At 38.7% G+C, this 288358-nt stretch overlaps 10 protein-coding genes across 28 annotated transcripts; 5 read left to right on the top strand and 5 right to left on the bottom strand.

Moving 5' to 3' along the window:
- Window positions 1-18672: 18672 nt before the first annotated feature.
- On the top strand, window positions 18673-22853 carry HELT (helt bHLH transcription factor). 4 transcript variants are annotated; one of them, XM_015890633.3, is made up of 4 exons: window positions 18673-19016; window positions 19698-19802; window positions 20077-20173; window positions 22134-22853. In XM_015890633.3, exons 1-4 carry the CDS (start codon window positions 18990-18992, stop codon window positions 22622-22624), a joined length of 720 nt encoding a protein of 239 aa, XP_015746119.1. In that variant the 5' UTR covers window positions 18673-18989; the 3' UTR covers window positions 22625-22853. The 4 variants fall into 4 exon arrangements, with proteins under 4 accessions (XP_015746119.1, XP_007442162.1, XP_087989383.1 ...); XM_007442100.3 differs by having other exon boundaries at window positions 18681-19016; window positions 22137-22853; XM_088133257.1 differs by lacking the exon at window positions 18673-19016 and adding an exon at window positions 19157-19217.
- A 40857-nt stretch (window positions 22854-63710) lies between these two features.
- Window positions 63711-75329, top strand: SLC25A4 (solute carrier family 25 member 4). 2 transcript variants are annotated; one of them, XR_015794279.1, is made up of 5 exons: window positions 63711-63950; window positions 65399-65885; window positions 67670-67810; window positions 68822-69029; window positions 75190-75329. XR_015794279.1 is itself a non-coding variant. In XM_007423700.3 (4 exons), exons 1-4 carry the CDS (start codon window positions 63840-63842, stop codon window positions 68977-68979), a joined length of 897 nt encoding a protein of 298 aa, XP_007423762.1. In that variant the 5' UTR covers window positions 63711-63839; the 3' UTR covers window positions 68980-69320. The 2 variants fall into 2 exon arrangements, 1 of the variants encoding a protein (XP_007423762.1); XM_007423700.3 differs by lacking the exon at window positions 75190-75329 and having other exon boundaries at window positions 68822-69320.
- On the bottom strand, window positions 74000-103471 carry CFAP97 (cilia and flagella associated protein 97). Its single transcript, XM_088131616.1, is given in 7 exon segments — window positions 74000-81613; window positions 81616-81689; window positions 82307-82457; window positions 84898-85163; window positions 93542-93613; window positions 93696-94571; window positions 103233-103471. Coding segments are annotated over 7 exon segments (1518 nt in total). The 5' UTR covers window positions 103276-103471; the 3' UTR covers window positions 74000-81577.
- A 174-nt stretch (window positions 103472-103645) lies between these two features.
- On the top strand, window positions 103646-167407 carry SNX25 (sorting nexin 25). 4 transcript variants are annotated; one of them, XM_007423697.3, is made up of 19 exons: window positions 103647-104477; window positions 113663-113747; window positions 119028-119244; window positions 126341-126513; window positions 127068-127254; window positions 129754-129824; window positions 138548-138738; window positions 141941-142072; window positions 143847-144119; window positions 147241-147396; window positions 148991-149122; window positions 150999-151139; window positions 151857-151970; window positions 154279-154443; window positions 155287-155401; window positions 159667-159733; window positions 163676-163857; window positions 165903-166003; window positions 166822-167407. In XM_007423697.3, the coding sequence occupies exons 1-19, from the start codon at window positions 103941-103943 to the stop codon at window positions 166900-166902; spliced, it is 3120 nt and encodes a 1039-aa protein (XP_007423759.2). In that variant the 5' UTR covers window positions 103647-103940; the 3' UTR covers window positions 166903-167407. The 4 variants fall into 4 exon arrangements, 3 of the variants coding, with proteins under 3 accessions (XP_087987733.1, XP_025019509.2, XP_007423759.2); XR_015794264.1 differs by lacking the exons at window positions 165903-166003; window positions 166822-167407 and adding an exon at window positions 157980-158117 and having other exon boundaries at window positions 103646-104477; window positions 163676-163738; XM_088131607.1 differs by lacking the exon at window positions 165903-166003 and having other exon boundaries at window positions 103646-104477.
- On the bottom strand, window positions 121797-195277 carry LRP2BP (LRP2 binding protein). Of its 8 annotated transcripts, none has more exons than XM_088131675.1 (11): window positions 188497-190316; window positions 186944-187008; window positions 184592-184742; window positions 183003-183115; window positions 180058-180165; window positions 176421-176563; window positions 175729-175834; window positions 173182-173405; window positions 171178-171343; window positions 160490-160579; window positions 121797-123257 (listed from the first exon to the last, which is right to left on the bottom strand). In XM_088131675.1, exons 3-10 carry the CDS (start codon window positions 184704-184706, stop codon window positions 160529-160531), a joined length of 1026 nt encoding a protein of 341 aa, XP_087987801.1. In that variant the 5' UTR covers window positions 184707-184742; window positions 186944-187008; window positions 188497-190316; the 3' UTR covers window positions 121797-123257; window positions 160490-160528. The 8 variants fall into 8 exon arrangements, with proteins under 8 accessions (XP_087987801.1, XP_087987794.1, XP_087987768.1 ...); XM_088131668.1 differs by lacking the exon at window positions 121797-123257 and adding an exon at window positions 160251-160382; XM_088131642.1 differs by lacking the exons at window positions 121797-123257; window positions 160490-160579 and adding exons at window positions 169196-169481; window positions 195206-195277 and having other exon boundaries at window positions 188497-191426.
- Window positions 195278-195431: 154 nt separating this feature from the next.
- ANKRD37 (ankyrin repeat domain 37) lies at window positions 195432-199015 on the top strand. 2 transcript variants are annotated; one of them, XM_007423695.4, is made up of 5 exons: window positions 195460-195733; window positions 195974-196126; window positions 196677-196768; window positions 197435-197667; window positions 198542-199015. In XM_007423695.4, the coding sequence occupies exons 1-5, from the start codon at window positions 195707-195709 to the stop codon at window positions 198571-198573; spliced, it is 537 nt and encodes a 178-aa protein (XP_007423757.1). In that variant the 5' UTR covers window positions 195460-195706; the 3' UTR covers window positions 198574-199015. The 2 variants fall into 2 exon arrangements, with proteins under 2 accessions (XP_015742792.1, XP_007423757.1); XM_015887306.3 differs by lacking the exon at window positions 198542-199015 and having other exon boundaries at window positions 195432-195733; window positions 197435-198519.
- Window positions 199016-199144: 129 nt separating this feature from the next.
- Window positions 199145-212436, bottom strand: UFSP2 (UFM1 specific peptidase 2). 2 transcript variants are annotated; one of them, XM_007423696.4, is made up of 12 exons: window positions 212263-212436; window positions 210829-210907; window positions 210201-210384; window positions 210038-210101; window positions 209562-209719; window positions 208271-208463; window positions 207160-207306; window positions 205656-205820; window positions 204458-204582; window positions 203193-203269; window positions 200700-200824; window positions 199145-199413 (listed from the first exon to the last, which is right to left on the bottom strand). In XM_007423696.4, exons 1-12 carry the CDS (start codon window positions 212308-212310, stop codon window positions 199327-199329), a joined length of 1452 nt encoding a protein of 483 aa, XP_007423758.2. In that variant the 5' UTR covers window positions 212311-212436; the 3' UTR covers window positions 199145-199326. The 2 variants fall into 2 exon arrangements, with proteins under 2 accessions (XP_007423758.2, XP_015742791.2); XM_015887305.3 differs by lacking the exon at window positions 199145-199413 and having other exon boundaries at window positions 200699-200824; window positions 203193-203265.
- CFAP96 (cilia and flagella associated protein 96) lies at window positions 212425-222078 on the top strand. The gene is made up of 8 exons (XM_007423694.4): window positions 212425-212756; window positions 213998-214154; window positions 215239-215461; window positions 217077-217214; window positions 217313-217388; window positions 218170-218349; window positions 219496-219668; window positions 221526-222078. The coding sequence occupies exons 2-8, from the start codon at window positions 214055-214057 to the stop codon at window positions 221572-221574; spliced, it is 939 nt and encodes a 312-aa protein (XP_007423756.2). The 5' UTR covers window positions 212425-212756; window positions 213998-214054; the 3' UTR covers window positions 221575-222078.
- Window positions 222079-230207: 8129 nt separating this feature from the next.
- On the bottom strand, window positions 230208-247329 carry CCDC110 (coiled-coil domain containing 110). Its single transcript, XM_088133244.1, has 3 exons — window positions 247293-247329; window positions 242703-242761; window positions 230208-232333 (listed from the first exon to the last, which is right to left on the bottom strand). The coding sequence occupies exons 1-3, from the start codon at window positions 247327-247329 to the stop codon at window positions 230255-230257; spliced, it is 2175 nt and encodes a 724-aa protein (XP_087989370.1). The 3' UTR covers window positions 230208-230254.
- Window positions 247330-247654: 325 nt separating this feature from the next.
- On the bottom strand, window positions 247655-277237 carry PDLIM3 (PDZ and LIM domain 3). 3 transcript variants are annotated; one of them, XM_088131600.1, is made up of 8 exons: window positions 276859-277237; window positions 266281-266432; window positions 265100-265184; window positions 259164-259231; window positions 255605-255859; window positions 252153-252283; window positions 250467-250578; window positions 247655-249347 (listed from the first exon to the last, which is right to left on the bottom strand). In XM_088131600.1, the coding sequence occupies exons 1-8, from the start codon at window positions 276949-276951 to the stop codon at window positions 249158-249160; spliced, it is 1086 nt and encodes a 361-aa protein (XP_087987726.1). In that variant the 5' UTR covers window positions 276952-277237; the 3' UTR covers window positions 247655-249157. The 3 variants fall into 3 exon arrangements, with proteins under 3 accessions (XP_087987726.1, XP_007423754.2, XP_007423753.2); XM_007423692.4 differs by lacking the exon at window positions 255605-255859 and having other exon boundaries at window positions 276859-277232; XM_007423691.4 differs by lacking the exons at window positions 255605-255859; window positions 259164-259231 and adding an exon at window positions 260482-260669 and having other exon boundaries at window positions 276859-277228.
- Window positions 277238-288358: the final 11121 nt, after the last annotated feature.

Raw genomic sequence — 288358 nt, 5'->3', positions numbered from 1 at the left:
AAAAATAAAGTTAGCATCTTAGATAGCTTTCGGGGCCAAAAGGAAAGTCAGATTTTCTTGACATGTGGCTTTTGTGAAAGCTTGTTCCACATTTTTATTCATTCATTTATTTATTTATTTATTATTCTAATTTATATAACTAACCATCTCATATGTATGACTCTGAGCAACTTACAGACAGTTAAAACAATGTAAAAACAACAAAACAACACAACAATTTAAAACAAAAAAAAAATACAGTGGGTGGTATGTGTCTTCCTCAATCTTGGGTCCTCTACCAGAGGCCTGGGAGTCTGAGGGTTCTGCACAGTATCTGAGCTGTTCCTAGCACTGCACTCTTCTGGACAGAGAACTCTGATGTTGTTCCTGGGATCTGTGGGAGCCACTTTCCCAGCTTAGGAGTCACAGCCCCGAGTGCTCCTACCACCACTTTGGTCTCAACTTTCCACATCCTCTCTAGTTCCTCCTTCAGGCTCTGGTACTTCTCCAGCTTCTCATATTCCTTCTTGATGTTGCTGTCACTTGGCACTGCTACATCTATCACCACCGCTGTCTTCTGGTCCTTGCCTACTACCATGATGTCTGGTAGATTGGCCAGTACCTACCTATCTGTCTGGATCTGGAAGTCCCACAGGATCTTAGCCCTGTTATTCTCCATGACCTTCTGTGGAATCTTCCATATGGACTTGGGAGGGTCTAGCCCAGTGTTTCTCAACCTTAGCAACTTTAAGATGAGTGGACTTCAACTCCCAGAATTCCACAGCCAGCATGGCTGGCTGGGGAATTCTGGGAGTTGAAGTCCACTCATCTTAAAGTTGCTAAGGTTGAGAAACACTGGTCTAGCCCATACACTGTGCAGATGTTCCTGTACACAACGCTAGCTACTTTGTTGTGCCGTTCAGTGTATGCTCTTCCTGCCTGCATCTTACACCCTGCCACTATGTGTTGGGCTGTCTCTGAGGCCTCCTTCCACAATCTGCACCTTGGGTCCTGTCTAGTATGGTAGACCCCTGTTTCTATGGATCTGGTGCTTACTGCTTGTTCTTGTGCTACTAAGATTAGTGTCTCAGTGCTGTCTTTTAGTCTAGTCCTTTCCAGCCACTGGAAGAATTTCACCAATGTCAGCCACCTCAGCTATCTGTCAATGGTACATCCCACGCAGGGTCTTGTCTTGCCATGGCACTTCCTTTGCTTGAACTTCCTCCCATGTCTGCTGCTGCCTCAGGCATTCTCTCAGCAGCTCATCTTTGGGTGCCATCTTACTGATGTACCCCTGGATGTTCTGGGTTTCATCCAAGACAGTGGTGTTGACACTCACCAGACCCCACCTGGTGTACAGTCTCTGGGCGTTGAACTTGGGATGGAAACCTCCTCCATGTCCTTCTTTGGCCAGTTCACTATACCCGCAGGGTATCTGATGACTGGCAGGGCATATGTATTGATGGCATGGATCTTGTTCTTATCTTTCCTTTTCTTGCTTTTTTGTTATTCTTTATTTTTTCTTTTACCCTTTTATAATCTCTTTCTTCTTCTATGTTTCTTTAGATCTTTGTAAAATCTTTTAATAAAAATAATTTATATATATATGAACCCCTTATATATGCATTTTTGTTGGATCTTGCTCTCTCTTTTTCTTTTTTTCTGTTTAAATAAATAAACACAATTTTTTAAAAGCTTATTTTAATATACATTTGGGGATTAAATGTGTTGGGATGTTAATGTCCTGACCATGCCATATTTATTTTTAATTTAGTTGCTTTTGATGGATTGTTTTGTTAGGGTTTCCATTTTAATTTTCTTCTGTAAATGATCAAGATTCATCTCAGCTCAACAGTTTAAAAATGCCTATAATAAATAAATAAATGTCCCAAATATCTGAGATGGATGGTGGGGAGGAAGGATAGATAAGATTTTAAATAATTTTTAAAAAGAGAAAATAAACCTCAAAAAGACACCTGTATGATTTATACATGTCTTTTAGCTTTTCAAGAAGAATGGCAAATTAAGTTGTGGGAATATGCATCTACATAAAAAATAATCTTGTATTTGAAAAACAAATCTGATAAAGAATTCAATTCAACATGGAAAACATTCTTGGATTATAATTTCACATGTGGGTTTGTACAGCATCCAAAGTTTGGGTTTCTTCTAACGTAAGGTTTTAAAATGAAATCTTTTATTTGATGTGTTAAAGAAGGATAGGGTTTTTTTTAGACTAGACAAAAACATTTATATTGATTTAGTAGTCATACTACACTGATTTCTGTCATTAATTACTGTTTATTAACTTTAAAATATTCTGAAGTTTCAAATTGGCATAAGATACTTAAATATGTAGAACTAAATGTTATTTTGAAATCTTTACTAATTTTACTTACTCTGATCATGCTTGTAAATCTCTTTCCTATATACTTTATGCTTTTTTCCTGGTTTTCTTCTTGAGACTGATTTTTAAATATCTAATACCTTTTCAAAATAATAATGAGAATATAAATCAGGCAGAAATCCATCAGGTATATATCTAGAAAGGGACTGTGGGTAGATTGTGGGTTGTATGAATTTCTGCTTGTAGAATTATGGATTTTGCCTTATACACCTGCATAAGACATAACATAATTGGGGCACATCTATAAAATTACTGGGGTAGGTGCATCACTTCAGCCCCTGCCTGGACTTATCCCTTCACAGCCATGTTGTAGAGGAATATGAGAAAAAAGGAAAAAGATACTTTATCTCCTCAGTACTGAAACAATATGGAGAGAATGACTTCTACTCCTCATTTTCTTTTTTCTTTCTGTGGCCTTCTTCACTTATCTAGTAACTTTTTTCAAGCATCACTGCAGTTGATACTGTATTTTATGTCCCACCTTGCATACAAGCTACAGACCAATCTAGAGCCCTCCAGAGAGTGGGGCATAAAGCAATGGAAATTTTCAAACCATGGGCCATCAGGCTGGCATTTTTTGGAGTTCTGATCCTTATACCCGGGCAGAACACCAGATTTGGGGAAGCAGGATAGTCTACTTTGCTTGCATCGTGATTAGCTCAAACTTTGTTCAAATTACCAGATTTGCTGAAGGACTCTTGAAAATGATATTTTGTAATCAGGATAGCATTTTCCATTGGGCAATTTCATATATTTCAGGAAATTATGAACACTGCATACTCTTGACCCATTTCTTACACAACCTAAGCTCAGTCCCATTGTGCAAATTGTATGGAGCTCTCACGTTTTGACCTGGAACAAATGTTCTTTCTTTAAAGCAGAGTATAGGAAATGATGCAGAAGTTATGCCTTTTCTTAGAAGTTATTTATGTATCTATTTCTGTTCTGTTGCATGTCATTCCATAGCATCCAGGACTGCCTTCAATGTCATCAGTCATTTTGACAAGAAATACATTTGAAATCAAATGAGTTCAAATGAGAACAGGATTGATAGCTTAGGCACGACACAGAACTTACTGTGTGAGAGAGAACGAACTATGATGTCTGATGGAGAGAAGCCTGTAAATCCATATGAAACAGCAAACAATTACAGTGCAAATACTTGATATATTTGCAATTTCATATAAACAAGGGCTATCCATATTATCTAACATAATGCATGAATTATAAGTAGTCCTTGTTCAGCAACTGCCTTGTACAGTGACTGTTTGCAGTTACGATAGTGATGAAAAAGTAACTTTACGATCAATCCTCACATTTACAACCTTTGCAGGTCTGTAAAGCAAAGGAAAGTTGAAGTAAAATCATAAGCATGGTTGTGGTTTCACTTAGGGACTGCTTTGCTTAACAACTGAGTTGCCAGTACCAATTGTGGTCACTAAACAAGGACTACCTGTGTGTGAATTCCCTCCAATTAATACAATTGTCAGGCTGTATATTGGCAGGACCCTTGCTCTGCCTGGACAGCCCACTACCAAATATGTGCCTGGTTTTTCATATTGATACAAGCACCTACCCCCTCCCCTGCGATCACAGGCTAACCTCTGTAGCCACTTATCTTCAATCTACTAAGACCACAGCTATTCTTCCTAAGTACTGAATATATCCCACAATGTAAAACAGCGTTAAGAGAGCCCGAATCAAGGCAGACTTTTCACCCAGTCATGGTAGGGTTTAACTGCTTCTTCTTTTGGGCATGTTCTGCCCTGATGTCCTCCTGGAAGAGACCTTTACCTCCAAGATACTAGATGCCCAGGAAGTATACAGTGTCAAGTTAAGACAGGGGTGAGGTGGGGACTATTTTCATTCCAGTACAGAAAGTGACACTATAAAGCTTTAAACCATAAGCTGGGGACAAGACGTGGTCAACTTTCTGAGAAAGGGAAAGGTCTAAATTGTCAGGCCATCATGGTGATGCTGTAAACTGCAAATGGTGGAATTGGTTATTATACTGATAAGGAGTCTAGGAACTATTTTGTAAACCATCTGCAGAGGGAAACTGGCCTGTCTTCTCAAAACTGACAAGGCTCCTGCCCCTTACACCAAACAAACATAAGAATCTATCTGCTTTTATCTGCCTATATAGAGGCTTCTCATCTGAAACAGGCCTTCTTGGAAATAGCCTCCACTCTTGGGAATGCTCTCCTAGAAGCACAAATTCAAGCCCCAGCCCTGCTTGAACAAACAAGTTCAAACCATCCTTTTCAAGGGTGATTTTGACCCATAGTTATTCTTGGTGCCCTATCTTATGTGTTTTATTGTGTGTTTTATCTTATTGTTACTCATGCAGAATTCCTTAGGATTGGGGCAGAGTATAAATATTGGAAATCAATCAATCACTGAGTCGCTCAGAATAGTTACTGGAATTCTTGGGTTGCTACTTTAATCTATCTTCTGGATCAATCCTATTAATCTGCGATTTGAGAGTTTTGTTCTTAGAACTCCCTGCTTCCCCTGTAGGGAGAAGGTGAAGCTGGCCAAGAGAGTCTCAGTCCAGGACTGGTTGCCTTGGATGGTGCTGAGGAAGGGGTTGTGGTATGACTGCTGCATGTACAATACCCATTGAAGGAAAGCCCTGACACCCAGACCCTACCCTTGGCTTGGGCCAGTGGCAGCTGCTTAGGGAAGGGTTCAAGTGGGGCAGGAGCAAGTGTGACTCCCCTCAAATTTGCAGGTGGTGTGTGACCCACAGTTTTAGAACTCCTGAATTAACCTGTTTTCTGCCTTCATGCAATGCATGAAATCATAAACTCGCCCCAGAATGAAGCAAAACAACATTGGCACTTATTAAGCTTAGCTTACAAGGATGTCTTATGTAAACACAACCAAAACGTACAAGTAAAAAGAAGCACTTAAGCTGGAATAACTTATGAATGCATTAGAAGTCCACCCAATTTGACTAACTGTAGTCAGTTGAGTTCAACAGGTATTATCTAAGTATACCTAAGTATGAGTGAAATCCAAAGTTCATGATTATATTTCCTTTTTAAAAAAGAACTAAAGAAGAAGATGAACTAACCAGAAATTACAGGCAGCACCCAATATGGGAGAGAATTTTCACTTTTTTTCTTTCCCCACACCTCCTTCTCAAAAGAGATTCCAATAATTTTTGGACCTTATTTGAAGGACTTATAAATGCAAAAAGAATGGGGAATCAACTCCCCTGTCCTATGCCACTGTAAAAGTGGATTGATTCAATTGCAGCTGAAGATAACTGCCAGATGAAAGTTAAATGGTTTCAAAAGGACTGGTATAAAATCTGTGTCAAAGTGATGCATAAAGGATTTAAGTATATGAAGAGAATTTGAGTTTTTGACATTTATTAGGGCTGCATTGGGCCCTAATAAACTATGTTAATCCTCTTACTTCTATCTGTACCAATGTCTTTTTGTATAGAAATACTGAATATGGCTTATGTGGCTGATAAAATTTTGTACCTCCTTAAAATTACAATTATATGTATTATCACACTATGCAGCTAGGGGGGTTCGTGTGTGTTCATTTTTTATTTTCATGTTTATTGATGTATGCTGATTTTTAAAAGTGATACATAAAGTTGATATACCTGGAAAATTTTTGAATTTCTTTTTTTAGTCTTTTCCTAATTTTTGTTTACAGTATAAGGAAAATAATCTGTATTTTCCTGAGAATATTGTGGACAGTCAAAAAACAAACTGATGGATCATTGAACACATCAACCCAGAGTTCTCACTCAAGGCACAAATGACCAGGTTCAAATTATCCTACATCAGACACATTATGTGAAGACCCAGCTCTCTGGAAAAGGGTCTAATGCTGGGAAAGGTGGAAGGAAAGAGAAGATGATAACCAGCAGCAAGGTGGGTAGACTCAGTTACAGTGCAATGGGTGCACCATTGGAAGACCTGAAAGACCAGGTTAAGGAGAGATTGTCTAGGAAAAAATCTATCTAGGTGAACACTAAGAGTTGACAACAACTTGATGGCACATAATCAATCAATCAATCAATCACAATATTTTAAAAAGAAAGGTGCCACAAAAATATGAACAAAATATAAACACAAGTCACAAACAGAGATTTCTTTTTCCACTCAGAGTGCTCACACAGATAAGCAAAAAGCTCTTTATAAAAATTGTCTTGCTGGATGATTTTACATTCTGATATAAATCTTTGTTAAATGTTCTTTAAAATAATAAGGTATATCTCCTTACCACTAGGGGGCAGCTGCCAACACCGAATCTCAACTTTTGTCCTTTTTCCCAATTTTTTTTTCTGCCTGTAATAAGAAATCCAAAAATTAAAGGGCTGTATGCTTTGATGTAATGGTATGTTTCATGTTTTATGTTGCATTTCAGTTCCACAACTTTACATTAGGACTCCAGTATTTTATAGAAACAATTGCATCATATGTGTAAGTATGGTGAGGCAAGTACATGTTGTAAGTAATATAGTAACAAACACATTAATACTATTAAAATCTCATGTGCCTAATTCAGGTTATATTGAATTATTATAGAAAGAATTATGTCTGATATTTCTATTTATTAATATTTTAATCAGGTATTTGTTATTTGGAAAGACATCAGATACCTTCATTACATTGTTTTGTTTTGAATGAGACTGAAAGCTAATTAAATGAAAGCATTGTATTGCTGGTATAATAACTATTTTGTCTTTTGTAATGTGCAACTCTAATATGGCAGCAACCCAGGGCCAAGAAACTGATGCAATGCCTGCAAAAACCAGTTTACCTTTCTTAATTGGACAGTAAAGGAGAAAGGCAGTAGCATAAGAAAATTTAAAAACCAAAGTCATATCTTAAATGTTAAGTCACGGTAGTGCACGTTATTGATGTATATTAAGAAGTCTAATAAGGTTCCAGGTGAATGGTCTCTTCCCACATTTACAGATATATTTTCTTTCACAAAAATAGAGATCTATACCAATAAAACGACAAAACAAAACCACCCTAGAACTGGATTCCCCAAAAGTTAGGGATCTCCATACCTCAAACCAGTGTTTCTCAACCTTAGCAATTTTAACATGAAGTCCACACATGTTAAAATTTCTCCCAGAATCCTCCAGCCAGTTGAGAAACACCACCTCAGACAATAGCGGAGAACCATAATGGGGAAAGAGGCAGGAAAGGACACACACACACCTTTCTCTTCCTCTTACAATAAACAGACTTAGGTAAAGTTGGATATCTGAGAATGTCTTAAGCCAAATTATGCATCCTCTCCCATATTGTGTCCCAGAAGGAAAGGGAGTTGCGCCAAGGTCAGCAGTTTCCAGCTTGGAAGGAGAGAGTGACGGGAAAGGAATATCTCCCAGCCACACAGAGTTCTTCAGGATATTTTAGATGGATCTCTGTCAGAAGAAGAGTTATGGTCAGAGAAGGGTGTTACAAATTTGCATATTCCCATGGAATAACCAACCAGTAAACTTTCTCACACTACCAGGGCACAGAAAATATTGCATAAACTGGATTTTGCATGCAGCATGTTGCAATAACGAATGGATTGTTCTTTCATCCTATTTTGGCCTAGCAGACTGTCACCATCAGCATGTTGTGCTGTACTCTAGGAAGCAGAATAAAGAGAAGTTGGAGCAGGGGCGAAGTAATAAAGTATGATCAATAAAAACTGAATCCATCTGTAAACTTGAATGAGGATCATTCTCAGGGAACTATCAATAAAAAGTAAGGTTCAAAACTGATCAGAGAAAATGTCCAGTCCTGCTTTTAATGACAGCATAATTAGAACGCATCCGTATAAGGCTTAATATTCTGCCTTAGAATGAATAAATCTCAAAGACATAAGACTTTGGGAAGAGGAGCTGGTAACTACAGTTGAAAATGTGAGTTCCTTGTCCTTATTGTGCTAGGCTCTTTTAAAGACCTCAGAATATAAATGTTAAATCTTCTGTTTTGCCATCCAAGGATAAAGGAGAGAGGAACTGAAATGAACCAAGGTTGCCCTTCCGTTTCATTGCTCAGTGCAACTATGTCCTCAGAGGACAATGACTTTGGAATGTAAGACAATAACACTATTCAGTATAGAATTTGTTTGTTTGTTTATCAAATGTATATATGCCGCCCATCTCACTGGATAAGTGACTCTAGATGGCATTACAAGTAAAAAATTATAACATCTTAGCAAAAATATACAAGTTAAAAACTACAAAAAGTTAAAACTAAAAAGGCAGAGAGAGCATCCTCAAGCTGCCAGCTACCCCCAGCTCTGTGAGCCCCCATTGGGTCTCCATACAAGTTGGCAGAGGCAGATCTTGACACCCTTTCAACAGGCCAACAGAGTGGGGGCCAACTTCACCTCAGGGGACAAGGTTCTTGTCCCGGACCCCGCCAGTCGGAATTCTTTGGGCGATGGGGTCTATAACCCTGCCGGACTGGGTGGGATGGGTTGATGTATTTGGTTGATGTAAATAGAATATTCCTGTGAACTGTATGGATCGGGCTATAGATCATAATACGTTTGAGATATGGTATGATACTTAGGAAAAAGCTAATTTCAGCATGGACCAAATTGGAGGTTGCCCACTTTTATTCAGAGCCTCACCTTTGCCAAAATTTGTGTTTCCCACATACAAATAAAAAAAACCCATAAAAACTTGTTGTAATGGTTTTCTTTTTCTGCAGAATGGGATAAAATTTGTCAGAATATTACATAATCAGGAAAGGCTGCCTATTTTTAGATAAGTAAAAGAAGGTGAGTTCCTTTAAGTTCTTACTTTTATTTTATTGAGAAAAATCCTTGCAACTTTGTTGTTCAGGGGCTGAATTACAGTAGGTGGCATTTACAAGCATCATCGCAGCTCCAGTGGCAATATATCTTACTGCATTTCAAAAAGGTAATTTTGGTGCAAGACTTCTTTACAAATTTGTGTGAAGGATTTATTCAGCTATCTCCTATTCCTTAAGGTAGGAGAGTGGCAATGGATAAGAAAAAAGGGAGGCACTCAATGAGTTTTGTGGTGGCATGGAAAAGAAAGTCCAAGGCAGAACAGATGATGATCTAAGCTTTATGAAAACTACCAGCAGCTGTGACTCAGTTAACTATTATCTGGGATTAATAGATAGATCTGTTAGTTACTTGACTCCATGTCTCTTTCCCTCCTCCACATCCTTACATTTTCCAGAAAAATATACATTTTTAGAGACATATGGCTGCATTTGCACAACACATTAGACTGGAACTGGAGTGGTCTATGATACAGCAGGTTATAAGAACTCACCTATTATCTATTATCAGTGTGAACTGGTCCATCACACTGAGCCATAACATAGTTTATTTGCTTGAGCATAATGGCAGGATGAGTTGCCCTGATGGACATGTGTGTTGCAAACTGTAGTCACCTGGGCTTCCTTTCTTGGACACAAAAATTACATTTTCCTAAACCAGGATTAGGGTTTAGCATGCTGTGTGAGCCCATTATCAGCTGCCTTCTGCAATCCTACAGAGTGCCAAATCACTCAAAAAGGTTTTTGATTTCATTTGAGTTATGTGGTGGTAGGGGTTCCACTCTCTTAAACAGCCACATACATGTTCTGAAGTAGTCAGTTTCAAATTGTTATTTAGGTTTTGACTAACTCCAATTGACATCCCTAGTTTAAGGTTCAAGCTTTGGTTATGGGAAGATATTCAGCTAACAGTAATGGTTCTGTATTTGATAAGAAAGCTTCAGCCTTCCATAGAAATGTATCAGTCATGCTTAATCTGGTTTACAGGTAAGATGGAGACATGGTTGCTTGGGGACCCAGTCAGCCTGGATGGGGATGTGTGTGATTCTTCCTTAAGAAGGATGATCATAACATGACTGAGTGCTGATGACCGAGTAGTGCCTGGCAATGCCTTTACCAGTTTCAACTGATACATCTTTTCTGGAAGAAACAGTCTGTCTACTATTGGTGCTCTGGTAACTCCAGAGCTGTTTACTGTAATGCATTTGGTATAGTAATATCTCTGAAAATAATCCAGAAGTTTAAGTTGGTCCCAAATGCTTTTAGAATGTTGTCTGTCAGTAATGCATGTCCATTGAAAGACAAGATTTAATTTTTAAAATAAAATGTATTGATAAAACCCCAGCCTCTCTGATCTGCATTTGCTACCTGTTTCTAGGATAAATTCAAAGTGATGCCCTTCACATTAAGATCCTAAATGGCTTGGGAAGACAGTTTTAATAAATACTTTCTCCCCAATGATACTTATTTTATATAGATGGACCTGTTCCTTGCTGAATGAAGTGTGCAGTGGCCATATTAAACAGGGTCTTTTCAACTGTGTACTACTCTCTACTCTCTGTAAAACTTTAGGGCAAGAGTGACTTGTGCTGGGTCAAGGGAGACCCCTCTCTCCTGAGGCTGCTCCCTGTCTACTAAATCCCTCCCCCTGCCACTGCTTACCACCCACAGTATTTTGCCTGAATCTCCTTCAAGTACCTCAAGAAGGAAATGTCTGTGAAGGTGAGAATGAAGGTGGTATATAGACTGATCTTTTTGGTACTTCTGCAGCAGAACTTGCTCCACTTTCCCCATTCTCTACCCTTCTCCCCCAAATAGGAAAGCCAGGGCACAGTTAAAGCTGGCAGGGGTTGATGGAAAGGGTTTAGAGCCAATGGGAGGTGATGTCTCCCTGCAAAGAGACATGAAGAATATGAGAAGGTGATGGAGAGGCAAGGAAGACAATCTCCAGAAGATGCATTAGCAATTATACAGATTATTGTTTCCATCTGATCATGGTTCAAGGTGATGGCTTTAACATTTCACTTTAACATTCTTTGTGTGATTTATATTCAGATTTGGCAGAAGATAAAGTACTCTGGAGTCCTTGGGGTTCTCTGAGCTTGGTTCTTTTCTTACAAATGTTTCATTACCCAGCTAGGTAACATCTTCAGTGCTGGAATAGGATGGGGTTTGCTCTCTGTTTATATACTGTGGCATGCCCTGCCAGTGTTGGTGGGGATGGGGGTTTTGTTTTGTTCCTCTGTTGTTTAGTTCCTTGATTAGGGTATTGTTTACTTCTTGCTTGTGTGCTTGGTGGTAATCTCAGCTTATCTGGGTGATGATTGCTGGTGAGGATGATGTTCTGGTCTTTTGTTTTCTTTTCTATTGTCTCTTTTGAATAGTGTGTAGATGCTGTTTACGTGTCTGTTGATAGCTGCCTTGTCTGAATACCAAGCTTCCAAGAATTCCCTTGCATTTTTGGATTTAGCTTGGTCTAAAATGCTGACAGTTTCCCAGTTAAAACTATGGTTCAGTCTGTCCATGTGTTGTGAGTTTAAGGAGTTTTCATCATGTCTTCTGACTGCTAGTTGGTGCTCATGGATGCGCTCTGCCAGCCTTCTGCCTGTCTGTCCTACAAAGTGTTTGTTACAGTCCTTACACTGTATGTTGTAGATGACTCCTGTTTTTTCTTCTTGTGCTACTGGGTCTTTTGGTTTACTTAAGATGTTTTGGAGGGCTTTAGTTGGTTTGTGTGCTACGGAGATGCCATGTGGTTGTAATAGTCTGTTGGTGGTGTCTGAGACGTTTCTGATGTATGGCAGTGTGATCCTTTCACAGCTTGTGTTGGTTGTGTTGTAGTAGGTTGGGTGGTCAGGCAGTTTTTGATAAAGTTGCGTGGATATCTATTTTGTTGGAAGATGTTGTATAGGTGGTCTGTTTCCTTTTTCTGCTATTCTGGGTTGCTGCAATGCATTTGTGCTCAATTGAATAATGCTTTTACACAGCTCCTCTTGTGGGAGGTTGGGTTGTTACTTTGGTAATGGAGTACTTGATTAGTGTGGGTTGTCTTCCAATAAACTTGGGTTTCTAATTTACTGTTGTTTCCTCTGCTGATGAGGATATCCAGAAAGGGTAGCGTGTTGTTTTCTTCCTCTCTGGTGAATTGTATTCCTTTGAAGATGTTGTTGATGGTTTCATATGTCTTCTCTAGTTGTTCCTTTTTTATTATAACAAAGGTGTCATCTACATACCAGATCCATACTTTAGGTTGTATGTGTGAAAGTGCTATAGCTTCTAAGTGTTGCATTACAATCTCTGCTATGAGTCCTGACAGTGGTGATCCCATGGGTGTGCCTCTGATTTGTTGGTATATTTGTCCATCAAACTGAAAATAGGTAGTGAGGCAGAGGTTGATGAGGTCCATGATTTTGGGTATTTTGATCTGGGTGTATTTGGTTAGGTGGGGTGGGTTGTGTAGTACTGCTGATATGGATTCTTTCGCTAGTTCTGCATTTATGGACGTAAAGAGTGCTGTGATATCAAGTGCTCTAGAGTCTATAGAAGGAGTTTTAAATTTTTTCAGGCTGTGGAATCTGTTAGTGAAAAAAAAATCTGAACAGCTGATCAAGAAGCAAAACTCCAGTGACAGAAAATTGGCTGCATTCAAGTGAACTTTTTTTCTTTTGCCCTTTGTCTCACACAGACCCCATCAAGTTCTTATAGAACTTGAGGTTCCATGACGGAATGCAGTTTGAATAACCCCGGTCTATAGGACTGCAATCCAATGTGCACTTTCTTTGGGATTAAGCTTGGGTGAACTCAGAGGGAATTGATTTCAATTAAATACTAGACAACCTGTGACCCATTGGGTCATCGTTTCAGGGATATTTCCTAAGCAAAGAAACAGAATGACCAAGGGCAAAAAAGCAGTGAGAGTGGGAGTGACTTACGACTTGCTGCCAGCTTCCCCACTGACTTTGCTTGTGGGAAACTGGCAGGGAGCGTCAGAAATCTGCCTCCCTCCCTTCCTCCCTCCCTCCCTTTCCACATATTTGTGCCATTTGCCCTCCCCTCACAATGCTCAGAAGCCTCCTCCTCCTCCTTGGCTGACCTGTGGAACTGCCTGACACTTTGCTGGGGGGAGGTGAAACAAAGGCAGCCATGGACCATGAGAAAAACTGTACCCCTGCTCCTCATTCTGGTGTGTCCCCAAGGGCCCCCTCCCTCAACAGAAGAAGAGGGCTCCCCCATTGACCACTAGCACTCCTCAGCCAGCCCTCCCTCGCCAGCAGGCATCTAAGTTGCTCCCTCATCCTTCCCTCAACACCCACTGTCTGCTGTTAAGAGATTTAAAATTTCAGCCTTGATTCCAAAGCAGCCAATTGCTGCTTACCTGTCGGGCCTTGCTGTCAGCCAATTGGGCACAGGAGCCAGAGGGAGGCAGGAAAGAAGTGGAGAATCCCTCCCTCCCTCCCTCCCTCCCTCCCTCCTTTCCTTTCCTTTCCTTCCCTCCCTCCCTCCATATAATATAGGCTTGCACCATTTGACTTCCCCTCATGATCCTCAGGAGAGCCCCAGTGAAGCCTCCTCCTCGACTGACCCGCGGAACTGCCTGCCACTTTGCTGGGGGAGATGGAACAAAGGGAGCTGCAGACCATGAGGAATACTGCACCCCCGCTCCCCATTCTGGCATGTCCCCAAGGGCCCCATCCCTTGAGGGAGGACAAGGGCTCACCAGTCAACCATCAGCACCCCCCAGCCAGCCCTACCTTGCCAGCAGGCATCCAGGTCGCTCCCTCATCCTTCCCTCAATGCCCACCACCATTAAGAGATTTCAAATTTCTGCCTCATTTCCAAAGCAGCCAATCGCCACTCACCCATCGGGCCTTGCTGCCAGACAATTGGGTGCAGGGGACAGAGGGAGGTGAGAAAGAGGTTCAAGATATGCCCATGATGATCACATGACTTGAGGTGACTGTGGCAGTATGGTAGTGCAGCAGTGTTGAAGCAGCCACAAATTCCCCAAATTTCAATCCCATGGGAATAATGTGTCCCAGATTTTGGACACATTCTGTAAGTTAGCCCATTTGAGGTACCTTGGTTCAAAAATTGTTGCCCTATGACACATCGTTTCACCCAGTTGAAGGTTACAGACATGAGAGTTTTAGTAGTATATAGATTTACAGAATAATAGTCTGTTTAATTTTTTGTAAGAGAAAAAACGTAAATACCTAAACGTGTACTGAAATCATTGAATGAATCTTGATGATATTCCAAAAACATTTGAAATATTAGCTATCAGTTCAGAAGCATCGTCCTTCTTCATACTATATATGTTCCAATAAATGGCTTTCTAAATTTATTCAGCAAAGATTTTTCTTTAAATGAAGTCAGTAGTTCCTCTGCAGCAGGATTAGCCCCAGTTCAGAGGTGGAACATTGAAGAAGCAAGAAGCTCTTTGAAGTTTTTGCATGGTAAGCTTATTACCAGAACTTCCATGTTGTTTTTTTAATTTTTTACTATGTTTTTCTGTTTTTTTATAATGTAAACTTCTGGAAGTCATTTTCTGGGCCCAGAGATATATAACAGAATAATTAAATATTAAAAATGATTTTGTGGCATATGGTCTAATATCTATTATAGCATATTAGTAGAAGAAGACAAGTTTACCTGCAACTCTATGGAACTGGATTATACATTTTTAGGCAGCTTGGCATATATACAAGCATTTTCAAATCAGTGTTTTTTCAGTATGCCATATTTATATATTTACTTTAAAATAAGGAATATAAGTTATGTTGGTATTGATCTGAGAAAAAGCTTTATAGATATCTGTCAATATGAGACATAAAAACTGATCCTATCTATGGCTGCTTCCAGACAGACTTTTTACCATGCAATGTCATCATGACAATTTCATGAGTGACAGAAACATCCTTTTGATGATAGCTTGTATTTTAACTTCCTTTCAATATCCCCCCTCTCCCTTGAATGATGACAACCCATTTAGGCAGAACGACCTGAATAGGTTATCAGAAGGATGCATCATAAGTGCAAAAATAGAATCCTAGAATGGAAGGACTGGAAGGGATCCTGGAGACCATGTAGTTCTCAGTGCAGGAATCATAGTATAACACAGTCAGAGGAACAAGTCTGAATTATGGCTGTTTTGAGGAGAGAGGCTTTGATGTCCCCAATTTTCTCCTGTAAGCATCCAAGTCATTCTGACAATGTAGATATATAGAAATGTTTCTCACATTTGTGCATCCATATATGTAAAAAAAATAAAATACAGCTGAATTCTGGAATTTCAGAACTTCAAAGTATTAGAGCTGCAACTTTAAAGCACTTGCTTCTACCTATCCATTGACATTTCATGAGCAGAATTTAAGGAACATTTTTTCTTTGTCAGCCAGAATTAAATTTGATTTATAGGGTTAATTTCATTTACACACAAATTATAGGATGCTTCACCTGTTGCTGTACATCTGTTTAGAAATAGATACACTGAATTACTTCACATTATTACTAACCACTGAAAACCCAAATACTGTACATCACAGACATATTCTACCCACTGATATGGATAGGATACTGTGCACTTCTGTAAAATATAGCTCACTTAGAATGTAACTGTATTTTGTAGTTCCACAGCCAAGGAAAAAAATGGCAATATGAAAAAGAGGGTCCATTAATGCTTATTGCTCCAAGTGAGCAGAGGAGACTCCATCATTTATATGCAAGACTGGACATCATTTTGCATTTAGCCTCCTTGGGTTTTTTAACATTTTTTTACAAGTAAGTGCACCATCACTTTAAAGCATTCCTTTAAAAATTAGTTTAAAAGAGGTAAGTTGTTAACAAAACAATTTTTAAAAGTCATTTCCCTTCCTATGGTTAGGAAGGGAAAGGAAGGCACAAGGCAAGGTTAACATACTGTATTTATTTAACACCCTCCTGCACTGACAAGCAAAAAAGAGATTTGGGGAGAGTTAAAAAAATACAGCATTTCCCTATCTCTGCAAGTCTTCAACAGGAGACGTCCAAAGCAGCTAATAATGTATGTCTGGAGCCCTCATTGTTAGTCTAAGCAGAGATGCAACGTTAGAAGTCAGAAGCAACAGCAAACCTATCTCCTTAATATGCCATAACGTTTCCAGCACCCGGACACCCTCACCCCTGTCATATCCAGTTTGCACGTGTCCTTTCTAGCTTTCATTGCCAGCCTGAACCCGCACCTTGTTGGAGCCTGTCCTGGACCAGACACAATTCTCTGGCAGGAGGAAAAAAGAAGCAAATAAACAAACTCAGTGGTATAAAAAAAGAATCGCCTTGCAGGTGCCTGCAGCTGGCGGTTAACACAGACAGTAAGAGGATCAACTCCTTCTCCACTGGCTGGAGGGAAAAAAAATAAAGCTCCTACATTTACTATTCAAAGTTTAGTTAATTTGGATGATAACGGTTAGTTTCTAATCCCTTTGTGCAGGGCTGAATATACTGAGACCTACCAGCTTTCTGAAAGGACATCTCTCGCCAACAGAGCAGCACTCAGGAGCGTCCCTAGGCTGGTTCGAGCAAGGCCCGCTGTTTCTGAAAACGTTTTGCAAGGGTTTGTTTAGTCACCCACCAGGTTGCAGACAAAACAGGTTGCAGACAAAACACTGAGAAGGAAACATTTCTTTGGCTGGTATTTCATCACGAGAGGAGAATCCCAATTTGCATTTTGCCATGAATGCAGTTAAAAGAACAAGAAAACAGTTAAATGAAAGGATATCATGTGGCACTTTTTAAACTAAACTAATAATAACAGAGATGAGCGTTAATCTGTTTTAAAGGAAGAGAAGAGAACCTGCAAAATGTGACCCTGAAACTAAGAGCTTGAAATCAAGAGCAAGTCATAATATTTCTCTGGAATAGGCTCCATTTCCAGAATGACTGGATCAAAGTCTGGGCTCTGGCACATCTCTCCAAATTTCTCTGGGTTTTTTTTATATGAGCGGGCAAACCTACGGTTGCATTCTGGATCGCATTTGTTTCTCAGTCAAAATATCAAATGAAGTAGTTCGGAGGCGGGGGGGGGGTGTCCTTGTGCCATGCAGAAAGGAGGTGCCACTGCAAGTTGAAAGGGATCTGAAAATGCGCATGGAGGTTTTGGTGAGGAAAAGGACCCACCTTCTACAGTGAATTTCCTCAGATTCCTGTTGGAGTGTTTCCCATATTTTCCTCATCAGGCTTTCAAAATAAATAAAGCAACTTTCCCCAGCATCCATTCTCTCCCCCTCGACGCCCCCCTTGGACAAATCTGTTGCCCCCCAAAACGAGAGTCCTTTGCGCTCTCAAGGCAAGAGGCGCGGCTGCCAGAGCAGAGGCCCTTGGAAAAAAGTGAACAATGCTGTGAAAATATGTTTGCAGAAAATAGACAATTGTTGGATTAGACGTATTCAAGTATGAAATAATGCCTTTTTGTGTAAAAACTTCAGCAATGTGCATGTACAAAAGTTCCCTGTGGCAGTTACTTGCTCCCTTTGTGAGCGTTGCGCTTTGGCGTCTCCACTTGGCGCGTTTCACTCCAAGCCCCTTTAAACGCGATTGTTTCTTTCTTTCTCATGACATTTACCGGATCAAAACATGCTGTTAATTCGATCAGAAAGCTTTACCCTCCCTAACAATACCACAATAATTTCTCCTGAAGTTTGTTAAATTGACCAAAATTAGGCAAATGAATAGGTGCAGGTGACACCGCATAATGCGCTCCCGGAGCAGCTGCGATTCCCTCTTTATTTTGCCCCTCTTTTCTTTGACCCGCATTATTAAAATTTAGGCCCAATGAAACCATTCACACTTTTCAATGGGACATTTTCCTATAGGATAATAGGCTACAAATTGAGCCTCTCCAAAGGCGGGGAGGGTGGAGGAGGGGGGAAACAACAAGATGGAGACATACACACCATAGGAAAAAGGACGGTCGTGTGCCAAGGTTTGAAGGAGCCTCCCTGGGTCTGCTGAGGGGAGGAGAGAAATTTAAAAAGGGGGGAGGGGGGTCTTGTGCCACCCTCCAGTCCCCACACCTGCTGGGGTGTCCTCGCCACATAAAGCGATAGAAACAAAAAAGCCTCGCTGCCATCTCTCATAAAGATGGACGTGTCACCAAGTCGTGTGAGAAAAGCCTGAGAACAAACGGACCCACTCCGTCTCCAAGGGCTCTTCCTTGAACTGGGCGGAACAGCCTATTAAGGGCTTACTTAATTACTTTAATGACTCTGGACAGGCTTTAAAATCAGTCGGCGCTTGGACGGGGAAGGGAGGCGGCGAGGGGGTGGGGGAAAGAGGTCCCTGGGATTTGTAAACAGGCGGTCGTGTGAGAGACCGACCAGGCGTTTGGGGGCTTTGAAGACGGGCGCTGGTGTTTCACAACCTGCCGGCGCGCTACTGCGCTCCACTTGTTGCTCCAGCAGCCCTGCGCTGGCCGTTGCCATGCAAATGCTCTTGGGGGCCAATCACGTGTCGTTGAAGGGCCACGTGGAGTGACAAAGCTGATCTGTCGTCCTCCCCTCACCCTCCCCTAGTCTGCAGGGGGAAAACACCCTGTACATACACACATTTTAAGAAAACCTTATCTTTAATGCATGCCTTCTCCTAATGCTGCTTTCCCTAATCCTATGGAAGCAGGCAGGCCATGAATATCGCCCCCTCCCTCGCCTTAGAAATGATCGCTTTATAAACCGCCTCTTCGAAGTTAGGGCTCCGCAATCCACCTGGGCCACTTGAGCGGAGATCTTGGGTGTCTTCTGCTAGCTTTCCCCCACCGGCTTCTTGCCACGATGTCTTCAAAACTTAAGGAACGGAAAGTGAGTTGGCGCTTTTGGCGCTGCCCCGCGCACTTAAGGCCGAGCTCAGCCTTCTCCAGCGAACCTGCTGGCTTTTAACCTCGGCCATTGACTTTGTGGCTTTAGAAGAGGGTGGAGTGGAGTGGGGTGGGTGTGTGGGGTGACACGCAGCACCAGACAGACAAACCAACGGAAATAACACTTCGAAAGGACCCTTTTCAGGTTGGGCAGCTGATACGAGCCTGTCATGCCCCTGGGTGACCCAGTCATTCAGCCGGTCTTGTATTCTCTCGTCCTGTCGCATTTTTTTCCTTTCCTTTCCTTTCCTTTCCTTTCCTTTCCTTTCCTTTCCTTTCCTTTCCTTTCCTTTCCTTTCCTCTGCATTCCTTTCCGGTGTGAATGGGATACCACTGAGTTATCATTGGTTACTGCCGAAAAGACACACTCACTCACTTTCTCTCCAAAGTTTTAACAGGGGATGGAGAGTTTAATTCTAGAATTCCCACGATCCTGATTTTAAAAGAGGATTTCGACGGGGAACTATAAAAAAGGTGAAGCGCAGATGGATACCCGAAAGCATCGAGTAACGTTTAAATGGTCTGACGATAATACAAGGGCCGACGGGACTCCACCCGGTTTGATTTATCTTCCCGCTTGTCCGTTCCTCGGGTATTTATCCTGCACCACTGATATGTTTTCCAGAAGATCCCCATTTCGCACAAAGTGATCGAAAAGAGGAGAAGGGACCGGATCAACCGCTGTCTAAACGAGCTGGGGAAAACCGTGCCCATGGCTTTGGCCAAACAGGTACGTGCGCGTTTCCCAGCAAGAAACTCCCGGGAGCTTCCCAGAGAAAACACGCAGCAAGTGACACGGGTGGCCTTGATTAGAGCCGGCAGGAACCATTTTTTGGCTCGAGTGCTCGAACGGGAAACCGCGATTCCGATTCGCAGTGGGGAGCCCGAGTTGAGGCGTAGGAATGGAACGCCCTTTTCGTTCTGTGCCATGGCAGGGTTTTTTCCTTCTGTCCCTTCGCGCCGGATTCGACTTCTCCTGAAATGCTGCTCTTGATCCCTTGCAGAGTTCCGGCAAGCTAGAGAAAGCGGAGATCCTGGAGATGACGGTGCAATACCTGAGGGCCCTTCACTCTGCGGATTTCCCTCGGGGAAGAGAAAAGGGTAGGCGCGCCCGTCGCGGGCGGTGCGTCCCGGCGCTTGGCAGCAAGCAGGCGGGCCGGGCGGCCGGCGCAGAGAGCGGCGCGGGCAGATTTGAGGGCACCCTGGGTCGAAGTGAGGCTGAGGCAGCGCGTCATGAGAACACTATCTTAGATTCAGTTAATCTAATCTTTAAAATGCCAGACGATCCTTTCTCTTACCACGGATTAAATTTGGTACCTCTCTGGGATGAAATACACACTTTGCCTTGCTAGGGCCAGCCCCATTTTGCTGTCTGATGTGAAGAGCCAGATTGCCCTTCCCTGCCTTTCTCTGACCACATGACTCTTAGATGACACCAGCTGGGTTCACACACCACAACATCATGGCTTGTTTTACCCCGGTTTATTGACAAGCCACTATAGACTTTTTCACTTGAAATGCTAAGCAATAAACCAGGGTTTATTTACCTCAATGGCTTGGTTTGCATATTGTCTTAACTCAAACCCAACCCCCGCCCCCCTCCAAAAACAGAAAAAACACACCATCATGGTTCTGTGTGATAGGATAATCCAGCCAGAGTCCTCCATCACACCAGAGAACAGGAAATTCAAGACTGTGATTGAGTTGCCCCCCTACAGGCTCTGAGGGGCTCAGCTAAAGAGCGGCTTCATCTTAACCCCTTCCCGAGTCCCTAAGCTTTAGCATTTGCTCCTCTCTGGGGTGTCCTGAAGGATTCCAGTGGATGAAAGAATAAATGAACAAGCCTTTGGCATGAGTAACATTATTGTGATTTTTTTAGAATGGTTAAGTATTGTTTTAAGGGTTAGATAAATTAATAGAATGGAGTCAATGCACAGGTGAGAGGCAGTTCACTGCATGTGAGCTTCTGCGATTGGACTTTGATGGAGGCAAAGACAGTGTGGTCGGCTAGATGGACACTTGATTGGATCCAGCATTTGTTAAATGTCCAATATTCATCCATTTTAAATAGACTAAAATAAAGCCTTTTGAGATGAATACATGTTTTATGGTGGTACAAACTTCTAAGGACTACAGCACCCTTGTCACTTGGTCAACTTTGTGATGTGTTAACCCTCGGTAGATGCGTATTTTGTGTGTGTATACACACACAGTATGTATATTTTGTACATGTATACACACATGGTATTTTATTTTGAGATAAAATAAACTCCATTCAGTCTAGATTAGTATTTCTCAACCTTAGAAACTTTTAAGATGTGCTGGCTGGGGAATTCTGGGAGTTGAAGTCCACACATCTTAAAGTTGCCAAGGTTGAGAAACACTGCTCTGGATGGTTTCATGTCTCTTTGTATATAGAGAAAGCCACCGTCCCTTTGTGCGAAGGGAAGCAGAGCGATCTGGTGTAAAGGCCAGGGCTTCATGGAAGGGAAGGAGAGTTGGGGGGGGGGGGGGCTAGTACAGTATGACATTGCTGATTGAACAGTTATTTTAAATTTTGATTAATTCTGTCTTCTTGAAGGTCTAAATGTGTTAGTCTACAATGTCCATCTTTCTGGCTGGCTTGAGTGAGGCTGGTAGTTGTTGTTGTCCACATATCTGAAAAGAACCATGTTGGGAAAGTCTGGGACAGACATAGATTGAGATTATGCTTGTATAAGTGGTATAAACTTTCTGTTAAGAGGATCTGAGTGAGGCTTTTTCATCTAATGATCAGCTGTGTGGTTGTAATTTCTGACTCTGCTGGAAACCCATTAAATGTCATTGTCACACTGCCTTCCATAGATACCTTCACTGATACCACTAACTTGGAGGCCTCCCACATGGCATGATTTGGGTACTGTCAGTTTCAGAAATTAGCCTACTAAGTTAAAAAGAAAAAAGTTTTTGCTAATTTATTGCTACACATGGAAAGAATTATACTGAAATATAAATCCCATAAATGCAAAACCATACATCCCCAAAGCCAAGCATATAATGCTATTTGTTTCTTTCTTTCTAGCAGAACTTCTAGCTGAGTTTGCCAACTACTTCTATTATGGCTATCATGAATGCATGAAGAATCTAGTTCATTACCTGACCACAGTGGAGAGGATGGAGACCAAAGATACCAAGTATGCCCGGATCCTGGCTTTCTTGCAATCCAAAGCTCACTTTATCACGGAACCTCTCTTTACTTCACTGGGATCTCTTCCAGAGCCAGACTTCTCCTACCAGCTTCCCCCAGCTCCAGACTGCTTGGGTCAAGGCACTAATGACCCTGTTTTCTCACAGGGGTCTGGGTATGGCCACTTCTCCTGGCATGGCTCCACCAGAAATCCCACCATTCCTTACATTCCCAATACTACTATGCCCCTCACCAGTCCAGGACAGCAGCGCAACACTTTCTTGCCATCAGTACAAGGTCTGGACCGCCACTACCTTAACCTGATTGGCCATTCCCACCCCAACACGTTTAGCCTGCCTCCTGGCCAACATCCATCTGTGTTGTAGCCTACATCTCAGATGTTCACTTTGTTATCCAAAGAGGGCTCCCATATCTTTCATGGCTGAACAGAGGATTGAATGGCTTCTTCTGACATGTTATTCCTGAAGGCAAAGAACATCTTTAAGCCCATTAGTTATCTGAAGAGAATATATTACCTTGCACCACAAAGGTCCTCCCATAACTGTAAACAGACATGTAACTAATGGTGGGGAAAGAATAAATTACTGGGGGAAGAAGGTGTGTATGCCTGAGATGTCTTTATTCATTCTATTATTCAGCTCTTCTAATTGCTCCAATAGTATATTGTTTGCTTTCTGAAAGAATATCAATAAAGCTGCAGAGAGCTGTACTGCTATTAAGGAAGAGAGAGGGGAGATGCCTGTGCTGAATGAGTATATCTGCCATCCTACTCATGAAAATCAGTGGAGTTTTATACTGACAAGAGGAGTAATTTTATACAGTAACCTTTAACTACAATACTGTATTCTTTGAGATGGAATGGGAAAACTCCAGCATGTCATTTTATGGTCCATTCTGCACATGCAGGTGGTGCTCATCTTAGAGTACCCCCCCACCGCCGCCGCCCCTACAAAATTGTGGATTCAGAAACCAAACCAGTTAATGATCAGGTTGGCTACTACCCTAGAGGAAGAAAACCCCATGGAATTAAATTTCAGGGCCTGGGGTGAGTTCACCACAGTCAGTTTAATATGAACCTGACTTGGATGTAGCACTGACATGCAGGTATTTTACTACAGCTCAATTAACATGCTTGTGGAAATCTTATGCAGTTGCAGGTGAAGCTGCACAGGTAGCTGGTGAGCTCATGGTCCAGGTTAAGATCATATGGAACATCAGTAGAATATTTTTCATATTAAGGCAGATTATTGACCTCTCTAGCACACTGCCAGAGGCTGAACTTAGGACCTTCTCATACAAAGCATATCCAGTATAATGGAAGGACGGACATATATGGAACCTGTGGGATTTGTGTTATTTTCTTCTGGTAGAAAGTGCAAAACAGTGGCTTTTAAAAAGTGCTGGACTTTCAACTAGAATGAATGAAAAGAGCATATCTGACTGCACGCTAAGGGTTGTTACTACGAGCCTTGAGCTCACAAATTCTTCACACAAAACTTCCCTATTACATTTTCTTGGAGGTGGATACGGGTGATGGAAAGAAATAGTTGCTGCTATTCCTGAACACTTAGAAATCTGAGTACTTTGGTATTCTACTACAAACTGTTTAGAGACCATAAAGAAAACTTGGCCAAAAGAATATTATCTTGGATGTCAACATCTATATGTTGAACAAAATACAAGGCACATTTACACCATCTTTATTTATTCAACGGGCTTAGTTGGAGATTCCCAAAAGCTTGATTATGATCACATAAATAGTGATACAAATTCTGCGGAGCTTGTTAGCAAATCTGAAATTCTGAGAGTGCATCATGGGTACTCTCGCACAGTGACTGCCATGATACATATGGCCAATCATGTAACAAGCATTTACTAAAAGGTAATATAATTAAGTTGATCTCTACCTTCCCATCTAATTCAAATTATGCTTTTTACCATTCAAGCTGACCTTGTTCTTTTGTTTTTCCTGGGCAGCTGGCAATACTTCCAAGCAAATCAGTAGACTGCAACTACCCAGCATTTTTTATTATAAGCTCCAGAGGCATTTTTCAAAGGGAAAAAAAAAAGGCTGAAACATGGAGCACTTTCTTTTTACTTACTAATTAACAGAATCTAAGAAAAGTCAGGTGTGGCAAAGGTGCTACTAGGGCCACTGGTTTTATGGGCACTCGATTGATTTTTTACAGCAACATTTCTTGGCAGCCTGTATGGTTTCCCTGGTTCTTTTCCTCCATGATAAATGTGCTTGTAATTGGGCAAAGCTAAATGAAAGAAATCACACTAACAACAGTCCTTACTATTTTTACATAGTGTTTTCCTAAACATTCATACTGTATACAGTTCTCTTATTTAATTTAAAATGGCCCTGATATTATCATCTGCATATTTGTGATGTGAAGAAAACCTAAATCTGAAACAATCATGATTTGTCTAATACCACCTTGTTAATTTTGGCCATCATGAGGGTTGAAATGGAAATTCTTTGATTTTAGCTTGCATGCTCAAACTTCACAGAAAGTCAGAGGATTCCTTGGAGTTATTTGCTATTGCAGTGGCAATATCATGGTGCTCAGGGGAGTCACTATAGCATAACTTTTGTACTGCTTAACTTATATTGCTTTCTTAAATAGATTTTTTGCACTTCTACTTCTGGGGAAGATGCGCAATATTGGTTTGAGATATCAATGAACTCATCTGCATAAAAGAAATACACAAACTTGGAAACTTTCATGGTATTAAAAAAGCCTTTCCCAACTTGTAATAACTCCATCCCAATCAGCACAATCATTTTATACTTTTTTTATTACACCGATATTCCTCTTTTCTTAAGGAGATCAAGGGAGTGTCCATTGCCTCACTTTGTTTTAAATTTCATAATAACTGAGAGGTAGGTTAACCCAGAAATGTGACTGACCAATAAGTATTTTACAGGATATATTTTACATCAGTTTAGTGTGCTTTGTTCCAGACTGGAGAAATCTTGCAATAACTCATTTTCTTGCATAGATAGATTTTTAAAAAGTTCTTAAAACTAGTTAAAGAGACAACACACTTTTACTTTAGTAATTCACATGTGAAAAAAGTTAAATGTATTTTCACCTAAAATATAACAATAATGTATAAAAATAAAGTTTTATCGATAAATAAAAATGAGGTTTATCCATCTTTTCCTTCCCCTCAGATACTGCTATATTTTAATATCATAATAGCTCTAATACTTCAGATTGTGCTTAACTCTTCTGTGTTCTTGAGTGATAAACTACTATTGATGGGACATAGAAAACTGTAGAGAATCTTTTACTACATATATATCCTTGTATGTATCCATATTTTACTTTGGCTAGTATGATTTGCAGTTCCGGATTAGTTCTTCAAAAGTGGATTAATTTATTCCATTTTGTTCTGGAGGCTTAAGGAGATCTGAACTATATTGTTTACCGAGGTCATGAAATAGGTTGACCCACAATTTGTGAACCAACAATTCCATTATTCTGAGATGAACAAAAAAAGATATTTATTACAATTGTGCATAACATATAGGATAACTTTCTCCTTTAAACTGTAAACATGGAAAAAAAACCCTGGTGTGAGAGATGACTTAAAAGAGATCACATTACTTGACAATTTGAGGAGAAGGAGAGAAATAACAGCCAGTTTTGTTAAGATACCCTTAACAATTCCAAATCCATACTAAGAGCGTTGTAAGAAAATAACTCTTGTTAAATTTCTACAGGATAAAATCCATGTGGTAGTGGAAGAATGGCTGGTGTCTATTATCGAAAAGCATGTCTTACACACATTTTCTTCATCTCTTGAGATAGAATATGAAGAAAAAGTCTTTGACTATTTTTCTCTCTCCCAGCACTAAGCCGTTCAGATCTCCTTTGGCACTGAAGCATTACGGACCCACTGTTACCCTGGAAATATAAATTATTATTAATTTATTCAACATTTTGACTACTGTTAACCAAATTAGACCAAAACTCTCCCCCCTTCCTAACTTTTCTCCACTCAATATTCTTTCTAGGATTAGCCCAAGGCCACCACAGTCAAACCCGAGGTCATTTACATATAATTTTGCAAACCTGCAGTAGCCCAAAACGGTCTTTGTGTCTCAAAGGTTGCTGCTATTCTTGAGTATCTCTCTCTATCCCCTCCCCTTTTCATTTAACAGAGGAGGATAACCTCCGCTTTAGATTTACAATGGTCTTGGGATAAAATTTTTGTCCCCTTGTCCCGCCTCAATCTTTCCTTGCCTCTGCATTTTCTGGCTTCATCCTATTTTAGCACTGAGTCTCTCCTCATTTCTGTGCTCACTTACAAAGACCTACAGTCTGAAGTAGTCTTAATTTCTTTCCCAGACAGCGAGGAATATTATTTTTAGGTGAAAGACAGAATAAATATGTTTTGAGGCAATTTTTCCTCTGCTCTCCCCCCCCCCCCACTCCCGATGCCTGAATTGCAGATTTTCTTCTTTCTTACATGCTCTCCTTTAAAGTAAGTTGTATAGCCCCTCCAACAAAACACGAGAGAAAACTTCCCAGCAGTTTGGGCTGGAGGTGATCCATTGTAGTGTCTGTGAAACCCCTTATTTCTTGGGCTTCATCCTTGGTTGGGCACGAATAAAAATAATCATCCCCATGAAATCAAGGGTTCTCTCTGCACAAGGGAGTAAGGAACAAAGCCAGGCCTCAGCCTCCCTGAATTTGTCTTAGTTGCCAGAAGAGCCTTGCAGCCAGCATGGGGCTAGGTCCACCCAGGGACCATCCGCTGCCGCCTTCGTAATACAGAGGTCACGTGTGCTTTCAAGCGTTATTGAACAAACAGCCGGTCCCCCCACCCCCATGTGCCCCTCATGGCAACAACTTCACCCGTCTGCGTTAACCTGAGACGAGGCAAAATGGCAAGCTGGGATGGTGGCTGTTGCAGACATGGTTCAAAGATATCCATGAATAATAAAAGGATGTCATGGATTCCCAGAGAAAAGCCATCTGAGGAAACAGGAGGGAGTTAACAGACTGTAATCAGACACCGTGGAAAAAGGAACAACTTGTGGTATACTTTGAAAACTATCAGCTGGTTAGCAGACCTTCTAACTCTAGCCCCCTCCAAAGCAAATACTTGGTAAGTAACCAACTGATAGTCTAAGAAAAGAAACTTCCATTCTGCTCTGCACATCTGGGCATGCAAGAGAGCACCCCTGCTTTTGTCTCCCACTTATTCAGCAACTGATGACTAACTGCACCTGGACAAAAAGCCCAGGGACAATTTGCTGGTGTGCAGGTTCTTCCTGTGCTGAAACATTTCATACAAGCATAGTTCTTTGTGATGACATCATTTATTTATCTATCTCCTGCCTGTCCTACAGGATCACAAGTCCTGCCTCCTACTGTATTTCCCTCCCATTCACTTACAGCTCTGTGAAGTAGGATGGCCTGAGAGAAACTGACTGGTCCACAATCACCCAGCAGCTTCCATGGCTGAGGAGAGACCCAAACCCGCATCTCCCCGATGTCAATCTAACACCATAACTGCTGCACAGTAATGATGGTGGAGTTGTCAAATACAGATTTCCAAGTCTCAATCTGCCCATGATCTCAGGGCTCAGTAACACATGATTTGCATAACCATGATTAAATAAATAAACCCCAATGAGCTGGGCCAGCTTACCCTACATTAGAAATAATCATTACAGATCATTGTTTATTTACATCAAACCCAAATAATATTAAGCTGTAATACTGTTTAAGCTTGCTGTAGCGTAATATCTTAAGTGAAATACTAACTGGGTTCACACTTCATATTAAACCATGGCTTGGCTGAATAAACCACAATTAAGCAGGTTAACACAACATGCTAAGTCATAAATCATGATTTAAAAACTCCATCAACTAACACATTAAATGTAAATGAAACAGTTGTGGTATATATTGACCTTAGGGTGAAACATGAATCTTGCCATTTTCAGGGATATTTCCCCTCACTTAGGAATCACTTATCCATTATGTGTAAGCCGTTAGGTTTCCAGAACAACATTGTATACAGAGGATATAATGCAGTGTTGTCCAAACTTGGCCACTTTAAGATGAGTGGACTTCAACTTCCAGAATTCCCCAGCCAGCCATGCTGGCTGGGAAATTCTGGGAGTTAAAGTCCACTCATCTTAAAGTGGCCAAGTTTGGACAACACTGATATAATGACACATGTGATTTACTTACCTCACTCATGGATGTCCATCTGTAGACCTTGCTAGAGCTACATGAACCAACCTTGACCCTAAACAGTTCAGGTATGATGGAAAACACTGTCTCCTTGCTCATTTTAAAGTATAGTTCAACTGCCATCTTCAGTTCTCACAGCAAAATATTTTGGGACAGCCCAAACTCTAGAAGCACAGGCACAGAGCCAGTTTCCATATTGGGAACAAACATTTTCAACTATAAAAAGGTTGAGTTATGTAGAAGAAATGATGGACATAAAGCATAATGCAAAATGCTTTATGGTTATATGCATGCATCCCCGGCTAACTTTGTAACATGACAGAAGTTCCTTATTTATTTAATCAATTTGTTAGTTGTCTCAGTTGCTGAAGCAACTCTAGGCAGCACACTGAAAATAAGGGTCAGAAACAGAAATACAGTGATAAAAGGAACAGATATCTCATGTTCAGGAACAACAGTGCTGTAAAAAAAAAAAAAAAACCCACAAAAATTGTAGTCACACAGCAGGGTTACAAATTGCTCTGCTCCAGGGCCTGCCAGAAAAGGCTCCTCACAGCTCTTCTAAAGGCCAGCAGGGTCAAGAGAGGATGGACTTCTAGGGGGCTGCTATTCCACAGGGCAGGGCAGGGCAGGGCAGGGCAGGGCAGGGCAGGGCAGCCACAGAGAAGGTGCTTCTCTCTGAATGCTTGTCATGAATGTTAATTTGTGAATGCTTATTGATTTACTGTCAGTTGCAATAAAGATAGCTACGTATTATTGGAGAAAAATGTAATGTCCAGCATGGAAAGCAATCTGCTCGTGGTTAATTAAAAGAAAATATCCATAATTAAGCAATACATTTACTGGTACTTTCCAACATGGCACATTTGCAAGCTTTTGAGTTCCTCAGAACTCTTCATCAGGCAAGGTATTACAAGAAATAGGAAATAGGAAAGGAGCAAGAAAAGCTAGATATTAAACCCAAGAAATTTAAGTTCAAAGTCAGTCTGAGATGAAGTTTGCAGAATGAACAAATTTGTTAATGAAAACTGTTATTGATACAACTTTCACTTGAATTCAGAGGCAAAAAATGGTTGCTCTGAAACAAGGCTATCAATCCCGCTCTGTCTTTTATCATAGGCAAAACTTACGATTCTTGACTAGATAGAAAGCTGTAATAAAGAAACAAACATTACAATCTTTATATCAGCAAAGGTGGAATGTAATTTGGATATATATCTAGATAAAAGTCAGTTAATCAAACTGTATAGTATGATCTAGTTTTTGAACTCTCAATTTATATATCTTAATCAGAATGTAAAAAACTTTCTTCTTCTGAAGGCCGACCTCATCCTGGCAGCTAATCTTCCAAGGCACAGGGGGGAAAAAAGTCATAACCATATTGGTCCATTGGAAAAAAAGAAACAGAAGTGATAAATGGGTATGAGCTTCGCTAGATACTGATAGAATATATTTTTTAAAATATGGAACTTTCTTAGCATGCTGAACCTTACCTGTTTACATAAAATTAACAGAAAGAAGATAATAGACCAACTTTTTATTAACTACTGCAACAAAAGAACATTATTATTAATTCTAAGATAAAAGAAGTCTCTATCAATTCCTCTCACTGTCTAATCTTCAGTTTGTCTAATCTTGAAAGGAAAGCTGTTGTCACTTTTTATGAGATATTAACATTAAAGAAAAGCTCAATAACTGAGTATTAGCAAAACGTACAAGACATCATTTTCTCCAAACAGTGCACAGCAGTTTGTAGAATTCTCTATACTCAGCAAAAAAAGATAAAAGTATAAGTTACATGTTGCATATCTGAGATTCATCACATCAACAAAGAATGATATATTGTTAATATTAGAGGAGTTTTCCAGACTCCAGGTCTTTACAAGGTATGTTGGGATGAAATGAGAAAATTCTCAATGTCTTTACTTTTGTAAATGTATTCTAACATTCCATGACTTTATTTTTACCCTTTCATTCTACCATTCTTACCCTTTCATTCTACCATTCTTATTGTGCAGAATACAACAGGCAATCAATATTTATCCTTACTATTTTTAAGCTGTCTGAGTCTTCTTTGCTGCTCCTGCCCTCCCACCCCATGCCTCTGAACCAGAATAGGTCATAAACTGACAAAAAAATCCTTCATTTTCCTTCCCCCAAATGAAATGAAATAACTTATTAGTGTTTTCTTTGCCTAATCCATAAACATATTTATCAACATTTGTCTATCAATCTGCATTTGCATTAACACTGAACTAAATATAAATGAAAGTTCCTGGACAATGCAGTTCCATGATCATGGCGTAATGCTAGCAAGCTTGCATTAGCCCTTCCAAACTGCTAGAAAGAAAAGCCCTTCTGAGTAGATGCAAATTTGGTGATATCATGTTAAGCTAACATTGTGAAAGGCATTCTGAGTAGAGTGAAGGGAAGTGGGATGAAGTAAGATCAGTTGCAAACAATAGATATACAAACCCCAGGACCTTGAAAGCCCCATAAACATCTCCACAAGCATCTATGGAGGAAGGGTGCAGAAGCAAGAAGATTGCAATTGCTGTATCTGAAGCTGATTCCAAAAGTGGAAAGGTTGTGGGCCTTGCAAGAAATCCTTCCATGAAAAACAGATTGCTTCATGGGCTTCAGGGCAGCAATAACATTATAACGACATAATATAAGAGTAATGTAATAGATTACAAAGGAAAAACACCTTTTTCATATTTCAGGCAAAGGTGGAAGATACATTGAGGCATTTCCAGAAAGTGAGATATTCTGTTGTAGTCCCATGAAATTTAAGATTTCTAAAACAAGCATGAGATTTTGGGAACATTTTAAGGTCTTTCCTACAGGAGCTCAGACCCCCACTACTCCCCACCATACTATACTATGCATACTAGTACATACTATAGCAATTATGTCTTTCTACTTTGTCTGCCATATGTACAGGCTATGCTGATGTGCTTGGGAAGGTATAAATCTAGACACTGCCCTCCCCCACTTTGATTTTGTGATTGTACAATCAATGTTATTTCAGGAACCCAGCTTCTTGCAAAAACCACTATCCATTGTCAAATGCAGTCAGCCTGTTTGAAGGAATTTATTGAAAAGAACTTATAGGGAAGCTGTATTCTCCCCCAGTGAGCTTACCTTTTTTGTCAAGAAGGATGCTCCCTACATGGAGACCATGATATACAGGCTGCTGAACACCTTATCCATTAGAGATCGCTATCCTCTTCTATTACTTCTGAATAATTGCAGAATACACAATCTTTACCAAATTGGGCCTCAGTGGAGCTACAATCTGATTTATATGAGAGAGAGGCATGAATACTGAATGTCACTTGACTGTCATCATAAGGGCTAAACTTGGCAAGGTGGGAACTAAGGTCAGAGAGAATCATCAGGTAAACACAGAACAGATGTCAACCTTCAAAACAGGGAAAATAATGGCTAACAATCCATTAATTCAAAAATACTGAATTCTGTGTTCTGCCTTAGATTGATCTTTCAGGCATATATGACTTATTTTGTATTTAGAATGAAAGCTACTTATTTAATCATACTGTGTCCTTGAAGCTTCTGTAGCTAGCCACTGACTACAGATTCTGGAGAAAGATTTATTGCCAGGTGTGGTATGAAGCCTGACAGTCACGAAATATACAGCACTGAAAATACAGCAATGCCAAGCATGGGTGACTGGCCCAAGGTCATCCAGCTAGCTTTGCACCTAAGGTGGGACTAGAAACTCTCCTAGTTTCTAGCCTGGTGCCTTAACCATTACACCAAACTGGCTCTCTCATCTTCTCTACTTTACTAAAAAGAACTATGTGAAAATCTCATTTGACCAAAGCCATGATACGCAGAGGAGGTCAATAATTATCAGCCCATCTGGTAATGACCACAGCCTATGGAAGAGTGTGACTTGAAAGGCAAAAGGAAGAAATGATAAAGAGCAAGACTTAATGAATGAAATGAAATGATTAAAAAGGAGGAAGGATGAAATACATTGAATAAAGACCTGTTCTTGTGGAGTTCAGTTGATGAAAAGATGCAGGGAAATAAAGGCCTAGCTTTAATTATGGAAAAAAAGATAACATGTCAGAAAGTATGAACTGGTGTCATCTAAATTGCGTTGGGTGCATATAAAAGTTTGCGCCAGAGAATGGTGATAATGGAAGCAGCAGAGATTAATTTGGGGAGAATTGTGCAACATTCTGAATGAATATGATCCAGGGGAAATATATTCTGTTAAATGACACAAATGGATGACTGAGAATGAGAAAAGAGAATACAGTAAAAGTTATTGGAGTATTAAAAAAAACTGAGAATGAATACGTTTGATGACTGGTGATTTACCTGCTTTAAAAAGTTCTGTTTGTTTCAAATATGTGGTTTAAGTCTATTCATATATGAATGAATATAAAGCAAGAGTGATTGTTCAGATGAACAGTTGAGAGAATTGGTGAAGGATATAAGAATGGGAGATTCTGAATGTGGGACAATTAACTGATGATATCAAGGTTGGATCTTGGGAAGAAATGAACAAGGAAGAAAAAGAAAGGTGTCTTCTCAATCTTTATTACAGTCACAGACTAGCACAAATAGGACAATAAAAGCAATAAAAACAGTAAAAATAGTATGAACAATGGATCCCATTTGCCTACCAGGTAGGAGTTAAAATGAGTTAGAAATACCAGGCTTGTACATCCAACTGTGGGCTAAAATACAAGTAGCAATTAAAAAAAAAAAAATCCAGAACTAGGTGGGCTCTATCAAAGTTAAAAAAACAGTGAGGCTAAATTGATACAGTAGCATAAAAGAGAAGCAAATATAAAACCAATATATTTAACTGCCGCTATATTCAGTACGTACCTGTCGAATTTTACAAGCAGCTGCACAAAATCTTGCCACATTAACTGTGATGCAGGGACTATCATCCCCTCACAGATATGCATAATAACAGATATTATGCTTTGTAACCATTGTTGGTGGTTTAATGTGTGGTAAGAAACCAGTCATTTAAAACCAACTCAATAAAGCATGGTTTAAGAAATCATGGCTTAGCAAGATGCATGAATCCAGCCAGGCTGATGTTTTCTATTCTCGCAACATAGAATATTGCGTATTCCAATTAACTTTGGAATAAAACAAAAATGGTATTTCCCTACCAACTGAAACATGATAGACTAAGTTCTTGAAAATAAGTTAACTAGGAGGGTGAACAAATAATTTCTGGGGGACATTGCAGGGGGAGGCGTTATCTGTATTTGGTAATTTTTATCCAGTGCTGGGTTTTGATACATCCATATCAGAATTTATTTCTGTAGCATCCTTATGTTTTTGTATGTAGCTGGCTTTAAGTTAAGTTCTTTTAAAAAAAGAAAGGAAAAGAATTTAAGACCCTTGAGCCAAGACCATTTAAAAGCCAAAAGATGCAAGCCGGCCATGTGTAGTAGGCTCAACTTACAGTCTTGCAGGGTTAAAGGGGAGAATGTTCAAATTCATCCAAGACCTGAGAAACTTGACATATGAAAACCTTACATGCACTGCATATAGAAGGCAGAAAGAAAGGTGCCCCTAATGAGGTTTTTTTGCGCTTGGGTGAGCGGAAGGAGCCAGCTTCAGAAGAATAACTGAAAAAAACATTTTTTTCAGAGCTTTTGTCCAGAGAAAGGGCAGGCACTTTCCATCCCTTTTCAGGAAACAAGAGAAAAGGCAGCCTTTGGGGAGACTCCACGAGAGATGTGGGTTTTAAGAGCAACCCGGCACATACAAAACTAATCAAGCGAAAACAATAATAAAATTAGCCTGACAGTCAGCCAGCAAGTATCTGAGGACTTTATCAAAAAAAAAAAAAAAAAAGAAAAAGAGTGGGGAGGAATGAAGGAAGAATTAGAAATGAACGAACTCACTCAATGGGAGCCAAGGATCAAATCTGCAAGGTAGTATTGTGTATGTGTGCATGTATTTGTGTTGGGGGGATTAAATTATTTATTCATTGTTAATTTATTTATGTATGTGCAAATGACTTTAGTGGCTGCAGGTGCTAAGAAGCAATTCTGAAAAGGCTCAGTTTTAGCACTAAGGCTAGAATATTGGCCCATTTTGCTCATTATTTTCCTTAAGGCGATCAAAACATTGACTTTTATGTAGGAGATACTGAAGGAAAAACCATATGTGCTAAGTAGATTGGTGCTGAGCCTAGCAACAAAAAGTACTTTGTATTTGTATTCAGGAACTGAGGGGAGGGAATGGAGTTTCACAACCAGCAAATTAGCAAATGAATGCTTATGTCAATATGGAAATAAAAATAAATAAAAATAAAACCTACTTTTCTTAAACAAAGATTTGGAAACACACATAATATACATTTTATTAAACCAATACAACATCATCGTAGTCAAACATTTCACTCAGATGTGACCTTTTATAAAGGTGACTTGTACATACCTGAAAGGCTTCACTAGAGTTGAGAAAGGAGATGCATTCACTGGTCAATCTTGGGAGAAGAATATTGCCTCTTTAAGAGGTAAAGTAGCAACAGTGCAGCAGGTTACCAAGTGCCCATAATCACCTGTCTAGAGGCACAAATCAGGAGGCCTGGCTTACAATAGATTTGGCATTAGGATTAGCATTCTACTGTATTTATAGATGGATGTATACCAATGGATAAAACTAAGAGCTATTTTACTTCCCTCCCGTGGTTATGGAACCTGAAATTGTCACCTCCTGACCCAGGAGAGCATGCCACAGCATGCTCACAGCATGAGGGTTGTGCATAAGATGTGACCTAAGGGCAAGGCACATGACATCCCAGCATGGAGGGTTGGGGGCACAAGGCAAGACATCACTTCTTTAAAATACCACTAGCCTCACATCATGTTAATACCTTGGCAGGAAGGAAGCACTTCAGTGAAGACAGGAAGCTGGAAGAATGATCTGCAGAGACAGATTCTTAATTAAGCACTAGAATCTAATAAAACTGGAAAGAAAGGTGTTACTGAATATAGCTCACTAAGGCAAATACTAGGCAAGGATGCCTTCAACTCTGAAGCTACAAAGCAGTTCATTTGCCCTGGAGCTGCAAAGCAGTTAAAGGAGACCAAGGGCTTACTATGGTACAAACTTGATAAACTGTCTATTTTATCAAATAGAGAAATTACATATTAAACCAATATCAAACTTAAGGGCTGTGTTTAGCTGGCTTTTTCAGTCTTCTCGTAGAGAGTTTTTTCTCTTTGTCTTCTCCCCCTTAAACTAGCTATCTTCACATATTAACTAGCCATGGTTTTGCCCATCATAATGTGTAGCTGTGAAAGGTGGATCATCAGAAAGGCTGAAAGAAAAAACATCAGTTCCTTTGAACTGTTGTGTTGGAAAAAACTTGTGAATACTTTAGACAGCAAGAAAAAAAAACATTTAATACTAGAAAAGGAAAATCAGACTGATCACAGGAAGGACTAATAATGAAACTAAAGCTTAGATATTTTGGACTCATACTGTAAAGAAAGAATCTTTGGAGAAGACCCTATTGCTTGGCAAAATCGAAGACAATAAAGAAAGAAAGAAATAGTTACTGACAGACAATTCTTTTGGGTCACAAAACGCTGGAAATGCCTTTGGATTCAGGAAATTGAATAATAATAACTCATTAATAAAAGTGCAAGATATGAATACAATAAATAAATAAAATAAAGATGGGAATGTTAAGATGTCTACAATTATGACTAAGACTTTCCATTAATGTGAAAGATTATGAATGTTGTGGGGTTTTTTTATGAGAATAAACAGGGTTAGAATATTATATATAATTTGAGCATGTGGGTGGACTGATAGATACAGAGTTGCTGAGTGGAGAGCATTAAAATTCTCATAGTGATAATTTTGAAAAATGGAGTTACTATGATGTAGCAATCAAGAGAATGTAATTGAGAAAGTGAACAGGAAAAGCAAACAGGAGTTTGCTAGTGGAGTTCAGTGAGAATTTTTAAGGGGGAATCCTTAACAAATCTTGAAAGTCAACAGTTGTTGGCTTGCTTGAGAGTTAGAGAAGGGAACAAGTAGAAATAAAATCTATCTAGGAGTGCTATCTTAAATAACAAAGTGAAGATGGATAGACAGGAATTTTTGGTCATCACTAGCAGTGTTTGTGACATGTTTGTGTTCTTCCTGAGAACCACCTGCCATATACAGTGGGGCAAAAAAGTATTTAGTCAGCCACCAATTGTGCAAGTTCTCCCACTTAAAAAGATGAGAGAGGCCTGTAATTTTCCTCATAGGTATACCTCAACTAAGAGACAAAATGGGGAAAAAAATCCAGAAAATCACATTGTCTGATTTTTAAAGAATTTATTTGCAAATCATGGTGGAAAATAAGTATTTGGTCAATATCAAAAGTTCATCTCAATACTTTGTTATATATCCTTTGTTGGCAATGACAGAGGTCAAACGTTTTCTGTAAGTCTTCACAAGGTTTTCACACACTGTTGCTGGTATTTTGGCCCATTCCTCCATGCAGATCTCCTCTAGAGCAGTGACGTTTTGGGGCTTTCGCTGGGCAACACGGACTTTCAACTCCCTCCAAAGGTTTTCCATGGGGTTGAGATCTGGAGACTGGCTAGGCCACTCCAGGACCTTGAAATGCTTCTTACGAAGCCACTCCTTCGTTGCCCGGGCAGTGTGTTTGGGATCATTGTCATGCTGAAAGACCCAGCCACGTTTCATCTTCAATGCCCTTGCTGATGGAAGGAGGTGTTCACTCAAAATCTCACAATACATGGCCCCATTCATTCTTTCCTTTACACAGATCAGTCATCCTGGTCCCTTTGCAGAAAAACAGCCCCAAAGCATGATGTTTCCACCCCCATGCTTCACAGTAGGTATGGTGTTCTTCAGATGCAACTCAGAATTCTCTCTCCTCCAAACACGACCAGTTGAGTTTAGACCAAAACGTTCTACTTTGGTTTCATCTGACCATATGACATTCTCCCAATCCTCTTCTGGATCATCCAAATGCTCTCTAGCAAACTTCAGACAGGCCCAGACATGTACTGGCTTAAGCAGGGGGACACGTCTGGCACTGCAGGATTTGAGTCCATGGCAGCATAGTGTGTTACTGATGGTAGCCTTTGTTACTTTGGTCCCAGCTCTCTGCAGATCATTCACTAGGTCCCCCCGTGTGGTTCTGGGATTTTTGCTCACCGTTCTTGTGATCATTTTGACCCCACAAGGTGAGATCTTGCATGGAGCCCCAGATCGAGGGAGATTATCAGTGGTCTTGTATGTCTTCCATTTTCTAATTATTGCTCCCACAGTTGATTTCCTCACACCAAGCTGCTTGCCTATTGCAGATTCAGTCTTCCCAGCCTGGGGCAGGTCTACAATTTTGTTTCTGGTGTCCTTCGACAGCTCTTTGGTCTTGGCCATAGTGGAGTTTGGAGTGTGACTGTTTGAGGTTGTGGACAGGTGTCTTTTATACTGATAACTAGGTCAAACAGGTGCCATTACTACAGGTAACGAGTGGAGGACAGAGGAGCTTCTTAAAGAAGTAGTTACAGGTCTGTGAGAGCCAGACATCTTGCTTGTTTGTAGGTGACCAAATACTTATTTTCCACCATGATTTGCAAATAAATTCTTTAAAAATCAGACAATGTGATTTTCTGGATTTTTTTCCCCATTTTGTCTCTCATAGTTGAGGTATACCTATGATGAAAATTACAGGCCTCTCTCATCTTTTTAAGTGGGAGAACTTGCACAATTGGTGGCGACTAAATACTTTTTTGCCCCACTGTATTTACAGCAAGTGCAAGCTTGAAGAAAAAGGATTGGACCAGTGAGTCATTATACTTTAACTAATGCGACAAGATCTAGAATGGTAAGATCAAAGAAGAAGACATGGCAACGGAGCTAATAAAAGAAGCCAGTTTTGAGAAGAAAGAAAGACAAAGAAAGGAGCAACTCTAGCAGACAAGAGTGACAACAAAACAAGAGATGTAGAAAATATTTTGCATTACTGTGGCTCAGAAACAAACTTCAGGTCCTTGCAGAAGAAACAAGCTATGAGCTTTCAAAGGAAGAAGAAGGAAACTGCAGAACAGGAGACAGAACGGTGGATCTCATCAGTAGTGATGAAGTTGTACACTGCAAGAAGAGAAGAGTAATGCTATATGGTGATTCACTAATATGAGAAACCAAAACAAATGTATGCCAATCCATAATGAAGTGCACTGAGCCAAAAATAAGGATCAGCGATCAACAGGACAACTTTTAAGCCTTATCAAGTCTGCTGACAATTTTCCCTTCCTACTAATCAGGCTGGGGACCAATGATACTGCAAATAACAGCCACGACGTCAGAAAAATCAAGACACTGGAGTCTGGGTGCAGTAATGCATCCTTCTACTCTACTGAAGAGGACCAGAAACAGAAAGAAAACTGGATAAACAAATGGTGTTAGTAGTAACAATATGCATTGTGGATAATGAACTCTTGATATAAAAGGAGTTGCTCATTTTACAACTAATAAAAATATGTTTGGCTGAAACATGGCAAACCCGTTCAGGAGTTTTGCACTAGTTGGGAATGAAGACAAAATCCTAAGGACAAGATCTCAGATAAAAACTTCTGAACTTTAAAAGGAAGTGGGATTATTGCAATAATAATAATGATAATGATAATAATAATAATAATAATAATTATTATTATTATTATTATTATCATTACTGCTATAATGGGCTCCATCAAATCACTTGATAAAAAAATCAGAAAAACATTTGTCTAAACATTAATGCTCAAAGGAAGGGAAATAAACAAACTAGGGCTAATCTTTTATTAGAGGAAGAAAAAATCATTTAAAGGGTTAGGTTTAATAAAGTTCTGGTGGGATGACTCTCAGATTTGAATATAGAAGGATACAATTTGTTTGAAAGTGGGAAGTTGCACTGTATGTTAAAAGTATCTACTGTACATCTGGTCAGAAATTCAAATGAATAAATGAGCCACTGAATAGGTTCACACATTTTACAAAGCTAAATGTGCTCAACCAATATCTTGGTTGAGATGGGCAGCTATAGAAATTAAAATAAACAAACAAACAAACAAACAAACACATCTAAACCCAGCCACTCTGGTTTATAAATCATCATTTTTAGCAAGAGTACAAAAAGCATTGATGTGGGTCTCATGAGACCTTGTGATGCTCCCTCAGCCCCCATTTTATTTAACTGAAAAATAAAAATATCTGTTTTCTTTTCTCTGCTTTCTCTTTATTTTTCAGATTATTTTTCAGAATTTCTTAACAGCTCTATCCACTTTCACTCATGGTCCTTCCACCATGAGTTGTGGTGTCCATCTTTCGAGTATAGCCACCGAAATGGCATACTCCTGATTTATGGCTTAGCATTTTCTGTATGACAGCCAGTTTGGTGTAGTAGTTCAGGCTAGAAACCGGGAGACCATGAGTCCTAGTCCCGCCTAGGCACAAAGCCAGCTGGGTGACCTTGGGCCAGTCACTTTCTCCCAGAAACAGGATCCAGGAGTTTCTTAAAAAAAAACACAACAACTTTACACAAAAGTTTCAAACTTAAAAACAAACAAACAAAAAACAGACTAGGTATGCCATGTTTAGGCTGCAAAAGGTGGAATGACCACAGGATGGCAGCAAAGAGACACCAAAACTCTAATTTTAGATTATTGCCCTCTAGTGGTTGTCTAGAGCAATGTTTCTCAACCTTGACAACTTTAAGATGTGTGGACTTCAACTCCCAGAATTCCCCAGCCAGCATGAGTTTTGTACTCTAGATATAGTATACCTAACACAGGCAGTCTAGAGGCTTATAAGATGGATTCCTGATTTTATTCAGAGTGTTCTAGTTGTAATCTATGTACTTGTTAATGTTAAGGTCAAATGATTTGGCTTGAGGAGAACACCAACTCTCAACTACAGTACTTTTAATAGACTTGCTATATTCGGTGACAACTTTGGCAGGCTGAAGTTGTTGCATCTCAAATTACTCTGTAAAAAAACCAAACAGACAGCATATATTCCATGTTGTTTGAAAATCCTTATCATTTTTGCTTTGCTCTTTTCCAGAAAACTAAAAAACAAATGGAAAAGAACAAATATATCTATATTTCAGATAGAAGAAAAGGGCTAACTATGATACCACCCAAGATCTTTTTTTGACTGTTAAGAGCCTTGAAGAAGAATGACAATTTAACCTCTCCACACCCATTTTCTTTTGACTGCATCCTAGTTAATATATATTTTCTCTCTTCTTTTTTTGTCAGCTGAAGCCAGTGATTAGTAAATAGAAGTGTGTGGGGAAACCCAAGCAATATCTGGGATAATAATTGTTCATTGTCTTAAAGTCTGGACTTAAAGTCTGGATTCATCTGCTGATTTCAATTACTGAACCATACTTTAGATGGGATCCCCTCTATGTATGGGATCTGAAGAACTTCCCTCTCTTTCCCTTTTGGGGAAAAAAAGGCTATTTACATACAACTTTCCTTTGATATGATAAATTTCCTTGAGTAAACATAGAGATTGGGTCAGATAAAATGAGTTAATGAAAAAGTTAAAAAAAAAGGTTACTGCTTAAACCAAATTTCCTAACTGAATCAGCAAGAAAATATATTTGTCAGCCTGTTCCTTTACAAAATATTGGTGGATCATGCCAAGTGTGATGTATTTCCATGCAGTATTGATCTGACTATTACATGTTCTAGGCTAAAAAGTTCCTATTTGTAAAATAATGTATCATTGATCAAGTTAAAGAGGAGAGACTGTGCCCTCTTCAGTCTTAATTCAAATCATTCATTTCCCCCCATTAATTTATCATACGTAGAAAACAGTGATGTGGTTTTAAAGTTGTGTTTACGGTTCTCTGTGTCACATACAATATGGCACTTTTCTTTCAAGGGCACTTTGTTAATTATGTTATTTTTAATTTAGAAAAAAAGCAATTATATACTAACAGCTCCCTCTTTTTCTACCAGACATATATAAATGAGATAATACAATGAAAAGTTCAATGTGCAAATTAAACACATAAATATCCACATTGCTTTGGGGCTATTACAGAGTCAATGAATATGTATTTAGTTCTCCCCCCAAAATCTGGTGTATTGCAAGAGAAACAGTATGGCTCAAATGTGTTGCCTGTACTCCATAAACAGATATTTTAATTGTGAAGAGAAGGGGCAAGAGATGACATTTGTCATTTATTTAGCAGATAAAGGCTTGGACACAGAGCATCATCTGCTTTTCTGTTAAGGGATGACTTTCTAACCTGTGAATACAGCTGCTGTGACTGGGGTCAAGTGATATGTCACTCTGTCAGATCACACACAGAGAAAGTGGTTCTTCCCGGATTAGAACTCCACCACATGGTCCTGTGAACAGCTTTCTAAGAAATGTCAGAGCTGTCTATCCCCTGCTTAAACCCTATGTAAAAGGTCTTAGATATCTCAGTCAAAAGCTATTATATAGACAACACTGATAAATTCTTCACTGTGGAATTTTAACAGTAGCAAACCAGAATTCTGGTCTCAGATAATTAACCAGAAATGCAGTAGTATGGAATTATGACTCCAATTTCATATTAGCTCACAAGGTCTAAGCGTGGAAGAGAAAATAAGCTGCAGCTGAAAGGAAGCTGAGTTCAAATATAATTTCTGCAATGAGTTTTTGGCCAGATAATTAGTATGTAATATTCTAACCAAACTCTCTAATCCATTTGAAGCCTAATTTGCTTTTCAGACTTATTGCCAGAGTAATGTGGTATTTTATTGTAAGTTAAACTTCACTATGGTTTTTAATTTTATTATTAATGAGCCATTACAAATTGTATGTTTCAAAAGATTTATGACAAAGTTCTTCACCAAAAAAATGAAACACTTAATATATGTTGAAATAAGAATCAAGTCATCTAACTGATTCCAGATGACAGGGTTCATCTTGTCTAGTAATCCATCTTCATCACTAAAATAAACTTGTTTCATAATGGAGGGAAATGAAGTATGGAGTTACTCAAAAGCATGACTAAGTCTGGATGTAGCCCTATTTTCGTTAGTTTTATTTTTGCTTGGGAGTATATACTCATTCTTAGCCTAACTCTTCCACTGACAAAAATGAGACGTTTACAGAAAGCTTAACAAGAACGTAGGATTTGTACAATTTATCCTAAATTTTGCATGGAAAGATTCATAAGTCCTATCTTGTTTCTGCGTCAGATAGATGTGAGCAATGTGTGCATGTATGCACACACTTGCATACCCACAGATCCACATTTTAATGCATTTTTCTCTTAAAAGATGCATTTGTGTATAAATACAGAAATGTGAATTTCTTGTACACATTTTGTACACATAGTAGACAGCCAGTTTGGTCTAGTGGTTAAGGCTCCAGACCAGAAACCAGAAGACTGTGAGTTCTAGTCCCGCCTTAGGCATGAAAGTGGGCTGGGTGACTTTGGCCCAGTCACTCTCTCTCAGCCCCCAACATCAGGCTTGGGCGACAAGCCAGTCGGTCAATTCCTGGGACAATCAGTGGATCAACATTGAGTTGATCCAGAAAAAAAGCAGACCCTGCACATGCAGGAAAAAATGCTAGGAAGAAAAAAAAATTGTACATATACTCAGTTTGCCTAAATAAGAGACTAACAAAAATCCCCAAGCAGCCCTAAATGTTGATGCATATGCTGTAAATTCAATGCAGTTTCTGGATTCATTGGTTATGTTCATACATCATGCAGAACTGTACTGTGGTTTGTTCTAATTATATTTTGTTGAACAAGCCATGATGATTGATTTGTGATACTAAGTCATAACTATGTCTTAGAAACTGCAGCTTGCTAAGCAAGACCAAATCAAGATCCTAAAATTTAGTATAATGTGTGAACCCAGTCACTGAGGACAGTACCTTATTTTTCAGCCATTACTACTGGATTGATAAAACATCAATCTATATGGTACTCTATAGAAATGACTTTGGAGCTTTTATTCTCACTGAGCTTTGGTTATACTGTATAATATAAACTGAAATCATAATTCAAATCAGTACTAAAGATCTCTGTTGGGAAAACATTGAAATTATATCCTAAAGGTTTTGTGAATTGGTTTAAAATCTCAGCCATAACAATGTCCTCCTTGATAAATCCACTTGCTTAGTGCATAGACAAATTAGACACACAATACATACATACATACACACACACACACATATAAAATGTATGTCTTAAAGCATCTAGGATGTTAATATATGTATTATTAATGTATAATAAAAGAAAAAGAAAACTGGGCTTTTATAGTCAATAGATAAAGCAAATAATGTGACCTTTTGCAATGGTTCTGGATAACCTGGATCACTGCCTTGTCGTGGCGAAGGGGCTTGCGTAACTCAGTGAAGCCATGAGCTATACCGTGCAGGGCCACCCAAGACGGACAGGTCATGACAGAGAGTTCTGACAAAATGTGGTCCACTGGAGAAGGAAATGGCAACCCACTCCAGTATTCTTGCCAAGAAAACCCCATGGACAATGTTAAAAGGCTAAAAGATATGACGCCGGAAGATGAGCCCCTCAGGTCGGAAGGTGTCCAATATGCTACTGGGGAAGAGCGGAGGGCATTTCCAAGTAGCTCCAGAAAGAGTGAAGCGGCTGGGCCAAAGCCGAAAGGACGTTCAGCTGTGGATGTATCTGGAAGCGAAAAGAAGGTCCGATGCTGTAAAGGACAATATTGTATAGGTACCTGGAATGTAAGATCTATGAACCAAGGCAAGCTGGATGTGGTCAAACATGAGATGACAAGATTGAACATCGACATCTTGGGAATCAGCGAACTGAAATGGACGGGAATGGGTGAATTTAATTCGGGTGACCATTATATCTACTACTGTGGGCAAGAAACCCTTAGAAGAAATGGAGTTGCACTCATAGTCAATAAGAGAGTGGGAAAGGCAGTAATGGGGTACAACCTCAAAAATGACAGAATGATCTCAGTGCGTATCCAGGGCAAACCATTCAATATCACAGTCATCCAAGTCTATGCCCCAACCACTGATGCTGAAGAAGCTGAAGTTGACCGCTTCTATGAAGACCTACAACACCTTCTAGAACTAGCACCAAAAAAAGATGTCCTTTTCATCATAGGGGATTGGAATGCTAAAGTAGGAAGTCAAGGAGTAATCGGAATAACAGGCAAATTTGGCCTTGGAGTACAAAATGAAGCAGGGCAAAGGCTAATAGAGTTCTGTCAAGAGAACAAGCTAGTCATAGCAAACACTCTTTTCCAACAACACAAGAGACGACTCTACACATGGACATCACCAGATGGTCAATACCGAAACCAGATTGATTATATACTTTGCAGCCAAAGATGGAGAAGCTCTATACAGACAGCAAAAACAAGACCAGGAGCTGACTGTGGCTCAGATCATGAGCTTCTTACTGCAAAATTTAGGCTTAAATTGAAGAATGTAGGGAAAACCACTAGACCACTCAGGTATGACTTAGATCATATTCCTTGTGAGTACACAGTGAAGGTGATGAATAGATTTAGAGGATTAGATTTGGTAGACAGAGTGCCTGAAGAACTATGGACGGAGGTCCGTAACATTGTACAGGAGGCAGCAACTAAAACCATTCCAGAGAAAAAGAAATGCAAGAAAGCAAAATGGCTGTCTGATGAGGCTTTACAAATAGCTGTGGAAAGAAGGAATGCGAAAAGCAAGGGTGAAAGGGAAAGATATAAGCAACTGAATGCAGATTTCCAGAGAATAGCCAGGAGAGATAAGAAGGCCTTCTTAAATGAACAATGCAAAGAAATTGAGGAAAACAATAGAATGGGGAAGACTAGAGATCTCTTCAAGAAAATTGGAGATATGAAAGGAACGTTTAGTGCAAAGATGGGCATGATAAAGGACAAAAAAGGCAGGGACCTAACAGAAGCAGAAGAGATTAAGAAGAGGTGGCAAGAATACACAGAAGAACTATACAAGAAAGATCTTAATGTCCCTGATGTCCACGCTGGTGTGATCACTGACCTTGAGCCAGACATCCTAGAGAGTGAAGTCAAGTGGGCCTTAGGAAGCATTGCTAACAACAAAGCTAGTGGAGATGACAGGATTCCAGCTGAGTTATTTAAAATACTAAAAGATGATGGTGTTAAAGTGCTGCACTCAATATGCCAGCAAGTTTGGAAAACGCAACAGTGGCCATGGGATTGGAAAAGGTCAGTTTACGTTCCAATTCCAAAGAAGGGCAACGCCAAAGAATGCTCAAACTATCGCACAATTGCACTCATTTCACATGCTAGCAAGGTTATGCTCAAAATCCTACAAGCTAGGCTTCAGCAATATATGAACCGAGAACTACCGGATGTACAAGCTGGGTTTCGAAGAGGCAGAGGAACTAGAGATCAAATCGCCAACATTCGCTGGATCATGGAGAAAGCACGAGAGTTCCAGAAAAATATCTACTTCTGCTTCATTGACTATGCAAAAGCCTTTGATTGTGTGGATCACAACAAACTGTGGCAAATTCTTAAAGAGATGGGAATACCAGACCACCTTACCTGTCTCCTGAGAAATCTGTATGCGGGCCAAGAAGCAACAGTTAGAACCGGTCATGGAACAACCGATTGGTTCAAAATAGGGAAAGGTGTACGACAAGGCTGTATACTGTCACCCTGCTTATTTAACCTATATGCAGAGTACATCATGAGAAATGCCAGGCTGGAAGAATCACAAGCCGGAATTAAGATTGCAGGGAGAATCATCAACAACCTCAGATATGCGGACGATACCACCCTAATGGCAGAAAGTGAAGAAGAACTAAAGAGCCTCTTGATGAGGGTGAAAGAGGAGAGTGCAAAAGCTGGCTTGAAACTCAACATTAAAAAAACTAAGATCATGGCATCCGGACCCATCAATTCCTGGCAAATAGAAGGGGTAGAAATGGAAGCAGTAACAGACTTCATTTATTTGGGCTCCAAGATCACCGCAGACGGAGACTGCAGCCATGAAATTAAAAGACGCTTGCTCCTTGGGAGGAAAGCTATGGCAAGCCTAGATAGCATATTAAAAAGCAGAGACGTCACCTTGCCGACAAAGATCCGCATAGTCAAAGCTATGGTTTTTCCAGTAGTAATGTATGGCTGTGAGAGCTGGACCATAAAAAAGGCCGAGCGCTGAAGAATTGATGCCTTTGAACTGTGGTGCTGGAGAAGACTCTTAAGAGTTCCCTGGACTGCTAGGAGGTCAAACCAGTCAATCTTAAAGGAAATCAACCCTGATTGCTCATTGGAAGGATCGATAATGAAGCTCAAGCTCAGATATTTTGGTCACCTAATGCGAAGAGAGATCTCTTTGGAGAAGACCCTGATGCTGGGAAAGATTGAAGGCAAAAGGAGAAGAGGACGGCAGAGGATGAGATGGTTAGATAGCATCACTGAAGCAATGAGCATGAAACTGAGCAAACTCAGGGAGGCAGTGAAGGACAGGAAGGCCTGGCGCAATATGGTTCATGGGGCCACGAAGAGTCGGACACGACTTAACGACTAAACAACAACAAATTCCCCATGGTTGTCAGAAAGCTTGTTGACCAAAAATGCAATGTTCCACATCACTCTTTTTGCAGCAAAAATTTCTTAAGACGGAGGCATTAGTTCAGTTTATCACAAGGACAAACCTACTGTTTCACTCCTGGTCATAACATTATTTCAGAATGGTTAATTTATTAATTATTAATTATTAATTAATTTAATTAATGGTTAATTATTTCAGAGTTCCCCCATTGGGGGGAGATGGGCAGTTGAAAAAGTTAATAAGTAGATAAATAATAAATATCGGGGGACGCGGTGGCGCAGCGGCTTAATGACGCTGAAAGTTGCCGGCCAGAAATGGTCGACGCTTCAGCGGTTCGAGTCCAGCCTTCGCGCTAAACAGGGTGAGCTCCTGTTTCCTCCCCAGTTCCTGTCAACCCAACAGTTCGAAAACTTATGTGAGTAGATAAATGGGGACTCTCACTCCGGTGGGAGGAAAAATGCTGGCGGCGCCGTGCAAAAAGGAGTCGGGAGCAGCTGCCGGTAAGCGCGAAACCGCGCTCGCCTGAAAAAGGGCGCGAAGCAACGGAAACCCCGCCTCCTGCGCTCGCCAGCTGGGCTCTGCTCTAGGAAGGAGGCTCTGGCAAACCACTTCCGAAACAATTGCCTTGAAAACTGCAAAGGACTCGTCCAAAGCAGTCACTGCAGGGTCAGTAATGACTGAGCGCAGACAAAAAAATAATAATAATAATAATAATAATAAATAAATAAATAATTTCCCATGTTTAAACTGAGTTCTGTTTAAATAGACTGTGCCGTTCCAATACATTTTACTGTCTGAGATAATGCAAACAAAGGTGCCATCTCCCCTTCTAGTCAACGTGCACTCTAGCGAAGGGACTTAAGTTATCTTGGAACCTGAAGCAGTACAGTAACCATAAAAAAAGACAAATTACTGCCCTTTTCATCAAGATGCCAAATCATCTGCCTGAAGTAGCCATCTCACTTTGTCAAATGGTAGGGTCATCCTTAATTGTGGACAGTCAATTACTCTCTGTGCAGGCTTAATCATTCCTTCTGTATTTTATTTATTTTGTTTTGAATTTTTCTATACCTCAGTTAATTGGCATTTTAAAGTTAGGGTTACCAGGCTAATCTAATCAGGTTTAGCTTTTCAGGATCCAAGAAAGTGGTCTGTACACACATATTGGAGGTTATTCTGTAGAAGCTTGGCCAGACTTAGGTAGGAGTCCAGCTGGTTGAGCATACAGGACCAAGTATGCCTCACGTTGCCAAAGAAAATAAAAAAAGCCTGATGTGCTATTGGCTGAGCATTAGTCAGACAGATACAATAAATGTGCTTTTTCTCATGCAAAGGAAAAAAAATTAGATGCAAACTTTACATTTAAAACTGCATTGTTTCCCTTTTAATCTGGCCACCATCCGAGTGGTGATCTGGATGTTAGAGAAGAGATGAATGGGAGACATTGGCAGGGATTGAAGCTTGGGGATGAATGTGGAAATGTAGAATGGATGTTTCTTTTTTCTAGCTTTGAGTTGACTGTTGTTTCTGTCTGTTTCTGAGAACTGATCCAAAGGGACAGGGAAGTCAGTGTGGCAGCTCTGAGGAAGACCCTCCTCTACAGCTGCAGCTCAGCGGATTAGGAGGCTTCATCCACAAGGCAACATTACACAAGTAGCCTTTGAACAAAAGTCATGGATACTATTAATGATATGGTAATCCTTAATCGAGCTACCTCCCAGTAGTGATTATACTGACATGGGAAGAATATCTAAGTCGTAAAAGCAGCCCATAACAACACTGCCCTATTGTTCACCCCAAGCTTGACCACGACTAACTTTGACCAGCATCTCTAACGTCACCTTTTTCCCCCCACCATCCTCACGCTGATCCTAGATCTTTAAAGATTTGCTCCCCCCACCCCAAGTTCCCACACACATTTATTATCGTCTCAGAATTCACACTGCCAAATGCATGAAGTAACCAATGCCATCTGAGACCACACAAAGGTTAGTTCTGTAGGTCTCAGTGAAGATGTTTTAATTGGCTGACAAAAGGCACCGTGTGGATCATTTGACTTGCAAATCCTTAGTCTATTGCTCTTAGATAACACAGTCTGAATAAGGAAAGCGAGGTGCTTAGTTTAATGATGTGCAGAATTGCAGATAGAAAGATGTGCCTTAAAATCTCCCCAATGTGTGTTTTTCTCCTACCTTTTTGGGACAAGTTGCTGCTCCTTCTGGCTGCTATTACTGAAGCCCCCCCCCCCCAATTCTGGAAGTTGTAGCCCCAAAGCATTTAGCAGGCACTTGGTTGGAGAAGACTGTTTTATAACATCAGTCTCCTTCCTCAGTCACTATTGCTCTTATTATAAGTCTACAATTCCTGCCCTAATCACTGAGTACTTTTTTCTGCAAGAATTTCTATATACTGAGGTTAGGGAAGTAGGTCTTCTCAAGGACACCCCATTATTAGAATGCTTCTTAGAATCTACAAACCCACTTATGAATCTTAGGTTTCAAATAAAGTTTTTTTAAAAAAAAATGTTGGTCAGTACTTTTGATATCCTTGATGGAAGGATTAAACATTTACTATTCTAGTCCTAGAATTTGAGATTTTAGTTTTCTGAATATTAATCCATGGGGGGGGGGGGAGTAAATTGCCCACCATTCAGGATGAGCCACAATTCCATTTCTAGAGGGAAGTTTTAGTTTTGCAGATGATAATATATACTGTAAAGCAAAACTGACAGTTTCTTTTTGTCCATTTATTTTATCCAAAATTAGCCTGCTCTCAATTTCCATTGCTTTTAATTATTTCATGAGGTCATAGCAAGAATTGACACATCCATGTTTGGTTTATTTTGTTTTGGAGACAGAGTGTCTTTTCTGAAGATATTATTGTTGCCACATAAAATTCAGAAATCCAGGATTTTAGTGCAGAGCTTCCATTATACATATATTGCAAGATACACGTTCACATATCATGCTATGCTATAATTTACTTAAATAAGATTTATTGACTAAACTGCAATTGGTTGGATCTGTCCAGCACCACTGAACTGTGCATTAGAACTGCTTATAACACAGAAAGTCAAAGGGGTTTTATTTGTCTGCATCTCAGCACGTTGTGTGAGTCCCTCTAATGAGGTTACACCAGTATAGTACTCCAGTGCTGTAATACCAGTTTGGCAGGGGAAGATCTGGATCTGGAATAATATATGAAAAAAGCAGTGTAGTCTGGTGTTACTATCCAGTCTTCCAATGAGGTATGATATGATATAGTGGGTTTGTCTTTAGGAAGTCCAGTGATGGGGCTGTGAAATTGATTATAGAATTAGTGCAGTTTATTAATAGGTAAATGAAATTGCAAAGTATTTACAACTTTAAGAAAGCATAGAGGTTTATTTTTCTTTCTAGAGACTTGAGAGAGGCCTTCCACATGCCATATGGTTCGCCAAAAAATAGTTTTTCTCAACACTGCAATGATAAAGAACTATGATCTCTTCTACGTTAGAAGTGTGCTGAACAGAGAAGTTCATCTCTCATATTAGCCACACCCAAAGGTGATTATAGGATGAAAGGAAAGACTTGAGGATTTCAGACCACTGCATCAAGGTATCATATGGTAATTTGAGTGTAACATATTATGTGAACACAGCAATTATATTTTGTTAATTCAAGTTTAGGCGTAGCATGTTATATGAACTGAAAAGGACTTGGGCAGAAACTGGGCAACCTACTTTCTATTATCTAGCATCTGGTGGTACCATATCAGTAACAAGCAAGGTAGAAAGATTCATAAAATGTATGATGTCAGCATTATAAGTTTAAATTTACCTGAGGCATGTACATACTGATAAAAAAAATGGTCATAACTATATTTTACAGTTTGGAAGAAATGGTGCTAATTTTGTCTGTCCATGAATATCTATTAAACATGAGATATTAAACAGAAAGCAAACAATTAGAGTTGAATTAGTGTAAAACTAATTTCTAATTTCTACACAAGCCTTTTCATCTCTCCAAGAAGGAAAACTTAGCGTCTCTCTTAATCGCATTATATGTTTCAGATAGACTTGGTAAGGATACCATATAAACCTTTAGGTAGAAATGAGTTAATGATTTATTTGCCTGTCTGAATGCTATATTGGGTTGAGCTAACTCTGTGATCTTTTGATACTATTTTAGTGTTCTAACATATAATGGGTATTTTAGTAAAGGAGAGAAATAAACTTTTTGCTTCAGAGAATAATTTAAAGACATAATCACCATAAGTCTAAAACTGCAAGAGGCAGCCTTTCAAAAGGATGTTTGCCAGTGAATTTTAAGGACAATGAGTATGTCCAGTAACTTCTGAGTTAAGGCTTAGTTAAAACAGATGAACGTGAAAAGTATTTTTGAATACAGAGAAATCATTCAAAACCATTAAAAGAACTCCACTGATTAGGCTTACTTAGTGGAATTTAAAATTAGCTAACTTCTTCACCATGTATTAAATAAGATATTTAAGTAAAAGGTTCTGCTTTGGTATTTAAATATAATCAGTCAAATCCATGACATTTCTAAAGTTACCAAATGCTGATTTTAATGCAGCTAAAGAATACATGGGGACATACAACAGATACAACACTGAAATCAAGGTTGAAGGCTGATCATAACAAAGCTCAAATATCCAGACTGAGAAACAGATTACTGAAGTTTCTCATGTTTGGTCAAAAAAACACAAAGTGTACTTGCCTTTTGCCCTACATATGCTATTACATCAACCAGATGAACTAAGTGTATCTGCAATATTTAATTTCTGAGCACTCTTTCACTGAAACTACACTGATGCCATTTGTACTGTACCTCTTGGGTCGTTGTTGTGAATTAGTGCTCCTAAAAGACATTTTGATCTTCATCACAAAGTTCCTTTAAATATATCTATGAAAATTGCATAAATTGAGTTTATTGTAACTGCTATCTAGTACAGGAGTATGTTGCTTTTTGCAATAAATCCAGTACAGTTTAATGGATTTATTTCCAAGTAACATTCTGTAGCAGAGATTCTAATTCTAGGTCTCTCTGTGATTTGCAGTAGATGAGCAAGTATTTTTTATTCTACATGATGGAACAATAGAAAAAAAAAAACCCACGAAATGGTTCTTTCTAGCTGACCAGCAGGAGAGCACAAAAATCATAATTCAGGAGAGTGGGTGCAGTGTAGCAAGCATATCCTCTCCCTTACTAGTTCATACAAAAAAGAATTTTTTAAAAAATAAATTCTAACGTTATTGTGATAGGAGGAGATGCAAAGGACATTCTGTGAAAAGAAAAAAGATAAATCCTATCTCTTTTGGTATCATTTCCTTATTTAAACATTTCCGAAGGTGGAAAACAGTGCATCAACTGATTAGTGTTCATATATTTATATTTACTTGTTAGATCTATAGCCTTTTCTTCAGAAGCTTGAGGTACTATACATAGTAACAGGGGCATTTACATAGTGTTTCTAACAATGGTTGCAATTGGCTGGAGTGAGAGGCGGGGAAAGATAAATATATATTTCTGGTTCCAAGGATCAGAAATTGATCCTCTGTGGGAGGAAGAGACATGGGTCATTTGGCCCCAGGATGTAGGCCAAAGTGAGAATTCCTACCTATGGGAGGTTAAGTTGCCTACAAGCTCTATTCAGCTACAGCATGGGGGAAAAAACTCTTTATCTGTTCCATTTTTAAATAAATCAGAGCAGAGCAAGAAAAAAGGCAATTCAGTTTTTCAAGTAAGACAGTGTCATGTGATCTGATAATTCCAGATTGCCTCAAAGTCATGGAAAGAAGTCCTGTGACAAGTTTACATTCTGCACAAATCCTGGTAATTTTAATGGTGGCTAAATCATCAGTCTAACTAAGTTTCCCTCAGAACTGAATGTGACTTGGCTGAAAACATGCACTGATTTGTCTGTATGGGATTTGAGAAATCATCTGCTACTGCAGACTGGGAACATTAATTGAACAATTAATTGAACATATTCCTACAGTGAAATTCAGTCCCTGCTTCTCATAATATTTATATAGTTACAAGCTATTGGATCCAAGTCAGAGGTGCAGTAACCCAACTGAATGTCAGTGTTTTTCTTTTTTTAATATGCTTTCATCAGTTGCATACTTATTCTCAGTCTATGGGGACAGCCAGCACTGGAGCAATTCAGAGCAATTCTCATGGCCATGAACTTTAGGCTCACCAACCAAATGAGAGCAGAGTCAACGGAAGGTTAGATAAATGCAAATAGGTACAATTAAAAGCACACATTTCATGTGCACTTTGGATGAACAGCTTTGAGGGCATCTATGCCCCCTGAAATAGAAACTATTCATTCAGCAGTTTAGACTGGGGACTCCTACTGATCCAACAGAAGTTGGTGTTTAGGTGTACACACTTTAGAATAAACAAGGAAAGCATCACAAGTAACACACTTGTGGTGCTAGAATAAGGCAATTTGCTTTTATGTATGTTGCCCTTGTACAGTAACCTTTTCTCATGTTTTTGTTTTAATTTATTTTCAAAATGATTATACCATCTATATGCATTTTTAACTATATTCCTGGCAACTGCAAGTAGTTCTTTGGGCCCTCTTTGTAGTAAGAAACATATTACAGCATATAGAAGATTGGGGCTACTTCAGACAGTGCTTCTAATGCTTCAGCCTGTTTCAAGCTCCAATCCACAGAAACATTTCTGAAGATCTAGTCAATTTATATCAGTGTTTCTCAACCTTAGCAACTTAAAGATATGTGGACCAACTCCCAGAATTCCCCAGATAGCATGGCTGGCTAGGGAATTCTGGGAGTTGAAGTCCAAATATCTTAAAGTTGCCAAGGTTGAGGAGCACTGGTTTATATAAAGCCTTTGTCTAAAATTTGGTCTAAGGGATGCATGTGCATTAGAAGCACAGGATATAATTTTTTATATTGACATAAGAAAATAAATTCGATTTATGCTTAGCCTGTCTGCCCATAAGTTGTACAAAATGGTTAACAATAAAAATATAAACAATCAAAACCAGTAAAAACAACAAAAATATGACTAATTCAATCCCAGTGCCTGGTTAAAGAAAATCCTGACTCTTTCCCTAAAAGTGAAAATAGTGAAATTCTTGAGCAAAAAATATTAAGTGTTTTTATTATGGCCTCCTAAATATAAAACACTGTTTTTATTACTTACATTAATTGTATCTCTGCTCCATATGCAATATTACCTTTCTCTCTTATTTGATTATCAAAGTATTCATTAATTCTTGTACAATTTGTTTTAAAATTATTTATTCTTTTAATCTAGTTAATAAAAAGGACATTAAAATTGAAACATTAATTTTGTAGATTCGAAATTTAATTAAACTGCTTTTCCAAAGAAGTAGTTTAAATTATGCTTAAAATACATGAAAAATAGAACCAACAGTAAGACTATTTTGCAGAATACAGATTGGAGTAACTAGTCACACAAAGCTTTGAGTCAAAAGCTTTATTAAAATAGGTCTTACATCTCTGAAAAAATTGCATTTGCACCCAGCATCAAACATGTGATGCAAAAATCATATTTGAATAAATAATATTTCTCCCAGCTTTGATGCCACATGTCTGACAATATGGAAGAAAAATGTTATAGGTATTCTTGTTGATACATTGTGGACCATTTTAAGTAAAACTTGACCCACATGTAGAAATGGCTTTAATGTTAAGCGACTTTATCAGCTTGTTAGCAAAAAAGGTGACAAATCACATTTCCTCAAAATATTCCATGTCATAAAAGGCAAACAGACCTTTTTTTAACATGTCTATCTTGGGAAATAACCTCAAGTTGGTCTCATCAGTTATTGCATAGGTCCTCTGTTGAATAGACCATGATTGAAATGTGGCATGTTTAAAATGTCAGTGCTCTAAATTGTGAATCAGACCCGGCTGTGAACTGGGAATATCTGACATTTCCATCTTCATCAAGGAGGATGCTGTCAACCAGCAGCTCAAGTTCCTCATCAGTAATCTGCACGCCACCTTGGAGCAAACAGTGGTTAGCTGCAGTCACTCACCAAGTTCACATTTGGGTCATTGCAATCCACAATACTGCAAACATATGGCTGCCATTAACTCTTTGTTCCTGCTTTGGTCCCCAAATCAAGAGCAGCATGTGACTATCAGAGGTTAATCAGGGTTTTGATCGCTTTCCCAGAAAAAGAAATTCTGCCACCAAAATCCCTCTATTGGTGGCACAGAGAAAAAGAAACACTGTCCTACTGAGTGATGCGCAATTGTCCTCTATGAAAAGTTATTCATTACACTAAAACACTGCTATTGCAGAAACTAGTTAACTTTCAAAGGCCTTTCATTTGGACTGTTTAGCATGAAAGAAAAATGTAGAGGAGGGGAAAAATGGCTCTGGGGAGGTTGCAAAAAGCTGCTTACTGCCGTTTTACACAAAGCATCTTCATAATGGCCTTTAAGATATTTAGCATACAAATATTTTAAAAGTGGCACTGTTTATTCACCACCAAGCAAGTGTTTCATCCAAACTTAATCCATGGAGTACTGGCATAAGGAGAGATAAACAATACTGAATCAGGCTTTCTTTTACCATTTTTCAGGGTTGATAAGGGCAGCTGACTTTGGGGGAAATGGGAAAAGAGTCCTTTTGGGCAAGGCGGGTAAAAGACTTGTTTTTAGTTCCTTTCTCAGCTTTATGCACGGTGCTGACTTGTACCAGGCAGCCTCTTTCCAAACGCATGACATGTTTCAAAATAAAGATGTTTCTAATTTTGTAGATGCAATTTCTGATTTTATTTTTCCTAGTTTATAATTATGCCCAGTTTCAATGGAAGGGAAGTTTCAATGGAAGAGAATTTTGTTTTTCAAGAAATCTAAGGAATGGTTGGGAGAAAAGAAACAATTATCTCATGTAGTTTGCTTTTTTCTGTTAATTACTGTTAAGTAAAGACAGACACACAAATACAGTACACATCTCGACGCATCTCAAAAAAAGCCTTCTAGATGGCTAGCCACAGGAAAATAACATGCGCAAATATCACATCAAATAAAATCCCAATTTTAATACAACTTGTTATTGTACAGCAATAATAGTAGCAAGAATAAAAGTAGCAAGAATAAAAGCAACAGAAATGGTGGGTTAGGAAAGTACTAGCTTTGTTTCCTGAAGTTCAAGTTTGCAGAACATCCCTCCTTCCCTACCAGAATGTTGAGGTCACATTCACCACAGCTAGGCAGAAAATAGCCAATGAACCACGGCATATAATATAAATCTAAGTCACCAACTCAGTGTCTAAAACCAGTCAATACATTTGAATAAATGTCTGGTCCCTAGAGAAACAGATCTCATATTGATCTCTCAAGCTCATCTCTCAATGAGAGACAACCTCAGCAGAGATTTTTATTGCATTTTTTTTTTTTTGCTCTTGTTACAGGATGGTAAATAAGAAACCTAGTAAGATCTATCCTTCTTATTTAATGTTAGGGACACCGTGACAGAATTAAAGCATAGTACACAATCTTGAGACACATTTATTGCCTAATGTTATTCAAATATTACAATTTTCTACTAAGAACAATGTTTCAGTTTACCAAAATGTCTGAGTTTACCGAAGTAAAAATGAACTTTTTTCAATATTACAAAATAATTTGGAAATAACATGGTAGATTTTTTCCCCCTTGGATGATATAAATCAGATATAAATGAGAATAATTTTCAATACTGACCCCTATTGGATGATAATCTGTGCTTTTCTGAAGCATCTTTCTAATTTATACCTACAATTAATGCCTGTGTCTTTTGTTTCCATCAATATGAAGAAAAGTATTTTATATAAGAGAAAAATTTCTCCTCCTCAAATCCTTAAGTTTCTTATCATAGTATAAGTGTCCTGCTCTTTGCTTCTGATCACCTTTGTGTAACTGTAGATAACATTCAAAATATTTTAATGAATATTTTAGAATGTTCATCTAACTAAGATTGTACACATTTTAGACATTTTCTGCCAGTTTAGCCTGATGAAGCCACCTCTAGGCAAAGTTCTTACCAACCTGTTTGATGGTAGAGAGACAGATGCACATACTTTAAATAAGTAGTAACTCAGGAGTAAACCCTAAGCCCCCCTGATTTCAGTGGGAACTATGCACTAGCTTATGATCCTTCCATTCTTCTGAGCTTTCATAATATCTCATAGAATTATGATGTGTGGTCCAAATAATGTTGCCCCCTATTTGTTGGCCTAATTTGTTTTTGATAGATAGATAGACAGATAGATAGGATGGAGGAGCTGCTAAGTGCCTTTTCTAACTGTAGCACTAATTCCTTCCATTGCATTTTCATTTGGTATGCAGCCCACTCTTTTGAAAAAGAAATCCTGTATTATAAAAGCTATAATATAGTTAAACAACCATTTTTATTTGTTACCTTTTTATTCTCCATTATGCATAAACTTTTTCAAACTTTGTTGCATGCAAAATCATTACTCATTGTCTTCCTTGCCATTGCATTGAGAGTTAGGGATGAAGAAAATGGAAGAGATGAAGAAGAAGAGATGAGTCAAAGCCCTGGGTGGGGAGGGAGCAACTGGGCATTCATCTAAGGCAGTGTTTTTCAAACTTGGCAACTTTAAGATGTATGGACTTCAACTCCCAGAATTCCCCAGCCAAGCCAGTTTGAAAAACACTAATAAGGAGACTAGAGACTTAACCTTTCTTGGACTAGAATTCACTTCATCAGATCTAAACCTTGCTTGCTCTGCCATCTAGTGGCAAAAAGAAACATTATTATATATTTGCAAAGCATTGCTCACCCTTTCTTATGCAATTATCATACTTGATTGGATAAATTTTGCATAATATGCATCAAACACGGTGTCTGTTTTTATAGAGTATCCAGGGGGATTGGGAATATAATACAAAAGTTGATATGCAATATTTTATATATGGACTTTTTCATAAAACCTCCCACCTTGGGGAGAGAGAGGGGACAATCCTGTTGCATGGTGATCCAATCATGTCTGATATCGTATGTATTGTAGGAGCTAATGCTGACAAGGCAGGAACCAACAAATCTCAGGCTAGAGAGAACTAACCAGGATGTAAACATGGAATAGATGTTTCCAATTGTGAAAATCTGGGAAAAAAGACAACCACATGTCTGTGGCTTCAGAGGGGTGGGAGGAAATGTCTATGATTTAAACCCTGGGGTACACACACAGACCTACTCATCTCTTGATTTCTTTGTTGTGCAGTAGATACATCTTCTACGTACATGTAACTTTCTTGTCTGCAGTAAAGCAAAGTATCTAGCTAATTCTGTGAAATCTGTGCTTTAGCTAGAGGGTGTTTTTTTTTTTTTTAAATGAAGGTTGAATTTCTGGAGAGTCAAGATTTATTGCCATGCTGATGTGAAGTCTGACATACATGGAGGAAGAGAGATACTCCTCCTCCTCCTCTGTCCAGTTCTGAACACAACACATGGGGTTTTGTGATCAACCATATTTTTAGATACCGCTTCTGGTGGCACCAAATATTGTTTTGGGGCTAGGGCAACAAAATGATACTCAGGACAGCATATTTAGGACTGTAGGAGTGGACACATGCATCCTACCAAGTATTTATTTATTTATGCAATTATTAAAATACAGAATCTTATAATTTTGTTACATTTGACATACTTAATAGTAAACCTTATTTTGACCTCAATAGGCCTTAGCTTCCAAAAAATTAGTTGGAACCAGCATTTTTGTTCCTTTAAATACTTGTGCAATACCTCATTCCAATAGCAGGATATCCAGAGAGAGCCCGCTGACAGTCCTGAAATATTCTTGGGGGGATTATTTGGGATCTGAACGTGACAGATCTCATTGAAACTCTTTGTGGCCAACAACATCTGAAAACACTGATCTTTTAGAGGAAGATTCAAAAAGAATTTCATCAAGGAACAGAGCCTGTGCCTTTTTAGAAGAGAATTTTGTTAACAATTTTTTAAACTATAAATTTCCTCAGCAGGGATAGACAGTAGGGGTGAAAATATTTGGCTTAGATTGAAATGAGTCTCGCTGGAGACTTGTTATAGGTATAATATTACGGCATATGTTACAGGGCTATTCCAGGTCACTTGCTTTATAACAGAGACAGAATCTAGTTATAACCATGGTATGTTTCCCATGGTAGCCAGGTGTTAGGTGTCGCTGAGTTATGGTTTAGTATTTTCTCAAGTGAGAGGTCAGTCCTCTTCAGAAAGATAATGCTGAAACAGGCCACAGTTTGCTTGGAGGCAACAGATCAGCCCAGAGGAAGTCATCTGGGTTACAAGCTTCCCAGTCTTATTTTATACTTCCTCATTCTTCACTACTGAAACTCTGTATCCAAAGGCAATACAGAACAGGCTTCCGAGTACATTTAGACCTTGAACAGTTGGGTTAAAGGTATGAGTGTCTGGTATCTACTCATGACCCAAAACTCAAATGAAAGCAAGGTTGGCAGTGGTCTGTACGGAATGACTGTTTTTGATTTAAAATAACTGCATGCAAAATAAAGAAAAAGGCTTTAAAACATGGGGATAAAAATTCAGAACATCACACAGCTTGAATCTAGGGTAAATATTGAACACTTATTTAATCACCTTCTCTATGGATGCAAAGTGATCTTCCTCTCTCCCTTTGTAGCTCTATGGTGGTGACAAGTTGGGAAATAGGTTGAAATGTGTAACTGGTCTAGTGAAGTGACCTTCTCTACCTCTTTCCTTCAGTGACAATCTTTTAAATTCCTGGAATGCTCCATCTATGAATGTTTTTTTGTAAAGCCATAATGCAATTTCTTTATATGGTTTCAAGTGTTGTGTGTAGATCCAGCCATTGATTTGTAAATCAGAGTCTATAGCTCAGTGTTGTGTGGAAGCAGACCTGAGACTAGGTGATCCTGTTGAGTGTTATGGGCAAGAATGCAAGAGAAAGATCTGTGAGTGTCGGGCCAAGGGGCCTTCCCGCAGGATTTCTTGATAAACTAGTGTCTTTCAGATGATTGTCTAAACCAGAGTGTCGGTTCATCAAGATCAATATTCCATTTTAGCAACAGGAAAGAGGTTTCAAGGAACAAAACAAACTGGGTTAGTTCTGGGATCTAAATCTAACTAGTTTGAATCTAAAACTAGTGGCTATCCAAAGAGGGGTTATCTTGCTGCCTCTGGATAAAGCTGAACATTTTTCAAGCCAAGCTGAAATACAAAAGGAAGTTCATCCCACCAGCAGCAAATTCAGTAACTTATTTGCAAATACATTTGTATACTCTCAAAAATTAAAAGCAAGCAACCCTGAAGGAACATGAACTTGGTTGTTTGTAGTCAAATTTCACTCTAAGTATGTCATCTCAAGGCTTAAGATATAATTCAAACTGCCTCCTTACCTTATCACCTGCCTGCCTCTGCCTGTTTCCTATTTGGCTGCACTTTCAGTGCATAACTCAGCCCACAACTTAAAAGAACTTTCCATGTTCTTAAAGCACAGTGCTTTGGGTTAACACAAGAAACTGCATCAGCTGGAGAAAGGTATTTCTTCCTTTGTATATTTACTGATTAGGGTTTCCTGATTTTTCATCTAGTCAATAATAACTACCTCTAATAGTACCTTAATATGCAGAATATCAGCAGGCAAATACTGTTAACCTCCATGCTGTGAGAAGCTGCTCCTATGGATTTCAGTGCATCTAGCTGCTGTTACAAGCATAAAGACCATTTTAGTCAGCTAGGATTAACACAGAGCAAAACACATGTGCGCACACACTTGTAGCAAAAAAAAGAACAGAATGCAGCAAAGTATCATAAAGCACACCCTTATATACCACCTCTACTTCATGAGCTGCACTGGCCTCCTGTAGTCTTCCAGGTGCAATTCAAGTTATCACCTATAAAGCCCTCTATAGTGTAGTACCAAGTTATTTGCAGGAACCCCATCTCTGATGGTTTCTGCCATCCCACACACTCCAATAGAGTGGACACGCTCCAGGTCCCTTCTTTAAAACAATGTTGTTTGATGAGACCTAGGAAACATGCCACCTCTGGCATGGTATCTGCCCTGTGGAATGATCTTCCCCTGAGATTTGACTTGCCCTGACTCTGTTGGTCTTCAGGAAGTGACACTGGGACTAGAGAAGCTCATCCTGCAAGATGGAATCTCTGTTGGTGCACCCCAACTGTACGTTTGGTTGTTGTGTTTTCTGTTCTGTTGCAATTCTATTTTTACTGTTGTACACCACCCAGAGTCACATTTTGGGGGGTTAAGTGGCCGTATAGAACATGCATCTTTACTGGAAAATCAGTCACTCTTGAATTCTATAAGGCTTACTCTTAATTATTCATCATTTGTGTGAAAAAGCCACCTAGCAGATAATACTGACTGGGATACAAGCCTACTTACTATACGATAAGATTCATGATGTCACCCAGTAAGAATGTTACACCACGCACAAGTACCTTCTGTGCTGGTATTTCACATTTTGGGCTATGAACTTTATTTCCTAGTCATGTGCTGCTAGAGCTCTGCTCCAGCTCCCTTCACCTAAATGACATTTGTGCTCCAATCATGTGCCAAAGCTGTCCTTAAAAGACCCTACCAGGAAAGAGAATAAACTCCTCCTCCTGACACTGGAGGAAAAAAATAGCTGGCAATTGAGAGATACAGGCTCAGCTGAGTTTTAAAGCAGTAGCATTCTATTTTGCACAAAATTTCATTGCTTTCCAGAATTTAATTCTATCAGTATCTTAAATACAGGTTTTTATCTTTGAGAACACCCAGGCTTGCCAGTTAAAATATTGAGGCAAAACTCATTTGCACATGAGAAGGCTCCTTTCATAGTTTAATGGCCCATGCTTTCCCCAGGAAATGGGGTCAGGTCAGTCCAATATTGACACATAAAGGGCCTTAACAACAGAGCTAGGAAAGACATTGATAAGCTCCTACCAGCTAGAGTAGACAATAAGAAGCTAGTTTGATCTAATGTATTAGGATATATAAAGAACAATCCTCACCATATTTACCTGACACTAAAAGATTCTCTAAGATAAAGTAGCTATATACAAAAGATATTTCAAAAAGGAAAAGTTAGTCTAAACTTGTTAGTCTGAACTACAGGTCTTTCTTTGCATCTGGCTATCCTATATCAAGTTCTTTGCAAATCAGTGATTTTGTTCTGTTGCCCAAACAAGGTATGGTATCTGTGGTTTCTTGACATACAAGACTTTTAAAGTGGTAAACTATGACATGGTAATTCTTAGGATTAACTAGCAAGGAATTCCTACTACACTCAACAGGACCTGCTAGATAATTGTTGAGTTTTTACATCATACCAAATGCAGGTTGTTTGGCTCAGCCTATTCTCAGGCTTACAACCTAGTATAGAAATATAACGCTACATACATATTAAATGATGCCAATTCATCTGTAGTTCCTGTTCATTTACTGAGGGCATTTCAACACAGACAACTGTATCTCCACTTATCTATATTTACCGTTGCTATTGTTATATCTAGCCAATAATCCAAATTCTCTGGATTGTTACAAATTTACTAAAATAGAAAAAACTAAAGGAACAACATCCAATTAATAAAGAGCCTATTAAAGCTTTGCAGTATTACAAAATCAGCATGGAGTGGGCCCTTAAAATCAAACTTACATTTCTTTTAATGGTCAGTATCATATATTCTAACTGAGAGCCAGTTTGGTGTAGCGGTTAAGGCACCCGGCTAGAAACTGGGAGACTGTGAGTTCTAGTCTCACCTGAGGCACAAAACCAACGGGATGACCTTGGGCCAATCACTTTCTCTCAGCCCTAGAAAGGAGGCAATGGCAAACCACTTCTGAAAAACCTTGCTAAGAAAACTGCAGGGACTTGTCCAGGCAATCTCCAAGAATCAGGCACGATTGAATGGATTAAAAAAAATATATGATATATTACTATATAAAGCAGTTGTCCAAAGCCACTTTGGGGAGATTACTCTAAAGGCAGTTTATAAATATTTTAAATAATTAAAATATTTATTTAATTAAATTAATTAAATTATTTAATTATCTTTCGCTAGCCATGTGTAAAAATGATTGGTGGTATCTCTGCACTGGGCTCACCCGTAAAGTCCACATGGAGACTGATTCTACAACTCAGCTTAGGATACGCGGCAGGATGTTTCTGAGAAAGGACTGGGAAGCGCTCGTCTAACGTGTGAAAGGGGGTACCGCGTAAGAGAACAAGCGTGCTCTGCGAGGATCGCCCCTTCCTGCAAGCGAAGCGCGCATCCCACTTCGCCGCGCGCTGCCTCGGAACTCAGCCTGGCCATCTGGGGTCGCCGGCGAGGGCTCTCCAAAGGGTTAACGCCTCGGCCCGAAGCCTCGCTCCCCCTCCCTTGTGCTATTAATACAGCGAGCACATGCCGTGTCCCAACGCTTGAAGGGGACCAGATAACATGAATGTGTCCTTGCCGGCGACCCTCGCTCAGAGGTTGCCCCTTCGGAACAGAGCAGTATGGCGCCCTCCCCCCAGTGCCCTCCAAGGATGGGGGTCCTAGCCAATGTGCAGGCGGATCAGCCCCCCGCGGGTCCTCCTCTTATCGCGAGACCCGGAGAGGCTATAAATAGTTGGAAAAGGTAAGGGTCTGTCGATCAAGAGCGGTGTGATCTGGCGGGGGGGATATCGCTGGGTGGAAAGGTGCCTCTGGACGACTCTGTAGGGACTTTTTATTCCCCTTTTTAAGGGGGAGGGGGATTTGGTGTGTCGTCTCACCTCAGTATGGCTGACCAGGCTCTTAGTTTTCTTAAGGACTTTTTGGCGGGGGGTATAGCTGCTGCCATTTCCAAGACGGCGGTAGCGCCTATTGAAAGAGTCAAGTTGCTGCTACAGGTGAGCAGAGTGGCTGAATAATGCTGGTCCTTTCTATCCATAGAGTTTGGGAGAAAAGCTGCCCAGATATTTATCTGGCACCTGTCGTTTGAAAATCTATTTGGTTTTGTCTGGCGTTTCCTAAAAAGTAGAGAGCAAGGACCTTCCTCCCCGATTGAAACATGCAGAAAATTACTTGGGGGCTCTTTTCTTTATAAACTCACAAGTTTCTTCTAAGAAATGTTGATATAATAGTTAGGACAAGTCTGCTGTCCCCCAAAGCAGTGCTGTGTATTTCTAAGAAAGGGGTCTTCTTGCATGGAGTCAAATGTGGGGTTGTAGATAGGAGTGGAGTAGGAATTTTAGTGTCATATGAAGTGACTAAATATGGAAACTGCAGTTGTGCAGTTCTGATTACAGAAGATCAGTGCAGCTCTGTTTTTGGCTTGGTTTATAGCATGAATTTGCAAGCTACCCAGGGGTGGAAGAAACTCCTTCAGGCCTTGATTGTTCTCTCGTATTGTGTGTGTGGCATGCCATTCAGCCCAATCAAAAGTAATACTCAATGGGCAGTGTAAATGGAACGGTGCTCTGCTAACCTAGTTCCATTTAAATTATTCTGTTGCATAAATGTTATTAGCTACAAGGCCCAATAGTTTGGTAACTTTGTGGAGATTGGCTGAAGGGACTGAAATCTCAAAAGAGATATACAAGTGAAAAAAAAGCTTGCTTGTATATGGATTTGCTCTTCCTGCTTGAAATAATATAATCTCTTTTTATATAACATATACTACCTAGTAAAGCTGCGCAAAGCATTGCAAGAGGCACTTCACAAAGTGTACTGGCATGACCAAAGTCTACCTCCTTGAAATATTAAACGGGTATGTTTTTGGAAGGTTAGCGTTGCTGCTTTGAAGGCAATCCCTGACTGACCAAACTGCATATTCATACATAGAGAAAACTTTCTCTGGGACTGCCGGTAAAGTGAAGCAATTGTGCTTGCACACACATGCAAGCAGCTAAGGACAACCCTGGAAGAATCCATGCAAGGTTTCTAGAGGACACAGCTGCTTTAATGTGTCAAAGAAGGGCGATTTCCTTGCGCTACATATTTTGCAAAATAGCTCCTTTTGAATAACTTTACTACCTAATCATCTTTTAAAATGTATACATGTAGAGACCTAGTACATAGGCTTCCCATGAGAAAAATAAGGACTGGATAAAGGAGAAAACATATTTCCTAGGTGCATATTTCACAGATCTTATGTTTAAATAAACTTTGTGCATTTAATGGAGCTATCGTGCACTGATGCTATTGTTGTTAATCTTAAATTGATGACTGGTTTTGGTATGGAATAAAACTCCATATTTTGCAGGGGAACTTTGAGCAGTTGTACACAAGCAACAATTATCCTTTTCCTTCCTTCCTTCCTTCCCTCCCTCCCTCTTTTGTCTCCTTCTTTCAACAGGTCCAGCATGCTAGCCAACAAATCACAGCTGAAAAACAGTACAAGGGAATCATAGACTGTGTGATAAGGATTCCCAAGGAACAAGGCATCATTTCCTTCTGGAGAGGCAATCTGGCCAATGTCATCCGGTACTTCCCCACCCAGGCCCTCAACTTTGCATTCAAGGACAAGTACAAGCAGATTTTCCTTGGGGGAGTGGACAAACGCAAGCAATTCTGGCGTTACTTTGCAGGCAATCTGGCCTCTGGAGGTGCAGCAGGAGCAACGTCTCTCTGCTTCGTGTATCCTCTAGATTTTGCCAGGACCAGGCTAGCTGCTGATGTGGGCAAAGGGCTGAATGAAAGGCAATTCACCGGGCTAGGCAATTGCATTGCTAAAATCTATAAATCTGATGGCCTCAGGGGTCTCTACTTGGGATTCAATGTGTCAGTCCAGGGTATCATCATCTACCGAGCTGCTTACTTTGGCGTCTATGATACAGCTAAGGGTAAGAAACAGATGTCTAGTGATGCTGATAGAATGATCTGATCAGTCTTCCCCAAGCTGGTGCCCCCTTGATATATTCCAAGCCAACACAGCTGTTGGGGGCCAGGTGAAAGGAAGGCTAATCTAAACATGGCTTTGCTTGACAAATTGCATTTCAATTGATGGGATTTGTAAATGCTGCCTAAAAATGGATCTCTCTTGTGAATCAACTGATAACTATTTATACTGAGAAGGGTATAGAACTTGATTCTCTTTTTTTCCCTTCTGCTTGGGAAAAAAATGTATTTTAAATATCATTTTCCTTCTGATAAGTAATTGTCAAAGATTTATAATAAGTATGATTTGACCTACATGAAGTAGTAAGCTAACTTTCTGTGGTCAATCCACTTCTGGGATGTTCTTGAGATTTAAATAACAGTCTCTTTAAAAAAATAATATAGTAATAATCCTAGAAATTAGGCAATTCAGTGTTCTAAATTTTCCTGTTCCCTAATGTGCCAAATATCATGGAGAAAATCTAAGATGAATAATGACTTGATGGTACATAATCAAAATATGCTAAATACTCCAGCCTGTCCTGGTACAAGTTTCCTAACCTTCAGTCAACTGCATCTTAATCCTGTCTACAGTTGTATAGAATGCTAAGCAAAGGTTTTAACTAAGGTTTATGAAACAAGCCATGCTGGTTTAGGCTAATGACTCGCAAATTCACACATTCCACTAAGCTATAAAGAAACCACAGTGTAGTTTAGCAGTATGTGCAAATAAAGGCCACTAATTTCAGAGTTTAAGATACGTTTTAGAATGGCAATATGATAAAAGTCTCCTTTTAGTTGAACTTGATTTGTAGCAATGTAGTATTCTTGACAGCACTACAGAAATGGTTTGCTCTCACCATCTATTTTTTGACTTCCATCCTAGCCTACTATTCTGGTATTTCCTGGAGGAATTTGTCCAAGTACTAATCAGGCCTGACTCTACATGGGTTCCAAGCCTAGGCAAGGTTAGCCCAATGGTGCCCTCTGCAGAAACAGGTTGGCAATGCAGTTAGGAAACTAAGGATTCTTTAGATCTAGGACACCTTTCTTCAGAGGCTACTCAGTTAGAAAGATCTGGCAGCACTACAGTTTCCCAAGGTAATGATTGCAATATAGTGGCTAGAATGCTAGATTTGGACTGTGGAAGACTGGATTTGAATCCCTGCTCGGTCATGAAGCTCACTGAGGGCACAGCCCTTATATGTGTGTCTCAAACCATCCCACAGGGTTCAGCGAGGCTATTTTTGATTAAAAAAAAGAAAGAAAAGTAAAAAAGAAAGTAAAAAAGAACTGAAATATATTTTCAAACTTTTTGCTGTCTCTGAGTTTGGTTTAATTTCATAGCACCGTTATAACATGGATTAAATCCATATTTCCCTTCCTTAGAAAAAGGTGGAATACTAATGGACACTATTTTTAACAGGTCCATCAGCTTGCATCTCTCAGTGAGACTTACTCTTGAGTTGGGTCACCTTGTTTTTTTTCTGTGACAAATTGTGTAAACACACTGATGTAATAAGGCTACAGATTGTAGAAGTCAGTAATATCTGAAATGTAGATGTCTACTTTTTTCCCACCGGATAGCCCTGCAATTTTGCTGTGGTACCACATGGTAGATAGAGCATGTGGACAGAGCATCACTGATCCTGATTCTGCCGGTGCATCGGGCAGAAAGTATAAGCGGTACTAATGACATTCCCCTCTTTCTTCCTGTTTTCATATTTGGGCCGCCGCCTCTTGATGACAGGGATGCTGCCTGATCCGAAGAATGTACACATCATAATCAGCTGGATGATAGCCCAGACTGTAACTGCAGTAGCCGGTCTGGTATCTTACCCTTTCGACACTGTCCGGCGTAGAATGATGATGCAGTCTGGTAGGAAAGGAGGTAAGAAAATAACCAATTTTGTCATCTCTCAGTAAGCGCTTTCACTTTTAAGAAAGTAAAACTGGACTTGATTTAATTTGGCGTGAAGTGTAATTCTACCTTTATCTAATCAGAAAGAGCCCTGTTCAAATCAAGTCAGTGGGTCTTGCTATAATGGGGATGAGTTCTAATCCAGTGATGACTCTTTCCCACCACCCATGCTGTACATTTTCCCTTTCAGGAAGAGAGCTGACTTAAAAGTAAAGACAAGAGAGGCAGGCTCTGTCTGTGTTCCTGTAGGAATCATGATCAAATCAGCTCTATTTCTCCTGTTGTGCTCTTCCCCTTTGAGGAGAAAAGGCAGGGCAGAAAACAACTGGTTTGTGCAAGAGGCAAGGCTAGTTTATCTGGGAATCATCTGCCCCAGTGTAGGGATATGTACATATAAACTAAATAAAACACTTTCACTACATGGAGATGATGGCTTACAGGGAACTCCTGCAAGAAAAAATGGAGTTCCCAGTAAGCCATCATCTCCCAGCAAGACATATGTAGAGCCCCATCCCCAATATCAACCAGTCCAACAGGACTACTGGGTCTTGATCTAGCTTCAAGACTAGCTCTAGTTCCCCACCTCAGGAGCATACAGTTGCCACCTTAATGCTAAGAAAGCTTCAGTTTAATTTCTGCTTTTTTGTTTGATATCTATTTAGCAGTGAATACAAACATTACTGCCCAAGTTCAATTGGCAAAATTCTGAAAAAGAGTTATATTTATTTGCCTTTGTTCTATTAGAATATTGCCTTGAGTTCCCACACAGTTCTTACGCACACAGAGGAAATTATTTCTTGAGCTTCAAGAGTATGTTGAAGAGGGAGAAAAATGCAACTTTATTTTACATCCTTTTGAAGCAAGAACTAGAGAGCAACTTTCCAATTATTTTTTTGTTGGTTGGGATTAGAGGATGGATGGTGTTGTACTGATAGATTTCTGTCTCTACAATTATTTGCCTGGACATGTTTCCTTACACAGCTGACATCATGTACAAGGGTACAATTGACTGCTGGAAGAAGATTGCTAAAGATGAAGGAGGCAAGGCTTTCTTTAAAGGTGCCTGGTCGAATGTGCTGAGAGGAATGGGAGGTGCTTTTGTTCTAGTCTTGTATGACGAGATCAAGAAATTCGTCTAAGCAACTCAAACGGCTTGACTCTAATGTTCGGTTTTATTACCTATTTACAAGTGAGTTAAAAGGCAACTAAATATTTCCTACGGAAACAGAGGTGGCTACTGTGGGTCAAATCCAGTTGAGAGATCAAATTGTGGTACTATGAGATGGCTTAGTGGTGGTTTATTACGTAAGTCAAACTTTTTTGTATGGAAAGTTGAAGAGGTCTTTGTATATATAAATTGATTTGACAAATATCAATAATATATTCCTACGAATAAGAATATTTCTTGAAGAGGGTGTGTTGGTAAAGTATTTAAACAACTAGAAAAGTGAGTTTAATAAATATTAGAAGTTAAAACTTTTTTCCCTGTGTGATAAATCCACTGCAGAAGTTCTTTCAAGGACTACAGCTTCTAGATAGTGAAGAGTGTGTGCAAAGATGAGTGTGTGTGTGCATGTATGTATGTACTGATTTTATATTAGGGGTTCTGATAGAAGAGAGGGGACAGAGAACAGGTTTCTCTTTCTCGCACCTAAGCTAGCAGCAAAATGTAAACTATGAGAGTGATTCTAACTCGTATAAGGCAAAACAGCTAAAATGTCTTGCATCAATTCCCATCAGACTGGGAATTCTGTTCTTAATTTCTCTTCATTTTGTTTAGTCATTCTGTTCACACTTTGGGAAAGGTTTGACACGACTTATGTCAAATGTATCTCCGTTTTGTCTTGCTAAGATTGTAATGCACATGCATATTCCCAGAGATGTGATAGCCTGGATGAGAAAAGCATTTTTTTTCCTGAGCCTTAACATCTCTAAAATATTCAGTAATGATTACAATAATGACTATACTTTTTAATTTTGGAGTCATAGCCTCTCCTGGTGTGTTGCTAAAAGGAAGGTTGCAGTTGAATGCATGTAGCACGTTCAACTTACCTGCAGCACTTATATTGGGGTTAGTATTTTATGATCATCAACACTTGGCAACAACATCCATTTTATTTTATTTGTAATTATTGGAAGAGGCAAAAGCAGCTTGAGCTCCTGGAACATTCAGTGATAGTAGTCTGAAATCTCTGTCTTGACAGATTTTAGATAATCTAATTATAGCATAGGGTTCTGGTTTTCATCGCAAGTGCACATTTGTCTTAAGAGCTGCTTCTTTTAATGATTCCTTCACTATTCTGATTCTCAGAATGAAATGCCAATGCTTATGGAGTAAGAATTCTGACATTTAAGGGAAATTTCAGAATGTCAACCTTTGCGGAAGTACAGATAATGAGGTTCAGCTGAGCCCATCCCTATCCTGGGATCATCACAATCACACACATACCCATCAAGCAAAACCATGATTGCAGTTGCTCTAAAAGTTATAGAAAAGCTCATGAGATAGGATTCCAGAAGTCAGTGTACAATCTCCTGTCCGAACTTTACATAAGATGGGTGGGACAGAGAAGAGTGGATACTGCCTTCAAAGCTTCTCAAGTGAGACAGTTTGCCTACTCTGGGAAGCTTCCCCTCTTTCCAGAAAGAGGAATTTTTAAGACTTTGAAATTGAGCTAACCTGAGAAGACAGGTTAGAAATACAGAATTTAAGTAAATTTCAGTGACGATAGTCTTGTAGATAATTCTTAAAGTTCTGCTCTAGGAGAGAAACCTAAATGGTTATAGAAAATCTCAGCAAAAGCCTTAGACTAAGCCTAGCTCCTTTGAAAAGGAGCTAAAAATACTACAATATTACTTTGGCAGAGGGACACTGTCCAGACCTAGGTAATGGTATATAAAATAAATAAAGTTCAGTACAGGGTTTCAACTTTTAGTTCAGTTTTGAAAGCCAGAGGGTAAGACTAGGCAAACTTTTGGGGTTAATATTTGAGCTATATAGGATGCATGCATTTTGGTTTGCTGTTTTTTGTCTATTAAGTTTCTTACTTCCTCACCAAGTCATCTCTGGATAAGTTAGGAGACAATTTTGTATCAATATCACCTTTTAGGTCGATTGTTTTGAAGTAGCAACCTATTTTGTATCTGAAAAAGGAAAGATCCTTTATGGGGAGTTGAGTCCTGGTGACTGCAGCCATGCAGTTTTCTTGGCAGCATTATGAAAGTGTTTGCCCTTGCCTTCCGCCTTGGTATTTTTTCAGCTTCCCACTTTAGCCAACTTACTCTCATTTAGTTCAGGACAACAGTGATCTGTTTTAACATTATTGCAATGAATTCACTTCTCTCCTTCCTCCTTGCTTTCCCCCACTCTCATTACACACTGCCTCCCAATGCTGGGCTGAATTGTTATTCCCATCCAGTCCTGTGGGATGAGCCAGAGTGAGATCTCTTCTGAATTCCTGCTTGCTTTTTTGAACTCTTGCAGTTGTGCTTTGGACTGGATGGGTTTGGCTGTCCAAAGTCATGGCACAACACAGAGTGGGATTCACACATGGGTCCTCCCATCAGCAGTGATGCTACAGTTGCTCCTGTATGGCAGTAGATCAGTATTTCTTACCTTTGGCAACTTTAAGTTGCCAAAGTTAAGAAACCCTGCATTAGAGACTGCCACTGAAGGCGGCTGCCCAACAACAATGGCTTAAGCTGAGCTCACAAGTATAAGATGGCACTAGTAGACGTTCAAGAAAAAAATACATTGGGAGGCACAGAAGGAATAAGCCAAATGCTATCCTACATCTGAGGTTTGAGACAGACACCTAAATCTGGAATAGAGATATATCAGGGAGCAAAGTAGTTATATGGGGGATACTTTCTTCACCATGTCTATAGATGTGTTTGCAATATATTGAATGACAAACTAGCCAACCATATTTAAGCCTATTGTGTGGTGCAAGCTGGCTTATGTGGATAAATTTTGGTTCAGAGTCTCTCACAAATTCAGAAAAGTGGGTTAAGTTATTTCAAGTTAAATAACCTAAATGTTTAAATTAACTATAAACATGGTAAGTGTAAGTAGCAGGTAGAATCAGAACGCATAAAAGAAACTTCCCTTTCAGTGTGGCAGTGTGAGTTCAACCAACACACAAAGCCAAAAGGTGATTTGCTTGTTTGGAGTTTAGAGCCTTGGGTGAACCCACTGAACTAGTTTGTCCAATAAACCATGATTAAGCAAGCCAAAGTATGAAAGCAGCCTGAACATTACTCTCCCCACCTCCTTATAAATTCAGTCTCTTCCATACACACCGCCACATGCTGCCCACCCATCATTACCCTGCTGAAGACCCTCATTGGACCAGGCTCTACATTGACAAAGAGAAGAGGAAAATGTCCTCTTTGGATTGGCTCTTCCTTCAGTCACAACTCTGCACTGCTTATCACTTCCATTATTCCCTAGGGCTTCTCTGCCCATTAATCTGAGACTGCCCTCTGATGCCCGGGCAGGTAGGCAAGGGCTTCTAATCCAGATGAAGCCATGGGCGGCTCCTTTTCCTGCACCCTCCAAGCTGGAGTGCAAGCACGTCGGAGGGGTTGTCCTGTTTCTGTTCCTAACTGGGCGCTCCCTCTTTACTCAAAGCAGAACGTGGAAAGTTACCTAGAGGGAAACGGCGGAGGGGCGGCTCCTAAGGGGCAAGACTATAGCACATTGGCGGGCAAAGAAGTAGGTTGTAGGTCTGACTGACCTCGGTTGACATGGGAAGGGGAGCACCTGGAATGAGTCCTCTGGGGGATGGAAAGTGGGATATATCCTAAGTGGCCGGCTGTGCGTTTCCTTGGAGGGACAAAACTGCTTGGGAAGGCAGCCATGACAGAGGTAAAAGGGCAAGCTAGGCCAGGCAGAACCGATAGCAGATGGAAGATGCCATACAGTGCCTGCTGCTTCAGCCAGCTGTTGGCCGAGGCAGCTTGGATAAAAAGGAAAGATCAGGAAGTGGTTTCCTGCTGTTTGCCCGCGTACCCACTCTCAATCTTGAATGTTCAGAAGTCAAAAGTTTATCTTGGAGCACAGATGCCTGAAGCGAGGACCTCATGAATAAGCCTTTCTTCTTGCCTCCCCCCCTCCTTTATGGTTGCCTCTTTCCAGCTGTTTTGGTAATAATCCCCCTTATTTCATAATGCATACATTTCCTTCCAGGCGACTCCACGGTCAGTTTATTGACTGCTGAAATAGCTTGGCAGATGACCCCCATAAATCTCTTCTTCTTTAAGTTCTGGGGCTTTCTTACCTGCCTCCAAAATATCCATGCTGAACTAATTTATTCAGCAGAGAAGAGGGTAGGAAATGTGGAAAATGTGTGTGACAAAGGTCTGAGACAGAGGCATAACTCAGGGCAGAAGGCTCTTCAAGAGATTAGATTTTTGATTTGATTTGATTTGATTTGATTTGATTTGTATGTCTGCCCATCTCACAGAAGTGACTCTGGGTGGCTCACAACATTTAACAGATTGGTGCACCATTGTTTTTTATATCCTTATATTAAACAGGTGTTGCAGAGCTTTCTCTTGACACTTCCCAGGCAGAGTTTCTACTGAATTCCCAGTGGCCAATTTTCCATTATTATTCTTTCTGTGTATGAGAGTTTTTGGGAACTACCTAGCACTATTTTAGTCCTTATCTTAAAAGTTTTTGCATCAAAATTTACTCTAATGAAGCACATTCTTTAAAGACAAACAAAACAAAAGTGTAAACTAGTTTGTAGAATATTTGAGATATTTTATTCATCAGTATTTGTATTTGTGGACCTGGGATATTAAATCCACACATAACCTCATTAGATATTAAGCAATACAATTATGTTTCAGTCTGGATATCACAGTGCATGTTCATGGAAAGAGTATGAGACCCGCTCTAATTGCTTTACATCAGGAAGCTTTAAAACAGATATACATCAGATTTCCAAGGCCTAAAATGTATTTTGTTTATTTATATCTATTTATATAATTTATGTTCTGTTTTATTCCAGGCAGTTCACATAAACATTATAAATATCATAAAAATGTAGTTTATCTCAACAACAATACAGTTAAAATACAGCTAAAGAATATAATTAAAAAATAGCCCAGGAGAGCAAGGACCACAGATGTCAAAATCCCAATGAAAAAGTGAAGTTTTCACCGCCTTCCTGAATTCTAAAACCATGGAAGCTATCAGGACCTCAATAAGTAGAATATTTCAGAGTTGATCAGGCTGGCACAGAAAAACTCTGTTTCCTGGTTCCTACCCCACTGACGTCCCAAGAAGAGTAGACCTAAGCCATTGTTTTCTGGGCTGGTCGCACAGGAGATAATCTAAAATGCAAGAAAGATTTTGGTGAAGTTTAAAAAATAGTTCAATAATTTAAGAACAATATATTTCACAATGGCTTAGGAGCTAAGTCAAAACTAATTTTAACTGGAGTAGATATTTCATTGTTCTTATGAGATCAGGGATGGTTTAGATAGAATATGTAAATAATCATATGTGTGTATCTTTGTCTTAGAATAACTTCTAAGTAGTATTTAGTTGACCTTGATTATATCTAACAACATCCTGGAAGAAAACAGGGGCAAATCTCTACTGTCCATGTAATTACTAGAAGATGACTTTATAGTACAAAAAAAAACCAGGGCACCTGTTCCTTCCTAAAACAGCACCATCAGCACTACCACTTATAACAATTTAAACATGGACAGAAAATATTAAAATGGTCCCCAACTTGTGAGATTGTTAAGTCCCCTAATGGCTTGAAACGATTGCCAACTCCTCATGCTGGCTGGGGAATTCTGGGAATTAAGGTCCATACATCTTAAAGTTGCTGAGGTTGGGAAACCCTGATCTAGAAGAAGGGGTTAGCATTTTTTAAAAAGTGCGTAGCTATTCTTGAATCTTGCAGTTTAAATTTGGAATTTTTTCTGATACTCTTGTGTATTCCTTTCAGAACCAATGTATTATATAATCATTTTGTTTCATGGAAAGCCTAATGAATGGGTTAAAGATTTACAGGAATAGACTTCTGCTTCTGAAATGAACTAGATTTGTTTTTGATTTCCATGAATAGGAACTTGCTGAGAACTATATTTAAATTCCTTTGGTTTTGGAGGGGAAAGAATAGAAATGCATAAATATATATTAGAAGTGAATTACATAACCTAGAGGGTAAATGTTGCATACCTTCTCTGAGTAAAAATACAACATTTTGTTTTAATCTGCAACAGGTGCGTATTTGTATACCTTTGTAAACAAATTTAAAAAGGAATGTATTCTTAGCAATATCATTCTCATGCTTCCGAGTTACAATGCATTTGTTTTTCAGACACATCAGATGGGCAATTATTTGTAACCCTGCTCCTGGAAAGTGATGAATCCTTAAATTAGCAGAAGATGTAAGCCAGTACTGCAATGACAATAAATAAAACACAATTGCTGAAATTAACAGTGGATAAAAAACTCATGAAATGAGAAGACAGAGATTCCCATTTTTTGTATCCTTGGCAAGCAATGACTCAAGGACAGTGGGAACCCAAAATACACTTAGTTAGAGACATCAGCAGGATCCATCTCTTTTGTCAAAATGATGTTGCAGTGCAGGCTCTCCCCCTTTCATACATATGAGATGTCACAATGTATACACAAACTAGGAAGAGCTTGTTATTATGATGCTGTCTTTGTCATATGTGCCTTTTTGCCCCCTTGCAGACAATGCTGTTGTCAATGGTTTTCCTCCAAATTTAGTGCTGTTTTCTTCCAAATTATCTAGGAAAAAAAAGCAACCCATGAAATATATTTGAGGAATGTAACATGGTGAATCAGGTCAGGGTTGGGTATCTATATTGCACTGTTTTATGCCCTGCAAGGCCCAAGGCCTTGCCCATTTCCTGCTAGAGAATGGAGAATGAATCTGGACCTTCTGCATGCAGTATGTGCATACTGCATAGCTCTTTGTCGCATATACCAGCCAGTATTTGGGAAGACCACTTTGCTATCCTATGTGATCAACCGCAGAATTCCTTGGCAGATTTGGAGCTGGATGTGACCTCTCTTCCCCATTGGCTCCCGGTCTCGTGTCCAAAAATCAGAAATATAATTAAACAGTTTAAGCCAGAGAAAGCCCCTGGTTCAGAACTCATTACATATGAATTAATAAAAAATAATTTGGAATGCTAGCTTCCTGGTGCTAGCTTCACTTTTCACAGCAATAGATTGGCTGTGATACTGGGGCTTGGCTATTATAATACCAATACATAAGAAGAGCAAATGAGATGATCCAACTAATTACCATCCAATTAGTTTGTTAAGTCAGATCTGCAAAATGTATGCTAAACATCTACAGGATACATTAATTGGCTTGAATCTGAAGACATTCTGATAGATGAACAGGCTGGGTTTAGAGCAGGTCGAATAACGTTAGACTGCTATGGTACTGCAACACCTAGTAAGAAAAGTATACCCACAAATCTGGATAATCCCTTTATGCAGCATTTATTAACTGTAGGTCAGCTTTGACATAGTATCTAGATCTAAACTTTGGCATAAATTAAAAAATACCACAATAGACAATCATCTACTTTTGCTGCTCATTAAAATACATGAGATTGAAGGTCAGGTCCAGTAACCAAGGACATGTCACAAAGGAAATACTGGTAAGGAGGGGAATTAGGCATGGATGTTATTGGCTCCAGTTTTATTCAATTACTATATAAACTCATTAGTTCTTCACTTAAGTAACTCTACTTTTCATCCTCCCAAATTAGCCCATAGACATACCAATTTACTACTGTATGCCGATGATGCAGTAATTCTGTGACTGACTTCCGTTGTCCTTAAAAGAGTCTTGAGATCACTTATACACTGAGGAAGAACTAATAATAAATTACTCCAAGACTAAGATTTTCACTTTCTCCAAATGCCCGAAACAGAGAAACTGGAACTTAGGAGGGCAGCCCACTGAGCAGGTTAAGATCTTTAGATATTTACAGATAGTTTTTCAAGCTTCAGGAAGCAGAAATACCCATCTGGATTATGTATCTCGTAATGCACAGAGATCTGCATCAGCTGTGCAAATTTGTTACTTTTCCAGTTTATTCCTGTTGCAGTTAAGTTGTTTGCAGCTAAAGCTCAAGCACAGCTGCTATACGGGGCTCAGTTAGGACCATATAACAGCATGGTTACCTTAGAAAGAATTCAAACAGAATTTCAAAGAAGCATCTTCCAGGTTACCCGCTGTGTTCCAAAATGCAGTATTTTGGCGACAAGCAGGAGTCAGTAAACTTGAATCCAATCTCTGGATAAATATCTTTACCTACTGGCTAAAACCACACCACAATCCTAGTGGACTGACCCATCTAATATTGATAGACAACTTCAGATCTTCTTGGGAAACAGCTAGGCAAAAGAAACTGAGTCTCTATGGCTTTTCCAGTGATGCCATCTTAAATTTAGGGCCCCTCCAAGCTGGATCAATAGTAAGGCAAAGGATCTTAAATATAGAAGGCCAAACAGAAACTGCTTTTTCTCACAATATAATTGTAAATAACCCAATTTTAGTGCTTAAAGCTACATATTTATATTACATCACAGTTCCTAAATTCAGGAGAGCCTTATCTTTAGCTCAATTTAATGTTCTCCCCACAGCTGCTTTGGAAGGGAAATACAGGAAAACCCCATTTGAAACTTAACACTGCCCCTGTGATACAGGTGCTAGAGAAACCACAGCCCACGTTCTTTTGTATTGTCAGTTCTACAGGGACATTTGCCACCAGTTGATTATCCCCTTTTTATCTAAATTTCCAGGGCACTCCGATAATTTTCATTTGCATTATTTGTTAGACAATCAGGACAAATCTTTCTAAAAGTAGCAAAATGTTGCTATGTTATGTGCAAGCTTTGCCCACAAATAGTTGCCAACAGTTACTGAAGTTAGGGGTTAACTTTGCTTTGTTTGTTATACTGAATGTATTTTTACTGGTCAAGGACCGAAATAAAGTTTCTGTCTGTCTATCCGTCTGTTGTCATAATTGTCTGGTACAAGCCATAATGACACATGCCTTATGGCATTATGGTGCAATCTTCAGCTTGACATACTTGTGACCCAGGGTCGGACTCAAGTACCTAAGCCATCTGTTTTGCCTTGTGGCATCTGTTTTGTCATCTGCCCCTCCTTGCCCTCCTGAATGCTTAAATGGATTACTCCATAGCTATGTATTGATTTCTAAGAACATAAAGAAATATTCATTTGTCTCAAGTCTCTATTAAAATTAGTCTTGCTGTAAAAATTGATCTCACCAAGTATCATATTTACCTTAATATTAACTTTAACTTCTGATATGTAGCTGCAGTAGGAGTTCATGAGTTGGAAAAAAAAACACATGTATTTTTGCAATATAAAAAGGCATATTCAAGGTATTTCCTCATTTAAGAACATAACTGAACTTTTAAGCATCTGCAAGTCTCCAGGGTATGCAATATTTATGTATAGGTAGTCCTCAGTTAACAACGGTAATTGGGACTGGAATTTCCATTGGTAAGTGATGCAGTCATAAAGCGTGATGTCACAACTGCATTGTTTAGTGATGGCAATCCCAGCACTCCCCATTGCCATCCTTAAGCGAGGATCATGGGTCATTAAGTGAGTCCCAGGCAGTTTGCAAGCAGGCTGGCAGGCAGGTAAGTGGCTGCTGCTGCGCGGGGGAGGGTGCACGGGTGTACTGCAAGGTGCAGTGTGAGTGTGGTGGGTTGGGGGTGGCTGTTATGAGGCAGGGAGTGTGCGAATGACTTACCAGAGTGACTTGTGACTTTCTCTGCCAGCTTCCCTGTTGACTTTGCTTGTAGGAAGCCGGCAAGGAAGGTTGCAAATGATCACATGACCGCGGGATGCTGCAACCATCCCATAAGTGTGAGCCAGTTGCCAAGTGCCCAGATTGTGATCATGTGACTGCATGGGGTGCTTGGATGGCTGGAATTTCAAGGTCCTGTCATAAATACCACTTGTTCAGCGCTACTGTAACTTCGAACAGTTGCTGAATGAGTAGTTGTTAAACGAGGACTACCTGTAAAGCATTCAAAGTCCATTGGAGTCAGGTGTTCTTTAAATCTATAGGATTAAATATCCATAAAATACTGATTATCGGCCTGTTGGTGTTTGGTGCACTGCATTAAGAGTGTTTCTGGTCAGACTTGACTCTGACCAGAGGGGAGGGAAGATGGAGGGGAACAAAAGCAGGGTGCAGCTATGGCCAGGAGTACCTTTGCCCAGCTTTGTGTTGTGTGCCAATTGTGCCCATTCTGGGCCTGTTACTTCACCACTGGCAGTTGGACAGCGCTTGTACATCATCTAGGCTAACTGAAAATTAGCCCAGACGGGAGACATACCATTCTTGTCAGTTGCCCATCTGATCCAGAATCCTGACATGGCTGCTTCAGTCTGCTTAGTGGAAGGTTTAAAAAGAAATTGCTATTTGCTTTCAGAAAGAAAAATATTCCTCCATTTAATGACATTCTTGATAGTGGTCTGCTCCTTTTTTTCATTACTGATAGGAGTCACAGTCTAACCAGCACATTGATGAGAATAATGGGTGAAGAGTATTTGAACAAACAGCACAGTGCTGCCTAAGGCTGAAGTGTCAGGACAACCCTTGTTACAGAAGTACAAAAGGAATGGGTCACAAAATACTCAGAACTCTAGACATCTCAACATCAAGAAAATTTGTGTACAGGGATAGAAGGAAGGAGTTAATTTTAACTTGAAGTTATTGGAGCAAAGCATGATTTCTTCCCTGTACTTGATTTCAGGGGGAGAGGAAGAAATCATGATGTATCTCCAATGGGTGAGGTGGGGGGGGGTGAGGAGATGCTTGTGGCTCTAATTAATCCTTCCCTAGCTTCTCCCTCCCCAGTTCCAGCATTAAGCCTATTTCCAGACCCTTACAGAGATATTTTAACCACAGTGAGATGAAAAGGAAAGTGACATATCCCTTCCTGTATCTTGATCAGTGTTTCTCAACTTTGGCAACTTTAAGCTGTATGCTGGCTGGGGAATTCTGGGAGTTAGAGTCCATACAGCTTAAAGTTGCCAAGGTTGAGAAACACATCTAGATTATTGTCGGCTTGAGTCAGCTAGTTCAGGAAGGGAGGGGGCTTTATTAAGCTTCTTTTCCATAGCATGAATTTATTTTCTGATTATTTCTCTGCCCACCCCCACCCCCACCCCAGTCATCTCCAACCTTAGAGACTATGACTACATTCTAGTGAGTTTCTTGAAATATTGATTAGATACCATTCCTTGAATCTTAACTGGAGGTATTCTAGAAATAGAGTTCATGACATTAGTGCATGAGAGAATTGAAATAAAGAAAAAGCCAAATGTGCAAAAAAAGTGTCCGACTCCTATTAATATATTTGAAGACACTGTCTTCCCTTAGAAATGTCTGTTTATGCTGAGCTTTGCAGTGTTCTTCACAGTTGGAAAGAGAATAGATGTTAAATTTGATTGCATTTTCATTTAAAAAATCACGAAACAATTGTTCATGCATTTAGTACTTCCCATTTAGGCCATATTAAAAATTTCAATATAGTTACCATTTTGGGACGATCTTCAGTCCTACTTTTCACTAATAGTGAAGTAGAAATTATTTCTTAAATCAGTGAATGATGGGGAATCCATAGAATATTATGGAGCAGACTATTGCAAAAGTGTAATTAGAAGTAGAATGTGATTTTTTTAAACCTATTGAATAAAACCTCAAAATATTTGATTTGTTTACAACATTTAGATCAAATTACAAAAAACTGCACACAGAAGTAATTCAATTAAATATTTTACTTAATTTTTAAAGGACCGATATAGAAGTTTCATACCTTTCATAACTAACCACACTGTAGTTTTTATCAAAGAAAATATGCTTATGGAAAGATTTTAAAGTGCTAAGATTTAAAAAGTGCACATACAAGATTTCTGTTCATTTGTCCTTCAAGAAACAATAAAATTTTAGAGAATAATAAATATAATTGTGCAAATACATCACAGACCAGAACTGTCAACAAAGGTCACTTGCAAGATCTTCAGAATTCTAGATAATAGACAATACTTTTTACATTTCTGCTTATCTAAAAATCACATTTTTAGAATTAAACTTGGGGACCTGATCTGAAAAGATTCAGTTTATGTTTTCCATGTAGTAGCTGACAGCACCAAGGCTGAGTTGAATGGTATATGTTCTGTAAGATCTTGTAATTATGAAATTGAAACTCTGCAATAACAAAATACGCTACATTAAAATGTTTAGATTCATGGTAAGAAATTCAAATTTTAAGAAGACTAAAAACAAATGAATTTTTTTTTATACTTCTGGCCTACCCTAACCCTACTTTTAAAACCTGAAACTTTATTTGACTTTGAGAAAATAAGGTTTGAAATATTGCCACTTTTTAATACAAATATTTTTTAAGAAGAAATACTGACTGTAAAGATACTGTCCAACAGATATCACAAAGAAGAAAGAAAGAAAGAAAGAAAGAAAGAAAGAAAGAAAGAAAGAAAGAAAGAAAGAAAGAGAAAGAAACAAGATTGTATCCATTCATAGTTAGTACTACTTTCCAATGTCCTTTAATCATTGAATATTACAATAGTCCCGCACAGAATTACAGCAATCTCCAAAACTTCTGGTAGTGAAGTGCAGATTATTTATAACCAGGCACCACGAATGTTACTGGGGTTCAAGTGCTGTAATGTACCACTGGATGAATCAAAAACTGGTTTTTCACTCCTTCGATTTATAGTACTGGATGCACTATGACTGGAAGCTCGGGACGTGCCTCCTGTCAAAAATTGCACACAAGAGAGACCATCATATGAAGTAGTCCTGGAGTTTTAAGCACACAGTATAAAATTTAAGGAAGAAACACCATATATTACAGTATGATCAGAAATACTCTGATAACAATTACATATGGGATGTTGCTCATGAAAAAGGGCAGTCTTGTTCAGTGCTACTGCTGTTCTCTAAGGTAAAAAAACTCACTTATTCTGGGTTCAGGAAATCATCACGTATGTGGTATAAAGGGCTTGGCAAGATGTAGGAACAGCTCACTTTGGGCAAGTGCCAGTGACTTCTATTTGTACTGTACAACCTTTAGATTCAATCCTTAGGGTAAATGTTATTCATGCTACTGAAAAATCTGACCTCAGTGCACATGTAAACCACCCTATAAATGCTATAAAAAATACAAAGGGGGATATTGCATAGGGAATGGAAATTATTAAGGCCCAGCAGATGCTCAGATTTGACTTCCCAAGGCATTCCCATCTGCTTGAAAAATCAGAGCACAGGACTTTCAAGTTGCATGTATTGTAGAAATAAATATAGGCCAATGAGTTCTTTTTTTACACTTCAACCATACTGAAACTAGTAGATGAAGACTCTGGAATGACTTACTAGATGGGCTATGATGGTTCAAGGTAGACTTTCCTCGCCTTGGAGTTGGAGCAGTGCGAAGGTAGCTTATCTGCCGCTGGTAGTCCGTGAGCTGTTCTGAGCGCTTCATGCCAGCTGTTGGTTTTACTGCTTCAAGTCTTTTCAAAAAAGCCTTCAATAAGCATACACATACCTTGATTAACAGATAGCACACTCCTTGTTACGTTATAACATGAGATACCAGAATTTTGTGAGACAAGGCAGCCTTCCACAATCTCTGATTTCTTGGATTACAACTCCCTTAGTTTCTAGCTAGAATTATAACATTGTAGTTCAACATACCTGGAGTACACTAGCTTGGAAACATCTGTTAGGAAGCTTTCTGACATAATAAGAATGTAAGAATGGAGGAATAGAGCAGCACAGATGAGAATGTTCTGACAAGTCCTTGGTGGCTTTGCCTTTGTTCGTCATGTACTATATTTATATAAAAGGCAAAACCTACAATCTATAAAGGGAAATAATAATGGCCTGGGACTGGACCTTTTTATATCCAGTAGCTCAAACAACTTCACCATACTGAATATGACAGTGTGAGTGAGGCCAAACAAATCTCACTGTGGAGGACTTTCCATAGAAAACTACAGACAAGATGGTCCCCTTGCTGTTGTAGTCATCTGTCTGGTTTCTTAGCACAGCAGTAGAGAAAGCCAAAGGTGTTCTAAAGGGTTGTAAATTTTACACTATATACACTTATATTCTATGCATTATTATTCAGAACAACATAGTTTGCAAATATTTCCTTTTCTGTGTTCTGGTACTCTATTTTGTGATTGAAGAAAATGGCAACAGAAAGATTGCTGGGTATGGAGCAGGAAGCTTGTGCACATCCTAGGTTATTATGCCAGAACTTGATTGTTCAAGCCAAGTCAGTCATGCTACCACTCTCTAGGGAATCCAAATTCAGAATATTGACATGTGTCTATAGTTGTTCCATTTCAGAAGAATGGGACAAAAGGGAAAATGTGCAGAAAAAGGCCATCTGAGAGGTTTCTTGGGGGGTTCTCTGTGGGTCTGCATGTACTCATGAATTTTTAAAATACATGAGTGCATGTATTTTAAAAAGGGACTAAATGTTGTGGCTTTTGATTGCAGCCTAAAATTCTGAGTATTGTAGAAACAGAATACAGCACCAAATCAGGTCCAAAAGAAGGCAGAGCATTCATCTGGGTAATTCATTGCACTCTTCTTTATGTTACATTACAGATCCAATATAAGACTTTTTCTGCATGCAAAATTACATTATATTACCATTTGACCAGTTCTAGGTAAAGAACTATTGCATAGAAGGTGAGCTTTCATTTGCCTCAAGATCTGTTGCCATGGCTACTACAGTGGTTCAGCAGTAGTGGAATGAGCAGCTACAGAAATTGAAAGTGACTGTTGGCTATGTTTTCAATTATTTCCACTTTAAGTTGTGGGCTATAGTTGTGTGTTATTGAGAACTTAATATGTTTGCTGGTCAATGGTCAAAATAAAATGACTGACTGACCTAATATGCTCCTTTGCTAACTACATCAATCAGTTTTCTTCTTGCTTGTTACTGAGATCACAGAATTTCTTTCTGGTTAATTTTTCCTATATCTAACATAGATGCTCAAATGTGAAAAGAATAGTGTTATTTTAGGTCATGTTTTTATACACACACACGCGCATATATATATACACACATGCACAAACAATGCATATCAAAATACTTCAACAACGTTTTTACTTAATTCACAGGCATTCAAATACTATTCCAATGAAAGTCAAGCATTTATTCTTATACAATACACAGATCAGAAAAGGGAGAAAATGGGGATGGGGCCACATGGTCCACAATCCAGCACAGAGTTAACTTGCTTAAATTCAAGTGAAATTAGTGAGTCTTAAGTGCAAGTAAATGAACTGCATTCTACTGGGCAAGAAACTGAACAGGAAACAAACATATCTGATGGGGTAAAAGAGATTATTTTTGTGTTAATTGTATTAACTTTAAATAAAAAACAAAACAAACTTCCTTTGTAGCCCTATAAAGCAAACCTACAACCAAGGTCCATCAGCAGAGGACAGGAGTTGGTGGAAACCTCACTGCGCTGACAGAATTTGAGATATGCAGGTGACATTGGTTCCCTTCACGTTTGGGCAGCATTTCTAGCAATCCCCAACTGGTTTACTATGGCAGTAGTATTTCCAGTGCCTCCATACATTTTTCTCTATTTTTGGATGTTTTCAGATAATACATTTTTTTCTTCCCAGAGTGAGCACTTATAAATTAAGGTGGCATTCAGCTGATGGATCTTCTTCCACTGCCAGCAAAACTGAATTATAAAGAGAGCTCTGTGATTTAATGAGATTGTACTCACTTCTCAGATGACAAAATGAATAACATGCTCCATACAATGTATTAAGCCACAGCTTGCAAGCCCATAGTTTACTGAATGCAGTATAATTTGGTAGGCACTCATCCTATCCTGAGCCTCAAACCACATGGCTCGATTTGCCTAACATACTAAGTCGAAGCAGTGTAGCATTTAATTAATGTTGTTAAATCCGGAACTTCAACTAACCAGATTCTCTCTGTCAATCCTCTGCTGTTCCCTCTGCCTGTTGATGGCACTGTGGTACTTAGGTGTTGAGCCTGAAGGTTTCTTTGCTGAGGCACTTTTGCTTCTGGGCTTTGCAGAATGCTTTGTCAATTCTTTTAAGAGCCTTTGGTTTTCCTGATCAATTTGTCGTACTTCCTCATTTGTGAATGAGTAGTTTTTCCTTGACCCTACAGAAGACTGATCCAAAGCCACTTCCTGTTGATCTTTTTTCTCCAACTGCAGAAAAGCTTAGAACACAAGTACATATTTAAGAAAACATGTAGCATGACTAGACTTTTACAGTATTACTTAAAAATTATGAAATCTATTTTCCGATTTAGCCACCTAAACTGTCTTTCAAGTAAGTATTTCTGAGGAGCTGACCCCCAGTTCTGAAGTTGATAACAGAAGCTTGTGTAACAAAAGCCTCTTACACAGCCTTTCTCAGCTTTACAATTGCCAAATGTGCTGGACGTTAACTCCCACAATTCCCAGACAGCATGACAGTTGTGGGATTACAGGACTTCAATTCCAAATATATTTGGAAGGATTCAAGCATGCTATATTTCTGCAGTCATGATCAAATGAAATCTTATAAAAATAAGTCAGTGCCTTTTCTTTCCAAATAATTGCAATACTAAGGCTCAAGTGTAATGCAATAAAAGTTTTGCTTCCAGAAGAAACAGACTATATATAAATGTAAGAATTCCCTACAATTATTCTTGCAGAAATTAATATACATTACAAGGCAGAATCAAAATAAAGCTTATTACAAAATGAATATGTTCAATCATTCTTAAATTTGATTTGGAACTAGGCAATGTGAACACCAGCCCCAAGTAGAAATATAAAGTATATTTCTAAGTAGGGCTTGATGTTTATCTTGCTCAGTGCTAGATCAAATTATTCATATGCAAGGAGTCCATCCCTCTTTAGCAGATTACCTGTCCACTTGGAGAACTAAAGTAGGCACTGACTTACATTCTCACAATTTTCAGTATAGAATGGTGCACATGGAATACCCCAAAAGTTTTACTTTTTGCATGTCTGAGTAAGTCAATCAGGTACACAGCCACATTTAAAAAGCTCCAGGTAGAAAAAAGAAAAGAATTAGTTCTTAACAGTAAGTTGTTCACAATATTAAAATAACCATATACTTTTCATTCTAAGGATTGTGACATTTCACTTTTCATTTTTATAAATGTTGGAGGTTTGAAATTTCTTGAACATGTCTTGCCTATTCCTAATTTACAACTGAATCCTCCCTCCCTCCCTCCGGATCATTAATTGATCTGCTGTAATCTTTTTCAAGAATTCACTACTGTTAAATTTGTAAATCACTGATTCTATAATACAGAATCAAATGATCCTCAGTTTGCAGCAACCCAGTTACTAGCTGTGTGACAGATGACTTGGATAGATGACTCAGCTGTAAGATAATTGAAAATAACTGCAATGTCAGAGAGCCATAAATTGCTGAATGTATTTAACTGAATTACTGAATTTATTTTCAAAGCAAAACATCATGTGAATGTTGCAGAAAGTGTTAAATGCAACTGTTCAGGAATTGTTCATAAGTCGATCCTTCACCAATCTTAGATATACTTCTACATGTCTCTCTGGATGCTTACAGAAGACTTCTAATTCACTATAGTGCTAAATATATTTAGGAAAACAGGGTTTTTGGAAAAGGAGTAGAGAGATAAGAGTAGCACATGCAAGTATTAGGATTCAGAAATAAACATAAACAAAGATAAGCCAATTCACAACAGACAACAGGGAGGAAACTGGAAGTCAATGTATATTTTTGCCTTCGGTAAAATAGCACCGAGAGATATATTTGGCAAAATAAGAAAGCAGCCAAACCACTGCTCTGCAACAGAGACATCCCTTTCAAGCTAATGCCATAGAACAGTGTTGTCCAAACTTGGCCACTTTAAGATGAGTGGACTTCAACTCCCAGAATTCCCCAGCCAGCCATGCTGGGAGTTGAAGTCCACTCATCTTAAAGTGGCCAAGTTTGGACAACACTGCCATAGAAACCAAGTGTCTTGAAAGTGCATGCAATAATTATATCAAAGACAAATACCAGGAAATATTTCCAATGAATTTACAATAACAAAATACAAAATGAATAAATAGTTCTCTCCCCATTTATCACGGAGCTCCATGCTATGTAGAATTAAACATTACTGGTATCAGTGAAGCCATTTTAGACAATCATTTTCCAAATTTGAGAATGTAGACAATGTTGTAAGAGATTTAAAATGGACATTACTTCCATATCAATGATAATCCTCTAGAACTATAATGCTCTAGAGCAGTGTTGTCCAAACTGCTGGGGAATTCTGGGAGTTGAAGTCCACTCATCTTAAAGTGGCCAAGTTTGGACAACACTGCTCTAGAGGATAGAGAGGTTCTAAATGGGGAGTAGTTCTGTGGGTGAAATTCATCACTTTCACTGTCATCTCTATGAATCTTGTTAATGAGAACTTTTGTTTTATGCAACTGCCAAGCAGTCTTGACAGTTGCTGAAAGTGTCAATACTTTGAAAGAGGTGCTTCAGAATGTACACAGGTTTGTGCCAAGCACCTCCATCAAATAATTTTTTCAGGTTTACACAGCTGCTTAAGAAACTACTCTCTGCTCTGTCCACATGTGCATGCATATATTCTGAAACACTTCTTCAGAGGAATTTGTACAACCTTAGTAGAACTACAATGTCCATGAACATCAAGAACAGATAGGAACAGAAAGAATATTACTTACAGAACCTGAAAAAAATTATCCTATAAAGCCCCATATAACTTGGTGCCAAAGGACCTTCAGAATAGTCTCTTTCAACCAGAATTGACTTGGCCAATACTAACAATACAGAAAAAATTGTTGATATTCCCCTACCAATAAGAAAATTAGGGATCAATGCTACAAGGAGATGCTTCTCTGTTACTGCCCCAGTGTTATGGAATAGCCTTCCCTGAGAAATTCAGGTTACCCTTGACCATGCTGGCTTTCTGGAAGCTGGTCAAAAAGGAGCTGTTCTGGAGGGCTTTTAATTAATTAATTCGCATAGCCCCACTGCAACTGTTAATTGCAAATGGGAAGTTTTTTTAATTTTATTTTTTCTAATGGTTTTACTCTTTTAGTTTATATTGTTGTGGATGTTTTTATTTCTGTAAATTGCTGAGGACATAAGATTGCGGCAGTCTAAACATTTATTCAGTACATAAATGAGATATTATCCCTAAACTTTAACAAGGAATTAAAATACTGCAAAACATAAAACATGCTATGCACTTACGCTTTAGCTACAATTTGGTTTACTTCCTAGATTATCACATCAAGCATTGCTGAATTGTTTTTCCATCAAAAATGTATACTAGGGCTATAGTAGTGCAGTACTATTAAAGAAGGAAAGATTGGGACAGCCATTGGAAATTTGTGGGCATCGCTGTTAAAAATATAATTGTTTTGTAGAATAAATAGTGGAGATTCTTCCAGCATGGCTACAAGTATCCAACTCCATGTCTTTGAAAAGATATTCAGTCTCTGCAAATAGCTAGTCAGGTATCTGTATTAAATTGTAAAGGAGGAAGGAGCTGAGCCAGTAATATAGTTCAGAGGTTTCTTTTTATAAAGCAGTGCTACACAAAGTATGCATACAAAAACACAGTATCATAAACATTAGCCTTGGACTAATCTGTTCATCCTTCTTCCTCCAATATGGCTTTAAAAAAATTGGAAGTTTGCTTTTATGTCTCTAAACTCATATAAACTGAAGATCATTTTATATATAGTCTGTGAAACATGGCAGCTTCTAGCTATAAGTTATGAAATTGGCTTGTTATAATTAACCATTAAGATTAACCAGGTACAACTGTAGCTAATGGGAGGAGGAAGGAGTATTAGGTATGTTCATTGCCTTGAGTTATTTATAAAAATAATAAAGGCAGGATAAAAAAAATCTAAAAAAAAATCTGAAACAGAAGTAGAAAAGGAGTGGGACTGTACAAACAGGAGGTACTGGAGCATGCCTTTGCAATGCTAAACTACTGTTTAGTTCCACATATTAACATGGCTACTGACAGCTTCTGCTATGTGCATAATGAACAGATATTCAACTTTCAATTCCCAAATTGACAGAACATGGAAATATGATTTATTTGTAGAACATAGTTTAACTTACTCCTGCTACCTCCTTCTCTCCTATATGTCTCATTCCTACATGAAGTAGAAGTTTTTATCACAATTAAATCTAAAGTACACACTATGTGTTTATTATAAACAAATACTAAATAAAGCCACTTTGGCCCAAGGGATGATAATTACATTTAAAGATATTTTAGGATAAATTTCTGGGTTCTGAAAAGTTATTTTTTGCTAGCTCAAAATCATTTACCACCTGTTTGGTGTTTCTCTTTAAATGGGAAACTGATAAATCATGAATTTGCTTCAGCAATTGTCTTCAACTATAGCAAGCATTTGTGTGTGTGTTTTAGCACTGGAAGCTGCTATTCAAAATCAGATTTCAACCATTTTGCTCATTATATTTGCTACGGTGGCCTCTGATAAACAGGATAGATAGCTTAATCCCAGTTTTAAAGCTGAAGAGTTAGGTCGGAACCAATCTGTCTATCACATTCCAATCTCCCTACCTCTCTAGTTTAGAATTTGGAACCATGCTGAGGATTACTTGAGACTCAGCTAAATTGCTGGAGCACCTTGGCTGTCCAGGGGGAAAGTGGCAACTTTCTGCCTTATAAGCATTTACTGATTATGAAGCAGAAATGTTTTCATTCTTTCTCTTCTGACATTTCATGAGATGTCCATTGGTGGCATCTAATCCATCACACTCATCTCTTTGGATCTTCCCAAAGAAAGGCCAATGCTTTCTGGAAGAATTCTTGACTATGGTGTTCGGCTTGTTCAGAAAAAGAACCTTTGCTACAGAAAATCTGGTGGCCAATATTAATATGTTTATAATATTAAAGTTCTGTTTTCATATTGAAATGCAGTGAAACAGCTATTTGCTACTATGTATTAAAGAGTAACTTACACATCTCAACCCTTCATTGCTTGATGCCTCTCTACATAGAGAATGTCTTCTATATTAGAAATGCTTTAGTTTTCTGCAATGGATAAATTACCCAGTCTTGCTCTATCATACAACCCTATGGAGTACAGTTGAAAATAGCTGGTTTAGTACTGAAAACACAGTAATTCAGTTCAAAAAAACTAAGCAAAGCCCACAAACCCCAGATTAAACAGTTGTTATAAGAGTAATGACAACTTCAAACATTTACATATACCAAAAAGGATTAAAAATATATTCTGTGAATCCCTGACCTTCTCTATAGGCAATGCCATGGCCAAAAAAATCTTATCAGAGACTAGCAGGACAGCAAGCAGGTTGTTTGCTATCCAGTTCCAGATTAGAAAAGAGGTTACTTTACTTTCTCTGTGGGTGGATGTTAGCAGTTTAGAACCTGCTACCCAAAGGAGTCACGGGAAGGCCACTTTCTTTATTAATAATAAACTGATAGGTCGAGTCTGGATGAAAAATCTTATCCTTAGCACTGACCTATTAAAATAACTTTCTCCCAGCCAGCCCAGAACTTCCCATTTCTTAATCTCAGGACAAATCTACAGTGCACGAACTGTAGATTTATGTAGTTCATGAATGGATGAACTGAGGACATGTTTGGCAGTTGATAGAGAAAATGTTAACATCACTCCAAAGTTGGTGGCTCAACCCAAATTGGGGCACCAGAATATAGAAAAGACCAACAAGTTTAGCAATTAATTTAAAATTCACATTGTCTATGAAATGACAAATGTTGCTATAGATATTAAATATCCCCAGCAAGAATGCAGGCACAGAAATTTAAACATTCTAAACTTGGACATCATACAGGCTGCTTATTTGCTGTCATTTTTTCCCTTTAAGCCATTCTTTGAATTTACTCATAGTTCCTTCTGAAGGACTACGACATCTACTACTGAGAACCAGAGTAGATTGCTCCCAAACTCTAATATATAGTATCTGGTTAAAAAAACAAGAGAGAGATGTATATATTTCTACTACTCTGATAACAGGACAGCTATGGCAATCACAAACAATTTGTCTATATGCCAAACAGACAGTATTCAAATAAGACTGTTTTAGGAAAAAGAGATTTTAAATTATATTTTTAAAAAAATCTGATACAGTACCTCATACAAGTCTTATGTTTCCCCTTAAAGTTCTAAACACTTTACAGTTTTCCTCTTTATTTTTCTCACCTATTTTCTTTCAACACATTCTTGAAAACTGGTAAACTTCATCACATGAATATTTATATATACAGAGAGAAACAGATGCTGTATATCAGTTTTAAAACATGAAGAAATCCTGTTTCCAGCTCTTCAACTCTTGAAACACTTTGACTGTCAGCATGTCTTAATACAGAATCTGCTTACATGACATCAGCAATACATCACAATACCTTGCCACAAGACTTCTCATATCAAGTGAAGAACAATTAAATGGGACAAAGTATTTGAGGACCCATTTATTGATTTTACATTCTCAGCTGAATTTATTAACAGCATTACAATTTTTTTTTAAAATAAGGTTCTTAATAACCTGGTAAGTTCATAGTAGTTCATATGGCCAGACAATAGCTATTTAATGTTTTAACACAAATACTTTGGACTGAACCTAGAAAACAAGTGGCAACCACTGCAGATTTTTCAATACTATGCTCCAGTTTACTGTCTTGTTGTCACATTTTAAACTAACTGAATCTTCAGGGATAGCCTTATAGATTTTGTTGCAGTAATCTAGATATAATTAAGTATGAACATTAGGATTATCCAAACCTTGGAAGTGATGTTTCACTTCAATGCAGGTCTGAGTGAAGTGGTTCATTAAAGCACCGGTAACCTGCTTCTAACTGGTGGGGTTGAGTGGCTGTGGTGATTCAGCTGGACAATGAGGCTTTTGTGCATGCACAATACAAAAGCCACTTCTCTCAGAGTAAAAGCCACTAACTCAGGTTGATTTCACTTTGGTGCTTTGCAGAGGCAGAGTATCTCATCTATGAGGCACTTTACCACAACAAGGAAAAGTGATGCATATCAGGAAGGTGGATCAACTAAGATCCTCATGGGCATAATGAATAACAATTACCAGATCAGATTAAATCAGTACTGGTACAATCATCGTGTTTACCCAGAAGTTTTTCTGAACACCATATGAAGATCTGGGGAAAGGAGAATCAAGTAGATTTTGCAAGCTACAAATCTGATCATTCAGGGGAAGCACAATCTCTTCCAGAATATGTTAATGAACTACATTGCTAAACTGTCTCCTGGCCAACAATACCTCATTTTATCTAGACTAAATTTCAACTTGTTCATCCTTATCCAACTCATTATTAAAATCAGATAATATTCAAGAAAAGTTCATGATTCCTAATAAAGAATAATAGAGCTGAGAATCAACAAATTCTGGATAATGTCAATGATTTCACATACATCTTATACAACATGCAAGACAGAAAAGAACACTGTAGCCAAGATGTTTGCCGCTGAACAGTGGTCTCACAGCACCACCTTCTAGCGAACTCAACAGTAAAGACATCTATTACTGCTACACAATATTGCTAAAGCCCAATCCCACAGTTGTAATATTATCACAATAAATGGTACTAAAAGCTTTCAAGAAGTCCAAGAGTATTGAAAGGGGACCCTCCCCACTGAATCGCCATGTAGATATTCACCAAAGTGACCAAAGTAATTAATTGAAACTCAAGGCCCAACTGAAATGCATTTAAATAATCAGATATGCCTCAAACTACATCACCACCAACAATTTTAATTGAATAAAAGACTATTACTGCCTCTTTTATATAAGAATGTATGTGCTCTTCCAGCCCTTATTTCTCCTATCTCCCTATCTAAAAGTTAAAATAATACCGGGTGAGGAATCTCTGAGAGGTCTATTTAAAACAAAAACAAAAACAAATCCAGTTGTTCACAGCATACCCATCAAGTCCTCTGGCTCCCAAGCTAGTAATCCTTCCATAATTTTCACAAGTATACTGGTATTGCTTCTACATGGTGATACTTTAACATATTTTCCAAAACTAGAAGTTATGTTCATAGACAAGAATAATTTAATTGGTCAATGGTCCATCCAAAGCACATGTCTCATGATAGGCTGCAAGCGAATGAAGTAAAAGATGTGGTCATCAAGATACAATTTTCATTTGCATGTCCATATCAACTACATATATGTCATTACCCATGCCTAGCTTCATTTGAGAAGAGAAATACAGAACTTATTACAGAACTTTTTTAGCCTGAGTTGTGCTTGATTTATTTCAACCCATACATTTTTCTACTTATATTACTATGCCTAGAAAATGTAAATTAAGTATAAGGAATGAATGAATGAATAGTGAACATATTTTTCATGTTCAAAGTGCTCTATAACATTAACAAGTTTTTGATTTTTTTTGCTGTTCAAAGAAACCTGTATTATATATCTCTCCAAATTTAACATATACTATATTGGAATGCAATTAAGTTTAATAAAACCGTAGAGAAAAATGACAATGTACAAATTAAAAGAGAAAAATACCTTTCAAAAGATGATTCAAGTCCATAGCTTCATGCAGGACCTTCTGAAGACATTTGTGATCCACCTCAGGTTCTAATGAGAAAAAAGTATACACAATTATTTTAAGCCTAGTGTTTCTGCCATGTATATGGTTTAATAAGTTCTGCAAACTTACCATATAACTCCTGGCTCACATTTTGCTGTCTTTTAACTTTTAATTTCTTATCATTGGATGCTGCCAGTTCAAAAGATTGGATGGGACTGATATCTGGTGTTGACAGAGGAGTTACATCGGTCACTGTATCTTCAGACTCTTCTGTGTGGTCACCCAGCTTTGATTTTACTTCCACTGACTTTATTCCTTGGCTTGACTGTTCTGATGAAAGAACTGGTAAGCTACTCATGCTTTTCTTTTCTGAAGAGCATGATGAATCTGACAGGCAACCGTCAGAGCCTGTTTCTGAACAATCTGTATCAGAACTAGATGATGGGGAAGAAGAGGAGGAAGAACTAATGTTCCTATTAACCTTTGCACCATTAGACTGTTTAGAGAACTTATGTCTAACTCTCTGATTTCTGCTGTCATCACTACTGTCTTCCCCATCTGTATAGTAATTTTCTTCACATTCTTTCTTTATTTGGGGAATTTGCACTGGAATATTTTCTTGAAGGATTTGTTCATTTTCTGCTGTTATTCTATCAGCTGGATCTTCCAGATTCAAAGAAACTGACAAAGAAACAGCATTATCTGGATTATGAGCACCACTGTTTAACATGTGTTCCTTCTGAGATTCTGCCTTTTTAATTTGCTTTTCTTCCTCAGTACTGTTATCCTCCATCACTTTGGTTTCCTGTTTCAAATGACAATCATCTACAACTGAATCTTTTATTTGTGCATGCTCAGAACTTTCCATCTTATCTGTTTCTGTTGTTATTCTGTCTTTCTTCACCTCCTCCTCAAAATCGCTATCAAAGAAAGAATGATCCACTTCACAATCAGAAATATCTTCATATCGGTCCATACTGAAGACAATGTTGCTTAAATATTTTCCTACAAATAGAAAACTGGAATTATTAAACCAATTGTTGAAAGAAATCTTTTTCTATCCTTTTATTATAGCAAATCTTCCCTCCAAATACTCATCCTCTTGAAGAAGCAGCAGTAATTACCATTACAGCTTTATGCAATATTTTGTTATATCATTTGGTACAATTACATAAGCCAAGTTGCTTTAATATTAATATTATATATATACACACACACACACACACACACACACACATACATACATTTTGTGGGATTACTTTTTTATTTTATATCAAGTAAACAACTGTGATTTAAAATAACACTAATGATTAGCATATTAAAACCAAAATAAATGAACACAGATGCACTAATTTAGAGACAAAATTTAAAAATCATAGGTGGATGATATAAAGTAAAAATGTCCTGAACAATGCAAACTTTTGAGGAGGTGGGACTGGGAAAAAAACAAAACAAAAAAAATCCTCCCCCCAAACATACTGAAAGTAATAGATCTATGTTGTACCTTTATATTTTCAGAATTGAAAGAATAATTTCTTCTTTTAGATTTACGTGTAATATCTGTACCATCTAATATTGACTAATTCATTCAATTAGACCATTCCATATGACCTAATGTATAGATTTTTCTATTCCTTCTCTCATTCTCTCCTTTCTTGTACCACCTAGCCTGATAAGCTCCTTTGTGGCATTTTGACTGGTCCTAGTAAAAATAATGCCCAATTATGGCTTTTATATTAAAACAGTATAATACCACCTTAAGGAAAAGTGCATTTATTAGTTGTGTTCCATTACAGTGCAATAAAAATGGACATTTATGCTCCATTTACACTAATATACCTCCAGTTGACATTTTAGTTGGGGTATCATAATTCTTCAGACATTTTACCAATTAATTCCAAAAAAATTGCTGAGTTTCATAACAAGATTTTTCAAGGTGTCTGTTGAAGCAGGCTCTCACCTACGGAAGCTTATGTTCACAATAAAATAGGTAGCCTTTGAGATACCATTGTGCCTCCTTTCAACCCAGTTTGCAGGTTAGGGAGCTCACATGTGGAAGACTCCCTGAACCCTTGCTGTAGCTCTGGCTTCAGTGAGACAGTGATATTTGAAGGAAGCTTCGCATTAATTGATTAACTGCTATTCCAGGCAATAATAAATTATGTTTCTCAAGTTCAGTTGCTATGACACTGCCGTGAGCTGTGCTGCTATAATTTTTTAAAGATAGGGATGCTAGTCATAACACTAAACTTAATATATTCAGGAAAAGGCAGAAGATTATTTCTGGATGGTTCACAGTAGATTGCTAAAAGCTTTTTTCTCTCTCAACTGTTTTATAACAACAACAACAACAACAACAACAACAAAAATCTCATACTCTGGGCTTAAGACTCTTAATCAACAGTAACTCACATACAGATTTGCATCCATGTAAGTCATCCCAGTGGACGCATGGCCCATCGAGTACCAGAGATACCCGGATCTCCCCGTGTTATTATTTTGTATGCAATTCCATTGGTTATACTAAAAAAGCACTATTAGACTAAGTCTAATTACACCCTAATTAACTTCCATTTAACTAATACACCCACAGAAGTTACTTATACAAGTACTTGCTATCTAGGTTATCTGTATTTAAAAACAATTTTTTGTAATTCTCTCCATGTAGAGACTACTTACTGTAGGTAACAAGGTGACTGTTCCTCCCAGTATTTGTTTCACTTGATTGCAGGATCTGTTTGCTTTTCCCCTGCACTCACTTGGTAACTATAGCAAAGCTTATCAATGCATGATGTGACATGGGGGTGTATTGTTTTTTCAAACAGGGCTTATTACAGAGCCCTGTTTGAGTGATCAGGGCTAAGAGGGAATGACTAGGCCTCTAAAATAACATCAATGAATAATATATTAAAATAAAAACAACAAACACATAAAAATTAAGAGGGAATGATTAGGGCTAAGAGGGAATGACTAGGCTTCTAAAATAACACTAATGTATAGCATATTAAAATAAAAACAATCAACAAATAAAAATTAAGAGGGAATGACCAGAATTAAGACAGGACAGCCCTAAATTACTTTCAATTCACCAACAACACAGCCGCTGGTTTGATATGGAATGCAGAAAAGCATGTTGTATGGTTAGGAATTCGGCAAGGAGAGCAAAAGATAGTTGTGCCCCATAGATAATTACAGAACTGCTTAGGAAGAAAACGGAATATAAACTTCTCCTAAAGCACAAGACAACATTATACCAAATGACTCTTTGGCCCTCTCTCCTGACTGCCATAGATTTTAAGACACAACGTTATTCTGGAAACTGGTAAATACCAATTTGGGCAAAAATAAGAACATCTTAGAGGCCAGAGTGTCCAAAGAAGAATGGGAGAACCATTATACTAGACTGTTTGCTCCCCATCCCAATTCAGTTAATTCCCCAATTAATCTAAAACTCTAAGACGCTACACCCTGGCCCCATCTTTTAAAAGGAATTGAATATCTGATTCTGGCGTAGCTATCAGGCAAAGCCCCTGGAGAAGACTGTATCCCTGGTAATTTATTAAAAGCTAATATTGTCTGATGGAAGCCTATTTTGGCTAAGCTCTTTAATAACATTAATTCCTCTGACCAACTTCCCCAGGGTTGGAATACAAGCATAGTGATACCAACATACAAAAAAGGTGATCGTAGCCACCTAGAGAACTATATACCAATTAGTCTAATTAATATTACAGGTAAAATTTATGCAGAACATCTAATAAATTAGAGGACTGGGTCATCAATAACAATATCCTTGCAGAGGAACAGGCAGAATTCAGAGCGGGTTATTCAACAATTGATCATGGTTTTGTATTGAATCATCTGATAAATGAGTATGTTAAACATGCCTACAGGAAACTGTATGTTGCCTTTATGGATTTTTGTGCAGCTTTTAATTCCATTGATAGAAATAAACTATGGATTAAACTACATCAGTTGAATTTGGATAGAAGGTTATTAATTTTGATCATGGCTTTATATACAAATACTCACATTCAGGTTAGGTTCACCCCAGTCAGGCATCTGACAGATAATATCAAGACTTTTAAAGGAGTAAAACAAGGATGTGTGCTTGCACCATTATTATTTAATCTATTTATTAATATTATTCCAGCCCTGAGTGGAGAAAATTTTTTCCCAGTAAAGGCGGGAAATAGGAACTTGTCCATATTACTTTATGCTGATATCCCATTCTCAGATAGGCTTGTGCAGACAGTTGAGCTTTGGAGAGCTATTCCGCTTGTGAATGCGAAAAAATCAAAGGTGGTGGTATTTGGAGAGAAAAGGAAAAGATACAAATGGAGACTTGCGGAATATAATATAGAGCAAGTCTCGCTTGTAGATACAGTGGTACCTCTACTTACGAACGCCCCTACTTATGAAATTTTTGAGATACGATCAGCTCCAGCCCCCAAAATTTACCTCTACTTACGAACTTGCCTTGACTTACGAGCCATTTTCCGCCCGTTCCACGTGGTCCGTGGCTATTTTCCCGCCCGTGCCACGTGGTCCGCGGCCATTTTCCCGCCCGTGCCACGTGGTCCGCGGCCATTTTCCCGCCCGTGCCACGTGGTCTGCGGCCATTTTCCTGCCCGTGCCACGTGGTCCGCGGCCATTTTTCCGCCCGTTCCACGTGGTCCGCGGCCATTTCCCCCCGTTCCACGTGGTCCGCGGCCATTTCCCCCCCATTCCATGTGGTCCGCGGCCGTTTTTCTGCCCCTGACACGTGGTCCGCGGCCATTTTTCCACCCTGCCGCGTGGTCAGCGGACGCCGGAACGGATTAACGGTAATTACATTGAACCTTATGGGAAAATTTACTTCGACTTGCGACCAACTCGACTTGCGATCAGAGTCACGGAACGAATTAAGTTTGTAAGTAGAGGTACCACTGTACTTGGGCATCCTTTTTAATGCTTCAGGCAGTTGGTGCTCTATCAGGCCCAAAAAATAAAAATTGAGAAAGCTTCGGTAGGAATAATAAAGTTTTGGCGTACAAGTGGTGGTCGACAAGTTCCTCCAATCCTAACTCTTTTAGAAACCAAGTTAGTTCCTTACTTTTCGTATGCATTAGAGTTATGGGGAATTCCTACCCCTTATGATATGGAATTCTTTCAAAACAAGCTCCTCAGAACAGTTTTAGGTGTACCCAATGGTACTCCTATCCCCTTTCTCTATGCAGAAACTGGTACATACCCAATTAAAGCTAGAATAATAATAAGGGCCTTTGATTATTAGGCTAGACTCCTCAAACTACCTGATCCTTGACTTGTTAAGCAGTGCCTCCTGGAGCAAATTAATTTCTTCACTCCTCCTCACACCAGTTGGCTTACATTTTTATCCAATCATAGCATACCTTTGGTTTTCCCCCAGAATTCTTTCTGAACTCGAATAACACCAATAATAGTCTATTATTTAAAAACAGGGTACTGGATGTCTTTGCCCAAAGAAATTTGTTTAAATTATCACAAAATAAAATTGCCCCTTAGTATGCACTCAATAAAACCAGAATCGAATGTGAACATTATCTGAAGTGTGTTACAGTGCCATCCCTACGAGAGGCACTTACAGGACTACAGTTCCAGCAAATGGCATCAGCAACTCGAGAGGGCCAATTTCACAATATCCCATATAATATGTGATTCTGCCCTTGTTGCACAGAAAGTATAGAAGATTTTACCCATTATTTATTGTACTGCCCTATTTCTGCTTCAGCACGTTGAAAATTTCTGGAGCCCCTTCTGATGAGGAAATCATTTTGGGCCAATTCATTTAAAATTGAATATCTAATGAATTGAGGCAAGGAGACATTGCTATGGAAATTAGCAAGCTTTGGACAGGCTGCTGCTAAATAGAGAATATTTTACCAAATGTTCCTAATGTTTTTAAAAATTTTACCAGTTGTAATAACACTGTTTTAATGTCTTTACTGATTTTTGTGTATTTTAATGTATTTTATTAATATAAGGCCACTTTTGTGCAGGTTTAACCTTATTTGTTATGACCGTGGTCAGAACAATAAATAGATTAGACTGGCCCAAGGTGATCGGTTGGCTTCCATGCCTACAGGAGGACTAGAACCTGGATCTTCTTAGTTCAGCACCTTAAGCAATACACTACAGTATGCTGACGCTCTACTCTAGGTAACAAGATAAGTTTCCAAATATACAGACATTATCCCTTCTACACGTTTCTATTATTTTTCTGAAGTGCAGCTATTTTGTTATTCAGCTGCATGGGGTACACAGGAATAGGCGGATTTTAAAAAATGGTTTCAACTATATACTTTCCCCTATCATTTAGCATTACTCAATTCAGCCATGAACTATATGGTTTTATTAAGAGAATACGGAACATTTTCAAATGGGAAGATATTTCTTTGCTACCCCTTCATGGGTATCTGCAGGGCACGATAAAAAAAAAAAGTCAAGATGGCAACCAGGATGGTGCAATTGAAGCTCCACTGATTGTGATGTACACAAAAAACAGGCAAAACTTCAACTGTATCACCATGTTTGCCATCTTGACTTTTTGACCATATCCTGCATACAGCTGTGCATTCCATGTATTTTAGTAATTCAAAATTTAAAGAATTTGAAATTAAAATATAATTTGATCTCTTTATGTAATGTAGACATGATAGTCTTACAAAACACCATGACTGTGCTGACCTGACACCTACAAAATCCTACACAGAAAATTATTCCTCTGTCTCCTTAGAAATGCAACAACACTCAGTAGTAATTGCACTTGAAACTAAAATTGCACCTTCTGATAACTGCTGTGTAGGATTGTTGAAGTGAGGGAGGGAGGCTGCAGAGAATATTTTACAGCTGCTTGTAGTACAAGCTGCATATGTATAGGAGACATTCTGGGAGGCACTGCATGTCAATCAGCTCAACTGCAGTTGTCATGACAGGTTTTGTTAATATTTAGCATGCAGAAAGAATCCATGTCAATCTGACCAAGGAGTTAAGGAATGATACAGACCAGTGCGTCTCAAAGTATGGTCTGGGGACCCCTGGGGGTCTCTGAGACCCTTTCAGGGGGTCCACAAAGTCAAATAAATATTTTAAAATTTCTCAGTTTTAATTTCTAATACAGCAAGTATCAATAGATGCAACCCACATAAACCAAAGCTCTTTGGGGCCCTCAATCATTTTTAAGAATGTAAAGGGGTCCTGAGACCAAAATACTTGAGAACCGCTGATAAAGACAAATGCCAAATTTTCATCTGCCTGATAAGTCCTCTTTCAGCACTGTTACATGCCTATTATTTTCAAGTTCAAAAAAAAAAAGGAGAAAAGTCTGTGTTGAAAGCTTTTTTAAAAATTTTGCTTATGAACCCACAACCCACTATGTGTAGGAGTCTTCATTACTCAGAAACCACTTTCTCTAATGCATATTACTTCAGACGCTAGGACAGAACTGACATTTCTGTTGCTCCAACCTCTTCACATCAGGACAAGACACAAGGGAGATAAACCAATCTGAGCAGCATTTGGGGAAGGGTCACAAAAGGCCAGTAGGCAATTTTACTATTCCAGAAAACACACTCAAATCTAGCGTTAGGAGAACCAGGAACCCAGTTCTCTGGCAACAATGAGAGAAAAATTAGAATCCTGAGCTGGTTCAACAGACTATTAAAAACGACTTTTTAAAATGTATGCTATGTTTGTGTCAGTAAAACAATAAATATAGCAAGGAACAGACAGGAAAACATTTGTCCCCAATGTGTTTGCCCTTCCATCCACTTTTTCTTGCAAGGAGCTTTATTTATAGTCTAAAGAATTAAAAAATGATATGCATTCCTGAGGTGGTAATCAGTTTGCTCTACTCCCATATTCTACAAATGCCTAGAAGAGGTCTCGCCTAGAACTGGCAACCTGCTTATTTTTAGACTGAATTCATACACTGCATTAGGACATGATTTACATTGTATTAAATAAATATAATTGGCTGCGCCTGCACAATTAATCTGGCTTAGGGAAAACTCAAAACCACCTTATTTTTAGCATGTTGCGAAATCGAGTCACAACCCCCTTCTCAAAGGAAATATCCCCAGAATGGTTTTAAGCTTCTTCACATTGCTGTAAAATTTACCTTAGCCAATAAGGTTTCTAAGAAAACACCCGAGGCGAGGACTGTTCCCTGCGTCCTTGCAACTAGCTGAATAAACTCCGACTTCTTATGGACTAGAGAGGCAAGTCTGCGGCTCGATGCGTGTCTCTGGTTGGAACGATTAGTCGTAACCCCGCACCGCGCCCGCCACCAACAAGTCAGATCCACACCGCGCCCTCAGCCTCTTCCGCAGTTCCTCCGAGCCACCCGACGGCCGCCCCATCTGTTCCAAAATCGAGCACGATACCTGTTAGTGGCAAGCTGCGCGCGTAACTGAATAACTCCTCGTTGCTCAGATAACTAAGCCGTAAGGTATCAGCCACGTGCAACGGATCCACCGCACGCAGGATGGCTAGTTGCGAAGGCACAGCCCCTTTGGGGAAAAGTGGCGGAAAGCCGCTCGCTCTTTTCTTCTCCGGTACTTCGCCTGACGCGCCGTCCCTCCGTTCCGGAACGCGGGGAGCAGGAGCCTTACAGCGGCGTCGCCCACATCCCTTCCCCTGCGCGGAGGGCGAGTGTCCTTCCGCCTACCCCGCCACGAGCCGAAGCGAGGCCTGCCCAGGGACGGGCTGGATACTCACCCCGCAGCCGGCGAAAAGGAAGGCGTTTTGCGCGCTCGCTTGCGGTCGCCGTAACCAGCAGCTCTCCCGCCCCCCGTAAGCGAGCGCGGACTCTCCCTCCCGCGCTGTGTTTGCGTAACCAGGAAAGGGAGGGATAGGAGAACGAGCGAGAGAGACCAACATTTCCGTCTCCGTGTTTGCGCGCCCGGGCTCCCTCTTCGTGCAGCAGGGGGAAGCGCGGAGTCCCGGTGGCTGGAGGTGAGGCTAACCAGGCTCCGCGGCTAGGCGAGCCAGCAGCGTCGTGACATGTATTTGAGGCAGCCTCAGAAAAGTCTCTTGTAAGGATTAAGGCGGCCACCTTCGCCTGATGTAGTTGCTGTAACGATTAAACTCTTCGTCTCAACAAAAGATCTTTGCAAATAAGCTTTGTAAATAAACGGTCTTGGAAATCACGCGGCCCCTTTGATGTCGGATTCGACAGGTCTATATTGCTTGGCGCTTTCCCAACCTAATTCAGGCCAGCTGAACACGCCGCTCTAAAAGCGTTCAGGGGCGGGGTTAAATCACTTTAAAACCGTTCCTCAAATTTGGCAACTTTAAGGCGCGCGGACTTCAACTCCCAGGATTCCCCATGCTGAGGATGCTGGTTAGGGAATCCTGGGAGTTGAAGGCCACGCATCTTAAAGTTGCCAACTTAAAAAGCCACTGCTTTAAACACTTTGGCGCCCTACACATCATCAGCTAAACTAGAATGTGGTTTCCTTCTTTATAGTTAAGCACCTAAGCTGTATACAGCCACCGGGGTTTGTAAACACAGTATGTTGTGAAAACCCAGGTAATGATAGCCTACTCGGTAAACTAGAGTAAAATGAGTAACGGTTGGCTTGTTGGGTGAGCAAATTTGCAGAAGTCTGCGTTATAATGCTGCCGTTCGATGCATTTACTTGCCTGTCCGTTCTACTGGATGGCGAGCCGCAATCTGAGAGAGCATTTCTAGCAGCGCGGTCGGACCGGGGTTACCCGTGTGCCTTACTGCAGGTGGCCGTCCTACAGCTGCACGTCTCCTTGGGATAAGGATTATTGGGATTATTGCACTGATGCGTAAAGCTGGGTCGCGCAAGCGAAGGGCGTAGAAAATAACCTGTGGCAATGACCCCGCTGGCACGCGCAGCGGAGAAACAGCTCTGCGGGCTGCTAACTGCCGAAACGGCGAACGGGAGGCCGCGGGCCTGCGCTAGAGGGAGCCCTTTTCCGAGAAGCAAAACCCGGCCAGCGCCAAGATGGACGTAGCCGCCAGCCAAAGGAACAGCGGAGAGAGGCGGTCCTGCCCGCCGCCTTTACGCGACTGGTTCCGCCTTGCTTGCCCGGCGCACGTGGCCGGGTTTCCAGCCGCGGCTGTCATTCAGGCGCCTCCTCCGCCTCCCCCTCCTCCCCCCGCGAACAAAGCCCGCGGGGCCTCGGCTGGCTCTGGGGGGACCGCGAGCTCCGTGCAGCGGAGGCGGAGAGGCGGGGACGCTCCCTTCGCGGCTCCGGGCATGAGCCGCGCCGGCTTCTGCGCGCCCGGGGACTCGAGCCGGAGGTCGGGGGAGATCGAGACCTTCCGAAGAGGGCCCCGGCGCGGGAGATGTGCTGCTTCCCGGCAGCCCCCGGAGCAGCATGTTCCCCGATACCGGCGCTAGCACCTCCTCCGGCAGGGGCAGCGGGCAGCTGGAGCCCGCGGGCGCCGCGGTCGGCTCCGGCGCCCCTGGAGCCCCGAGACCCGCGGGCGGAGAGTCCTGCAAGAAGAGTAGCAGCGTCCCAGCCGCGGCCGAAGGCGACGGCGAAGAGGACGAAGAAGAGGCGCCGCCGGCGGCGAGGGCTCCCGCCTCGCCGACCCGCTGCATGGTGGCCACCGGACTGGGGGTGCTGGGGCTGGCCGTCTCCCTCTTCCGTCTGGGGCAGCAGCCGCCGCCGCCGCCGCCGCCGCCGGAGGACGAGGAGGCGGCGGCCGGCGGGCAGCTGTACGTGGCCTGGCTGCTGCTCCGGCTGCTCCTGTACCTGGTTTGTGCCGCCAGCGCCTTCTTGCTCGGCTGCTTGCTGGCTCTGGGGAGCCGAGGTCGCGGCCGCCTCCGACGCCCGCCGGATTTCCTCGCCGCTTCGAAGCGCCGTTACCTGGGAAGGGCGAGCGCTGCGCCCTCCTGGCGAGCTGCCGCGGTAAGCGATTGCCTTTCCGTGACCTTAGCTGCTTTTCCTTCTTCTCTGCTTTGACGTTATCTCCCCTGTTTTCTACCCGGGGCTGGGGTCCCCCCCCCTTTGGAGACAGGGCTGAGTTTAAGCCGGGAAGCATCTGGGCTCAGCCCTCCTTCGGATTCTTGGACCTGAACCCCGTGGCAGGAAGTGCCTTGAATCTGAAAGGAGTGATTTTCCTCACAATTGAGGTATCCCATCTGCTACCGTCCTCTGCGTGGGGGATTGGAGTCCTTCAGGTATTCTTGGTCTTTCAGTAAGTCACTGTCACCTGAAACAGGTTAGAGCTCTGTTGTACCCTGCACAGAGGACAGGGAAGAATAGGAAGAATAGGAAGAGAGGATGCTTAATTTTACTTTCCCCCTTCTCAATGTCATTGTTGAACCCTTGAGGACCTATGCTGACTCCTGTGTGGCGATGGGGAAGTCAATGCAGTTTTTGGAGCGCAGTCCTTCAAATAGGTAGTCCTCATTTAGCTACCGCAGTTGGGACTGGCAAATTGGTCATTAAGCAAAGCAGCCACTAAGCAAAACAGTGACTGTGCTTAGAATCTTACTTCAGCTTTCCTTTGCTTTACAGACCTGCAAAGGGTGTAAATGTGAAGATTGGTCAGAGTTATTTTTTCATCAGCGTTGTAACTGCAAACAGTTGCTAAATGAGGCAGTCACTAAAGGAGGACTGCCTGTAGGATTAACGTGGGTCACTTCGCCAGCATGGCCAGTATGTTTGAGTACTGCTAGGTCATAAATAAAACACAAACACTGAAAAACCCACTGAAAAATCTTGAGTTTGCAATTCAAGAATTGCATACCTTTAACTTAAAGAGAGATTCTATAGGCCTAGTGGCCTGTATGTAACAGCTGACTTACAACTTGCAGAACTCTTTGCACTGCTTTAACTCTTCAGTCTAGAGGTGTTAAAAGTAGCAACGGAGTAGTAAGATTTTACTTTGAGGATATTCTCTTCTTTGGGGTTCATTGTTTCATTTGTAAACACTACTTGGGCTCTACTACCACTAGTGAGCTCTTCCGAAGTAGATTGTTCCTTCATAAATAGATATTGCTTCTCCATAAAAATTGCTCAGTAGATTGCTACTCCATTAAAAAAGAAACCAGATAATTCTTTATAAGTAGAAACTTAGATGTTCACTTTATTGGGGAAGGATTTTTTTTTATATACAGAAGTTTTTAATAGAGGGGCTTTTAAAAAAAAAAAAAGATTCATTTCATCCTGTGGCCTTCTATCTGCATGATGAATTTATGTAGCCCAAATAAAGATTTATATCAAATCATAGTAGCTGAACTGTAGATAACTAACTAAAGTACCACAAGTCCCGTGAGGATTCGTGGGAATTGGTAGGTAGCAGCACATTGTTGAGTTAGCACATTGACAAACAATGTGTGGGCATGCTTTTTCATAGCTCCTCCTACTAGGTGGTGCATATGCTTTCATGGTTGCGGCTGTGACCTGAAAGTTCAAAACCTTTAGGGCAATAAAGTGCTTTTCTCTACCTTCTCTTAATTTTCATAGCATTTTCTTAGAAATACATTTATTTATCAAATAAGGTAAAGGTTCCTGACTCCATAACAACTCTATGCAGCTTAGAATATTGAAACAGATTAGAACAATAAAAAACAGGAAAAAAACAACAACCCCAAGTGTCCAGGAGAAGCAAAACAACACTAGCCCAAGACCTGAGGGAAATAACAGGTTGTAAGAGTTTGTTTGAATGAGGACAGGACAGGGGTTATACAGATGTTTGTGGGAATGCTATTCCAGAGGGCAGATGCTGCCATGGAGATTCAGGTTTTCTTGGTTAAATGTGCTTTGAGTTGATATTTTAAGCTAGTATCTAAGCAGATGAATTACCATAATCAGAGAGAGTCTGTCATAGGTTCAGCCCCTGCACTGTGCAGGAACAAGAAGGATCCCAAATTCTAAATCTGTTGAAACAATAGGTTCTAAATTGAAACAAGAAATGTAATATATACATAAAAATAGATTTAGAATTTGGGGTCTTTAGTTCTAAAATGCAAGTAAGATTAACTGTTGAGAATAATGTTTTATGTAGTAAAGTCAACTTGTTTTGGACAGATGTGTAATTGGATTGCTTGAAAACGTATTATCTCGATCATTGAAAAAAAGAGAGCCAGTGTGGTATGACAGTTGGAGTGTTGGATTTTGATCAAGTAGACTTAAGTTCAGTTCCCATTCAGCCATGGAGTTCACTGGGTGGTCCTGAGCAGTTTCTTTCAATATTTCCCACAGCAAGCAAAGTGACTATTGTGGGGATAATATGAAGGGAGAGACTCCATATATACTGCTTTGAGATTAAATTTTCTTCAGATTGAGATTGATACTTGGTGGTTTCGTGGGCAATTGGGGAAGTGGTTTTACATTGCCTTTTTCTAGAATATTTTTCAATGTCCCAGTCTAGCCTAGAGCTCTAGGATTCTCTAGAGGTCTCCAATCCAAGTACTAACCAGGCCCAAACCTACTTAGTTTTTCAGATTAAGCTCTCATCAGTTAAATGCTGCTACTTCCTGTGTGCCCTTGATGCGTGATGTTTTTGTGGTGGTTTTGATTGTATGTGGTACCCTGGATCAGAATAGTCATGATTCTTTTGTACACCACAATGAATGTACATTTCTATATAGAAATTACATCTGGAGGAGGACTCTCAGTGTGAAACTCAAAAAATAAACATTTTGATAAATGTGCATTCAGATTCATCTGCGATTAGAATCTGAATTTGAAAAACAAATGTGTGTGTGTGTGTGTGTGTGTATATATATATATATACACACACACACACACTTTATATATTATTACATTAATAATATATACATATATTAGATGAGTGTGTCATTAATGTTGTGAGTGCTGTTGTGTTCATTAGTGCAGGATGTGCTGTATGTATTATGTGTGCCACGTATATATTACAAGTGTAGAATATAGCAATTTGCTACAGATAATAATTGTCAGTTAATATGATCTCCTTGCTTTGTGGGTTGCTCTTTTCTGTACCTTTAATGGCTGCTTTTTATGATATCAGACTTTTGACCATACTGCAATTAGTAGGCTCAGAAAAGTGGCCATATCTGGTGGATATGATGTCTTTACGTGGATGTGATGCCTTTTCTTCTAAGAAGTAGAGGGTAATGGCTGTCAATAGTCCTGGGGAGTGTGTTATTCTCAAAAATTAAAAACACATTATTCCTGATACAGCCTTATGGGAAATCAACATTTAAAGAATCCTCATACTGTTTCTCTACAGTATTCCAGTTGCTCATTGTGGAACAATATTGCAAATAGGTCCACAGGAGCTACTAACCTGTAAGATAGTTGCTACTCCAGAAGTCTTGAGTCTTTAGCAGTAGTTCATTGGCTATTCTGTTTTGTTTTGTTTTGTTTTTTTGTGAAAGAATATTGATAATACTGAACAGTTCGTATTGATTTGTATATTTACATGGCTAATTGGCCTTCAGTAATAAGAACTCTTTCATTCTTAAGTGAGACTGAGTGTGTCTTTGCTGATAACTGCTATCTTTGGATAATGACCCAACATTCCTTTTACCTTCTAGGATTCAAGAATGAAGGTTTCTTGTCCTTTGTAGACGCCATTCAGATAGGTTGGATGGGTAGTTTCTTGATTGCCTATAGATTTCTAACCTTGGGCTAACAACTTAGGCATTGATAATGAGGATCAGCTAAAAGAATTCATAGTTTTACATACTTCTCACTTTTTGAGTGCCCCCTTATAATGGTTACTTTGGCTGCCTTCTTTACCAATAAGTTTAGTATTCTTTTAGATCCACTTTTTCATAAAATATTTTGCTTATTCTTTTATGTGATTGTCCATCTTTATCATGCTGTCTAGATTTTTGTGTGTGTTGTGGGGGCAACATTTAAAATGTTACAGGTAGTTCTTGCGTAATGATTGTTCATTTAATGATGGTTCAAAGTTACGATGGCCTCAGAAAAAGTGCTTTACAACCTGTACTTAAGACTGTTGCAAACCGTTGCACCACTCCCCCGGGATCATGTGATCACAATTTGCAACCTTTTTTATGATGGTCATAAAGCGAATTGTGATCGTTAAGCAAATTCCAACAAAAAAGTCCATTGGGGAAGCTGGATTCACTTAATGACCATGTGATTCACTTAACCACAATGATTTGTTTTATGACCATTATAAAAATGGTTGTAAAATCAGGTCCAGTCACGTGGTGACTCACTTAATGACTTCCCTGCTTAACAACTAATTTTCCAGTCCCTATTGTGGTTGTAAAGTGAAAACTGCTTGTAGTTCATGAGTGGCTCTGAAAATAAATCATTTTTAAATCATTTATCTATAAACCAGGCCTGAGCAAAATGGAAAAGAACCACACTGATAAATTAAAAATCTTCCTAGTGAGCTCCAAAAGAATACCTGGCTCACCAATCAGCTGTTCTGCAGCAAGTGAAGCAGTGGCAGTGCTGGAGGAGGTGGTGGTGAGGCTCGGGGCACTCAGCAGCACATCTTTTGGGGCAGCGGCAGTCAACTTATTTTTAAAAAATGCTGACAGGCCACACAAGCTGCTTGTGGGCTGCGTGTTGTGCAGACCTGCTAGAGATCAATCTTTGGGCTAGCAAAAAAAACAAAAAAAGAGTATATTGGCTAGGAAAGATACCTTGGCTACTTTGCTTCTGTTCCTTTTAGAAAGCTATGGCAGCCAATGGGTCACAAATGCAATTTGTGATGAAGATTGCAAAGACATTGTAAAACTACTGATGTCAATCTATATACTACTAAAACTCTCATGTCTGTAACCTTCAACTGGGCGAAACAGTGCATCATAAGGCAACAATTTTTGAACCAAGGTACTTCAAATGGGCTAACTCACAGAATGCGTCCAAAATCTGTGACCCATATTCCTGTGGGATTGAAATTTGTGGCCTCTTCAGCACTGCTGTGCTGCTGCTGCAGTCAGCCCAAGTCATGTGATTATCATGGACATATCCCCAACCTCTTTCTCTCCTCCCTCTATCCTTTGCAACCAATTGGCTGGTGGCAAGGCCCAGTGGGTGAGCAGTGTTTGGCTGCTTGTAACTGAGGCAGAAATTTGAGATCTTTTAATAAGGGGCATTAAGGGAAGGATGAGGTAGCGACTTGGATGCCTGCTGGCGAGGCAGGGCTGGCTGGTGGGTGCCAACAGATGAGCCCTCTTCCTCCCTTGAGGGAACGGGCCCTTGGGGACAGACTGGAATGGGGAGTGGGGGTACAGTTTTCCTTACACTCTGTGGCTTCCTTTGTTCTACCTCCCCCCAGCAAAGTGGCAGGCAGTTCTGCGGGTCAGCTGAGGAGAAGGAGGAGGAGGCTTCACCGGGGCTCTCCTGAGGGTTGTGAGGGGAGGGCAAATGGCCCAAGCCTATATTATATGTAGGAAGGGAGGGAAGGAAGGAAGAAAGGAAGGATTTCTGATGCTCCCTGCCAGCTTCCCACAATCAAAGTCAATGGGGAAGCCAGTTGCAAGTTGCTCACATTCCCATTGCTTTTTGCCCTTGGTCATTCTGTTTCTCTGTTTAGGTAAGGAAGTATCTCTAAAATGATGACCCAACAGGTCACAGGTTGTCTAGTTCTTTATAATTCCAAAACTCATTATAGTGACTAATTATATGTTTGTTTACTGATCATATGTTCAGGATAATTGAGCACCGGCGGCATTGCTAATCTATGTGTTTTAAAATTAGAATGGATTTAGTTACCTAAAATACTGGCCCTCAAAAGCATTTATTAAAAATGAGTAGGATATTGCAGGGCCCACTATGAACAGAAATTCATGTAATTTGCTTGCAATGATTTTCTTTGGTCAAATGGTTAATGATTTTTAATCTAAACATGGAATTGTGTTCATGCAGGGGTAGAACTGAGTTCATTGAGGTTTTATTGAAGATTCCCAAATGGCTTAAACTGCAGGGCAATATGCAAGCAAATTTAAAATATCACTAGCAACTGCAGAAATCTGCTTCCAAGGTCATGAATGGAAGTAAGTTTTATAAAATACTGACTTTTAAGTGGATTCCTTGCATGGCACAATCTCTATTCAGGTTCCTACAGACTTTTTTTTTCTTTTTTTGCTGATGTTGTTTATAACATGGTGTTATTATATAGGTGAGATTTTTATTTATTGTAATTATATAGCTGCCCATCTCACACAAAGTGACTCTGGGCAGTGTACAACAATTAAGAAGAATAAATACATAAAAACAATTACATGTCAGATGTCAAAAGATTGAATTGTGCGATCTTGGATTAATCTCTGCTTCTTATTCTTCTGTGACATAAAGGTATGGAGGAGGAATAACATACCTTGAACTATTTTAGTCAAGTACTAAGGAGAGCCCAACAATGCTAACATAGCCAAGAATATATATCTATAATTTATTTCATAACAACAACTTGATATTGTAAATTTAGTTAACATAGAGGACATTAGATTTGCAAATTAACCCACAAATATTATTAGCTCACAAAAAGGGATGAAGCTGCTTCCATGCACAAATCTATGCAAGTCCATTGATGCCCACAAAAACAACCCCCCATGACATTTGTACAATATTTGATTCAGATTCTATCTTTAACTGTAGCAAACTCAATCAATAGCTATATATAAATGTGAGAGGGTAAAATATAAATGTACTTGTAACAGCTATTAAGAAGATTGGAAACCACTTTATTACTTTTTTCTTTTTCTTTTTCTTTTTCTTTTTTTCTTTTTCTTTTTATTTCTTTTTCACTTTATTACTTTTCCTTATTCTTTTTCTCTTCATTTCAAAATTTGTATTGTTTCTATTCTGTTGAAAACTTCTTTAATAAAAATTATTTTTAAAAAATCTATATATAAACCTGAGCTTTTAGATGGAGAAAAAAAATCACTGATGTGCAACTCATTAACAATTCTGATATTATAAAGGGTTAAATAAAGTTCATGAAGGGACAGTCTTTTTCTTGTTTTCATAATCTTGGTTTTGGCATTTAATTTTTTGCTAGCTATTTTTATGAAATCTAAAATTGTAATAGTTGGTCTGTAGGCTGAAAATCTAACTCCATTAGTTGTTTTCATGGCTTATCTTTAAATTTTAATATATATCAACATTGCAAGCTGCTAAGAGATCCTTATTTGGGGAAGCATATAAATATTCTAAGTACATTTATAAACATTTTCCATAAAATGATAATATGTCTATTAGAGTTTCACTGTAGCTCATAATTTTTCAGTGTTAAAAATGTGCCAAAATGATGGAAGAAGGCACACTTGAAATAGGCACTTGATTGCAGATTATATTATAATATATAATATAAAAATAAAATATATACTATAGTTGCAATTTAGGTTTTGAACTTTTAAAAGATCCTTACACAGTTTTTACTTTTCCTAGCTGTGTAATTCTGAATAAAAGTTTTAAATAATCCTAAAAGATTATGAAAAGGTACTTGTTGCATTACAGACTTAAATTTTCTAAAACTCTACAATCAAACTTTTCTAGTACTTAGTATTGAAGTTGTTGCCCAATATTAATTTTGTTGCCAAGACCAGGATCCCATAAATCCTGCAACAGGTTATACACATTCAAAGATGCTTTGGGCTTGTTTTTCTTGAACATCAATCGCCCACATTATTTACTTTTGAATTGTGCAAGTTTTCACATTATGTCCTGTTTGATAGGATAATTTTTTAAAAAGTCATCTGATTTTGCTTTTTGTGCAAATGGGTTTTCAGTCTTTGGCTCTAAACAGAAAACTGTTTTTGTGGATAATCTAGGTTCAGTATGTCCTTTTTGTCCTGCCAGTGCTAGTTTTATTTTTTTCATCATGCCATAAAAAATCAGTGATGGGTTTGGTGGATTATGGCTTTTCTTCTTTTTAAGCATCTTTTGAAAAAAATCAAGGGAATGGCCTAAATATGTGCCTAAGTGTCTCAGATTATGTGCTTGATCTGTGAGAACCTTTCAGGAAAGGTTAATTTAATTTCTGACCTTGAAATTAAAGCTAGAGTTTGGGACTGGAATACCTGAACTGAATGTTGGTGTTCACATGCATTTTAGAGCCCACGTGCTCCCTGCTCCAACTACCCTCAGAAATCATGCTGCCAGATGTTGGTGAAAAACACTGAAAAATGGAGATGAGAATTTCCAGTATTTTGTTCTTCCCACAGCGATGATTAACGTTGAGCTCTGGATGGTAGCAGAATCAAGTGTTTAGTATTTGCAGGATATTGATGAATGAGCTCATTTAATATTGTGTTCCATTTGTATTTATACTATGTGTAGAAACATAATTGTTTCCTCTAGCTCTCTGAATGGGGCAAGGTGTAAATACGTTTTTGGAGGATATTGTAATTGAAGAATGAGATATTCACATCTTGAATACCTTCACATGTTTTGCTAGCAGGGAATGGGGAGCAACTGTATTTTCCTGTTCTGAAAATAATAAAAAAATACTGATGTTATTCTTCATTGATTGACAGAGGGCAAAGAATCTCCATTCAGAATCTTTGTACATTCTGTGGTGGTTATACAGTTCTCCCAACTAACAATGCATGTGTGTATCTTGAGGCTCTTCTCTTCACTCCTAAATGCTTTCCTCCTTAAGCATACTTGTGGAGATTCACAGTTCTTTATGTGCCCCGGAGATATTTAGCAAGGTATAGATGTTAATACAGGTAGGGATATAGAGAACACCCCTGTATCCTTTGTCTTTCAGTTATGAAATACTGATCTTTGCATTTTCAGTTTACATACAATAGTATACTTTATTTGTAAATGTCGTTTTAAATGTATATTATTACATTATTTTATTTATAATTGCTTTTATTGCACATATGCCCTTTTGAGACATCATGAAAGGTAAGATATAAATAACTGAAATAAATATTTTTTAATCTTGTCCACTGAGCGAGTTTTAAAAAGCAGAATTCAGAGGTGGTAGAATGGCCAGGGTTTTGACATTAGTTTGGAAGAAAAATTCTTATTTAATTATGATGACTTGTACTTAATACTTTGTACAGTATATTGGACTTAGCACAGTTTGTGCTGGATATATTTGTCAATTCTTGTACTATGCAGTATTCATCCATGTCTACCGTGTGTGCTTTTTTCCTGGCTTTTAGAACCTCTTATCTGGAAATGTACACGAAGCAGTCCAGTCAAGGAGAGTGGTGATTTCTCATAACATGGACAAAGCCCTGAAAGAAGGTAAGTCTCTCCTAAGGTCGTTTTGGACTAGAAACCAGTTATTTGAGAAGTTACTATACACTAATGGATTAAGATTAAAATTAAATAAATAAATAAATAAATAAATGCAAAATGCTTCCTGTTGCTTCTTGTTCTACAAGTAACAGGAGAGAATGGATTGCCAGCACTTAGGTTATCCTAGATACAATAGGTGTGGTATAAGAGGCAGTGGAACAGTTTGTTGGTAATTGGAGAAGGTAAAAATACTCTTGATCAGTAGCATCATCATTCATATTCAAATTATACTTGCTTATTTCTAACATTTTTAAGGTTATATGCATACATTTAGATTCAGGTTGTCCTCAACTTATGACCATTCGTTCAGCAACCGTTCAAAGTTATGACGGTGCTGAAAAATGGGCTTATGACTGGTCCCTGAAGTTATGGCCGTTGCAGTGCCCCCGTGTCGTGTGACGATCTGGGCACTTAACAATCTGTTCGCATTTACAACCGATTGGCAAGCTCCCCACAATCATGTGATTGCCATTTGCAACCTTCCCTGCTGGGTTCCCACAAGAAAAGTAAATGGGAAAGCCAGCAGGGGAGGTCACAAGTCGCTCAGGTAAGTCTCCCCCACCCCAGCCTTTCTTTGCTTGCATGCACTGCACCTTTCTTCCCCCTTTGCTCACTCACACACACCAGTGCCCTACTTCCCCTTTTGCTTGCTCACATACACCATGCCCTTTGCTTGCATGAGCGCCCTCCTTTCCCCTTTGCTTGCTTGCATGCATGCACCGCACCCTCCTTCACTCATATGCACCAGCATCCTCTGTCCCTGCTTGCTTGCTTGCACCAGTGCCCTCCTTCCCCCTTCGCTCGCTCACACACATCACGCCCCCACTGTGCTCTGGCTCTGGGGCTTTGCAGGAGGAAGGAGAAAACCTCATGAATGGCCAGCAGCTTCCAACATGAGCTGCAGACCACGTGCCAGAAGTGCCCCTGGAGAGTCCTTCAGCACCCGGAAGTGCCCCCGGAGAGTTCTTGAGTGAGTGAAGGAGGAAAGTGTCAGGCCCAGCCCAAGAACAATGATGAAACAGTCCAATCCGGTCCGGTCCAGTTCCTTTATTACCTTACACCTTATAGACAGAATCTTGCCAAACTAAATCTATACTACAGCATCTAATGGATATACCCTGTGAGATTCTAGGGAGTGGCTATCCTGAATCTCTTAGTCTTCCCATGTTCCCCCTGAGGACTATGCTGCCTCTTGCCTCCTCCTGACTCCTGGAATGCATCCCCTCCTTCCTGATAGCCTTGATCTCCCACATTACTCTCCTCCTCGTAGATACATTCCATCACAGGAAGGAAGGCACTGGCGCATGCGAGCGAGCGAAGGGGGAAGGAGGGCGCTGCTGTGTGTGAGCGAGGGAAGGAGGGCATGGTGCATGTGAGTGAGGGAAGGAGGGCATGGTGCATGTGAGCGAGCAAAGGGGGAAGGAGGGCGCTGGTAGGAGTGAAGGGGGAAGGAGGATGCTGGTGAGTGCGAGCAAGGTAAGGAGGGCGTGGCGCATGCGAGCAAACGAAGGGGGAAGGAGGGCCAAGAAGCCCCAGAGCTGCAGTGTGGCATGCAGCCCCAGAGCCGCAGCATGGCAAGCAGCCCCAGAGCCATGTAGTTCTGGGGCTGCTTGCTGCCCTGCAAGGCAGGGTGCAGGGTGTCCAAAATGGCAGAGATAAGGGGAAGTAGGCGAGTGGGGGGAGTTGGAGGTAGTCCCTTACCTTACTGAGGCTCAAGGCTGGGAGGATCAAAGCCTAGAATGGCTTGGATTGAGGTGGGTCTTCAGCTAACAACTGGTGGAATTCGCTTAACAACGGCAATGGGGAGTGCGAGGATTGTTGTCATTAAACGATGCAGTCACCTGACATCTCACTTTATGACCACATCACTTAGTGATGGAAATTCCTGTCCCAATTGTAGTCGTAAGTCAAGGACTATCTGTATTTCATAGTCCTTCCAAATGCGAATGTATGAGTATTGAATGAAAAGTAATGCCTCTGATGTTATAAGTTGCCAACTGATGGCAGTACTGATGAACTAAAAGTTCTGACGTGCTCTTTATAGAATCACAGGGTTGGAAGAGAGCTTGGTGGTCTTCTGTTCCAAATCCTGCTTAGAATCTGTTCTTTTACTTCAGTTGGTGGGAAGTAGCTGTGAGAAAAGGCTGTATTACTGTTGTTCATGAAATGGAAGCCTGCATTGAATACTCATCAGTGCATTTTAAGCAGTGCACCCCAAATGAATGTTTGACTATTGAAGGAGTCCATCCAATTGAAAAGTCACCACTAAATGCAGGTTTTCTATAGTGAAGACTGCATTGACATGACTTCTGTGTGTCACTGAGTGGAAAAACGTAAAGATAATGAACCAGGAAGAGTCGATTTGTGTGATCAAGAATAAAGTGGACAACCTGTGACAACGATCAATTGCTGTTAAGCTTGGCATTTCACAGGAACATATTGGTTATGTTATTGATATATTTCAATATTGGAAGATTTGTACAAGATAGGCTCCTCATATGGCAGAGATGAAAGCTTCAGGAGTTGAAATTTGTCAGCAGATGTTGTCACACTATAACAATCAAGGTGAGGAATTTCTTCACAGAATCATTACAGCTGATGAAATATGGTTGCATTGTGAGACCCAGAAATGAAGCATCAGTTCATAGAACTTCATCACAAAGCTTCATCCCCCTTCCCTGCAGGGGGAAAAAAGTTTTAAAAACATAGGCTTCAGTAGGAAAACTCATGGCTACCATTTTGGGGGATGCAGATGGTGTTATTCTTGAACCTGGTACTATTATCAACTCAGAGCAATATATCACAACACTCAAAACTTTTAAACAACAATTAGAATTTGAAACCACAAGGAGTTTTTGCTGCCACATGACGGTGCTAGGCTTCACACTTCATGAAACACCCAAGAGGCAGTGAAGAAGTTGGATCTCAGCATCTTAACGCCATATAATTCAGACTTGGTGCTGTGTGATTTCTACCTTTTCGCAAAATAGAATGAATGGTGGTGATTATGTGGAAAAGTAAATACAAATAACAAAAGTGCTCATTTCAGGGATAATTTTCCTATTTCATTTATTAAAATATCTCTATTTAAACTGAAGTTAGGGAGCTGGAGGCATTTCTTTTCATTCAGCCCTTGTAAATTACTTTCTTCCATACATAGACATTGGTTCTGTTAATAATAATTCTTGCTAATTAAACTTAAAGCATGTAATGGAGATACTATTTCTACTTTACTTACTGTGAAGTTATTTAAATTTGTTTTTCAAATGAATAATAATAAAAAATCGATTATTAGAGGGAATAGAAGACTCACTGTCTTTAATGTGGACTACAATAAAAGCTTTTATCTGAGGTTGTATTTCATGCAATTCTTATAAATAGAAACGAGAATTACAACAATTAAGGTTAAAGAATTGTAACGTACATATAGCCATCTCTTTGTTCCCTTTTAGGCTATGCTATATTTTGTGAAGTGCAGAAAAGGAATAAGAAATAGTAAACACAATAAATTTTAAGTATCAGATAAGAGAAAAGGAAATACAGCTAAAATCAGTTTATGCTAATATCATTCATTATAACTCCCCCTAACCTTTCTGACTTTGCAAACCATTACTGCATCCTTCAGGCCTGTATGCTGCTTCATATGTTACTATTTGTTCTTTAAACCTTACATTTGTTTTTTTGAAGAATTTCCGTCTAACCACAGCTAACCATAGCTTTCTTGTTTGCCCCATTCTTCTCAACCAATTCACTCTTTCTTCATACGTTTATATTGCAATTCAGTTCTCATTCATTCTATATATATATGGCCAAACCATCTTAATGTACTTCTTTCACACTGGTCGTTCAATCCACATTCACTCAAGCACCTCTCAGTCTATCTGTCTTCATTATTTACCAGACCAACTTCTTAAATAAGCCATTTTCACTGTACTTAATTTACTTTCATGGTTTTCCTGGCATAGCCAAACCTCACTTCCATATAACAAATTGGTCTTACAGGTGGTCATTTTTGCTTCTTTCACACACACATTCATTCCTTGCAGCAGACTGTTTTTCTACCAGCGTTTGCATGATGTAATGGGCTGTGAGGGCAACCTTGAGAAAGAGGAGGAAGAGCCACAGCTAAGGCAACGGTCAGATAAGAGAAATCTCAGGCCAAAGCAGGAATGGAATTTGAGGAAGCATCTCAACCTGGACCCTCTCTAGTTTTCTTTAGGATAAAGGCAGGGAGAGGAGAGGCACATTCACAGTTGCAAGTTTCTGTCCCTGTAACCCTATAATAAAAGTTTTAGTATTCATGACTTTGTTGTTTAAGTCTGGTCTACATCAGAGGGCTGACACAGATCTTAAAATTTCTCCATCCATTTCTCCATCTTTATTAAGATATTGAGATATTTCACCCTCTATATACAGTATGACTTGAAGTTGTTTACTCCAGTTTCCATGTCAAACACAACTGTCATGGTCTTTGGTACACTAATTTTGTACCAAATGCATCTCTGATGTCATTACAAGAACATCTTATATATTTATCCATAAATATTTTAAACATAAGGTGGGAGGTAAAAGTGACCCAAGTAGAAAACCCTTGTTAATAGGAAGCTACTATAGAAGTAAGGAGTTGCAATAGATGGAAAAGCATGGTTATACATTATTTAAACCAACTCGTCAAATGGTTGTAGGCTTTGGCAACCACAATCAATCATAGTGTGATAGGTGAGGTGAAATGTTACATAATATCAAATATGACAGGAACAGGTGTAGTCATTGTCCGAACCTTACTTTGAATATACAATGCTATAGAAGTTGGTGCCCGATTAAGGACAAATAAACATGGCTGGCTGAAGGTATGCACTGATCATTTTTGATTATTGTTTTCCAGAATAAAACTTGATTCTACTTATGATGCTGGATTTTTGACAGATTTACTTTGTTCCAACAATTGTTGTTGTTTTTTTAACATGGGATAATAAGTCCCTTGGAGTTTCTGTTCAGATGACTGGCTGATCAAATCCACTTATGGGCTTTCCGTGTTGACCTCTAGTAATTTTTCTCAGGATTGTGTTTCTTGTGTTGTAAGACTGCCATACTTATTTTGGAAAGGGAAGAAAATATCAACTTTAAAAATGAAAATAGACAGGCTTTTCAGACATAGTTCATACCTGATTTGGGGGAGGCAGGGGGGTGTTGAATATGGATTCATCTTGATATTTTTTCTTTCAGTGTTTGACTACATCTACCAAGATTACATTTTGTCTTGGTATGGGAACCTCAGCAGAGACGAAGGGCAGCTGTATCATCTACTGTCTGAAGACTTCTGGGAGGCTGCCAAGCAGCTGCGGCACAGGCTCGGTCACATTGATGTAGTTAAAGTCATTTGCAACGATGTTGTGAAAGCTGTGCTCAACCATTTCTGTGATCTCAAAGCGGCCAATTCCAGGTAATAATGCATCCCATGAACACACATATGTACCTTTTCTACATCATGCTTTAGTTGTGTTTAATTTTTTTCTGATTATGTCTGAATTGTATTGAGATGGCAAAAGCAGCTTTAAGGTGGCACATATGGAAGCGTCAGTGGTGACCAGTCTTCTTGGCAAGGGTGCTGCAAGCCAGGTCCAAAATATTGGATACTTTGTCTCAGTATCATGCTGGTCTGCTCAAGCACAGTGTTATCCCAGATAGACATATTCTCTTACAGTATGCTATAAACTCCTGTCCTCAGTACTGCTGGGGATGATGTACTGAAATGATCTTGCATAATTCTAATTTTGATATTACCAGGATTCAGATCCTGGATTCCACTAAGGCCAAAGATGTGCCTGGATTCATTTATAGGATTTTATAAATTTCAAGAACATATAAAATGTCTGTATTTAATTATTTTTCCAATTATAGTTCTTCTGTTTGATAACTCAGAAATTTTTGCTCTTTATTAAAGCTGGCAGATGAACTTAACAGATATTAACTTTTGTCATTAATGCTTTTTTTTTTTTTTAACTAATAACCATGTTTGCTGGGGATTATGAGATTTGAATTCCAATACACCTATATGGCACAGGCTGAGGAAGGATGCATTAAGGTACATTGAGATAGGGATGGCTGTCTTATTCCCTCTATTTTTGCAAAGAGATTAAAATCCTCAGATGTCTGTTCCCAGGGTCATTTATATGAACTCTTGCAATGACATTTTCTGTTGTAATTTTTGATGTCCTCTTTGATTCTGCTGAGCATTGCCACACATGGTTGGTTGGAATAGTTGAAAGGATTGGTATTACCAAAAAGGTGCCTGATGTGTCTCTCTTTCCTACTCAGGGACATTGTCTACTTTCTTCTTTAAGCAGTTTACCAAAAAGTGGGTTTGCATGTTGTTTGCACCATGTGGCAAGAGACTGAATAGCAGAAGTTGCAATTATCCCAAACCTGAAGTGCATTTGTGTGATTCCACCCATGTAGTAGGATGACTACATTCCACTGATTGACAGTTCTTAGAGTCAGGAAGTTCATTCTGATGTCTTGCTTAAACCTTCTTCCTTGTAGTTTTAAGCCATTGATTCTGGTTGTACCCTCTGGGGCAATAGAGTATAAGGCTACCTACTCTTCTGTGTGACCACCTTCAGATATTTTGCTATCATGTCTCCCCTTTATAATTTTTTTGTAGGGTAAACATGCTGGATCCTTTAACAGTTCCTCATAATGTTTGGTTTCTCTTCACCATCATAGTAGGTGTCCTCTGAACTTGCTCCAATTTGTCACTATCCTTTTTGAACGGTGATTCTTGAGTTGGACACAGTACTGCAGATGGAGTCTGATCAGGGCAGAATGGAGTGGAGTAATTACTTCCTGTGATCTGGACTCCATTCTCCTGTTAATGCATCTCAAGATAACATTTGCCTTTTTCACCAGAATGACTTGCTGAGATTTTGCAGAGCGTGGGTCTTTGTTCAGAACTTAGATGAAGAAGCTTGGGATTCTTCTCATCTTCACTCCCTGCTGGCTATTTAATATGGCTTAATAATTGAGTAGCTGTCATGAATTAGTATGATTTAATTATGGTTTGACTATGAAAATTAGATTCAGATCTTCCAATGGCCTTGAAGCTTGATGGATAATTGTAGGCCAGCGTGTGTTGTTTTCAACTCATTGTATTTATACCATTTTTTGAAGAGTTTCCCTGGCAATGTACATAGTGAAAAAAATAATAATGCCAATTAATTGGATTAAAAAGCAGCATCACATACAAGAACCAAAGGAAAATTATGGGAGCAGAAAACAAAATGACTTTTAATCCTGAAATAACGGCAAAATTGGCAGCAGGGTTTATTTTGCTATAACTTATTTAGTAAGGTGGTTCTGGCAGAAAAGTGGAAGCATTACTGAAAGAAGTGATGCTAATCAAATGCGATGATATATACTTTTAGAAATTTTGACAAACATACTCACCTTGCATCATTGAGTCTACCTGATTTAAAAGACAAGTCTAGTGTTGTCATCTGTGCAACCCTAAAGTACCATAGGAAGAACCATGATTCATTTGTTCTAAGTAAAATCTTAATTGAGACTGCTCTAAAAGCTGCTTCTTGTGTTATATTCATGCACTCTGGAATTGTTTATCTACTACTTCTCTGCCTAAAATCCTACTGAGGTGATACAAGTAAATATATTACTTTCTTCTGAGGAAGTCAGTGTTTCTTCTGTAGTTTAAATAGCACTTGTGCAATCATTCCTAAATTAAATCTTAACACAGACTTCTACAAAAGAGATGTCCATGATGCTGCTTTGTTTCCAGAAAGGTAATGTGATATTCTCTGCCCCACCCCACTCCCATTTTTTATGGCACTGATAGTAATTCAAGATATGAGTTTATTCTAGTTGCATGTTCAGTAAAGCTTACATGGTTTGAGCACTCTTAACGTCTTCCGAGAAATTTGCAAGTCGCTTATTTGCCATTGATATTCTTACAGCTTAAAAAAAAGTTTGTTGGAGAAATCAAATCCACTTGAGAATTAGATTGAAGGGTAGTTGAAGTACTGCTTGTACTGTACCCTTTTCCTCCCCTTAATAGCTTTTCCAGTACAGTCGTTTTAATGCATGTAGTGGATGTGGGAAACATGAGAGGATTTTTATCTGTAAATAGCAATCTTAATGACTGTCAAAATATTCTAAATATAGGTAGAATATTCTTTCCTAGGCTACCTTTCTTAGCAAACTTAACAAACAAAGCATCTGTTTTTCTGCACATTCTTTATGGTGGCTGACCTAAATTAGATCTTATTTTACTTCATAAATTCCTAATCAAACATCTTTTAATTTTGCTATTTTTTAAAACTTAGACATCTGAGTTATGCAAATAAAGAGATGAACGTGTGTCTTAATAGAAAAGCTATGGGAAATTCTTTAGATGTATTGCTGTGGAAACCATCTTTTAGTTTCAAGTCATACCTTGGAATCACCATTGATCTATCAAGGATAGATATCAGGATATCTTCAAAGCATCAGGATATCTTCAAAGACCCATTTTGGTTTAAGGATGGAATTAAACAGGTGAAAGGCTTAAATACAAGCATGCTCACATTCCCTTGAAAAAAATAGTTCTTGTTTTCCTGGACCAGTTACTAATCTTTTCTTTTTTAAATCATCCTGTTTGCTCACCAATTCTTTGGTCCAGCAAAATAATTATTTATAAGTTTGTCTCAAATCCCTTTTTCCTTGTAGAAAATAGGCAAAGGTGTCAACATGAATCCCTATTCGTTCTCTCAAATCTCTATCCTGCCTTCCATGCAAGTCCCAGTGGACTAAGGTGGTGAGCCAATGGGTCACTTCACACTCTCAGTGAATATATTAGATAATAGATGTACAGAATTTTCACTAACCAACATGATATCCATGATCTGCTCTTTGCTTTTCTTTGATCTGTCTGCTAAACTCTAACGTGGCCCCTCCAGAAATTGTTTTCTGTTTGAATAGCCTCCTTTGAACTACTTGTCAGAGGTTCCTTTGTCTTTAGAGGAAGTATGCTGTTGGTATTTTTGTTCCTTAGCTGCCCAGAGTCATTGAGAGTTGGGTGGCATAAAAGTTTAATAAAAAACCATTATTTTTATTATTATTTCCTAATGATCACCCTAAATGTTGCATAAATAAGCAGCCCCTTGCTTCTCTTTCATATAAGAGCAATTGCAGTGTCTGTGGAGATAGGCTCAGATTTCTGGCTGTTCACTTGCTTCTCTCTCTCTGGGACCCTGTGATGGCCAAGAGGGTTGGAATGGGCTCAGAACCTCCTCAATGTACTTTTCTCCCACCGACGTTTTATTGAGGATGAAGTCAGGCAAAGTAAGCATTGGATACTCCACAGTTTTGTTTGGCTTGATTGAGGTAATTATGGCTTGAACAAGCCACAGGCTTCCATGGAATATGATTTGTTTGAACTAGAGGTGGAAACAATATTTTCATATGCTGAGGAGAGAGAAGAGCAAAGAAATATGTGAATGTGGTTTGTATATCTTTGAGTTCTAAGTCTTAGTTTTATGTCTGTACAAAGATAAGTTCATGAATTTGGAAGATGAACAATAAAGTAATACTCATGCAATGTAATTTGATTTGTTTTTTTTGTACTACAAATGTACATCTAGGTTCCCAGGGACACTCAGTATTTGTTCTTGAAAATGATGCATAATGAAGATGAGTCAGTGCTCGGAAATACTTTACTTCTGTGTCTTTTGGTATTAAGCACTGTAGAAAGGTTGTCAGTTACTTTTTAACACAAGCCAGGCCAATTTATGTTTGTATACTTGCCCTCTGCATACAGACATACATTGGAAATATTTTACTGCTTGGTGGGAAATGGAAGTCTTGGTCTGGATGTTAGCTAAATAGATCTCACACTGATATTAGAGGCTCTTCTGCAGATTGATGGCTTTTTAAAAATAAAGTGATGAACTGAAAGTCATCCATTATGTTCATAAAACTGGAAATGTTATTTAATACATTTTATATTAAAATGTCATAAAATATACTTTGAAACTACTGAAAAAAATAAGTTGTGGTTTTCTTGTAATGTACGTAAGAAAAAGTGTTTCTTTGAGAAAGGAAATAAAATAATGTGATGATAGTGCCTTCTTCAATTAGTCCATTTATTGTCATCTTAACATGGCCATTGATTTAGCAAATTCTTGGGAGTATGCTTTAAATCTAAAGCCATACAAAACAAGATCAATGTGAAATTTAAGATAGTATGAATAGAAAGTGCTATAAAGTCTGCTAATTGGTTGGTGGTAGCAATGAACAAGCTAAATCTGGGCACTTCTTGAAAATAATGTACAATCACTCTATGATACTGAGCCTTGAAAGAATCTTCCTTCCCCAACCCCCCCCCCCAAACTCATATTAATTTTTAAGGAACAAAACAGAAATCTGGTAAAAATATTATTATTATTATTATTATTATTATTATTATTATTATTATTATTATTATCAGGTTTAGCAGATCATATGCACATATGAAACTATATTTGTTGTTGTTCAGTCGTTAAGTCATGTCCGACTCTTCGTGACCCGATGAACCATATCGTGCCAGGCCTTCCTGTCCTTCACTGCCTCCCTGAGTTTGCTCAGTTCCATGCTCATTGCTTCAGTGATGCTATCTAGCCATCTCAACCTCTGCCGTCCTCTTCTCCTTTTGCCCTCAATCTTTCCCAGCATCAGGGTCTTTTCCAAAGAGTCCTCTCTTCTCATTAGGTGACCAAAGTATCTGAGCTTGAGCTTCATTATCAATGAAACTATATACAGTTATATATTAATCAAAATTTAAATGAGATAATGTAATTGTATCATGTGAGTATATGAAACTACTGTACCTTCTACATAAATTGATAATCTATTAACTATACTTGTGGGCTGTTCTGTTAAATCTGATATTTTTCCCATACAAGTAGAGGTCAGTCTGTCCTCCCATCTTCTTAACTATGCTTCTCTCTGGTTTTAAACATAGTTTGTTCTTATTATATGTTATTCTTTAATCACAGCAAAAGTAAGGGTTTTTTAAAATTTTGGCTGTCCAACTTAAATAAATTCTTTATATTCTTATTGTTTAAAACTATTTGCAATTCCCATCTTTCAACTTTTTCAATTTGTCAGTGTTGAATACTTTGACCTTTTTTTGCACTGCAGGGAAGATTTGACATAAACATTATTGTTTTGCTTTCTCCTGGAAAAAAATAGAACTAAACCCACTGACAATTTTATGATAATTTTATCTGAAAATAACTTGGATGTTTACTGTTTCTCTAGGTAGATATGGCATGTAGAGTTGGATGCCTTCTCTGTGGTTCTTCTCTGATTATACTTGGGATTTGGGAGGTATAATTAGGTAATGTGGAAACATCTCTTAAGCTTATTTAAGAGGTTGGGAAACAGGATAGTCCACTTTTTCTCGCTGTGCCACTCTTAACCTCCCATCCTTTCTCTTATCTCTCTGGTAGTGGAGAACCCTGATTCTGTGAGGAGAAGTACGCAGAGAGAGTCCTCCTCCCCCCTTCCTTTCCATTGTTGCCTTTCACCTTACTAAAGAAATGACAAAGCATAGGATTTTGTTGGAGCAATTCCAAGGCCCTGTGTACCTCTCCTCCCAGAAAGAACACTGAAGGAAAATATTCCTGTACTTTTTCTTCCTTGCACACATCTCTTTTGGAAAGATCTTTGGAAGATGAAGATAGAGCCCTCTAGCTGCATGAGCAAAGCTAATTGCTCAGAGGTGTTACTGAATCATCTCTGTTAGCCATTGAATGCCTAAAAGAAAACAAAACAACCTTAACATGCCTAGAAGTACTGTAACTCTTACCAGCCACAGTCAGTAAGATAAAATTATTTACAGGGCTGTGATACTCTCCTGACTAACAGACTTTTTCTGCTTTCAGTGTATCATAACCAAGCCAGGTCTTGAACGTAGGAATGTTTTTAAGATACGGAATAATTTAAGAGAGGGGTTTAATAGTAAATGTCTTAATTATGATTAAATCCACATAAACAAAAGCTTTGAATAAATGTAATAAATGCCACTGAAGTTACTGAGTTGCACTAAATTAATATTGTACAAGAAAATTAGAAACTTCAGCTTTTCTTTTTGCTTAAAAACAGTACAGTGATACCTCTCAAATTATTTAAATTGTGCTTCTTAAAATAAACCATTTCAGTAAGCCACATTTTAAAACTGGCTTTTAAAAATAAACAATAGCCTAATCTCAATCAGCCCAAATCTGGATTTTACAAGAAATTGCAGTTAGCCTGAAACAAACACAAGATTTTGTGTTTTCCTGATTAAGGCTGGAACTAGTTTAGAAACTCTTCCTCTCTTACTTAGAATGATAAGCAAAGGCAAGGAATTGTAGTGGGGAAATGTACACTTATACCATATGCCATTGTGAAATTTTATTAGTACATATTCAACAAAAGGAATGCTTTTCACAATATTTTTCTGTGGTTTGGTAGTTGTAAACAGTGTTGATTGGAGTCTGATTGCAGTGATGCTATCCCATTTATAGATTGGAAGAACAACCGCGGCCATTTTTACTGCACCCGTGTTTGAGGAGCTCTGAAGAAGAGGCAAAATTCCTGCAAGCGTGCTCTCAAATTCTGGTCTATTGTCTTCTGCCCTCAAAGGATGCTCAATCTTTAAGCTTACATATAGTCCTAGCAGAGATACTTGCAACAAAAGGTGAGAGATAAATGTTAGTGGAGAAGAGCTGATTTGATAAATTCATCTTATGTTCTTTATATTGCTGTATGTTTTTTTATCTTGTTTAGGTTAGTGTACAAACTGGGCAGTTGTGTAAAATAGTGGATGGCATTAATTGGTGGCCTAGCCAATTTGAAATTTGTCCTTAGCTATTTTTCTTCTAAAGCTTTAATTGACTGATTAACTTATAGCACCAGTTTTCCGATGTTATGGGGTGATGTTTACAAGGATAGGTTAGCAATTTTATAATATATTGACTTCCAAATATCTGTAATCACAATTTTTAAAAGTTTGTAAACTCTATTTTTTTCTGTTTAAATAAAGGCTATTAAGGCTGCAGTCCAGTTCTTACTTCTAGGGAGCAATCATCATGGAATACTATGGGTTTTTTTTTCTATTGATGAATAGAATTGAGTTGTATATTTTAAGAAATAAACTTTCTGTGCTGAGATATAATTCTTCTTTATTAAAAATGTTGAATTGATACTACCTAATGCACATTTTTCCTCTTGTTTTGTTTTTGCTGATTTTAGTACTGAAACCAATGGTAGAATTATTGAGTGATCCAAACTACATCAACCGCATGTTGCTTGTCCAGATGGAGTACAGAGAACAGCTGATTGAACATCACAAGAGAGCCTACACATATGCTCCTTCTTATGAAGAGTTCATCAAGCTTATTAACTGTAACTCAGATATTGAGTTCCTCAAACAATTAAGGTATCTCAGTACTTGTTCCCAGGGAACATAACAATAACAAAAAAAACCCTCTGTTGCTTTAATGGAGGTGGATTAAATGTGTCAAAGTCAAATATTTCAGCATTTATGGCCCAAATGTGATCATAACCAGGCCTGATAACTTGACTGTATATGGTTTGCATCCCTGCACCTGAGAACTTAAAACAGCTTATCCTGCTTTCCTGGCCACAGAACAGCAGGCCAAACCCCAAGAATTTTTATCTTGCTGAACATTCCTGTTGCTTCTTTGAGCCACAGAAGATAATATTGTAGTTTCTGCTGTAACTAAGAAGAATGTGGGGCTTACTTGAACACCAAAAGTCTTGCATATCTTAGATCAGCCCCCTTTCAGGTTTCAATTCTAATTTTCAGGACTTCAACATTTGTCTCATATAGTGTATTACAGTTGTCATTTCAGGACAATTTTCACTTAATTCATAAATTGAACAGTGTGTCTTTGATAGGCAGTTCAGCTGCACTTTGCATATAACTGACAGTTTTTTCATTGTAAAGAGTTCTCTTGGGAAAACTTAGTGGTGAGAGCACTCCCTGGTTTCATTCAGCCTTGAAATGAAGAAGAGCATTGATCATCCTGGTTGGAACTGCTGGTGGATGTAGCTCAGCAACATCTGGAATGCTGCAGGTTTTCCATCTTTGCCCCATTTCACTCTTTTCCAGTTATGTCTTAGCCAGAATACTTTTTACAGGCACAAGGCAGTTTAATAGGAAAGAACAGCCATAACCTTGGCAGTTCTCATCTCTAAAGATAAATTCTAGCACAGATTTTATTTTTCTCTAAAGAACCCTTGTGCACATGTGCATTAGCCAGTTGTTTCATAGACACCAGCGCCAGTTGTGGTTACATTGTTTAACAATATAAAAACTGGCGAAAGGCCCATTATTCACTGTTCCTCTTGATGTTTAAAATATACTGACAAATGTTTGTTGGGCTTTGATAGATCTCTAAATTATGCCAGTATTCTGGTTATGGGATTTAATTTTCTTGTATATTCACAGTTTTCATCTATCCTGTTTCAGTCTTTCTATTTTTCTCAACCAGACTCCTGAACTAGTCTGAATCTCTAAATTTCTTTCAAGGTTCTACCCCCCCCCCCCACTTCCCGAGTCCTCTGCTTGGATAGGTCAGGTTATATTTTACAGTTTATACTATAAAAAGACAGTCTTCCATCACTGACAATTGTCATGTTGATAGTCTCCTTTTTTCTAAACAAATGATTCTCACAGAATACAATTTTCAAACATTTTAGCAATATTCTGATAAAATAATTACCTTGTTTTTTTAAAAAACGAATAGCCTGTGTTTTAGATTATTCCAAGTAATATCAAGCCCTCTTGCGTAGACAGAGTTTGCATTTGTGTGAATAGTTTAATGGCCCTCCATTTAAAAACTTCAGATGCAATGGACAAAATTTGAGTCCAGACATTCCCCACAAAACAACATACATCTGTTAAATTGAGGTTTTATGATGTTTCTAGGAAGATGGGGGAGCAGGCTTATGGGAAGTTTGGCAGCAATGTTGGGAAGATTGGAGGTGGATGAGCCAGTGAGATGTGTCATGCTATGAAGTTGTCACTAATGAGAGGATTGGTGGGAGGGCACTGTCTTTAGCCTGCATTTGCAACGCAGTGGGGCACTTCAGGCTCAAATTTTGGAGGTTGCACAAGTCTTTCCTACTCCCTTAGAGGTGTGATATTCTTCCCAGCCATCTCTGTAGCAGTTGAGCCAGGTGATAGACAGGGTGGCTGCCCTGGAGTTGAGTCCAGCTGACTTGAAGGAAACAGACTTATGTGGACATTTGAACATTATAAAGTATTACTCTAATTGAGTTTTATGCATCTAGCTTACAAAAAGAAACTGGGCACATTAGTATGTGTTTTAAAACTATCAAAATAAGATATTGGCATGACTAATACATTTCTGTGGTGATTGAGCTGAAAATATTTATGGATTACCTGTGAAATTATTTGCAAGAGTAAGAAGAATGCATCAAATCTTTTTAAAAAAAGTGAAGTCTGGTAGCACTTTCAAGACTAACCAACTTTATTAGGGTGTATGCTTTTGTGAGAAGTGGGTTTATCTATTTTACATCTTAGTAGTTTTCAGTGTTTTGATGGCGTACATGTGTGTTTGTATGAGAGAGAGAGAGAGAGTCTGTGCCACAATAGTAAGCAACATCTGTTTTTTATATATCTTTCAAAGCTTTTTACCAAAAAAAAAATGATACCTTCTGAGGGACAGTTGCAGTATAATAGCTTAAGAAACATGAATATCTTGTTAAAGAATTAGGGCAAGGCCAAAATTTCCTATCCTCAATATTGCATGAAACCAACATCTCTGAAGTAAAAAGGATCAGTCTTATTTCCAGAAAAGCCTTTGTTTTCATTATTTCTGGAAAATGTATTGCTGAGTTTACAGAAGACTATGACAGAAACCTGACCTTTTCTTCTTTCTGAAATTAGGTATCAGATTGTGGTGGAAATAGTTCAAGCAACCACTATCAGCAACTTCCCCCAGTTGAAACGTCAAAAGGGTAAGTTGTTTCTTCAGGACATGTTAAACCTATTGCTAAATTGTGCTCATGACCATTTGTGCAGAAATAGAGAATACAGTGATCGATCAGGTATTTATTATAATAAACCAACCGGTTCATTTGTAGTTGTAAAATTCTATATGATACTATGGATTCTACAAAGTATCCATTTCTGTGGGAATCAGAGAACTATAAAATTATTTTTTTAAGTCTAAGGATTTCTGGAATGCTTTCCTCAAAATAACAAAACATATTGCATGCAAATGACTTTTCAAACCAGTGAAGCTTTCAAAGGCATTTTATTGATATATTGTGGGGAATCACCAGCTCAATAGTTTTTCTTTTCTTTTTAAGTCAGATTCCTGTAGTTTATGATTAGCTTTTTCTATAAGCCTCCACGGGGTTTTTGGATCCTAATCAAGATTGAAAATGGATTCCTCTATTTCCTGATCAGTTCAGCAGAGTGATGAAGTAGCCGTCACTAACATGCATGGTAGTGCTAATTCAAAAAAAGTTCAATTGTTATTGGTTTGTTTAAAAGGGGATCTTTATATTATTAAAACAATATTAGGAAGCGTTCTAGTGATTTGAAATTGTTGGGGTGCAGTGAGACATGTGGTAGAGGAAGGGCTCTGTAAATTAGCTAACTAGTAATAATAAAGGCAAGGAGATACCAATTGAGAATTACATTAGTCACTGATGCTTTGCTTTGATTTTTTTTAGAGTATTTTTATTAGAGATTACAATTAGAAAAAATAAAAACTAATATAAACTACAAAAAATATAAGAACAAAGAAAGAAAAAAGTGTAGAAAAAAAAGAATAAGAAAAAAAAAGAAAGTGTGTAAAGAAGAAACTTCTCCCCTCATCACAAGTATAAACAATTTTACTAACTTATCACCATCTTTTAAAATACAACAAATGCTCTCTTCTTCGCATATCTCATCTCTTAACTATAAACAAAATCCAAAAGCCTAGTCATTCATTCCTTATCAGCAAAAGTCCATTAAGGGTTACCAGAGATAACTGTATATCTATTTTAACCTTGATCAAATAAACTAACTCTATATTCCTTCCCTGTACTTTTAACAATCTTGGTTTTTAATCCCTTCAAATAATGTCCTAGAAATTGATTTCTTTTCATTTTTTCTTTGTCCTTTCTCACAGAATCCTTCAAGATTTTAACAGATCTCTTTTGTACATCCAGTAAAAAAAAGTTACCCAAATCACTCTTCTGGTTTTATATTTGTATGTCCCCTTTAAATATTAATATTAATATTGACCGGTTTCATTTGTATGTCCTGTATCTTTTTCCATATCGTTCTTGTAACTTTTCATATTTAAATCCACATTCAAATCAATTTCATTCTTATCTGTGTTCCTCTTCTGTGACATCATTAACACACCATCTATCTATGGTATCAGATACTCTTAAAATTAATTTCTGAGTCCATTGTTCAAAATATCCTTCAGATCATCCACTGTTAAAATATTTTGCTCCATTCTTTGTTAATGAGTTGAATTTAAATATTCTTCTCCTTTAATTGTAATCTTTAGTTTCTTTTAATTCCCTCTAGGGTCCAAAGTCCCTCAGTTCAAAGTCCCATTCTGTCATTTTTTTTCCCTCAAAGAACACAAACAACAATAGTTTCCCAAGGGAAGGATTCTTATAATTAATTTCAAAATCTTATTCCAAATCCATCTGGACCCTTAATCCATTTTTAACTTTCCAGAATCAGTACTCTAAACACCCTTTTGCTGTTTATTCCAAAAAATAATATTTTTCCAAGTCCTTAAAGTCACATTAGCAAACTAGAAGGAAAAGGAAACTCCCCCGGTGAATGCAATAAAAAATGAGATTGAGAATGCTGCAAACAGCATGGGATAAATGTCACAGAGCTTTTCTGTGTAGCTTTTCAGTCTGATTGCATATCTCTTTCTTTGACAGGAAACTGAGTTTTCCCTCAATTCCAGCGTTCTATAAAATCATAGATTGTTATTGAAAATCATACATCCTGGATATTCTAAATAATAGACTTTTTAAAATTCCTCTCTATTTAAAGAAGACAAACCAGCAGCTATCTGGTCTTTTCTTGCAGAAGAAACATCTTTTGATGTGCTTCATTTGGATGAGATAGTAGGGCTTTAATAGATAACATGGTTTATTTGTTTGTTATGTTAGCCTCTGACTATAATCAAGCTTTATTGTGACTGTTCTGAAATCATAGTTTAATTGGTTCTATATCTTTGGACACCTAATTTTGGACATTCTAGCAGACAGTGGCAGGGTAGTGATTGTGCTGTTCTTACATCCTCAAGGTAGTCATCTCTTATTCAAACCAACCTGGCTGTCAAAGCTGTCTAAACAGCAATATCTGCAGAAGTTTACTGCTTTTTCAGAATCACAAGAGCAGTGTTGCTGAATTTGTGTTGCAAGCCCCATTGAGTTTGTACAAGTGTGTCACTTCATGATGCACCTACAAAAGAGACAAGTGTGCATTGTGATGCTGCTTTCATCTTTCTATTTCCCCTTAGCCCTCCTGCAGATGCTCCTGCTTCTGAACCCAACCATAGTTGGCTGGGCTAATTAAAGTCATGCTGGCAGTTCATGACATGTGGCCCCCCAACTTACTTAAACACATTTTAATGTTTGTTAAGTTTTTAATAATATTAATGCTTCTTGATTTGTAAGATGTTTTATACTTGGTTTGGAGAGGAAAAGGATGGGAATAATTCCCACAGTTCAGTGTTAATTATATATTACTAGATATTGCTAGAGGGTTGTTTATCTTTATCTTCATCGGAATCAGCCCAGTCTGCCTTTTGTCCACATGGAGAGCATGTGAAATGGGAGGCTGCAAGTTGGTTACAAGACATATTGGTTTTAATGTAGTGTTTCTGAACTAATAAGCCATGATGCATGCAGTTAGAATGAGTATTTTGGTTTTATGGCCTTGAGCTGTATAATGGGGTCATGCATTGAGTTTGACATTGTATCAGAAATAACCATAATGTGATTAAATATCAGTCAATTTATCTCATAATTAGGTGCTATTGCACAAAATATTAGCTGTAAGCTTGGTCAGAAAGAAGAGGGAGAATGGAAAGACTTTAAAAGAATGGTGGTATTCTCACATATCAGCCTGCCAAATGCTTTCAAAGAAAGGTGTGATGCAAAGATGTGGATTTCTTTGTTCTTTCACCTACTTGGTCATGGGCCATCAGGAGTCCCTGTTTGCTGTACTTTTCAGCATGAGGTTAGTCTTCTCTTTCAAAATCTGGACAAACACTCCATTTGTGATCATTTCTTTCTCAAAAGGGTTTGTTCCTGCTCTACTTAAAGAGATTCAGATTGAGTAAATACAATAGTACTGGTTAGTGTCTCTGTTCATTATATGTTAAACAGCTTTCTGCCTCTTAAATATTTCAGTGTGGATGGGTAATGTATGTGTAGCTTTTAAGCTGTAGTGGGAAAGCACACAATTCTGTGGGTAAGGAAGCTTTCAGGCGGGTGTGGGTAGCAAAACATTGTCTATTTTAAATCTGAATCCTTTAGCTATTTAACATTTTATCATTTTTTGCATAATTTCTATCAAGAAAAATAGATTTTTTGATAATAACAATGTGTTAGAGTTATAGCATTGAATATCCCCTATTTTGTAAAGTTGTACCATGCTCTTGTAGAACAAACCTATTAAGTATTTCATTGGTTTTAACCTAAGCTGGAAGGGGGAAATGGAAAGAGAATTAATTTGATTTTGGAATGAGCTGTTCCAATCCTACCAGAAGTGTTCTGACATACAAATAGCCTGTTCCGATTTTAGCAAAATAGGCTGGTAAGGCTGAGGTAGGTCATTCTGTTGTTGGAACATTTCTGGAAAAGTTGGAACAGCTGAGGTCAGGATGTTTTGATCATGAAATATTTTGTATTTGATAGTTCTCATTTGGAGGAGAACCAAATCAGGAGTCTGGCAGCGCTTTGTCTGACTAACACATTTTATTAAAAGGCATAAGTTAAAAGGCTGCAGCTCATGAAAGTTTATGACTTTTAATAAAATTTGTTAGATGGTAAAGGTGCCACTAGGCTCCTGATTTTTTGCGGATCTCTGTAATTAATAATATTGATTTACTCATTTCTTTGAGAGAAATTTAAGGAAGGACAGCATCTATTTTCCAGAGAGTTGATAATAATCAAGAAGTCGTTCCTTTTTAAAAATGTTGGCACATGATTTCCATGGATTAATTAATACTGAGCTAATGTCGCTAGTCACTTGATTTCATAATGTGGTTAAAAGTTAATTGTTAATTGGCATTCCCCCTCCCCTTTTTGTAGCATCCTGTAATAATATGTGGGAATAACCTTAGGAGACAGGAGGAAGAGTCTCAGAGTAGACAACAATCAGACAAATGGCAGCTTAGTCCGTAGAAGAAATGGGAGCATGGCAAATGTCTCAGAAGAGACCCTCCCTAGTTTCTTGAACTGTAAAGGTGAGGGGGGAGAGATGTACTTTTAGATTTGCAAGATTCTGTTCATGTAAACTTACAATAAATTTAAAGTTAGTACTTCTGGATGTGCTTCGTGTCTGGACAACCTCGCAAGGCTGAGACATCCCCTCTATTCTTTAGTAACATTGTACATTTGCCCTGGCTTAAACAGAAATCTAACCTGCATTTCCTCCTAATAAGGGTTTTTAAAACCAAAGTAATTTCAAATTCTGGTTAAGAATTAACCCTGCTGAACCTTCACTACTGGTACCCTTAGGACAATGTAGTGTTTAACCACCACTAAGGGAGATACTGTGCCTTCCTGTATAAACAGGTGACAGCACCAGGTTGACCTTGTCTCAGCTCAGAGTCTAAGAAGGATGATCAGGCTTAGTTAGTACTTGCATGGACGACCTTCATGGAAATATCAGGTCTGTGGGATAGAACGGGAATCACATTCTGGAAGATGACAGGGACAAGCACTTCTACATTGCACCCAAAAAACTGTGTAGACATATCATACAATCACCAGCAGTCAATTTGAAGTTGATTTTACCTTATTAAGACATTCCAGCCTTTTCTAATCAACTTACTATAGTTATGGTTAAACTACATAGGATATTAGTCATGCCTTTAAAGGCTGTGTCTAGGTGAGATCTGTGCTCCATTTTGGATACTGCACCATTACTTCAAAAACAGTTGCTGCTTATTAGACACATTGAAGGGACACTGTGCAGGATTTACTGTATTTAAAACAAGTCTGCAAACACATAGCACTTTAAGTGTAAGATAGGTAAGAAATGTTAGAAAGAAAGAAATCTTATGTTCCTCAACAACCTGTAACAATACAGTTGTGGGCTCCCAAAGCTGCCATTTCTTAAAGGTTGTTAATTATCTGTGGACTTCCAACCTGCACAGAAATGGAATTTTAAAATTAAAAATAATGCTTATGTTCATAGACAGATTTACATCTTGGTTCCTGTACTTTTGAAGCCACTTCAGAAATAAAATCAATACTTTCCTGCCTGCCAAGCATTCCCCTCAGGAGAGCTAGGAGTGCAGCAATCAGCTTCCCAGCAGCTCTTCATTTTTCATTTCTTCTCTAGCCATGATTGTGCTGAGTTTTCTTTTCTTCCCTATTTATTTTGTTCCTCTGTTATCTGTATCCTAAACCTCCAGGGGATTCAAAAGAAATCATGCTGCCCAAACCCTCTTAAGGACAAGGAACAGTCTCTTTCCCCTGGCCCATCCATGCAGCTAAGGCCTAAAACACTTCTGTTGGTGTTTACCTTTAGATTAAAGCACACTTCATGGAAGGTGTGATTTCCCCAAAGAACCTTCAAAAAGCTGGTGGGGAAAATGGAATATTGAGCGAAATAAAATCAGGATGACAGGTTGGGAGATCTCTCATGCATTTCATCAATGAATCAGATGTCACCATGCTGAGAAGAATGCTCTGCTCTGGTGTTTTCCACTTTAATATAAAGCTTAGAAGGGGAAGGAAATTGATATTGGAACTATTGCTCCTAACAGTTTCACTGCAATGTTTTATGCTGAAAATCTCCACGAATGCATTGGGAAAGGATTCAACTGAATCCCCACCAATCCTTGGTTTTCACTCAGATTGAATCTGACCTATAATGAAAATCTGATCATTCACAATCACCAGCTCAGACAGCCAAAAATGAAAACATAGAGTCTTGGGGATAGTGGGGTTGGGAGGGCAAAGAATTTATTTTGCCCTTTTCATGTTGTTTGTGCCTGGTGGGCACAATCACCACAAAAGACGATAGTGCAAAGTACAACAATTGCATAAGTTTATTGACTCAAGGCTTGAATACAGTTGCCTCTTTAATACATTTCTCAGTTTCACTACAACTAATTAAAGGTACACATTGTAAATGAACACAGATTTTCAACGATTGTATGTACTTTGTTAGACTGAGCATTTGTTTTATACTTTATGAAGTTCATTAGCCATTGTGGTCACTAGAAAACATAATTTGCTGGAGAAGCCTGCAAAAAGGTTATGTTTTGTTCAGCCATGGATCCTCTCTGGTTCAGCCAGCCCCTGGTTTCTGAATATCCAAAGCACCCTTCCAGCAGAAAGAACAAAGAAGTCTGCTATTTCTTCGGAGAAAGGAATAGAGTTTCATAATGACCCAATAGGAAGACGAGGTTTTCTTCCCAAATGATTACCTGTAAATTGGGACAGGGGTTCTCTTATATTTGCTGAAAAGAATAGATGAAATGAACAATGGAATGGAATTGCAGAGGCTGCAGACCTTGTTGCTGAAATGCTTGGATGTCTTAGAACAGTGTTTCTCAATCCCAGAGCCTTTAAGCTGTGTGGATTTCAGCACCCAGAATTCCCCAGCCAGCACTGAAGTCCACACGGCTTAAAGACTCTGAGATTGAGAAACACTGTTTTAGAAGATTAACTTGAAGATTATCTGCTTCAGGGGTATTTAGCCTGGTGAATTTAACTTTTTTGTAATTTTTAATCCAGGGTTCACACTTCTAAGATGCACGCATATAATGGAATGGCTGAGCCCATAGATAATTCAGATCTAAATCACTGATTTTGGTATAGATGTTCTAATAATCCGTCATCATGATGGGTAACCATGAGGTATCACTGTAAGCATAAAGAGGAATTTTCTTTAATTTATGTTTATGAACCTAGTTCATAAACTAGGTTCTAAGTTTATGCGCCTAAGACTTAGTACTTGCCAATCAGTGCTAAGTACTGTAGGTAGCAATAATGTTGTGGTATGACCTAAGAGTTTGTATTCTAGGTAAAGAATGAATTTTAATTGACTGCTATGTAATCAGTATTTTGCATTAGTTTGTGCTGTGCTGTGGGAAGAGGATAATGGCTAGTCTGCAATTTTTTGTTCTGGTTCTCGCCAGGAACTATCGCTGAATTGTTTGGAGGGAAACCAGAATTTGAAAAAGGAGTTTTCAAGATATGTATGATGTTATACTTTATTAACATTTTGAAGGCAGTTTAATAAACCTTGACAGTCACTCTTAAGAATGATGTTTGGCTTCTCAGTGTAATGTATCTTATGATAGATCAGGTGTGTATTCTGATTGTTCTGAAAATATCTTCTTGAGCTGTTTGAATTAACAGGAATTGTTGAGTGGACTCAAACCTGATATATACAAAGGATTTTGAATGAACAGTTCTGCCTTTTGCCCTCCTTTCATCTCAGTTTCAAAGTTTGCAACAGCCAAACTAAAATAGAAGTTCAAGTTAGATATATTTTCATCTGACAGGATTAATCATTTTAGGCATGTTTGCATGCAGCAGGATTGCTATTTGCTGATAAATGTAAAATCCACCCTTTAGTTTGATATAGGGTGATTATATATGATTATGTGAATAAGCTACGTGTCTGATTTTTTTTTAATATTCAGGTTCAGACTGGCCTGAGATACAGCAGATTCCCTCAGCTATTTTGAATTGTTGCTATGGAAGCATCATTTTCAGTCAAAGATAATCTATTTGTAGAGGCAGCCTTCTTTATTTCAGTGTTCATTGTGTATACAATGGAAAGCTTGTTTTTTTTTTTCCTGTTAGCTTTTCTTTCCTTTCCACCAACATGTTAAAAAGTGTTTTGCGTTTTTTTAAAGGGAAAATTATAGGGAAATTAGTTATTGCTAAAGAAAGAAGTTTCATTTGGGAGCACAAGGGCTACACCAAATATAGGAAGATGAATGGTTGATTATATACATTTGCATATGTACTTTTATGAGCAATACATTGCTGTGATGTTGATAAAAGTACTGTCTTTCCTAGCTAGCTTACATAATTTGGATTTTATTAAGGTCAAAAAGTAAAAAAAAAAAAAAAAAGAACTCTTGCAAACCTTTTCTGCCTACTTAACTGGAGGCAATTCTTACTAACTAACCTGATGACTATTTCAAATCAAATCTTTTGGATTGTTGACATTGCATTCCCTAATCTGAGGAAGTTTTACTCAACCCAGAATATAGAATTAAATCAGCTAAGTGAGTTAAATAACTATATTTGGCCTCTTTTAGGGAACAAATACCTATGTAGCCTTTTATGGCTGGACTACAGTATTTAATATTTTCAACATGCATTTCATACTGTGAGACATTCAAAATTCCACATACTGTGGTTTTAGGGAGGTGTAACTGCTATATGGATCAAAGTTCATTCTATATTAACTTTTTTTTTAAGTTCAGACATTTAATTTTCTGTTACAGAGAACAAGGTTAAAGAGACTGCTGCAATGAAAGCAGATCATCTGAGGGCCAGAAATATGAAAAGGTATATCAATCAGCTAACTGTAGCAAAAAAACAATGTGAAAAGCGCATACGACTTCTGGGAGGCCCTGCTTATGATCAACCAGAAGATGGTATTTTTGAGGATAGTGATGGTCCTCAGAGCCAGAAGGTAAGAGAGCTTTGTTTGGGGTAGGGTGGGTGTGAGACACATGAGGGTGGGGGGAATGAATGAGTTGCCTCAGTGCAGATTATTTTGATTTTAATTTTAGTAGCTAAGTAGTGACTATAATGTGCCTCCTCCTTACAATGCTCAACAATGTTGGAAGTGCTTGGACTGATGGGGGGAGTCAGCATTACAGTTTTTTCTTAACCAGCCTTACTCCACTCTCTACTAGGGATGCAACTACTACTGAAAAATGCTGTGGCATGTATTTGTGAGAAAAGATTGTATTGCTACGGCTCATGCATTGTTTAAAAAAATCAGAAAGGGTTTGTGTGTCTACAAACAACTTTCCTGTATTCAGAAATTAAGCCATTTCTGAACATTTTTGCTATGACTGTTCTTCAGTGAACATGTTACTGTGTCCAGTAGAGCTGGCCCAGAACTAGTATGTTTTCTGAAATGCATGGAAGTACAGAATAAAAGACCTGCCTAAGGTTCTCTGGAGAACAACAAAGGATCCTTTTTCTGTCCAGAAGCTGTTCTGTTTTTTCCTCACTGATTTTGTTCTGGGGGAATGAAAAGTATTGGTGGAAGCAGTCAGAAGTTGCAAAAGAACAGCCTTGTCTGGGGGCTGCTATATAAATTGAGCAAACTCCGGGAGGCAGTGAAGGACAGGAAGGCCTGGCGTGATATGGTTCATGGGGTCACAAAGAGTCAGACACGACTTGACAACTGAATATAAATCAGTAAAGGAGGCAAAATAGATGGGAGAAATGGCATTTGAAGAACTTGAAGGAAACAGAGAAAGAGAAATGGTGCTACATTTCCTTCTTTATGTTACATCTAAAGCATGGAAGATTATTACCTTTGGGAAAAAAAGATCCAAAAAGAGTGGTGGGGAGAAAAGTCATTGCTCTGCCATGTAGTCTGTTTGAAAGGGGAATATGGAAATGGGACACCCAAGCCAAGGTTCTAGAATCAGTTTTTAAAATTAAACCTAAAAATTAAGAGACTCAGAGGTGCAAAAACAGCCCTCAGCTGAGGGCAAAAAATGCTAGTAATTCAGGTTAATTATTTACTATTCAAAGACTGTTCATGTTATGTTCACAATCCAAGGCAGTTACAGTCTAAGAAACAAACTCTAACAAAAGACTAAGATAGCTCAGGGAATGTAATTTCTGGTTAATTAAAGGAAGTTTATTGTAACTGCCTGAGCCCAGGGCCTCATCCACTCCTTCCCACAGAGCTTCTCTTAAGCAGCTGATCTTTAATTCTTAATGTGGTAAGAGAAAAAAAAAATTAAATAATTATTGTATTAGGTGTATTCAGCTAATTAAATTATCTTTAATTAAATCAGATTTAATTTTTGTCCTGGTCCCACCAGTTTGTTGGAATGTAGTATCCGGCATGTTGTTTAGAGGCCAAGCTCTCTGCCTGAAGAAAGTTGCACAGCTGTGTGTTGTGGCTCATAGATAATTTGCTAGAAGAGAAAGCCCTTTGGTTCTAACTTCTGGAGACTGAAACAGATCTTTTAGTTTATAGACAATGGTTTGCAAATTTTTATTGCCACTGATTATTCTTTCTTTGGGTATTAATAGTGATGTTACATTGAATTTCATAGCTTCTTACAGAGCCCAGTGCATTCACCCAAGAATTTTTGTCTAAAGATGCCTTGTAATTAGCAAGATGTGATATTACATTCCATTTTTCAAGACTGGGGAAAGGATGGAAGAATCTTCCAGAGTTCACATTGTCTTTGAAAACACATTGGGAGGTTTTATTGCTTCCCAGTGCTTGGCAGCATGGGGTGGGGGGTGGGGGGAATATAGGAAACTTTGTTTTTTTTGGTGCCTTCGAGTCAATGATGACTCCTGTTGACTGTCTGGACTAGTCCCTGCAGTTTTCTTGGCAAAATTTTTCAGAAGTACTTTACCATTGCCTCCTTCCTAGGGCTGAAAGAGAGTGACTGGCCCAAGGTCACCCCACTGACTTTGTGCCCAAGGTGGGACTAGAACTCACTGTCTCCTGGTTTCTAGCCTGGTGCCTTAACCATTACCCCAGACTGGCTCTCTATAGGAAACTCTACAGAGTAAAAAATGCACATACCAAATTCTAAAGGCATGTTTTGTACCCCTACAGCCCCTTTTTGGGTAAGGCCATTGCTACCTTCTCTTCTTTGGGGAAGGGTTCTGTGCCCTGCACAACTCAAGAAATGTCAATCATACATAGCATGTTCAAGGCAACTGTGCAAGCCTTCCAGAGGACATGGCTGCTTTAATGCTTTAAAGAGTAATTCACTCATACCATAGTGAAAGAGCATAGTGTCCCTTTCACATGTTTCTAGAGTCCTGTCAAATTTCATTTGCTAGCTAACAGGTCTTAACAAATTCAGTGACACTTATGGAGAAATGTGGCAAAAAGTGCCACGTTGATAGTAGTGCAGTTTGTGCCACATTGTCCATGTAGCACCATCTGCAACATCAAAAAGAATGGAGATACTCTGCATGCTGTGTCTTATATTATCAAACTTGAATAAATGGATAAAATTGCTGTATGGGTGATTGCATTACACATTTTAATACACAAAGAAAATAGAAATTCATATCCTGAAGGACATTAGGCTTATGATCATGTCATAACTAATAGTACATAGTCTAAGAGATACTGCATCAAAAATGTGCATTGTTTTTGCAGAATATCTAATTTGAGAAAGATACAACTAGCCCTTGTTAATTATGAGTGCAATCTTTGACACTTCTCGATGGCACTGTACGGGGAGCTTCTGTATCATCTCCCCATTTTCTGAATGGAACTTCCTATTGCTGTAAACTTCTTACTAAAATTGGAAAAAAAACTGAAATGCAACCACTTATACTATATGAGCGCTACTATGCAAAAGGACGGGAACCTGTTGGCATAAGCAGATTCTCGCATGCACTGTAAAGAGCTCTTGTGGATTGTGGGGAATGTTTTTCTGTTCTAAGAGCATAGGATGTTTTTAGAAGAATGCTGAGATTATAGGGTATTATAAAGTCCATGAGGCACAAAAACATGCTTTCAGGATCTTCAACAAGTCCTTTACTGCTCATTGCAGCCTTAAGTAAGTAATGTCATGCTGTGGACTCATTGCACTTAACAGAGATTATAACCAGTTGGCTTTGTTATATAATAGTTAATTGTCATAATGTTACTCATTCCTACCTCCCAGATACTTCAGTTTGAAGATATATTATGTAACCCATCCTACAGAGAACACTTTCAAATATACATGGAAAGAATGGATAAGAGGGTTCTGATCAGCTATTGGGAATCTGTAGAATACTTGAAGAGTGCTAACAAGGTACATGAATAAGTATGCCAAGTGTTGTTACTGAAAATTAGTCTTTCTTGTGACAAAATTTAACTTGTAAATCAAAGCTGCACCAAAATACTTACAGACTTTTCCCATTGCTGAATGTGTGCTATGTTTGAGTTGGCAAAAAACAATACAGGCATGAAATGTTGCTGTCCTCATTGCCAATCTCTGTCCTGTCTCTGTTGCCTTGTTTCAATTCCCTACAATGACTTCTCTTGAAGCAAATGGGTGACAGATGACCTAGCAGATTACATGCCCCTTGGGGCTGCCCTTGGATTGGCTGGAATAAGAGGGAAAACACTACGACCCCAGCTGAGAACAACTTTAGGGGTCCCACTCATGGGCTGTATTAAGGCAACAGTGTGGGGACATGGCAGAAAAACAGTGGTGCCAGAGCATGTTGGTGCCATGTTTAAGTGCAAGTGGGAAAAGGCCCTTTAGGGTTTTTTTTTAATGCATCTCATAAATGGCAGTTGCTTTAGTTCATAAATAATTTCTTTGGTGGGATGATGCTGGGGGCAGATCCCAGACTCATTTCTCTTGTGAAAAGAAGAGAAAATTGAGAAATTGAGATACTGAAAACCTAAGCTGTAATATTTGATTGGTTGAATCACAGATGCTTTTCCCAGGGTCATAATGGAGCTGGAATTCAAGTCCAGAATTTTATATCTACACTTTCTTTGTTCCTTGATACATTTTAATTCTGAAATGGAGAATTGAGTTGTGTTTCATGATTCTTCTTTTGCTGTTTAATCTGAATTGACCATATTGCACCTCGGCCAGCTTGTTAGCATATCTGGGCTGTGGCTGGTTGAGGAAGGCTGTTAATATATTTCCTTCCTATGCAGCCTGCTGTGAATGTCTGACATCCATCCAATTTTTCAAAAGTAACAACAGGAAAGTTATGGTTTTTTTTATTTTGAAATTAAAATAGAACAGTCCACCATATTTGAAGTCGGGTATCAATTTTTCAGTGGAAAATTTGATTATTTGTTTTATGAACTGTCTAGTATATCATACTTGTAATCTTTTTGGTGTTGTTTATTCATACATTTTGCTATGAATTTGATTTCTATTAAATTTATATGTGATATTCCCTCCACCTTGGTTCCTACTTCTTACAATAATTTTGTAAGATTGGTTGGGCTAAGAGACAGTGATTTGAATATAGAATTCAACACTGTATGTAATTTTTTCCCATGTTGTGCCCTTTAGAGGTACTGCATTATTTGAGGACACAGGTTGGTGAAGAACACTCAAACCACCAAATCTACAACCATACAAGTATATTAAATTGGAACTCTTTCTTCAAAGAATTGAATTAGGGTAATTAACTCCAGAATTAGTAGCTGGCAGTCATCAAAGCAGCTAAGAATATTCAATTTGAAAAGCAAACAAAAAGTGTGAAAGTTTTCAAGTTCTGTTCTTCATGTCAGGCAGTAGTGATAGCATGTACTTTGGTTTCTTTCATTATGCCCTGCTTCTTGACCATCCTCATGCAATGAAAAGTTTTGGAGAACCTTTTCTCCAAAATTTCGAGTCTCTGCTCTTTCATTCTGATTGTATCTAATGAAGGTCTTCAGCTGTGGATTATTTTTTCCTCATGGAGCAGCATAGCTGTGTTTTGGAGGTTGGGCTGGAGGAGGAATGATCAGAATAATGTTAAATTGTCAAATCAAATCAATCTTTATTATGGTCATCAGCTGGCTCAAACATTTAACAATTGCTGATGATTATGGATGTCCTTCTTCCTTCTCAGGCTGAAATACCTCAACTTGTGAGTCAAATCTATCAGGATTTTTTTGTGGAAAGCAGAGAAATTCCTGTGGAAAAATTACTATACAAAGAGATACAGCAGAGCCTTGTGGGTAACAAGGGCATTGAAGTGTTCTACAAAATTCAGGCTGATGTTTATGAAACACTAAAGGACAGGTACTATCCATCATTCATTGTCAGTGATTTATATGAGAGGCTGATCAAAAAAGAAGAGAGAAATCCTATCCAAATGGCATCAGATGACAAAGATGATGTGGTGAGTTATGCCTACAGATACCTTTCTCTGTTTTTTTCTTTCTTTGTCCAGTTACCTCTTTCCTTTATTGATATCTCCTTTTTCAGGAACTCTCACACACCTTGGATTCTTTTTCCAGTTACCTTTTCCTGTCTTAGAACCTTTCCTGTAATTGATGTGAGATTACTAACATCTGCTTTCTTCAAGACCAAGATATGTGTTTGGCTATGTTCTACTTTAACTTTCTTTAAGGTCAAAAACTTTAAATGGTCACATTCCTCCAATGTTCCTGTATTTATACTTAATTCTTAGAAACTGTTTTCTCTATCAGATAGTATGAAATCCACAGATAGGTGATTCTCTTACACCTTCCCCTACTCTTTGAGGAAGAAAGTTTTAAACAAAACAAATCAGGACATTCCTGGAAGAACCATGCTTGGGAGAGTTTGTCTCCCAAGAGATGATGATGATGATAATATTATTATTGCTACTATTATTTAAAATTGTATGCCACCCGACTCTCAACAACTCCGGGTGGCTCATAACAATAAAAGAAATTACAATAACAATGCAATATAAAAACAGTTCTGGTTGATTCACTTCTGGTGTATTTAAACCATATTTATTCTTTTCTAAAAATAGATAATAGATAAATAATTATCTATTCTGAAGTCTGTCTTATTTTCTTCACTTGGACAAGATTTTGAATTTCTTTATAAGGCTGTCTTTTTATAGCTTTTTTGGCTGTTCATCATTCTAGTTTCCTGTCTATTTGTACCTTTGTAAATGTTGGCATGCATTCTAGCTGAACTTTTCTGTTGCGTTGGCTTTAGAAATACCTGTTTCCTTAAGATAGCTCAGAGTTTCTTTTTAACTAAGCCCTTAACTTTTTTCCTAGAAATTTCCTTTTTAAAATAAAATATGATACATTAGTCTTCAATGGCCCTGTTTAAGGTGACTTGTTCTCTGCTGGAGAGGGATGAGTCACAGGAACATTTTTTGGGCTATTGTGAGGATTATTCTTGCTATTTGGTAGATAAAGTGGCTCAGATTCACTTGGAGTTGACCTCCAACTGGACAGTTCCAGTGGAGGTGCTTGGGGTAGAATTTTATAGAGTTATCTGGAGTGAGTTTGTGCCTGTGACTTCTGAACAAGTGGGTAGGGTCCTCCAGACTGTGAGCTCAACTACCCATTTGTTAGATCCAGGTCCCCTCTGGTTGATCAAGGCCTCCTGAGAGGTGACCTGCCATTGGGTCCATGCAGTGATATCTGCATGGAGGGGATTGTCTCTGCAACCTTGAAGGATGCTGTGGTACACTCTCTCCTGAAGAGGCCATCATTAGATCCAACAATTCTGGACAATTTCCATCCAATCTCCAATCCTCCCTTTATAGGAAAGTTTGTTGAGAAGGGGGTTAGGTTTCAGCTCCAGAGCATCCCAGAGCAGACAGATTATCTGGACCCATTTCAGTTGGGTTTCAGGCTGAGACAGTATGGAGACAGTATTGGTCATGTGTTTTGATGACCTGTGGTATAGCCAAGATGGGGGTAGTATGCCCTTTCTTGCACTACGGTCAATCACAGTATCCTTCTGGACTGGCTGTGAGGTTTGGGAATGGGGGGCACCATTTTGCGGTGGTCCTCCTCCTTTCTTGTGGCCAGTTTCAGTCAGGGTTAACAGGAGGAAAATTGAGCCAAAGGCCCCTCACTTGTTGGGTGCCGCAGGGCCTGATGCTCTTACCCGCTCCATTTAAACTGCTGGGTGAGGTCATCTGTTGGTTCAGGGTCATGTATTTTCAGTATACTGATGATACCCAACTATATGTCTTGATTCTGTCTCAACCAAGTGCTGTCCCAGTGTCTGGAAGCTGTACAGGTCTGGATGGGGAGGAGCAGACTCTGGCTCAATCTGACAAGACTGAGTGGCTGCAGATATTTGTGGCCTCTGTCTCTGGAGATCTTCCCTCTTTGGTCTTGGATGGGGTTGCACTTCCCCGTTCAAGACTAGTGCACATTCAGCAGGTGGCAGCTGTGACCAAAATGGCTTTTGTACAAATATACTTAGTGTGACAGCTGTGACCTTTGTTTGACCAGGAGGCTCTTCAGACCATCACTCGTGCCCTAGTCACCTCACAAATGGGTTACCGTAATGCACTCCACAGGGGGATGCCCTGTTTTCTTTCTTTATATATTGTTTCTGGGGCCATTCATGATTCTTTTTTGTGCTTTGTATTTTTTTTTTTTATTTGTAATTGTGAGCTGCCAGACTCATTTGGTGTCAGGCCGCCTATAAGTTATATAAATAAATAAAACAAATTTTCTTATCTTCTTGATGCTCTCAGTTATGATTAATTTGGTAGCCCTGTCCCCAACTGCCCTATCATTACCACTTGCATTAGCCCAGGTAGAATGTTCATGTAGTATGTCCCCAGTAAGTCTCCCAGTCAAGTATTCATTGGCATATACATTTATCATAATTAGAAGCAGTATTAGCTCCAGATTTTAAAAGCCATGTTCCAAAATGAGAATAGAATGAGCAAATATTACTTCCCTTGTCCTCTTGAGTATTCCATTATTGTATTTCTATGAATCAACTTGTTACTTGCGTTAAGGTATTAGAAGATGTAGGAATATAATATATAAAACATTTGAGTGTACTACAGCATTTTGAAAACAAAGGCATTTCTACTGATTTTTTTAAAGTGAGAACTAAAATTTTAGGACACATGTGGTGAAGATGCTTTGATTCCCTCTGCCAAGGGCTTCTGTAGTTGAGGAGAAACATAAGCAAAGTTATAGCAAAGGACTTGTTATATGCAGTTGCAAGGCTGTATATCCTAAATATGTTTTTCATCTGTGAACGTCAAAAGAATGTTGATGAATAATTTTGTAAATATTACAGGTATTTTTATTTACTAACATTTTCATTGTTCTCAGAAACTAATCATGTCTTGCCAAGAAACTTGCCTAAACTGGCACACTTTCATCAAATCAAAGAGATTTAAATCTAGATCTCATTTTAGTTTCACATTCTTCATTATTAGCTTGCACTTGCTATTCTGTGCATAATAATAAGCTGGGCAATCATGACACTCTTTTTAGTGATCTGCATCACTTGATAATGAATTCCATCTGTCCTAGAGACAAGTTTGTGAAGAAGTTATTGATGAAGGAAGCTCAGAAATTAATGAACAGGCCAGTTATGCTGTAAATAAGCTACGCCAATTAAATGACAGACTTGAATATAAGAGACAAGCTCTAAATTCTCTCTGTAGTTCACCAAAACCTGACAAAAAGGTAGGTAGCTTTCTTATTTTTAAGCATATCAGTCAATTGACTTTAGAATAATGAGTAGTTTTGCTTAAGAGGTCTTTCCTTTAAAAGTCAATGTAAGTGTTATTGCCCTTATTTGCCACTGATGATATATCACTACCTTTGTAAAGCCCTTAAAACATGTGTGGGTAATCCATTCAGTGTCAGTATTGCCCCATGCAGGTGCAGTGATCATTTCTACATTTGTGTCTGTTTAACACTGAACGTTCTCCAAATCTTGAGTCCTAGCCCTGAACTCCTCTTATAGAAATACCAGTGGCTGAGCCTGGGAACACTGTGTGTCCAAAGCTTCAGGAGCTAGGATCCCGTTTTTCAAAGGCCAAGCTGGGAAATAGCTTTGGAACATGAGGATCCCAGGCTTTTGTTTATGTCACATAGCCAAGCTTCATTATTTGCTGCTTGGTTCTGTTCTGCACTGGATAAAAGAGAGAGAAGATTAAAGCCTACGGAGTACATATGCGTGTTCTCTCCTTCACTCTCGTCATGTTGTCTCTTACTCTGGAGATGAGAAATAGCATACCTCCCAGAAAAGCCATTAGTAACATCAGCTGCCTTCACGCCTAACTCTAAGCCTGGTACATTGTTTGAGAGCTTGTTTGGCCAATTTCTTGTTAATTTCTCTCCACATATTAGCTGGTTTGGCATGCTCCCTTGCTGGAGATAGGCTTGGAACAGAAAAACAAACCAGGAATAAATTAGGTTAAAGCACTCTGGGGTCATAAACAAGTTTCAGTCCCTGGATGTACTGTACAGTGATTTGTTGCCTTAAATCAGTGTTTCTCAATCTCAGCAACTTTAAGTTGTGTGGGCTTCAGTATGCTGGCTGGGGAATTCTGGGAGTTGAAGCCCACACATTTTCCAGTCCAGTTGCTGAGGTCGACAAGCACTACTTTAAATAAACTATGGTGTACAGAGATGTTAAAAAACACAATTTAAGCTAAATAAATCCTGACTTGATGCGAACTAGGCCACACACTGTCCTAGGTCTGCTAGTGATTTGCTTAACACTGATACTCTAAATCAGCCTCTCCAATTGGAACCAAGCCAGTATTCATATATCTGTCTGATGCTTATGTCTTAAAATGCGCATTTAACTCCATGATAGCTTTTTGGCTGTACACAAAATTCATCTGTGTACAGTTATATTAGAGCTCTCTGCATATTTTATTACATTAGGTAGCAGGCATGCGTTCTTTTGGCTGTCACAATTGATTGGCTGTGTAGCCATTCTCACTATTTCTATGAAGTCTAATAGAATTATCCCTAGACAGTACCTTAAATCACTGTTTATTTTAAAATTAACACTATCATTTAAAAATGTTTTTGTAGTGACCACCTCACCCTCTTTTTTGCCAAATTCACTGTAATCCATAATTTATCATCAAGATCTAATAAAGTTAGGATTTCTAAATTATAGTTAAACTTTAACTAGCACAGCTATTAGATCAAGTTAAAGTCTTATAGATGGAGAAAAAATTGAGTGCTTTCAGTAAATCTTGTTGCTGCTACCTAAAGAATACAATAACCTATGAGAACAACCATATTTTTCCCCTGGAAGATTGTTTCTAAATTGAAAGATGAAATCAGTCTGATGGAGCGAGAACACAGTGACCTTCAATTACATATTGAAAGAACAGACTGGTGGTGTGAAAATCTTGGCATGTGGAAAGCCTTCATTAATACTGGAGAGGTATGGCATGTTCTATCTCTCATCTGTTTTGGGGGTTTTTTTTGGTTAAGTGAATGGGATCTTGCTAGTCAAATGTTTACTTCAGAGGTCTCTAGGGTATTTTTTTTCATTATTTTGAAATAGCGAGCCATGGAGATGTCTAGCGCTCATACTGTGATGTCATCAAGGTAGATGAAGCTACACTGTTCTACTCTTTTATTGTTAAGGCTTTGGGAAAGGTTACTGAAAATAGGCACATGGAGTCTTCCATAGAATATGTATTTTGCTTCTTGAGTTGTATGAAATGAGAGACAGAGAGCAAAAACAGCACCACTGAGTGCTAACAAGATTGCATTTCTTTACCCACTCCCAGCCAAGCTGTTCTGTTTCCAAACCAGGCTGACTCTTGTTATTAAAACAGCCCAAACTGAGCAGTACTGTAAGAATGGCCAGTCCATAGGATGCCTCTTCCCCTTGTAGCATGATCAGGGTAAATGGGCTGACACACCGAGGTAGGTTTTATACTGAGTTCGGTATGAACCAGTGCATGACGATAATGATATTGATGATTTATTAAATTTGTACACTGCCTGACTTCCAGTGACCTTGGGTGATTCACAAGGCAAAAACACAGAAAAAATAACAATATAACAATAAAGACAAAGGAACAAAAAGATAGCAAAACCAACAACACACACACACACACAGTCTCTCTCTCTCTCTCTCTCTCTCTCTACTCAGAAAGGGCTTCAACCACCCAGGCCAGGCTAAAGTCTTCAAGGCCCTCCTCAGTGGGGTGGGAGCCACCTGGATCTCAGGGGAAACCAACTGCCATTGGTTGAGTCCATTTTTCAAAGAACAAAACAGAACAAAGTTGGCAGGTCTTGAGAGAGCAATAAATATTCCACCAGGATCCATCAAGCCTGCATTTGAATTCATTGTGAATGTTAATGTACTTCCTGGAATTAAATTCTAAGTTTCTAGAATCAAGAAAACAGGCTTTTAGTAATTGGAAATATGTATTGTTTTAGATAAGGTGTGCATTTTGTAGCATGCTCTTCAGGGCTGTGCATATTCTTAGAAAGAGGCGTTTTGCAGTATGTAGAAATATGTCCAAATTACCTCTCTTTGAACAATAATGTGGTTGCAATTTTTCCCAGGATTTCATGGCTGCACTGCTCCAGCCGTGTCTGGATGCAGAGGCACTGCTTATCACAGGCATTTGGCTGTGTGTGCATACACATAGAGACAGCTGAAGCAGCTTCTGAAAAAGTAACACAAGCATTGCTGCCTGAATGATTCAATAGGGACTGGAAAATTTGTCATTAAGCAGGGTGGTTGTTAAGTGAAGCACCACATGACCCACATCCGATTTTCCAACATTTTTATGGTGGTTGTTAAGTGAATCACATGGTCATTAAGTGAATCACATGGTCGTTAAGTGAATCACATGGTTCCCCATTGATTTTGTTTGCCGGAAACTGGCTGGGAAGGTTGCAAAAGGTGATCACATCACCACGGGACACTGCAACTGTTCTAAGTGCGAGCTGGTTGCCGAGCGCCCGTATTGCAATCACATGACGGGATGTTGCAACAGTTGTAAGTCCAAGGACCAGTCATAAGTAGCTTTTTAGTGCCATTGTAACTTCGAACAGTCGTTAGGTGAATGGTAGTTAAGCGAGGACTACCTGTATATTTACTTCTTACCTTCAAATGATAGCTTGAATTTTCTGTATTTATTTTTCAAACATGGAAATAAGCCTGCTACAAAATCAGTTATGTGCAACAATTAAAATGCACCCCAGAGATTCTTATGAAAATATGAACGTATTAGTAAATAAGTTTTTTCAAGTAATGTTCTCTAAAGTAAACATTTAATAACTCTTTATTTTCCTAGGTCATTGAAGAAAATGGTGAACAAGTGCCCTATTATTCTGTCATAGTGATATTACAGGAGATTGGCAGGATTGAAGCGAAGGAGTGGACAGTTGTCCGAAAGCTCAGCGAGTTTCAAAGTCTGCATCGGAAACTCAGTGAGGTACAGAGATATTGTGGGGCGAGCTCTTGCTTACTTTGAGAGGTCTAGTTGGTTCTTTGGCAGACTTTGTTTTTGTACTTGAAACTATTGACTTTACTGTAGGGTGCATTGTGCTTATGCATCCCCACTTCTAGTTCTGTTTAAATTGTTGGTTAGAATTGATAGACCTGATCAATAGAATTGACTGTACCCTAATTCTTAAAATTGCTGAAAGTTATTGGTGTATTCAATATTCATTCAGATAAAGGTAAAGTCAATAAAGTCAAGCTTGATCCTTGGGTATTACGTATGTGGATATGTCCATCTTGTTTTCTTGGCAGTGATATGGAAGTGTCTTCTGTGTAATTTTGTTGACTTGCTAGTTATGTTTAGAGCCCTGGGATTCATTTGGTAGGACAATGGAAATATTCTTCTACCTTTGTTTAGAGTGTTAGTGTTCAGGGAGTTAGCTGACATTCATGCATTAAGAGTATTTTGTGTCTGATATTCAGACTCTTTTATAACACATTGTGTTTCTCCATTTCTACAAAGTGATGGCTAGTGTGAGTCTTGAGCTGGTGTAGGTTTATTTCTGGAGGCATGGCTATACTAACAAATAACATGCAGAGAAACTGAAAATCAGCACTTCCTAGTCATATTATTCTGTACATTATTGGCTTTAGTTAGGGTTATAAATTAAAGTGGATTAATAATTGGGAATTGCTTCTTCCTACCTAGTGTTTTCCATCATTAAAGAAAGCTCAATTGCCTTCACTCAGCAAATTGCCATTTAAATCTGTAGACCAGAAATTCATGGAGAAATCTAAGAACCAGTTAAATAACTTCTTACAGGTAAGATTCCTTAATTTGTTCATAATCCCAAATTGTAGTCCCCCCCTCTTTTATTTCTTCTGATAATCCTCCATCTTTTCACACATGATGTCCCAAATTCAGAGTTTGGATTAATAAAACAGCCTAATTTTGTTACCAATCTATGTCCCTTTCCTTTCAGTGGGATTTAGTATTTAAGTATACAGTACTTTTGTACATATAGTGTGACAGGCCAGTGTTTGAAAATGCACTGAATGTGAATACTTGTCAAGGAGATAGAATTGGTTAAAAAGGGTAGGCCTGTATTTATCTTGTGTTACGTTCTCTGAGGACCTATGTATTGAACAATTCTCATCTTTGTTCCCTTGTTGTGTCTATAAGCAGATACTTACCTTCTAATATGTTTTTGGGGAAAAGATTATAGACTCTAAAAAATAGTGTTCATCTTCTGATGTCTCTTAATAGGTTCTGCTGTACAGGTAGTCCTTGCTTAACAACCCTAATTGGGACTGGAATTTCTGTAGGTAAGCAAAGCATTGTTAGGCAAAACATCACATGACCATACCACTTGGTGATGGCAGTTCTGGTAGTCTTTGTTGAGGTCATTAGGTGAGGACCATGCCATCGTTAGGTGAGGACTTCACGCTTCTCTTGCCCTGCTGCACTCACCTCTGCTTCAGCTCCCCCCACCCGCCTATCTCACCCTCCATCTCTACCCTTTTGGCCACCCTGCACTCCACCGCCACCTATCCCTGCCACCCCCAGCTGATCTTCACTGTCTTCTTCCTTCTGCTACTGACAGAGGCCTCACAAAGGGTGGAGTGCAGGGTGGCCAAAGGGGCAGAGATGGGGGTGAGATAGATGGGCATCGCAAAGGCCTCGCGAAGGGCCAGCAGCTGCCTTGGCTGGGAATGCCTCATCAGCAGTGGGAGGAAGAAGATGGCGAGGGTCAGCTGGGGGCAGCAGGGGGGTGGCAGGGGTAGGTGGCAGCGATGGCAGAGTGCAGGGCAGTCAAAGGGCAGAAATGGGAGATAAACAGGTGAGGGAGTTGAAGCACATGCTGTGGTCATCAATACAGGTGGGCTGCCAAGCACCCAAATTTTAATCACATGACGTGGGGGCGCTGCAACATCCATCACTTTGAGGACTGGTTATAACTATTTCATTCAGTGCTGTCATAACTTCAAATGGTCACTGAACGAATGGTTGTTAAGTGAGGACTACCTGTCGTTCAGCATGGCAAGCTTGCTGTCCACCATAATGAAACCTCATGGGTATTCTCCAATCTCAAGAAAGGGCCCAGTTACAGAATTTGAAGACTGAGTTTCCAGATTTGAGATTTTACATTTCTGCTGGCTGGCATAATTAACCATGATTAACAGACTAAAAATATATACAATATATGTACTTATTATGTATAACATAATATAGGTGTTTATAGAAAATCAAAATGCCTGTAGAATACTTCTTAAAATTTAAGGCAGCCCACATATCTCGAAGAGCATGTGTGAAGCAGTTGTTCATAATACCATATATATATAGCTTAGTTATCTTAGTGTGAAACATATGTTTCTTTCTTGAGATATATGCAACTTGGCAAACTAAATGATATGCATTCCCCCAACTTTTTGCACTAATTACAAGATGTCTGCTGGTCTGTGTCCATGTTTATATTTTTTTATGTATGCGCTGTAGCATCTCTTTATCATTTGCCTAGCTGGGCTGCTGGGAATTGTAGTTCAGTGGTATGTGGAGTGTTACAGGTTGCTTACCCCAAATTATACGTTTTTGCAATCAACCATGATGAGCTTACAAATCAAAGAAAACTTAAGGTAGAAGTGAAAATAAGGCGCTGCACAGTGTGGGTGGAAGTTGTCACATCTTGGTGCCCCAGAGATGTGAATAAAAAGAGAAGTGCAACATTGTTAATATTGACTGTCCCGGTGGAAAGGCTATAGATCATCCCTTAGCAGCTCCTTGGGCTTTTTTAGTTCATCTGTATCCCACAATGGAAAAACAGTCTTAAGGTATAAATAGTAAATATGATGTTTTCTTTTGAAGGTTTTTTTTCTTAGCATATACCAGCATTCAGTTCTTTTATTTGTCAGAATACACTTAGAACCCCCTTCCCGAAATGTTGATTCCAGGAACAACTGTTGACTTTGTGATCCTCTAAGATGTTGATGCTGCTGATAAATATTTTTGCTTTCTGTCACAAAAAAACCTTAATAACTACAATGGATTGTAATATGCAGTTGTTTCCTGGTTTAAAAATAAAATAATCTATAATTCTAATATCTTCAAATACCATTCGGTCTTTTTTCTGTAGAAATTGCTTTCTGATGAAAGGCTGTGTCAGAGTGAAGCACTTTATGCCTTCTTAAGCCCTTCTCCTGAATACCTTAAGATGATCGACATACAGGGAAAGAAGTCTTCTTTTTCACTCTCTTCATTTTTGGAGAGGCTTCCTGGTGACTTCTTTTCTCATCAGGAGGTAAGTGGGTGAAGAATTATTATTTTTGGTAGATAAACATGTGTCCAAAATAATGAGGAGACAACTAGACCTATATCACGTTGTGCTAAACTACAATATGATTTGTTTGTTTTTGGCTTAGAGTGATGTGTCACCCAAGAGGCAATTGATTTACGAAGCCTGGGGAATAGGTCTGCATATCTTGCTAATCTAAAAAGAGCAGGCCACATTATGGAGTAAATTCAGATAAGATAAAATTGTGAGTAATTTTAAATGAATGAACCAGTGGCCAAGACGATAAATGGTTTAAAGGGTTTTTTTAAATAAACAAAATATTGAAGGCTCTAATGAAGGTGTGTTGTATACATTGTCTTCACATTTCAGTAGTTACTACTCTAGGGCAGTTCACTTTGAAAATAAGTTTTAAGTTGTATCAAAGAACAAGGGTATTGATGAAAAAGGTCCATATCTGAAATGTATAACATACTGGCCATTTTAGGAGAACTGGATGCAATCAGCAAATGTTATCTTCCATTTAAGAATCTTGGGTAGCAAAGCTGGGCAGAATGTTTCCCAGATATTCTATAGAGATGCTGGCAGTAGACAAGTTCTATTAATTTGATGGCATGAGGTTCATGAGCTTTGATTTCCTATTGCTCTGTGGAACTTCTATTGAACTGGATAGCCTGGGGAGATTTAAATGGCAAAAGAATAAATATGAGTTCTAACAGCTAGTTCACACATTCATCACACAATATCTCAACACTTGAAACAGCAGATTATTATTCCTGTTTTAGAGAGAAAGTAGAAATGCATTTAAAAGTTAATTAACTATAGTTTTCATGCTGTTCTTATGTTATTCAGGAAGAAGCTGAAGATGATGATCTATCTGACTATGGGGATGATGTGGATGGGAAACGGGATGCCCTTGCAGAGCCTTGTTTCATGCTGATAGGAGAGATTTTTGAGCTGCGAGGAAGTAAGTAAGGAACTTGTTCTTTAGCACATAAGAGCCAGTGTAGTTGAGTAGTTAAGATGTTAGAGTAGGACTGGAAAGACCCAGGTTGAAGTGTGCCCTAAGCATGGAGATTCATTGGACATCTTTGGGCCAGCCATCCTATTTCAGTTCACTTTGGTTCACAGAGTGGTTGTTGTGAAGATAAAATGAAAAGAAGTCCAACCTTTTGATCAAGATAGAAAACTAAAGAAACCAATAAGTGATTACATCTTGTATAATTTTTAAGCATGGAAATATTCTTTTTCTGCCTGAGACCCACTAATGCAGTTTCTGTCATGAGTCTGAATAACATATTTATATAAACATTCTATATATATACAGTTGCAAGAAAAAGTATGTGAACCTTTTGGAATTTCATGGTATTCTGCATTAATTTGTCATAAAATGTGATCTGACCGTCATCTAAGTCAAGTGTATTGACAAATATAATGTGCCTAAAATAACAACACACAAACAATTCTGATCCTTCATGTTTTTATTGAACACACTCATTCAACATTCAAAATGCTAGTGGAAAAAGTAAGCGAACCCTTGGAATCAATAACTGGTTGACCCCCCCTCCCCCCGGCAGCAATAACCTCAACCAGGCGCTTCCTGTGTGATCAGACCTGCACATCGTTCAGGAGGGATTTTAGCCCATTCTTCCTGCAGAACTGCTTTAGCTCTGTCATATTCTTTGGACGTCTTGTGTATGGCTCTCTTCAAGTCATTCCATAGCATCTCTATTGGGTTGAGGTCTGGGCTCTGACTTGGCCACTCCAAAAGGCGGATTTCGTTTTTCTGAAGCCATTCTGTTGTGGACTTGCTCTGGTGTTTTGGGTCATTGTCCTGTTGCATCACCCAACTTCTACCAAGTTTCAGCTGATGTACAGACATTCTGAAGAATTTTTTGATACACTTGGGAATTCATCTTCCCCTCAATGACTGCAAGCTGGCCAGGCCCTGATGCAGCAAAGCAGGCCCAAATCATGATGTTTCCTCCACCATACTTTACGGTTGGGATGATGTTTTCATGCTGATATGCAGTGCCCTTTTTACACCAGATGTAGTGCTGCATGTTCTTTCCAAATAGTTCACTCTTTGTTTCATCAGTCCACAAAACATTTTGCCAATACCGCTGTGGAGTGTCAGTGTGCTCTTTTGCAAACTTCAGGCGTGCAGCAATGTTCTTTGTAGTAAGCAGCGGCTTCCTTCATGGTGTCCTGCCATAGACACCCTGCTTGTTCAATGTTTTACATACTGTAGACTCATGAACACAGATGTTAGCCAGTTCCAATGATGCCTTCAAATCTTTGGCTGTCACTTGGGGTTGTTTCTTTACCTCGTTGATGAGTCTTCATTGTGCTCTTGGGGTCATTTTGACTGGGTGCCCACTTCTTGGTAGAGTAGCCACAGTCCCAAAGTGTCTCCATTTGTAGATCGTTTGCTTAACTGTAGACTGGTGAATTTCTGAGGTCTTTGAAATCACTTTGTAACCCTTTCCAGCTTTATGTAAATCAACAATTCCTGATCATAGATCCTCTGAAAGCTCTTTTTGGCAAGGCATGGCTCACATAAGCATATTCTTCTTGTGCAGAGCAAACTCAAAAAGTTTGAGTGGTTTTTATCAGTCAACATAGCTCTAGTCCACACCTCCAAACTCATTTTCTTAACAAGACTCCAGGTATGCTAACACCTGACTCCAATTAGCTTTTTTGAGGTCAACTCAAGGGTTCACATACTTTTTCCACTAGCACTATAAGGTTTTTATGGTTGTTCTCAATAAAAACATGAAGGATCAGAATTGTTTTTGTGTTATTATTTTAGGCACATTATGTTTGTCAATACTCTTGACTTAGATGACGGTCAGATCACATTTTATGACAAATTAACGCAGAACACCATGACATTCCAAAAGGTTCACATACTTTTTCTTGCAACTGTATCTCATATGGAAGAAGATGAGCATGGTTTTAAAATTGGAGGAAGAAACATCAGTAACCTGCACTGTGCTGATGACACTACCCTGATAGGTGAAAATGCAAAGGATTTGCAAGCTCTAGTAATGAAAGTTAAGAAGCACAGTGAAAAAAATGGGCCTAAATTAAATATAAGAAGACCAAACTAATGACAACAGGAAGAACAATCCACCTTAGAATTGTCAATGAAGATATTGAAGTGGTGATAGGTTCTGCCTTTTAGGATCAACCATCAACATTAAAGGAACAAGTAGTCAAGAGGTATGCCGCAGATTAGCACTTGGTAGAGTAGCCATGAAGGCCTTAGAAAAGATATTCAAATGCTGTGATGTGTCTACATCTACAAAGATCAGAATCATGCAAGCAATGGTATTCCCCGTGACACTCTATGGAAGCAAAATGTGGACTTTGAAAAAGCAGGGTAGGAAGAATATTATGCTTTTGAACTTTTGTGTTGAGGAAAACTCCTGAGAAATACTGTGGACAGCCAAGAAAACAAATAAATGGATCATTGAACAAATCAACCAGAGTTCTCACTCAAGGCATAAATGACCAGGCTCAAATTATCCTACTTTGGACAGATTATGCAAAGACCTAGCTCCCTAGAGAAGGCTCCAATGCTGGGAAAGGTGGAAGGAAGAAGAGAACGACCAGCAGCAAGGTGGATGGACTCAGTTACAGCGGCAATGGGTGTGCCGTTGGAAGACCTGACAGACCAGGTTAGGGACTGATCATCATGGAGAAAATCTCTCTATGTGTTCACTAAATGTTGACAATGACTTGATGGCACATAATTAATCAATGTATCTCATAATCACCTATAAATATTTACTGCGTGTGCTGATCCATTTGCATGTAGCATTAGCATGTCAGGAAAGGATATGTATTTGCATGATATTTTAAGATTTTTTTGTCTAATATGTGCCAGGTCTTGGAATAGTTGGGTTCTTTATGAATCCCATCGTTGATTTAAAAGTAAAATCTGGGCATTCCAGTTTCTTAAAACCTAAGAACATGGTTCCATAATAATGTATAGCAATTTAAACCTCTAACATTTGCAATCTAGTGGCTGTTTTATGGCTTGTTTAGCCTAATAGTTTTATTATATTGGTTATGCTGTCATTTTAGTTAGAAGGTTTTACAGTGTTTGAAAGTTGCCTTGGGTAAACATTTGATTTGAAGGATAAAATACCAATGTTTAAATAAGTATATAAATCCCATTGCTCTCAACTGTAGATTAAATAATGACAAATGCTGCATGGAGTAGCAAACAAGTAACTAACCATCCCAGATCTGCTATTATTCATTAGAAAGATTTATATTTATTCTGAAACAAGAAAAGGCTTGTAGTTGAATATGACTGGTGAATTATAAACAAATACCTTGAAACAGATAAGGTGGGCTGAATGGAAACTATGCCAGTTAAAGTGATTCTAGGAGTTGACACTGATGTGAAAATACATAATCAATCAATCAGTTATATAACAACAGAAACCAGCTGAAGATTCTAGATTTGGACCCTCACCAGATTGGAAAGAATATAGTCTCTCAACTAACTCAGAGTTATTTAGGGTGTTAATAAGGTAGGTAATAAGTAGCACTCTGAATTAAACTAGAAATGGGTTGGAAACCAGTACAGTTGTTATACTGAGGTTACATGATAGGATTACTTGATTCAGTCATAACTTTGGCTGCAGACTGTGTGGTGTCTGAAGTTGGTATGAAGGACCTTGCTAATATCCCAGTCAAACAGTAACTAATACATTTGTCAGGTGAGATTGATCCAGCAGTCATTTCTATTGAGACAATCTTCTAAATTGGGCAAAACCACTCCTGCCCCACATCAATACTCAAACATTTAATAACAAGGCTGGATGTATATTCCAAAGCTGCTGGCCAGAGCAGAATGATGCCCCTATCTGTGAGCCTGACCCATAGAACCTCTTTTCGTATTTGGATTTAATTTCACTTGTTTATCCTCATTTTAGCTGTCACTGATCCCAGACATTACAGACTTCCATGGCTTTCACAGAATCAGATGACAAAGTGACTCAGAGCTGAGTTCTGCCCTTAGTTTCCCCAGAATATGCTTGAAGAAAAGTCCTTCTACCATCTGTTGAAAATCACACTGTACAACTCTGAATTATCTCTCCTCACAATGTCATGTAGAGAAGTTATTCACCCAGGTATACAACAGCATATTTAAATGGGCATTAACTGCAGGTTTTGCATTTACTCCTTTGTGCTGCTTGCTTTTCTTTGTTTTAGTGTTTAAGTGGGTGAGGAAGACACTAATTGCACTAGTTCAGATCACTTTTGGAAGAACCATCAACAAGTGAGTGTGCTACACTTCCTTTGCTTCTAAAATTATTGTGTAAGAATTAGCGATTTGATGCAGAAAGAGTCAGAAACAATCCAGACAGAGGTTGTGATTGGCCTGATTCTTAGAAACAGGCAAAACTGTTTTTCACAGATTTATTTATTTACTTAGAAATAGAAAGGGTTTTTTTTCTTACGGTGTGCTGTGTTGAATAACACAGTGAACATCCTGTCCCAAGCTATATCAGAAGCTGTGCCAAGGAAGTCTGCATTTGCAAATTCTATCGATTTGAGTAGAAATAATATTATTGTTCCATGCCTAGAAGTAACAGTTATGAAGAAATGACACTGAAAACAGTGCAACTCACTTCTGAATATAAAGGTATAGAATTGCATTGTCCTGTTTCACCCGATACAACAGAAATACTTCGACAGAAAACATACCTGCTTGAACAACACAGAGGCTGAGATAGTCAGGATCCTGAATTTTTCATCAGATACCAAATGTATATCTGCATACAATACAAATATGAGCTACCAGAGTGGGTATAAGAGTAGAAGTTTATAAGCTGAGTTACGTTTCCATGGAACGGTGCTTCTGAGACATTTTGAAGTAAGGTTCAGGTACTCTAAATTACTTCCACCATATGAACCTGAGCCACTTTCTACAAGAAAATGCAAGATTATCACCAACAGTTAATGAATTTCTATTATAGTTGTGGTTTTTAACATTTAGGTGCCATGCATTGAAATAGAACTAAATATGACTTACAGGAATGCAGTGCAAGATACAACTTGTTTCTTATGTGGATTATAAAAAGGTAGTGGTATGCTGTTGGCTCAGGGAAGAGAGAAGACGACTCTGGAAATGAGGAAAACAGTTGTTCATTGTTTAGTGCACTTAGGCAGATGATGGCTTGCAAATTACAACACAAGCTCTTCCTAACATGCTTCAAATTATTAAATGCCATGAACAGGAGACACAAGTGATACTTTTGCATGATTATACTTTAGAATACACAACTCTAATTCAGTGAATAGTATATATTTTGATAAATGATTGCCATTGCGAGATATATTATCCTGCTCAGGGATAGCAAAAGGTGGTGACGATGGTGGTGGTGATGATGATGATGATTTTGATGGCAATGCCTTTTGTGATATCTTCAGTTGGATATAGTGATGGGAAAATAATAAAGATAAAAAAGAAAAAGGCAATCAAGTAGACAGTCCAGTAATGTAGAATAGTAAGATTACTATCCTACGCATGGTTGATCAGCACTGGGTGAAACAGCAGTTGATAGCTAAGAGCTTTGTGTTGTAATTACATTAGAGCAGTGTTTCTCAACCGTGGCAACCTTAAGATGTGTGGACATCAACTCCCACAATTCCCCAGCCAGTATGCACCAGGAGTTCTGATGATGTGGTTGTTTTAATGTCTCAAAGAAAGGGGTGTCTTTTGCTTCCTTGCACTTTATGAAGTATCTTTTTGAATGCTTTGCACCGCCCTTCTGTTTAAGGCAAAAGGGAGTTCTTCTAAAATACAGAGGAAACTTTTGATGGAAACAGAAGTGCCAAATTGCCGGCTCTTTTTTCTGCAGTACTGTACAGGCACATGAGCAGAAAAATAGTGTGAATAGCAATATCCTTTTTTAGCTATAATGCTAAAATACAAATATGAGCTACCAGAGTGGGTATAAGAGTAGAAGTTTATAAGCTGAGTTATGTTTCCAGAGAATGGTGCTTCTGAGACATTTTGAAGTAAGGTTCAGGTATTGATAAAAGAGAAACCTCCGAAATATTAAATAAAACAGGCAACTCTGTCATTTGTTTCAGCAACTAAATAGTATTGAACTGTATGATAGAACTATTGCAACCAGAAATATATTTAAAATTATTCTAATTATCCTTTCTCAATCTGGTGTCCTTGAATGTGGTAGGACTGTAATATCAAGCAGAAACAATACCCTAATCAAGGAACTGCCAAGGAGAAAGCCACACCCCTACCAGCACTGGCAGGGAAAGTACTGTATATATACAGATAGCAAACCCCACACTCACTAGTATTGATGTTACCTAATTGGGAAATGAAATGTCTGCAACCAAACAACCTACCTCAGAGAGCACCAAGGACTCCACAGTTCAACCCTGAGCTACAGACATTCTCTTCTATTTAGGACTGTAATTCTCAGCCAAGGAGTCGGTTTATGTCAGCGTTTGAAGTGGCCACGTCAGAAAACTGAAGAAATACTGGAACTCTACTTGATTGATATAGGCTATAGCAGTGTTGTCCAAACTTAGCCACTTTAAGATGAGTGGACTTCAACTCCCAGTTTGCACAACACTGGGCTATATATAGTAACAGAATCTTGAAAGCCTGACAGCATTTTTCCTTCACTCCCTCTTATATCAAAGAGAGTTAAGGCACAGCACAGCCACTTAAAATTTTTTCTAACATTTTGTTACTTTCCTATTTAATTCAACTTTCGCTAACCGCTGCATTCCTTCTCCAGGGTCACCTCTGATGTTCCCTAAAGCTTGGAGAAAGTTGATCAAATGACCCTACCCTGTTTCCAGTCCACATGAATATAATATAGACAATTAGTATAGGCTATTTTTAGTGAATAAATAGAACACTTGTACTTTTTAAATAGTAGGTTGGGAAGTACCTTATTAAAATTGCTTTTTACCTTATTAAAATTGGCAAATATTGCTTTTTTGCATTATTATATTATGTATGATACAGCAGCCCATCTTCACTTAAATAACATCATATTTCAGTTATATAAAAATGGCAAGCAACCCACTTTTCAGCTGTTACTATCAGAAATAAGCGACAGTGGCTTAACAAGGCTGCATTAAAAAGAATGACCAATCGAACTTTACTTTCCAGTTTATTGGTGAGCATTAATTAGACTTATCCATCTTTTCCTGTCTCTATCTCCATTTCTAGCATTCAGATTCTATTTGTCGAATTCTGATGTGATATTAAATTATACTATGTCAAACTACAGATGGAGTACAGTGCCATTTTAATCTTACCTTCTTTTATATAACAAATGTATTGCAAATGTTTAAAAAGTAGCACATCAACAACTATGTTTATTTCTGTGATTAGAACCTTAAAAACAAATAAAAATAAAGAACACCCCCCCCAAGGTAGTTAAAATGGGATTTGTTTCAAGTGCAGCTGGAAGTGGTAACAATTCATTCTATTATTTCCTTCCACTACAATGTATAGACCCGTGTTTTTCAAACTTGGCAACTTTAAGATATGTGGACTTCAACTCCCAGAATTCCCCTGCCAGCTGGCTGAGGAATTCTGGGAGTTGAAGTCCACACATCTTAAAGTTGCCAAGATTGAAAAACACCGGTATAGACAAAGAATGGAGAAACCGTGGTCTTTCAGACATTGCCAGACTACAACTCTGAACATTGCTGACTACTCGCTAGTTGGGGTTGCGGGAAGCTGATATGATCAATGGATCCTAATTGTAAAATGAGAGTTTGAGACTGTTTTCATGGTTCTCCTTAGCCATCTGACTCCTTAATGTTACTCATTTACAGTTGTAACACATTCAGATCACTCTGAGCTGTATTGTTCAGGTAGTACATGGGGATGTAAGTGAATTTCATGATACCAACTACTGTATGCTACCTAAAATACAGGGTGTACAAAAGGTCACAGACTATTTGGTAAATTACATCAAATGTTTAAATTGATTTTTTTTTCTAAACACTCGTTCGTTCGACTTCATGACCTTGAACATTCCTTGGTACAATTACATTTTCTTTGATGTTCACAAATTATGATGTGATGGTCTTTAGATTGTCTGATGGCCTATGGGGCTTGACTTTAGGTATACCGTGTGTGTGTGTGTGTGTGTGTATGTATTTTTCTCTAGAAAGGAAAAGATAGGTTAAAAACATATATTTTTCTTAATGCCTTTCCTCCAAGGCAAATTCGTGACACTGTAAATTGGATCTTCAGTGAGCCAATGCTTGTTTACTATATCAACATATTCCGAGATGCATTTTGGCCAGATGGGAAAGTGGCATCCAGCACAAAACCTACAAGTGAAGAGCAAAGCCAAGAGACAAAACAGAAAGCACAGCAAAAACTACTTGAAAACATTCCAGGTGAGACTCCCTGGTATTATTTCAATTATTAACCAAAGACAAATTAAAAAACAAAACGAAAAACAAAAACAGTGTTTACTGTTCAAGGTTAATATGCTTAGCAGACCTATGTCATTTTAATGAAAAACAATATATGTTCAAGCTTCCTATTTAACCCTGACGTCTGTTAGTCCATGGAGGGATGACTGAAAATCATACCTTCAGAGTAGACCAAAATGGCATTTGGGTGATGGGAAAAGAAGAGGACTAAAGAGGAATGCATACTGTGCAAGTTCATTCCTGGTCCAAAATATTGGAAATAACAGGGCACTACAGAAATATCAAATTATGCTGTTGTTTATATAATTGGGATCTAATTCCCTGAAATAAACATGGCTTTCTTGCTGAAGTGCGTCACTCATTCTCTGGGTCTTGTAAAAAGCCATTTCCTGTACAAATATTTAATAGCAAACAAAGAGGATTACTTTTGTATTATCTTTGTAGCCATGATTTTTGCTCATATATGTACAGTATGTGAGTTGAAATTCTAGAAGGATAAGAAAATAGCATATGACTCTATCTCCCCACCCCCCCACCCCGCAAAAAGTATGTGATGCAAGTATCAATTAATCCCCATTAGGTTTATTGGAAGAATGAAATATTTTAAACAGGGTAAAAACCTCTCCCCCCCCCCATTTTTTCTCCATGAATTAGTAGTATTCTTTTCTGATTCAGAAAATATCATTTTAGTATAATAAAATTTATATTTGCCTTAATTTTTTTGTCACTAGTGATAGAGAGAAAGATAATCATTGGGGGGGGGATGGCTACTGTTTGCCTTTATAACATTAAAAAAAATATATATTTAAGTATCTGTAAACCTAGAGTGGAGACTGAAATCAAGACAATTCCATTCAGTTCCATTCTGATATCAATTAAGTTCCCATATGCAACAGAACTGAATAATTTTAAAAACTTAAGACAAAAGTAGTTAACAGCTGTATTTTGAAATTTGAGATACATTTGATATAGGACTAGAGTGCTTAAAGCAGTGCTTTAAATTTAAATAATAGCTGAGCAAAGATTAGAAACTCGGCTTCTCAAATTTACAATGTTATGTTATCTTCTGGGGCTGAATATACAGTGGTACCTCGGTTCACGAACTTAATTCGTTCCGCGACTCTGGTTGCGAACCGAATTAGTCATGAACCGAATCAAATTTTCCCATAAGGTTCAATGTAAATACGGTTAATCCGTTCTGACCCCTCCGAATTTGGTCGCCAACCGATTTTTGATCGCGTCCCGAATCAAATTTCCCCATAAGGTTCAATGTAATTACGGTTAATCCGTTCTGAACCATATGTTTTTTTTTAAAAAAACTGCAAAAATATGAACAAAATACAGCATGAAGAGAGAGAATGCTAACCTTGCTCGACGCGACTTCTGGCGTGGACAGGAAGGTGGGTGGGGAGGCGGATATTACTAGGAGGGAGGGTCCCCCTCCCTACAGGAAGCTGTGACCACGTGTCATGGGAGGGAAAATGGCCGCGGATCCTGTTCGTAACCCGATCCGGCGTTTGTGAACCGAGGCAAAATTTTGCGAACGGAGCTGTTCGTGAACCGAATTGTTCGTAAACAGAAGCGTTCATGAACCGAGGTACCACTGTACTTAGTTTAAAACCAAATCAGATGTTATGGTGGCAGATCAGTCTGAGTCCTGGTGTATAAACCTTTGATAGTAAAGATCAAATTTGATGAACAAACACATGCAAGTAAATCTCCTTTTTTTGGCCCTTTAATATTGGACTTCAGAGTGAGGGGAAAGCAATTTAGATGACAGATAACAGGAATTGGAGATAGTTGAACTCCCTTTATTCCTTTTATTCTATTAAAATACTGTTAGACTTACTATTTTGTTGCTATTGCACCCAGCTTGGATCTTTAGATCATTACCCTGGTGTGGATATACTCATATTTGATTATACATTGTATTTTTAGTTTATATTTCTTCATAAATGGTTGAAAATATTAAAATCAGAGCCAGATTTTTTAAAAACTTCTTTCAGATACCCTTCAAAATCTTGTTGGACAGCAAAATGCTCGCCATGGTGTAATCAAAGTGTTCAATGCACTTCAAGAAACCAAAGCCAATAAGCATCTTCTTTATGTGAGTTTAACTCAGACTTCATGGGGTTGTTTGTTGTTTAAAACTGATCCTTTCTCAGATCTTAGAAGCTTCACTCTCTCTTACATTCTACTGTTTCTTGAAGTATTCATAGAACTTCTTTTTACTTGGAATGGGTGAAACCCACTTAAGAGATTAAATGGAAAACTTTATACACACCTATATGAAATATGACCATGTTTCCTTCCATTTCTGTCCTTCTCTAGCTGGATTCTAGCTGAAGCAATAGAGGGGGAATGCATTAAATCAGAGTAATTTACTAATTCGTGAGGTCTCCCCAATCATACTAGGCCTATCTAGAGGTTTCTGGTGTCAGTTAACACCAACGTATGATAACAATTTGGTCCTCTACCATGCTAGAACCACCTAAAAATGGGAGAATGGTGGACAGCAGGTGACTTGAAGCCTTGAGTTCATGTGTGCACATTGTGCAGTTGGGGTTGCACAGAATCTGAAGTGGAGCAATCCTGTCCCAGAACAGATGATCTTTTGTCTCATTATTACCAGACCTCTTCATTATATTTCTCTACAGAGAATATTCAGATTGATTTTTTTAAGGTTGGCTGCAGGAAACATGCTAGACTGGATGATAAGAGCTTTTACTGGAAGGCCTTATTCTATGGAATGCTTATACACCCAGCATTTTCCCTATTACATACCATCATACATTCCTGAAACCCCAAGATGACTCTTCAGAGGAAGTGATTTGTGCTTAGGTCCTCCAGTTTATACAGTAATGTTTGATGTTCTAACGTCAATTTACAGGCAAAAAACCCACATTTTAATCTTTTTTCCCCTAGGTATTATTGGAAATGCTGCTACTTGAATTGTGTCCTGAACTGCGAATTCATTTAGAGAAGGTTAAAGCAGCTCAGGTTTGAATGTGCAGGTGAATTACTAAGAAGAATGTCCGTTGATAATAATAGACATTCAACTTATTTCCCTCTTTTCCATAGAGGGTTGACTGAAAACTTCTGAGAATTTGTATTTTTTTCCCTTTTTTTTAGATTTACACAAAGCAAAGCAGACTTGAAAAGAACAGATGATAGGGTAGAGTGCCAGCAATGTGTAGTTTCTGGCTTTTATTTAACTTGTTATATGAAACTCTCTTTAAGATACAGATTGAAATGTGAATGTTGATATAAGATATAAGAAACAAAGTATTTTAAACATTTATGAAAGGCATTTTGCTTTAGTGATATCTTAATGGATGTTGTACAGTTATTTTCTTCGCTGAGGATACTGACTGTTCCTCTATTTTCTTGTGTATTGAAAAGCCTTGTTGTGCAATATATGTAAAGATATTGTGTAAATTTTACTGCTTTTATTTTTACCAAAGATTTCCCATAGTTTGGAGCCTTTGTAAGCAATAAATTATAAAATAGAGTGCACTGCTTCATAATTACGTGTCTCATTACAGCTTGAAAATTTGGGTGCTGTTTCAGAGAACTGTATTCATTTCTTTCAACAAGGCAGACAGCCAAAATGTAGTGTTATCTTGAAATACATTGTGAGTGAACCAGCCTTAAGCAGCATATAAATATCATATCGTCCTAATAAGCTGAAGTGCAGTTAAATCACTCAACCCATTTTGATATTATCCAGGGCATGTTTTCTTTAATGTATCCCTTTTAAAAGGGCTATTACACCCATATCTAATTTTATGTCAAGGTTGCCTTGTTCATCTGCCAAGAACAGACAGATGTTATAGAGTTGTTGGAGTAGGAATGTGTATTCTGAACTTACTTTATTAACATGGTTATACTAAAAAATATTACAGTATTTTCAGGGTCTGTATATCTCAAAGATGATCCAACAACAGATGCAAAGAAAAGAGCCACAAGGTGGCAAAAATTAGAGAGTTAACCTTTTACATTTGTTTTAAAAAAAAAAAACCTTAATGATTCACAAATCAAGCAACTTAGCCTTTTTTTTTTTTTTTTTGGAGCAGCAAGGAACTTTATGCTGATTTTAAATACAAAGATCTGCTGCAATGCATATTATGGTAATTATATAACATTATGGTAATTACCCATCCAACGTGTAAAGACCTGAATTATAATTTTTCTTCTACAATGCATTACCTACCCATCACCACTGGTAACCTTTGTGTACCAGGATTTCAGGGCTTACTGATTTCATGTAATTATTCAAACAGACGTGGCCTAGCAGTAAAGATCGATTTAACTATATGCAAATAATTTACCAGATATTTTTTCAGCAACTATGAAAGAATGGATATACATTTTAGGAAGTCAGGACTTTCAAAGGATGTTAAATTTAATGTTATTAATTTTACAAATGTGTATGCTGCTTACTCAATGTACTTTCTAATGTGCAGTGAAATGTTTTTAGAGAACGGTATTTTAGGCAAACTTATTTTAGAAGTTTTATAGCAAGCAAAAATAATTGTGACATAAGCCTACTAATCCAGTGTATAACTTGTTAAAACTACATCACCTTGGGCAGTATAGCTAACTAGCCTATATTTCTTCAGGATGACTGAACAATTCTTGGCACGTTGACATTCACAAACTGAAAGCAGTCTGATGTGACAACTGTGCCAGAAATAATCATCCATTTTCTTGTTTTCTTTGGGACCCAATTTTTAGCTAGAAGGCAGAATCCATATAAGCTGTGTGAAGTTACCTAATAGATTGACCACATTTTCCTATTGTTTGTGCCCAACCTGACAGAACATCGTAAGTAAAGAATGGGCTTTCTGTATTTCTTTTGTCATCTTCTTCAGCATCTTGTGCAGGACTACCTGTAGTGATTTGTGTTCTTTACCAGTGTATGAAAGGAGCTGGTGTAGGTTAATGAATACTTGGTTTGTTTTCTTTAAAGTATTGTCATGCTTTCTCTTTATCCCTTATCTCATACTGTATAGAAATGATCTTGTCTGAAATCAGTTTTGAGATTGCATTCCCTAAACCTGCTTTGCCCCTCATGATTAAAGCAGAATTTATATTTAAGGCAAGGACTAGAGACTTTCTTTTTCCTCTGAGAGGCTAGACAACCTTTCTCCAGTACAGCTACAAAGTCCTGAATTTTCCTTTCCTTTTAAGGAAAGAGGATCAGAAGAAATAATGTTTAAGGCAGAGTATTGACATGTCACACAGTCTTTAACCAAGGATTGGTGATTGCAAATGCCTTCAGAAATGTACTCAGTGATCATCAGTTCTCAACTTTTATTATGTTAACAGAATAAAAGAATAAATTTAGAAAAATTAATAGAATTTGACCAAACATAATGGTTATAACTTTACTGAAGGAAATCTATATGCTTCACTCTAAATGAAGGAAAAGGGAGACATAGGAAGTTTGTTCACATTAATCATGATTAATCAGAAGCTGAATGAAAAGTGTTCCTCAGATTCAGCAAAATAATACTCTAAATTCTCCCATGATTAGCAGTCAGCTCAAGATCAGCAGCTAAATCAGGATCCAGTCTACATGCCTTTAAAAACAGAGAAAAATATATTTAAAAAAATAAAATTGATCTTGTATGTATTGTATAAGCTCACTCTGCTAGAAGATATTGTTTCTTAAGGTGCCTTGAGATAAATAGCTGAACTAAAAATACTCTTTTGATCTCCTTCTGTTCCCTTTAAAAAAATTCTCTCAAGATAAACTGATACGGCAAGGTAGCTTCCCCACGTGGAAAACCTATCACAGAAAAGGTTAAGCTGAACTCTTTAGACACACTGACTTCATGAACATTTTTCTTGGGATTTGGTTCAACTAGAATTTGAAGTGAAATATTCCAGCAAAACAAACCCATTATTTAGATTATTATTAGATGATGATGATGATGATGGTTGGTCGCATAGTCAACCAGATGTTTAGGCTGGATTTGGCATTTTTATCCATCTATTGAGTCCTTCCCAAGGACCTGAGATAGGCAGATGTTGTTGTTTGATGGTGTTAAAGGTATTGTCACAGGATATAAGCTGTTCCAAGTAAAGCTGCCTTTTGCACTGACTGATGGTGATTTTGTCAATGTTGACAGTGTTCAAGTGGTGCTCCAGATGTTTTGGGATTGCACCTAAGGCGCCTATAACTATTGGTACTATCTTTGCTTTCCTTTGCCATAGTAGTAGTAATTATTATTATTGTTGTTATTATGGACTGTCACTGCATTATTGCTGTAGTTAAAATGAAGATTGGCAATTGGTTATTTTATTTGACATTTGTATTGGGAAGATGTCATACAAATAGTGATTATTTGTAGAGGATATTCAACTTAATTTATTCCACAGAAAATGTTCAGCTTTATCAGTCAGAGGCTATTGAATTTTTTAAAAACTAAAACACAAACTATTAGAATAATGCTAATTCATAGCTCAACCTAGGTTAGCACATTCCTCCAACACAGCCTCAGAAGAAATTAAAAGCTTTTCCTTCATTTTTGAGTATCTGCAGCTTGCCATGTGGTCTGAGCTTGGTCAAAAAGTGATTAATGTTAACTATAGTTAGCAGAAACAAGCCAGCTTCATGAGCCATAGCTCATAAAATTATTTTGTTTCCAATAATTTTAGTTAACATTAACAAGTGAAACCTCCACAAACTTTAGTTAATCTAAAATGGAGAAGTCAGGGAGTATATGAGCCTGGGAATATGGTAGACTTACTCAGAAACTGGTATTCCCTACACTTAAGATTGCAATGTCTCCTTCAAAACAGCGATAGTGCTGGGTATAGAGCAGTGCTGTCCAAACTTGGCCACTTTAAGATGAGTGGACATGCTGGCTGGGGAATTCTGGGAGTTGAAGTCCACTCATCTTAAAGTGGCCATGTTTGGACAACACTGGTATAGAGTATATATGCCTTTGATAACCACATCACTAATAAGAGTGCTGTGTCATCTGATGCCTCTATTTAGACATTTCTATGATTATGCCTGTGCTAAGCAGGGACTACCTTAAAGTAGGTTTTGCAATCTTTCTACACCAAGGTCAGTAAGCAAGCACCAAATGGAGTACAACTTGTCTCAAGTAATCACTTTGATAATTGAGTAACATTTGTACTAGTTCTTTTCAGATATTTTATGAACAGAGTTTAATTTTCGTGCATAATTCTGTATCATATATCACAAATAATATTAACAGAAAGTAAGCTCAAATCCAACTCTATATATAAGCACCCCCGTCTTACCTTAGAATAATATTTTTTAGCTGCTGCTAAATCTTGTTGGGTTCCTAGGCCAAGCTGGAGACATCTGGCCAAGTAGAAAGAAGCCATTGCAAGTCCTCTGCTTATGTAAAAAGGAAGGCAATCTGTTTCTTTTGCTATCTTTTCAACATCGTCATTTTCTGTTATTCTATTTGGACATGCACCGCAAGGTAAAAAATGAGTAATTTCAGAACACAATGAGCAATTTCAGAACACAAAAGAATAACTCAAATAATTACTGAGAACATTTTTTGCCAAAGTCTAACAGACTGTTTAATTTTGTGCAAAAATACACCAGTAGTTTATAAGCCCTAAGTTCATGTACAGATAGTCCTTGACTTATGACAGCAATTGGGACCAGAATTTCTGTCACTAAGTTAGGCAGTCATAAAGCACGACTGCGTCGCTTCGTAACAGCAATCCCTGCAGTACTGGTTGCTGTTGCTAACCGAATCCCACAGTTGTTAGGCAAGGCAACTTCCTGCTAGCTTTCCACAACCATAGTCAGTGAGAAGCCGGCAGAAAGTTGCAAGTCCCAGGCCGGCAGGCAGGTAAGTGGCTGGGGTGGGGGAGGGAGCAAGGGGTGTAGGGGAGGGTTGGGGAGAGTGTGTGAGGGTGCAAGGGAGGGTGCGTGAGAGGTGTGGGTCAGGGAGGATAGGAGGGTGTGCCTGAGGATGTGAGGGAGCTGTGGCGAGGTTGGGGATGGTGCGTGAGAGGTGTGGGTTGGGGAAGGGGGTGTTAGAGGCGCAGTGAGGGTGCAAGGGTGTGCACAAGGGTGCAAGGCATGGGGAGGGTGCTGTGGGAGGGTTTGTGGGTGGGTAGACTCACCCCAGAGACTTGCAACCTTCCCCATTGACTTTTTTCCTCTTGGGACTGATGGATAAACAGTTGGAAAAAAGTCATGGAAGTTTGTTTTTATATATGATAACCGCAGTGAGATTATTGTATGCACAAAGATGGAAAGATTTGGCAATACCTACAATGGAGGAATGGTTGGTAAAGATGATAGAATTTGCTGAGATGGCCAAATTGATCTGTTTGATTAGATTTTTAAAAAAATCTACATTTATTGCTGACTGGAAACCCCTTATGGACTTTTTGCATAAAACAGAAAAAAATGAACGTAATGATCTTTGGTTTTTGATGATTGGATAGGATGGATTATAGAAAGAAGAGAGTCACAGTGTAACTTTAGAGAAAGAGGTAAATCTACAGTTGTACTTATAACTGCTGTAAAGATCAAGAGCCACTTCTTTCTATCTTCTTTCTTTCTTTTCTATTTTTCTTCTACTTTTTTCTTTTTCTTTTTGTACTTTAGCTTTCTCTTATTTCTTCATTTTTCTTTATTTTAGTTTATATTAATTTTTACTCTTGTTTTTAGAACTTTCAATAAAATTATATTTTAAAAAAAGGAAAGCCAGCAGGGAAGATTGCAAATGGCAATTTTGTGATCACGGGGTATTGCAACTGGTCGTAAATACAAACCAGTTGCCAAACACCCAGATTGGGATCACATGACTGTGGGGGTGCTGGGAAGACCAGTACTCCGAGGACCAGTTGTAACCACCTTTTGTTTAGCACCATTCTAACTTCGAATGGTCACTGAACAAATGGTCGTAGGTTGAGGACTACTTGTAATTAAGAGTATTTATACGGTTATATACCTATATTCAGACAGAGTTAATGCAGTGTACAAGTACAGCAATTACGAATTGTTCATAGATAGGAAAAGGTAAAGAATTTTTGCACCTGAGGATTTCAAAAGCCACAACAGGAGAGATTTTAAAGTATTATTTTTAATTAATAATACATAATTATTTTTAAATAATATACATATCAGCATAGCATCTGAAATACATATGCTGACTTATTGCCAATTAGGTACAAAAGTTCAGTTGTCTACCCACATCAGTACTCGTGAATTTGATTTATGCCTCCTTTTTCCCAGTTACCTTCCCCTTGAAGAACAAACTGAAATAAATTCACCTTTTGGCAAACTCGACTGCTTTTGTAAAAAATTTTCTTCTGTAGTAATACTCCACCAAATGGCCTTTAGCATATACATTCCCTCGATCTGATGCCTGATTGAGGCACTCCAAAGCAGCCTTCAGGTTTTGACGTATACCATGTCCGTAAAGATACATAAGCCCAAGGATGCCTTGAGATTCCAGGCTTCCATTCCCACAAGCTTCTGAATGCCAAAAGAATGCCTGAGGGAAAACAACTTTACAAAAGTCATTTGGGTGGGGGGGGGGAGAGATTTTTGCTGTACTGAAACAATGTGGACTGATCGATAAAGAGCCAAAGATTATGCTTCGGGTTTAGGAACAAACTCTCTAGCTACTCAGAAATACAAAGATTGTCAGTCTTCAAAATGGCAGTGATATTGTATGATAATACAGTGGTACCTCTACTTACGAACGCCCCTACTTACAAAATTTTCGAGATACGATCAGCTCCGGCCCCCAAAATTTACCTCTACTTACGAATTCACTTCGACTTACGAGCCATTTTCCACCTGTGCCACATGGTCCGTGGCCATTTTTCCGCCCATGCCACGTAGTCCGCGGCCATTTTCCCGCCCGTGCCACGTGGTCCGCGGCCATTTTCCACCCGTTCCACGTGGTCCGCGGCCATTTTTCCGCCCGTTCCACGTGGTCCGCGGCCATTTTCCACCCGTTCCATGTGATCTGCAGCCATTTTTCCGCCCGTTCCACGTGGTCCGCGGCCGTTTTTCAGCCCCTGGCACGTGGTCTGTGGCCATTTTTTCCACCCTGCTGCGTGGTCAGCGGCCGTTTTTCCGCCCCTGACGCGTGGTCCACGGACGCCGGAACGGATTAACAGTAATTACATTGAACCTTATGGGAAAATCTACTTCAACTTGCGACCAACTTGACTTGCGATCAGAGCCACGGAACGGATTAAGTTCGTAAGTAGAGGTACCACTGTATATAGCTGGCATTCTTCAGCAGTTGCCTGTGCTATCTAGAGGGGAAATAACCCTAACTCTTCAGTATCCTGGAATGAGAAATGAGACACCATAATTTCCAATTTAAAATAAACTTCATGTTTTTTATATGTGCATTTCTATTTCCAGGCTGCCAGATATTTTGCTTAGGTTTTAAAACAAGTGTTACTAAGTATTAATTTTTTTCAGCCAGTAGATAGACAAGATAAATCACTCAAGAATATTGGATTTTCCTTTTTAAATTACTAAAGATATATCCTAAGATTCAAGTGTGATGTATGAATATATGCTAATGTTTTATTATTCAAAATTGGCCATGTTAAGGGGTAAAATTATATTTTATGCATTGCTTTATGGCAAGGAACCTTTTATTCTTCTTTGTATTGCTCTCACAGTTGCTGTGGCTTGTCTTTTGAAAGGTGTATTTTTGAATATGTTTTCTTTTTTCTGGACAAGCAAGAGAGCTTGCATTAAGGGAAATAAGAAGAAAGGAGTTACGCAGGAATATGTTTTACAAAGAAGCAAAAAGCTTGTGAAGGATGTAATTTTAGTATTTTTACAGACAACCACTACAAAAAGAAACAAGGAACACCCTCAGTGAAGAAAGATTAAAAGGCACAGTGCTCTTAATTTCATAAACTAGGTCATAAACACCTTTTTAAATATTGCATAAGCAGCCTTCAGTGTGTTTTTAAATTCCATCTGGGTGTCCGTTCCCACTGAATCATCAAACTCATCTACATCTCCTGCTATCCAGATATTATTTATTTTATTTATTTATATTTCAAATTTAGATACCGCCCATCTCACAAAAAATGACTCTGGGCGGTTCACAATAAAACAGCAATATGCTAGATATGCTAGATTTCAATTTCCATAATTCCCAACTAGAATAGCCTTTGGCTAGGAGCTGGCTATTATGAAAGTGATGCTAACAGGGAATTATGGGAGTTAGTATTCCAGTTGGGGAATACTAGACTACATTGCCTTTGAATGCAAATGGAAACACACTACCAGTTGTTATACTCAATTATAGTTATCTGCATCCACAAATGGATTGCAGTAACCATCTTTACATTCCAGAAAAAAGAGATCAGATATATAAGAAATGCTTGTAAAGAATTTTCTGTGTGTCAGTACAAATACATATATATAAATAAAGACTGAGATTACCCCAATTACTAATTTTATATCCTTACCAACTTCATTTATTTATCTGATTTATATCCCACCTTTCATTTAGGAGCTCAAGTGGCATACATGGTATTCCCTCCTCCTCCTTTTTCCCCTGCAACAGTCCCATGAGGTAGGTTGGGTTGAGAGAGAGCAACTGGCCCAAAGTCACCCAGTGAAGTTCTGTGGCTGATGGGGAACTAAAATCTGGGTCTTCCCAATCCTGGTCCAGCTCCTTAATCACTATTCCACACTGGCTGTCTTTGTTAGTCCTCCCCTAGTCTGGCTGCCTGTTTTTGTCATTTCCAAGTGGAAAGAGACTCCATTTGACCAATACGAATACACAATTGAATGCAGGGCTTGGAATAAAACTACCCCAAAGAGGAAGCTACCTTTTTAAGATCCTTAGGATGTCGTGCTGAATACAACATTCCAAGTGTACTCTGAGCCTTTACACTTGCTTTTGGGTTCCCATGGTCTGCAGCAATAAACCATAATCTAGAAAACAGTAGCAATAGTGATGTGATTGGATTTTCCTTTTTTAGTCATAGCCATGTGGAAGTTTCTCAGATGTGGTTGGGAAATCTATATAGCTCTCCAAATACCATAGAACTGTAACTGAACAGTCCTACTCAGCATAACCAATGCTAAGGCAATTTGAATGTTGAAGTTCAGCGCCATTGGGAGGACCACAAGTCCCTTATCCATGCATTAGCATCAAATTGGAAGCATGGCCTTTACAACAAAAGGTGCTTCAGAATAGGACTTTTTATTGTGAAATTATCCAGTGTCAATCATAACACTGAGTGGGGCTCTAGACAACTTCCATTTCTAAACCTCCAGTGTTTTCCTGCAATTTCTGTCCTTTTTCTTTCTACTGAAAATGCATTCAGGAGGGAAATAGATAATAGCTGTGAAGTTATTTTATTGATAACACTAAGAGCCCTCCATCTAGAAGCACCCAAAGGTGTCTCAAAAAGGGGACCTACTGTATATGTTGAAATCATGGCTCAAACCATAATATAGCCTGACCTGCTCCAAAATTGTCAGGTCCTTACATATATGAATTCTAAGGAGAGGTTACCTTTCAGCTTCTTTTTCAGAAATCTCAGTCCCATGTCCTTCATAGTAAGCTCGGCCAAGGTTGTAGGCAGCAGCAAATTTTAAATGTCTTGCTTTAGGGGAGTCAGAGTTGAGAATCTTCTTCATATACTCAACTCCTTTCTTCTACAGGTAAACAAAAGCAAAGAACAAGTGTATCATGTCAACACATAAATCACCTGTGAGCAAGCAGTTCACTTGCATGTCAAACCAAGTCATGAAAGGGTCTGCTGTTTGAGATGGAATGCTGCAACACTTCATTGCAGATATGATGCCAACAACCATTTCTACTGAAATGAAACAAAGGAGCTGTGCATAACTGAGATGCTTGGTGCTTTGCAACATAACATTGAAGTAGAACATATGTCAGAGATTTTAGCTAGAAAGCAATAGAATCTTCAGGAGCAATTACCAAAATTCTAAGAAATCTTGTACCAGTGAACTCTTATATAAAAATGAGTTTTCAGTTCACAAAATTGTAATGAAGGTTGGGCTCCCAAAATTAAGCTGCTGCTACCCTAAGGAAAAACATCTTGAACCAGCTGGGAGAAACCTTCCCTACCTCAAACTTGCCTTCTGCCATTCCTGACTTTGAAGCTGCTAGGATTTACAGAAACCTTGGCAGACCCACCTTAAGACTTACAGCCTACAAGTTTTGGAGATGGAGTTACCTTTGATGAGTTTTCATAGACCATTTGTTTCATAAACCATTCATTTAAATTGATAGGTTCCTACAGGGAAGGAGTCATTGTCTCTAGCATCAAGTCACAGAGAAATAGACCTCTGTTACCCAGCATCTTTGCTTTCTCCTACTGCAAAAAAATTTTTGGTCTCATTACGTTTCAAGACCATGATTTCCACCTGGGACAGAATGATGAAAGTGGCATCATAGTGTCAGGACACAAGCCAGACCCCTTTTTACATGTATTATGATACTACAAAAAGGACTAAGTGTGTGGTGTGATGCTGCAATGCTGCTTTCATCACTCTGACAAAAGGAGTAGCTCCTGCAGACAGCCATGGTTCAAGTCACATTCTCTCTCAAACCCAACTCCCACTTTTACAGAAATGCTACAGTATGCCACAGCTCTACATTGACAATAAAGTTAGTGTACACCCTAGTGTGGCTAAATGGACCAAAACAATCTCTTTTATGGTAAGATTGTGCCATCTGAATAAGCAAATATTCATCTGAATAAGCAACTATTCCAACTGTAACAAAGTACAGTGTTTTGGATTCCATCCATGTTCATGAACTTAATTTTATAGTCATGTTTATGACATGGTGGTTGCATATAAATTTCTAATCTAACATTCACTATAATTTAATATAAGAGAAGTCTCTTCAATAATAAAGATGACAAGACATATAATTCTTTCAGTTGAAGTCATACAGTGGGGCAAAAAAGTATTTAGTCAGTCACCAATTGTGCAAGTTCTCCCACTTAAAAAGATGAGAGAGGCCTGTAATTTTCATCATAGGTATACCTCAACTATGAGAGACAAAATGGGGGAAAAAATCCAGAAAATCACATTGTCTGATTTTTAAAGAATTTATTTGCAAATCATGGTGGAAAATAAGTATTTGGTCAATATCAAAAGTTCATCTCAATACTTTGTTATATATCCTTTGTTGGCAATGACAGAGGTCAAACGTTTTCTGTAAGTCTTCACAAGGTTTTCACACACTGTTGCTGGCATTTTGGCCCATTCCCCCATGCAGATCTCCTCTAGAGCAGTGATGTTTTGGGGCTGTCGCTGGGCAACACGGACTTTCAACTCTCTCCAAAGATTTTCCATGGGGTTGAGATCTGGAGACTGTCTAGGCCACTCCAGGACCTTGAAATGCTTCTTACGAAGCCACTCCTTCGTTGCCCGGGCGGTGTGTTTGGGATCATTGTCATGCTGAAAGACCCAGCCACGTTTCATCTTCAATGCCCTTGCTGATGGAAGGAGGTGTTCACTCAAAACCTCACGATACATGGCCCCATTCATTCTTTCCTTTACACAGATCAGTCGTCCTGGTCCCTTTGCAGAAAAACAGCCCCAAAGCATGATGTTTCCGCCCCCATGCTTCACGGTAGGTATGGTGTTCTTTGGATGCAACTCAGCATTCTCTCTCCTCCAAACACGACGAGTTGATTTTAGACTAAAACGTTCTACTTTGGTTTCATCTGACCATATGACATTCTCCCAATCCTCTTCTGGATCATCCAAATGCTCTCTAGCAAACTTCAGATGGGCCCGGACATGTACTGGCTTAAGCAGGGGGACACATCTGGCACTGCAGGATTTGAGTCCCTGGCAGCATAGTGTGTTACTGATGGTAGCCTTTGTTACTTTGGTCCCAGCTCTCTGCAGGTCATTCACTAGGTCCCCCCGTGTGGTTCTGGGATTTTTGCTCACCATTCTTGTGATCATTTTGACCCCACGGGGTGAGATCTTGCATGGAGCCCCAGATCGAGGGAGATTATCAGTGGTCTTGTATGTCTTCCATTTTCTAATTATTGCTCCCACAGTTGATTTCTTCACACCAAGCTGCTTGCCTATTGCAGATTCAGTCTTCCCAGCCTGGTGCAGGTCTATAATTTTGTTTCTGGTTTCCTTCAACAGCTCTTTGATCTTGGCCATAGTGGAGTTTGGAGTGTGACTGTTTGAGGTTGTGGACAGGTGTCTTTTATACTGATAACAAGATCAAACAGGTGCCATTACTACAGGTAACGAGTGGAGGACAGAGGAGCCTCTTAAAGAAGTAGTTACAGGTCTGTGAGAGCCAGACATCTTGCTTGTTTGTAGGTGACCAAATACTTATTTTCCACCATGATTTGCAAATAAATTCTTTAAAAATCAGACAATGTGATTTTCTGGATTTTTTTTTCTCATTTAGTCTCTCATAGTTGAGGTATACGTATGATGAAAATTACAGGCCTCTCTCATCTTTTTAAGTGGGAGAACTTGCACAATTGGTGGCTGACTAAATACTTTTTTGGCCCACTGTATATTTCTTGGAAAAGAAAAACACACCCTTGGGTTTGTATTATTAAAAACAATTGCCTACCTACTGGTATCAATTAAAAATTGGCAACTGCTTAATCTTAATCAAGGCATACATTTCTTAAACAAAAATATATTTGAAAAATGCGTGATTTGAGGATCCATAAAGGAACACAACTCAGTCCCTGAACAGATACAGTATTCATGCAGAAGATCCCCACAGAATCACCATAGTTCTGTATTTTACAGATGCCATATAGGCAGTTCAATAACTTAAGAGACCTGTAGCTACCTCCCATGTTCTGCACAAAGCGCTGTCTTGATCAGAAGGAAGTAATTTACAAAGTGAAGAGAAATCTTTAGGATTTCCATCTCACCTTTTGCATTTCCTGTACCTGTGTAATTAAGAAATGACTGCATTCCTAAGGACTCTGTGAGAAACATACATGCAAACAAATGTATCTCTAATAATACAGTACTTCCTATATCGAATCACACGGAATTAAAACATTTATCCAGGAACATTCCCTTTCATTTTTCTTGTTCAAAATTTGTGCTATTGTTAAATAACAAACTTATGTATTTCATTTATTTATGAAAATATCTACCTTCTGGTTGCAACTTACAGGATTTGGTGGAGTTCCCAATCCATCGTAATACATTACACCCAACTGATACATGGACTGAAAATCTGTGTTTTGTTCAAATTGCAATAATGCATCTTCATACCATCCCTGCATCCAGCACATAGGAAATAAAATATTTAGGATTAAACCAGCTGGTAAATCTTACAAACTACTGAAGCTTTCTGAATATATTTCCTAACTAGATACTATACGCTGAATTTAAAATAATTAAAACAGTGACTAAACATCTCAGAAATTTGAAATTAATTGCATCAAGGACAGGTAGTATGTTATTAAATTCAAACAATGGTAGGACCTGAAATGATAGGTAAGTATGTTTAGAAGAAAGAGGTATTTATAACTCTTCCCTTAGATCTTCAGAACATAAACAAAAGCCTAACAAATAAGTTCCTTGATGGAAACTTAGCAAAAGAGTAAGTTGCTTGGATCCAAATCCTTGCAGCTGCAATAAGTTATGTGCATAATGTTTCTCCACTGAAGAAGACATTCTGGAAGCTATATTGGAGAAAGTATGCTTCTTAGTACCAGGTCCTGGGGAACATTAGTAGGAGATTGTTATTGTGCCCAAGCATCCAGTCAGCCCTGGCCACTATGTGAATAGCATAGACGTTAGGCCATTGTTCTAATTCTACATAGTTCTTATGAAAGGAATGAATGAATGCATCCTTGTGGGTCAGTTTGTTAAATAGATCGTTGGCTTTTCCATGTAAAAAAAAGGAGGTTGTACAAACCCATCTTTGCTAGTGACTCTGGATTCCTATTGCCAATCAGATTGGCAACCTTGATATTCCAGATGTTGAATTGCAGTACCCAACAACCAAGCAAGCATGACAAATGGTGGGGGATACTGAGAGTTAAAGTTTCAGTAGTATGAGTGCCACATGTTCTCTACTCCTGGACTAGAATATGAATGCATAAACTAAGATCACACATAACAGTATGCCAGGAGTTTTAAGCAATATTTATTAAGCAAGACATATAATGCATTCGGAAATTATCCAGACCCCCTTCGCTTTTTTCAATTTTGTTATGTTGCAGCCTGGTACTACAATCGTTCAAATTCATTTTTTTCCTCATTAATTTACACTCAGTACCCCATCATGACAAAGTGAAAACAGAATTTTAGAAATGTCTGTAAATTTATTAAAAAGGAAAAGCTGAAATATCACATTGGCATAAGTATTCAGAACCTTTACTTAGTACTTTGTTGAAGCACCTTTGGCAGCAATTACAGCCTCAAGTCTTTTTCGGTATGACGTGACAAGCTTTACACACCTGGATTGGGGGATTTTCTGCCATTCTTCTTTGCAAATCCTCTCAAGCTCAATCAGGTTGGATGGGGACCGTTGGTGGACAGCCATTGTCAGGTCTCTCTAGAGATGTTCAATAGGGTTCAAGTCAGGGCTCTGGCTGGGCCACTCTAGGACATTCACAGAGGTGTCCCTAAGCCATTCCTGTGTTGTCTTGGCTGTGTGCTTAGGATCGTTGTCATGTTGGAAGGTGAACCTTTGGCCCAGTCTGAGGTCCTGAGCGCTGTGGAACAGGTTTTCATTGAGGATATCTCTGTACTTTGCTCCATTCAGCTTTCCCTCAACTTTGACCAGTCTCCCAGTCCCTGCTGCTGAAAAACACCCCCGCAGCATGATGCTGCCACCACCATGCTTCGCTGTTGGGATGGTATTGGGCAGGTGATGAGCAGTGCCTGGTTTCCTCCAGACATAATGTTTAGAATTGAGACCAAACAGTTCAATCGTGGTTTCATCAGACCAGAGAATCTTGTTCCTCACAGTCTGAGAGTCCTTTAGGTGCTTTTTTGCAAACTCCAAGCGGGCTTTCATGTGTTTTGCACTGAGGAGAGGCTTCCGTCTAGCCACTCCGCCGTAAAGCCCAGATTGGTGGAGGGCTGCAGTGATGCTTGTCCTTCTGGAACTTTGTTCCATCTCCACACAGGATCTCTGGAGCTCAATCAGGTCACCTCTCTTACTAAGGCTCTTCTCTCCTGATTGCTCAGTTTGGCTGGGCGACCAGCTCTTTGAAGAGTCCTGGTTATGCCAAACTTCTTCCATTTGAGAATTATGGAGGCCACTGTGCTCTTGGGAACCTTCAGTGCAGCAGAAATGTTTTTGTACCCTTTCCCAGATCTGTGCCTTGCAATAATCCTGTCTCTGAGCTTTGCAGGCAGTTCCTTCGACCTCATGGCTTTTGCTCTGAGCTGTTAGCTCAGCTGTCAGCTGTGAGGCCTTCTATAGAGAGGTGTGTGCCTTTCCAAATCATGTCCAATCAATTTAATTTACCACAGGTTGACTCCAGTCAAGGTGTAGAAACAGCTCAGCAATGATCAAGAGGCACCTGAGCTAAATTTCAAGTGTTATTGCAAAGGGTCTGAATACTTATGCCAATGTTTCAGTTTTTCCTTTATAATAAATTTACAGACATCTCTAAAATTCTGTTTTCACTTTGTCATTATGGGGTACTGAGTATAGATTAATGAGAAAAAAAAATGAATTTGAACGATTGTAGTACCAGGCTGCAACATAACAAAATTGAAAAAAGTGAAGGGGGTCTGAATACTTTCCGAATGCACTGTACAGGCCTGATTGACTTATTATACTAAATCAAATACAAGAATGTGTGAACCAAGCCAGTAAGGTAGTTTTCTATATTCCTAATTACACTAAAATCAACTGTTTTCTCAAGCTTGAAGCTATCTTAATGTGTTGGAAATATCAATTTCAAACTCCCCAGCCAGCAGGACCAGTAGAGTTGGGAACTGTGGGACTTGTAAATCCTACTGTTTCTGGAGAGTACCAAACTGGGGAGATGAGTTCTATAATATTGGCATCTGAAATTGTCCTTAATCCTTGCTTTTGATGCTGGCTTCCTCCAGCATTCTTCATATTCTTTTAGAAGTTGTACAGTTTCACCTCTTCAAAATAAAGCTGTCCTTTGAGAAAATATGCCAGAGGGTCTCCATCTTTGATCCGCTTTTCCAGATGTTCTTCAGCCTTTGCAAGCAGAAAACCGTGACTGTAAGTCTCTGTTTAAAAATAGAAACACAACTATGGGTATTTATGAGATAATCAGCATATAAAGCAGATGTGGAGAAACTTTTTGGACCAGAAGATTTCTTTTTCTTAATGGGCATTTGTTGAAGCTGCATGTCAGTTATGGGTAGGGCCAACAGCCAAAGTGGGAGGAGCTACAGATGTTATTAAAATTATGGAGCTACAATGTTAATACAATCACACCGATGTTCACACACTGGATGGATAACAAGCTTACATTTCCCTCCACTCTGACTGCTGCTTATCAGAGTGTAAAGGACCAAATTTATATACTGGACTGGATGGTTTAATTCCCATCACTATCCTTTAGATGGGAATTAAACTCATTCCTAGTGAGGAATGGGTGAACAGAAGAAGTATCATGGGGAGGACACCAGGGGCTGGAACCAGAGGCCTGGTGACTCCATTAAGTTGGCAGGCAGACACATCTCAGGAGTGCCATCCTGACTGTATTACATAAAGCCATGTTAAATAGCTCAGTTCTCAGCTCAATTCTCCTGATATATTTTCCTTCAACTCAGTGTTTTTCTAAAAGATTATGTAGGCAAAGAAAATGGCCCCAATCCAAAGATCACTGAGCACAGCATGTAACTGTACAGATGGTTGGCAGTCAGTTTTGAGAATACTAATCATGCTGGGGAAGAAGGGGGGCACATTTTCTCCTTTCTTACTCCCTACAACTTATCAATGCTGACTACACTATCTGGGAGAAATATGCATGAACACCTTGTTCAAGGAAGGTGTTACATAATAAACTGCAATACCATAAGGAGGAAGTGATGTATATTCCTTTATTTTCTAAACAAATTCAATGAAATATAGTATATTTCCCGAACACAGAATCAATGCTTTGCTGAGAAGCCCTGCAGTGCTGTTGGTAAGTCTGACATTGCAGAGCTATAGATAAGGTATAGGAAGGGACAGTGGGACAAGTAAGGTGGTTTACACTGAGAGCTAAATCAAATGAATCAAATTTAACTTCCATGGTTTTATAGGTTTGCTTAACTGATGTTTATTTAAACCAGGATTTCTATCCCATATACTGTATAATAGTAAGCCAGAATTTTCTGAGCAGTGTTTCTGTTCTGGCTTCAAGTAACAGAAAGAGAAGAGAGAGAGAAAAGCATGATCACTTGGAAGGTTAGCTCATTCATCTGTAGGGAAGTCAGCAGCATAATCTCTCTGCCTTTCTTGGCAAAGTGATTGCAGCTGCCATTTTAAAGAAGAGAACCTGTGGCAATCTGCAAAAAGTTCTCTTCCCTTTCTTGGCAGAGGATCAGGCTACAATCAGTTCATAGCTCCTGTAATCCTGTTCCTCCACTTGTTCAGGGAACAAGAGTGAGACTTCTTCTAATTCAGGTATTATGAAAGTATTCCTTCACCTTATCCCAACTGCAAGATAAAAAAATGAAGAATTGTTAAAGCTAGAAAGTATGTTCTTTTGTTACCTTGATTGGATAGCCATCTTAAACCATCCAATTCGCTACTGCAGTACTTTGAAATGGACTGGAGAATGGTCTCGCTGCTGTGTACATGAGGCAGAGGTTCACTGGTCAGCTTCATTTTTCTCTTTCACATTATTCCTGTCTGTAACAAAAACTGAAAAACATACTCAGCCTTGAGAAAGGGTTATTTGCCTCTATCTTATATTCCACTTTCCCTAGGATATGGGCCTTTCTTTTAAGACTTCCTTCTTACACTGATTTCTAATATTCCCCATTGACTTCTATGGGTTAGCAAATGTACTTATTATTTAAATTTATATGGCCATCTCAAATTCATGACTCTGGGCAACTAACAGTGTTAAAATATAAAATCATAGAAAAACAGAAAACCAAAAAACAACACACACAGAAACAGCAGCCAGGGTAAAAACAGACCCACTAATCACAAGTTAACATAACCAATGTTAAGGGCTCAGCCATGCCTCCTGACTCCCAGGCCCAGTGCCAGTCCAAGGTATGATATCCTCAGGGGTTCATTCCTTTCAGGCAATCTTGCAGCAGAAATATGTATTGTGTTTGCTTCCATACTGACAAGTAGCTATTTAAAAACAGAACAGTAGCTAGCATATGGCAGCATAAAGGATGATAAAGAACTGAACATATACAGGTAATCCTCGGGTTATGATGGCAATTGGGACTGGGATTGCCGCTGCTAAGCGATGTGGTCGTAAAGTGCAATGTCATGCTGGAATGTGACAGCAGTTCCAGCAGTCCCCATTGCCATTATAACCCCAAGATGCGTGAGTCATTAAGCAGGAGGAGACGGGAGTCTCAGGTAAGGAGCGCAGGGGTGTTGCGTGGGGATGGGAGGTGCCGCAAGGGGGTAGGGGAGGTCAAGGAGGCCCTGAGAGGGCTAGTGTAGGCCGTGCGCAAGTGGGGGGAGGCTGGGGAGGGTCTGGGAGGGCCGGTGCAGGCCACATGCAAGTTGGGAGAAGCCAGGGAGGGCCTGCGAGGGCCAGCACAGGCCATGCGCAGGCAGGGGGTGCTGCAATCAGGAGAAAAAGTGGGAGCAACTTGCCACCTTCCCTGTTGGCTTCCCCATTGACTTTGCTTGTGGGAAGCAGGCAGGGAAGGTCACAAATGGCAATCACGTGATCATGGCTTCCTGCAATGTCATAATCATGAGCTGAGCACCCAAGCTCCCAGATCACGATCATGACCGGGGGGGGGGTGATGGCCGGAATTTTGAGGACAGTTGTATGTCCATTTTTTCAGTGCTGCTGTAACTTTGAATGGTCACTGAATGAATGGACATAAACTGAGGACTACCTGTATGTATTTTTAAAGCTGTTGAGTTTTATTATCTCTGAGCTTACATTATGAAGACTCTAAGTCTGGCAGGGGCCGCAGTCCAACAGTGCTCCTCTTTTTGACATTTTATGATGACAAATCTGATCAGATATTATTTTCTTGCTCCACTGATTTAGTTAAGCAGTAGCAAAATGTGTGTCTCGCTATAACCATGCCAATGCCGGGACTCCGTGTGTCAGAGATTGGGACAAAAGTATGTAATAGTGGCATTTATGTGATGCTGTCACTGCATGTGTCATCACTTTAGCATCTTCATTGTTTGCTACTGCACTGGAGCAAGGCAGAATAACTGCTCTGCCTTTTCAGATATTTGAAGACTATCATTTTTCCTTTGAATTTTCTCCACAATAATTAAAAAAAAAAATCCTCAGTTTCTCATTGAATTTTGTTTCCAGGATGGTTACCTTCTTCTGGATATTTTGCAGTTACTCAATGTCCAACTTAAAATGTGGCACCATAATTCAGCATTCTAAATTAGGGTACAGAAAAGAATGGTATCTTTTCATGGTTTGGATACTTGGTGGTAATTCTCACTAATACTGCTTTAGTTCAGTAGTTCCTAATTTGTATTGTGGGAGGCCCTGTTTTTATTTTGAACATAGCTGAAGAAACCTTTCTTGTTCTTTTCATTCTTCACTAACCATTGCTCATTTTGAGTTTTAATTTTCTGACCCCAATTCTCCAGTTTAGGCTATGAATATGCACTCTTTATTGGTGCTCTGTATCTCTCTCTAACTTTTATTATTTTATTATTTATCACATTTATATAGCTTCCTACCCACAAGACCATTAGTTGTTATCAAAAGCTTCTGATGACCAGAGAGTGATCTGCATAAAATAAATGATTGGGAATGGCTGCCTTGGCTTTTAATTTAGCAGCCATATTACATTGCTGGCTCATGTTCAGATTGTGATTAATTGATTGTAACTAGGTATGCATTATTTTTAATTACAACTCTACCTTGACTTTTTATTACATCTCACCTGTCTTCCAGGGGCTCAAGGCTCTTCCCAGTGTAGTCAGATACAGTACTTTTAATTACATACCACTGAAAAAAAAAGGAGGAAACTCCTTGACTTCCAAAATTTTGACTGTAGAAAAGTTCTCATATTACAGGATTTTTTTTAGAAGGAGCAGTAGTGGAGGAAAAACAAACCTAGCAGTTTTGCCAATTTCATATTAACTTTATTACCTGTCCTTATGTATCTCCATAGTGATTCCAAAAGCTATTTTGTATGAAGCCTACTTATTCTTCTGTCCATATATTACATTTCCATTCAAAATGCATGTCATACCACTCACCTGAAATTGACCAATAGATCTCCCTGCAGGAGCAGAGTACAACCCTAAATTGCCTTTATACCCACAAGGGTAAGCTGAGAGTCATCATGGTCCAATGGGGTACTCCATCGGACTAGGGATCTATGGCTGTGGTAAAAGGCATCCGTGCAAAACTCCTATTTTGTCCCTTCTTAGAGGAAGGCAGTCAGACTTGGACCTTGCTGAGGCCAAGTCACAAGTGCATACAATAGTGGGAAGAAATATAACTTAATAAAGGGAAACCAGAAACACCCAGAAGGGTGGTCAATGTTTTAAGCCTATCAGGTTTTTTCATTCCATCAAATGTATTTTGTTTTCACCTGGGCCACTTCCAATCACCAGGGTGATGGCCCAGTCTTAGGAGGAAGCGGTTTCACTTTTCTTGACCCCATCATAATGGGAACAAGTGGAACAAGAGGATGATGAGGATGTTTATCTTGCCTTTTATATAAATATATATATTTGGTCAACTCAAGGCAATGAACACACTTAATCCTCTTGCCTCCTCTTTTCCCCACAACAACCCTGTGAGGTGGGTTGGGCTGAGAGAGAGGGACTTGCCCAAAGTCACCCAGCTGGCTTTCATACCTAAGGGAGGCCTAGAGCTCAGTCTCCTGGTTTCTAGCCCAGCCCCTGAACCACTATGCCAAACTGGCTCTAGTGCACCAATGGCAGCCCCTACACATCTGCTCCTCCTCCAGGGTCACCATCCTCCAGGGTGCCATTATAAGGCTCTAAGAACTCCCAGTAAGGGGCCCTTTGACTCTGCTGGACCAACTCTCAAAATCCCCAGGCAACGTGGCCTTTGGTGGCGGGATGGGAGTGATGGAGAGGTGGCCCAACCTAAGTGGAGGGGAAAAGGGTGGGGAAGAAGCCCTCCAGAGTGACCGCATCAGGATATTTCTGTACTCTGGTGCTCGAGATGCCCACCATCTCCACGCCAGAGCTCTCCTAAAGGCAGCAAAAAAGGTCAAGACCTCGCTGGGCCCCTGACCATGCGCAAAGGGCTTTCCCACCTCTATTAAAGCTGTTCCACGAAGCAGGGATTAGGGCACCGCAGGAGTTAACGTTCTGGCTCTCGCTTTTTAACGCCCTTTTGACAATCGTTACTTGGAAATGTGCTATTGCTGACAAAAGCGGCGGGACAGAAATGAAGCGGAGGGGGAAGAGGGATAAATGAGCCTGCCCGGTTCAGTTCCCACGGATTGTGACTCACTGAATTCACCGGCGGTGCCCATCGCGAACTGCGCCCCCCAGCGTGAAGTCGCAGAGACCCGAGACGCGGCCTCGCGGCAACCACGCGTCGCATAGCAACGCCGGCATCAAGCGTCCCTCAAAGGCTCACGCCCCCCGTCGCCCCGCCTCTTTCTCTTTCACGGGTGCGGGGAAAAGGAACAATAAGCGCGCGCGCCCTGGCAGAGAGGCGGGGCGGCGGAAGGAGTGGAACGGTCCAGTCAACGGGCACCGGAGGGGAGGAGCCGCTCGTTCTAGAGCAGTTTCTCAACCGTGGCAAGCTTTAAGATGGCTTCAACTCCCAGAATTCCCTAGCCAGCTATCCCGCTGGAGAATTCTGGGAGTTGAAGTCCACACATCTTAAAGTTGCTACGATTGAGAAACAGTGTTCTAGAGGCTGCTGTCATTGTAGACCAGTCCTGCCCTCCAGCCCCAGCAACAGAATAGGGCAAGCAGCTCAAAAAAAAAAATAGATACCTCTTCCAAAACGCATATACAACATATGATATATTCCTGAAAACGATCTGAATGAATGGTGCAACCTGAATCTAGCAAAGAGGTAGCAGTAAAGACAAGAGTGCCTCTGAGCATAAGCAAATTACAAAAAACTTTTGGAATGTTTTTGGTTTGTCCTAAATGTAAGTGAACTTGTAACTGGAAAAGAGAAAGAGACTCAAATGAACAACAATAATGAGAGGGAGGTATATGAGTCCCCATTTATACTTGGCAAATCTTGTTTGAAACAATGGCAACCAGAAGACCAAGCGGGGAATAGAATTTGGGAGATATGAGTACACAGAGGAATCACTTTATAGCACTTTTTAAATTTGTCAGTAGCTGTTTACTTTGGCTTTTTGCATAGTGTTATTTATTTCATTCGTTTTAATGAGTTGCTAGGAGTCTGTCAGTATATACATTTAATAAATCATTGTTGTTATTATTATTAACCTAGGCGATAGCAAGCATTTTCTTTCAATTAAGAATCTAATAGAATCCAGCTATAACAATAATTGCTTATAATTGTTATCCCACAAAAATGGATATCCAACAATAACAAAGGAAAAATATACAATGTATAAAAATAACCATTCCAACACCAGTGATTCAAAAGTATCCATAACATTTACAAGCTGAAGCTAACTGAGCCTGAAGAGAAATGTCTTTGGTCCTAAAATGCTGCCATGGAGGCACTAGGGCCAAACTCCATTTTCTAAATAAGGCTGCCATCTGAGTAGGACCTCCCTCTTTTAACCTTCCACCCAACAGCATCTGCCAGGAGAAGGCCTTCCAGAGGTATATCTGGGAGAGATATTATTTTAGATATTCTGACCCTAGACAGTCTTAAAGTTGCTGAGGTTGAAAAACACTTCTCTAAGTAATGAGATGTGGGTTTTGCTTTGTGCAATATGAATATCCTAGTTGGGTAGAACTCAAGAAAAAGCTGAGTAGGTACTGAATACTTGGGGTACAACCACAGAACTGATAGAACAGTTTATCTTTAAATCCCCTTTTAAAAATTAACCGCTCCAGTTTAAAATTAGTTGCTAGAAGAAAGCAACGATAAACTTCTAAAAAAAATTGATGCTTTCACCAGGAGTTGATCTTGACTTGAGGACATTTTTACCTATTTCTTTTTTTACAGGTGAATCATTGCCTTGAACATGCTCATTCCCTCACAGTAAACAATAAAGTTTTGAGGAGTTAATGAGTAATAAGCCCCTGTAATATTTTGTTGGAAGCAAGTTGTACGTTAATGCTATTAGGCTTAAAGTGTATAAATAATCCAGTTCCACAGTGTGCAATCAAGATACGGCCCTTCCTGGGGATACATGATGAGTTCTCTACAGCAGTGTTTCTCAGCGTTGGCAACTTTAAGATATGTGGACCAACTCCCAGAATTCTCTAGCCATCCTGGCTGGGGAATTCTGGGAGTTGAAGTCCACATATCTTAAAGTTGCCAAGGTTGAGAAACACTGCTCTACAGCTGTGTGAAATAATCATCTTTCCCAAATCTACATAGTTATAATTAAAGCCTCAAGGAACAGAAGGGGAATCAGACTTTTTCTCATGCTTCCAGGATGCATGTTGCAGAAAAACCTGCCCTGAGCCTTTTCTCTCTCTCAGCCTATCTGTCAGCTCCATGTGAGTTTCAGCTCTTCCAGAAGCAACAACCAACCAAGCTGAGTTAGAGCTTTTCAGTCTGATCTTGATGTGTCCCAGACAACATCAGGAGAAAATTACATTGGATTTAATTGACAATTAAATGTAGATGTAGTGAATTTATTTGAATAAATTATCTATGGATTATTATCTACCAATGAGTAGTAAGTGGTTAGTATGTGGTACACTTGCTCACTGCTAGCCTGATTTTCAGCAAGTAAAGCAAGACACTCCAAATTCCCAACTTTAGTTGCCATATGAATTGGAGCTTCTGTAAGCCAAATCTAAACAAGATCTGGAGCCTCTTCTTTTCTTCTTTCCTAGAGCCTTGGTGGAAGCAGTCGGAACACCTCAGTTGAACAAACTGAGATGTGTCAGGAGGGTCAGCCTGACCGGGGGGTGGGCGGGTGTCAGCCTATCATATGCATATTTTAATAGTGGGAACCCATGGAAAAAGTAAGTGAAGTTTTAAATGATCCCCCCCCCCACCAGTGTGTAGCACTAGACAATATCTAAATAAGCATTACTATGTTGTTATACGTGCTTGTCACAGAGTAGGCAATCTCAAACCAATCAAGCATGGCTTAACAACCGCTTTTTCATAGTACTCACAAAAGAAGAGCAATGATGTGAATTATGTTTCTCTTCTGTTTTTCTGTGTCTCATATAAAGGGGGGCACGCATCCATTCTCCCATTTTCAAAAGGCTAAGAAGACAACTGACAAGTTAGGTTTCCTCTCTTGTTCTCATACTCTGGAATATGAAAAGAAAAAGTATCTTGTAATCCAACCAATGTACTGCGGTGCAAATACTTGTGGACTAATAGCCATATCACCAGATGCTAGGTTAGTCTCTAACTACATATCATGGATAACCAACCTGGGACTTTGCAGATTTTGGTACTGCAATTTCAATAAACCGTTACAGTTGTCAGGGAAGACTGCTACTTTAGAATTTGTGGTCTAACATACCTGTGAATGTGCTGCTGGTTATATGATCATCTTTAAGATATTCCAGGAATGTCCAGATATAGTTCTGGAAATCTGTGGGTTGTTTAAGTAGTTACTCTATGGAACAACCTCCCTTTGAAAACCAAACTAGCTCCAGGATTAGTTTAATTTTAGTGCAAAATGTTAGAAGTCAATTTGATGCTGAAATGGCATTACTACCTTTAGTCACTTTCTGTTCATATTGGGTGGTGAGGTTTTTATATTGTGTGTTTTTACTGTATAATTGCTGTTTCATTAATTTGGTTTTATAGACATGTATGCCACCCAGAGTCACTTTGTGTGAGATGGGCAGCTATATAAGTGTGATATATAAGTAAAATAAAATAAATTATCACTTTATACTCTACACTGAGATCTACTGAGGTTGGGCAGAGACTTGTGTTTAATTAATAAATGTTTTGCTGCAAATATATATATATATATATAGAGAGAGAGAGAGAGAGAGAGAGACAGAGACAGACAGACAGAGACAGAGAGAGAGTCAGCAACTGACTATGCAATGATAGTTTCTCTTTAATAAGAATTTTTAACAATAATCAAAAATAAGTACAGGATAGCATCGAAACATATTGATCTGGCAAAGCGGAACTTTCATAAAGTTTATGGCTGTGGTCTATATAGTAATGCTCAGACTAAGAGCAAATATGATTTAATAGAGATAACAGACTTGGTGGAGTAACACCCATGATTTGAATAGGTTCAGTTTGAAAGAGATGAGTTGCACTGGTTCACCTGATGAGAAATCCAAGTGAACGAACTTGGTGTTGTCATAGAGACCACATGAGTTAAAATAAGTGGAGGAATTAATAAAATAATGTTATTGATCTCTATGTCCAATCATGGAGATGTGGATGTGGAAGCAAACTGCATACATTTCAAAGAAGAAAGAAGCAGTAGGGACAGGAGATTTAAGTACTCTGACATCTATTGAGAAATAAACTTTGTTACGTATCTAGATCAGTGTTTCTCAACCTTGACAACTTTAAAATGGGTGGACTTCAACTCCCAGAATTCCCCAGCCAGCAATCTAGATGCCTATGTGATTGATCTAGATGCATATGTGATTGAACCCATAAATTCCTAAATAAATAAAACAAAGAACACAGTCCTTCCATGAAAAAACTGACTTGTTTGGTTGACAACTTTTTCCTTCAAAGAGTGGAGGAAGGCACAAGAGGAGCTATCTTTTACTTGATACTAACCAATAGGAAGATTTAGTTGGGGAAGTGACAATAGCAGGAACATTAATGGGAAATGATCACATAATGCTGGTCTTCTTGATTTTAAGGGTCACTAAACTAAGTGTAGTCAAACACATCTTGGACTTCAGAAAAGCAGATTTTGATAAACTTAGAATAAGGATTAATACAATACCACATTAGGAAAACCTAATGGACAAGATGGATGGGAGTTTCTAAAAAGGAAGTTTGCAAACACTTCCAATGAGTGTGTATGTGTAAAGGGGAAAGAAGATAGCAGAAGAAATGCAGCTATACAATACGCTTAGTGAAAATCAAAACCACAATGAACATATATAGGAAACTAGAAAGAGGAACACAGCATGAAGAAAGAGGAACAGCATGAAGAAAGAGTGCATATTTATAGCCTAGAGTTGTAAAATTTACATCAGAAAAGTTAAAGCTCAAAATGAGCTAAGGTTAGTGAAGAATGCTAAGAACAACAAAGTTTTTTTCAGATAAGTTCAAAATAAAAACAATAGAAAAGAAATTATATTCTAGCTCCTCAGTGAAGATGGCAGTGGAATAATCAATAACAAAATTACTCAAATCCTTCTTTGGCTAAGTCTGTTTTGAGAAAAGAATATGCTTTCCACTGGGCAACTGGGAAGAGCTGGTTGAAAGTTTCCACCTTGAGCTTGTTAGAAATAAAGGGAATAATTATTGACCTTGAATGAGTTCACTTCTTCTGGCTAGATGATGTGCATGAATCTGGAGAACAGTATAGTGGTCATTAAAAATCAGCATGGATTTATTAAGAACAAATCACATTTCACTTTGATTGGGTAACTTCCTTAACAGATTGTGGGAGTACATCTAGATTTCAGCAAAGCGTTTGACAAGATACTCTATATTAGCAAGCTAGATGACATGTCTGGATGACATGTCTATTAGACAGACACACTGCTGGCTTGAAAAAGAGTGCTTATCAATGGTGCATCATCTAGAATGATGAGAGATGCCATGGGGTTCAGTCCTAGGGGCAAGTACTCACACATTTTAATTACTAGCTTGTGGAAAGAGGTGGAAGACACTGAACAAGCGATACTTTATCAAATGTGTAGATGACACAAAATAGGGTGTGATAGCTGGTAGAGTAGAAGGCAATAAAAATTCAACATGATTTTGATATGACAAAGAAATGGGTTGAAATAACAGACTGAAATTTAATACAGACAAATGAGAAATTCCTCACTTAGGAAAATCAAATGCATATACAGCATATGGGATAGTGGATCCCTGACTTTGTAATAATATATGTGAAAACAATCTTGGAGGAATTATAAACACAAGCTGTTCAGGTATCATTCCAAGATTCTTGTCATCTCTTTGTGAAAGACAATTGGGATAGGTACACATCTATTAGACGTCCAAGGCCAGCGCTGGATTGGAAGCTGTCTTATGAGAAGAGAGTAAGAGAGAAGGGTATGTTAACCTTGAGAAAAGGTGATTGAGGGGAGATAGAATAGCCCTTTTCAAGTATCCGAACAGGCAGCACACAGAAGATTAACATCTGTACTCCATCATTCCAGAGTGCCAGACACAGAATGATGTTATGAGGATTTTGGCAGATTGCTAGAAAAACTTCCAAACAAAGTAGTTCAATAGAGAAACAAATTGCTGAGGAAGGGGTAAGTATCTTGAGCTGTCTGAAAAATAAGTCAGCTTTTTGTTTCTATTTATCATTAAAACTGCTGTTTGCAGATGCTTTTTAATAAATTCAGTACATATTGATCACAGTCAGTTTGTAACAGCTTTTAACTCTCCAGTTTAAAAAAAATAAATTTGGACAGACCATATTAAAAATTAAAATTTTAATTTCTCATAGTTTTATTCTTTGTTGACTGGTTTCAGTTTATCCAACTCAAGTTCCCGAACGATTCATCTAAGCTTCTTAGACATCAGATCTGGGCTGTAAAACTCCAGATGACCACGAGATGGCAGTAAAGAATCACTGTTTTCGATATTTCTGTCATCGAAGCTGGAGTCCTACACCCTAGATAGCGTAGTTTAATTTAAAAGATTAGCTTTAATCTTTAAAGCTGCAAGCTCATAGAAGCCGAAGCAGAGGCTTAGCGGTAAGCAGTACTGAAGTTTAGCTAAGCACACATAAGACACACTATAAAACTTAACATGATTTGCATCTCCAATATCTGAAGGGTGTTGTACTCTTTTGAAACATCTTGCCAAGATAGACTGAATGAACTCCATCAGTCCGCTCAGGAGTCTTCTGGTGTGTAGATGTAGGAATGCATTCCAAAACAATTTAGAAGTAAACATGTACTTATTTTAGAAGAATTGTTTTCCTTCCTTCCTTCCTTCCTTCCTTCCTTCCTTCCTTCCTTCCTTCCTTCCTCCGTTGCAAAGGGAGGAGTTGGCATGCAGACCCACCAAGTGTGGTTGATCTGTGTGTGTGTGTGTGAGAGAGAGAGGGGGGGAGGGAGAGAGAGAGAGAGAGAGAGAGAGAGAGAGAGACGTGCCTAGTTGCACAGCGCCGCATGGCTGCCGCACCTGTCCTCAGTCTTTCCGGCTTCCTCCTATCTCATAAGCATAACAAGCACCGGATGCTTGAGCAAAGCCAGTCCGCTCCCGCGCCAAACCGCGCTCTGCTTTGCGTACGTGCAGAAGCCGGTGCGCGGCAGAGGGGCGGGGCTGCAACCCGAGCGTGCGTTCCTGGGCTGAGGCTGCCCGTCCTGGCATCAGCTACGCCAGCATGCCCGAGGAAGCAGCGCTCCAGAAGCCCTGCCGCAACTTCTCGCGACAAGTGTACTGAAGAAGAGCAACAATGCTGCTGTGGGACAGCAACCCCGAGGTAAGGAGCGTACTAGGGTTAATGCCCTAGTATATTTTTCAACAGCTTTCCGACGGTACTGGTTGTAACCCATCCTCCTAGGAATGTTAAGCTCAGAAGACCACTACAAACAATTCTGGAAGGGTCACTCTCTTGGAAATTGCTCGTCTTTTGTAAGGCTTCCCATTCTTATTCCTTTGCTAAAGAAAGCATGGTGGATCCACACAAGGACTGTGCCTCAAATGCTCCTCTCTTTTGTAGCCTCGCGGCCCGAGCCCTCTCTTGAAAGCAGGGACCGAAGTGAACCTGGCGGCCGCCGCCTTTGTCCAGTCTCCAGCTCATCTCGCAGCCGGTGGAGGCCATGCCTTCTTCCTGCTTTGGCAGTTCCAGACAGGAGCCAATCTGGACCAACAGGTACATTTTTAACTTTTCAGACCTCCTGACTTTTCCATTTTACGTTGGAAGGAACAGTTGCCGCCTGAGAGGATGAACAAGGCGCGGATAAGGTGAAGGCACGGCTGGGTAGTTTCAGAATATTCTGCTTTACTTTGGTTAGGGTTACTACTGAGTATGCAGTAGTACTAATATTAGTAAACACTAGGAATTCTGGTCCTGGGAATTGAAAAACGTTTTGTTAAGAGAATAGGTGTATGTCCTAAGTCAGTCACTTCTTTCCAGGACTACTTTTCAAAGGACAAAAGTAAAACCTATTATTTTCAAACTAAGGAGGTTTGGTCCTAAGTTTCAGTGGGCCCAACCCAAGGACTGCATGCTTTTTAGCTCATCCGGATGCAAAACTCTGTTTCAACTTGTAAATAGTACGTACTGGGACAGGATTCTGGGGTTGACAATCATATTACACTTGAAATCAAGCTGTTTTAACCCCCCCCCTTTTTTTAAAATATTGACACTGCACAATGATGAAGGGATTGGATTTACAAATAAGGTATTTCTTTTTATTTAGGATTGGCTTGGAGAAACTCCAATCCATAAGGCAGCGAAAGTTGGGAGTTTGGAATGTCTGACTTTACTAGTGGCCAGTCAGGCGAGCATTGAGTAAGTGCATCCCGTACTAATTTCATCAAATAATTTCATTGTTTTTGCATTTAATTGTAAGTTAAATCAAAAGTAATTTTTTGGCCTAGTCCTCCCCTTTTGAAAGGCTGTCCCTGGCAGGCTACTCAGAGTGTGAAAAAGCTTGCCTACCTTTGTCCAACTTTGAATTTTAGTTTAACTTACAAAAATACCACTTTTGCACATTGGGTGCAAGAGGCTTTCAAATAGGTTCTTTTCGGTAGAGAATAGATGTTTAGGCTCTAGTTCAGCACAAGTAAATTTATACTTCAATCCCACAGAAATCAGGAGAGCTTAACATTATATTTAACTTGCGGTATTGATTTCAACAGAACAAGCACGATCATCAGTTGGATCAGACTCACGTAGTCTAATTCTACTTATGTGCAACCAGAAACAAGCCTTCTTAGAATTGGTTTCACATGGAATTTATTTCCAGTGTAACACATGATTATTTCAAAAAAATAAGCTCCATGGATTACAAAGAGGCTTACTTGTCAGTAGATACACATACATTTGGGCTGTAGTGTTTCAACTCAACACTTTATCCAATATTTAAAAAAAATTTTTTTTATGATGGTTTAGATGTATGAGAAATACAAGATTGCCAGACAAATGAATTGATTTTCTTTTAAATGTGTGCTTCAGCTTGCGCAATAATAATGGTCAAACAGCAGAAGACCTTGCACTGGCTTTTGGATTTTTGGAGTGCGCCCAGTTCCTCATGAGAGTGAAGCAGATTCAGAGCAAGAAAGCAGAAGCACAGTGTGACTCTTCCTTGCATGACAGCGATGAATCCATCCATACAGATGCCACCACAAGACAGAAACGAGCATGTGAAATGAATAGACCCATCGGCAAAAAGAGAAGGAAATCAAATGGTAAGGGGGTTTCTTCAAAGCACAACATTAAAGTCTAGTGCAATTAAATTGCACTAGTGAAATTTCAGCCTGATTGAACATCTGTCAAATTGATTATTTACTATCTTGTACATTGTCAGAACTAGTTTGGGGGGACCTCTTATTTAAGGAAACATGGTACAGTAATATACAAAGTGCTTTACCCACATCCAAAAACAGCTATAATTATATTTTGATCCAGGGATATATAACTTGATGAAATAAGTAATGTGGTTGTGTAGCGGCCTTAGGGCTGAGCATACCACCTTTTCAAGGAATGGATTCTGTGGCGGCTACTATCTCCTTTGACATTTTGAGGATATAGCTCCAAACTTTCCTTTTTAAATCTAAAACATATAGCTGTACTCTTATGAATTTATTAGTTTTGTATACTTATTGCTTTCTCTCTCTTTTCTAAGTTTTCTGTTGATAATTGCCATTTTTAATGTGGTGTTCAGCACTCTAGGAATTTTAATCAGTTTAGGATGCAATTTTGTATGTCTACTTAAAGATAAATTCTGAGTTCAGTGAAACTTAATTCTAGGCAAATGGATACAGCCTTAGTGATAATTTTATTGTTAACATTCTTTTTGTACCCTGCCCTCAGTCAGTACTTGTTGGAAAAATAATTAAAATATCTATGGCAGATTGAAGAAGGTTGGTTTATTATGGGAGGAAGAACAAGGATCTACATAAGCAGAGAGAAACCAGAGCTGTATAGTCACCTGCCAAAATTAATTTCCAAGGCTGAATACATTATGTTGAAAGTGGATGTAATATACATGTTATAGTGCATGCTTAATTGGAAAACAGGTTCTACATTTGAAAAGCAAATCTTTTCTTTCCATTTATACAGATGTGAACTCAGAGTCATGTGAAAATCAGTAAGTGTGAGATATATGGATACTCAAAGCTCTGCAAAGACACATGAATCTATAGCTCAACACAGTATTTTGAACAATGCCTTCTAAGAAGGAGAGTGTGTTCTTCTTGAAGAAGATCTTTTTATATAATTCCTGCATTTACACAATAATATGTACATACAGTAAATTCTTCTACCATTGTTCTGTGTGTGTGTGTGTGTGTGTGTGTATGTATATCATTAATTTTGTGACTGGTATACCGATGTTCTTTATACACGTGAACACACATCTAATCAAGCAAAGCAGGAGATGGATACTATCTTGAAAATCAACATTGTTCAGATCAAACAAATATGTATTACCTTGATAAAAAATACATTCCATATCTGTGCCTCTGTCTGCAAATTTTGTGGAACTTCACTACAACCTTTTTGTAATACCTTATGGTATAGCTATACCTTTTTAGTTCTGTTGCTGCCAGTCTGAGATTGCAAACATATTCAACATTAAACTGGGGGTATGTCATTTTCAAAAGACAGGTATAGAACTGAGTTGTTAATATTAGATGATAAAAGCAAAAAGCTGTTCAAAATTAATAGGATATAATCAGATTTTATTTGAAAAATAATCTTATACATAATTTGCACTATGAAATACTGGAGCAGTACTTTTATTTCAGTGGGGGTATCATGAGAATCTTGATATTAAATACAAATAAATCATTATATATACAGAAAGTAGCTAGTTTATTACAGTATGTATCATTCAACACAGGTATTCAGATACATTTTGGTCGCTGAGGTAGACACAGATTATAATAAGCATCTTTGTTCCAAAAATCTGGACCCTTCCAGCCACACCAACCCTGTAAAAAAGGGGAGAGAAAAAGAAATTCAATGCTTTAATCCATTGCTGGCATGTTAGTGAAAGAGTTGGTTTTTGTTTTATATATTCATACATGCACAAAATGCTTTAAAGCTATAATCAAAGCTACTCAGCAGCAAGTTTATGCATTTTGAAATAACAGGATTGTATTTGGCTTATGGCTTTGTTCACTAGGTGTGTGTTTACAACATAAGTATGGCCAGTAAACTCCCAGTCATAAATAAAATAAAGCTATGCATAAAAACAGAAAACAGCCTTTGCCAGAGATGAACTCTTATTGGTTGAATTTGGGTAACAAATGGCAAAACAATTATTGCCAAGAAATTACACTGAATTGATGGATGTGCCCTTAAAATAGTCAGGACTCAACCTCAATTCAAAGGGAACATTAACTTTTGATAGTTTAATATTAAAAAAACAGCTTTTGTTTCCATTTTGATTTCCCAATATTAGGGATTGCATCTAACTCAACAATGTGTTTAATCTGATACTTTACTGAAAGAAGCTACTGAATTTGTTTAAAAAAGAAAAGGTTAAGAATAAAGCAATACGCTGAATTTAAAACCAGAAGTAATATAATTATTTTCTTAAAACCACACACACAAAAAATCTGTAAGCAACTGTTTCGCAGACTTTTAATAAGTCAATAGAAAACCAAAGTAAGTTTCAAATGTGTAACAGTTCACCCAGAACATTGTGTGTTAGGGTCATCCTAGTTGGAGCTTATGAAAACATGCTGAGATTTTTTTCCCCAGAAAAGTGAGTCAAAGCAGAATTTGAAATCAGTAACTTGAACATGGTTTCAAGATTATTCTCACTGTTCAAGAGAAAAATTTACAAATAACAGTATACATTCTGTTCTGGCTAAAAGAGAAAAAAAACACTTTATTCTGACTCTCTGTAATGAGAAAAAAATATGGAAGCTATACATGTTTTAAAACTAATTTAAATTCAGTTTCAATATGCTAAACTATTTTCTATTTAAGATATTTCCAGTTTGTACTGAAGAAAGCAGCAGTGTTCAAGAGGATTTTGTGAACGTGGTTGCATTGGTTCATAGGTTAATTTAAACAAAATGGTGTGTTATCACAGTACAGTAATATATTTCTTTAACAAGACCTTTCTCCTATGTGGAAATTAAAATTGGGAATTTTATACAAAATACCAACACATTTATGAACAGTGAGTATGGATGCAGTACTTAAACAAACAAAACAATAAAATCTCTGTTTTTGGCAGTTGAGTCAAACGTGAAAGGAGACTCACCTTTTCTAATATAACATGCAGATCCTCAGCACCAGTGTAATGTGGGTCCAGAATCAAAAATTTAATGTGCCCGGTGATCTCATTCCATGCTACCCCTAATATAGTGTGGGCCAAGACTCCACCACCTATATTGGGAAGGCAAGAGAAAACATACAAGCTGAAGCAGTGCATTCAATTGCAAATTACTATTGTTGGACCACCAATATATACAGCTTATTTTCAGTGTCCTTTGCTGCATAATGAACACATTGATTCCCAATTAGGGACTGCTTTGTGCAATGGTTTCCTCCCTTTTAGCAAGACAGAACTTCCATGTGGACTTTCTTCATGATCAGATGGTGGTATGCACCTTGTAGGTCACACAACTTACATAGCCTTTGGGAATGGAGGTCAACCCTGCTTCCCAACCATATGGTAAGTACCATCCTTGATAAAAATATTTTTATAAAGTTTATAAAGAGAACATGCTTAACAGGAGTATATCCTTGCTACCTCTTTCATTTGTCAAAATAAATAGCAAAGAACACAATGTATGGATAATTTAGAAGGCCACTACACACAGTTGTGTTTGGAAATTATGTCCAATTGAGGGCTATTCCTTTCCAAAAAGGCACAGAAACAATCAGTGTCAGATGCTCTATTATCTTTTATCTTGCCAAAGATCCTAAGATCTTTTTTCTTTAGGCACTGCAACACAGGAACGGAAAGGAAATCACAGGTCAGCGGGGGGTTTTCCTATCAAGTTGCTTAAAAACAATCCAATAAGATAATAAGCTAAAATAAAGCCATGATTCTCAATCCTGTGTTTAATTTTTTTAATTAATTCAGCCTTTTAACTATATATTGTTATATACATTTCCTCAGAAATATATTGCACTGTATTCATTGTAGCTTATTTTAATGAAAGAGAATATTCACTTTGTAATTTTCTTGCTTTGAATCCTACAATCACTGAATCCTACAAACGTAATAATTAGATGTAAATAAGATCTATTCCAATTATGGTTTAAACCTCATAATTTCTAAATCATGTTTATTATTCTTAAGGGCAGACTCATTTTAGACATTAATTGTAAACATGGATCTTAGGAATGGCAAACATATTTCTTTTTCTGTAATCATAAGGAAGAAGGGGAAGAAATTGCACATACCTTGTATCACACAAACCATAATCTGGTTTATTAATATTTGGCATAGCATAATACATTCCTTAGAATTGGAGTGGGAAACCAACCAACCAACCAGCCCACAGTTATAGATCAAGGTTTCTTTTTTTAGAATGTGGTAATATATTTCAAATACTTGAAAAACAGAAGCATGCTTATTAAGCATTACCTTATTTTTTCATTATTAAATACATATTGTTTTATCTGTAGATGGTTAAAGTAAAAAAAAAAAAATTAAAATACCCCTAGAGTACCTTGAAACAATATGATCAAATGAGAACTTGAGAATAGCCTGGGAAAAGTCAACTTTGGAAATTTCTACAGATTGTTTGATATTATTAGCATATTTATCCTGGGTTTTTTTCCCTTAAAAGAGTTTGAAAACTTGCTCTCTTTTGCTGAGCCAAACTTTCAAACATTTTTTGTTGTGAATTATTTATAATAGTAGCAGATTCATTTTCAACCAGCATGAAATTTCCTATAAATACCAATGAACCCTGTGATAATGAAAGTCGTTATAAGTCCCTCCCCATTTTTACTAGGAAAGAAAGAATTGAACAAAAATAATTCTGTCAATTGCTATAATAAAATTGAGGTTTAAACAGAAAGTAATGCAGAATTTCTAAGAATGTAAAAGAAAGTGACATAATTCTAGAATGTTAATTTGATTTTCATTCTACAAAAGCAAATTTACTAATTACAGTTCAAGTAAATAGGCCAAAGAATTCTGGCTGAACAAAAGTTCAGCTCTTTTCCATCTTAATTTTCCTGCCTCTTAAACTTTCAACTTACGCACTTTGTCAACCTCTTCTGTAACTTTTAATACAGAATAAGTACACTATGCTCCAGAAAAGCAAAGGTGCTGTAAAACTAAGCCCAAAACAAACTACATTATGGCTTAGCATAATGTGTGAACCAGGTATGTTGTCATGGTAGGACTCAAATTGAATTAACATGGAGCTGGCAGGTTCACACGTTAATTGGGAAACACCACAAAATTCTGGGCAGACAGATCTTTGCACTTAAAAAAAGCCATACAGAAGGAAGAATGGCACACACATTTATAGCATATCACATGAGCAGGTATTCCAATGCCTGCAACATTTCAAAATGAAGCTGGAGGATGCTCTCTGTCATCTGCAGGAACAGATAGTTTGTAGCTCTTTATAAACTTCATAACTTTCCAGAATCATGTTTTTTTAAAAAATGAGTGAACATTCTAATACACATTCTAAAATAATATTGTTCCGGGGAGTCAAAAAGCAAATCAGGATCTTCAGTCCAATTCATAAACTGCCAGTAAAATATTTTAAATAAAAAAAATTACCAATCATCACTGGTGTTCCTTCAGTCTTGAAATGATTAGCAAGTTCTCTTCCTTGAGAGGCCAGTTCAGATCCCTGGCTATGAACAAAAAAAATATAATTAGCACTAATGCTAGCACTATTAGCACTAATGGTAATTTAGCACTGGGAATTTGAGAAAGAGGTATAATGAAATATAGCAGCCCCCATTCTCAGGTTCCATCAATTAGAGTCAAATCAGGTCCCCTCCATGTAACTTTAACAATGTAATTGTCACAAAAAAGTCAAGAAACTGTGATGTTTCACCTAATGCCCCCATAATTTTATGCACAATTAATTAAGCCTTAATTTTGTTATTTTCTGGATACATCTCCCATCCAGCCTGCCTGCCTGCCTTTATCCCACCTTTTGTTGAGGAGCCTAGGTAATGCACATAGCACATCTTCCTCTCATTTTTCCCACAACAACAGTGAAGTAGATTGGTCTAAGAGGGAATGGTTGACCTAACGTCACCCAGTGAGGTTCTCTAGCTGAGAAGGGACCTGAACCAAGTCTTCCTGATGCCAGTCCATTGTAACACCACCACATCACACTGGCTCTCACCTGGGCAGTGTTGATATGGATCCACCATACACTAATGTAAATATGTGAACTGACAAGTATCAGGTATGAACAAACACTACACCATATTCATTTGCCTATAATGAGATAGATTAAGTTGTATTTGTCAGAGCACCAATTCTGAATGTAGATTATAGAACTTGGTTTTCACTCTGAAGTTGCTTAAGACATCTTTGGGACTGTCTTCCTGCTGTAATGTCTTAATAAGGTCTAAATCACACTGTATGCTATCTGTACAATAGCTAGGAAAAAAGGAAATAAATTATGTATATGGAATCAATTTTACTATGCTAATTATTACACCAACAGTACCAAGATTGGGTTGAGTACGAAAGAAAATACTACTTTCCTAATGCCATTTTAAAGTTAACTGCCATTATGTTAAGCCCTCTAGAATTAATAGATTTTTGTAAGATTTTACTAATCAACAAAGTACATAATCAGTACTCATGCAGGTACTGACTCCAAAGTCTTGTAAGACAGAGATATGAGCTTTACCTGTGGTTTAGTAGTACATGAATAGTGTGTTCCTTGAAAAATTTACCTGCAAATCCTTATTTTTCAATCACTTCATTTTTATACTGTCTTTCCTCTAAAAAGCTCAAAGGTGTACCATATATAAAAGTAAATTAACACAAAATTGTTGGTGATTGCTACGTAGTCTTACCTGACAAACAGTATCTTTGAAGTTATCCCTAATAGCTGACTCAGCACAAGTTGCACTTCAATAGAACCAATCCATTGGCATGATCCAAGAAAGTTGGGTGGCTTGTCTCCAACATTAACAAGTGCCTTCAATCGTGTCACAAGAGAGAGATGGAATAGAATAACAGTCAGTTGCACAGGATTCTATCAAATCCAATTTATTAGAGGCCAAGGGGTAAGAAGGGGATTTTATTTTTAAAAATTAAATTAGCTCAGTGCTTCATGCAAAATAGTTGTGTAATATAATAAGCATAAGTTTCTTTGGCTACATCAATATTAGCAGATCATTTACAAGGTCACACAAACCTCTCACACTTGAATTGCTCCTCCTAGAGTTTACTTGTAGCTACTGTAGGGTCACTATTAAAATGTAAAATGTAGAAAACCAGCCACCAGATATTCCAACAAGTGAGCCTCAAGCTGAAATCTAAATTGGTACAAATGAGGAACAGATTTACAGCTTGGTGAGAACCAGGCTTAAGCAAAGACTTGGTAATCTTATGAATTACTGCAGTGATGGAGCACATTCATAATCTACAATCTAGAACAAAGAGTTGCTTATAAGGCAGGCCACCTTCAGAAGGCTGAGAGCTACATGTGGACACCAAAATGTTGGGTACATAGGTGTCTGGAGTGGGGGAAAAGAAAGAAAAAATCACAATGCTGCAGTGCAAACTCTATTTCTTACATACTTGCGTGCAACATTTATGCAAATACAGAAGGGAAGCTTGTATTGCTATATGATACATGTTTCATAATTTTGGCATCATAATGGATAGCTGCCATTGCCTTTAGTCAGGTACCGTTCCTAAAACCACCAAAAATTATCACATGGTAATTTTTCATTTCATAGAAGAAAAATGTGATTAGTTATGGGACTAGAGAGTACTTACATTAACAATATTTAAATGTAATTATATGTAAATATAAGTGAAATCAAAATTAATTTTTGTCCTGACCCCAACCCCAACTTTTGGGTATAAGGCACCTGGCTTGCTCCCAAAGTCAAAGATGCTCCCCATAGCCAAAGATGGCCCTCAGCCTGGAAAAGTTCATACACTACTGATTTAGAACTAGTGTGGGCAGAAGTGCTTAAATAAAATATTCCATTAGTAGTAGCTGTTTCCTCCATGGAATCCAAATTTAGAAATCACCTATACCTGCTGTATCTCCTTGTGTGTAGGTATTGCTTTGTCTGTGTATCCCTGATGCCTGAACCAGGAACATATAGTCTGCAGAGATCGATAAGCACAGCCCCATCCATTATCATCAATACAATCTTGCATGTAATGATGATAACTATATGTGCCATACACCAAATATACCTGTGTCCGAAAAAAAGAGCACAGTTTATACATGTTAGGATAAGTTTGCATAAGAGTTAACATATTGCCTTTGAGATATATAGATAAAGATATAAATATAGATATATAATGAAACTGAAAATAATTTGTTGTTGTTTGAATATTCAAGCTAAATTTTCAAGTTTAAAGGCTATTTTTAAGTTAAAGGTTGTTCAAGTTAAATTAGGGAAGAAGGTCTGCAAGTGGGGATTCGTGATGATTAAGGCCATGGAATGAGTCTGTCTCTCCTGATGCTCCCAGTTGGAACAGCTGCTAAGAGAAGATATCACAGCAATTCTGCTTTCAAATTAAAGTTCGGGAGCAAGGATTCCTCTAAAAAGTCAAGGTGTACAAAGAGAACTTTGTGAGATTTCCCAACAAGATCTAGCCAACCGCTTTTGAACAAATCAGAAACAAAAGTGTACGCCAGTAGATGAGGACTGATGGTTGGGTGCCTTTAATTTCTGTTAATGTTGACTCACAGGCAGAGGAAGAAAAATCTGATATTTGTATCTGTAGCTTCTGTTCTCAGTCTCTAGTTTTAGCTGCCTTAGGGCTTTTCTGCACTGCAACCTTCAGCTGCTTGTCTCCCACACATAAACCAGCTGGAAATGAAGCCAGCTTAAGAAATCCTTTTTCATCTTCTACCCCCCATTTCTTCATTTTGGCCACTCTGATGGCCAGGGTTTCTTTTTGGACTGTGGTTCTCATGGCCCCCAATTTGTGGATCCTCCTGCTTCTTTTCCTCTCCCACCTATGCCAGGGAAAGCAGGTGTCAACTCTTTTCCTTCTGTGGGTGGGTCTTTTAGAATGGCGGGGGGGTGGGGAGAACAACAGTTTTTCATGGGCTAAAAAGGGAAAGTTGGCAGAACTCTTGTCAATTTCACCCCAGTTTTTAAAAAACAACAAAGAAACAACATTTTACTAATCCCCAAACCAAAAGATCCCCCCACTCCTCCAAAGGTACAGCCTTTCACAGTAGGCAGCCCAGTACAAAAAGGCTGTCAAAGGTGGGGGTGGGTGGGAGTAGGGTGGTGCATAAACCTGCCAGAGCATGCCTCCACCAAGTGGAATGGAGGCATTTGTTAGGATGGAATGAAGTGCAGCGGGTAGACTGCTTACACCAGTGGAGAGGGAAAACACTACTTTTGATGGGTGGAGGTCCCCTTCCCAGCAGCCAAGGGGCAGGCTGAGGAAGACATCATCCATTCCTGCCCTCCCCAAAAGATCAGTGGGCTGCCCTCATGCTGGGGCAAGCAGAAAGTAAGGGTCAGCCATTAGACTTGAAATTAGAACAAGGAAATGGACAAATGAAACTCACCATACCAGACTCTATTCCAGGTGGATTGAGATGCAGATGTGGGTTTCTGAGATACCCATCTTTAAAAGGTTCATCAGGAAAGTGGTAGGCATTAGCTCTTCGGAAATAAGGCCTATCAAGTGGTAGATTAAATTGCCCATGTAACTCCTAAATGCAAGGCAAACATGGGCGAGGATGAGTGAGTAAATCAATTAAAAGAACCATCCATTTTTTTCTGCTTTACATTGACTATACTTTCAAAATTAAGACTGTTTTATTATAGCTTAGTGAATTGCTTTTTTGTCATTAGTACAAAACTGGCATGTTATAATATTAAGTACCTTCCCTATAATGAGCTCTTACTATGGAAAGATCATTTGATACATTTGATTCACTAGGAGGCCAGAAAGCTCTTTCCCTGTATTGATACAGTCAAAGCAATTTAGAAAATATACCAAACCAACCAAACAAAAGAGAGAAATTAAAATCAACCAAAACAGCCATTACAGAATGAGAAACCAATCACAAATTTTAGCCAAATCCACATTCAAGCAAAGGAGCATCCTTAATCTAGGGGCAGAATTTTTTCACACACACTTAAGAACATAAATACTGTAGTCCTGCTCAATCAGGCCAAGGGCCATCTTTGGTCAACATTTTGTTTTTCACACTTGCCAGCCAGATGGTTCTAGGGTGTCACAAACAAGAAGTGCGGTTAGATCCTCTCCCATCGTTATTCCCGCTACTACTATTTGGAGACACGCTGCCACACGCTGGAGGTAACTCTGAATCTGTCTGCCCTCCATTAATGCATCTAAGCTGCTTTTAAAGCCAACCAAGCTAGTGGCCATTACCAAATCCTACAATAGAGAATTCCCAGAATAATTATGCACAATGTTTTCTTTTGTCTGTTACAAATTTCCTTCCTTGGAACCCATGAGGCTTCCTGCCCTACTCTTTTATACTTCAATTCTTTTACTTACAAAAAAGTAAAACACCTTACATGCATTAGAATCAAATCAACTCTTGAAATTCATGTTCAGAGGAAGGGAAACATGTATTAGTAACCTTGTATGATTTAAGGATCAATAAAAGTTTAATCATTCAAAATATTTTGCTTAGCATCAGATACCTTTCTGTAAGTCTCCAGCTGATCGTCAGAAATGCCTGTAGGAAATGAAACTGTTACTAGATGTTTTTTTCCTGGTAACATGAAATGAAATTGTTCAGGCACCACAACTGATGTTCCTCTCATATGTTGCAAAATGCATCTTTCCACATCTGCTAGCTGTGTGTGAATTGCATTCACTAGGAGGCTTCTCACACTGTAAAACATCAAGGGAGAATAATTTTTTCCCATATTCCATTCATTAGATCTTCTGCACTGAGAGTAAAGCAATTCCTATAGATGTTACAGAACATGCACTGGTAAAGATGTTTAGCAGTGTACTGTCTGATTTACATGCTTGGTCTCCAAATACATTTTGGAAATTGATATCTGCCTTTCAATTCATTTGTACTGTCAAATGAGGCTATACTGTAATGCATTCATACAGCAAACCTAGAGAACTAACTACAAGTTTTTAAGAATCTGACTCTTATACTGGATTCCTAATCCATTTTAGAAAAAGGTGCAGTGTTCCTCAGGAAGCATTTCAGGATTCTGCAGGTGAAATCCAATTTTGAAGCAATACATTTTGGGATATCAGGCAAACTACTTTACATTGTGCTTCTAAATATTCTTCAAACTGTATTTGTAAATGAACAGTAATATTAAGACTGAATTATAGCAATGCATTAGTGATGTTGCTCCAGCTAGAACACGATATTGGGGGTAGGCTGTTGTAAAGGGCAAGTTACTATTAAAAATGTATCCCCGTTTGAGGGCACTGCAAAGTATTTGTAGTGACATATGAAGTTTGAGGCAGCTTAGGACCTGTGTTTGATATAACCCTAGTTATAGATGCCACATCTGTGTGGAACTTGCTCTATGGGGACCAACATGTGGGAGTTTCTACTCCAAATGCCCCAATTGTGAATTCCCTCACTGTTCAACTACAGCTGGCAGAAACCTTTTCTATCTGAAGCATCAACCGGTCTTTCAGTTAAATTGTGGTCCTATGCCTTTCTGACTTAGTTGTGTATTAACATTAATTGTTGGTTTTTAATTCATTGCAACCTGTTTTTGAATTTTTTAATGACAAAGGAGACAGAGTTTTTTAACAAATGAATAAATGAAAATGCTACCAAATGCCTACACCAGCTGATAACTATAAAACTCACTATAAAGGAGAACAAACCTACATTAAAGTTGCATGCCTGAAAATTCTCACCATTCGAAGATTTGGGATGTGCATAATCCTACAATAGAAACAAGCTAAAGAAAGGTTAAAAATACACCCTCAGTTACAGAACCTACTTACTTGCGCCATGTTTCTTCAGGAGAAACAGAGACAACAACATCAACTGGCAATGTCATGCTTACGTAGTGATGCTCTTTGCTTTCCTTTTCAATGACTGGAGCCAAAGGCTCCAATGATGTTGTAATTTCCAACATGAGATCAATATTTACTATAGTTGGCTGAAAATAAAGAAGATTTTAATGTACACATTGTAATCTAAATCACTCCAGAGGTACTGTTTCCCCAGCAGATGAAGTCACAATGTGGGGGGAAAAAGTTAGATCAGAAAAGTGGCAGGGAGGGAAACCCATCACCTTTCCTAGGAGTCAATTTCCAATATAAATTAAAAAACCCAATATTGATTTCAAAAGAAAAAAGACTAAATATATTATGCTTTTCACAAAGACTTGCCTAATCAAGAAACAGACTTGGAAATAATGGATTCTTTTTTCACTTTATAGGAGAGTACATGCTATAGCAAGGAAAGATATACATACCACCTCTTGTAACTTTTTATCTTTCTTTCTTGAAAACCTGTGTTTAGTCCCATCTTGTTCAAATCTGGAAAACAGTGGCAGAATGAATGTATAATGACCAATTATTATATTACCTCCATCCCCACCCACAAGAGCATTATTATTTTTGTCTAGCCATACTCACTGAATAAACTGTAGTATCTCCTTACAGGCAGAGTCATCTGAAAGCTCAGTTGCCATTGAGTTCATCCCACTGTTTGGCCACAAATATACTGGGCTGTGACAAATCCTGAATACCAGCACATCAGAAGCCAGTTTGGCTGAAACATCCCTGAAAATGTATTTCAGTGCCTCTTTTGTGGAAGAATCTGAAACCAACAGAGAAAGGAAAAAGAGATGAAATGGACAGGGAGCTAGCTGTAGATTTTAGGTAGTCAGAATTATCTTAGAAAGAAGATAAGGAACAATCGTGTGCTTATCCCTTAACTAGAAAATGGAAGAAGTGGTTCTCAGTTAAGCATTTCAACATGAAAGAATTTCCTAATAAGAGCAGAAAACCTATGAAGTAAACTGCCTAGCCATCTGGGCTTCGGTCCTTAATATACTTGGAAAGGAGAAAGTTCTACTGAGAAGAGTAGGACTTGCTTCTGAATGAACCTGCCCAGTTATATTATTCCAAAAAATGTGTTTCTCATACTAATTTTGCTAAAATAGTTTTTGTTGATACAGTGGGGTCAAAATTACCTTTCCAACTTTTCTACAGAAAGATTCTTTATAATATAACACAGTGTCTGGTATTTCTACAGACTCACCATCAGTAGTGGCTAACTGAAATGCAAAATCCAGGCCTCCTCTTATTCTAAAAAGTATGTCCATAGTTTCTAAGATGACCTATTGGAGGGAGGAGGAGAGAAAAAACAATTAACTGAACTGTTCCTGGGTTGGTTGAAAATTTTCATAAATTGTCATGGGATGTGGCTCAAAGATTCAACCTACCATCTGAAAATCTAGCAACTGAATGATTTTCAATTACCATGATTTTTTTATCCACAGCTGGTTGAGTAAGACATAATGCTATGCTCACACATTATCCTAAGCTATCAAATTATAGAGATTGAGTTCCCACAATACATTGGCCCAAGATTGGGAACCATCCTAACCATTCTGGAGTGATCAAGGCCTCAGTGAGTCTGGCAATAGTCCAAAGTGTGGGGGATCATGCTACATATGTGAAGAGGACTTCCCATTTTTATTTTTTCTCCAGGATATTTGTGGGGATGGTTTGGGAGGTTTCTTTTGTTTTTTTAAATGTTAAGCCTATTTTAGGGTTTCTGCTACAGTGTTTCTTGCTTCACAGTAGTAGGTACCAGTTCCTAACTTGTAGTAATAATGGTCATAAGTTCCAGGATCTGCACAAGGAATATGGAGATTGTGTGCATCCCCAGGCCACAGGATGACCCCACATGGAGTGTAAGACCCTTAAATGAGATACAGGTAGTACTCATTTAGTGACTGCCTCAGACAGTGACCATTCACAGCTATGACAGTGATGAAAAAGTAACTTTGTGACCAATGCCCCCATTTATGACCCATGCAGCATCTCTCTCTCAATCACGTCTTCACCATTACAGTCAGTTAGTATGTGTTGTCCTGTGTGAAATTGTAAGTACAGTTGCAGTCATGTGATTTCCCACTTAGCGACTGCTTTGCTTAATGACTAAATTTCCAGTCCCAACTGTGGTTGCTAAATGAGGACTACCTGTACATCTTAGCTGGCCTTGGTTGCTTCTGTTATTATGGTTATCTCTGTGATTCTGTTATTCCCTGTTGTTTTTTAACATCCCAAACGGTTTATTATTTTATCATCTTATTCTAGCTTTATTTTTAACTCCTTGCTGTCAAGCTTCTTCAAAAGGTTAAGGCCCTCAGAGGCGCTCCTGCGCAGTGGGCAGCCGTATAAGTCTAGGAAATAACAGAAATGCAAACCCGTTGGGTCAAACTGCCTGTGCGACCGACCGGGCACGAGCAGCTCTTCTGTGTCTAACTGCACCTGGGACCAAGTGGGGGTTGCAGGCGGCCCCTGATGCCCCCCCCAGCCGAAGCTGACCGGGCAACAGCTGCTTCCTGACCTGAGGAAGCGCTGGGGATCGGGGGCTCCGCAGAGGCCCCGCTGCTCTCGAGGCAGCCGAGACAGGGATGCCCGTCCCAATTGCAGAGCGGCGGCGGGAACCACCAGCCTCACTTACCACGTCCGTCAGCGTCAAGCTGGGAGGAAGCGATCGCGGCAGCGGCATGCTCCTCCCCCCGATCGAGGCTCCTCCCCCACAAGCTGACACGTCACTCTTCCGCTCTTCTCTCTCTCTCTCTCTCTCTCTCTCTCTCTCTCTCTCGGCACAACAAACCAAGCGACGCGACGACGGGGCCGCGGAGCTTTTCCGCTTGTGTCGTTGAAGCTGCCGAACTACGTTTCCCGACGTGCTCCACTCTCAAGGCGCCGCCGCTGGCGGGATCCTTTGCCATGACATCATCGGACGGGGCGGAGCGAGGAGGGCCGGGAGAGGCGCCCCTCGAAACCACGGCAACTGTGCATCAACAAAGAGTGTTCGAGGGCGGGAGGAACCAAGCGCTGCGAGCATGGAGGGCTGGGAAGAGAGGGGCGAAGGAGGCGGTCTTTCCTGCTGAGCCAACTAGCCTTTCTTGCGTGGGGGAGGGAGAGCGAAGGAGGGAGGAAAGCGCGAGGGTGAGTTATCTGTCGGAGACCCCGAGGAAAGCGGTAGCTGAGGGGAGCCTTTTGCAAGCTGGCGCCCTCAAGTCCTGGCTGCGGAGCGCCCCATCTCCAGCCAGGCTGAGCCTGCCCATTGGTGCCTGGGAGCCAGAAAGTTAAAGGAAGGGAGGGCATCCCAAAATGCCTAATTCCCTCCGGGTATCCCCTGCCAAGCCCTCGCTTCCAGGCGTCCTCTCCGTGCTTAGCGTGTACCTCGTATCTATTTGATACAGCGGGCAGAGGGATTCCATAGTTAGATTAATGTACTAGTTTCGTAAATCTGCAGTGCTTTGGGGGAAGGTGCAGTAAACTGTTGTGCAAAAAAAAAAAAAAAGTGTGGCACAGCTCGTGTATTGGTACGACTTGCACGGGGTGGGGTCCAAGAGGATTTCAGGCACCCTTGCGATTCGCAAACAGCTGATACAGTAATTCAGTGAATGTTTTGGTGAAGCTTTTTTCTTCTTTTTCTTTTACTGCTTGACCCATGACTGGAAGGCCGGGGTTTGGTCTTTATTCAGACTCGTGTCAGGGATCCGAACTTGGCCAATTTCACAGGAAACGCTTAGGTTTTCAAGACTAGCCACAGCTGTAGATTACTGTAAGGGGGTAGGGTTCAGTAAAAGCTCTCCAGTTCTATATGGTTAGGTTAGGTTTAAAATACCAGGCTTTAAAGGTTGTCCCAGAATAATCCCAGAATAATCTTTAAATCTTTTGATTTATCTAAAGTTTTCATTTTGATGAAAACTTTAGATAAATATATTCCAATGAATTTATCATCAGAAAGTTCTATTATGCTGTGATTGTAAAAAACAACAAACCCCCCCCCCCCATTTTCATTGTGCTCTGTTTGAAAAAACACTTTTTCAGAAAAGCATATATTGAGTTGTAAAATAAATATACAATTAATCTAGACAGGGATACTTACCACACTTGATCTTAATGAAAAGGCTGAGAAGCAGTAGGGATACCTAGAGCTTGTCCTTTTGCCGGATACATGTCCTTTTTGCTATTGTATTTTATTGGTTTGAGTCTTTGGAATTTGAATATGAAGATAAGGTAGAAAAGTAAAATACCTGGAACTTCATATTTAATGAGATTTTTGATATTTGCTGTCCTACTTACACCAGTTCTTTAGGAACATTGGATTCACAATCATTGTTTTGAAGTCAGTAATTTAAAGAATGAAGCATGTAAATGTGTATCCCTTTTCTTTCTAGGAAGTGTAAGACATCTGAACATTTTCTAGAGTAGAAAGTTACCATACAGAAGTAAACATGCCTTCTGAAACGGGAAAAACAGACATGGAGAGGATTGGCCTCTTCAGTGAAATGGAATATATTACCATTGGTGATAAATATGCCTCACCATTTAACCGTAAGTACATTTTTTCTGTTGTATTCATCAATACAGGAGCATGGACTGACCTCATTGTACTACAAGAAGGGCCTTCCCTACATTTGACAAATCCAACATGTGGGATGGAACATGGAGTGGAGCTAAGATGGGATGGCTACGGTAGATTGATTTACCTTCACAAAATACAAGGCAATGACACTGACACTGTCTTTATGCCTGATATGTTTATAGATGTCCTAGTTGACACCTAGATGATTAATTTAATTCAGGGTGCCACTGTAATTCTCTGCTCTTGCTGTATCCCCCTAGAAAACTGGCATATTAGTCAATTTTGTTCTAAATGGCTCTTATTCTTTGCCATCTCTATTTATCCCTAGTTGCTTTAATTTTACATGTTGCTTCCTTGTGTGTCTAGGATCCTTCTATAGATTTGGGGAAATGTGTTTTCAATACTTTATTATCTGGATGGATATCTTTTCTTGTTTGTCTGTTTGGATAATTTCTTTAGGAGTAGAAGTTAGACTTAAAGGATTTTCATTGGGGGTTTCAGATAGAAATGTGTTATTTACAGGTTTTATGCTGTCCTAATGGGACAGACTATGTTTTGTTTTTGCTTGGTTGTTTCTTTTCAGTGTTCTCTGTAAGATAGTTATTCATATTTTAGGCAGTGAGATTTTCGAACTCTTGGGAATGGAGCATTCTCTTCTCCCTACAATGGTAGAACTAGCTTTTCTGATCTGTAACATCTACCTTTGGGAACAAATGCTGAATCTTTAAGGAAAAAGACCAGGTTTGAACAAGTATTTTTTCGTTCAAACCTCAGCATAATCTTTTTAATGGTCATACATGATGATTTGTATTGAAAGCTGGTTCTTAGAGCAAGTATTGAAAACAATTCATATGTTTTCATATTCAAATTCAAAACAGCTCATATGCAAAATATAAAGCAAAGTAAATACAATCTTCCTTGAGTGAAACTCAACTCTGATGACTTTATAGACATTTCCATGCAGTTTTTTAGCTGCTTTCTCCATGGCAGAATTTAAAACAAAGGGTGCTATAATAATTGAATCAGTACTAAAATCGTTTTCTTATTTTAAAGGCCCTTTTAATGAAGCTGCAAGCAAGAATAAACAAATGCTACCTGGTGGTAGCAAAGAGAAAGGAGGCACCCAAGCAGGATATTTTGATCTTCAGTTTTCACGGGTTTTTGAAGGTGAAAGTTATTCAAATCCTGTTCAGTTAAGGAGAAGATACCGATTGGCTGAGTCAAAAAAAAACCTGGGAAGCAGACCCTTTCTTCCCAGTAATGGAGAGAAATTGCCGTAAGTTCTGGAAAAGATATTACTGTAATATAAATGCTATATGGCTTTTGTCTACTTATATTGATATTTTCATTTAAAAACATACTTTAAGGATACCTTTGATATCTAAGTTGCCACAAACCTGGCAGGATATTTCATTTCCTGGTAAACAAATATTTATCACTGGATCTCTGCTTCCATATTCTAATAATTCTAACCTTCTTTTTCTCCAGATTCCCCCTAGTGCCAAAAATACCTTTCTTCCTCTGAGATGGCTTATTTTAATTTCTGCCAATTTTCTTAAACATCCCAGAAGTCATTTCTAGGAACCACTCTGAATATGAAAGATGGGAGTGATGGGCACATTTTGAAGGATGTAGGGAAAATCTATGGAGATGTTTCTCTGATTCTGAACTACCATGTGTTATAGTTTAATTCCCATATTCCACAGTGGACCATGGTGGGTGGGGAAGGATGGGAAGAAATCTGGCATATGCAAAGGATACCAGATTGGGGAAGACTGCTCCACTTTTGCATAACAAAGGTATCACCAGGAGAGAAAGGATTACCTATAATACATTGGACCAGAGCACTTGCTCTGAAATGGTATGAGCAAGAAAAGAAAAATCAAACAGCAAAGTACAACACAATAAGCAGCCAAAAATAGGTTGGATCCATACTGTGCTAAGTGGCTTATTTCATTTTCCTTTAGTGTGATATATAAACCCAGCCACTGTGGTTTGCATACCATGGTTTATGGTTTAGTTTGCATATGAGGGACAAGCTTTTTTTTTTTTATAAAGGCTCCCAAGGGCTGCTGGGAAGTGTACAGTCAAAACTATAGAATAACTGATGGCTTATTTCTGCAAGCATACCAGATAAGCAAATAAAGTAAATTGTGGTGTGTCTATCATATTTTGGCTATGCAATCTGAGAGAGCCTGAAAGGTCTCAAAAAGGGATCTGGGAGAACTGCATCTACGTTGCTTGCCTCTGGCTTAGTATTATGAATGAATCCAGGTATAGAAATCAGATTTACGCTACAATGTTTACCTAACCAGGGATGGGCAATTTTTCCCTGTCAGGGAATCACCTCTTGTTTTTTCTAAATAAAGGTAATCAAAGTTGGCATAAAGTAGCATAGTGGCCTCATCAGAGAGAGCAGGGCTCATTTCTCCATCACTTTTTTACTGTTTAGGAAGTCTGGGGGGTGATTTTTGCCAAAGGAAGAGTATTAAATCTAATAAAGACTTAGTGCACCTATTTTCCCCTCTTTCTTTGAAAAAAAAAATGCTGCAGAGTTTTTGGTGTTCCAGAAGCTGCAAGAATGAACATAGGGGCTGAGTGTGGCCTGAGGATTGTCTACCCAATCTAACCTATATACTTTAAAGCAGATTCCAATATGTATATGTGTCTATTCAAAAGTAAGTCCACTGACTTCATTTGGCCTTAATTCCAATTAAGAGTAAATATCATTGCACTTTAATGTATTTTTTTAAACACAGGGCAGTCACTCTGAATAGAACAGATATACTGGGATTGTAACTAGTTTATCTGAAGCAAACAAATAGCTTATGTTACAATAAATTGCACATTTAATAGGGAATGCTAATCTCTATATTCTTTCTGTATCTCAGGTGTGGTATAGGAACATACTATGGAACAATTGGTGGCCCATGTGCCTACTTCAGTGGTCAATCAAAAGATAAGATTCCATATGTACAACCAGGGAAAAATCTATATACCAATCCAGGGAAGAAAGGAACTGGCTATGGGTAAAACATTCCAGAAGTATAATATCAAATATATCATTTTTAAAATGTAAAAGATAGTTGAATGTTGCTGTTAACCACTGTTTTATTTTGGTATCTAGGTATCCAAATCTCACCATAGGTAAACCATACATGCATTCAGTTGAATTATATGACATAGGAAGAATAAATTTTAAGGTAAAATTCAATTGAATTTTTATTTTATTTTATCTAGATTGATAATATAGTCTATCCTTTCTAATTGGATCTTATTTTACATCATATCATAAAATTATACATCATTAATCTTTCTTTGATAAAGAAATAAGAATATTTTTGCATATTATTTCAATATATGTGGAAACTGTATATTCTGTTTTATTAATTTATTAATTATTATTTTCCAATCTCAATAGTTAAATATTTTTGATGTCATCAATATGGTAAGTGGTTGGATGGTGGGTCTTTGCACCTCTCATTGTTAAGATTGACTCTGTCAGCCAAAAAATTATGGATACTGTCCCAGAAGTGGTGTGGACTGCATTAGAGCCATATATGGATTAAACTTGTATCCTTAATGTGAAACCCTGTTATGGAAGGCCCCTTTAAGTGGTGAAGGAAGGGAAATAGGGAAATCCATACTGTTTTTTATTACTACAGTGAAGAACATTTCCTTCTTGTACATATTTGCTTTGATGTTGTGATGACTGAGGTCTTGTCTTCTACATACGTTGCTACAAATTGTTAATCTTCGGATATAAATATGTCTCTAATGCTAATTAATACTAATTTCCTACCACTTACTGCATTTATAAATTCAGAAATGCAATCCCATGTACGTTTGCTTAGGAATAATCACAGCTGAATATGGCTTACCCTGAAGTAAGCGAGCACAGAATTACAGCCTTAATCTTGTCTCTAGCTTTAGATAAGCAGTTGGAGAATCCAGTGTGACATCTTCCATTTCTGATTTGCCCAGAAAATATCTGAAGAACATCGTCATCTGATGAAAGGTGGACCATTCAAGCTAAATCTCTTTCCCCGAGAATATTTTGATATGAATCCTTACCATGATGACAAGCCGTTGCCTGCACCAAAAAAGCCACTTACAAAAATACCAGTTCAACAACCTTTTAAACCAAGCTCTCCAGCTAAAAAGGTGTGGTTGTTAACAAACTTCTCAATAATTTTTTATTGCAGATATTTTCCTTTAGCTAAGAAAAGATGATATGTGTGGTATTTACTGCAATGTAGTGGGCTATATTTATGAGGAAAAAAATAAAATCCCACGTAATTTTGGAAAATAGTATGTCTATGGAATCATCGTAGCTTATTCAGATTTAATCCAAATAGAGATCTAAGAGGTGACCCATCCTGGAACCCCTTCCTTCACAAGGTGCAGTTAGATCTAGGAAACCATAATTAGAAATAAAATCAGCAACAAGAACCAAAGAAAAATTTCCATAGATGCTCATCTGTGATGAACCAAAACCAAACACACACTGTCATGCTTAATGTGTTGTATGAATCAAACCATTATGGTTGTAAACCATGGCTTTTGGCTAGCATATTGTTTGAACCCATTCAGGTGCAGTGTATTCAGTAACCAAAGTTAAATTATGATTTACTGCAATGTGTGTAGCTATAATTGTGTATTAAATCAAGGTTCCTGCCTTAATTTTACATCCCAGTGTGGCTTAAGCAGAGTAGGTAGCCATGAATTTAGATCAGGAAGACCTAAGTTCAAATTTCTGCTTGGCTGTCAGGTGCACAAAGGCTGAAGTACTGTTCAGTACTGTTTCTAGCCTTCCCTCACAGTGTTGTTGTGGAAGTCAGATAAGTACATCTTGAAGGAAAAATAGATTATTGTGTTAACTAAATTAGGTCATCTAGTATTTGGCTAATACTATAATTCAAATGCTACATTAAAACGATAAAAGATTCCTTCAGGTTAAGCTTGACTCTTGGTGACTTAGAGTATGTTCACACTGTTACCTTGGCAATAGTACAGAAATGGTTTACAGTCACCTTTTTAGGATTTTTTCCCCCTAGCCTGGCCTATAGCCCTGGCATTTCGTAGTGATGCCACATCCAAATACTATTCAGGACTGACCCTATTTATACTATATTTATACAAGAGGCCAGCCCTTGTAACTCTGTGATTCTCTGAGAAACATGATGCTGTACCTTCATATTACTTTGCACCCAGCTCAATAACATTGCTAAATCCATACATAGTGTTTGGTGTGGGTGAAGTATTCTTTCCTAAGTCTGCAGTATTTAACATTTCTTCTTGTCCTTCTAGCCAGGAGGGATGAAAGCAGGCACGTTTGATCCATTTCCAACCCATACTGCAGACCCATATGGGGTTAGGTTGCCCAGGGCTGTCACAACTAATAAACAAGGAACAGTGTTTCACCCTAACCCTGGTACTAAGAGCAGACCAGTAAGAAGTATTATGGCCTTAAACATTGAAAAGTAAGTATTGCCTAACTGCACTATTTAATTTCTAGGAAAACTTCTGCAGTAGATATGCTCCAACCTGGTAGCTGTTCCCTTAATTTCTATATATTGTTCTATGAAGACTCTCTTGCTATTTACTCATTTGGGAGGGAAATGTGTTTCAGATGGGTTGAAGAGTTTTTGTTCTATTTTATGTAGTTGAAGCTTGAATCCTGGCACTGGTGAATAATAGAATAATTAAGTGCTGTTTATTTAAATGTGGTGTCCTGGTAGAATTGTTGTTGTTGTTTAGTCGTTAAGTCGTGTCCGACTCTTCGTGACCCCATGAACCATATTGCGCCAGGCCTTCCTGTCCTTCACTGCCTCCCTGAGTTTGCTCAGTTTCATGCTCATTGCTTCAGTGATGCTATCTAACCATCTCATCCTCTGCCGTCCTCTTCTCCTTTTGCCTTCAATCTTTCCCAGCATCAGGGTCTTCTCCAAAGAGATCTCTCTTCGCATTAGGTGACCAAAATATCTGAGCTTGAGCTTCATTATCGATCCTTCCAATGAGCAATCAGGGTTGATTTCCTTTAAGATTGACTGGTTTGACCTCCTAGCAGTCCAGGGGACTCTCAAGAGTCTTCTCCAGCACCACAGTTCAAAGGCATCAATTCTTCGGCGCTTGGCCTTTTTTATGGTCCAGCTCTCACAGCCATAGCCTGGTAGAATTAGCTGACCCTAATAAAATCATTAAGAATCTACACTGTGCCTGACTTATTAGGCCAAATGCACTGTAACTCAAAACAGTCATAACAAAACTTCTTTACATACGTACCTACCCACCTTTTGGGGCGTGCAGCCCTAAGCAGAGCACTGAAAAGGAGTAAGAAATAGTAAGTCAAAGAAAAAATATGACATAAAGAAAAAAAAAAAAGGAAAGAGCTAAGACTAATTTACACTAACACCACTCACTATGCTGCTCTGTATCTTTCTATTGCAACCAGTCCTTGTTTCCACCAAACCCATTTACTGCTTCATCCATTGCCTTTCATCCTCACTTCTTTGAAATGAAAAATGTGTGTCTCTAAAGGCACACAGAAAGCAAGAATATTAGGTTTATTTTTATAGGATACCTGTTTTACAGGCCAGATCTGCACTTAACATCAGTCTGTTTAAAGCTGCTTTGAACTCTCCAAGGCTTGACATTCAAGAAATTTGCTTGCTAAGTAGTATGTGGTTTCTCTCTTTGTGCAAACATCTGCAAGAACGGGAGCTGAACCCCCCCTCAAGAAATAGCTTATCATAGAACCTGATAAGCTGATGGTAACTTTAATGAAATGGCTATAACATGAAGATTGCCTAACTTATATTCTTATTCAGGCAAATGAATGAATATTCAGTCCTGTCAAATAATTTAGTGGTTGTCATACCACATACACACACACACCTACCTTCTTTCCTGCTTTGCACCTTTTGTTAGCTACCAAGGAAGTGTGATGCTAATCCAGTATGATGGAATACAATGAGTTATGAGAAATAGAGTGGGAGAAGAGGAAATTTATATTCTGGAAAAATAAACATAAGCCTACGTCACAAAATATTGCTATACTGAGCAACTGGCTGAAAAAAATCTGAGAGAAAAATGTTTGGGGTCAGTGGCTGAAAGCAAATTGCTTTTAATCTGAACTTCATAGGATCTGAGTTAGAAAAAAATGCTGTATTACATTTGATTGAAGAAAAAAAAAATCAAAACTTGGAGTATTACTAGATAATCCATAAGATCCAGAATAGTAGATTTCAGGCACTCTTGAGAAGGGAATTTTTACCTGGGGAAAATAGAATGTATATATCAATTAAATCTTGTGACACTTCCTTGCATTTACATTTCAGATCATTAAATGCAACTAATTACACGAATCCCCGTGTGATGTCATATTAGCTGCACAAAAGCAAGGTGAATGAACTTTCTGGACTGCAAACAGTAACAGCTCAAAGAAATAAAAGTTTTGTGGCTGAGGGAAATGTGTTAGATATAGCTATCTACCTTGAGGGTTTTATAAATATAAGAACTAACTGATAAGATATTTACTGATGATATGTATAAAATGTAAACTAAAATTTGATATAAATGTTATTTAAGTTGTATGTATCAGATAGTAAACATTATTTTTTGGTTAAGTTTTTTTCCTACCTTGAAAAGAACAAATACTATTATTCATAGTTGTCTTGTGTCTTTTCTTTAATCTGAACATAGTAATTAAATAATTGCTCTATTAAAAAAAACTTCCCAGAATTCTAAATGCTCTAGAACGGAAACAAGTAATAACAACCAGGGCAACTATACACTGAAAAAAATCAAATATTCTTTAGGTATTTAAAATGAAAGCTGAACATTCAGCTTCATAATATCACTGAGAAACCAGACTTGCTGGCCCCTTCCCCTTGACCTATAGCTCTTGAATATTTGTGGTGAGTGAAAAGTCCAAGTTTTCCTTTCACTGTCCTCCCAACCGTGTGCTATGAAAGTCATCCAGTGAGCTATTGAATCCCACAGTTTGTGGTGGAAATGAAAAGGAACTAAAGAATCAGTGGCTATTAATCATCACGTCTGTATTTTATCTCCAGGAAAAGAGTTATCTGTCTCCAAATACCAGTTCTGGGAAGCATCAGCAGGAGAGAGCTGTTCCCTTTCTTTCATACTAATGAGCATTTCTGCTGGCTTCTGATTGGTTGCTGTAGGAAATGGGATGCTGGATTACTTAAGTGTTTTTGATCCAACATAAGTCTTTCTATGTTAAAGCTGAAGCCTGTGCTCATGCAGAAGTAAACCCCACTGAAATCATTGCAGAGTCTTTCTGAATAGGCATATATGTACTTGGGCTGAATGACCACCTATGACACTTTCATTCTCATTCCAATCCAAAGACAATATGTACCAGCTTTGAAGGGAATGCAATGTAGGATACAACTTGAGATTCAGTTGGACTTTCAGTGGGTTTATCTCTTGAGCTGAGTTGTACAGAACTGGGCTATTTGTAGAATTATTGACAAAGTGCTTATAATTATTTTAAAATAATATTTCTGACTGAGATGCTATTAGTGGCTTATATGATACAAGAATTTTAGGTGACCTGCATTAACATAAATATAACATTTTGTCTCCTCTGTGAAAGAGTAATCTCTTCTAAAATAATGCATGATCTAAAATTATACCTGTCTTTTTATAATTAACGCATAGGTACTTTTCATTGATTAAAACTCATGATTAACCAAGATGTTTGAATAGCAAACCTAGTATTACATTTGTCTGGTTTAAATTTGTTTTGCTCTAACCATGAAACTAATGTATATAACAGCATTAACATGAAAGCATTCTTGGTTGATTTAAGTTTTAACACATTATTTAAATTTTAATTTCATCAGAAATGCTATTGCTTCCAGTTTGTAATTATTTATATATACACACATGTATGAGGTTCTCTTTTCCATCTACCACCAGAGATTAATTTATGTTTCTATAAGTTGTTTAATTTCTGATAGTTAAGCCCTTTATTCTTGAGTTGAACATTCAGAAATACATTTCTTTCTTAACTTCTTTGCTCAGAATTTCAGAGCACTAAGGAGCAGAGCAAAAAGTACTGCATTTCTTCCACACAGTAACAGGAAACCCCAAGTCACCAATGGCAGAGATGGCACAGCTGAATGAAAAAGTATTGTAGTGACTTTGCCATGACTTGTCTCTGTATTGAGTTCCTCTTCCAGTTTCCTTTGATTGGGAAAGTAGTTAAAATAAATTAAGTTCTAAGGAAGGAGCTATATTGATGTGATTTCTACAGATGTTAGGATATACAAGATTTCCCCACTGGAAGGATAGCCCAAAGATGCCTTGAGAGTTTGTTCCTAAATATGTAGCTATCATAGCGTGCAGTAAGTCTAGTATGATGTAACTGAATGGTCACTAGGTGCTCTTGGTTCTTAATTTATAGAAGCACTAAATGACCAGAGGTTGTCCTCAAAAGACAGAAGAAGCAACCTTCACAAAATATGCTTATGTAAAGTCCCTCATGTAAGAATACATTGGTGATAAAAAGTGTCAGCTGCAGATGTATCTTGCAGATAGCAACATTCCAGTCTCTACAAGACCTTCCATAATTTGAAACTAATGCATATGAAAATTAATCCATACAATGATGTAAAATCTCTTTCCCATTCCCCGGGAAATCAAAATAAGATAATAACAAGATAATAGTCTTTTGATATCAACTTCCTACTAAAAATTAATCCTTCCAAATCTATACTTTTGTCCCATATTCTTTCAAGACAGTCCTTTGCATGCACTTTAACTTAAGACCTAGATTTCAATGGTATTTATTCTCAGGAAAACATGTAGCATTGCAAGCTGAACCAGTTTCCTACTGTAATGTAGAGCTGTCCTCCTAATTTGAGCATGTTGTCCCATTATTTGTAATCATACTTGAATTTTCCCTTGAAGATATGACTGAGTATAAATTAATTTGCCTTCACTGTGATTCGCCCTTCAGCACTTAAAGAAAAAATATTATACTTAGATTTTGGAGCAGAAGGGTTTAGTTCTGCTGTGACATGGAATACTCTACTTCTTGTGCTACATTGTGAGATAAGGAAGCTTCCCTCTACATCTCTGAAGCCCAAAAGACCCAGACAACTATACAAAAGAGTGAAGATACAGAAAACCTCGCATCTCACTTTCATGTCATGAGAGTAAGGCAGGGAATGGATGAGGACATTGTGCTGGGCTAGGGAAATCAGATAAACTACTCAGCTAAGGTAAGGCGCAAGGGAAGGGGGCCTTTTGTACTCTTACAGTGTATTTACAAAGGTTGTGCTCAATCCTGCACATTACAGAGCAGAAAAAGAGCCAAGGAATGTAATGGGGGAAGATAGGAAGGTAGAGAGGAGGAAATACCCTTTTCAATTTGTTTTAGATGTATTTCAAAATCCCCATGGCATCAATTCAGTATTTTTCAAAAGTTAGTTAATGATATAACCATTATAAACATTTTTTTCAAATATATTAATGTAGAATACATTTTCATATGCAAAAAAAAGTATCTTTTTCACTTAAGATCTACAAATACATTGAAAATAATTGCTTCCTTCAATAAAATTCTGTGTGTTTATATAAAATTGCCTGAAAATGCTGAAATTTATCAATTACCTCTACGGTTGCAATTTTGTAAGTTAACAACATCACAATGCTGTTATCCTAATATGTGTTATGAGTCTTGTATGCTAATTTAGGCACTGCATTTTTTGGTTAGTAACATTTTTATGGAGCAGGCTTGGCTTCTGGAATGGAAGTTTCTGTGTGTGTAGATTGACATAGACATCTACAATGAGAAATTTCTATGAGAGGTTGCTCATGAATAAGTGTCCATGAAATTGAGCCTCCATTCTTGAGGCTGTCATACAGACTTCCTGATCCAACTGCCAGTGGATTGAACACAATGAAAAGATCAATGTCTGTCTAAGGATCTTTCATGGTCTTCTATCATTTTAAGGAAAATAAATTTTTGCAAGATACATTTTCATTAAGAATTTTGATTATAATAGAAATAGAATAGAAAGAAAGAAAGTAAAAAGTGCAAGAAAAAAGAGAGTAGAAAAAGTAGGAATACAATAAAGAGAAAAGAAATATATAAAGAAGTGACTTCCAACCTTCATCACAACACGTATAAACAAATTTAGTGACTCTTCATTCCCTCTAAGGTTACAAACATTTATCCCCTATCCCATCTCTTATCTGTAGACAAATCCATAAAACATCATCCTTTCAGTCCTGGTATCAGCAGAAAGTCCATGAAGGGTTGTCAGAGGTAACAACTTATCTTGTTTAACCTTGATCAAATAATCCAACTTCATATTCCTTTCTTTTGCTTCTAACAGTCTTAATGCTTAATTCATTCAAATATTGTTGTAAGATTTGATTTCTCTTCATTTCTTCTTTGTCCCATTGCACAGAATTCTTCAAGACTTTAATAAGCCTCTTTTGTAAATCCAAAAGGAAAAATTACTGTATCCAAGTCACTCTCTTGTTTTGTCATTTGTATTTCCCTTTTAAATTTTAAAGCCTCAGCCAATTTCTTTTGTAGATCCTGTGAAACATCCTTTTCTAAGTCATTCTCTTGTCCTGTCAGTTGTAAATCCACTTTTGATACCATCTCTATCTTGTCAGATAAAATTTGTTCTATACCTGTCATTTCTTCAATAACATCTTTTGGACACAGTCTATCCATAGAAGCAGACATCGTTACTGACATTGTTGTGGCTACTATTTTCTGATTCCATTCTTCAAAAGTCTCCTTCAGTATTTTCATTGTTAGAACATTTTGCATCATTTTGCAGGTTTGTAAATCTTTCCTCTAGTTAAAAATTTTAGTCCTCTCTAGTGTCCAGTTTTTGAAATCATGAAATTGCTTCTCTTTGTTTTGTATTGTAAAAACTAAAGCAATCTATTGCCCATGAGAAGCTGTTTGCTCTTTATAACGACTTCCAAAATCTTACTGTAAAAATTTCAATATTCCAATTTTATCTGGACCCTTAGTCCGTTTATAACTTTCTAAAATCAAAATCTTATTTAGCTTTTTGCTCTTTATTTCAGATTCTTTAAATTCTTAAGCTTATGATTAAATTTTTCTTTCATTCAGGATTGAAGGCAGACTCACCTGGTGTTTTCAGATTTGTCAGTCTGAAGTTCTCTAATAGCTTAGAAGTAGTTAAAGAGCAATTTCCGAAAGTGATTAGAAAGTAAGTTTGCGAACTTAGTGTCCTTTAAAAGTCTCCACTGTCGTTGTGAACAAGATGACTAATCCCATTGTCTCCCAGTGCTCAAACCTGTGAAAAACTACTGTCCTGCAGTCTCCTCGCAAGGAGTAGCCATCTGGAGCACATGCGGGCAATTTCCCAAGCTCTCCTTATCCAAAGAGATTCCAAGGAACCAGTCTACTCACTGGCTCCTCGGTCTTTGCCATGGTCATTGACTCGGTTTTCGTAGAGCCATTTTCAGTTTGCCATGCCTCCCCCAAAGTCCGCAAGATATGTTTTCATTAAAAAATATAAGAAAAAAGTAACACCCTTTTATGTTTAATACAGTAAATTATTTCAGTTATAAGATTAGTAAATTAGAAAGACTGTATTGGTAAATTAGAAGCAAATACGGTCTTTTAAAAATTTTGCATACTTATAACCCAAATTTCTAGTTACAGATTTTGTTGATGATAATAAATGTGAATCTGGGTAAGAGACATAGCAGTTAAGCAATAAGAAAGGGAGGATCTGCCTAAAAAAATTGTTTGAACACAAATAGACAACTGATAAATCAAGGAAGTTCATCATTCAAATTCTAGATGCTTTGGGCACATTACCCATTAAATGTAGGAAAAAAATCCAGATTCTGGATTACACTGCAGGAACACACTCTGTTCATGGAATATTGGCTATATAAATGCTAGTAATAAAATATAAGAACCAAAACAGTTGCTTTAGTGATCTGTCTGTAGTAATGTATGTGCATTTGGTTCTGTCTTTGTTATAGCTTAGCTGTGGTCTCATTTGGCCTTAGATCTGTTGCAGTTTGCTGACTATATGAACTATGTGTCACCTTAATTTTACTGAAAATTCTCATGTTGTCAGCAATAGGATATACACTTATTTGTGAACTGAATAACCAGTGTATTGTTCAGCTGAAATAATTGTTGTGCGAAGATAGCATTGAAGCCATTGTTTGGACCTGGTTAAGTTTCAACATCACTAGATTCATACACATAAATAAGGCTGGCCAAATTTGCACCTATAACAATTAAAGGGCCAAGTAGGATAATCTGAATGCCAAAGATGAGAACGTTCTTGAAGTTTGGAAATTGTTGAAAAGGGATTTGATAGATTAGGAACAATTTGTTCATATGAGTGTCTGTTTTAGAGTACTTGGATCTTAACAGTAAAGCAACTTCAGTACCCTAGCAATATCCTTGCCAGGTTCATGCAGAAATATATGGTTGCTGCACATACCTCTTTTTTAAATAAACAAACAGAAAATAAAGAAAAATAAGAGAAATATTTGAATATACTGGTACAACATGGATGCCGGAGGTGTACAAACCAGCCCTGATCCTATTGTTTTGATTAAAAAAAACTGATCCAATTTAACAGTTTGTGCCAATTATTAAAATCAATCTGATTTGATTCAGATAGAATGATTCAAAATGAATAACTGATTCGATTTGGATTCCTGAATCTGTTTGAAATATCCTGTTTCTGCATGGGTAGCAGCATCCAAATAGTTCAAATCTTTTCAGAGGCATCCAGTTCAGTGATTTGATTTTTTTTAAAATTCAGAAAACTGATGTGATTTCCTGTGATCGAATTACCATTGAATCAAATGTTGGAATCCAAGTTACATCTGCCCCATCTAGATAATTCCTGCCTTTAACAAAAAGCCTATTGTGTTAATACAGTAAATGTTTTAGCTCTAGCAACACGCATTGCTATGCATATTTACTTAGAAGTCCCATGAAACTCAGTGGTATTCACTTCTCAGTGGTGATGAAAAAGATTCTGTGGAAAGTATTTTCAACAGTAATGAGCATATTGTGCTTATCAATTAGCGGATCTGCGCATAAGTTAACTCAGTGTTTCTCAACCTTGGGAACTTTAAGATATATGAACTTCAACTCCCAGAATTCCCCAGCTTCCCCATGAGCTACTGGCACAAAGAGCTAAATATCTCATGCTCAGATATCATACAAACCATTTTGGCAAAGGTACCTCTTTGATATATTTCTAACATATGCATTTTTCAATATACAGTGGTACCTCGGGTCACGAACTTAATTCGTTCCGCGACTCTGGTCACGACCTGAATTGGTCGCGACCCGAATCAAATTTTCCCATAAGGTTCAATGTAAATACGGTTAATCCGTTCTGACTCTTACGAATTTGGTCGCCAACCGATTTTGGTCATGACCCGAATCAAATTTTCCCATAAGGTTCAATGTAAATACGGTTAATCTGTTGTGAACCATATGTATTTTTTTTTTAAACCACAAAATATGAAACAAAGTACAGTACAGTATAGTACGAAGAGAGAACACTAACCTTGCTCGAGGCGACTTCTGGCGTGGAGGACAGGAAGGCGGGTGGGGAGGCGGTTATTGTTTGGAGGGAGAGTCCCCCTCCCTACAGGAAGCCACGACCACGTGTCACAGCAGGGAAAATGGCCGTGGGTCGTGTTCGTCACCCGATGTGGGAGTTCGCGAACAGAAGCAAAATTTTGCGAACAGTGCTGTTCGTGAACCAAACTGTTCATGAACAGAAGCGTTTGTGAACCGAGGTACCACTGTATAGAGAAGTAAATATTTTAGGTTTATTTCAAGGAGTTACTAGGACTTGATACAAGATAGTTTGGCTTCTGCCAGTCCATCACTGCCGATCAGCCACTTACTAGTATTTGTACTATATGCCATCACCCAAAATGAAAAAAAAAAAGAAGTGAAATTTCATTGTTCTTGATTACCTGTGGAACATTATTTCAAATGTTACCAAAAGGCTTAAAGAAAAGTGGTAGTAATTAGATAAGAGTTTTAAACAGGTTTCAAAGAAGAGTTTTTATTATAGTTTCTTTGAAGGATTGATTGATAGAGTTTTCCTGGAACTGCCTAGAAAAGAAGACAGTTTCTTTATAAACAAATCAGAGGAGGCAACTTGTGATGGCAACAAATCTGTACATCCGTTGTGCTGTAGCAATTAGTCCTACGTGTCGCTGAGCTAATGTTGGGGTTGTTTCTAGTGGTTTAAAAACACAGTTTTAAAAAAAATATCAAAACTAAGAATGCTTCCAGCTCTTTATCAGGATTAATCATTTTTAAACAATGGTCCCCAGTTATACTCACATGCCTTCTAATGATTAAAATACATGGCCTATTCCACACCCACTTCAGTCGGTCATCTAAAACTCTTTCCTTGCCAGAACTGTAAATTTAAATAGAACTAGAGCTACAGAAACCTCTTACAAAATATTGATTGCTTTCTTTTGGGAAAACCTCACTTCCAAAAATTTTAAATGCCTCTAGAGACATATGTGTAAAAGGGCAATATGAATATACTTGAAATTAGCTATAGATTCTCATTTCTCAATATTGGATATAGATGAAAATGTCTAAAGTTTGAAGGTATGCAGAACGCAGTTCATAGAGCCTTCCTTCTTCTCCTTTTCTGCCTGGGCTGGCTAAAGGAGTAGAGCGGAGTAATTCCTGGCTAGATCTCCCACTAAAGGTCATGGCTGGTTCACCATGATTTGAGTGCATGCATATGAACAGAAAAGCGCTCTGCTGAACTTGACACTGAGCCCCTTCAACTTGATATACTGATATTGGCATTGGTTTCTTCATAGTTATAGTCTAAGTCAGTGTTGTCCAAACTTGGCCACTTTAAGATGAGTGGACTTCAACTCCCAGAATTCCCCAGCCAGCCATGCTGGCTGGGGAATTCTGGGAGTTGAAGTCCACTCATCTTAAAGTGGCCAAGTTTGGACAACACTGGTCTAAGTATTTTCTCCTTCATCTAAGATTAAACCCAAAATAATTTTAACTTAAAATATATTTTTTAATATACATCAGGAAGCAAAACATACCTGGTAAATCACGTATCAAAGAAATACGTTGGTACCTAGATATTTCTTCACAAATTTGAGTAGGATCCACAGAGAAATCATTTTGCTTTTGGCTTCTAGATTTGCACTCTTGCTTATATTGCTCATTGACCAAATTAGTAACTTGCTCTTTGAGGTTAGCATTGTTCTTTTGAAGACGCTGCGTTTCAAACCTCAGTGCATCTCTTTCATTCTCTATAGAACGCGTTTCATTTTCCTTTAGTAAGAGCACTTCACTCAGTTGTCTTATTTTATGCTTGCATTCAGAAGTTTCCTGTTTAAATTCATTCAGCTGCTTCTTGAGAACCCAGTTGTCTTCTGTAATGGTAGTTACCATGGTTCTCAGTCGGTCACATTCTCTTTCAGTATTGGATAAAGTAGTTTTCAAAACTCCACTTTCTATTTTTGCATTTTTACGTTCAGTTAGAAGTTTTTCCTCAACATGAGCTCTGTCTGACTGGGCATCCTGGAGTTCTTTCTCGAGGACATTTTTAGAACTGAGTGCCTCATGCAATGTTTTATCAAAATTCACTTTTTCTTCTTTAAATGACTGCAGCATCCTAAGAAGAGCTTCCATATCTGATACTGCTGTCTTCTCATTTTCTTTTAATTGTTGTATCTCGTTCTGTTTTTCTTCAAGCTCTTTTCCTAACAAATTCTCTTTTTCTTTAAGGTGGCAGATTTCTTCCCCCAAGATCTTTTTTTCTTCTTGAAATACTGAAAGTTTATTTTCCAAAGACCCTAAAGTTACAATAAGATTACTTTTTTCTTTTGAGAAAGAAGCCAAACTTTCCTGGGCTTTTTGATCTTTCTTCTGAAAATCATTTATGTCTCGCATTATTCGCTGATTTTGATCATAAAGCTGATCCTGCTTTTCTTCCAATGCTACCTTTTGCTGTTGAAGTTCTTTGCATTTCTTCAGTAATCTCTTCACTTCTCTCAGACATTCCTTGCAGTCTTCATCTGATTTAACTAATCTCCCTTGAAGGTTATTCTTCTCGTCGTGCAACTCCTTAATTTGATTCTGATATTTTGAATTTTGTTCTGTCAGAGACTGTATAATGTCAGTAAGAGGTTTCATTTGAGTCTTCATATCTTCATGGAGAATCATCCATTTTCTCTGAACATGGTCAGACTCTCCCAATGGCATGTGTAAGAGTTTAAGGTTTTCAGCATGGTTATCAGGTATACAACTGATATCAGAGAAATCCAGATTCCCATAGTTTTGGAACTCTTGATTTGACTTAAGCAGCTGTGTTTCTTTTTTTTTTAGCACTTTGGATAACAGATTTAACTGCAATTTGTCAGTGGCACTGCCTTTTATGAGATGTTCTTTATTCTTATGTTTGTTCTTGAATGCTGTTTGAAGTGTACTTTGATAATTTTCTGAAGATGAGGCAGTGACAGTTTGAAACTCATCTACTGAACCCCCCAGTTCTGAAACCCTCAATTTAAAATCGTCATTTGACGTATCCACAACTTTTTCCATAAAATCCTGTTCTGACAAATAACCAGAATCATTGTCTTTGCCACAGACATTGTTAGAATTCTGAAGTTCAAGGGTATGTAACAGTTCATGTCTAGTAGTCTTTTTATCCTCCTCTTTCAAATCTTTGAAAGAACTCACACTCTCTGATAAACATTCCTCTTCTTCCTCACAGTTATGGAATGCTGTGGAGGCTTTGTGTTCACTATAATTTTTTAACACTCTAAGATGTGTCTTCTTTTCTGGGTCCAAACCAATAAATGATGGAGAGAAAGTGCTGCTGGCAAAATTCTTAATCTCATTATCGTTATTTAAATTAAGAATAGCTTTGTTTCTAGATTCTTGGGTATGGTTTTCTGATATTCCAGCTGCTTTGTATTTTAACAGAATCTGTTGTGGAATGTTTCTGCTTAGAATCCTGTTTTGAAATTTAGAGCTGAACTTGGTTTCTGAACAATGACCGGTATCAGGGTTCTTATCAGGATGAACCTCCTTCTTAAAATATAGAGCTTCTTGATGTTCTCTTGGCTAAGACAAAGGGAAAGGTAGCATATCAGAAGACTATTCACTGCTTAAGAAACATAGCTTAACATTGCTCATAAGTTAGTAGCTGCTTTTAAAATCTGGCAAAGATTTTCTCCCCTTGCAAAACATACATAAAGATATGGGGGTGATTTGTCTTTTGACAGTTTTCCTTATACTTGCTAATAATTGTTTAAATTATTTTAAATTATGGTGCTTTTCTCTGGTTTTTAATTTCTAATATTTCCCCTTGCTTTGCCTTACTGTTATACATGTGTTTTTAATGGTAAGAACAGGTAAGATTTCTTTTAATAAGTGTTGTCTACCTTTTGGGTGATTTTGTAAATGATAAGTAGAAATGAACAGTAATTCAGGGAATTTATCATTTCTATTTTCTTGAGCATTTCTTAGACAGTAGAGAGATTTGTTTACATATCACACTGAGCCATAATGTGTTTTTTAAGTTCAGAGTATGAAACCACCTACTGTAGTTTGTTAACCATCATTTATTTTGAGGCAGGCTGTTCCATTGGTGAACAACTCTTACTGTTAGATAATTTTGCCTGATGTCCAACTGATGAGAGAGGTTTCAGGGAAAAGACTAAATCAGCCAGTCTTTTCCCCCAATGTAGTCAGTGACAGTTGTATCACAAAATATGATTAAAGAGTATTTTGTTTAACTCTTCTTGGAAGAAATGGTCTTCATTCAGTTTGCTTAATTCTTCCTTTTTTTTTTTTTTTTACATTATATGCATACATCTCTTTCTTTTAAAGCAAGTGGCTTACATGGCTTCCCGGGAAATTTCTTCTTCACTTCTCATCCACATTAATACCTGCTGAGATTTAACAAAACAACAGCATTTCTTTCTTTGACCTAGCACCCTCTAGATGGATAATGCTGGCTAGGGGCTACCAATATTCCTGGAAGATATCAGGTGATAGCACCTGTTATAGTAGCAAGTGGTTTCATATTATTTTCAGGGCTTATTGTATTAATACACAGTGATTTAAAGGGACAAATTAACTGCAAAAATAATGAACAAGATATCAGCCTTTGTAATTATTAGACTGCCACAACCATACTGTACAGCAGAAGACTAATTTGTTTATATACACACACACACACACACACACAAATTATTAGTAAACCAGAAACTATCTGCTCTTCATGCACTGCTCAAGCATTATTATAGTTGGGAATATGAGATCAGGTTGGTATTCAAACAAGATAAGGTACCCGAGACACAGTCCCGTGAAAAAGCATTGGATTGTTCAGGAGAATTCAAAACCTTATACTACAATGTAGTATACAGAACTACATACTACATAATGCATGTCTGAGTTAAATGTGATGGATGAATGATCCCAGGGGATTGGAAAAAATATATTTTGGTTCTTAATTCCCCCCAAACAACAGTACAAAACTTTTAATACACAAAGTATTTGCTAGTAAGAAAAAAAATAAGCATACCGTAGTAATGTTGACAGATGTGGTGGGAAAAAGTAAATTGTCGGGACTTTTCATATCAGTTACATTTTTATTAAGTATCTCATTGATTTCAGTTTGAACCTGAATAAACACAAATGAATCATTAAACTGTCCTGAATTCCTCTTACTATTTGAATAATGATTGTAAGCCATTCTGATAGGCATTTTTATCTGTAACTTTGCCAACTGAAAAGTAAGTCCTACTGAATTCAGAGAGACTTCATCCTTTGCAGAATTTATCTGGTGCACTGTTGGATAGATTGTAATGATATTTCTGACTATACAAATAATATATTCTGTGTACAACCTGTTACATTTGACAATAAAGTTTGATACACACACCAAACATATAAAACTCTTCCTAAATAAAACCACACTTTTTCTAGCTTTGCTAGTGTAGTAACCACACTTGATAAGAGTGCAAAGTGTTGGAAATAGGGAACAGAGAACAGCTCTGCTGGGACCACCAGTAACTGCACATACACACGTACAAACTGCTGGGGAAAAGCCTTTGAAGCAGCTGCTCTGTTCTTCCTGGGTGATGTGATAACTTTAATGCTTTGAGGAGGAGGGCTTTTTTTGCCCTAAGAGACTTTGCCAGGCCCCTCTTTCAAATACTTTACATTGCCCTTGTTTTGAATTCTATTTCCTTTTGCCATCTGGTTCAGGCTAATAGTTTGTGGGTTACTCGCTATTTAGAAATGGCCAGTCCACTTCCAGATGTGTATTAGAAGAGTTTTGAGAACACAACATAATCTAGAGAAAGCTGTAACCAATTATGCTCATGATCTGCTTGTGGGCTTTATATATAGGAATCTGATTGACTGATCTGATGCAGTAGAATGGAAATACGTAGAAACTGGTCTTGATTCACCAATGTATTTAATATAAGAAAACAAAAAGGAAAGTGGTCTTTATTCCAGATCTTTTCAGTGTCACCTTTCAGTGACAGCAGGTATCAATGATAGGGGCATTGAGGGGCATATTTGTCTTTTCCTCTCAGAGTAACCTTTCGTGGCAATCCATTATGGAGACATTTATCACAAAGTGAGGAATCCTATGATTCCCCTCTCCCCATGCTTAAGAGAGGAATTAACTTCAGAATTATTATCACATGTTCCCTCCTTATTTCATGAGTATCTATGGAGCACTCTTACCATGTTTACATTCTCTAAAGTTTGCTGTCGAAGAGTTTGAAATGATTCCAGTTGCTGTTGTAAGATCTACAAGTTGTAAAAATAGTTAATATTCAGCTGGGAATGTTTATCCTCTTTTCTTACAGAAACCTATAATCCTGTGTTCTGTTCTAGTTCCCAAGAAGACGGTGAATTGACACAGTATGTTTCATATCTGTTCTAAAGACTCCTATGCATGTTCCACTGAGTTCAATGAGATAGTTATGGACAGATGGATAGTTATGGACAGGATTACAGATAGAAAAATGACTTACACTGAAAAGAGAGTAATTGGGGGGGGGGTATCTATGAGCAAAAAAAAAAAAGGTGTGGGTGTGTTATAAATCATACTGTCATCTTTCAATATTCTTACAAAGCAACTTCCTCAAACTTTTCTAGTCTATATACACTTATTCAAATAATTTAGGCTAGGAGCACACAGTAAATTTAGTTACTCTACTTTGTAGCTGATTACCCACTCGAGGCCTATTTATGAAATGAATTAATTGAATTAATCATGAATTAATCTTTATGTCTTAGGATATTCTACTCTTAGTATTAAATAAATATGTTTAAACGTTTTTGATGTTGAGGCTTTGGTCAATCGTTGAGATGGGCAGTGACCTGGACTATTAATATAATTGTTCCAAGTGCCCTCTGTCAACCTGCAGAGCTGAGGCAGTTCTCTGGGGACTTACTGGCCATAAAATAGCAGGATAAATATCTGGTGTGACAACATATAAAGCCCGTGATTAATTCAATAGCACACAAGTTCGAGTTTATTTTGGAGATACCACAATGATGATGGCAAGTAAACCTTTCTATCAGTGTATCCATATAGTGAGCTTTTAAATCAATTATCTCTAGAAACTAAAAAATACTTTGGTAGCTGACTGATCAGTTTGTAAGATCACAATGCTGATATTCATTCCAGTTTAGAGAGTTAACATAAAATCTTGTGATTATGAATTATTTCTAGCTTATGCACCCTGAGGATATGGCTACAATGATGCCTAGTGAGATAACCTGTATGTCTTCTTGAGCCTTCCTCCTCCTGGCTCATAAAAACAGCTAAAGGTAGATTTGCTAACTCATATTAGCAAATATGGGCATTGTCTTCCATCCAGCCTAAAAATGTCAGCAGTTTGTAATTCCTGAATGAAACTGATTATTGGTAACCATTATGATTTGGGTTTAGACCAGGTTTTAGATTGGCATATACTTTGGTTGCCTAAGCAACAGCAGAAATTAGAGAAGATACATGTGCCCCTGTTACTTGGTCAACACCTTTCAATACCATATAACTTTTTGGTTACCTTGCTGGGTGGAGAGGACAGCTTCAGCAGCTTCGGTCTACCCTTGTGGAGAAATTAGGTTTCAGAAATATAGTGCTAGTAACTGGTAAAATTGGCCTATGATCACAGAGTCCTACAATGTGTAAATTGTGTTCTGTGCTTTTGAATGTCTTCATGAAATCACTTCATTGGTTTGGGGTGTGAGTGATAAAGATACATTCAGTAGCTTTATATTTGACTTTTCATTGTATTTTGAGTAATCTATTCCAGTTTTCTCGACTGTAGCAACTTTAAGGTATGTGGATTTCAACCTTGGCTGGAGACTTCTGGGAATTCAAGTCCATACATCTTAAAGTTGTCAAGGTTGAGAAACACTGGTCTGTTCTGAATTACTGCCTGGACTTACTGATGTACTAGTTGAGAGTAAGCAACCTGGGTCTTCTGGGGAAGAAATGGTGGACCGAAGACAGTTCTGCAAAACGTGGAGCAAACAACAGGGCGGAATGAAGAGCCGGTGAGTAGACTGGCTCTTCATAATTCTTCTCTGGACAAGGAGAGGACTTGAGATTGCCCACAAGTGCTCCAGACAACTGCTTCTCCCAAGGAGACTGCAAGCCAGAGGTCTCTGGCAGGTTTAGAACTCTGGGAGATGAGGGAATAACCATCTTGCTCAAACTGCAGTTGGCGCCTTTGAAAGGACACTTAAGTTCACATACTTCCTTTCCTAATCACTTTTGGAAACTGATTATTAACTGCTTTTCAGCTATTAAGAACCTTTGAATCGACAAGTTTTACAGCACCAGGTGAGTTTTCCTCGCAAAAGAAGGAAGGAAACTACAAGTTTTAACTACAAGTTTCAGAACTTAAAAAAAATTTTTTTGAAATAAACAGCAAAAGGGTGATTAAAACTTTAATTTTAAAAAGTTAAAAATGGACTAAGGGTCCAGATAAATTTGAAATAAGATTTTGGAATTAATTATAAAGAATCCTTCCTGTGGGAAAATGCTTTTGTTTTGAATTAGAAAAAAACATAATAAGATAAGACTTTAAAAATTGGACACCAGACGGAACTAGAGGGAATGAAAGGTTATACTTAAAGGAGAAGAACACTCAAACTCAACTCTCAATTACAGAATGAAGCTAAATATTTTAACATTGGACATATTGAAAGATATTTTTGAACAATGGATCAAAAAGTTAATTTTAAGAGTGTCTGCCTCTATAGATAGACTGTGTTTAAAAGATGTTATGGAAGAGGAATAAGTTTTACTTGACAAGATTGAGACTAATCTGAAAGTGGATTTAAAAATGACAGGCTACAATAATAACCTGGAAAAAGATGTTACACTAGATATGCAAAAGAAACCGGCTGATGTCTTAATAATTTAAAAGGATATACAAATAACAAACCAGGAGACCTGGATAAGTTTCCTATATTGGATCTATAAAAGAGGCTTGTTAAAGCTCTGAAGGGTTTTGTGAGAAGAGACAAAGAAAAAATGAAAAGAAATCAAGTTCTAGGACATTATTTGAAGGGATTAAAGATCAAGATAGTTAGAAGTAAAAGGAAGTAATATAAAGTTGATTTATTTGATCAAGGTTAACATAGATATGTTGCTATCTCTGGTAACCCTTAATGGAATTTTGCTGACATCAGGACTGAAATGATGAGGCTTTAAGGATTTCTTTATAGATAAGGGATGGGATATGGGAAGAAGAGATCATTGGTTGTATTTAGGAGAAGGTGATAAGTTACTAAAAGTGTTTATAATTCTTGTGATGAAGGGGGAAGTTATTTCTTTATATATTTCTTTTCTTTTTCTTTACTAAATTCTTATTTTTTTTCTTTTCTATTCTCTTTTCTATTTTTTCTCTTTTCTGCACCTTCTATTTTTTCCTTTTTTTTTTTTTTAGTTTGTATTTGTTTTTATTGTTGTAATTGTAATCTTTAATAACATTACTATTAAAAAAAGACAGTAAGCAACCTGAAATTATATCTAAGCAAAGTAGCAGTGCTACTGTTTAGGAAATGGAGTGTTTTAAATGTGATTGCACACCCTAGGGCAAAGGTAAGCAACTGGGCTCCAAATCTGGAAGCAAATCACCCATTTTCAACTCTGTGAAATTTAAAATAAAGCTGCTACTAGAATTTACCTATTCTGCCTTGAACTTCCCAAATCCCTCAACATATGAAAAAGAACTGACAGTTTTGTCCCCAATGCCTCCCTCAGCCCTAAAACACCTTGTTTTCAAAAGTGTGACCTGTGCTGTAAATAAAGTTGCCTGCCCGTACATGGATTTGCTCACTGAAAATCATGTGATGTTTTAACTAATATGAAACGTAGGAGCTAGAATTTTGCTTTGGGCAAAGTGTTAAAGTAAGACAATCCCTATACTGTATCAGCCGTACTGGCTGCAAGTATATTTCCAAGTGTAATTCAAGTTATTTGCCAGATTTGACACGTTTAAGCATCTCTTAAATAAGATATATAAATCTTTTAGCTGTTGTGCAGTTATTGCATCTGTTGGTGGTAACATACTCTCTGTGTCGAACTCCCTCCCCCAAGGTGCTCAATTAATCTTTTCTGGATCTGTGTTCTGCCAGCTTTACTTTTTACTGTTTAATTACATCTCTTTGCTGCTGGATTTGTTTTGTCAAATGTTTGTTTCTGCTTCTATCTGTTTTAGATCTTTAGTTATGTTTGGTAAAGTTCTACAGCTGTTTTTGGAAGAGATAAGTGAAGCATACATTTCTTAATTAGTAACAATCAGAATATAGACATGCATAGGAGCTACCAATTTATCAGATTAAGTTGTAACCCGTGAATTGTTCTATAACTAGTATCTTCAAATCAGGCTATTTTTTATTTATGTTTGCTACATATGAGTTGCCTTTCTTTTAAAAAGTTATCAAAGAAGAAGAGTAGAACACATCAAACAAAATAACAACAACAACAGACAAGGAAGAGAGGCCAAATTGAATTTCTATCTTAGCTATTATTCTGGAATTTCCTATTCTGGTGTCTTTCAGCTATGGTGGTTCCAAGCCCCATAATTCCCAGCCAGCATGGCCAAATTATATGTAATCCAACATATCTGGCAGCCACAAGATTAGGGAAGTTCACAAACACATAATCTTTTGTCCTTACTATTCCAAAGAGATAAGCTTACTTGCAGTGTTGATTGTGGTTGGAGCTGACCATCTTTTCCTGAAGTTAATGTTTCTGAAAAATCAAAGCAACAAACCCTGCATATGTAAATATTAGGGAAGATCCCTGCAGTTTATTCCTTAAACAGAGGGCATCTCATTACAGAAACAGTTTAGTACTTAAATTTTTATTTGCTAAATGCATTCTTAAAAATTAGTTTCCAAGATCTGAGATCTACTCCTAATATAGGCCCCAAAGGCCCAATTGTTTTTATTAAAAATATCTTTGAATTAATATTTTCCACTAGCCTATCAGGCTAGCATTCTGAGGTATAAATGTCAGGGAGAAACATGTGGCTTAAACTTGCCATCTCTTCACTGACCTCATGCATCTATATGTAGGATGTTCCATAATTACAAACTATCGCTAAGGCCAGAATTGGCAACTTGCTGTTTTGAAGGATAATGGAGTTAAAACTATATCAAAAAGTCCTCCTGCAAGTTGAGTCATTGTTTTCAAGTTTTTAGTTTGTCCTCTGAAACAGCCATTAGGTAGAGACAGCAAAAATCACACCCTTTCTGTTGGCTGTGTAGATTATTTCAATAAGATATACAGTTCAGGGGCAGAACAATCTTTCAGGCTATATCCAATCTAAATCCAGCCTTCTCCTACACATCTAGGAGATGTAGACAGATCACCTACTTGGCTTCAATGGACAGTTCCTTGACTGTAGTCTTTCCTCACAGCCTGTATCCTGCTTGCTGCTTTTGCATAATACCCTAAATTACATTCAAGACCTCTACATCTGGCCTGGGATGCAGGGTTCCTGAAGAACTGGTAGCTTGGCCTCCCAAATATAACAGCAGGGCAACAGCAGGGCATGACACCATTCATCAGCCAGAGGAAGAGCAGTTGCAGGGAGCATGCTTCACTCACCCTGCCAACAAGATTTCATAAACCACAGTCTAATGCCTGAATTTGTTTTGTCCTCTTTTCTAAAGCCTAAAGAGGAGAGTAAAATTGCATTTCTGTAATGACTGTTAGTGTTGTTAACCCAAAAAAACATGAATAGCAAGGTCAGTGTTTATTAAATTGCCCAAAGTGGACATTCTCTGTGGGGGCTCCCCTTCTCTAGAACAACCCCAAAGCCAGAGTAGTTCCCAGCCTCCTGACCCTCCAGAAGCTGGTAAAAAGATGATTATCCCAAGGCCAGGAATGTTATAATTTTACCATATGTTATTTTGTAACATATTTCTGTTGTTGTATGTTATTGCTGTTATTGCATCAGTTGCAGCTGTTGCTTTTGTACCTTGCTTGAGTAGCCTTGGCTTGAAAGGGTTTATCAGTTCATAAATAAATAAAACTGGCCTTCGGAATAATTTGGAGATTTCTCCAGTGAGCAATACTGTATTTCTGAATATTAAAAAGCAGAAATTATTGCAAAAGTTAGCCCTAGTGAGATACTTTTGCACAAACATATAGGAGTATTAAATGCAACCAGTCACGATGATGATGATGATGATAATTTAACAATTGTTGATAAGAAAGACAAAAAAAAAGTTTGGATAGTGGACACTACAATATCTGGAGACAGCAGAATAGAAGAGAAAGAACTGGAGAAAATCACAAAATATAAAGACCTGCAAATAGAAGTAGAACGACTATGGCAAAAGAAAGCAAAGATAGTACCAATAGAAATAGGCGCCTTGGGTGCAATCCCAAAACATCTGGAGCACCACTTGAAGACCATCGGCATTGACAAAATCACCATCAGTCAATTGCAAAAGGCAGCTTTACTTGGAACCGCTTATATTGTGTGACAGTACTTTTAACACCATCAAACAACATCTGCCTATCCCAGGTCCTTGGGAAGGACTTGATAGGTGAATAAAAATGCCAAATCCAGTCTAAACATCTGGCTGTGCGACCAACCATAATAACAATAAGTGATATGATGACACTGTATCCCATCATGGACTGAAACAAGGTTGCCCTGCCCATCCATCACCTCTGTAGCACATCTGTACCAATTGCAGCTGGAGGAGAAGCGGGCTCACCTAGAGCACCTGGATTTGGGCTCCCCAAAGCCGCGATCTTCCTGGACAGCGCGAGCTCCTCTCCTTCCCGCAGGCAGCCAGAGTGGGCTTTCCTTCTAGAGTCACACGCCTGAGTCCCTGCAACAACCTCTGGATTATGAAACGACGCCATGTGTTTGGACCCAAAGGAATCCCTCTCCCGCCCGGCTGCCCTGCCGCCCGCCGTCCCGCCTCCCGCCGTCCGCTGGCTTTTTCACCCACCAGGCGGCGCCGCGTCTAACTCACGAGCGCGAAACCCGGCTCTCATCTTGTCTTGCGTCCGCCCGCGCTCAGTTCGTCACATTCAAACGCTGATGCCCAAACCGTCGCTCCGCCCAAAGCTACCTGCCGTTGCCAGGCAACGAGTTTCCTTGGAAACGGCCGGGAGAGCACAAGGCGAACGAGGAGGTGTGAATGGTTGTCCTCCTAGACCCTTGCATTTGGTCGCCTCGAGAAGGACGCAAATGTTTTGGAACAGGGTCGCCCGTCATTAAAGGGCCTTGTCATCGCCGAGCGACTTTAGGAGGCTGTAATAAACGTTAACGCCCGAAGATATAGCATTTGTGAGGGTTGTTTGCTTTTTTCCTTGGGCTTTTCTGCACCAAAAGGCAATAAAGTATTTTTCCAATTTTCACCCAGCCATAGGTGGTAATGCCTAGCTACCTTTGGCCATCTCAAAAGCTAAACTGTGTGCAAAATAAAGGAAAACAGCAGAGCAAGATGTGGTCTGCTTAATTCCTAGATCTGAGACAACCAGGTAATTTCAGACAGTAAACTCCACCGAGATGCTAAAATAAATAATTGAAAATAAAATCACTCCCAAAGGCATTGCAAACCATCTGGCATCATCACGAAGAAAATGATATGGACATATATCCTGTGAAGTCACCAGCAGTCAAGTTTGATTCAAAAGCAACTTAGTCACTGGTTCAAGAGGAGCAAATGGGTGCAATGGGTCTATTTTATAATTGGTATATAAGCCAGTTGGAGCACATTTCTTAATAAAGGTAAAAGTAGGGTAGAGTTGTTTTATGTCCTTATATTGTTATCTTTAATTGTGTTTATTCAGTTTCCCAAACAAGACACTGGGATCAAAATAATTTTAAAAAACCAGAAAAGTCCCAAAATAGCATCAGATGAAAATGGAAGAAACCAAACCAGAGATTCTCTTGGAGAAATTATAACAGTTTACCTGCTTGAAAAGAAATTGGGGGACGCGGGTGTCCAGGAGGCAGTTCCAAAGACAAAGACCTGAAAAATGAAAATGAATAGCTAATGTACCCTTATTCATGTGTAAAGCATTTTAGTCTGGAAATTCAGAATTGTAAATTGAATAAGCACTTTATAGATAACACTGATTTAAAAGTTCATATAGTTGAAGGTAGCCCGCCTTTCCCCCCTTTTTTACAAAGATGGGCTCCAATCTTTTTGAAAATGAGAAAAAGTCCTGTTGACAATGCTGTGTAAAAGGGCTATCTGGCACTTTTGTTGCCAAAGCAACACCCAAAAGCAGCTTTAAAATAATTTTATAATCATAAAATAAAGATGCAAGAAAAGCTAAAAGCCCCACTGTCAATTTTTGGGAAGCAACACATTTTTTTTTAATTATTTGGTGAATTTGCACAACACACCTGGCTAATAGAAGTGTACTAGTAAAAATCTACCAGAGAGAAAAAGCTGACAGACAGGTAGATTTATAACCAGAATCCTATGAACATGGGTAGGGGCACAAGGAACTCAAACAAACTTTCAAGCGACATTGAATCCATTCCATTTCTTACCATATTTTGGCAGCAACATTTAAACAGTTTTGAACTGAGCCAGCTCAGGTCCTGCTTTAGTACCTCTGAACTGTTTTATTTTATGATCAACCATTAATTTTAATAACAACTTTTGGGATTAGGCAAGTCAAATTCTTTTTCATTTATGTCCCTTCGCTGTTTTCATAAAGGAAATGGCTTATACAGGTTTTTTAAAAAGTAAAAGATTTGTAGAAATATTCAGGCTTACATGATTAATTGTTCAAGGTGGAAAATACTGTTGCTGTTCAAAGGACAATCTAGTTTCCCTTAGGATCAGGCATTTCAGGCTACAAATGATCTCAGGCCAACTCAGTGAATTTCTGCCAGGCTCCCAAATAACACTTGTATAAACTATGTTCACAAAGTCCCTCTTACACCTGTTCAGTAGCAGCTGTGAAGGGCAACCACTGGACTTAATCCAGCACTATTACACAAGAGCAAATATGTCAAAGCTATATTTAGGCATCTCTTTTGCACTGGAGTCCCCCCAGTGTCTTGATTTGGTTTATTTGTTCTATGTCTTACTCCCACAGATGGCCTGTGCTATTTCATTCCTGATCCCTTTATTCCAAGCACCAGAGGCAACACTGAATATTATTTCAACACTGGTTTTGGGACCACTTTTTCCCCACAGTCATAGGCAGCAGGTGGGTTTAGGAAGTGCAAAGCCTAGTATGTTGGCACAGTTTTGTCTTCTGGCATCTTGTTTCCCAGCATATGACACCCTAGGCGTTTTGGCTCATTTCTGTTCTGTTTAGTCCAAAAATGAGATTTTTGGGACTAGCATCTATAATTAAACTTGGTATTTTACCTGGATAAATATGGTTGCTGGAATAATTCTGCTGCAGTGACATGAGAACACCTTACCAGCTGAGAGTTTTTGCCTGAGCACAGTCACTTGCACACTGTCTTAATGGTGGTTTGGAGGGGTACAGAAGATCTATATCACTGTTCCATCTAGAAGCTTTTAATTATTTTGACTATTTAACACTATTCGAGTAATATAAGATTCAATTATAAATGTATTGGCATTATTTTTTATATATATATATATATATATATATATATATATATATATATATATAATATTATTATATTATATATAAATGTATTGGCACCGTCATGTGTTTGCTTACCTACCTATATGAACTGCAAACTTCCACTTTATTTATTTATTTATCAAATTTATATGGCTGGCCATCTCACAAGAAGTGACTCTGGGCGGCGTACAGCAAAAAATATAAAATAATAAACATGTCAAACACAGTCATATTAAAAAGTTTTAAAAAACACATACACACAGCAGATTAGATCAGCAAGGAAGGTCTTGAGGGACTTCCAGAAAATAAGTAGGGATGCTTTGGGGGTGGGGTGGAGTGGGGAGAATGTTCCATAAGGCAGGCACCATGGCAGAGAAGACCCGCCTCCTCAGGCCCGTCAAGTATAATTCCCTGACAAATGGGACCCACAGCACGCCTTCTCTGCCAGATCTAATGGGACGGGCCAGATGTAATTGAGGAGAGGCAGTTCCTCAAATAACCCGATGATCACTAGATGGCAGCAAGGGAATGTGGAGAACCCTTAACTCTTTTCTGCCATCTAGTTTGCAACCAAGATATACTAGTTGTAACATAATACTCTTACAGGAGAGACAACCCTTGTGTAGAATAAAATGCCATTGATACTGCAGTAAAATACGCTTATTTCAAAGAGAAGACTGTTTCTTGTGTTAAAATGAAGGAAGAAAACCACTCTTATAATCTAGGAGTGAAAACAAAAGTAACATAGAAAGAGGACTCACATGTTGGCATCACTATGAAAACAACTCAGTAACATAACTGACAGATCAGAATACCTTTAAATAAAACGCTGGTTCTTATTTACTTCCTCTTTTAAGGCCCTCATCTGAGAGGAGTTAACAAAGTATCTGCAGCTGGGGGCCTGAGACTGAACATCTTCAAGCAGTGATTTTCTCTATGATTTTTCCATAGAAGGACACTCTATGGAAGCAAAAGTTAAACTTGAAGAAGTAGGATAGAAAGAGTATTGATGCTTTTGAACTTTGGTGTTGGAGAAGATTCCTGAGAATATCATAGAGAGCCAAGAAAACAAAGAAATCAACCCAGAATTCTCTCTTGAAGCACAAATGTCCAGGGTCAAATTATCCTACTTTGGACACATGTGAAAACCTAGTTCTTTGGAGAAGGCTCTAAGCTGGGAAAGGTGGAAAAAAGGAAACTAAGAGGACAATCAGCAGCAAGGTGGATGGACTCAATTACAGTGGTGATGGGTTCACCATTGGAAGACCTGAAAGGATTGGGGCAGATTGTCCTGGAGAAAATCTATGTACTGCATGTGGTTGCTAAGAGTCAGCACCATTTCTATGGTATCTTGGGAATTGTTATAGTTTCAATTTCTCTCACCTTAAGAAGGTCAAGTAGCGATTGTGAGCAAGTGAGGGGCAGTAAGGCAGATGTGCATTGTCTTGCAGTATTGTGAAGCTTCCTTCTTTTGCATTACTAGAGTTTTGCTTCTTTTTACTGTTGACTCTACCCATGGCTTTTAAGTTGTGCCAGAGGACTAGCCAGAGATGAGTATCTTGTGAAGGCCTTTGCTATAGATAGGGTGAATGTATTGAGATAATTACACAGTAAAAGCTTAATCTAGAAATGCCCCATCTCTTCCCAAGTGTTTGGTGTACTCCAAAGCAGTCATGGGAAGTGCTTCTTGTAACTGTTGCCAAATTGCCAAAGAGAAATTAAAAGTATTTCAGCATGCCCTCAGTAATGAAAATAGACATTGTTCCTCTTTGATATTCTTTTCAATTTATGGAAACCAGGAAGAGCAACCTGATTTGTGGAACTCTGCAAAGGATATGTGTCTGCATACATAAGTAGAAAAAAAAAGTATAGAGACAATCCAAGACATTCTGGTGGCTGAAGCAGAAAGTCTGAATGGTGTTCAACAGTAGTAAAAAAATAATCATGATGGTAGTACTCTTTTTTGGCTTTTAACTGGGGTTTGAAGTGGGCTGCCACATTTTGAAATAACTGAGCAGCCCTGGGAAAATAATTGCTGCTGCTGCTGGGACTCCCCCCCCCCCACTCCACCCCAGGAAAAGGGTTTTAGTGCGACAATTAATAGTGATCCAGGTATGAACACTTTGCTTTTCAATCTTCATAGTCTTTTGTTGGTTGGCAGGCTAATAGATAATTAAAGAACAGTTTAGTCATCTCTGTGGGCCGTCTGTGAAGGATTGCCAAGCTGACAATGTTGCATTTTAATTATTAAGCAAAACTGATACCAGTCCTTGTAAGGCAACTAACACAGAGCTGATCTCTCATCCAACAGCTCCAATTTGCTGTATTTAACTTGCTGAATAGTTCTCTGTCAAGTACCGCATACTAGTTCAAACCTCTGGCACACAACTCAAACATGTTTCACATAGCAAGCATTTGCTATCCATGCCACTATTTGAAACCTGATACGCTTCATGAGTTGATAGATTTTTTTCCTCTACCTTTTTTTCCTCCTGGCCGAACTGAGTATGAGGCAAAATGGTGTATCAGGTCAAAATACAAACACATCATCATTTTTGGTGGCAGAATCCGTATTTTTACAGGCTTTAGGGGGTACTATACTTCCATTCTGAGACTTCTCCTGTTACTGTTTTATAGTATCATAATTACCATGAAAAGAGGAAGGGCTTCAGTTGTAACATTGTGCCTGCCATCCTGCATATTTTAACATTTTCCCCTCTTCCGATGCTACTGGCTAGTACTACAATTTGGCTTTGGTTGGCCCTTGCCCTATTTTTTTTTTTTAATATTTTCTTTTCTTCCCAACACTCACACTTTAGCAGAGTTTGGTAATGCTTTGGTTGATCCTCATGAATGAATGAGTAACTATTACTGGTCACAGACACCCAAGCATACCAAAATAAAAACAATTAAGTAGGTCCTAATAAAAATGTTCCTTACTATGGATTTTGGCTGTTTTCCCCTGGAGGGCTGTCATGGTTGTCTTTTACTTAAGATAAAGTAGGCTATTCTTGAGAATGCTTACTACTGTCACTTATCAACAGTCCTGCTGTCAGCTTCATAAGACACAGGCCCAAACCTACTTGACCTTAGAAAGCTTTCTTCTAAAAATATATGATATAATTTTGGCCCATGGAGAAGTTAACTGCTGTTAATTTGAAGTGTTCTCTTGTTGCCCCCCCCCTTTTTTTTTTTTTTGAAATGTGTTGCTGATAAACATCAGAATCACCGTGTCTCAGACACCTTATATTCTGTGTATGGGTATTAGTAACCACACAAGATGAAAACACTCCTTGGAAACATTTTTTGTTAAAAAAAGCATTTTAATTGCCTTTACACAGAGAAACCAAAGAACCCTACAGAAGTGCAGCTCTTTATAGTCCACAACCATATTAACTGCCATGTATGTAAGACCTACATCGACATACTTTAGTGAGATTTTTCAAAACCCAATTTTGAACAGCACACCCCTATTGAACATTACAAGCAAAGCCCCCGATCCAGCTTTAGTTGCAGCTAGCATCCCTGGATGGACATGCACTTTCTCATCCACAGTGAGGACCAGATGGTTGTTGCAAAGGAGTAGCAAATGTGTACTCAGAACTCTATCCTTCTGCATATGTAGATCCCAATCACTAGATCAGGGTGAACCATTTGCTCTGAAGCAGAGAAGCCCACTATTCCAGAAATGTAATCCCATCCCCACTCTGCTATGAGCTCAGCTGCCTATTGCTTTCCTGGCTGATCTTTCCCTAACGGATTTGCTTATCTCAGGCAGCATAAGGGAAATGAGGATAAAGACAATAAGCTGACGTTATTTTAGCCTAGGAATTATTTTCCTCCTTTGCTTCCTAAGCAACAAACATGGGAAAGTTCCCCTCCTGACTGGGAACAATGGGAATTGCAGGGCACTGGGCTGAGAAAACCTGACAGAGCAAATAAAAATGCAGTTGATGGGAACTGTGATAGTGCTAAAAAAAAAAAAGGGGGCGGGGAAAGCTTTGCAATTTGTGACTTTTTAAAAAAATTTGCTTTTTTGCAGTGTCTATTCTATACTAAAGTGTGTTTCTATTACAGCAAACCAATTCATTCATTGCCAATATGCAGCTGTTGCCCTCTCCTACGGCTCTAAGTCTTCTTCATTTCTGGCTCTACCTGGTTTGCTACTACTACTTTTAATGGCTATGCAATTAGATACTCTACTACCAGGTCCATCTCCTCCTACCTAGCAGCAATATGCTTTGCCTTACATTTGAGGAGGAGATGGCAGCAGTAGTGCTGTGGGTCACAAAGAACCCGCAGGCATGTGAACAGGACAGGGCAACCATGTTTGATTTATCATAGAGACTGACACTGATATAAAAACAACGCTCACAAGGCCGTGGGCCATCTTTATATCAGGTGAGGGTGTCCTGAACATAAAGGATATGGGTTCATGGCTTGGAGGCTGAGAACACCTACAGACTAGGTCTTTCCTTAGTAATGCGTGTGCAAACATCTGAACAAAAATATAACCCATGTAAAAGAACTTAGCTTTGCTTAATATAGTACAATCTGTTATGTTTACTTTATACTCCTGTCAGATTACACTGGCAGACATTGTGATAAAGTCTTGGGAAAGCATGCCCCCTATCCCAGGATGGGCTACTAAAACCCCCTCCCTGTTCCCTGAGCCCTCCATCCTGTCGTCCTTCCCCCTCCCTCCCCCGAAAGAGCAGTTTGCTGGATTTAGGCCATTAGCGGTAGAGCTGCTGTAAGCTGAGAATGCCCTAGGCGTGCACGCAGGCATCTCTGTCTCCAAACAGTTAAGCCTTGGGGTAAACGGTGACAGCTTCGTAACCCTCCGGGGGCCTCATGCGAGCCCTGGCATGCGTTTCACAGTATAACTGCCCCTCCATGAAGAAGTAGCCTTTCTGCTTCAGGTTGAGATTGCAGTCGGAACAGACGAAACATTCTGGGTGCCTGAACTTGTCACGGGCTTTCACTACTGTGCCACTGTTAAATGGGAAAAGACAAAAACCAAAACCCAGAAGAACAAGTCAGCTGAATACAATTTTAAGAGGCTAGGACAGAGAAATCACTGAGAAGTCTGCTGCTCAGGTACCGGGGGGTCAATAAAGGGTGAGCTTCAGTCTTCCCCACCTCTACCGAGTTCTTGGGCATGGCTAATCTCTATGCCGTTCTACAAGCGTAGCTTGGTTAGATTCCCTACTGAAGATGAACTTCAGCAGGAGCGAAATGAAACATTAAAAAAAAAAAAATCAGAAAGCTTTGCCCACACAGGATATGTTGCTGTTTTTCATAGCATTGCTCCACGCTTTCTTCTTGTCACCTTTTAAAAGTATGTCATATTACTCAAATAAAACAAATGTATACAATGTGCCATTAATAATATGGCATTTTGATTTCATTTGTGAGGTCTCTTTAGGAACCAGTGGTTTTGTTTGTCCTCTTTCCTTTTTTTTCTGTTCCACTTTTGTGTCTGATCTTTTACATTTTAATCCAGTGGGGAAAAACTGAATTATATTTATTCTGGGAGCATTGTTTTTGGCTCAACCACAGGATATAAATGATGGATGTAAACAAATAAACACAACCTTGTTTAAGATTATAAATGAGAAATACAGGTAGTCCTCACTTAACAACCATTCGTTTAGTGACCATTCAAAGTTACAATGGTATGAACAAAGGAACTTACAACCAGTCCTCACACTTACAACTGTCACAGCATCCCTGTGGTCATGCGATTGTGATTGGGCGCTTGGCAATCAGCCTGCACTTACGATGGTTGCAGTGTCCCGGGATCATGTGTTCGCCATTTGCAACCTTCCCAGCCAGCTTCTGGCAAGGAAAATCAATGGGGAACCATGTGATTCACTTAATGACCGTGTGATTTATTTAACGGCCATGGTGCTTAGTTTAATGATTGCTGCAAAAAAGGTCATAAAATCGGGCATGACTCGTTTAACAACTGCTAAGCTTAACAATGAATTTTCCAGTCCCTAATGTGGTCGTTAAGTGAGGAGTACCTGTATCTCTTTTTATAACAGGTTGTTACAAGCTCTTTTGAAAATTGATGCTACAAATCTATGATAAGAAAATGAAGTATCTTACACAATGCCATTTCCACACTTGTCACACAAAGGCACTTTTGGCACACTTCCCGCACCAGCACCCGTCTTTGTGACAGGTGCTTTTACACTCCTTGTCCCACTGGGACGACCTTCTGCAAACAAAACAAAGCAATATACATAGCCTTGGGTTACTTTTAAATATCTACCATTAGAAATTTAAAATATATAAACATTTGTTTGCACCCAATGTTAGGATTTCTTCATTATAATAGGCATTCTCTTACAAATAATTTGTGCTATTTTACAGTTGAAATCTGCATACGTAAAACCATTTTCAGTTCCTTTACCATTCTGTTATTTATTTATATATATACCTCTTGATTTGCAGGGGAAGAAAATATCTTGTTTTTTCATATTCTTTCTCATAGGAATGAATGCCTTACATCATGCCTATTCTACATCGAGGGATTTGAGGGAAGAATGGTGGATTGCCACTTACCAGGTTCAAACAACGGTTTTGAAGGTGGGAAAGAAGAAACTGAGGAGTATTTCACCATTTCTTCTTATAGCATCTACCAAAAGCCTGTCTCTGAAGCTATGATTTTAGTGGAAGAGTGAGATTTAATCTGGGATTCTTTCCCCAGATATTATGGTCCCTTGCAGAAGTAATAGGGCTTTCATAGAAAAGTGAAAGACAGAAACACTTAGAAGTTGTCTTTTAACTATCACTTTCCATCTTTAAGATAATCAGAGGGATACTACTGCGCATGACAGAGAATGAAAACGATGGGACAGCTTAATCACAGAATTCTTAGCTAGTTTAGTCCTTTGTTTAATAATTCAATACACTGGCAAAAGACCAGTCAGTCATTTCTGCATTCAGTGTCAGCAGTGTCTGCAGGGAGGAGGTCAAGAAAGTCAAGATGGCAGCAACGACCATGTGATCGATGCCTTGCCTCATTTTACATGCTTCAGGGTGCCATCTTGATTTTTTTTTTCTGCTCCCACCGGAGGATGCCCCCGTTCAATGTTAAAGAACTTTTCAAAATTCACTATTAAATTTGCTATTATTAAGATAGCCTTCTCCGAGTTAGTGACAAGAGGGATTTTGCTCTTCTGATCCCACAGCTAGCTAACACATCAAAAGAGCAATAGCTTAATGGTGTCTGGATTAGGATATATAAATTCCATGTCAGCTCTAAACACACATTGTAGTAAATACGTTTTTAATGAATTATCTATTTAATTATTTATGGGGGGATTTTTAATTGTTGATGGGGTTTCTGATTTTAATTGTGAGCCACCCAGAGTCACCTGTTGGGGGGATATGGGCGGCATACAAATTTAATAATAAATAAATAAAAAAAATATTATAGTAAATGCTTCTGATTAAAACAGTACAGAAGTCCATTTAAAATTGTCATACATATTCCTTTTTATTAAAATTATTTTATTTTAGCTCTCGCTGACTGCTCTCTCTTTTTGCACCGTAAGAAATACTGCATTTTTAATGGCCTCTCTTAATTTACTACTCTTGACTTACATTTTTATTGCTATCGTCACACATTTTATTGATGCTTTCCTTTCTTGAATACTTTCTTCCATTAGGAATTTAAGTAGTCTATGGTCTTCCATATAGATACTGACCAGAATCAAAACTGCTGAATTTATGTGCTATGTTCCCGCCTTCAATTTAAATAAAGAGAGAGGCCGAATTGTAACTAACCAGCGTCTTCAGAGACCATGTCCTGCAGCACCTTAAAAGAACTGGACTGGCGTGGTTGGCTGGGTCCTTGAGGGTCATCGTGTAGCATCCGATAAACATCGGACTGGGGCACTGCAGCTGGAACTGGCTCACTGCAAAGTCAGTGCAAGTATGAGATAAAGAGAGTTAACTATTAAAGGAGGACACAGAAAGACACTGACACATATATCAGAAAATGAGTTGTGGAACAACTCCACATCTGTAGTTATATATATTTATCCTTATATAGTGTGGGTTCAGAAAAGTTACTTCAGTTACACCTAGAGTTTTGGGCTTGCAGAATGCACATGGACACTTTCCTTGCAATGACTGACTCTCCTTCCTGCTGTCAAAAATATCCAACATATCACAAAATGTTTTTGAAAGTCTCTGTCATTGTATGGTACTTGAAATTCAATGAGGAACAAGAATTCAAATGTCTTTTGAGCAGGCAGAACTTGCTAAATGGTTCTTTGGATCCAGTTCACAATTGCAATTTCTTCTACAATTTGATTTTTATTGCACTGTCTTCATAAAACAAGAAAAGAACTACAGCAACTTCTGTTCTATCTCTGTACATGGTTAGCATTTGGGCAAGCACAGACTGAAAAGTTTAGGTTTTGGTGGTAGGAACTGATAGCAATTTGTTCCCCAGGGTATGTTCTATACTCTTATATTGATCTGGAGCACTGGAAAAGCTTGCATTGTAGCTTTTTGCTCAAAACAAATATTAAAAAGTAAATCATTATATTAAAAATAACCATGTAACAATATAATCCAAAAATCAGAAGCAATAGCAATTGATCGTATCTTCATTCAAATAGAAAATAAAGGGGTCCACTGAATTCACTAGATGCCAAACAGACATTTCTAGAAGATCAAGACAAGGTGTCTCCTGGGCCTATTCTCTCACAATGGGGCAACTTTCACAGGACTTTGAAAAATGCTCAGATTTAATAATAGTTTAAATTACATATTTAAATGTTAAACTTTCAAGTTGTAACCTTTTTAAACATAATACGTTATTATTAGGTCTTGATCCTATTATCATTAAGGCACAATGGAATATTTCAAAGGAAATTTCAGGATGATATTAGTTACTACACACAAAATACTTCTGGGCAGTAAGATACCATCCTTACATTTGAGTCTAATGAAAACAAAGCCCAACAATAAAAGCATTTCAAACTCTTTTTACCAGAATGGTTGTCAACAGCAGGTTCCACTACTTGTAATACAATCAGTGAAAATTTCATTCATAATTCCAGCTTTGTTATGAAAAGCCCCAATGGAACACATGCAAAAATGAAACAAGTCTAGCATATTAGCATGACAATTGGTTATCTACTTGGATCAAGATACTTTATTAGTATTATGGCCCAATCCAATGAGTCCTTATCTGTTGAAGTTTAAATGTGTCATATAATTTAAATAAATGTAGCCTTCAAGAATATTTATGAATTGTTTTTAGAACTTTCACAACTCAGCTAATGATATGTTTTTTAAAAGCATAAAATATATCCAATTAAAAAAGCACAAAATCAGCATTGAGCTGATAACTCACTGGTGAAAAGCAAGATCCTTCAGAATTTATTTAAAAAAGCAAAGGTCATCCAATGACCTTTATTTAATTAGTGTTACCTTCAGGAATATTTTGGTTCCATAAAACATGAGCAGTTTCTCCCTTCCTCCTAGACACAATTCTATTAATAGACACCACATAGAACCAACTTTATTAATAATTTTAGAAATCTGGCAATAGTTTTTAAAGCTTTTCAGAAATTGTTGGTTAATTAGCAAGAGAGACGGGAATCAACTGAAAGCACAATTTTATCTATACATAGAGGTATCACTAGACTCCTATCATATAAGTATGCACAGAATGCAGCCTCAAACTGTAATTATGAATAATCAGTTACCTGGGAGTAATTCTTAATGTAATTTTATGCATAGGATTGTATTATACCCAACTTGATTGATGGATAAAGCTCTGTGCCTGCAAACTGGCCAAAAAACTTAACACATCTAAGATTATATATCTAAACATGAACAATAGACTGGTGTAATCATACTAGTTTTTCATAATGAGAAGGAAATTAATTTTCCCTAATATACTTTGAGATTTTTCATTTTCTAGTATAGGATATAGGTCATGGAACAAAATAAAGAGAGATGAAACGACTTAGAGATCTTTAATGAGATATAGAAATTCTTTCACTATTACTCTTTTTCTCTTTTTGTTTCCAAGGAGCTAAGCAAATTCTTGGACAGATTTGTAATCTGCAGTCTGTGGACAGTTCAAATAAGATTAATAAAGGAGATGAAATCAGCCAGCACTTATTGGCCACTTGAGGTTGCAGGAATGCCCCCCCCCCGCCCCCCCAATCCCTGGCCACAGTCTTCCAGGGCCTCCTGCTTCGGGCACTGTAAATGTCAGGTTCTTCCAAGCCAAGCTCTTCCCCATGCTCACCAGGTGATCCAACAGGATCCCTGGCTCAGAGACATGGATCAGGCTGAAGAGCAGCAGTGGGAATGTATTAAGTGAAGCCAGAAAGAGCCAGCTTTCTTTCTACCATTTCAGGATGCAATCTCTCCACACTTGTCAGCTTTTCTTGGTCTGCTTTTGAGCACACATTTTTTACTCCTCCAGGAGACCATTGAACCTGTGTTTAAAAGTAGCCCAACTAGCAGTTGATCGGCAATGGGAGATTACTTGGTGCAGTTGGAGAGCTCCTTCTTACTGCCTCACAACCCATGTGGCTGTTTGTTGTTTCTTTTCTGTTTCTTCTTTGGCTTTTGGGGAAGCATGTATGATTATAAGCAGTCTGAACAAAAATTGGCAGACATCTGGGTGGTTGCATGGTAAAGCTTTGTGGGGTTAGAGAGCTGACAGATAAAGAGTCAACTCCCTTCTTCTCCTGCCAACCCTTCCAGACCTCTCTGCCTGGGGATCCACTGCCAGGATTGGGGGTAGATGGCAAGGGAAGTGGAAAAGCCTCTGCTAGTCTGAGGGTGTGGGGGCTGTCCAGTGAAACAACAGCATCTTTCTCCTCCTCCGCACCATGGATGAGTTGTGCTACGATTTATGCCAGGAGCAATATTGAGAAAGAGGGAGGGCAGTTGAGCCAGGGTTTCATCACTGGCTTTGCTTAACAGGCCCTGCTCAGTCTAAATCAAGATACTACCATCCAGAAGCAAGATAGAATAGAAGCTCCAGAGGCAGGATAGGGATTGACAGTGGGAATAGTAGATAATATGATTTTTCAATGGTTTGAGGACGTGTGTAGTGTTATTTTACTGAGCAGTTGGGAAAGGCCCTTAAAGTGGCATGGTGTAACTATGCTTAAAAGCCTTAATGAATAACAAGCAAATAGCTGGCAGATAGGCAGCACTCTTCATGCAGTATGCTAAGCACACATGATGGCTCCCATTACCTTATAGGGGGTGTTTCCCCGAGTGCTGTAGCAACCTGTCCCTGCAGTGTTTCCATAATATTGTCATCTGAATACATCTGCATAGGAGTGTTAAACTGAGCGTGTACAATCTTGACACCAGGAAGCTCCATTTCTAAGGGAATGTTGGGGGCCATCTTAGCTGCAGCTTTCAACTCAGTAGGGCAGATAGTGCTAACAGTGCTAACAGAAGAGGGTGTGCTACGTCCACTGCTGCCATCAAAACCGGAGGGAGTACTGCATATATGATTCAAATCAGAGTGAAAACAGAAGGTAAAGAAAGGGCACATGCAGTTTCAAGAGTGATCAAAGAGAGAAGAGAAAGCAAATGCAAGAATTCAGCACAAGCTTTTTTGTACATATTCTTGCTGTTTACAATCTGCTGTAAAAGATCCTCATATTTTGTGTGGTCAAGTTTCACCACTGTCCACAAAAACATAAGTTACAGTTTAATAACCTGATCAGGTTCAGGCAGTTTAATATTAGTGTCTGAACCTTTTGAAGTTTATTTTGTCAGGTTAGCCTTCAAAGCAACAATAATATTCACACTCTTCAATCTTAGACTACACATATAATCCTACTGATGTATGCCTGCAATATTTTCATAACACCGCAGCCACTTCAGTGTAATCTGTTTGTTAAGAATTTCCCAATGTCATTATGAATAAATATAACATGTTCTAAGTCCTGATGTTCTAATAAAGGAACACTGGAAACTAGGCGGTTACTGATTTAGATTTTGATGCCACAGAAAATAATTTAAGACTACGGAAATGTATTTTCTTGCATTCGTTTCACGTTTGAAAGTATGCATGCTCTTGCAATGTTTATATATTATAGCGGTGAAATATTCAACGGTCCAAAATCAAAACTACATAGGCAAGAAGTACATTTACCATCAAGCTCATTGCAATGTTATCATTCAAAATGTTATTGCTAAATGCTTCTATTTGGTGACAATAATTTTATTCTTCTTCTCTAATGTTTAAGGAGGGGAAGTTAGATTTTAGGTCATTTCAGAAAACAGTTTAAAGTAGGATTAGCCAACATCCAGAAAATGTTTTAGAAAATGAGTCATACATTGGTATGTTAAAAAGCAGGTTCTCATGATACATCACTTTTATACTGGATAATAAAGAAAACTCTGAAGGTCAATTTTAAGATCTCTTATTATTACACAGCATAGGTTAGAATCCTTTGGAGACAGAGTTGCAGCTATGAACATAATAAATTGGTTTGGACATACCAAGCAACAAAATTAAAGAATTACTAAACATATAATCACACTCTTTCCCTTCCTAGGACAGCACAATGGGCGGGGGGACCAATGTAGTTTACTGAACATTGATGGAAGGTGACCGTTTCCTTGACTGGTATTCTAAAACAGCTGGCTGGCACTTCTGGATGCTGCAGTTCCAAGATATCAGGAAGTCATCATGTTGTGGAAAGTTAGCCTAACAACGTGTTATGTTAAGACAGTGTTGTCCAAACTTGGCCACTTTAAGATGAGTGGACTTCGACTCCCAGAATTCCCCAGCCAGCATGGGGGAATCATGGCTGGCTGGGGAATTCTGGAAGTTGAAGTCCACTCATCTTAAAGTGGCCAGGTTTGGACAACACTGTGTTAAGAGGATGACAAATATTTATTGTGGCCTAGAGTCTAGCCCTTAACGTGGAAAGAAAGTGTCCCCACTCCTCCTAAAATCTATATGATGTTTATGTTGCCTGTTGATTTGTGTTTACAATCAAAACTTAGCAATGATTCTGAATAATTAAATAATGAACTTCAATGTACCCCCCTGGAAGATGACTGTGATATGCCAGCATTAAAGGTCCTAGTAGTGACCTTTATATTCAAATTCTTCTCTTGGATATTAGCCTGGAAATACAAAGAGTGTGAACTCACTTTTCACTGGACATCTTCTGCCACCATTTTGTGAAGCTACTCTAGGGATTTGAATTTATCAGGAAAGAAAATGTAGTAGAAATACTTAGATTTAATTCTGAATCAACCTGCTTTATGACAACGGTGACTATATTTTCCTATGTACTCATCAACAAATCTCACTGTTTCATTAGAATTTGCACCTAGATGAACAGGTATACTGTAGGTTTGACTATAAGACTGAAATTGCATGTATTTAGGGAATGAAATTATTGATTTCACTGTGGATTACTCTTAAGTAATTGTGCAAGGATTGCAGACTAAATGTTCACAATCTGGTGAATAGTAATAATGTCAATTTTTGTGAACTTCTGAAATCAAGTTTAAATCTCATCACTTTTGCTGAATGCTGCCAAGCAAATACATAAAATTCTCAACATTTACTGGCATGTCCAAGCTCAAACATTCACAAAAATTCATCTTGCTACTGTCACAAATCATATGTGACTGCAAATATTCATGGTATGCCATAGTTATATCAGTAAATATTTCTATAGAGATTAAAATATTTTTAATTGAGATAAATGACAACATTTCCTAAACCATGGATCCTTTAAAAAACTGCAATCAAAATGCACAACTAAATCAAGGAGGCCAAAAGGAATTTACAGAGGACCATTCTGACATACCTTTCAAGAAAACACATGCCTTACTATCAAAGAATCCAGAAGAACCCATACTCCTAAGCAAGCATGCAGTTCTGCATTTGCCAGATGCCTCAGCCAAATAGTCACTGAAGGGGACAGCCACACGTGGCAATGCTCAGAAAAAAAAAGAACCAGAGCCCATGTTTGAAAGACAAGAGCCAGACTTGTCAATAATGGCAGGGTTAATACTATAAACTAAAATACGTTGTCAAAACCCTCAGCGCAAGCATGGCCGTAAGCAACAGGGCCTTCATTACCAGTGCCAGAGAAAGAGAGGGACATTCCAGACGTTTGTTAGCAGATAGTATGTGTTACTAGGTAAACCCAAAAATTATGCTCAGTATGGAGTTATAATTTTCAACCTTTGGTCTTGCAACACATTGTTTTGTCAACACAATCGAATGACAGAGAAATTAAAATCAGAGTACAGGAACTTGATTTCCTATACAGTGCAAAGTAAACTCTGCTATATATTTTCAGTTCTCAAATGTCATCCTCCATAAATTCTGACAGAAATGTAGGAGTCCATGAAGGAGAGTAAAATTCCTATTAAATCATATTCTTTATGTATTCAATTAAAACAGCAATACGGTCCCTTTTCTTGTTTTATCCATCATGAATGTCATAGGTTTCTCTGTTTTGCCTGCACAGAATGCATCTAGAGGTTCTCTGATGCAAGACCCATTGAGCTTAACTGGATTTTGGGAACACTGTTGCCTTAGATATTGTTGTAACTTGAATCGTTATATGTGCAACATTTTTACCAACACTTTCCATGATCTAAGAACTGGATCCCTCTGTTACTTGGGAATCACTGTTTGACTACAGTTGTGAAGCAAGCATTTCATTCATTAGAAGGATTTACAACATATTGAATTAGCAATGTTACTGAACCCAGTTGGATTGTGAAAAAAAAAATCATGCACCAGTTACAGGCAGAATTTATGACCTGCTCGGGCTTTGGACTACGAAAGGTTTAGGTCGAATGTTATGCTTGTGTTCAAAGTAGCTTATGTCCTAGAAAAAAAGGAAAGGGTTACAAAACAACTTTCAGCAAATTACAGTACATTTGTTTTCAAAGAAGATTAGATAACACACACACACACACACTGAACATTATGGAACATAAGTTGCAGAGTAGTAGGATTAACACATTCCCTGTTATTGGAAGAAAAAGAGAGGGATGGCTACAGTCAAGCCAAAATCAAGCCCTTTTTAAAGCTGCTGGCCCTATACTACAATGTAAGTCCCACGAAATACACAGATTTAAAATGTTAAATGTATTCAGGACTAGGCTGCACACACCAACTTAAACATCTCCAGTTGAAATCAGTAGGAAGTGCAGTTTCAGCCCTGTCATGTTTCTTCAGATGAAAGTCAGATTAAAACTGAATGGGTTTCAGTTCCTTGCATGCGTGTATGGTCAGGACCAGAAATATTGGAACAAGGATAACTGTTTTGTCATTTGGCCTCTGTACACCACCAAACTGAAGTTGGAAGGAAACACACACAGATGGGAGATGAGGACTTTCAGCTGTAATTCAAGGGGTTTGACAAAAGTGGGGCACCAACCATTCAGGAAGTACAGCCAGTGGCATACCCCCCCCCCCCCATTGGTGGCTCATAAGTAATGGAACAAACCAACATCATGACAAACATAAGGATCGCCTTTAATACCTGGATGAAAATCCTTTGCAGTCAATGACTGCCTGAAGTCTGGAACCCATGGATATGACCAAATGCTGAGTTTCCTCCCTTGAGATACTTTGCCAGGCCTTTACTGCAGCTGCCTTCAGCTGCTGCTTGTTTGTGGGTCTTTCTGCCTTCAGTCTTGTCTTCAGTAAGTGAAAAGCATGCTCTATCGGGTTTGTCAAACCCCTTGAATTACAGCTGAAAGTCCTGACTTTGCTCCCATCTGGGTGTGTTTCCTTTCAACTTCAGTGTGGTGGTGTACAGAGGCCAAATGCCAAAACAGTTATCCTTGTTCCAATATTTCTGGTCCTGACTGTAGCTTTGTTTTGACTGGATTGAACTCAGTGACATGCCGATTTTGTCTCGACAGTTTTCTAGAACAGAATGCTTGAAACATTGGTCTTTTCCGCATGAATATTCATTTGAAGGTAAATATCTTGAAAAGCATTTTTTAAGTTTTGAAGATCAGGAAAGAAAAAGGAGAGGAAAAGGCAAGAAGAGCTGGACTCAACAATACGGAAAAACAAGGATAACAAAGGTAGTGATGAGAGGCCCCTTCACAATGTGGTACTCACTTTTCAGATGAGCTAGGAATCAGGCCGCGCAGCTGTCCATGAAGAGCATCGTGTATATTGCCAGACGAGTAAAGCCCAATTGGAGAGTTATAGGCAGAACTCATTACCTGCCTTTTGTCATCAAGGTTTGCTGCTGCAACAAAAGGCTTGGCCTTTCTGTTATGAGTGGTACCAATAGGCTTGAATTCCTGTGCATAATAGGCAGACAAAATACACAGAGCTACAATGCACACTGAAGCCGAGAGCAGGCAAAACTGACATTGCAGCTAACTATTAATCAAAGGCATTGGTGCCAAGGGACAACAAAGGCCTGGATTTAGTAAACCAGTAAGCAAGCCGTACGGGTTGCTGCCGAAAATGGTACCAGTTGTACACAGACAAGCTTACAGACTTGGCGATCGCTGTTATTGATTTGAGGCTGCATTACAAGCATTTGGCTGCAGAATACGGCAGAACAGCCACAGTTCTTCCTTCCTTCTCCCCGCCAGTAATATCTAGCCATCCAGAAATCAAAAAATAAGGGTTGCTATTGCCCCACATCTTTCTCCACTTCTGCTGGTGATAAACAGTAACATGGACCAGGCATAGGAGGGCAGTGATGTCACATCACAAAAATTTGGATGACTAAAGGTTAGGGGACAGGGGAGAGGAGAAAGGAGGTCACCGTGGTCTTTCTTGGCAGTTGCATTTCTTCCATGATATGTGATTTCTTTGTCTTAGATGAAACCAAACAACCATCTTTTGTATGGGTCTTTGGCCACAAGGTCCCTTTCAATCAATAAAATGCACTTCTAGATAAATACAGTTTAAATGGTATAAATAGTTTAATCAAAGCACAATCCAATCCAAGTGATCCTTTCTTTTGGTCGTAGCACCGCTGTAATTTGGTTAGTTTAGCAAGACAGACACGAGCGCATATTCTGCCTTCTGAATACATTCTAAAAAGTGGTTCTGAGAAGATGCAAAATAAAACTAAGCTGACAAACCCTCTGCATTTAAATCAATCAAGGGCCTTTTGCTTGCACTATCATGCTGAGCTCTAAACATAAATGCAGCATAATTTACTGCTTCCAATCCTAATGAAGCAAACAACAAAATTGCCACAGAAAAAAAGAGTGGCAAGGAGATCTGAAAGAAATAAACAAAACCCTGTTGTGCACTCTGATTTACAACCTATTTAAAATGCACTATTAACTCCCTCAAGTCATTTGTTTTACTAAATTAGTGTTTAAATTGTATGGGCATTTTCGAGATAATTTTTCCATTGCTCCAACTGTTTTAGCTGTGTGCATTCTGTTGATACAAACTACTCAGCTAGAGCATAAAATAGCATATGAGGCGTGTCATTCAGTATCTTGAGAACAAATCTGTAATTTTTTCACCTTCCTTTCAGTCTTTATGGTTGAAAAGGTACTAGTGTTGAGTAAGAGTTCCAGTTACCCAGAAGAGAATTCAAAGATCTGGATAATGGATTTGATCTTCCCTATCAGCAGCAAAAGTAGAATTTTGTACAAGAGTTTATTAATGTAAATCTGTTTGCTTTACAGAAGTTATGAATATTAATTTTTCTTGTTACAGAATTATATTTGACTATTACAACCTATTTCAGAACTTTCAAATAAAATAAAAGTTTAAACATATGCATTGTTAAAGTGGCAAACACCATCCTTTTGAGATCCAGATCAAACTCATCTGCGGTCCCATCTGATGCTTCAAAATATTTATTCCCCTTCCTCTTCCAATGTAAAGGGATGTTTCTCAGAACAGCTTACAAAAAGTATACTGCTCAAATCACTGGAAATTTTGTGATCTTAAATTTGGATGAGCTATGTGGATGATTGATTAAATTTGGATGATCTATGTGGTTGCTAGGAATTGAAAATGATTTGATGGCACATAATCAATCAATCAGTCAAATTTGGATGATAGGTTTTAGAATACAGACAGTCATAGCTTTGGTCTGCAAGATATATATCTTACCTAATCTACAATAGGGAAAGAAATCCTGTAACCCTCTAGATGGATGTCAAGTGCCACTTCTGGATGGATTCACATTCTAGATGGATGTCAAGTGTTAAGTATCACTTCTACCAGACCCAGACAGCATAGTCAATGGTGAGGAATGATAGGACCCAAATACCAACAGAGGATCACTGTTTCTCCACTGGTCTTTTTTGTAAGATTGTTTACAAAATACTTTTAATTAATCCTTGTTGTTAGCATTGCATGCTTTAGAGAACTGATCTGGACATTCAGAAAAATGTTCCTAATGTTCACACTCACAGTTCTCTAACCATGATGCGGGAGGACAACTACCATCCAAAAGAATCCCCTTCAGATGAAACTTAGTTGTGCTTTTTTTTTTTTTTTTGGTTTTATAGTGTATTCCTGTGATTCCTCTCAGCATTTCCTGGCAGTACTCTAGTTTGCAGAATAGACTAATTTCATTTATGAAGTAATTAGTGTACAAGTACAATTGTTGTAGCTGGCCCAAAAGAGACAATCAAGACAGGACATCCAAAGTAGCAAACTGCCTAACTCTGATATATAAGCAAAATTGGCTCCACACCTAACTCGACAATCAGATTTCTTTTCAGGTAAGCACGGTCACTCATGAAGTCACCCAGGAGGCAGATAGGAAGTTGCCTATTTGAAAGTTCTCCCACAGGAAAAGATTTCTCTAAACAGAAAGGTGAGAGCCAGTTTGGTATAGCGGTCAAGGCTAGAAACTGGGAGATTGTGAGTTCTAGTTCCACCTGAGGTGCAAAGCCAGCTGGGTGACCTTGGGCCAGTCATTCACTCTCAGCCCTAGGAAGGAGGCAATGGCAAACCACTTCTGAAAAACGTTACCAAGAAGACTGCAGGGACTAGTCCATGTAGTCACCAGGAATCAAAAACTGTCTGGAAGGGACCAAAACAAAACAAAACAGAAGCAAAAACCAGAAAGGTAGCCCTGCAAAACAAAAAAAATACTACCCTAATCTTCTTGTAATGTGTCTTTGTTCAGTGGAGAGGAAGTGCATTAAGCATTCAAGCTTGATCCCACTATTTCTGTTTACATATGTCATTTGCAAGAGCTGTACTACTGGTCTTTTTGGATCATGAAGGTCATCTCTTCTAGCAGCATTTAAGACAATGGGATTACATTGTATTCAGTTGAACAAAATTGGCTGGAAACTGGCCTTCCATCGTAACAGTGGCCTTCATAATATTAACAAACAGAATATTTAAATCTAATTGTCCATCCATCCATTTACAGAGCTTATTCCTATTACATGTGCTTTTTATTTGAAGTGGTTATCCTCCCCCCCCCAAAAAAAATTCAAATCCTACACAGTCGGAAACTATGTTAAATGCAAATAAATTCTGAACAATGTATCCTCAACTATTGTTAATAGTACTGAGAGATACATTACAGAAACAGCATACAGTATAGCAGCATCAATTTTATGTAATATTGTGAGCATGTATGTTGATGCAATGTGAATTTGACCTAATTTTCATTTCTCAAAATATCACCAAATGTGCAGAAAGATAAATTGAAAAAGCAAACAATAGAAAAAAGTGTACACAGTCCAGCTCTTCTGCTTACAACAAAACTCTGAAATATGGCATCTTAACTGACATTTCACTAAGAACCCAAGAATAAATTTATGTAACAAGCACGATAATTGATTTATGGAATCTGGACTTGTTAGGAGCAAAATCAGGCAGGTATATTCTCCCAATGGGATGAACCTTTTTTTGTATTTTAAAATCAGCAGAAAAATATGTTCAAACACCTCCATTGACCTATTTATAACTCATCAAGATAAATGTTTAATATTTAATCAATTAAATATTTAATTTAATATTTAAAGAACTTTCTTAGAATAAATTGTTCAGTTAAAAGTCAATAGCCAGCATTGTATTTTAATAACATATTTTGCCTTGGCAGTAGTTTAGTCATTATTGCATGGTGCCTTAGTAGATAATTCCATTTACTTCAGACTAATTAGACTAAAAACTCCCACCCTTTTGTTAATCAATTCAGTCAATGTCTGTAATTCCAAGGCAATTTTATAGTGCCTTTTCAAAAGTAAGCTATCTGAAGTACTTCCACTCTTCTTCAATCTGGTAGTTCTAGATAAATTTGACTTCAGCTACTATAATTCCTAAGGAGTTTGTTAGATGTGATACTGTGGAAGGCACTATATTTATGGGTGAATCTATCCAGGATTTGCTAGTTTGATTCCTAGATCCATCAGAGTCAAATTTACCTACAGAACATGTGAGGTACTAAGCAGCTAAAATCAAGATCTTAGTCTAGAACAGATATATGAGAGTCATTGTTCCCAAAGGTCTTTAATCATAAAGTCTTGGGATTCACTGGTTAGTGTTGCTGTCATGTTAAACAATCAGTTAGTAGTACAAGTTGGTAAGTAGCAACCAATTAAAAACAGAATGAGAATGTTGGTGATTTAAGAACTACTAGATCTCAGCTGTAAAAATCCAGTCAACCACTAGATGGTAGCAAAGAGATACAGATAACTCTAATGCTTTCCAGTGTCTAATGCCATTTAGTGGATATCTGGATTTTTGCAGCCCAGATGTAGCTTTACTTTAAACCAATTGCTACCTGTGGTTCAGCTTCCAAGTTTATTTTGAATGGATGCGGCTTGCCTTCTTCTGCTACTTGTGGAGACCATAATTTAGTCTCTGCCCTGTTGGATGAAAAATGAAGAATGAATTAGGGAATCCAAAATATTTCACCATTTCTAGCATATCATATGCATTTTACATATTTATGTCATTACAGATTTAGATTGTCTAGACAGTTAACTGGGACTGAATTCAAAGAAACTACTGTCCACATTGACTTATGCTGTTAATTTGTATATTAAATCCCACATTAAAAAGTGGATGTTTGATTATTTTTAAAAACTCTACTAATAGAAAAGAAAAAGAGAGGAAAGGCAAACTGTTCGAGTGTTTATCCGCTACAGTCCAGGACACTAAGCAACATATAGCATAAGAAAGATAAACAAAATTGTGAAAGACTAATTTAGCAATTCTTTTTAAAAATAATCACAAAACAGGAAGGAACTTCATCCCCAAAACAGCTATGTGCTTGGGAAGAATATGTAGAATGGAAAATTTCAAGCAATTAAGGCAATAAATCATATCAAAACAAGAATACATGGAATTTATCTAATGTTACTGTTATGAGGAAGACAACCATTGGTTTGAGGAACCATGCACTTCTGAGTTAATAAGTAAAACTGCCCCAAGTTTGCATCTGTATGGACAGTTTTTGTTTTTCACAGCAGTTCCAGAATTCTTCTGACACGGATGTAATTTCACTGAATACTTATTTTGTCTTCCACTTCGTCTTGTACATTTTAAAAAACTTCCTAGGATTAATTGTACCAGAAAAATTGCAAGATATCCATCATGATACATAGTCACAGAACATGTCGTGATGGGGATGTTCTTTATAATCTGCAAGGGTGAACAAGTTGCCTCATTTTTGTGGTCACTGGAACATAATCATGCCACCAAAATTAGGTGACAAAGAACCCGATAATGGCAATGCTCATTTTTAAAAAAAACTCCAACAAAATCAGTTTATCAGGTTCATGCACTTAGAAAAGGTTTTCAAAAATCAGAACGAAAATCCCAACTATTCCTGTGACCCCATTATACTACAGACCGGATCCTTGCAGCTCTAAACTGACTTTTTGTTTTTTTTAAGTGCAGAGAATTCAAGGTCCAGATTTCTGCATTGTGATTCTGAGCATCTGAGTCACAAGGAATTACCTCTCAATTTTCAGACAGAGCTGATGGGCTGCTGCTTTAATTCTCTCCTGGGCATCATTGTGAGTCATGTTCTCTGTGCTGTGGCCATCAATAGCTATGATGATATCACCAGGACACAGATTGGCTTGTGAAGCTTTGCTTCCTGGTGTTATCTACAAGAAAACCAGAGTAAGTTTTTATGCAATTATTTAGCAGGTATATTTCTTTCTATCTATCTATCTATCTATCTATCTATCTATCTATCTATCTATCTATCTATCTATCTATCTATCTATCTTTTATCCTGCTAAAATAATGTGATACTTGGTAGTTTAATATCTGATTTGATATGATTATGAGAAAGTAATTCCACTGGCTTAGCATATTTTTACAAGGTAAGAATTAGGCAATAAACTTTTCTGCCATTAACACTAGTCTCTTCCATTTCACTCAAATTCCTTTGTCTTAAAGAGATTTCGACCAGTTTAGAATTGGTAATCAGCCATGGTCAGTAGATCCTGAAATGCTTGAAAAGCTCCAGGGGATGCAGAATTCACATTCCAATCAATAGAGGCAGTTAAAGCAAATGCACTGAGCGTGCTCTGAACTGCAGCCACATCTAGGCAAGACGCATGTTACAGAAAAGGTTCTCTCTGATCATCTCCTGGTCACTGTGACCACTGATCCCTCACAATTTGGCGGAGGGGGAAGAAGGGCTTCTTGCATAATTTGGGGTTTCAGCATCTCAGAACCCATATGGCTGGTAAAATTAAACTCTCACCATATGCACCATGCCCAAATAGACAAGGTTAAAAAGGAGTGGGCTTAAATCATCCAGCCACACCTATCATTTTGATGTCATGGATACCACCAGCCCCGACACTCCTGCAAGTAATCCCACCGAGGACACTCAACTGATCTGGAGCAGCTACGGGAAACTGGAACACTGTTTAGCTTGTTCACACATAAGGCTTCATCATCTTGTTAGACTTAAGCTTATGCTAAGCAGAAAAGCCAAACTAGTAAAACTAACCCAACCAGGACCTCAGGAGAATAAGAGTGGTAGAATGAAGGTTAAAGAAACACCAGGCTGTTAAAGGTTAAAGAAACACCAGGCTTGATTCAACAAAATTGTGACTTAGTTATAAACCAAGACCAGTGTTTATTTCTCTCTTGCTTATCACAATGAGAATGTTAAGCAAAGGCATATTAAGCAAACAAAGGCGTTTCAGTCTGGGCTCAGGCCGGGGCATAGCACTGAGACAGCACTGGTCGTGCCTGCTGATGACCTTTGGAGGGCTCAGGATGGGGGTGGTGCAACTGTCCTAGCTCTCCTGGCAGCTTTAGATACCATCAGTCATGGTATCCTTCTGACCAGCTCTGGGGGTTGGGAATGGGAGGCACCATTTGGTGGTGGTTCTCCTCCTTTCTCTGTGGCCAGTTCCAGTCAGTGTTGATGGGCGAGGAGAGGTTGAGCCCAGACCCCTGCAGTGTGGGGTGCCTCAGGGCTTGGGTCTCTCCCCTCCCCTCCCCTCCCTAACATCTACATGAAACTGCTGGGTCAGGTCATCTGACGGCATGAGGTACAGTATCATCAGCACGCTGATGATACCCAGGTATATATTTCTACCCCTGGTCGGGCAGCTGATACTGTTGTGATGCTGTCCAAGTGCTTGGAGGCTGTAAGGGTCTGGATGGGGATGAACCAACTTTGGCTCAACCCTGGCAAGACAGAGTAGCTCTGAGTTTTTGGCCCCACAGGGTCTGGTGACTTGTCATCTTTGACTCTGGATGGGGTTGCACTCCCCCAGACTGAGCTGGTGCACAATTTGGGGGTCCTCCTGGACTCACAGTTCCTGCTTGAGCAGGTGAAAGCTGTGGCTAGGGGGGCCTTTGCACAGATCCATCTTGTGCACCAATTGTGCTCTTTCCTGGACCAGGAGGCCTTGCTCATGGTCACTCATGCCTTAGTTACTTCCCGTTTGGATTACTGAAATGCACTTTACACGGGGCTGCCCTTGAGGACCACTTGAAAGTTACAACTAGTCCAGAATGCAGTGGCGTGCACAATATTGGGTGTTCATAGGTTTGCCTATGTTACACCTCTATTGCATGAGCTGCACTGGCTCCCAGTTTCCTTCTGGGTGCAATTCAAGATGCTGGTTATCACCTTTAAAGCCCTACATGGCACAGGACCTGGTTATTCGCAGGACCGCCTCTCCTGAAGAATATCCGCTCGTCTACTAGATCAGATAGGTTAGGCCTGCTCCAGATCCCTTCCCTGAAATCCTGCCACCTAGTGGGGCCTTGGAAGCATGGCTTTTCCGTGGTTGCCCCTACTTTGTGACACACCCGCCCCCTGGCAATTCAGCAGGCCCCCACCCTTTTAGCCTTTTGGAAGGCCATCACGACCTGGCTTTTTACCAAGGCACTTGGATAGGGTGGACTAGAATAGAAAGAACGGAATGAGGGTAATGGCAGCCTGCTATGGGGCATCCTAAGGGGATGACTTAGGTTAGGGTTTTGGTTTCTGTTTGTTTTACTGTTTTATGGTTGTTTTACACTTATTGGTTCTACTGTTGTCGTGAGCCGCCCAGAGTTGTTTAAGATGGGCGGCCGTATAAATCTTTTAAATAAATAAATAAACAAACGCGTGCCATGGTGTAAATTCACAGGGCCTGCTAAGGCTTAATATGGCTTGTTTGATACTGATTAGTCTGCTATGTGAACCCTGCCATCTCACTATATCAACTGATGCCTTATATCATGAACGAACCATGGCACTGCAGTAAATGTTTTATTACATTCATATAAAACAAATCAAGAGTTAGAGTGATACGTGGGCCCAACCCATGTCTTTATTAGAACTCAGACACAGTTGGATTCAGATTAAACTATGGAATTGCTTTAGTTGGTCCTATTTCTATATACTGTATGTAGGACTGCAGTAGATTAGGGTTTGAGCAGTTGAGCAGTACCACTTGAGCAGTAGATATTGGCTTTATTTCAAGTATTAGCTTGTAGGTATCTAATAATAACATTGATAAGCATTTAAACATTTGTACCCAAATCAACTTGGTGGCCAAATTGTCATTTGTTCCTTCCATTTATATGAACGGAAAAACAACAGATGCTGTGAATGTCTGAAGATCTGCACAGAAACAAAAGGAGTTCTTATTTTGCCCATGATTTTACAAAAAGCCCTAGTCTAACTTTTATGGAGTTTAATCTATTTGTTCCTTCTATATTCTTTTTAGACTGTGCTGAGGGTTTGTTTTTCAAGTTACATGATTTACACTGAAATTCTAAATTCATGCAGTGATTTGTTTGCTGCAGTGCTAGCATAACTTCTGACATTAGTTAAGCTGCATATTGACAAAATGCTTATGCAAGAGAAAATCATGAACAGTACAGAGGGAACAGATTAGTGGTAGAACACAAACTACATGTATAAAAATAATCTAACCCTAATCGAACCACATTTGGCATCAGTGAGAAAATTAGGAGTGCAGGGAAGGAGATGCTGTTGTAATCTTACAAAAACTAGTGTGTAAAAGAATACCTTCTGCTAATTCATGAAACAACATAAAGCCATCTAGATTGATTCAGTAGCCACTGACAGCTTTATTTTTCATGAATGTGTCTAACTCACTTCTAAAGCTGAGCAAATTGTCAACAATTTATCACACTATATCTCATGTTAGTAAATCCTATAGTATATGTGCACTGTGAAGACTTACTTTTCTTGATCCTGAATAATTGGTATTATGCCAGCAAAAAACCTTCTCTAACTCTTTTTTCCATACCTTGCCTCAGCCATGTTCGTTTCTCTCCCCATTTACTTGTCTTTCTGCAAAAAGTTTAAGTGGTTGCAATATCCTTGTAGCTAAATAGCTCCAGCTCTTTGATCATTTTGCTAGGTCTACGGTTATTTTAAGACATAATGACCCAAACTGTACACAGTCTCCCACGGTAATCACACTGTGTTTGTACAAAAGTATTAGGACGTAGCCAACTTTTTTTTTTAAATCAATTTAATTTCCTGATATCAATCCTTAAGCAAAAAATGGGAAGAGAGTAGAACTTTCCATGTGAGTAGAGACTTTCATAAATTGGACCTCTCAACTGCTAAGAGATTTACCTAAGTTCCATGAATACAAACAAAGCTCTCCTACAGACATGCGGCACAAGAATGGTCAGTAGGCAAGAACCATTTCTAGTTTCAGGCCTCTCACAGTCAAGAGAACCCAGAAACTGGACTATGGACTTCAGCAAATCAAGTTACAACATCTCAATTTGGATATTATAGGAAATTACCTACCTATTCCCTGAAGTTACAAGGTTAAAAACGTAGTGTGGGGAAAAGCCTCTACGCTCCTGTGAACACCTGAATGCCTGCTTAGGACCATTCTGCAGCCTCAAGTGAGGTGCTAGAATTTACTCCTAAGCAGGCATTCAGGTGTTAACAGGAGTGTAGAGGCTTTCCCCCACACTACGTTTTAAAAAAATATATTTTGGGAAATCAACTTCTGCTGCAAATTAGTCATTAATTTTTTGATGTGCAGCTTGGGACTAGCTTCTGCCAGGAACCATTACTGCCAGGAACCCATTTGAATCTGTTTCTCTCCCACTCAAAGATAATATTCAATCCCTTGTGCTTTGATCATTCCTTTTTAAAGAGCCTTTAAGAATTCCAAAAATCTTTCTTCTTTTCTGAAGTCAAATATGCATGGAAGCATCTCTGTAATACATTCTGGCAGACAGTACTGTCTACTTAAGTGAGTCATTGCTTGGTTTTTCTGTAACTACAAACTTTTAGGAAGTTCCAAGCCAGATCTGATCTCTAGCAGGGATGGGAAATCTGGTGCCCTCCACATTTTGGACTTCAACACCCATTAGATTTCTTTCTTTCTTTTTTTCCTTTACTACTGCAAGTCCACACATCTTAAAGTTTTTCAGAAGACTTATTAGTAAGTAATGTCCTTTGAACACAATGGTGCTTACTTCCAAGTAAACATCATCGGGTCAATCTGCTAGTCAATTTATTAAAAAGCTTGCACATTCTTAGTGGTAAGAAATGAAGAACCAAAATATTTTCTGGGTAGTTTTGCACTGTGGTAGCTCTAACTTTGGGAGGCTTAACTTCAATTAACTTAGAATGTGGCTTCAGTAAAACGTGATCCAATAAGGCCAGGTCTTCAGCATCAAGCAGTAAAGATGTCACAGTATTGGACTGGCCTGAAGCGGTCTACAGAGATCAGAATGTGGTCTGTATTTATGTTGGTCTTTTTTTTCCCCCAAATGTTGCATCATTATACAAAGATGAGAAAACCACAGAAAGCAGATGTTAACATCAAACCAACAAAGCTAATAAAACAGCAGATATTATCTTTACATTTGTTTTTCCACATACATATGACTTGCAGGCGGCTAAGACCTCCAAATGGGCAGTTAATAAGTCTTCTCATGCAGCTACTTGTCCCATGGAGATTCAGACAGAGAGTTTACTTTGCAGTAATTTGCTATAAATGTAGCTAGCTCTTTTGCTGTTAATATCACTTTAAATTTTACTGTGTGTACTGTAAACAAATGCTGACTAGAAGCCAGACATGGCTAAATATTTTTCCTGAGAGATAATGGGAAGTCTTTTAATTCCATAAAAGGCAATTCAGCCCCAAAACACCACAATCTCTCCTATTGTTTTAAACTTAGCCTTTGTTTCCTTTTTCCACGGTAGATGCCAAGTGTGTGTGTCAGAGCAGTCTAGAAGTGCCTCTGTGCATTTTATGGAGGTTAAGCCGTTTAAACAGAGAAACGTTCTGGGAAAGAAACGGCCAATTATTTAGAATGCCATCTTCTCTTTTTTGTATTAAACCTAGTTTGGCAATCCCGGGCGTATTTCCTCAGAAGCCAGCCACAGGAAGTTCAACTGGTCTTATTCCAAAGTAGAAACAGAGGTTTAATTTAGTTCTTCTGATCCAACATAAGCTTTTGTGAGAGTTTTTGTTGAAGTACGGCAAGACTTCACAGATGGCAATAATTCCTCACCTCTTCACCCCAACACCTTACAAGTAATACTTAAACATCACTGAATTGTTTAACAGAATAATAAAGACTACTTCTACAGATTGCTGTTCTGCAAATGAATACTGGACCCCTTTTACAATACTATTTGGTGATACTGAAGTTGTTTATAAGATAAATGTTATCAGAAGTTTGGGAACGTTTCTGCTTGATTTTACTGACCCCTCAGTTTCTGTTTTTCAAAAATCCATTTCATGGATTAATCCATTAATTAGGGTTAGGGTTTGTGCTTGTCTTTTCTACAGAAATAAGTGGGATATAAAGTCAAATACTAGGAAAAATATTTATTTCTATAACACACTCAAATTTTTACCACCAAAGACCCTTAGGTTTGTGGCCAATTTAAACAGTATCTAGTGAAGCAGGAAAATGGCAGACACATTTTTTTCACTGAAACTAGACTGTTATTCCCATTTCCTGGGGCAAAGTCCCAATAAACTCAATTTATTTTTGAGCAAGGATTACATGACTAAATAAGGAACACAGTGCATTTATACAACAATCCAATACTCCAGCATCAGACTACTGACAAACAGCAGTAAACGAATGTGTGCATAGAAACATGCATACAAAACTGCCGTTAAAGAAAGAGAAAAGAGCAAATGAGATATTGATATTGAGGAGCCTCGTCTGGCCTGCTGCTCTCCCCAATATCTTGGGATTATGATTCCCGGATTTCCTAGCCAGGGGCATCTTCAACAATATTGGCTGGGAATTCTTGGAATCATCAGATTGGGGAAGAATGGTACTGATCATCAAGTCATCCGTATGATTTGATGGCCAACTGAGACATGGAAAATACCAAGCTTTGATCATTCTAATAACAGCTATGATCTATTTTCCAATGAACTTTCTATCAAGATCAAGATAACAAATGAGACGTGCATGTTTGGATCTGGTCATCTGTTGATCTGTATGGTTCGAGATGGGGGTTAAACAGGTCAGTGTGACAAGTCCTTGAAGAAGATATTGCCCAGAGATGTTTCTGGGTTGGCAAAAAGTTTGTGGGAAATGAGGCCAATGAAATCATTGCAAAGCTATTTATTTAAAACATTTCACTACCATCTGCCATGCCGCACATCTCCAGACAGGGTACAACACTAAATACATTCTATACCATTAAAAAAATAATAAAATGATTAAAGCGAATGAAACAAACAAAAGTGTATCAAATCAGTGATCCTGAGTTGTGGAGCAGTGCCATCATGAGATCCATATGCCAAAGCAAGTAAGAATGTTTTCAACGTGTATATCAATTCTGAAGTAAGGCTAGCACGTGCTTTTATCTCTGGGGGAAGGTGCTTCACAGAGTGGATGCCAGCATAGAAAAGGCCCTCGTCTTGGTGGGTGTCCAGTGAATATCCACAACCAGCAGGACTTCCCTTGATAATTACAGTGATGGAGCAGACTCCTGTGGGAAAAGGCATTCTCCCAGGGACTCTGGTACCAAGGAATTTAGATCCTTATATGTAAAAGCAGTTGGTGGAACTCTTTCAGTAATGCTGTTATATTCTAGGGACCAGGCGCTCTGCAACGTTACCAGCCAAAGTTTATCACTGTGCTCTTTCAGCCTCATAAATAAACCCACAAGTAAATGACCTGCTTTTTCTTATCATTACTTGTTATCATCTGTAGAACATAGATGGAAAGCTGTATTTCTATGCTGGGTGCCAATTAGGAGCCTTGCCTCCTTAAGCAGATTAGTTTCTGCACTAATTAAAGGGAATGAATGGAACACACCTTTCTTCTACTCTCAGCCTACTTTCTCACCTGCCTGCATACAATTTCGGTTGTCTATGGCAGACAGGTAAGCGTTAAGATAAGTTTGAGCTGATCCAATGAGAATACCTGCTGAATCAGCTTTGTCAATATAGACTATATTAATCTAACATATTCTGGGGCTTTCTGTCCCATCTTAGAATCGGTTGCCAGGATTTGCCTAGAAGTCAACTCTGCAAGTGATAGAAGTCATCCCTCTGAAAAATTCCAGGAGATATTCCCACCCCTTATTTCAATTGTCCAGCTATTTCTATTCCTAGGTGTGGTCTTCTTTGGCTGGGTTTGCAATATGTGACCAAATCTAAGTAAGAGCACTAAATCTTCAGCTGCTTCACATTGTAACTACCTTGGTCAAATAAATCATGGCAAAGATACTAGTTAATGATGAACTAAGGGAGTTCTGAGTCTGCAGACACAGGCCTTCTCTTCCTCTAGTTTGGTTTTTCTTGAGCAGACGGGCACCCTTCCAAACAAAGTACCAAAGTGCAGCCAGATACCAGTTTTAATTTCTAAAAATCCCCCAAGGCCTTCACGGGGCCTATGGGCCTTCTTGTAAATAAGGATGATTGCTGCAAACTGCTTTGCCATTTTAATTTTCTTAATTCCTTTTTACCAAATAAAGTCAGAAAGCGCAGGGGACCTGAAAACACCTTGGAAGTATCTGCAGATGCACAGGCAGCAAACTGGCTACACTGAAGGGATCACAGTGTATCTCTGTCCTATTTAGGAGAAGCAAGGTGACTTACGGCGGCAGGACAAATGGCATTGTATGCGTTTAGCTCTGTCCTCCAATGTCTTGCTGCCATTCCCCATCTAGAATATCTGGAGTCTTAAGCAGATGCCTCTTTGCCTAATGACAGGGCTGGCCTTATGCATAATTCCCCCCAATGCCTGGAGCCTGGGCCTGTTGTGTGTACATGGGGTGTGGATGAGACAGAAGGAACTCCCAGAGATATTACAATCTGGATATCTGTGTGTTTAATTTTTTTTGCAGGCGCCTCTGATTTCTACCCAGGCGAAGGCAAACTCTAAAGGCACTAGAAATCAGCCGCATTGCTAGTCCATCCACGAAAGCGCTGAAATGCTGGGACACAGAGCGTTATCAGTTACAGTGGGAAGAGAACTTCAGAGGGAGTGTCGTGTTAGTCTATGGTAGCCAAGAATCTGGAGGGATCTGGTTAGTGGGAAGGGAAGGCAGGAAAAAGGACAGCCAAGCCCTCAACATTTTATTACAAGGGTTACTGATGGAGGGGTTAACCTTGAGGAGGAGGTGTGTTATATGACTAAGACTTCCATCTCCTCACTCATACAGGGAAGTTACAGCAAGAAAAGAAATCTACCTTTTCTCCAGTTCTCTATTATGCAGACCCTGGGTTTACCTGCACATAGCAAGCAAGGCAAAAAAGAGAAAATCCTGCATAAAGCAGGCAGCTGGAATCAAACTTAAACTGCTTACTGCTATATAACGGAGGAGGAGGAGAAGGGGGTTGGGGAGGTATCTTTTTTCTCCTTCTCCCAATATCCTCCCCCAACCCGCGCTCCCAGGCCTAAAAAGTACAATATCCTGTTCCAGGTTGGCAGCTGCCCCACGCAAAATAAACTCCTTTTAGAGTGTAGGGTTGCATTTCAACATAGTCATGATCTAATTTTGATCCCCAACATTAAGGTGACATAGCACAGCACAGCATTACCCTCCCGTATCTCCTCACTTGGATGACATGAGATGTTAAACTGAATTTGCACTCTTATAAACACTTGTAGGAAGAGGTCCCCTCGCATCTGACAGGACACACATTTAAATAGGATATGGTTGTGAGTTTCTCCTTTAGCAAACATATTTGCATTGCACTGGCATTTCTGACTCAAGTTGCCATCATACCAGGCCCTGAGTAGTTTTTTTTACTGTAGTTTCCCTCCCTCAAAAAAAAAAAAAAAAGAGAGAGAGAAAAAACCCCTCTGTTTGCAGGGTAAGTAGCATCTTGCATGCTAAGGTGTGGAAGACTGCCTCCAAGCCTTAAAAAAAAAAAAAAAAAAAAGTAAAGTAGGTAGAGTGAAATTTAAAGCAAAGAAACAGCAACAGACGGCACCGCTTTGCCCTTTCAAAGTTCTGCAAACTTAAATATACAATTTTGCAAGAAAAATATGCAAAGTCATATTGCAAAAGAATGTCTTAAAAGGGAATCCCTCTCTAGCCACTGGACTACTCTGAATCCTTTCTTCCAATGGATTTTATTTTTTGAGGAGGAGGACCTAGTAGATCGCCTTGTCTTCAGTTCAGCGTGTTGGGTAATCCATCCTTGTGGGTGCAGGGAAAAGGTCACCAGGGAGATTGGGGAAACACAGAAATCTCTGCAAAACACGTAGTTCCTCTGTATCAGGAGCAGCAAATAGCACCCTCTGCACCACAAATCAGATGCTGATAACATAATATATTTCTAAAGAACAGGAAGTCCCACTGAAGTCAACAAGGCTTCATCACAGGTAAGTGGACCCAGGACGATTACAAACGCGATCGCGCCTTTGCGATACGTGCTCTCCCAAAGCGCCAGGGAAGAGCGCCAAGTCCCTTCCCTCTCCTACGAACTTCTTAACTGGACAACAACGCTTTCCTTTAAAGCAAAGCACCTGCAGCAAACCCAATCCAAACAGATTATTTTCGGCATAAACACGAAGTCAACCCACGCGAACTCCTTTTCCAAAAGGAAAAGCAAAGAACCGTGATCGGAAAGGACGTACCCGGGTTATGATCAATGGCTGGTTAAAATCTATTCCTCCCGACAGCCTGAAGCCCCAGGGCGCAGGTCCCGGAAGAACCACGTTCTGCGGCATGGTCCCAGGGCTTTTGGGGGAGCGGCGCTCCGCGGTCGTTGGCTCCGCTGCTGCGATCGAGAGCTCCCGCCTCTCCCGGCGCGCAGCTGCGGTCTGGCCGCCGGAGGGTCCCCTTGGCTCCTTCCGGCGACGAGATCACCTCTTATCTGCTCCTGCCTGACGTCAGCCAGGCCGCGTCCCCTCCGCCCCGAGCAGGAGGGCCAACTTTGGTCAACGGAGGCTCGGACTTGGGAACGCGCTCGCGGGCTGCGCGTTTGGCCGCTTCCCGAGTGTCGCTCTCGCAGCTTCGAGTTACAGCCTCGTATTTAGCTCTGCCTGCAGCCTGCCGGGCGGCGTGGCTTCCCCTGAGCCTCTCCCGGTGCCTCCCGCGTTGCAGCCCAACGTTTCTGGGAGGTGCGAGATTATAGATCCCCTCTGAAAACAAGTGTGGGGCTTAGCCTGTGATCAAGGGCGTAGGGTCCATCTGCTTCGCTTTCTCTGGCTTCCCCTCTCTTTACTTAGTTGGGTTCCATGTGCGGAATTGTAAATGGGTAAGCTCCTCGGGGCAGGGTGCTCTTCTTTTGAACCTTATAAACATCAGAGGTATAAATGGCACCCCCGGTATGAATACGTCGTGAATGGGCAATTTGATAAAGCACTTGTATGCCTTATTCCTTCTCCTTAAATTAAAAACATGAACTTCTACCAACAGATGTTATAACTTATTCATGTTATCTAAACATGTTTACACATCCCTTTGGGCAAGATGAAATTTCAGATTTTATCCCATGTGGATCCATCTTCCTTTTGAGGATCTTGGTGGGGAGATGAATTAATGGTTGCCAGATGGTCTGAATGTGGCACTCACCAGCTCTAGCCCATCTAGCCACCATAAAGGTTTTAGGGATTTGCACTCCAAAACATCTGGTAGGAAGTAAATTGCTTGTCTGGCAACACAAGGAGAGGTTGACTATCAAATTCTCAGGCCCTTGTGTCTACAGTTGTGTAGGTTCTTACCTGGGAGTAAGCCCCATTGAATTACAAAATGTAAAATATCTAATTGTGGTATATCCATTCCAGCCTTGGATCTGGACTTGGTACCTGTTGCAATTCTTTTTGCTTAATGAGTTAGACCTGGAGAAAATCAGCAGAACACAAAATTCATACTGGCTTTATGAGATGCTAATGAAAACTGCTTAAAGATCTAACTTTCCATTTGAATTAGACAGGGTTACTCAACCACACCTCATCCAACCCTCAAAGGCAGGACTACTCAACCACACCACATCCAAGGTTTGTTTGTGGTTAACTCATCTTTGTTTTAACACTCAGCTCCTTTGTGTTATCCATCCCAGAAATTAACCCGTTATGTGAAATTAATCTCTCTTCTGGCCTCTAGAAACAGAGATGCGGGAGGAAAATAAGAATAGAAGGACACCTGCAGCTATAAGTGCCCCACCTCTGTGCTTTGATCTAGCCATTTTTTTAAAAAAATAAATAACTTCACAGGAACATCCCCACGGAGTAGCAAAAAAGCCAAAATGGCAGTTGCAACTACAGGATTGAAGCCTGACCCACTAGCCATGACCCATTCTTTGTGTGCGGCTGCCACCTTGTCTTTTTTGACCCCTCTTGGGGTGGTCCTGGGAAGTAGCAGCTGGCCACACTCAAAGGTGGTTGGGAGACTTAGGGTACTTGATCCCAGCAGACTGAGACCACCTTTGATTTGCTGGATGAACTTGGTATGGATCACTGGGTTCATACCAGGTAAGGTCCCAAAGATTAGGTATGTTGTGCTGATAAAACAGTGCCTAAGAAGATTTGATTTGCATAAGACCTTCTAGTCCACCTCTAGTTCTCTTAGTGGTTGACCAAAAGCCAATGGGATGCTCTGCTGTTAGATGTGAGCACATCAGCAGTCTCCTTATGATCCTCAGAAGCTAATGTCGAGCAACTTTCTGCCTGTCCTCTTTGTATATTTTCCTTTGTATGGTTTTATCCTAACTTACAGAGGAAGAATTATACGCTGAATTGGTTCTGACTGGAGAGGCCTATAAACCCTCTAAGTTAAATGACTCTTAAAGTCATGGCTGTTGATAGTTAATTGGTACAAGCCACAATTCCTATGCACAATGATGTTATGGCTCCCACCAAAGATGCCCCATGTGGCCATTTATGTCATTGTACATCTCAGTCTTTTGCTTAACATGTTATATTGAGTCAGCTAATTATGGCTGATTCAGTAAATCATTGTTAAGCCATAGTTTACTTAGGATTGTGAACCCAGTTTCTATGTGCTTTCAACAAAACGGGAAATGATCTAAATATTATTTATGGGCTTTATGTTATGAAATATGCAATACAACCTTCTTTGGGAACAAAGACCAAGCAGCTAGCGTGTTGCTTTCTGAAGTCTTATATGACAACCCTGGTTAATTTATAAAGAGAGAAAATAGCTATTCTGGTTGAGATGGCCTCTGCTCAAAAATAAGATAGGATCGCCTGATTTGTCACTGGTTGGAATGGACTTCAAAAGATTCTGGCTGAGTGATCAACTGAGGTTATTCAAGTTTTGATAGCGTTTTCACCTCTTTCCTTGGTTGGTTGGTTGAACCCTTCAGCATTGTTACTAGGCCAAGGTTGACCATGTTTCTTAGTTCTTAACAAACAGCAGCAGCTGCAAGACAAATATGGTGGCATGTTTTCTGTCTACAGATGGGATGAAAGCCAACCCTTGGGCAGCTACAGAATCTAGTTAGTCATACTGAAACTTTTGCCTGAGTTGGCAGATGCAATGATTCGGGTTGTAGTAGATAAAGCAAATGGTTCCACCCTCCTTCCTCTAACCTGGACAGAATCTCACTGCAATCTCTTTGGTAAAAGAGGTAGTAAATGACAGTAATTTTCTAAAATGCAGTTCTGCTTCAAAGGATAAACACAATATCATCTGTCCTTAATATATGAGCATGAAACATGTCTTTTAATAAATTGTCATAATTGGGGAGAAATTGGGAAGTAACTGAAAGGACACATACTTTGATTATTTCAATTGTGGGTTCCAATTGCTGCTATGTTACTTGTTTTTTAAATCTGATATTTATCATGTGCATTAGTGAACTCTAAGTAATATTAGTATGCTTGTGTAAGTTCAAACATTTGTTCTCCAATCTGAAGTGTCCTTAAAAAACAAATCAGCTATTTCCTGTCTTCTGGGAAGCAATTAAATTTTTTTTGGCAACAATCATGCTGTGATTTTTTTGTATATTGAGTTTTTTATATGCAATACAGAAAAAGGAAAACAAAGAGAAAAAAAATTAAAAAATGCATGTCTCCTATATTATTCCAAACAGTTTTGCATATTGTGTTATAGAATTAAATTATTAACATCTAAATGTTAATACTTAATACTGGTATTAAGTATTTATGTGGTTAATACTTAACCATTTAAAAAGTTGGAAATTAAGCATATGTACAACCCAGATTTCTAAGTAGTCCATAATTGTGATTCCTAGAACTAAAATGTTTGTTCAGAAAGAGTAGTAAATTGTTCAAACCATCAATTAAAGGAGAATAGGAAAACTTTTAACTGGTAGTAGCAATTATTTTGTGATCATAAAAGTGTCAATATTCATTTCTGTTGTCTTCTTGTTAGTTTTCAAACTATTGATATATAATTGAATAGAAAATGGGCACCTAGAAAAACCAATGTCCTCAAAAATAAAATGAGTAAAATAATATATGTCAAAAAAAGAGAGAGGCGCTGTATCATAGGGCCAATGAACCAATGTTCCCTTCTGAGCATCACATCTTCAAACATTAGATGAACCCATCAATTTGTTCCTGAAAGGATATATAATTGTTCCATAGGTACAACATAATTTTTGTTCTATTATTCTGGAATTAATCATAACTGTATAGAAATGTGACATGTAGAAGCCATAATGGTCGTCTTTTGATGGTTTTCCTTCCTTTCCTCCCTTGACACTCAATTTTTTTTGTTCCATGCCTCCTTGTGGCCTTGACTAACTAATTTAGTATATTCTAACAGGGTAATTATTTGTAAAGAACATGTTAAGTCCTCTAATACCAAAGGAGATTCCAAAGCATTTAGGTTTGCTGGCTATGTTGAGACTGAAAATAAATTTTAACTGGTAATATTGTATGGAGCTGTGGTGGTCAAAAAAGAGAAGATGATGGTCACCACAGTGTGATTGAAGCACCACCCCTTTTGTATGTATGTCAGTGTTGCAGGCACAAAATGGGTTGGGCTTCAGTCATGCTGCTTGGCTTGGCCACCATCTTGTCTTTTCTGAATACTTCCTCCCCACAATGACACTGCTGTCATTTAAATCAGAATGGCAGGTTGGAAGAGTGTAATGTGTATCAAGAATGAGATTGATGTCCCACTGTCCCAACAATGGGATAAAATGCCTGCGTAGAGTTGCAGCTGAACTTGTAGGTTAGTCATTATTAATTTTAAAGAGTTGTCACCCCTTAAAGAGCTATTGTCACATCCGCTATTGGAGAATCCCATTTGCTTCATCAGAATAACAGAGTAATTTCTTGTAGAGAGCAGAGGAAAGGAGAGGGGAAGCAGGCAGTTCAGAAGATTGCTTGAGGAGCCAGGAGGCACAGAAACAAAATTGCTTGATGTTCATAACCAAAATAGTAAACTCTGAGCTTCTTTGTTGCAAAAGACTGACAATGGCTTTCTTGATCATGAGTATTGCTACACAGTGTAAGTGTAGCATTGACCCTGCCTCTCCTCCTGCTGGCCCTTCCTTTCTGGCTTTTACTGCTCCTTTGTTCTCTTCTGTCTGTAGTGAGATTGTGTGAAATAAATGAAAGACGATGTCATGGTACTCTGTCAAGGAAGACAAATGTATCAGTTGGAAAAGCAAGTTAGAGTGTCTACCTATGAGTGCATGGGGTAATGCCAGAACTTGCCACTTGAAATGACACATAACATATTTGCTTATGAAGTAATACCACAACCTGGTGATATTTTTTTTTAAAGAAATGTCTAGTTAAATAAAGTTGCCACATAAAAATGTCTGTTACTCTTCTATGGATAGTAAAGTATAAACAGGAATTGGCTGTATATGTAAACTACTTTAAGGAAGGATAAGATACAAACACCTAGATGGGGGACTGATTCAAAAAGTGGGAAATAACAAGTCAAAATGCTGTTAGGTCCTTTTTGATTATCTGCTTGAAATGTGAAAATAGGTTCACTTTTAGCCGTTGAAAAGGGTGTTGGCTGAGGAGGCTATTGTGAAACATCAAAAAATACAAAAAATAGGAGGAAGAATGCGCACTGTGTTTGAACTTGTCTGTACGCTATTGCATTGGTAGACGTTTAAGGCACAGCGCTGCCAAAGTTAATACTTTGCATTACTATATTACACATTCATTTAACCATTTGTTCAACCTTTCGATTGATGTTAACGGCAGAGATAAATGCTTCATTTTTCTACCAGATCAGAATCTGATTCCTCAATTAGTTTCTTACTAGCACAGTTTGCAAGATGAATTCTGTATAACTATCCCAAGGATGATTAGCTTATACATGTCTTCCCTAGAGAATTAAAAGACCATTTTTCTACTTGCCTTAATGTTTTTGAATCAAATGCACAGTCACTGCTTTCATGGAGAGAATGTGTTATGACAAATATAATTATCTATAGAGGCCAAAGTGACTTCCACATACTTCAATCCATTATGTGCACAACATGTTCTGTATAGTTAGCTAAGAATACGGATTTTTCTTCAGCTTCAGAATTCTCTTGTCATGCATAACCCTTAGTTAGGGATTTCTAATGTTGTATCCTGTCTCTACAATAAGGAAATGTAAATTCCAATATTAGACTCATTTGTTGTTTTAAAGGTGATGAGAAGGTTTGTCTCAAAAGAGGAAAAGTAGAATATTCTTACAGACCTATCACAGGAAAAGGCACGCCTCCAGGTATCCTGAACCCCACCCCTCCAGAGCATGTTGTCTGAAGCTGCTGAGAGTTAAAGTTGTGCACCATTTGGAGTCCCATAGGTGTACTGAGTGTACATCTGGAGCCAAAATGACTAAGTTAGCCAGTTGCAGTGTTTGTTGTCTTGTTATGTTCAGAAAGTGTCATTCTAACCTTGTTTGCTTCTGCAGAGCTTATCCTGAGATAGTTTAGTTGTCATGCTAGCTGCAAAGTTTAATCATGGCAGATCTCTTGACATCTCAGGGGAGCAAATAGCAATCCCTCTCTGTATCTACCAGAGGCATGCCCTGATTCAGCAAGTAACATCTGCACACCAGAAGACTTCTACATTCATAAATGAGAATCAGGCTTATCCCTCAGACAAGGGTATTCAGAGGAGAAGATGTGGTTGTGAACTAAGTGACCTTTAACAGATGTGTAAAAAAAGGGGGGGGGGAAGGGGAATGATTTCATGCTTCCAAGTGAATTAAAAAAAACCAAACAGGGATGAATCAAGGTCAGTGTAAGGAAAAAGAATCTTCAGTAAGTCTTTTAACAGATGGAGTATCTTGAGCCCCTGTCTGCATTCATCACTGTTTCACATTACAGTCCCTTGTGCTGGGACACAGCCCTTCCCTGGAAGGTAATCCAAGGCTGAATAGTGAAAGGACTACACTGGGAAATTGTAGCAATTTCTCTCCACGAGTCACATTCACTGTAAAGAGGAAGATATATACAGGACTTTAGGCAGCCAATAAAATCAGGTAGGGCACTAGATGAGGCTGAACCACAGTTTCCAGCAGCTCCACCAGCCTGGCCAATGGTGAAGGATTTGAGAATTGTACTTCACCCTCAGTTCTTCATGTGTCATGACTCGTAATCAGCTGTGATGAAAGAGTCCTCAGATTCTGATTCATTTTCAGGAGGTCCTGGTATGGTCTGCAGCTTGGCCACCATCACCCTTAAACACTTTTACACTTCTGAAGAGTGTTAGGAGGCCATAGAGAGGAATTGCCGGTTTAAGAGTTACTATTTTAATCTCCCATGGTGTCCTGAATGTCACAGCCTTCTATGGCATGAAATACTTCATAGATCAGTTTTAATATAAATTCTAGAGTCTGGAGAGCTCAGTCTCTTGTTTCCATCCTTTGTTGTTTCTTCTAGTATAATGTACTTTCATACAGAGGAAGAAAGCTCCAGGGGAAATTGTTGCTCTTCTGTGGTATAGAAGACTGGCTGTTAAAAAAGATATTTAGCACAAAATAAATAGGACAGGGTAAATTCTTCTGTGGCATTTTGGTTGGCTTCAGTAGAGGCCCAAGTTCCAGTCCTCCTCAGCCATGGAAGTTCCCTGGATGGCTTTGGGGGAGTTGCTCTCTATCAGCCCAACCTACCTCACAGGGGAAAAAAATGGAAGGAGAGAGCACTATGCACACAGCCTCAAGCTCCTGAATGAAAAACAGGATCGTAATAGAAATAAATATGTTTAGCCGGTATCCCTCCTGTTCAAAAGCAACCATTAATTAATTTGGACAGATCTATTAATTCACTTCTGTGTATACTGAGACCAGACCCTTCACCTCAGTAATAACCACAATAGGAGCAGGTGGCATTTATGGAGCTGTTTATGGAATATTCAAGCTCATGGATAGGTTGGTCCATCTTCCAACCTGCAGAGACTGACAGAAGGTGGCTTCCATTAGGTGAGATTAAAAACAGACACACTCCATTGTGTAGTTCAACTGCTTAGCCCAGTGATGGCAAACCTATGACACACATGTCAAAGGTGACATGCCATGATGTTTTGGGTGACACACCAGCATTCACCAACACCTGACATTAACTATTTTTCCTGTTTGAGTTACCAAAGAAACTGAGTTTGTTTTACTCGTATTTCATTTTTGTAATTATTTGATGTTTCTTTATATAATACATAGCACCACACATAATTAGACTGTATTTTTTTTAAATAAATGGATATCTAAAGAATTGTTTCTCTTTTGTTCAGGGTATGAGTGTGTGTGTGTGACACACCAGCAGAGTCAAGTTAGGCATTTTCTGAAAGTTTGACAGTCTAAGCCCAAAAAGTTCGCCATCACTAGCTTAGCCATTCCATTGCAACAGCCCTTTGGCTGGGATTCATTTTCCAAAGAGAAGGTTTGTGGCTCCATCACATTCTTGTATCCAGGAAAGGAACCATATAGCTGTCCTCTTGGTCATCCCATAGCTATTCTGGAACAAAATGTACCGCCTCCTGTTGAAGTGTGCAGCATAAAAAAGAAATTTAACACAGGCCACGCTGTCTCTCAGTGACTGTTCTGCAATCCAAAGGCTATTTTGTGCTACAGGAAACCTCTGAATAGCCAGACTTAGATTAGATATGGCATTACCGTATCATGGATTATTGCAAATAGCATTCCTAGCATTCCACATTGAACATCGCTGTGTGAGACCTGCCCCTGCCCAGTACTTGGTGGAAGTGCAGAGTATTGCTCTATCATTACTATGTGACTGCAATTTCATTCTTCTGGAACAGAAGTTTCATATTGAGTTCAACTGTTTCATATGATATGTAGGAAAGCCGTGGGTGGATGTATGTGTATATGTATATAAAGATTTGGCAGTTTCCATCAAAGAACATCTAGTGTTTATGATTATAGCCTTTTTTCCCCACCCTATTTTAATATTCTGTTAGACATGGCATTTTATAGCTTTCAATAATAGAAATGTGCCAAGAATGCTTAAGGAACCTTCAGAAGATGTTCTGAGGACTATCCACTTCAATGAAAGTGTTAGTGTTTTGTTTATGCTATTGTATAATCAAAGCACAAGCACCTCCATTGAAGTGAATTGTCCTGCATTATAATGCCTTTATATCCTATTTGATCACTGCAGTTAATAGAAATGAAGCTATTCTGCTTCTCACAGACGCAGGGTTTATTTCTCAAGACCGTTCTATTTCTCAGTCTGTTTCAGACATTGCTCAAATGCTGAAGCTTAATTTTAAAGCCTCCTTTGTGTCCGAGGACTTTAAGAATTGCTTTAATTTAGGCTTGGTTAGACAACTCTTAAGAATTGTCATCCCTAAACATCTGGAGAACACTCAATCATTCAATTTTTATTATAGTCATAGACCACCATACTGGAGGACAGTCATTTGTAAGAAGCTGGTCCAACTGTACATGAAGATGCCTATAGCAGTGTTTCTCAACCTTTAAGACGTGTGGAACTTCAACTCCCAGAATGGCTGGCTGGGGAATTCTGGGAGTTGAAGTCCACATGTCTTAAAGTTCCCAAGGTTGAGAAACACTGACCTATAGCTTGAAGGCATCTTCCTCATTCTCATTGGTTCTCCACTGGGTGCTCCTGAGGTCAAAAAAGAGGCAGGTGCCACAAGCACAAGGGTCTGGAGTGAGGGCATCTCATTGTAGAAGGTTCTGCTTTGCCACAATGACTTTTTAGTACCACACACAAAAGACATATCCTTTTAACTTTTAAAAATTGCTCTAGTTGGAGCACTGCAGCTCAAATTTCATCTGATATGTTTCTTTATAAACTTTAAAAAAAGGTTACCAAGTATTTGGTCACATAGTATGCCAGCAAGTGCTAACTAGTGGCTAAGACAATTAGAATCCATTTAAGAAATAAAACAGGATGTTATTGTCCATATGACATACTAAATTTATACATACATACATATGTATACACACACACACATTTTGAGTATTATATTCAGGGATGTCCATAGGGTGTGGTTTAAAAAGTCAAAATGGTGACTACAATGCACAGTGAAAAGACATGGAGCTTCAAATATAATGTTGTAGCCTCCATCTTGACTTTTTTGACCATATCCTGCAGACACCTGATTATTTCAGTTATAGTGTTGTTCCATCTTTTCTTCAAGTTAATTATAATTTTTATAAAATGCCTTAGGATTGCTTTGTATCTTTTTTTTTTTTAAAACATAACTGGCTCAGATTACCAACTAGTCTGAAGTATTGCTCTATTTTTAACATACAAGAAAATCTTTTTTGTCTAAAGAATGAACAGTGCTTTTTTTTTTTTTACTCTAAACTTGAAATAGTTCCTAACCTGAGAGGATCTAAAACTGTTTCAATGGTGTTGCTTCCCATGTATTTGAGACATGCAGTTGACTGCCAGTTTTCAGGTCCTGGAAATGATTTTTGTTTTATGAGGTACTGTTCAAAAGAGGAATTGAAATAGGTCTTAATTAGAGGCACAATTATTATACAGATTTTATACACTCTTCAGAAGTTAAAAATTACGTGAAGTACATTTGAATAGCTGCACACTGTTTTTTCTTTGTTGTATGTTTTTGTATGTTTATCACTTCCGAGGCTGCCCCACTACATATCTGCAGCATTTCCAAGGGAGTTAAAAATAGCCTGACAGAAAGCAACTTGTGTAATGGGATTTTTGTCTTCAACTGTTTCACTTCAGGTAATATGAAATGAACCAGTTTGTGCTGAATTATGCATAAAACCACCCTCATGTTCCCATTGTTAATTTTTTCATAGGCTAGCACTTAAAGACACTTAGACAACTTTAATAGCTGAAGCCCTTTCTTATCAAATATTTTTAATAAGAAAATTATTCAATAATAAATATCATTAAATATTATTTTTTATCCGCATTCAGTCGTGGCTGATTCTGCGGCGACTGCCTGGACGAGTCCCTGCAGTTTTCAAGGCAAGGTGTTTCGGAAGTGGTTTGCCATTGCCTCCTTCCTAGAGCGGAGCCCAGCTGGCGAGCGCAGGAGGCGGGGCTTCCGTTGCTTTGCGCCGTTTTCGGGCGTACGTGACTTCCGTGTTACCGGCAACTGGTCCCATCTCCCGTGCAAGGCTCTGCCAGTGTTTTTCCTCCCACTGGGGTGAGAGTCCCCATTTATCTACTCACGTAAGTTTTCGAGCTGCTGGGTTGGCAGAAACTGGGGATGAGACAGGAGTTCACTCTGCCGTGCGGAGCTGGGCTCAAACTGCTGAAGTGTCGACCATTTCTGGCCGGCAACTTTCAGCGTCATTAAGCTGCTGCGCCACCACGTCCCCCTAAATATTAATATTAAATAATATTAAATATTTATTTTAATATTTTAAATATTTAATATTTTAAATATTTAATAATATTTAATCATTATTTAATAAGAAAATTATTACTTGATTGTGGTTTTGAATCATGAGTATATATTTTCCGAATGATTACATCCTAAACTTTGGAAACTGCTGTGCTGACAACATAGAGACTTATGTTTCACTTCTGGACCAAGAGTGCTGGAGCAAAGCAACCTTTCAACTGTGTCAACCATGAGAGGAAAATCATTATATTTTATTTCTTTGCTTTATATTCTTCAGGAATATGTGATACACAAATGCAAGAAAACAACACACTTAAAATGTAATTCCAAATAAATCCCAAACACTAAAAGAATTCTGGAAAAATAATTCAAA

Source organism: Python bivittatus, unplaced genomic scaffold (genome assembly GCF_059951505.1).
Source record: "Python bivittatus isolate LINGU-HERP-01145 unplaced genomic scaffold, Pbiv_v1 ctg000070_np1212, whole genome shotgun sequence".
NCBI classification, from domain to species: Eukaryota; Metazoa; Chordata; class Lepidosauria; order Squamata; family Pythonidae; genus Python; species Python bivittatus.
This window is presented reverse-complemented; position numbering and strand designations above follow the sequence as displayed.

Excerpts from the sequence above, each read along its gene's own strand:
- ANKRD37 (XM_015887306.3), top strand. The coding sequence starts at position 195,707 with ATGCTGCTGTGGGACAGCAACCCCGAG. Across the intron at positions 196,127-196,676 it reads GAGCCAATCTGGACCAACAG|GATTGGCTTGGAGAAACTCC; the intron begins GTACATTTTTAA and ends CTTTTTATTTAG. Across the intron at positions 196,769-197,434 it reads GCCAGTCAGGCGAGCATTGA|CTTGCGCAATAATAATGGTC; the intron begins GTAAGTGCATCC and ends TGTGTGCTTCAG.
- PDLIM3 (XM_088131600.1), bottom strand. The coding sequence starts at position 276,951 with ATGCCGCAGAACGTGGTTCTTCCGGGACCTGCGCCCTGGGGCTTCAGG. Across the intron at positions 250,579-252,152 it reads CATGGTCTCTGAAGACGCTG|AAGGTCGTCCCAGTGGGACA; the intron begins GTTAGTTACAAT and ends TTTTGTTTGCAG. Across the intron at positions 249,348-250,466 it reads AAGTGTGGAAATGGCATTGT|TGGCACAGTAGTGAAAGCCC; the intron begins GTAAGATACTTC and ends CCCATTTAACAG.
- HELT (XM_015890633.3), top strand. The coding sequence starts at position 18,990 with ATGTCTTCAAAACTTAAGGAACGGAAA. Across the intron at positions 19,017-19,697 it reads CAAAACTTAAGGAACGGAAA|AAGATCCCCATTTCGCACAA; the intron begins GTGAGTTGGCGC and ends TATGTTTTCCAG. Across the intron at positions 19,803-20,076 it reads CCATGGCTTTGGCCAAACAG|AGTTCCGGCAAGCTAGAGAA; the intron begins GTACGTGCGCGT and ends GATCCCTTGCAG.
- SLC25A4 (XM_007423700.3), top strand. The coding sequence starts at position 63,840 with ATGGCTGACCAGGCTCTTAGTTTTCTTAAGGACTTTTTGGCGGGGGGT. Across the intron at positions 63,951-65,398 it reads GAGTCAAGTTGCTGCTACAG|GTCCAGCATGCTAGCCAACA; the intron begins GTGAGCAGAGTG and ends TTCTTTCAACAG. Across the intron at positions 67,811-68,821 it reads GCAGTCTGGTAGGAAAGGAG|CTGACATCATGTACAAGGGT; the intron begins GTAAGAAAATAA and ends TTCCTTACACAG.
- CFAP96 (XM_007423694.4), top strand. The coding sequence starts at position 214,055 with ATGCCTTCTGAAACGGGAAAAACAGACATGGAGAGGATTGGCCTCTTC. Across the intron at positions 215,462-217,076 it reads AGTAATGGAGAGAAATTGCC|GTGTGGTATAGGAACATACT; the intron begins GTAAGTTCTGGA and ends TCTGTATCTCAG. Across the intron at positions 219,669-221,525 it reads ATGGCCTTAAACATTGAAAA|ATCATTAAATGCAACTAATT; the intron begins GTAAGTATTGCC and ends TTTACATTTCAG.
- LRP2BP (XM_088131642.1), bottom strand. The coding sequence starts at position 184,706 with ATGAAGCTGACCAGTGAACCTCTGCCTCATGTACACAGCAGCGAGACC. Across the intron at positions 173,406-175,728 it reads ATCCTAAGGATCTTAAAAAG|GCATTCTTTTGGCATTCAGA; the intron begins GTAGCTTCCTCT and ends GTTTTCCCTCAG. Across the intron at positions 171,344-173,181 it reads GCAGTCGAGTTTGCCAAAAG|AATAACAGAAAATGACGATG; the intron begins GTGAATTTATTT and ends ATGTCCAAATAG.
- UFSP2 (XM_007423696.4), bottom strand. The coding sequence starts at position 212,310 with ATGCCGCTGCCGCGATCGCTTCCTCCCAGCTTGACGCTGACGGACGTG. Across the intron at positions 210,385-210,828 it reads TCAGTTAGCCACTACTGATG|ATTCTTCCACAAAAGAGGCA; the intron begins GTGAGTCTGTAG and ends TGTTGGTTTCAG. Across the intron at positions 210,102-210,200 it reads GAGATACTACAGTTTATTCA|ATTTGAACAAGATGGGACTA; the intron begins GTGAGTATGGCT and ends ACTGTTTTCCAG.
- SNX25 (XM_025163741.2), top strand. The coding sequence starts at position 103,941 with ATGTTCCCCGATACCGGCGCTAGCACCTCCTCCGGCAGGGGCAGCGGG. Across the intron at positions 138,739-141,940 it reads ATGGTCCTCAGAGCCAGAAG|ATACTTCAGTTTGAAGATAT; the intron begins GTAAGAGAGCTT and ends CCTACCTCCCAG. Across the intron at positions 151,140-151,856 it reads TGCATCGGAAACTCAGTGAG|TGTTTTCCATCATTAAAGAA; the intron begins GTACAGAGATAT and ends CTTCCTACCTAG.
- CCDC110 (XM_088133244.1), bottom strand. The coding sequence starts at position 247,329 with ATGACAGCCCTCCAGGGGAAAACAGCCAAAATCCATA. Across the intron at positions 242,762-247,292 it reads GAAAACAGCCAAAATCCATA|GTCTTTGTCTTTGGAACTGC; the intron begins GTAAGGAACATT and ends TTCATTTTTCAG. Across the intron at positions 232,334-242,702 it reads CCCAATTTCTTTTCAAGCAG|CCAAGAGAACATCAAGAAGC; the intron begins GTAAACTGTTAT and ends CCTTTGTCTTAG.